The 288,358-nt window shown below is 40.5% G+C and overlaps 6 protein-coding genes, 1 non-coding gene and 1 pseudogene across 10 annotated transcripts; 1 reads left to right on the top strand and 7 right to left on the bottom strand.

Annotated features, from left to right (window-relative positions):
• Nucleotides 1-7,440: 7,440 nt before the first annotated feature.
• SLC16A12 (solute carrier family 16 member 12) lies at nucleotides 7,441-105,370 on the top strand. Its single transcript, XM_049855929.1, has 7 exons — nucleotides 7,441-7,891; nucleotides 79,268-79,519; nucleotides 88,943-89,046; nucleotides 91,709-91,852; nucleotides 96,602-97,181; nucleotides 99,068-99,327; nucleotides 102,930-105,370. Exons 2-7 carry the CDS (start codon nucleotides 79,410-79,412, stop codon nucleotides 103,190-103,192), a joined length of 1,461 nt encoding a protein of 486 aa, XP_049711886.1. The 5' UTR covers nucleotides 7,441-7,891; nucleotides 79,268-79,409; the 3' UTR covers nucleotides 103,193-105,370.
• An 11,163-nt stretch (nucleotides 105,371-116,533) lies between these two features.
• On the bottom strand, nucleotides 116,534-126,234 carry IFIT5 (interferon induced protein with tetratricopeptide repeats 5). The gene is made up of 2 exons (XM_049855930.1): nucleotides 125,892-126,234; nucleotides 116,534-119,540 (listed from the first exon to the last, which is right to left on the bottom strand). The coding sequence occupies exons 1-2, from the start codon at nucleotides 125,894-125,896 to the stop codon at nucleotides 118,097-118,099; spliced, it is 1,449 nt and encodes a 482-aa protein (XP_049711887.1). The 5' UTR covers nucleotides 125,897-126,234; the 3' UTR covers nucleotides 116,534-118,096.
• Nucleotides 126,235-137,270: 11,036 nt separating this feature from the next.
• Nucleotides 137,271-224,870, bottom strand: LOC126059889 (interferon-induced protein with tetratricopeptide repeats 1-like). Of its 2 annotated transcripts, none has more exons than XM_049855932.1 (2): nucleotides 224,799-224,870; nucleotides 137,271-138,877 (listed from the first exon to the last, which is right to left on the bottom strand). In XM_049855932.1, the coding sequence occupies exons 1-2, from the start codon at nucleotides 224,801-224,803 to the stop codon at nucleotides 137,446-137,448; spliced, it is 1,437 nt and encodes a 478-aa protein (XP_049711889.1). In that variant the 5' UTR covers nucleotides 224,804-224,870; the 3' UTR covers nucleotides 137,271-137,445. The 2 variants fall into 2 exon arrangements, with proteins under 2 accessions (XP_049711889.1, XP_049711888.1); XM_049855931.1 differs by lacking the exon at nucleotides 224,799-224,870 and adding an exon at nucleotides 146,084-146,206.
• LOC126059994 (interferon-induced protein with tetratricopeptide repeats 1B-like) lies at nucleotides 158,343-253,183 on the bottom strand (annotated as a pseudogene).
• On the bottom strand, nucleotides 184,353-224,887 carry LOC126059890 (interferon-induced protein with tetratricopeptide repeats 1-like). 3 transcript variants are annotated; one of them, XM_049855934.1, is made up of 2 exons: nucleotides 224,799-224,887; nucleotides 184,353-186,387 (listed from the first exon to the last, which is right to left on the bottom strand). In XM_049855934.1, the coding sequence occupies exons 1-2, from the start codon at nucleotides 224,801-224,803 to the stop codon at nucleotides 184,968-184,970; spliced, it is 1,425 nt and encodes a 474-aa protein (XP_049711891.1). In that variant the 5' UTR covers nucleotides 224,804-224,887; the 3' UTR covers nucleotides 184,353-184,967. The 3 variants fall into 3 exon arrangements, with proteins under 3 accessions (XP_049711891.1, XP_049711890.1, XP_049711892.1); XM_049855933.1 differs by lacking the exon at nucleotides 224,799-224,887 and adding an exon at nucleotides 192,200-192,310; XM_049855935.1 differs by lacking the exon at nucleotides 224,799-224,887 and adding an exon at nucleotides 189,360-189,378.
• On the bottom strand, nucleotides 201,141-201,267 carry LOC126060073 (small nucleolar RNA SNORA70). Its single transcript, XR_007513536.1, has one exon. It is a non-coding gene; the product is annotated as a small nucleolar RNA SNORA70 (small nucleolar RNA).
• Nucleotides 253,184-258,673: 5,490 nt separating the features above from the next.
• IFIT3 (interferon induced protein with tetratricopeptide repeats 3) lies at nucleotides 258,674-269,903 on the bottom strand. The gene is made up of 2 exons (XM_049855928.1): nucleotides 269,733-269,903; nucleotides 258,674-260,693 (listed from the first exon to the last, which is right to left on the bottom strand). The coding sequence occupies exons 1-2, from the start codon at nucleotides 269,735-269,737 to the stop codon at nucleotides 259,211-259,213; spliced, it is 1,488 nt and encodes a 495-aa protein (XP_049711885.1). The 5' UTR covers nucleotides 269,738-269,903; the 3' UTR covers nucleotides 258,674-259,210.
• A 9,734-nt stretch (nucleotides 269,904-279,637) lies between these two features.
• Nucleotides 279,638-288,001, bottom strand: IFIT2 (interferon induced protein with tetratricopeptide repeats 2). Its single transcript, XM_049855936.1, has 2 exons — nucleotides 287,676-288,001; nucleotides 279,638-282,720 (listed from the first exon to the last, which is right to left on the bottom strand). Exons 1-2 carry the CDS (start codon nucleotides 287,678-287,680, stop codon nucleotides 281,319-281,321), a joined length of 1,407 nt encoding a protein of 468 aa, XP_049711893.1. The 5' UTR covers nucleotides 287,681-288,001; the 3' UTR covers nucleotides 279,638-281,318.
• Between the last annotated feature and the right edge of the window lie 357 nt (nucleotides 288,002-288,358).

Here is a 288,358-nt window from a genome sequence, read left to right as displayed (position 1 = left end):
TAACATCCTACAATGCACAGACAGCCCCATAGTAAAGAATTATCTAGTCTAAAATGTCATTCCTGCAGAAGTTGAGAGTCTAACGTCATTAGCACAAAGGGCTGGGATAAGTAGCAACTGAATGCATGGTTTTGAATTGTACTATTGATCTCATTTTATAGATGAGAAATACAAGGCTTTTAGAGGTTGAAAATTTCCTAACTTCATACTACTAAGAAACAGCAGAAATGAGACTGATATTGATGTCTTCTGATTCCAAATTCAATATCTTTCAGAAACAGAAACAGAAAAATGGGTTAAAAATGATTCCATGGCTTCCATAGTAAATGAGACAGAATTTTAGTGCCAGAGACCAATGCACTATGTTGGAAAGGAGAAAGTAGAGGGTTTGGGTGGATCAAAGGCAGACTGTAATAACTTCAGTTTCTGGTGTTTTAACGTTTGTAGTGCCGGGGTAGGAAAATTCCAGTGGAAATATCCACTGGACATTTAGTGAAAAGAACTGGAGTTCAGGGAGAGGTCAGAACTGGAAATGCAGACTTCAGAGCTACTGACAGGCAGGAGGAGGAATACATTTTCCAAGGGAGATCGAGATAGGGGTTAAGAAAGGAGAGCAGAGAAATAGGGGGTAAATTCTAGAAAATGCTCACGAGAAAAAGAATGATGTGGTGAAAGAGGAACCAGGGAAGAAAATAGAGAAAATAGAATCTGAAAGGTGCCCTTAGGACATGATCTTATTAAAGAAGTCAGAAGAAAACAGGGGTCTGAGAAGGTTATTCAGAAATCTATGTTTCTTTGTGTGCAAGGTAGAATCTCACTCACTGTTTCCACATATTGTGTTAATCTGTATAACTGACAATGTAAAATATTTTCATTTTGTTTTTGCTGCATTTTAGTTATCTTGACGATTCCATCCCAACCATCAGCCTTCTGCTAGCTTCCACTCTGATGTGCATACCCCAGATATTATTTATCTGGAGCCAATGTTCTCCTTTCTGTCTGCTGAGTCCACACATCTTTGTTTGACCAAATAACAGGAACAAACAATTCTTTCCATGATGGATATACCCTAAGGTGTCATGTTGCTGAGAATCTCATCTGAAAGTTAATTCTGCTGAACCATGGAGGAATATGATTTTAGTTAATACAATTGTCATTTATTGGATACAAATGGTAGGGATTTGACCAAGTATATTGTGCCTCCAGGCCAGAATAGTACTGACAGTACACAGATTGGGGAGGAAGAAAGGAGAAGGAGCTGGTACAAAGCTATAAATGGTAGCTTTAGAAATGGTAGGTGAGTTATCAGATCAGCTGACCAAATCAGCAGAACGCTATTTAACTAATAATGATGTGAGTATAGCACCATGTCCCACTAGCTATATTTTTTAGTGTAATATAACTATTAATGGAAACCCTGGTGGTGTAGTGGTTAAGTGCTACGGCTGCTAACCAAGAGGCTGGCAGTTTGAATCTGCCAGGTGCTCCTTGGAAACTATCAGGCAGCTCCACTCTGTCCTATAGGGTCACTATGAGTCAGAATCGACTCGACAGCAGTGGGTTTGGTTTTTTTTTTTTTTGGCATAACTATTAATACTAATAGTGGCTAAAATTTTTTTGAACATTTACAAGGCACTTCATTAAGTACATTCTATGGATTATCTCATTTTGATTCTCCAACAACTCGACGATGTAGGTTTAATGATTATTCCACCATTGGCCTTTTGACAGATGAGGTTCTGACTAGGTCATGCAAAAACAAATAATCTGGGCTCATCTCCTCACCAAAATTTCATCTGTGTCTTCTTTTTTTTTTTTTTTTATTGCACTTTAGATGGAGGTTTACAGAACAAACTAGTTTCTCATTGAACAGTTAGTACACTACACGTATGACATTGGTTGACAACTCCACAATATGTCAGCACTCTCCCTTCTCCACCTCGGGTTCTCTATTACCAGCTTTCCTAACCCCTCCTGCCTTCTAGTCCTTGCCCCTTGGCTGGTGTGCCCCTTTAGTCTCATTTTGTTTTATGGGCCTATCTAATCTTCAGCTGAAGGGCAAACCTCAGGAGCGACTTCATTACTGACCTGAAAGGGTGTCCAGAGGCCAAACTCTCAGGGTTTGTCTAGACTCTGTCAAACCAGCAAGTCTGGTCTTTTTGAGTTAGAATTTTGTTCTACATTTTTCTCCAGTTCTGTCTGGGACCCTCTATTGTGATCCCTGTCAGAGCAGTCAGTGGTGGTAGCTGGGCACCATCTAGTTGTACTGGTCTCAATCTGGTGGAGCCTGTGGTAGATGTGGTCTATTAGACCTTTGGACTAATCTTTCCCTTGTATCTTTAGTTTTCTTCATTCTCCCTTGTTCCTGAAGAGGTGAGATCAGTGGAGAATCTTAGATGGCTGCTCACAGGCTTTTAAGACCCCAGATGCTACTTACCAAAGCAGCATGTAGAATGTTTTCTTTATAAACTATGTTATGCCAATTGAGCTAGATATTCTCCGAGACCATGATCCCCACAGCCCCCATCTCAGTAATTGGGGCCCTCGGGCAGTTTGGATGTGTCTGTGGAGCTACAATGACCTTGCCTTGAACAAGTTGTGTTGGCTTCCCCAGTATTGTGTACTGTCTTACCCTTCACCAGCCACTTACCTATTGTCTGTTTAGTGTTTTTCCATCCCCATCCCTCCCCTCTCTTGTAACCATCAAAGATTGTTTCTTTTTGTGTGTAAACATTTTCAACAGTTTTTACAGTAGTGGTCTTATACAATATTTGTCCTTTTGAGATTGATTTATTTCATTCAGCACAATGCCCTCCAGATTCACCCATGTTATGAGATGCTTCAAAGATTCATCATTGTTCTTTATCGTTGTGTAATACTCCATTGTGTGTATGTACCATAGTTTGTTTATGGGCATCTAGGTTGTTTCCATCTTTTTGCTTTTGTGAACAATACTGCAATGAACATAGGCATACATATGTCTATCGTGTGACAACTCTTATTTCTCTAGGATGTATTCCTAGGAGTGTACATCCCAGGAATACACAAGAAAGTGCCATATTGTTTTCTAAAATGGTTATATCATTTTGCATTTCCACCAGCAGTGCATAAAAGTTCTGATCTCCCTGCAGCCTCTCCAATATTTGTTATTTCCTTTTTTTTGATTTGTGCCTGTAATGCCAAGTTAGATAGTATCCTATTGTGGTTTTGATTTGCATTTTTCTAATAGTGATCGCAAGCATTTCCTCATGTGTCTGTGTGCCGTTTGAATGTCTTCTTTGTGGAAGTGTCTGTTCATTTCCTTTGCCCATTTTTTAATGGGATTATTTGTCTTTTTGTTGTAGAGGTGTTAGATTTTCTTGTAGATTTTATAGAGATTAGATCTTTGTCTTATTTGTAATAGCCAATTTTTTTTTCCTAAGTCTGTAGGTTCTCTTTTTACTCTTTTGGTGGAGTCTTTTGATGAACATAGTGTTTAATTTTTAGAAGATCCTAGTTATCTAGCTTATCTTCTGGAGTTTGTGTGTTGTTGATTATGGTTTGTATCCTATTAATGCCACGTATTAGGGCCTATAGCATTGGTCCTGTTTTTGTCTTCTATGAACTTTATAGTTTTCGCTTTTATATTTTGGTCTGTGATCCATTTTGATTTAGTTTTTGTATATGGTGTAAGGTATGGGTCCTATTTTATTTTTTTGCAGATGAACATCCAGTTTTGCCAGCATTGTTTGTTAAAAAGACTATCTTTTCCCCATTCGTTGGACTTTGGGCCCTCGTTGAAGATCGGGTGATCGTAGGTGGATCGATTTACATCTGGGTTCTCAATTCTGTTCCATGGGTCAATGTATCTGTTGTGGTACCAGTACCAGGCTGTTTTGGCTACTATAGCTGTATAGTAGTTTCTAAGGCCAGGTAGTACAAATCCTCCTACTTTATTTTTCTTCTTCACTAGTGCTTGACTTATCCAGGGCTTCTTCCCCTTCCATATAAAGTTAATGATTAGTTTTTTCACCTCTTTAACAAATGTTGTTGGTACCTGGATTGGGATTGCATTCTATTTGTAAATAGCTTTGGGTAGAATTGTCACGTCCACAATGTTGAGTCTACCTATCCGTGAGCTTGGTATGTTTTTCCATTTATTTAGATCTCTTTGTTTTGTAGTTTTCTTTGTGTAGGTCTTTTACGAACTGGTTAGATTTATTCCTAAGTAAAAAAATTCATCTTCTAAGTACTACTATAAAATACTACCAATAGAATGTCCTGTGACGATGGAAATGTTCTATTTTCTGCACTGTCCAATATGGTAGCCACTAGCCATATATTGCTATGGAACATTTGAAATTTGATTAATGTAACACACTAATACTAACAAAAAATAGGACCTGAATTTTGATTGTAATTAATTAAAATTTAAATGTAAATAGTCACATTTCATAGCTGTATTGAACCACACAAATATAGAACAGTTTCATCATTGCAGAAAGTTGTATTAGATAACACTGCTTAGAAGAATAGCTACATTTTTCCTTTCCTCCCTGGTTGGATTCTAGGGTTCACCTTTGCCTTTCTCCCACAGGAGTAAACAGAAGGGCTTTATCCCCCCACACCCACCTCTTCCAACCCTCCAACCTCAGAGAAAGATTTCTTTCCTTTTTCCATCTCCGTCAATTCTACCTCCATATTGCCTACTCCCAAGGCAGCAGTTTTTTGGCAGCCTTGAGGAGGAAGCCTTGAGGGGACAGGCAGATAGAACTGACCTTTGTATACTGGCATTGCTTCTGCCCACAATCAGCATTAGCCTCAACATCGTCATCTCACAATTACTGAACTCTCACAGGATGCAAATCGTGTGCCAGAGATAGAATCAGGCAAACTAAATCCAAACATTCTCAGAATTTAAAAAAAACAGCATTTAATGAAAGAAACAAAATATTTGCTTTGGGCTTTGCTGGAGCCTCTGTGAGTGGAAATTTAAAGGGAAGAAAGCCTGAGAAGTGTCTTTCTACTCTCCAAAACTTTTAAAGGGCTGATTGTCCTCCATTATTTAAACAGAAAATAGGGCTTATTTGGCACCTCAAATAATGTTTAACTAAGAAAGGTATGTTCCTGAAATGCAGAAATAGTCAAGGTTTTAACCTAAAGAACTTCACAGGTGAGAGCTCAGAGTTTACAGTTTGACTACATTTATAAGTTCATTTTCAATGCTAATGAATTCTTTTACAGGCTATATTTATTAATTCTTATATGTGTTTTAGACACATATTCACTAATCATCTCTTAGATCTAGTACAGTTTACTGCAAACAAAAATAAGATTTAAATTCAGGTTTATAGTTAAAGGGCAGGAAACTGAGGGGAAGGGAGAAAACAAAATAGCCAGAGGGTAAAATGAGGAACAGTTTTACCAGTCTGTTTTAAAAACACCCTAAGGTCCCATCCAGCAAATACTGCCTATAACTAACTGCTTAGTAACTTCTTAGTCCCTGTGTCATTTTTTCCAAAATTTTTCACTCATTTTGGTTAGGTACTTCTAAAACGTGGGTGATATCCAAATTGCCTGGGGATTGTGGTAAAATGTGGATTCTGTTTTAGCAGATCTGGGGTGGGTCCTGAAATTCCACATTTCCAAAAAGCTCCAGGTAATTCTGATGCTACTGGTCTTCAAACCACATGTTGAGTATCAAGGATGTAGACCCTAAGAAGTCAGACTCAGACCTTCTCAGTTCAGAGGTCTTGCTCTGGCAGGGAGAGTAATTTATAGAAAAGCTAGCCTTATGTGGGGTGTCTTCTTGCAGACTCAGGCAGCTCTTTTTTTCAGTCCTCGAGGCAGCCGATTTTAAGTCAACTTTTGGGAGTTGGGGAAGCCCTAGCATAATAAACAGTAGCTCTAATCTTTAAAATTTATAGAAAATGTCAACATCTCAACAACAAAAAAGCAATCCAATTAAAAAACACGCAAAGAACATGAACAGACACTTCACCAAAGACATTCAGGCTAAAAACTACATGACGAGATGGTTGTTCTCATTACAGAGAGAGGCGAATCAAAACTACAATGAGATATCATCTCACCCCTGGCAATAATGGCACTGATCAAAACAAAACAAACAAACAAACAAACAAACAAAAAACTAAATGCTGGCAAGGTTGTGGAGAGACTGGCTCTTATACACTGGTGGTGGGAGTGTAAAATGGTACAACCACTACGGAAAATGGTATGATGATCATTAAAAAGAAATAGAAATACTGTATGATCCAGCAATCCCATTCCTAGGTATATATCCTAGAGAAATAAGAGGCGTAACAGGAATAGACATATGCACAACTATGTTCGTTGAAGCAATATTCCCAATAGGAAAAAGGTGGAAACAACCTAAGTGCCCATCAACAGATGGTTGGATAAACTATGGTATATACACACAATAGAATACTATGCAAAGATAAAGAATAATGATGAATCCATGAAACATCTCACAACATGGTTGAATGTGGAGGACATTATGCTGAGTGAAGTAAGTCCATCACAAAAGGATACATATCGTATGAGACCACCATCATAAAAACTCAAGGAGAGGTTTACACACAGAAAGGAGAATTCTCTGATGATTACCTGAAAGGGAAGGGGGAGGGAGGGAAATTCACTAACTAGGTAGTAGATACTGTTAACTTTGGTGAATGGAAAGACAGTATACAATATGGGGGAAGTCAGCACAACATGATCAAGGCAAGGGAAGACACTGAGAGGTAGGATGAAGGGAAATGGGGAACCAGCATGGTAATGGGGAGAGTGCCGACACATTGCAACCAATGTCACCTAACAATTTGTGTACAAATTATTGAATGGAAAACTAATTTGTTCTGTAAACCAAACCAAACCCATTGTGTGGAGTAGATTTCAACTCATAGACCCTATAGGACAGAGTAGAACGGCCTCACAGAGTTTCCAAAGAGGGGCTGGTGGATTCCAACTGCCAACCTTTTGGTTAGCAGCAGAGCACTTAACCAATGTAAACCTTCACCTAATGCACAATTAAAAAAAAAAAAAAAAGCAGCAGCAGTAGTAATGTTTACAGAGGGTGTGCTATGCGCACCGGGCGCCTGCACCTCGTTTCATCCTCTGATCATTAGCCATGTGAGGTGGGCACCAATGTTACCTTCATTTTACAGGTGAAGAAATTAAGGCTCAGTTAAGTGGCTGCTCAAGGTCGCGAGCTTCTAAAGAGATTTGAACTCAGGTCCATCTGACCTAGAAGTCAACGCTTTTAACTAACACTCTGGTTCTAAAACACTGGTGTTTCCTATGCGGTGAAATGGAAAGGACTGGATGGCAGGATCCAGATCCTGCCAATACACCTAAGGAAGCGCTCATATTCCTTCTCGAGATCTTGCTCTTTGACCTTGCAGGGAAAAGTTCTTTTTGAGAACACCGGGCGCTCTCGGCTTGCCTGGGTGAGGGACATGCGTGGTTGTTCCTGGGGAGGGTCGGGCAGTCTGGGAGCGAGATGGCTCGGGGCAGAACTGGCCGATGCATTACATAACCGCGAGGCGTCCCTCCTGCCTGGAGCCCCTTACTCCTCACCGAGCCGCAGCACGTAGAGCGGATCCCAGTGTTAAATTCCCCTCGCTTGCCTGAAAGCGAGTCCACCGCGGAGCCAGCGGGGCTGAACGAGCACTGGGATTTTCCCCGCGACGCTCCATTCCCCGGCGCTGCCGGCGGGGCCCCAGGCCACAGTCCCAAAGGCGCCTCAGCCTCGTCGCACCCCGCCCCTTGCAGCAGCGGACCACGGCGTCTGGGGCCCAGGAAGGGGCCACCGCGCAAGGACGCGGCACGGCGGGTGCGCACAGGGGGCATGTCTGCGCGCCACTGCCAAGCCTGCAGCGGTCCCTGCGAGGTGAGGACGCGGCGGAGCCGGGCTGGGGGCGGGCGTGGCAGGCGGTCCAGCGCGGAAAAGGTGGCGATTTGCGCTGTGGAGCACAACGCCGGCACCCAAATCCCTAGCGCTGGCCCAGGAAGCCCCCGGCGTTCACCCTCTTCCCACTCCCCGTCTCGGCTTTGCCGAGAGTGCGGTGGCTCAGGTGACCTGGGCATCCTTCGCTGCGGGGTGGCAGGGTGGCCGGGCTGGGCATCATGGTGCTGGACAGAAAGGGATTCGCTTCCCACTGCTCCAGCGCCCAGCCCGGGCCGTGAGCCCGCCACCCTGAGCCGGTCCCTAGGCTGGCCTGATGGATTAGGACAGAGACACGTGCCTGGCTGCCCTTGCGTTGGACCCCTAGCTCCAGGCAGAGTTTCTGGGCAGGTGGCTAGAGAGAAATCGGTTTTGATCTTCGTCTCCTGTGGTTTCCCAGTGCAGACTTCCCGGTGCTTTTCTTCTGGATCTGTGTGTTTTTAGTGTCTCTTTTTCTTTCTCTGTTTTTTTTTTTTTTTTCGTTTTCTTTCACTCTACCCTCTCTGCTTCAGACGATAATATTTATTTCGCGTGTGTGGTATAGCAAACAAAACAAAGCAAAAAGAAAACCAAACCCGTAGCGGTCGAGTCCAACTCATAGAGACCCTATAGGACAGGGTAGGACTGCCCCATAGGGTTTCCAAAGAGCTTCTGGTGGATCCGAACTGCTGACCTGTTTGTTAGCAGCCAAACTTTTAATCACAATGCCACCAGGGTTTCCGTGTGGTAGGGAACGATGTATTAAAGCCACATCAGCCTTCAAAAACTTCAGTTGATTGAACTTAATTTCTCCGAATTGCTTATTGTTCACAAACAAAAGCGGAGATACCTGGTATGGCAGACTCACAGAAGTGTTCCAGTAAAAATTTACAGCCTGATTCCGGTAAGTCCTGGAGCTATTGGGTTAGCGTTCTAAACCTCTTCTACCCTTTGTTTTTGTTTTACTGTCTATTCAGATGGGCCCTACCAAACACTTTGATTTAACTTTTCCATTTCCAAGGCACTGAACTATTTCTTTGCTGAGAGCTGGGTTCTCCAGTGGCACAGCCAGTTTAACGGGAGAGGAGAGTCTTGTCCGCCCAATACAGAAACACACTATCTCCCCAGATATCCAAGCTCACTAGCCTTTAAAAATCATCAATTGCCTACTGCGTGGTCTGTTTTCTTTTTTGTTCCCATAAAAATAAATGTCATGTCAAACTAGGGCTAATGGATCCGAGATGGCGGTGAGCTGGTGGCTCTGTAGCCCTGGTGGCACAGTGGGGGTTTGGTGGGAAGGCGGGGAGGTGGAATACAGGGGTAGGTGGAATGAAGAAAGAAAGGAGAGAAAGGGAAAAAAAGGAAAAACAAACAAAACGGCAGCAAGGCTGGAGCCAGTGGATGCGGCAGGGCAGATGCAGGGCCAGTGAGAAGGGAGGGGAGGTGATGTATGGGGCTAGGTGAGAGATAAGAAAAGACAGAAGAGGAAGGGGAAAAAATGGCAGTATAGTAGGCGCTGGCAGGTGGGGGTGGGAAGGACCCAGGGTGTTGGTGGGCTGTTGGCTCTCTAGCTGCTGCAACATGGTGGGGGTTCAGTGGCATGTGGGGGGAGGTAGCATTTGGGGCTAAGTGGGAGGGAGAAAGAAAAGGGAGCAAGAAAGGAAACAAAAATGGTGGTGTAGCAGGAACCTGTGGCTCTCTTGCCCTGGTGGTGTGGTGGGGGCCTGTGGGAAGTCGGGGTTGGTGTACAGGACTAGGTGTGAAGGGAAAAGCAAAGGAAGGAAGAGGGGGGACAAAAGCCATATGACAGGAGGGAGCAGGGTAGACTGGGGATGGTGGGGCTCATATTATAGACCTTGGTGATGAGGGCTGCCGGGCCGGAGGGGTTCTTGGTGCTACTCACCAGAGGGGTGAGGGGTAGGAAAGTGTGTTTCTCTGGTTACAGGGTGCTCTGTCTCCTGTTGGGAGCTCTGTGAAGTTGCCTTCCTGTGTACCCTGTCCAGGGTAGCTGCTGACTGTGTTCCAAGATGGTGACGCTATGCCGTGTTAGTTGGCAGGGGACCTCCACTCCATCTGTCTCCTCATTCTCTGTTTTCTGTCAGTTTCTTCTTCCATTAGGTGTTTGATCTAGTTATTTATCCCTTCATTTGATGCTTAGGGTTCCAGGATTGATATTTATGTCTGTGTAACTTAGTTTTTCAGGTCTTTGCTGCAGAGGGACAGCATGGTGTATCTATCTAGGGTGCCATGTTGGCTCTGCTCTCAGATTTGGTCTCTTTTAAAAATAAGATCTTAGCAGTTGGAAAGGGCTTTTAGCAATAATCTACTAAATTCAAACCCTCACCTTACAGTCCAGGAACCTTAGATCCAGTCGGGCCATGATTGGCTAAGCTCATACAGCTAGTTGGTGATATAGCTAGCAGTAGAATCCAGGCTGTCTCATTCCCACCTAGTTCAGTTTTCAAAGTATATTTCTTCCAGGCATTTTGCACAAAAATAATATAGTTAGATATAGAGTCGCTATGAGTCATAATCGACTCAATGGCAACAGGTTCGGTTTGGTTTTTAAGCATATCATTTTCCTATTCTTATTTTTATTTATTACTTTTTTTTAAACTAGTGGAATTCTAAATTTTTTTTTTATTTATTACTTTTTTTTAAACTAGTGGAATTCTAAAATAGATTCGAGAGGTCAATTTAGTCATACTGTCTTTGAAGCATAATTAAAAAAAAAACGTTATTTCCTAAATAATATTATAAATTATTCTTATATGAAGATAAATATGCCCATACATTCCAGATGAACCCTCAGAAGAAGAAAAATAGTCAAAACAGATGGGATTAAGTCTACCACTGGTATCAGGGCTGCATCCCTTCTTCCTGGGAGTCTCTTCTAACTCTCTGCTACCTGTGGTGATAATTGGTTAGAGCTAAAAGGTGTGATTTATGGTCTTAGAGCAGACTTGAGAAAAGGCCTTATATGTGGACCATGTTGTGATTAACACCATGACCTATAAGAGAGCTATGAAAGAACTTTAAACTCACTTCTGTAGCATTTTAGTATCGTATTGCAATACATTTTAATGTTTTCCAATTTAGTTCAATTTAACAGATATTTATTGAGTGCCCACTATGTGTCCAGCACTGTTCTGGGCGCTGGGATACGTCAATGAACAAAACAAAGAACTTTTGCTTTGTGGAGCTCAAGGTACAATTTATTCATTAGAATTTTTCTAGGGATCTGTTAGGCAGATAGAAGGGAATTTTAGTTTTGCCTAAAACAAGGGAAGGATCCCTGGTGGTGCAATCATTAAGAGCTCAGCTGCTAACCAAAAGGTCAGTGGTTTGAATCCCCCAGCCGCTCCTTGGAAACCCGATGGGGCAGTTCTACTATGTCCTACAGGGTCGCTATGAGTCAAAATCGACTTGACAGTAACAGGTTTGGTTTTGGTTTTTTTAAAGCAGGGAAATAAACATAGACATGTCAAACTATCTTCTAGTCCTGTGATCCTGCTGATCTTAGAAACACATAAAACAAAGAAATAACGTTAGATTAAGTTATTTTGACTTTTATGAACTGACATTCTATCGTGCACAAATAGCAGTTCTCACATTTGGCTGTTTTATGTATGTTCATATGGAGTCAATGAAATATCATTTTCTTTGGTTTGGGGACATTATTACGGTGACATTAAAGCTAATGAAGCGTGGGAAGATTAGTTTCCTCAATAGTGTTGGTGCCACAAAGTTGGTGTTACAGCCAATTTGCAATGCAGACTGTAATTGCATTAGTTCGTAAGATGTAGCTTTTTATTTATTTTTGAAGATAGTGTTCTCTCTTTATTTTTTCTCATTTTATATTTTGTCCCCTTACCCAATATTCATAGGCTGTACAGTGTTGCGACTTATTGGTAAATCCGTTACCACGGTAGTTTTTCTTTTCAATCAAACCTTCCAGTTTTAAGCATTTTCGAATTCTCTCAATTGCTTTTTATTTAAAACGGCATGCTTTGCAAGCTCAGGCTTGTTTATTGTTTTTAACAAAGGCTTATCAAAATGAACTTGGCAGTTTTTCAGTCTTATACAGCCAAAAAAAAGTATTCAGTGTAGCTTTTGGGGTTGTTTATGCATTCTTTGCCTAACCATTTGCTTTGCTTTTTAACAATTGCCCATTCGAAAGCTGTTTTCTTGAGTATCTTTCTAGTATATCTAAAAACTCACTCATTAAAGTGGTGTAATAATTTAACTGAGAAAAACCAAATCACACTTGAGGACTTTGGATGATTTTGAGTACAAAGATTTTCTCCCTGTTTCTGTTTTTAATTTGCTCTACATCAAAGGACAACAGGAAGTGTTATTATCTGACAGTGTCTGATCTGAAGGTGGTCTCTGTTAAACACTGGAGGAGAGTCACGATTTCTGATGCCTACTAGGCACCTAGAGTAATGGACTTTTTTCTTTGTTCCATCAGATACTCATCCCTCCTTCTAGTATTGTACGTTGACAAATGGGGCGAGTTGCTGTAGCCAGGTGTAGGATGTTACAGGCCACTATTTAATTAATTTGCTCATGTATTTATTTAATATTTATTGAACTTTTACTCTTTATTAAAGACATATTTTAAGCCTCTCTTTTATATAAGCACTGTGCTGGTGGCAGTAGGGGATATAAAGACACACAACCTGTCTCTGAAGCAGCTTATAGTTTGGTGTGGAAGAAAACACATTGTATGACTAGCTACCATACCAACCATAACCACTACCAGAGATACATAAGTACTTTGGGAAATAAAAGGAAGGAGAAGTTGCTTATGCAGACACTGAGAGAAGCAGAGGTTAGGGAAGACCTTATGGAGGAAGAGATGTTTGAGCTGCTCCTTGAAGGACGGATAGGATGGTAATGCGTCTATAGAGGCAGAAGAATGTACCTATCTCTTTGCGAGCACATCCTTGCTCCTTTTTGATGACATATAGAAGACTTCCTTTTGTGGCCCAGTTGGTGCTGTGTCAGGCTGCATAATAGACATTTAACACCTCTGCCACCCTCTGCATGCATCCTTCTCTGTCCTTGGTAATGGAGTACTGCCCAACTCTTAACTCACTGGCCTAGCCAGTACGCTCCTTTGGCTTTGAAACACAGAGTTGCTCAGAGCACAGAGACCACTGTGGCAAAAACCTATCATCATAATAAACTGGAGTACTTTGCTCTTACCAGCTCAGGTACACACTTACAGTGATGTTTAGTCATAGTCCTATTTATGCCAGTTGAACTTGTTATTGTAATTTTGCAACTTAAATATTGTATAAACTGATATAATGTGAGTGCCAAACAATGAATATTATTTCTATGAAAACTAAGTTGATTGCCATATGTGCTCATAAAAGTAAGCCAACATTAAAAGACAACATCAACACATGCTACAACATGGGTGAGCCTTGGAAACATTATGCTAATTGAAGAAGTCAGACACAGAAGGCCATATACTGTATGATTTCTTTTACATGATATGGCCAGAACAGGCAAATTCCTAGAGACAAAAAGTAGATTAGTGGTTGTTGCCAGGGGATGGGGACGGGCGGGTGAAATTTGAGCGACTGCTAATGGGTACAGGGTTTCGTTTTGGGGTGATGGAAATGCTCTGGAATTAGATAATGGTCATGGTTGCAAAGAACTGTGAATATACTAAAAATGACTGAATTTTATACTTTAAAATGGTTCATTAAGGTTCAATTTTATGTTATGAGGATTTTATCTAAAAAAAAAAAAAAAAGCCTATAAGACAACATCAACAAACTACTAGTACTTAGATGTGACTAAGACAACTATGAAAGATTGGGAAACTATACTAAAAAAAAAATCTAGGAAGAGTCTGTACTCGGGTTTTTTCACAAGTGTCTTTAAGGACCTGCCCCACTTTTAAGAAATGCAAGTAGGGAATTGTAGATGATAATTCTGAGCATGATTCAAATAAGAAAGGCAACATGGAACTCCAAAATCATGGCCCGAAATACAAAGATTAGTGAACGAGTTTACATTTATTTATGTGACTGAAATTAAAATAAAATGTTCAAAATACATCACTTTTTTGACTCTCTGCTTTTACTCACTTCTGATAGCTTGAGTTAAGTGAACTTCTACTGTTTTATTTTCTGAGGATATCCAGTGTATCTGGAAAATAGCTCATTTCCTGCCTCTGGAGAGAAAATGGGATTCCATGTTTATGAGCCTCTCTTATGGATGTAACCTCTCTTATGGATGTTGGAAACCCTGGTGGCGCAGTGGTTAAGTGTTACGGCTGCTAACCAAAGGGTCGGCAGTTCGAATCCGCCAGGCGCTCCTTGGAAACTCTATGGGGCAGTTCTACTCTGTCCTATGGGGTCACTATGAGTTGGAATTGACTTGACGGCAGTGGTTTCTTATGGATGTAGTATTACTTAAGATTATAGAGGAGAACTGGACATAGTTTCTAAGCTTCCAGATCACTATAAAAACCAGTAACTTGTTTTTTTTTCCAGCCTGTCTTATGGACTCCCTGGTTCATACTATGTGAACTAAGTAGTAACATAAACTGTTAACTACACCAACACTTAAAGTTTATCACCTAAAACACTCTTAGATTTTATAATGTTTTCAAAATATCCCTGAGCATAGTTCACCATTCTGTGGTTTACTTAACATATCACTATAATAATGAAATTAAGGTTGTAATGATGTATTTTGGGGGCTATCCCATATTGTTTTTGTCAATCTACTTTGCTTGATGAAATTCTTCCCATAAGAGTGAGCTCATATTTATTCACTGAAACCAGTTGCATTTCTTGAAATAGCCATTTCAGTTCCCTGAACCTGTGATTTCAGTAGAACCGCCACATGCTCAGCCTATAAAGGAACCACCAAAAACAAAGCCCAAAACAAAAACCCACACTCACAGCAAAGTTAAATCTGCTTTAAGGGAGAATTAAAGTGCTGTTTCTTTAGTCAGATGCGGGTTGGCCAGACAACTAGGAAAAGTTAGCCTTCCCATTGCCGTTGAGTTAATTCCAACTGATAGCGACCCTATAGGACAGAGTAGAATTGCCTTATAGAATTTCCAAGACTGTAATCCTTATGGAAACCAACTGCCACACCTTTCTCCCATGAGGCAGCTGGTGGATTTGAACCACCAACCTTTTGGTTAGCAGCCAAGGGCTTAACCACTGCACCACCAGAGCTCCTAAGTCACTCTTAAACATCATTATTAAATAGTCACAAATGGAGGAAACCCAAACTCATGATCATCACTGATAGCGACAAGAGGTGGTTCAGGCTGATGCCAAACGATCAACAGACGAATGGAAATTGATTCGTCGATCAGTTGATTCATGACTTTATATGAATGATTCTCAATCCTACCTTCTAATTCTAACTTAGTACGTCTGGGATGGGGCCAGGTTATCAGTAGTTTTTCAAGCTCCCTGGTGAATTTCATGTGCAGCCAGGGTTGAGAATCACTGATTTATATGATACTTAATAATTTTACAGCTCCTCCCCACCCCCGTGAAATTCACTGAGCTTATATCTACATGATGTCAAAACAATCAAATCATTACAGTCAACTAATCAATTGATTGACCAAATTGTATCATTTTTGGTAATTGTGATGCCATATTTGTTGTGGATAATAACTTGGCCTTTTCCTCTGTAACAGTAATCTGTCTCCTCTATTAAAAATTTATAGATGTGCCCTTCTTTATCATGTATTTCCTTAAGTTGATTGAGTTGTCAACGCTTAAACGTGTCTCTGGATTTTTTTCCCTTTTATTTAATTGTATCAACATATATTTTCAAAATAATAAAATATATAGAATTTTATGTAAGAAAGTTTTAAACCTCGTCTTATGTGACTTAACTAGAAAATGATTAATTTCATTTTATTTTTTCTTGTCATTAGGATTTATTGTTTTGAGAAAATGTAGGGAGTGATGGTTTCATATAGTTCTGAGAAAGCATGATCTACTAGACTACTTAGCACCAACCTTACTTTTAATGACATTTCTTCTTTTATTTTAATACTCATGGAAATTGTCACCCACTGTTCCTGGTTAGTTTTCACAAATTGTGCTTTAACTGTTGATTCTTCTGTTAAAAGAAAAAAAGTATCTTCTTGGATCTTTTGCTGTGATCTACAAATTTCTGGGAGTTTCAAACAGCTCATCAGGGGCTGTAATACAGATGGGAATAGTTGGGGGGAAAGATGTCCAGTTTTCAGCTTGGCGTTTCCTTTCTGGTGGCCCCTTCTGTAACCTGAGCAGGTGTATTTTTCCTGATTTCACATACTGGGTTTCCAAGTAAAATTTTATTTGAACAAAGGATTTTTTGCTAAAAGTTTTCAAAAGACTGGACCAGACATTTCTAAGTTTTTACTTTCCCTCTTGTGCTGAACTGGGTTTTTGTAGCTTTGGTAGCTACTACTACCAGGCTATTGTTCCTAGCTACTACTGTACATCTGTTTTGAAAAGCATAGGGAAACTTGCATCTTATTGACTTTATATCTGTGGTGCCTCTGGGTAGGGGTATTCAAGTGGCTGTTGGATATTCTGGGCAAGAAATATAGATTGGGAATTATCAGCACAGACTCAGTTTAAGTCGTGTGTGGAAGTAATCATCGAGAGAGTGTTTATAGAAAGAAAAAAGAAGTGAAATGGGTCAAAGATAAAATTCTGGGGAATAGCTAGGCTGGGTTAGGTACTTCTTCTGTGCTTACGTTGTTGTTGCTGTTAGGTACCTGTCATGGATTGAAGTGTGTCTCTGAAAAATACATGTCAACTTAGTTTAGGCCATGATTCCCAGTCTTATGTGGTTGTCTTCCATTTTGTGATTTTCCTATGTGTTATAAATCATAATCCCTGCCTGTGGTTAAAGAGGATTAGGGTGGGATGTAACACTCTTGCTCAGGTCACATCCGTGATCCAAGGTAAAAGGAGTTTCCCTCGGGTGTAGCCCGCACCACTTTTCATCTTACAAGAGTTAAAAGGAAAGGGAGGCAAGCAGAGAGTTGGGGACCTCATACCACGAAGAAAGCAGTGCTGGGAGCAGAGCGCGTCCTTTGGATGCTGAGCAGAGAATCTCCTAGTCCAGGGGAAGACTGACGACAAGGACCTTCTCCAGAGCTGACAGAGAAAGCCATCCCCTGGAGTTGATGCCCTGAATCTGGACTTCTAGACTGTGAGAAAATAAATTTCTCTTTGTTAAAACCATCCACTTGTGGTATTTCTGTTATAGCAGCACTAGATGACTAAGACAGAATTTGGTACTGGGAACGGGGTGCTGCTCTAACAGATATCTAAAATGTGGAAGTAATTTTGAAACTGTGAATGCATAGAGGACCGGCAGCAGTAGAGGACCGGCAGCAGTAGGGGACCAACAGCAGCAGAAAAGATGCAGTGGCAGAGAAGTGGCAGTGGCAGAGAAGCGACAGCAGCAGAGAACCAGCAGCAGCAGAAACAGGAGTTGGCACTGGAGCTGACCCACAGAGTGAGAGAGCTGAGTGCCTTCTGGCCAAAGTTTACTGGTGGAGTGGGGTGCCTCCAGTCATTTATCAGTGGAGCTACAGAGCTTTGGAACACTTGCCCCAGCAGGGCAGATGCAGGTGTGAGGCCTGAGGAACCAGAGGCCAAGAAACCAGGAAGCACAAACTGAAGTGATAAAGAACACAGGAAGCCAAGCTGCCTCAGTCTCAAAAGGTATGGCCAGGACCTCTGGAGTTTCAAAGAGTAGAGCCATGGCTTCTGGTGTTTCTAAGAGTGGAGTGGTTACTCAGATGGACTAGAAGAATGGCGCCCTTAAAGCCAAGGGAGCAGAGGTGCCATCCCAGTGGGCCTGGAAGGTTGAACTGAAGTCCAGGACTGAAGGGCCTCCATTTAGAATCTGGAGAGTATGGCCAATACCTACAGTATGGAGGGCAGGGCCATTGTGTAAATTGTCTCAGAGAACAGAGGATTATCTGCAAAGCCTTAAGGGCTAATGTAATGTGTTCTACTGACTTGCTTGGTGCCTGCTATGCCTTCTTTCCTCCAATTTCTCCTCTTTGTAATGGAAACGTCTAGCTTGTGCCTGTTCTGCTATTGTACTTTGGAAGCAGATAACATGAAGAGGAATTTTTGGATTTTGGACTTAGAGCTGATTTAAGACTTTTGCTATGATGTGACAGGGTGAATATGTTTTACATGTGGCAAGGATATGAATTTTGGGGGGCCAAAGGATGAAATGTCATGGATTGAATTGTGTCCCCCCACAGTATGTGTCAACTTGGTTAGGCCATGATTCCCAGTATTGTGTAGTTGTCCTCCATTTTGTTATTTTACCACCAAGAAAAAGGTGCTGTGAGCAGAGCACATCCTTTGGGCCCAGGGTTCCCATGCAGAGATGCTCTTAGTACAGGAGAAGATTGACAACAAGGACCTTCCTCCAGAGCCAACAGAGAAAGCTTTCCCTGAAGTTGGTGCCCTAAATTTGGACTTCTAGCCTACTAGACTGTGAGAAAATAAATTTCTCTTTGTTAAAGCCATCCACTTGTGGTATTTCTACTATACCAGCTGTAGATGACTAAGACAGTACCCTTGAGTTGGTTCCGATTCGTAACGACCCTATGTACAACAGAACAAAACACTGCCTGGTCCTGCACCATTCTCATGATCTTTGTTATGCTTGAGCCCATTTTTGCAGCTACTGTGTCAGTCCATTTTATCAAGGGCCTTCCTTTTTTTCACTGACCCTCTACTTTACCAAGCATGATGTCCTTCTCCAGGGACTGGTCCCTGCTGATAACATGTCCAAAGTAAGTGTCTTCTTCCAAAACAGAGTTGTTTTTTGTTCTGGCAGTCCATGGTATATTCAGTATTCTTTACCAACACCATAATTCAAAGGCATTGATTCTTCTTTTATCTTCTTGTTCATTGTCCAGCTTTCACATGCATATGTGGTGATTAAAAATACCATGGCTTGGGTCAGGTGTACCTTAGTCACCAAAGTGATATCTTTGCTTTTTAACACTTTAAAGAGGTCTTTTGCAGCAGATTTGCCCAATGCAATGCATAGTTTGATTTCTTCACTGCAGCTTGCATGGGCATTGATTGAGGTCCAAGTAAAATGAAATCCTTGACAACTTCAATCTTTTCTCCCTTTATCATGATGTTGCTTGTTGGTCCAGTTATGAGGATTTTTTTCTTTATGTTGAGGTGCAATCCATACTAAAGGCTGTAGTCTTTGATCGTCAGTAAGTGCTTCAAGTCCTCTTCACTTTCAGTAAGCAAGGTTGTACCATATGCATATTGCAAATTGTTAAAGACTCTTCCTCCAATCTCGATGCTGTGTTTTTCATATAGCCCATCTTCTCAGGTTATTTGCTCAGTATACAGACTGAATGAGTATGGTCAAAGGATACAACCCTGACACATACCTTCCCTGATTTTAAACCACACAGTATCCCCTTGTTCTGTTTGAAAGACTGTGTCTTGGTCTATGTACAGGTTCCTCATGAGCACAATTACGTGTTCTGGAATTCTCATTCTTCAAAATGTTATCCATAATTTGTTATGATCCACACAGACGCCTTTGTGTAGTCAATAAAACACAGGTAAACATCTTTCTGGTATTCTCTGCTTTCAGCCAAGATCCATCAGACATCAGCAATGATATCTCTTGTCCCATAACTTCTTTTGAATCTGGTTTTAATTTCTGGCAGTTCTCTGTTGATGTACTGCTGCAACCACTTTTGAGTGATTTTCATTCATCCAGTGCATATTTTGGTCAATGAAGTTTCCTTTTTATATTTTAATTTTACATTTTCAATGTATATGCTGTGCCTAAGTGTCAAAGAGTGGGAGCGTGAGTGTATGTGTGTGGGGCAGCTTGAACCCATGCTGAGAATTTGCATTTCTAACAAGTTCCCAGGCAATGCTGATGCTAGCTGGTTAGGGACCAATTCTGCGAACTATTAGTAGAGCCAAAACCAAAACCAAACCCGTTGCAGTCAAGTCTATTCTGACTTGTAGTGACCCTATAGGACAGAATAGAATTACCCCATAGGGTTTCTAAGAGCAGCTGGTGGATTTTAACCGCTGACCTTTTGGTTAAAAGCCAAGCACTTAACCACTGTGCTACTAGGGCTCATTAGTAGAGCAGTGGTTCTCAGAATTTATTATACATAAGAATCACCTGGGGAATCTTGTTAAAATGTAGACTCTGATTCAGTGTATCTGGGGTGGAAATACACATTCTTAGCAGGCGTTCAAACTGGAATGAACTGGTTTGAAGCCCTAGTGTGAGGTAGCCTCACCAGAGGGTCAGGATATAAGGCATGGAAACCAGTCCAGGAAGGTTTTTCTCTCTTCGAAAACCCTACTTCTCCAACTAAACTCTAGGGCTCCTTCTGTGTACATGTTGAGGTGCGGTATGAGAGGATGGATTTGAGTGGTTACTTAGTAGATCTGGTGATGCAGACAGCCATTGTAGCATTTTGGACATAAAGGGTGGTTTCTTGACTTTTAAAACCCAGATATTTCCCCCATATTTTAGTTCTAGGAAGATGACTTCTAGGTTCTGAGTGTGGTCCCGATGAGGCACGGGGTGGGTCCTCATTCCACATGGGTCTTCAGCTGCTTTGTGTTTCATTGACACAGACACCAGCCCCAGTGCTTGCCTGCTGTTTGGCAAATTTAGTCACAAAGCTTGACAAACATCAGCATACAACTTAATTAAAAAATTCGTAAACAATGTTAGGAGAAGCTAAAGTACCCGGGTAAAAGAATAAATAAATGCTCATAAATAAACTTGTCAAAGGCGTTTACTTAATAGAGTGTTCCAGTGAAAAGGGAGTGGTCATTGCATAAAAATTTAAGCTTTACACATTTTTCCTCTCCTTTTTACTTCTTTTGGTTGCCTTTAATTATACTCCACATTCAAAAAAGATAAAAAAAATAGACCACCACCATATTCTAATTTTATTAGAAATGAAGGTCTAACTAAAACTTCAAATGACATTGATCGGCGAATGCACCCAAATTGGCATCTCTGTATCTTCCTGGCACTTTCTGCTTGGTTTACCCATTCTTGGAAGCCCCGGTGGCATAGTGGTTAAGAGCTATGGCTGTTCACCAGAAGGTCAGTAGTTTGAATTCACCAGGTGCTCCTTGGAAACTGTATGGGGCAGTTCTACTCTGTCCTGTAGGGTTGCTATGAGTCAGAATCGACTCAACCGCAAAAGGTTTTTTAAATCAATTCTTGCATAATAGTTTACCCAATTGGCTGCAGATACAGGCTGTGTCAAGGTGAAGTTTTAGTTTAGTTTTTAATAGTTTTAAGCAGAGGCTGAGGAAGAAACATTTGAATTAGATGAAATAGAATGAATTACTTTTAAAATCCCTTGCTAATAAAAAGTATTGTGATTAAACAATGCTAAAATAACTCATCGTGTTTGCCCTTTCTGGGCTTCGAACTGGTTCATTCAGGTATACATAAGAATCACCTGGCGATCCTGTTAAACTGTAGATATATATACATAAGAATCACCTGGGGATCTTGTTAAAATGTAGATTCTGCTTCTGTATATCTGGCATGGAAATGCACATTCTCAGCAGGGGTTCAAGCTGGAACAAACTGGTTTGAAGCCCTGCCACTATGTGCCAGACACTGTGCTCAGTGCTGAAGACTCACAGAGAACAGACAGGGCCTTTACCCAAAGACTTAGATTCTCCCAGGAAAGACAGGTGTGTGTATAAATAATTACAGCATTGTGATGAGTCCCCCAAATTCACCTGTGACTGCCCATTATGGGAGCTCACAGCAGGCGGCTGCTTAATTCTGCCTAGAGTGGTCAAAAGGAGCCCTGCTGGGCAACAGTTAAATGTTTGGCTACTAACCAAACTATTGGTGGTTGAAACTCACCCTTGGCAAAAAGACCAGGTGATCTGAAAACCCTGTGGGGCAGTTCCATTATGTCACATGGAGTCACTATGAGTCAAAATCTATTCGAGGGCACACAACAGCAGAGTGGTCAAACCATTAAAGAAAGTAGTAATTCATAAGATGAACAACCCAGGGAAGGGCATTTTAGGCAGTAGGAGCAGTATGTACAAAGGCACTGGGGTGGACAGTGCTTTGTGGGTGGAAAGAACTGCATGGTTTGGTGTGGCTGAAGTATAGGGTGCCTATAGGGTTGGAGGGAAGATAAGAGCGGAAGAGCAAGCCAGATCATGTAGGGTCTTGTATGTCACAGTAAAGAAATTTAACATAGCTCTGATAGCTATGAGTAGCCCTTGAAAGCTTTTAAATAGAGTGGGATGGGGTGAAGCTTCAGAGATAGAATTAGTCTGGGTTTCAAACACAACTCTGAATGGAGTTTGAAGAAAAGATGACAAACTAGGGGTCTGTTGAAATGATCCAGATATGAAATAAGGTTAATGCCTTATGGTAAGACTTTTGCTATATTTATATTTATATTTATATTTATATCTTCAGTGCTTGATGTAGTGCCTATAGGGAACGTGGTAGAGATGATTGGAAGACAGTTTGGTGTTCTGGGCAAGAAATACAAAATTTGGGCTTCATCAGCTAATGGATTCAGTTGAAGTCTTGTGTTTAGATGTAATTACCTGGAGACTATGAAAAGACTGAGAAGCAAAATGAGTCAAAGAATTATGGAGAATAACTAGACTGAGCTCGCATTATCCTCAGGGCATATCTTGGTTACTGTAACTTTCTTTTTATATTCTAATTGTCTATTTACTTGTTGGTCTTTTCACCAGGCCAACTGTGAGGTCAGGGACTGTGTCTTGTTTACAGTGCTACTGCACTACATCATTTCAGAAGGCACCATTCACATTATAGTCACTGTAGTTGTGTTCCAAGGGCTCCCTTTACATGTGAATAGTACCCTCTGAAATTGTGTTTCAGCTATCCCTGCTTAACCAGTCCCAGCAGCTGTCATGGTAGCTGACATATGGTGAGTGTTCAATACACATTTGTTGAATGAATGAAGGAATGATGTGACATAAAATGAGAAAAAGAACCTAGCAAAAGAAACTGAGAAGCAGAGGTCTGTGGGTAAGAAGGATAAGCAGGAGAGTCTTCTATCATGGAAATTTAGGGAAAGAAGAGTTTCAATAATGATAGGTCAAAGTGACAAATGCTACAGAAGGGTCAATTAGAGGTGGCGAAGTAACCATTGGCAATTAGGAGTCACTGGTGATTATGTAAAAAACAGCTTGAGTGGCATGTAAGGGAAGCAGGAGGCAAATTTCATGTCACTGAGGTGGGAATGAGAGAAGGGGCGATGAGACAGTGTAGACAGTTCTTTAAGAGGCTGGGTTTGTGAAGGGAAGGAAATAATTGATAACCAAAAAGGGTGTTAGACCGAAGGGGTGTTTTCTTCCCTTCTCTTTTCTTCTGTCCTTTTCTTTTCCCTCATGTTCTTCCTTCCTGCTTTAAAGAAAGGAGACACTTGAGTAGTTTTATAGCCTAAGTAGGACCCAGTGAAAAGGTGTAGGTTCAAAATATAGGAAAGAGAGGGGATACTAATTGGAGTTACTGAACATAAAAGGACATGTTTTTCTTTGACATGGAAAGAAAAGAAACAAGAATGCATGTGAATATGAAGAAACTGAATATGGATAAGCTGGAAGAATAAACTGGAGAGTAGGAGGTTGTGATGGTTAAGATTGCGTGTCATCTTGGCTGGGCCATGATTCTCAGTGTTTCTATGTGATCACCCCCATGATGTGATCTGCCGTGAGTAGCCAATCAGTTGAAAGGGAGTTTCCTTGGATGTGTGGTCTGCATCCGAATATAAGTGGATATTCTGGCTTTTGCCTTTCCTGGGTCCTGCAGCTGCCTCTTGTTTATCTGGCCTCCAGTTCTTGGGACTTGAGCTAGCAGCTTACCTGCTGATCTTGGGATTTGTCGATCTTCACGGCCTATCAGCAAGAGTCCTCCTCTCCAACCTACCATCTTGGGTTCACCAGCCCCTGCACCTGCATAAATCAGGAGAAGCCTTGTGGTCTTGCCTGCTGATCTTGAGATTCGTTGACCTTCACAGCCTGTGAACAATAGGCCTGCTATCTGACCTGCCAATCTTGGGTTTGCCAACCCCTGCAGCTATTTGAGAAGCCTCTATACTGATCCATGGGCTTGGGGCGTTCCAGCCTCTACAATTGCATGAGCTGTTTCCTTGATATAAATCTCTCTCTCTCTCTCTATATATATTTATATGCTTTACTGGTTTTGCCTCTCAAGGGAGCCCAGCCTAAGACAGAGATCAAGGAAATTTCCACCCAAAGGCTGCAATTCTCTCTATAAAATAATAACCAACATGTTTTGGACACTTTCCAAAGCCTTGTTAAGAGTACTTTATATGTGTTACCTCACCTAATCCTTACGACAACTCTATAAGGATGAAATTATTATTATCTTAACTTTACAAATGAGGCAGTTGAAGCACAGAGAGATTAAGAAACTAGTCTGAGGTTGTATGGGTAACTGGTGGCAGAACTGGATGCAAAGCTGTTTACTAACATGCTATACTGCCAAGAATGAGGGGACTTGGAATATTTAAGATTTGGAATAACCAGTGTGTGTAAGTAACCTGTACCAAAAACCAAACCCATTGCCATCGAGTCAATTCCAACTCCTAGTGACCCTGTATGACAGAGTAGAACTGCCCCCTAGGGTTTCCAAGGAGTGGCTGGTGCGTTCAAACTGCAGACCTTTTGGTTAGCAGCCGATCTCTTAACCACTGCACCACCAGGGCTCAAACAGGTATAGCATATTATTGCTGAGTCATACCAAGCACTTAATTTATGTTGGAAACCATAATTGTGTTGTGCCATTAATCCACAAGGTTGAGAGATTTACTCTAGCAAAACTTGCTTTACCAGTTACAGGAGTGGAAAAAGGAGATGTTTGAATTGAAAAAGAATTGGAGGTTGGTGGCTTGAAAAGAGTGGGGTACCAGCAAGAGAGAAATTGAAGTGATAGCTCCTGGGCTCTAAACTGTAAGTAGAAGGAAATGGGAATAGGACAAGCTGATGGAATGGGAGAAAATGGAGAAGCAAAGTGTCTAAGGACTCAAAGAGGTTAAACCAGGTGCAGTAAAATATGAGAAGTTAGAGACTTGTGGAGGATAGAAAGTTAGGATTAGAGTGGGATAATTAATCCTTACAACAGCCCTAGATTTCAGAGTAGTTGTCAGCATAGGGGAGTACGTGGCAGAAATGGATTGGAAGTGAAGCTCATGGGACATGGTCATGGTTGAGGTTGTGATTGACAGAGATGATGGGCATATGCTTACTAGGCCCTGACTCTTATTGGAAAATGGTGTCCAGTAGCCTAAAGACTGGTATGGACTTTTGAAAACTTCAGCTCAAGTATTTTATGGTTACAGGGAAAGATATAAAAGGCTAGCTGTATCTGGCATACAATAAAAATCACTTGATACTGTCAATAAACATTGTCAAAGAACAACAGTTAAACAGCTTACATTTTGCATTGTAGTTTTTGAAAAACAGTATGAATTGGCAAAATAATGCATTTCACAAATAACTTTGGATGCTTTAGCCAAATTGTCATTAATACTCTGGGACGAAAAGACTACATGCTCTGATAAAAACTTCTCCTCTTCCTTCTTTCTCTCTTTTTTTTTTTCCTAGTAGTATACAGTACAACACTCTAGGCAGAGAGAGGAAGCTGAATGTCATCAGACTTCCAGATGTGAAACTTTATTGTGACTTGTGGGGGTGAAGGTCATGGGAGAGGGGCTGGAAACTTAGTGGGACTCAGTGTGGTGTCCTCTGCCTCTAAAGTTAGCCATGTGATGGGAAACCAGCAGTATGTGTTCCCTTTGTACAGCTGTACATACCATTATCTCCTTTTCTCCTTTGCCCATTTAGGATCTCAGAAAATCAAAAGTAGATCTGATGTAAGCTTAGGAAGCCCCACATGAGAAGATATTGAACTACTGCATACGGATAGAATATGTGAACCAGGCTTATACATCAGCTGCATAAGTAGGTTACATATCAGGGAGAATGCTTTGCACTGCAAGCAATAGAAACCTCGACTTGGACCAGCTTCAATACAGGCAGTCCCCAGATTACAAACAAATTCTGTCCCTAAATCTGTCTTTAAGTTGAATTTGTACATAAGTCACAACAGTTAGGTATGGCTTATATCTAACATCAGTTAGTCAAATGTTTGTCTTAGTATATAGTGTACCTTTCTATGCATAAAAAACATTAAAGAAACACTTCCAGATACACTGTCTTAGGCTGGGTTGTCTAGAGAAGCAAAACCAGTAAAGCATATAAATATATATATATAGAGAGAGATTTATACTACGGAAATGGCTCATGCCATTGTAGAGGCTGGACAGAGGCGTCTCCTGATTCACGTAGGCACAAGGGCTGTTGAACCCAAGATTGGCAGGTCAGAAAGCAGGGCTCTTGTTCACAGGCTGTGAAGATTGATGAATCCCAACCAAGATGGACGGGCAAGACCTCAAGGCTTTTCCTGATTCATATAGCCATAGGGGCTGGCAAACCCAAGTTTGGCGGATCAGTGATCAGGGCTGTTGCTCACAGGCTGTGAAGATTGATGAATCTCAAGATTGGCAGATAAGCTGCTAGCTCAAGTCCCAAGAACCAGAGGTCTCATGAACAGGAGGCAGCTGCTGGATCCAGAGCAGGCAAAAGCCAAAACATCCACTTGTATTTGGATTTAGGCCACATGCCCAAGGAAATTCCCTTTCAACTGATTGGCTAGTCACAGTAGATCCCTTTATGGGGGTGATTACATATAAACACTGAGAATCATGGCCCAGCCAAGTTGAAACACAATCTTAACCACCACATACACTAAAATATCTTTAACATAATAATAATAATAAAACCTCGAGTTGATTCTGACTCATAGCGACCCTATAGGACAGAGTAGAACTGCCCTATAGGGTTTCCAAGGAGCACCTGGTGGATTCGACCTGCCGACCTTTTGGTTAGCAGCCATAGCTCTTAACCACTACACCACCAGGGTTTCTTTAACATAATAATACAGTAATAATAATAATAGTGTTTGATGCACAAAGTAGCACTCATTTGTTATTATGAACCATTGTATGTACCTAGAATTTTTAATATGATAGGCTTTACAGGGCTTGCTTCGTAACTATGAGTTGTATATAAGTTGGACGTTGGTAACCTGTAGTAAGGAAAATAATTCCCTTATGTAGTCAGAAGTCCAGGAGTAGAATGCCTAGGCTCTGGCTTTGCTTCTGTAATTCTCTTGGTTCTGTCTCTACCATGTGTTGGCTTCATGTTCAGCACGGCTCCCCTCATGGTCCCAACATAACTACCACAGTTTGAAGGGTCACTTCCAGACAGGAGACATCCAGTGGAAGGAAACCATGTCTTGTCTTCTTATCAGTGAGAAAGCCTTTTCCAGAAGCTCCTGAAAGACTTTTCCTCAAGTCATTGCCGAGGATTGGGTCGCTACCCTTTTCTTAAACTGATCCTTTTCTTAAACATTAGCCTGATGAAAGAGTAAACTTGTTGAGTTATTTTAGCATTGTTTAATCATAATTTTTTTCCATTAGGAAGGGATTTTAAAGATAACTAATTTTATTTTATTTTGTCTAATTCAAGAATCCCTTCCTCAGCTTCTCCTTAAAACTGTTAAACGCTAATCATCACTGTGAAATAACGTGTATCTGCAGCCAATTAGGTATTACTATCATGTAAGAATTTACAAAGAAAGCAGGGAGAACACAATTATCATCATTCTTGATTAACCATTTGGGGTGGAGTGAATATTGGGAATCAACTACAGTATTTATAATAGAAAGAAGGCTAGATAGGACTTAGTTATGAGATTCAAAGAGTGTTGTCAAGGCAAAAGAGCCTTGGATAGAGTTCAAGACCCCAATTTCAGCATTTACTAGCAGTATGAACAGAGAAATTACTAACTTCTGTGAGCCTCAATTTCCTCTTACAAGGTCATTGTGGAAATTGAAAGCACTTTGTATAAATTTTAGGAGCTACACAAATGCTAATTATTTAATGATGATGATAACAACAACGTCTACTTTCATTTTCTGAGCAAATGTATATATAGGCAAGCGTTGCTTAACGTCCAGGATACGGTCTGTGAAATAGGACATTATGTAATTTGGATGTTGTATGATAGGTATTATATACCTAGCAAAGCTATATGGGATACCTTTTGTTTCACTTCCTCATGGATATTTCTCCTTTGCCTCTTCCTGCTGCTATCACTAGCACTGGTCTTGCTGCATTTGGCAGCTACGATGTACTTCACAGTTAATATTTTTGAAAGAAAATTAAACAGAGAGATAACACTAGAACACTCAAGAGACGCAGAAAACACGAGATTAGATGCTGCTGCCTACGAGTTGAAACACACGCTGTTGTAGGGTAAACTTCTTGTTTGTAAGTAGGGAAAGTTCACATTAAAATAATGATACAAAGTATAGTACATAATAAGCCAGTAACATAGGCATTTATTATGACTACCAAGACGTGATTTAGGTTGTATATGTACTGTACCACTATACACCTGGTAGCACAATTGCTTTGTATACAAGAGACACGAGATACATGTGTTGCGTGCCAGAAGCTGTTGCGTCCGCTACATCGCATTCTTTGATTGGGATTTCTCAACTCTTATTATAACCTTATGGGACCATAGGTGTTATGCAGCATATGACCGTACCAGGCACATGCTACAGGCTTAAACACATTGTCTATATCTTACTCACTGAATGCATATGGAGCAATCACAATCCTACTCAAGGCCTTCTGCTAAATGCTTTATTTCCATCCTCATTTAAGCTAAGGTCTGAAACATTAAGGCTCCAGAGTAAGGGCAGAGGACTCGTGCAAGCTCACTTTCACCCAGTGGTTCCATTTTTTGGCCTGGGTGAGGGAGAAGTGGCAGCTGGCTGTGGGGCCTCCAACGGTTGCTCTGTTACCTGCCGCTGATTATCTTCAGCAGCAAACTAGCTCAGGGCTTACTGCACAGGGAATTTGCAAAACACAGGTGTGTATGTGCTTTTAAAACACGTGATTTTTTTTCTTTCCATTATTCCTTTATTTTCCCAAACATGAGTCTGATTATCATCTTCCTAGCCTTTATCAGCATTTTGCATATATATGCCTTTCAAATGTAGAGGGATTTACAATTGTTTATTCAGTTCTTGCTATCTGTTATCTCAGGCCTGAATTTGTATTGTATGAAAGTTTGGAGGTTAAGGGACCTGTTAAACTAAAAAACCCATTAAACCAAAAAACCCATGTGGAGCCGATTCCGACTCACAGTGACCCTAGAGGACAGAGTAGAACTGCCCCATAGAGGTTTCAAGGAGCGACTGGTGGATTTGAACTACCAGCATTTTGGTTAGCAGCTGAATTCTTAACCACTACGCCACCAGGACTCCAAGGTGCCTGTTAGTGAGGTATGAAGTTAGTATATTTTTGGTGTTACAAATTACATTGCTTTGAATGTTGTGAGATGAGCCTTTTCTATATTTTGGTTTATATTCTTAGGACTGTTTCCCTGAGGTGGAAAGAGAATAACTGTGTCAAAGGGTTTGAACACCCCAAGGCTCTTTATACAGACTGCCTGATTGGTCCATGGAAGCTTTTTGAGTGCTGAAAATGACACAGCTATAGTGTTATTTTGGGAATATGCATGTTCTCATTACATGGTACTTTATAGGCTTGGAATCATAAAATAGTTCCAGGAAATTTGAATTGTTCCAATACCATGTAATCTGTTTTCCCAGGCTCCCATTAGAATAGCAATAAAATGGGGTCTCTGTGACTCAGCCTATACTAGATTTTGAGGAAATCCAGCCCACTTCAATTCTCTACCAGGGCAGATTAACCAATACGCAAGGTACACGGGTTTAATTATAATTACTAACTAATCTGTAAATGCACAATCAGTGCTATACAATTTCATGTGGGTTTCACCACATCGAAGGTATGAAAAACAGGTGAAACTGTGTGCTACCAGTAAGTGAGTGAGCACAAGTAAGCCCATATGTACCTTGCCTATTGGGTTATCCATCCCTGGCTCTCCTCCATTAGTTCATAAAGTCCTGCGGGCGGTGGGGCACTAAGCCTGTGTATCTTGTTTCATCTTTTTACTGCTAGTTACTACCCGTGAGGCTTCTTGATTGTATATGCAAATAGACTCCCTGGAGGCTGACCTTTCAGATATATAAGGACACATCTGTTTTTTTATCCATAGTTCTGCTCTCACAGCTGGGACCCCTGCTCTATACTTAGAATGTGTGAGCAAATCGGCGGTAAACATGGTGTGAGAGATACCTGTGTTTTGCTGACACAGCATGAATATGGTGTGTTTGTTCTGAAGTTATAGTGGAGAAATAAACACTTTCATTCATATGACCCAACTTCCCCTATAATTCTCAGGACTCACCAGTTCCTAAAATATTCCCCCTAACTCTTCCCACCTCTACAAGATATACTGATGAATGCTGCTGTGTATCAGTGGAAAATTAGAGGGAGAAACTGCCGCTATTCTGAAACAAATTAAAAAAAAAAATCATAGTGTGATCGTAGTGTATATAATATAAATTGTGTTTATATTTTGTTCTCTGCCTGCACACTTCCTCAGGTAATTTCAAACACCTAATATGTCAGGTGGAAACCCTGGTGGTGTAGTGGTTAAGAGCTATGGCTGCTAACCAAGAGGTCGGCAGTTCACATCTACCAGGTGCTCCTTGGAAACCCCATGGGGTAGTTCTACTCTGTCCTATAGGGTCGCTATGAGTTGGAATCAGCTTGACGGCAATGGCTTTGTATTTTTTTAATGGGTTAGGTATGATAATAAGAAAAAGCAAGAGTGGGACCACTCTTGTCCTAGAGGGCCCATCGCCAGGTAGTGACCATACAGTATGACCAGGACTGAAGTAACGGTGGAAAGAGAGTACTGTGGCAACAACTAAATTCTGTGGGGAGGGCCCCAGAACAACCCTATGAAATAAGTAGACTATGAAGGCCCGAGAGGCCACTTGTGCTAGGTAACGCAGCAAATCGATGGGAAATAGACTGGATTTGAAGCCAAATCTTTCTAAATCCATATTGCACATTCTTTATTTTTCTTGGTTGCTTTTTCCAGATTTGAATCTTAAAAGTTACCCCCCGAAATAATTCTGACTTTGCAGAAGGGAATAAAGTGCGTACTTCCCACATCCCATGCTTTTATTTTTAACAGTTTGGTATGGTCCCAGGCCACCTTCTCTGCATGCACAAGTCTAAGGAAACCAGGTATGCCTGTCTCCAGCCCCAAAGAGCAACTGCTGGAGTCAAGGCCGAGAGTCAGGAGTGCCTTGTCCCCTCCAGAACCTACCTGGGTGAAGCTTGCGGCATTCTGGGGCCTGGGGACCAGAACACTCCCAAGTTTAGCTGTAACAGAGGAAAGCCAGAGTGCCCTGGCAGCCTACCCTTTTGAGAAAGGGGGGCTATTTGTGCTGTTTTGGCTTTCTGTGTCGCACTGCCCTGCCTTGCCCAAGGAGATAACAGAGCTCCTTACCAGTAGAGAGATTGGGAGAGGGCCAGGGGCTGCCTCAGACGCATTTCCATTTTTCTAGTGTCTGCTTTTGGCACATATTGGTGCCTAGTTACTGTCAAATGGAAAGGAATGAAAATGCCCTAGCACCAGTTCCTCAGCTTGGAGGAAGATGTCATGTGGCACCAGAATTGGATGAAGAAGACTCATTAACAACCTGCAGTATACAAATGACACAGCCTTGCTTGCTGAAAGTGAAGGGAACTTAAAGCACTTACTGACGAAGATTAAAGACTACAGCCTTTAATACTTTACTCCTCCACAGGAAGAAGATGAAAATCCTCAAAACTGGACCATTAGAGAAAAAAATCGAAGTTGCCAACAATTTTATTCTACTTGGATCAATAATCAATGACCAATAAGCAACATCATGATAAATGCAGAAAAGATTGACGTTCTCAAGGATTTCATTTTACTTGGATCCACAGTGGAAGCCCGTGGAACCAGCAGTCAAGAAATCAAACGATGTATTACATTGGGCAAATCTGCTGCAGAAGATTTCTTTAAAGTGTTGAAAAGTAAAGACGTCTCTTTGAGGACTAAGGTGCGCCTAACCCAAACCATGGTATTTTCAATTGCCTCATATGCATGAGAAACCTGAACAATGAATAAGTAAGACCAGAGAAGAATTGACGCCTTTGGATTATGGTGTTGGCAAAGAATATTGAATATACCATGACTGCCAGAAGAATGAACAAATCTGTCTCGGAAGAAGTACAGCCAGAATGCTCCTTAGAAGTGAGGATGGTGAGACTTCGTCTCACTTACTTTGGACATGTTATCAGGAGAGACTAGTCCCTGGAGAAGGACATGATGCTTGGTAAAGTAGAGGGTCAGCAAAAAAAGAGGAAGACCCTTGATGAGATGGATTGACACGTGGCTGCAACAAAGGGTTCAAACAGCAATGATTGTGAGGATGGTGCAGGACTTGGCAGTGTTTCGTTCTTTTGCACATAGGGTCTCTATGAGATGGAACCAACAACAACAGCAACAAATTTTTAAAAAGCAAAAATGTCAGTTTGATGACTGAAGTGCACCTGACCCAAGGCATGGTCTTGTTAATCACCTCATATGCATGAGAAAGTTGGAATTCAGTGAAAAAGGAAGACAGAAGAATCGATGCATTCAGGTTGTGCTGTTGGCAAAGAATATTGAATATACTGTGGACTGCCAGCAGAAAGAACAAATCAGTCTTAAAAGGAATATAACCAGAATGCTCTTTTTAGAAGAGAGGATGGTGAGACTTAGACTAGCTTACTTTGGATATGTCATCAGGAAAGACCAATTGCTAGAAAAGGACATCAGTTTGGTAGAGGGTCAATGAGAATGAGGGAAACCCTCAATGAGATGTATTGATGCAATAGCCACAACAATGGAAACAAACATACCAACAATTATGAAGCTGAAACCAGACAGGGCAACATTTCGTTCTATTACACATAAGGTTCCATGAGCGGGAACTGACTCAATGGCAGCTTAATAACAACCCAGGAACCAGGGACAAAGATCAAATTCTTTGCGTAAAGTAATTCGTCACCCCAAATAGAGTGAACAAATCTGACAAAAATTCCCGCCCTCCTAGAGTTGACATTCTAATCTGCTGCTGTCTGTAAAACAAGTTAGAATTGTCTCGAGTCAGAGTAAATGAATAAGACACATAGGTGTGTTCCTGTGAATAAATTGCATGGATTTCGATTTTCTTCGTTTTTAGGCCTTTTTTATGTATCTAAGATTTCTGAATAAGGGATAAGCAAGGTTACTATTATTGTAATATAAGTAGAAGTAGTCTATTTTAGACGTTCTACTTGGTTTCTTGCCTTGATTCGAAGAATGATCATGATTGTAAAATATTATTGCCTTTACAAAGCCTCTACTTTGGAAACCCTGGTGGCGTAGTGGTTAAGTGCTACGGCTGCTAACCAAAAGGTTGGCAGTTGGTATCTGCCAGGCGCTCCTTGGAAACTATGGGGGCAGTTCTACTCTGCCCTATAGGGTCGCTATGAGTCGGAATCGACTGGATGGCACTGGGTTTGGGTCTACAAAGCAACATATGGTCTATTCAAGTCTAATTTTGCTTTTGAATTGAAAAAAAAATTATTGTGAAAAATCTCATTTCTTCTGTCATTGTATTGATTGTGATGACTTTCTGCTTAATTAGTCCAAATTAATGATGGCTTGTATGGTTAACAGCCGCCATAGTAATTGATTTGGTGGCTGGAGAGCTCTGAAAGGAACCCCTGGTTCCTAGGAAACAGCCCCTCAGGAGCAAATTCTTGCAGGCCTGGGTTTCTTCCAAGTGGCTTAAGCAGAGCTTTCTCAAGTGTGACTCTGATGAGGTCACTACAATAGCAAGGCTGGAAGCTTGGGCCTCGGGAACCATATGCCTTGTCTTTGAGCTTCTTGAGGAAACGTGGGGATGAGAAGCATTTATGACCACGTCTTAAATTTCAACAAACAGAACTTCTGCCAAGCCTGCAAAGTGAAGCCGAACTGAAAGCTGCAGAGAAGGAAAAAGGATTAGAGCTCTGACACTACTCAGTTCAGTCTTCAATGCCGTGGGTATCTGATTTTTAGCAGATTAACAGGCATTAAAACCATGAATGTTTGTGGCCTGGATTTTTGTTTCAGAAGTTTCTCCTGCCAGTGGACTCACTAGGGTTGGTGTCACCTAATGCAGCAACTCGTGGTGTCTCCCCCCGCCACCACCACCCCGTGGACCTCCTCCTGTACCAGACCATACAGAATCCTTAGTCATGTTTTTTGTTGTAACATTACTCATGAATCATAATTCTCATATATTGCTCCTTCTTTTCCTTTACTACTTCATTCTCAAAAAATTTATAGCTATAGGTTCACAAATACTAATTACCACAATACTGTAGCTAACACACCAGAAAATTTGACAAAATCAGCGACTATAAAAACAGTGGCAGCAATGAAAACAACAGCGTGTGCTTATAGCAGATATAGATGAAACCACGTGATTTGAAGCCTCATTGTAATTGGGTAATGACAGCTCTGACCGGAGGGCATTAGAAGGTTCAAAACGTAAATTAGCATAGAGTTTTAGCTTTGTACGTATATTAATACATGTAAGCTGGGCTTACAAAAAATGTTTTTGTTATAACTACAAGGATGTTTTTATAAAATAAATTTCTACTGAAATGCTGCATAAAAATTTTATAGACAGTCATTTTGGTGTCACTTCCTCTGACAGTGTCACCCAGTGTGATCCACACCTGTGTAGTGACACCACTGTCTCCTGCTATCTCCTGCGTGTCAAGGGCACTACACTGAGTAGGGGGTAATGACTCTGCCAAGCCACCATCTCCACATTCCCCATCTGGGGGATTTTCTATTGGAAGGACTTGAGAGACTTGATGGGCCATAAATATTACAGAAGTGGTCTTGGGTTGTGATAATGAATTTGTGTGCCCCTCAGGTAATCACATCATCCACTGAAATCGCACCAAAGACCTAATGGGCACCTTTACATCTGTACAAAGTCCAGTGGGCACTGAACCTCTTCCTACAGTCTCACCTGACCTATCAGTAGTATTGGTAATGCCATCCCTTTCTCTGACTTTTGTAACACCATGCTCTCCTGGAAGTCTTTTTCTCTCTCCAGCTACGTTTTCTCAGTTCCCTTGCAGCCTACTTTTTCCCTAACCTTCCCTTAAAGATTGGGGTTCCTCAAAGACCTAATCTCTCTTCTCTTCCACACAGTTATAGGATACCCGTTTGGGTGGCAGGATGTAGATGATTTTTATTTTTGTCTTTTTGCTCTATTTATTTCCTGTTTCTGTATTAAGCATGTGTTGTTGTTTTTGCTGTTGTTAGGTGCCATCTCATAGTACCTAACAACAGCAATGAAGCAACCCTATGTAACAGAGTAGGACTGCCCCCATAGGACTTTCTAGACTGTAATCTTTATGGGAGCAGATTACCAGGTCTTTCTCCCTCAGAGCCGCTGGGTGGGTTTGAACTGCCAGCCTTTTGGTTAGCAGCCAAGCACTTAACTGATGTGCCACTAGGGCTCCAGAAGCATGTATAATTAAAAATGTTTGAAACTCAGAATCCAGCTATATCCATACAGAGGCTGACGGCAACTTCCTGTTCCTCTGGCTCTGCAGCATTCCCAGGGGACCTCATAGTTCTGGATTCTGGACTCAACACTCTGTGCTGAGGCATCCATGGCTGCTCCGGCACTTGAGGCCCAGGTGCCACACATTCCTCTGCCCAGTGAAGCAAAGCCAGAGTTCCATGCTTCTTGGCAGTGGACTAAAGAAACTATTATAATCAGGTCTCAGCATGTGGCTTTCTGCTGCCCAAACTCACCCTCCTCCCCATCTCAATTTTTAACACAAAGCAATCTCCTTTTTGCCGTTTGTTCACTCACCAAGGTTTTAGCTGTTCATCTTAGTTGATTACAAATGGAAGAAAAGATTATTCTTATTCTGTGAAACTATGAATTCTGTAATTTCCCAAAGAGTTTTGAGACTCACAGCAAGTGTTTATGTCAGTATTAAAAAGCAGTAAAGTTTCCATATGTACCAATTTGGAAAAAGCTCAAAGAAATCCTTTCATGAAACAAATTACCATTTATGAAAATAACTCTTGTCCATTTTACAATATTATGATTTATTCTTTTCTTTTATAATTATTATTTATGATCATGTGCAGGCAAAACAGGCTAGAATGTCTTTGCTTTTTAGGGATGAACTGGGGCAAAGACATTGATGGATGTTACGGATTGAATTTGTTTCCCCCTCAAATTTGTTGTAAATCCCCAGCCTTTATACCTGTGGATGTAATCCCATTAGGGAATAGGGATTTCCTTGTTATATTAATGAGGCCGTATCAGTGTAGGGTATATCTTTAGCCAATCACTTTTTAGGATAAAAGAGCAGATCAGGCACAGAAGAAAGGAAGCCCAGGTAGGGGAAGGTAGATGTCAGTCTACTTGAGGAAGGCCAATGAACCTAGGAAGAGAAGCTGAAGAGACAAAGACCTTTTCCTAGAATCGACAGAGAAAGAAAGCCTTCCCCTAGAGTCAGTGCCCTGAATTTGGACTTCTAGCCTCCTAAACTGTGAGAAAATAAATTGCTCTTTGTTATAGCCACCCACTCGTGGTATTTCTGTTATAGCAGCACTAAGAAGCTAAGACAATGGGGATAGAAGATTAGGAAATCACAACTAGTTAAGTACCTCTTTACATGTAACTGACTGTTTTAATCAATTATCAGTAACATTTTATGTGAACTTTTTTCTTTTTTTTGGCATGATGATTCTGGATGCCTAGTTTGAAGGCCAAGAATTTGAAGCAAAGTAAAAGAGACTGCTGGAATTGGAATTATCTATACTTGAGCTGTTATGACTTGTGCTGGTTTTGTAGCTCTGGGTCAGATCTAGGGAAGAGTGGTAAAATTTGATGACTAATTTGGAGGCCTCATAGAAAAGAAGGGAGTTGAAGCTGAGGACAAATTGTAATTGGGGAGGCATAAGAGTGATTCCAGCTCTTATCAAATTACACCTGGATATCTTCCTATGCTTAGTTTTCTCACAAACTTCTCAAATGAGAAGCAGTCCATAACTTTGGATTTTGGCTTCCCTCACCTTCCTCGCTCATATCCAGGCACATATGCTTCTCTTCCTACACAATCTCTTCTCAAGCCTTCCATTCATTTTCATCCTATTAGTCCCAGCCTAACACAGGTCTTGTCAGGTGTCGTTGAGTCGATTTAGACTCATACTGACCCTCGTGTGACAGTAGAACTGCCCCATAGGGTTTTCTAGGCTCTAATCTTTACAGGAATAGATAGTCAAGTCTTTCTCCCATGGAGCCACTGGGTGGGTTTGAACTGCCAGCCTTTCAGTTAGCAGCCTAACACTTAACCATCGCACCACCAGAGCACAAATTATGTGGGAGCAATTGCAAACTCCACCGCAAGCAACTTTTTCTCCATCTCTTCTCAGTCTGTTTTTGGACTTGTCTTCCCAGTACACATGGGACCCACCTGGCCCCATGGTCTTTTTCAGGTCACGGCCTATGACTCACCTCTTTGTTTCTCTTTTTTATTTAGGCACATTTTGAAATCTACGTGCTCCACGCACTTACCGGATTTTCTCTTCACTGTCTACCCCCACAGTGTGAAATCACTTCACGTTTCATCTACTTCACCACACTATGCATCTGCACGTAGAAGGGAAAGAAAGAGCCATTAAGAGAGAGGTCCCTTGCAGGTTAATGAGATTTTTACAGGGACGTTTTACAATTCTAAGTGGAACTGGAGTAGCAACTCTGAATTAAATGGCCTTACATTCATTTTTTTGAGTTTTCTTTTTTGCCAAATTGAGTCACTACCTTATAATCTTTTTCAAATACAACAAGGCCAAAATTACATAATGAGACTAAACACAGGCCCACTGCTTCAATAAGGCGTGTTTAATGTAAAAGGAAAGAAATGTTAAAAAAAAAAATCCAAGTCAGTTACGTGAGGAATAATTTGCTTTGATAGATTTATAAGTTAATAAGATTTGTTTTGCAAAGAGAGTGTTGCCTTATCCTCTTTATAATGCCTGTTGGTTTTAATGACAGGGGGCTGTTTAAAGAACATTCACCAGAGAGAAATGAACAACGTGCTTGTCTGTTTTGACAAGGTACTTATTACCAAATAGGAATTTCCTGAACCTGACCTGAGATTATAGTTTTGATTGAGAATATCGTACATGTTTCCATAAGCTTTGTCAGTCATTGTTGCTCCTTATCTTTTCAGTCTTTAATCAAGAGATAGGAGAAACCAGGCGGCTGGCTTCTTTGGCCATATAGAGGCCTAGTTGATATGAAGTGGGGGAATTCATGCTCCTCTTCTAAATTAATATTTGTAAGAGTCATTAGCCTCTGCCTGGGGGCAGTAATGTGGTTTGGCACATCGTTAAATACACACTCCTTCCGGAAGGGGTATTGGCTTTAGTGATGTCTGGTACGTGTGCATCCAAGATGACTGATATTTATTTGCTTCCATAATCCCATGCATGGACTCAAGGCACTTGACACATTTTTGGTAGCTCTCCAATTGGCGGCTCTGAAATTCTGCAAACTCCTGGGCAAGCTGCTTAGTTCTGCTTGGGATAATTGCCCATCAGCTAGTGAATGTGTGTGGGTAGTTCTCAGATGTACCAGGAATAATTTTATGGGTCACTTCTATCTGAATTCCAGCATCAAGTGGTCGTTGTACAGGCTCTATACTAGCATACATTCCTCTAACTGAGGCAGGTTTTTTTTTTTAAAGCAGTTACACTGTAAGGTGTTTCAAATTGTCTTCCATTCATGAGGTAATTCATTTTCCAATTTCAGTAAATATGTATTGGGGGCCTCCTATGTGTTGGGCACTGTTCTAGGGGCTGGGAATCCAGCGGTGGAAAAGACAGACATGATTTCTGCCCTCATGGAGCTTACACTTTCATAATGAAAACAAATAATAAGTAAACAAAATAACAAATGAGACAACTTTAAATAGTGAAAAATATGTTACAAAGAAAATAAAACAGCTTAATTTAACAGACAGTTACTAGTGGCTGGAAGTTAAAAAACAAAAAACAAACCTGTTGCTGTCCAGTCGATTCTGACTCATACTGACCTTATAGGACAGAGTAGAACTGTCCCATAGAGTTTCTAAGGAGTGCCTGTTGGATTCAAACTGCTGACCTTTATGGTTAGCAGATGTAGCTCTTAACCACTACACTACCAGGGTTTCCACTAGAGGTAAGGGGCCTGATAAAATGATTATAGTAGGGAGAGTATGTCTTAGAAAGTGACATTTGAGTTGAGACCTGAATGAGAAGGAGCCAGCTGTGTGAAGACTGAGGAGAGCATTCCAGACAGGGAAGAACAAGTGCTAAGACCCTGAGGCAGAAACAAATTTGGCATGTGTTGGGGAAAAGTTAGTAAAACTGAAATCCATTCCCAATCCAGAAAACCTCTCCACAAAAACGGAAGAGAAAGATAAGTTTTACTGTTGACTAAGCATGAAACCAGAATGTGATGCATTTTGGGTAATCTGCTAAAGAGATTGCAAAGACAGAAGTCTTATCCTTTATGTAGCTGAGTGGATACAACTCATTACATTCATGTTTAAGATAAAACTGCGAACTTTCCCGTATCTTTATGGCAAGATACCTAAAGTACTGTATGCTAATTTCCTTCCAGGAAACAGGAAGGTAGGGAAGGCTCACCTGAAATTACATTTCAAAGAGGTAGCTGCCAGATCTTTGAGACTTCTTAGATTTACATAGTTTTCAAAGAGACAAAGAAAGAATTTACAATGACAAGTTATTTAAAGTCAATTCTGAAAGAACAGAGGAGGAGGGGAGTCTCTTCCCTTATTCTTAACAGGAAGAATCAAAATCTCTTATTTTCAAATTGTACTTTTCCTTACACATGTTTAGAGAATGGAAAGGCTCAAGTGAGACCACCATGACCCAGAGGAAGAGTGGTAGGAGGTAAGGTTTGAAGGTTAGAAGGGGTCAGATCATTCAAGGCCTTGTGCCATGAAGTGGTTAGATGGTATTCTCTGGGCAATGGGGAAACCATTGGAGAATTTTAACCAGGAGAGTGATAAATGATATTGACTTCTACCCAGGTTTACGTCTATAAAACCAAACCAAACCCGTTGCTGTCAAGTTAATTCTGACCACAGCAATCCTATAAAGCCCCAAACCTGTTGCCGTCCACTCTGACCCTATAGTATGATCTAAAAGGCTCTCCAAAATGTGTCAGTGTGCCTGCTGTAAGAATGTTACTGAGGATGCTTTGTTGGTATTGCACAGCGTTTTTCCCATGAGGAACTGAGGAGGTAGTGTATTCGTTAAGAGCAGGTAGGGACTGTGATGTCAGCTCTCCAAGAAGGGTTTAAACACCTGCTCTAACCTGTGTGACCTGGAGTGAGTCATTAACCTCTATGTGCCTCGGTTTCCTCATTTATAAATGTGGCCAATAGTTTTATCACTCCCTCAGATGGTTGTTGGGTTGTTGAGCGGATTAAATAAATGGTGCCCAGGCACACAGTAAGCACTATCAGTGTTTACTATAATTATTTAGAAAAAGCTGGCTGCCTCTAGTCCAATTGGTTTGTCTTTACCTATGGACATTATGAATTATGCAACTGACTTCATTTTCCAGTATAGTCTATGTGCTAGAAATCTTAAGGCTAATTTTTATGGCCTCCTTATAGGAAGTAGATTGATTTTATCTCAGCTAACATCCTCCCTAGTTCCATTTTGTGTCTTGTCAAAAATCTAAATGTGCAGAGAAACACCAAAAATTAGTGTAACAGAATATGTTTATTGTAGTTAAGATTCTAATCAGGCAGCATCAACTTGAACATATTAAATATATCGGGAAGGGGTGATCCAAAAAGGGGATAGTGAAACAGGTTATCCAGGTCATTGTCATGTTAATTTCTCAGGAGGTGGCATCAGAACACATAGTGTTTCAGGGTCATTCCACTGGAGAAACAGTCACTAAGGACAAGCCATACATTTCCCAATCGACCCATGGGTTCCTGCTTCTCAAAACTGGCTGCACATAGATAATTCTCTAAAAGAGCCCAAGAACATTCTCCTCTAAGCTGCTTACTAGGCTATTGTTTGACTTGAAGGTCCCTTTAGGAAAATACTTTCTTAAAGGCTCAAGGTTCTAAAGGACATCTAAGGGCAGATGGCCTGGGTAAGTCACCCCAACCCCATGATCCCAGAAATCTGGATTCCAGCAGAATCAAAATGGATTTGTCAGTCTTTGCTCTAGTTTTTCTTTTTGTGTCATAACTTTTTAAAATATAATGTTTCATACGTATTTTATACATTATATATTTGATAAAAATGAAATAGACCATGCATAGTTTTGTAACTTAATTTGTTCAGGCAACTGTATATCTGGAACAACTTTCTTTGCCAGTAATTATACTTTAGCCAATTGTATATAAATGAGATGTTTTAGGAGGGGAAGAGAGAAACATGTGCATTTAGTCTGCTATAATAAATTGGAAGCTAAACATACCACATATTAGCCAACCAATTCCCTGCTAAAGGAAACTGATTCCAGTGATTTTGCAAATACAAAGAATGCAAATGCACTATTACACAAACGTATCTGAGCATTTGGGTGAGTATTACTATATGACAAATTCCTAATTATAGAAACATTGAGTCCAAGTGTATAAATATATATATAGAGAGAGATTTATATCAAGAAAACAGCTCACATGATTGCAGAGGATGGAGCATCCCAAGTGTGTGGATCTTGACAGAGGCCTCTCTCAATTCACATAGCCACAGGGGCTGGTGAATCTAAGATCAACAGGCGGAGAGCAGGGCTCACACTCTCAGGCCTGAAGATTGATGAATCTCAAGATCTGCAGAACAGCTGATAGCTCAAGTCACAAGAGCCGGAGGTCAGACGAACAGGAGGCAGCTGCAAGATCCAGAGTGAGCAAAAAAGCCAGAAAGTCTGCTTATTTGGATACAGGCCATACCCCCAAAGGAACTCCCTTTCAACTGCTTGGCTACTCACAGCAGATTCAATCATGGGAGTGATCCCATATAAACACTAAGAATCATGGCCCAACCAAGTTGACAGACAGTCTTAACCAACACAGTCCACTCCTTGTCAACTTGTCACATGTACACAACTCCTTAAACCATACATAATCTCTGAATAAAGACAATTGTAAAGTCATACTTGCACCTAACATGATATGACTAATTTACATACAACCAAAAACGCACTAGCCCTGTTTACATCTTATATTTTATAAGTGAAGAAAACAAAAATATCTGATGTACACATACAAAGCAGAAATACTCATAACAACTATAGTCCAGGGCCATAACTACCTTCTTCCACCACCCATTCTGTATTCCCTTTGCCCTCTGCAAGCAACTCAGCTGGTTGTGGTTCTTTGCCTGGTGGGGTGACCCAAACCTTCATTCCCGAAGGGTCTGGGTCATTAGTAATCATGTCGGAATTGGGTTGCTGTAGTTTTCCACTGACTTTAATCACAGGGTGTGGTAGTACTAAGAGACACCCTAAGGGATCTCCTGCATTCCAGACATACTCTTCTTTACCTCCATTATGTAATATCAATCTGATTTTCCCCTGGTAATCAGGATCAGTCACTCAGCCAGTATGGTAACTCCCTTCTTTGCCTGTTGATCTAGTGGCATAAAGAGCCCAAAGTGGCCAGGTGGCATTCTTAACTTCCAGTTCAATGGAATCAGTGATGTATCTCCAGGTGGGAACATTCCTCCCTTTGGAACTAAGACCTCTAGACCTATAGAACATAAGGTCGTAGGGACAGGAAGCAAAAATCTTGTGTGGGTCACCAGGGGTAGTAGTGAATGGTGCCACTCCCATTTCCACCTCTTGATTTCTGGACCCATGAATCCTGTTTATGGGAGAAACAGCACCGTATACTGGATGCTGGTTTGGAGTATATACAGCCTCCTGGAGAACACTGCCCCAACCCTGCAAGGTATTGCCACCTAGCTAGTGCCATAATTGTGTCTTTAGAAGCCCATTCCATCATTCTATCAAGCCAGCTGATTCAGGATGTTGGGGAACATGGTAAGACCAGTGAATTCCATGAGCATGGGCCCACTGCTGCATTTCATTTGCTGTGAAGTGAGTCCTTTGATCTGAGGCAATACTGTGTGGGATACCATGACAGTGGATAAGGCATTATTTAAGTCCACAGATGGTAGTTTTGGCAGAAGCATTGCGTTCAGGGAAGACAAATCCATATCCAGAGTGTCTGTTCCAGTAAGGACAAAACGCTGCCCTTTCCATGATGAAAGTGGTCCAATGCAATCGACTTGCCACCAGGTGGCTGGCTGATCACCTCGAGGGATGGTGCCATATCAGGAACTCCATCCATGTAGGTCTCTGCTGCTGGCATAATGGGTACTCAGCAGTGGCTGTAGACAAGTCAGCCTTGGTGAGTGGAAGTCCATGTTGCTGGGCCCATGTGTGACCTCCATCCCTGCCACAATTACCACTTTGTGCATGAGCCCATTGAGCAGTGACGGGAGTAGCTGGGGAAAGAGGACGACTGGTTTCCACAGAACACGTCATTCTATGCACTTGATTGTTAAAATCATCCTCTGCTGATGTCACCCTTCGGTGAGCATTCACAGTAGACATGAATATCTTCACTTCTTTTTTACCCATTCTGAGAGATCTATCCACATACCTCTTCCTTATAAATCCTTGTCTCCAATTTTCCAATCATGTTCCTTTCATGTCCCTGACTGTCCAGCCAAACCATTGGCCACAGCCCATGAATCAGTATGTAATTGCACATCTGGCCATTTCTCCTTCCAAGTAGAGTGATCAGTAAGGTGCACTGCTCGAAGTTCTGCCCATTGAGAGGATTTCCCTTCACCACTGTCCTTCAGGGAGGTCCTAGAAAGGGGCTGTAGTGCTCCTGCTGTCCACTTTCAAGTGGTGCCTGAATATCATGCAGAACCATCTGTAAACCAGGCATGAGTTTTCTCTTCTTCAGTCAGCTGATCATAAGGAACTCCCCATGAGACCATAGGTGCAGACTGGGAGATGGAAGGTAATGTGACAGGAATGGAGACCATGGGCATTTTGGCCACTTCCCGATGCAACTTACTTGTACCTTCAGGTACTGCTCGGGCCCGATCTCATATATACCACTTCCATTTAATGATGGAGTGCTGTTGTGCACGTCCAACTTTATGACCGAGTTCATGATGGGCAGCTCAGACCACATGATGACTTTGGTGTCCCATGGTTAATTGTTCAGTCTCTACTAAGGCCCAGTAACAAGCCAAAAGCTGTTTCTCAAAAGGCGAGTAGTTATCTGTGGAGGATGGCAGGGCTTTGCTCCAAAGTCCTAAGGGTCTGCACTGTGATTCACCAATAGGGGCCTGCCAAAGATTCCAAACAGCCTCTCTATCTGCCACTGACTCTTCAAGCACCAACAGATCAGCTAGATCATATGGCCCAAGTGGCAGAGTGGCTTGCACAGCAGCCTGAACCTGTTGCAGAGTCTTCTCTTGTTCTGGGCCCCACTCAAAACTAGCAGCTTTTCGAGTCACTTAATAGGCCAGAGGAGCACACCCAAATGAGGAATGTGTTGCCTCCAAAATGCAAAGAGGCCCGTTAGACATTATGCCTCCTTTTTAGTGTGGGAGCAGCCAGATACAATAACTTATCCTTCACTTTAGAAGAAATATCTTGACACGCCCCACACCACTGGGCCCTTAGAAATTTCACTGAGGTGGAAGGTGCCTGAATTTTTTGGGATTAATTTTCCACCCTCTAGCATGCAAATGTTTTACCAATAAGTCCAGCGTCGTTGACACTTCTTCCTTACTAGGTCTAATCAGCATAATGTCATCAATGTAATGGATCAGCGTGACAACTGTTGAAAGGGAAAAGTGATCAAGGTCCCCTCAGACTAAATTATGACATAGAGCTGGAGAGTAAATGTAGCTCTGAGGTAGGCAAGTGAAGGTGTATTACTGGCCTTGCCAGCTGAAGGCGAACAGTGTCTGATGGTCCTTTGAAACAGGTATGGAGAAAAAGGCATTAGCCAGCTTGATGGCTGCATACCAGGTACCAGGAGATGTATGAATTTGTTCAAGCAATGAAACCACATCTGAAACAGCAGCTGCAAATGTAGTCACCACCTGGTTAAATTTTTTATAATCTACCATTATTCTCCAAGATACATCTCTTTTTTGCACAGGCCAAATAGGCGAGTTGAATGGGGATGTGGTGGGAGTTACCACCATCCTTCAAGTCCTATGTGGTGGCAGTAATCTCTGCAATCTCTCCAGGAATGTGGTATTGCTTTTGGTTTGCTATTTTCCTAGGTAGGGGCAATTCTAAAGGCTTTCACTTGGCTTTTCCTACCATAGTAGCCCTTACTGTATTTGTCAGGGGTCCAATGTGGGGGTTCTGCCAGTTGCTAAGCATATCTATTCCAATTATGCATTCTGAAACTGGGGAAATCACTACAGGATAGGTTCGGGGACCCAGTGGACCTACTGTGAGACAGACATGTGCCAAGACTCCATTAATAACCTGACCTCCATATGCTCCCACTCTGGCTGATGGGCCACAGTGATGTTTTGGGTCTCCTGGAATTAGTGTCAGTTCAGAACGAGTATCCAGCAATCCCCGAAAAGTCTGATTATTTCCTTTTCCCCAATGAACAGTCACTCTCGTAAAAGGCCATAGATCCCTTTGGGGAAGGCTGGGAGGAAGAGTAATAGTAAAATTTTTGGCAGTATATTGGAGTCCTTCCTCGAGGGGATCCAGCCTCCCCTTCATCAAGGGGTTGTGGGTCTTTAAACTCACTCAAATCTGGGAATTGATTGAGGGATCCTGACTCTCTATTCTGGCAATTTAAATTAGACTGCTGTTCGACTGACCTAGAATTCATCCGTTTGTACAGATCAAGTAAATATTTGGTATATTTCCTATCTATTTCACTCCTAAGGACACCATAACTAAGTAACCAACACCATGAGTCCATATGAGTCAGACTATTCTGGTTACTGCTTTGACTTTGCTGTCCACTACTGTAACTTTGCTCACCTTGTCTTTGTCGATTGAGTGCAGCCACTTGGCCCCTACTAACATAAAAAAAATGGGGGGGTCCAATTTTAATTTAGTTAGGGCAGTTCCCACTGTCAAATCTGATTTACATAAAATAACAATCACAGCAGTTTTCAAGGTTGCTGGAGCTCCTTTCTCAAATTTGTTCATCACAGTTGTGGTAAAAGGTGTGTCCTCTGGGCACACCAGGTGTGGGTCTGACCTGACAAATCCACTGTAGCATGCCAATTTCTCTGAGTCTTTAGATACCTTCTACAACATACCAAGGCAGGTCTGGTACCTCAACTTGATTTAGTGTAGGCCACCTTGTAATCTATGCTTCAGCAACTGAACCAAGTAAACTATTAGATCCTTTCCTAACTTCTCAAGCTGAAACATTGAATGAAGAATCTGTGCTTAGTGGATCCATAGCAATAAACTTAGACTGATCCATCTTCATGTTCCTTGTACCATCATCCCACACGCTTATTAGCCATTCCCACACATATTCCCCAGGTTTCTGTTTGTACATATTAGAAAATTCAAGCAGTTCTTTTGGAGTGTAGCGTACCTTCTCCTGGGTCACACTTTGTACTTCACCTTTTGGAATTTAAGTCTAGTTATAGGTGTAGAAGCCAGAATCGGTAGTTTGGAATTGTTTTGAGAATATTCAGCATTGTCTTGTAAAGCATCTGCCTCAGGTGATTCTCCAGGCAATGATTTAGACAAGGGCTCTTTAGAGGCAGCTGGGGTAGGGCTAATCTCATTAGATGGGAGTGGAGGGGCTAATGGTTTTTCTGAGTGGTGTGGTTTAGCAGGCAAACATGATGTAATCTCTTCAGATGGGAGTGGTTCTGCTGGCAGGAGTGATTCAATGGAATTTAGGGGTTCAGTGTCTCCAACTTCCTGATTATCTGCCCATATGTCCCCATCCCAAGTTTCAGGATCCCATTTCTTCCCAATCAATGCCCTTACTTTAACTTCAGACACATCTCTCGATGTTGGCAATTGAGCTGGTGGTGTAATTCAGCCACTCTTACAATAAGGCTCTGGGTTTGGTTTTCAGCAATTTCAGCTCTGTTACTATAAGAAATAAAGCTTTCTTTCAAAGCACAAGTGAAAGCATTAAGGTCATTTGTGTGGCACTTGAGCTTTGACTAGTGAAAGTAAGACCAACTAACCAGCTTCCTTATACTTCTTATTCTGAAAAACTGTAGAAAGATATCACAAATGTGTTCACCTGGAGACTCGCCTTTCACCAATACCTGATCTACTGGTGGTTATATTTTGCGTAATGGTATTGCCACCTCATGCCATAGATTAGCAGTGCCCTCTTTACTGCTGGAAGCAGAGTCGTCAACATCTTTAAGACTAACTAGACTTGAGAACTAATTTAGAAAACTCATCTTTACAGTTTTGTTTCTCAAACCCCACTCTTGGTACCAAACGTCTTAGGCTGGGTTCTCTAGAGAAGCAAAACCAGTCAAGCATATAAATATATATAGGAAGAGATTTATATCAAGGAAACAGCTCACATGATTGCAGAGGCTGAAGCATCCCAAGTCCATGGATCAGAACAAAGGCCTCTCTCTATCACACAGCTGCAGGGGCTGGAGAACCAAGATCAGCAGGTCGGAGAGCAGGGCTCCTGCCCTTAGGCTGTGAAGATTGATGAATCCTAAGATCTGCAGATAAGCTGATAGCTAAAGTCTCAAGAGCCGGAGGTCAGATGAACAGGAGGCAACCGCAGGATCTAGTATGAGCAAAAAAGGCAGAGCGTCTGCTTATATTCTGATGCAGGCCATACCCACAATGACACTGCCTTTCAACTGATTGGCTAGTCACAGCAGATTCAGCCATGGGAGTGATCACACATAAACACTGAAATCATGGCCCACCCAAGTTTATACACAATCCTAACCATCACACCATGTTTTTATTAATGAACTAGCAACATGTCCTTTTTGATTCTTCTCTGATAGATTTCTTTGTTAGATTTGAAACATATTCTCTAATGATCTTGGCTGACTTCATATTAGATAACTGAAAAACTCAATAGTAAACATTACTGTATTACTTTTCTTCAAGAAAAATTATATAGTAAGTGGGTGATTAAATCAGAATTAGCATTGCCTATTTTTTTTATGGTGATGAGTTCCACACATTTTTTATAGTTCCTATCTTTATGTTATGGACTCACTGCGTAGTGTAAACAGTTGGTGTGCTTGTCTGGTAACTGAAAGGTTGGAGGTTCAAATCTACCCAGAAATGCCTCTGAAAAAAGACCTAGTGATCTACTTCCAAAACATCAGTCATTGAAAACCTGTGAAGCATGGCTCTACTCTGACACACATGAGGTCACCAAGAATTGGAACTGACTCAATGGAAACTTTTTTTTTTTAATTATTATTATTATTTTACTGGCTATCTGTATGTTAAGGAGCCCTGGTGTTGCAGTGGTTAAGTGCTCGGCAAAGTTGCCACTGAGATAACAGATAATGGAGGCAGGGAGACTAAAACCAGCTGCCATTAAGTCGATTCCAACTCATGGCTACCCCATGTGTGTCAGAGTAGAACTGTGCTCTATAAAGTTTTCAATGATTTTCAGAAGTAGATCACCAGGCCTTTCTTCCAAGGTACCTGTAGGTAGACTCAAATTGCCAGCCTTTTGGTTAGCAGCCAGATGCTTAACCGTTGTGCCACCAGAGCTTCTCCCCTAGAGGCTACCCCTGAATTATTTTGTGGCTGAATTTTCCTTATAGCTGAGCTTTTATTCCAGTAAGCACTTAATATTTTTACTTTTAAATGGAAAATTTCCTAAAAACATGGCCTTCTTAAACAGATTATATTGAACATAAATAAGTATATGTAACTTATGGAGATGGGACAGTGCAGTGATTAAGAGCATGGGCTTTGGAACTAGAATGCCTGGGTTCACTTCCCGGCTGTGTACTTTCTAGCTGTGGCTTGGGCAAACTATTTGATCTCTCTTTGCCTCAATTTCCTCATCTATACCAAACCAAACCCGTTGCCGTGGAGTCAGTTTTGACTCATAGCAATCCCATAGGACAGGGCAGAACTGCCCCATAGGGTTTCCAAAGAGTAGTTGGTAGATTCGAACCGCTGACCTTTTTGTTAATAAAATTCTTGTTCTCAAAAATTCTAAAACTACTCAGCACAGCTCAAGCCTTTACTGATTTTTGTTCTGAAAACATTAAGCAACTCATTCTTGTCCTGGCCCCCAGCGAAGACAATTTTGTCATTGTCAGCATTCTCTCAAGAACTTTGTCAAAGTAAAGAGAACGATTTCCACATGTGAGCCTAAAATGCCACAAGAAAGAACATCACATTCTCATTCTGTCTAGGGCAGTTGTCCCAAAGTGGACTTGTTCATTCCATGTTGTTTACCCCTCAAATATTGCATCACTTTGTAAGAGGAAAAAATTTTGAAAATTATAGTGGAAGACCATGCTAGAATAAGTTTTTTATTTTACACGTACGCACATACATATACAGTCACACATATGAAAAAACAAAGAACAAAAAGAACTACATTCTGTCAGTTAGATTGTTTCCTAAGTCAACCTTAAAATGTGATTGTAAAGTTTCTCTTTTTGCAAATTGGATTTCTCCTGTTCAGCCTGCTGGGAAGAAAAGAGGAAGTGAGAGGGAAGCCCTCGAAAATATTAGTGGGAGGATAAAAATCTTGGCAAGTTTGAAAAAGAGGCCAAATATAAATATGATAAATTTACAAAATGGTAAATACGAACTCTGTCGAATATATAAAAAACACACATGAATCAGTGTTAAATGGAAAAAATAAAACACCGTGAATACACTTAGTCATTTTATTACTTTTTATAAAAACAGTAACAGTATTTTACAAAGTTCAGGAAATACAGGAAAAAGACCATCCATAATGTCATTTTCCTCATACAATTTTTTTTTTTTCCATTTTTTGTGTTCACTTTTTTGGTCTTTGTATGTATTTTCTATAGTTGTACCCGTGTCCCTAAACAGGACATGCCATCAGTGTACACCACAGAAAAAGTCATTAAGACAGGAAGAGAAGAACATAGACACAGATACTTGGTACATATAGAGTTCTTTTTGCCTGTAAATAATTTCAGCGTACAATTCAAAAGAAAGAATTAACTAAATACTGCAAAGAAGTGAAAATTACTTTAAGTGTTCAAGGGGCGTGGCGTTTCTTGGATTTATTGTTTTCCCTCTCATTTTCCCTCTGACAATGCCTTCACTCAGTTATGTAACTCCTTGGTATTGATAATAAGGGAAAATTGCGATAGAAAGATGAAGTTGCTGGGTCTCTCCTTGGCATTTTTTTTTTCTCTTAATACTGTAAGAAAATAAATACTTGTGCTTTCATCTATGATTAAGATACTTATTTACCAATAATTTGCTGATGATGTTACTATTTGAGCTACTGACTGGTATAAGTTTAATTTAGTTAAGTATGTTCTGCCTGCTGTGGTGCAGCGGTTAAGAGCTACGGCTGCTAATCAAAAGGTTGGCAGTTCGAATCCACCAGCCACTCCATGGATAACCCTACGGGGCAGCTCTACTCTGTCTTATAGGGTCACTGTAAGTCAGAATCCACTCAGTGGCAATGGGTTTTTTTTTATTCTGTGTTACTGTATAGATATCAAAGTGTGCAGTCTCTTATTTTTTAATTTAGAAAATGAAAGGAACAGATAGAGATGAAAAATTGTATCTGTTGGTATTATTCTAGGGAAGGAATGAATATTGTTATTATGTGAATATTTTAATAGGTGTCAGGTGCTTTTACATGCATTTTGCCATTTAATACTCATTACAGTCCTATTAAAGAGGGATGATTAACCCCAATGTACGTGATACAACAATGAGATTCAGAAAGCTTAAGTTGCATGTCAAGGTCACGTACTTGTCTGAGCTGGGTTTCAGAGCCAGATACGTCTGACTGACCCCATGCCTAGTCCACAAATCCATGTGCTTAAAAATATACATAGCACTCAGATTTGTAGCACAGTTTTAAAGGCCTCAAAGAGGAGAAGAATAAATTCCAGGGGAAAAAACCCTGGAATTATTTATAGATGGGTGTCCCATTAGAGGAATGTAGGTTTCTGTTTTTCTTTTTTTATATCTTCTCCTAAGCCATGTTAGGCTACTATTTACAACTTCATGGTGGCCTAAGGGCCTCCTGTAAAGAGTCAGCTTCTTTCTCAGAACATTTCAGAACATTTTTCACGCCCAGCCTCAGAACACATGTAAAAGTTTCTACTGAATTCTTTGGATAGTAAATGGAAATGGGTCATCCTTTGCAGTTCATGAAGCTGTAGTTGATGTAACTGTTATTCTCCCACACTGTCTTGATATAAAAAATTGTGGTAATCGTAGAATATTGAAATTTTATAGAAATCATTACCTTATCCTTTACCTAAGGCTCATGGAGGCAGTCTATCTCTAATAACAACAATAATAGTAGTAATAGCTAACATTTACTTGAATGTTTACTGTGGATGGGTCCCACGCTTTTCCTATAATATGGATTACTGCATTTCATTTTCACAACTTCATGAGAAAGGAATTGGGATTTGAAAGGATCAATTAAAAAAAAAAATCCCTCTTTTCCCTGTGTTCAAAACCAATTTAGGGGTAGAAACAGATGTCAGAGGTAGAAACAGGTGTCAAACAGATGAAGATCAAAATGTCACCTTAGGTGCTACTACTGATAATTGGGGAATGAGCCTTAAGCCTAACAGATGAGCAGGGTTGCAATAACTTTACCCATGGAAAAGAGATTTACAGTCACAGTCCTTGGCAGCCCCCAACAGCCACAGGCTCCATATCAGAGCACTTGTCCCTGTTTCGTTTATAGCATGGAAGAGCTGAGAAGGGAGAGTGCTCTTTACCAGGAGGAAAAACTGAGAGAAGAAAAGAAAGGGAAGGAAAGGGCTGAGCCAAGCATGCACAACTGCTTTTCCCAAACTCATGAATCAGACAACTAACTCTTCTTCCTATAGAGAAAAAGTGGGGAGGTGGAGAAAGGCTGCAAGTGTTAACTCTACTGGAGTTCCTTCCACACAGAATCATGAGAAAGGAGGTCCTCATCCCCAATTGAGTCCTTGTCCCTAATTGTAGAGGAGCCTGGTGGTGTAGTGGTTAAGAGTTCAGTTGCTAATCAAAAGGTCAGCAGTTTGATAATAACAGCCACTCTCTGGAAACCCAATGGGCCAGTTCTACTCTGTCCTATAGGGTCACTATAAGTTGGATTGGTCTCGATGGCAATGGGTTTGGTTTTTTGGTTTTATACATGGACCATGGAGCCCTGGTGGCACAATGGTTAAGTCCTCAACTGTAAACTGAAAGGTCAGTGGTTTGAACCCACCAGCTGCTCTGTGGGAGAAAGGATCTGGCTATCTGCTCCTGTGAAGATTTCAGCCTAGGAAACCCTATGGGGCAGTTACACTCTGTCCTGTAGGGTCGCTGTGAGTTGGAATCAACTTGGTGGCACACAACAACAACATACATGGACCTATCCTACAGATAAGGCAACTGAGGCACTGAGACACTAAGTAAGCGCTCATAGTAAGTGACAGAGCAGTTTAACTAAGGTCACTCCATAGGTAAGTGGGAGAGATTGAATCAGGACTGTTAGGACAGGCTCTGGTATAGTTAGGTGAAAGGCAATGGGAAATAAAAAATTGAGGGCATATATGAGAAGGATAAAACAAGAAGTGATTAGAATTGGAGACTTATTCATTATGAAAGCTTGGGAGGAGTGAAAATGATTCAAAGTTTTCTTGTATGCCTAGTTATGAGAACAGTGATAGCATTAACCGCCCCCACCCCCAACCCAGGAGAGAAAGGTAGGTGCTTTTTTGGACATGTGAGGTGGCTCCAGGATACCTAGTAAAAACCTGTACCAAACGCATTGCCATTGAGTCCATTCTGACTCATAGTAATCCTGTAGGACAGGGTAGAACTGCCCCATACAGTTTCCAAGGAGCACCTGGTGAATTCAAACTGCTGACCATTTGGTTAGCAGCCATAGCGCTAAACCACTATGCCACCAGGGTTTCTGGTACCTGGTAGGCTGTTGGATATCTGAGTCTGCAATTTGGGAGACAGATTAAGAGCAGAGATGCAGATTTTGGAGTCATTCATATAAAGGTGATAACTGGAAAAAAGAGAATGCTTAGGATAGATTTTAGCAGTAAAAGAGGAGATCAGTTTCTCAATTCAATTTTTGTATTAGAAATAAGTCCACACGATTTGAATTGGTAATCTTCAGTGATCTAATAGAAAAGCAAGGACCAACATTGGTTTTGGGCTTGATCTCAGTTTTTAACCACAGCCCTAGTGCACCACAGGGCGACGCTGGTGTACATGACAGTTTCCATTCGCCTCTCCAGGTTCACTGTCCACCCTGTTTCCACCGTGTTCTCTGTCCTGGGAGGCTGACATTTATGAACTACATCAATAGTGTTCCTAATGAATTCAGCCACTGGGAAGCCCTAATGGAAATTGGATGGCATAAGGAGTGGGTGATTGGTGTATTTATTTCCTTGGTTCCTCTCACATCAGATCCTTGTGGATTGACTGTGTCCCTTTACCTGAGACTTTCTCCTATTGTGACTTTCTCAAAGTTCCAGTAACTGCTCTCTTCCTTTGCCCCTTCAGGCTCAGAAGTTATAATGGCTTCCAACTGTTGCTAGCCCCGGGAAACTTCACTGACCTTTGTTAGGTTTTATTAACACTGCCCTCACCTTCATAAATAATGTCTTTGTTAAACGCTCCCCAATTTCCCAGTTCCTGCTGGAACCTTGAATAATATACCCACTATACCAGAAGGAAGTCTTGCTCTCCAAGACACTAGCCCTACCCTTAGTAAACAGAGGGAAACTTCTAATCTGAGGGTCTTCGACCTGTGAGGAAACAACAAAGTTAGAACAGGGTCTGTGAGTCTACATGTACAGGCAGCATTGTCCGTGGACAGGGTAATCCTCATAGTTACCATAATTTTTCAAATGTATGTAAGTGCTACAGTGATTCATAAAATAAAACAGAATGTATTTGAAAATTATTATGAAATTTATTTTAACTGTTGTCTTTATGTATTTCTTAATCATAGATAACGTAAAAATAAAATTTCTCATTTTGGGTGATTGAAATAATTTTAAATTTATAAAAAGTATTCACCCTCAAAAAAGTTGGAAATTGTTAATACTACCCAATGTTAAGGAATAATGATGAGTCTGTGAAACATCTTACAACATGGATGAACCTGGAGGACATTCTACTGAGAGAAATAAGTCAATCACAAAAGGATAATGTTGTATGAGACCACTATTATAAAAAGTGAAGAAAAGTTTACACACATAAAGAAACATTCTTTGATGGTTACCAGGGATGGGTGGAGGGGAGGGAAAATCACTAGCTAGATAGTACACATGTGTTAACTTTGGTGAAGGGAAAGGCAATATACAATAAGGAGAAAGTCAGCACAACATGACCAAGGCAAGGGAAGACACTGAGAGGTATGAAGAATAAAAGGCAACAACAGTAATCCTATAGCGTATACAATCCTGCAACATGTGGGAGGACGTATGGGAGTATATTCACATGCATATATGGGTTTGGCTGTGGATATTTCTACATAGACGTTTGTATGTGATAAATGTATATTCATATATAAAATAGAGCACACAGGGGGCACAGTCATAGAAACTTCCTAGACATAATCAAACACCTTTTTTTCGTAGGACTGACTTACGGGGCTTGAGGGCTAAAGACTGTAGTCTAGGGGGACATCTAAGTCAATTGGCATAACACAATTCATAAAGACAGTGTTCTACATCCTACTTTGGTGAGTAGCATCTTGGGTCTTAAAAGCTTGAGAGTAGCCATCTAAGATGTATGTATTGGTCTCTTTCTGTGTGGAGCAAAGGAGAGTGAAGGAAACCAAATACTCAAGGAAGCAATTAGTCCGAAGAACTAATGGACCACAGGAACCACAGCCTCCACTAGCCTGAGACCAGAAGAACTAAATGGTCCCTGGCTGCCACTATTGACCTCTCTGACCAAGATCAGCATAGAAGGTCCCGGTTAGAGTGGGAAAAAAGTATAGAACAAAATTCAAATTCATAAAAAAGACTGGACTTACTAGTCCGATCAAGACTATGGCCCTTAGACACACTTCTAACTTGGAACTGAAGCCACCCCTGAAGACAACCTTTCACCCAAATAATAGACAGTCCTATAAAATAAACAATAATACCTGTGAGGAAAGTGCTCCTTAGAACAATCATCTGTATGAGACCAAAAGGGCAACATCTGCCCAAAAGCAAAAATGAGAAGGCAGGAAAACTGGATGAACGGAAATGGGAACTCGGTGGAAATGGGGAGAGTGCTGACACATTGCAAGGATTGCAACCAATGTCACGGAACAAACTGTATGTAAATTATTGAATGGGAAACTAATTTGCTCTGTAAACGTTCATCTAAAGCACAATAAATTGTTAAAAAAAAAAAAAGAATTGGGAATTATTTCTAAGGCCTTTGTTGTTAAAAAATTCGGCAGAGTTTTCCATGGGTCAAAAACTAGAATGAGGTAGTATGAATTGGTTCAATCATAGCTTTTTCTAGCAGGATAAAGACAAAGACAAATATCCACATCTTAGAAGAATTTTAGTAAAGTCATTTCTGATTCTTAATTCAAGGAAGAAATTCAGGTCCTCAGACTTGCAATAAAGAGTACACCACATTTGGCAACCCCTTGTCCTTTGTGTGACCTGCTGTGGCTCAAGCCGTGTGACCTGCTGTGGCTCAAGCCGTGAGCAGAGTCTACAGAGCGCAAAAATAAACATCTCTAAGGGCCTGTGGAATTTGATGGCCTGTGAAGTGTGGGGCAGACAGTGGGCTAACTGCCAGGCTCCGTAGGTAAGCCCTCCAGCAGCCACATTTGTTTTTAGCCACCCTGCAAAAGCCAGAAGAGAGGGTAAACCTGGTGGGGAAGTTCTGTTTCCTGGATTGGCCTGGTCTGGGGTCAGAGCCTGGACATGCCCCTGGGTACTCAATGAGATGTATTCATTTAGGGATCTATTAACCAGATGCTGGGAAGGCCTGTTAATCTGGTTTGATAGCAGATAAAAAGAACAGAAAGGATAAGTAATTTCTTGCCCCATTCCTCAGCCCTTCCTTTATCTGCCCCCCATGTGATTTGAGAAAATGTCCAGACTAGAGAATTGGGGGTGCTCAACTCAGCTGCTACGCAAAAGGTTGGCAGTTCAAACCTACCCAGTGGCTCCATGGGAGAAAGACCTCGTGATCTCTTTCCATAAAGATTACAGCCTAGAAAACCCTATGGGGCAGTTCTACTTTGTCAAATGGGGTCGCTATAAGTTGAAAATTGACTCGATGGCACCTAACAATGACAACACAATTCACTAAATATTTATTGACTACCTGTCCTTTTCCAGGCACCCTTCTAAGCACTGGGGACAGAAAGGTGATGGGGAGCATCAAGGGTCCCTGCTCTCAGGGAGACCACACTCTGAGTGTACACTTGTGCTCTTCTGCCTGCACACTCTTTCAAACCACCAGTTCTGCACAACACCCTGTGATGTGAGGTTAACTCCTATCCAACTGAAATATTTGACTTGTTGGTCTTCCCACTTCAACAACATGGTGGATAACACAGTGATTCCAGAGTGAGGAAAATGCTGTGGTATAGTGAGGCAGCACTGTTCTTCAATAAAAGACTCTCTGTCAACTTAACAAAAAGACTCTGCAAATGCATCTGAAACCCCAGGATTCTCCTCAGCAACAAAGAAGTCTCCAACATAACATAGTCTGACTTAATAATTTCATACTCTAGTGTAAAATTAGAATCAAAGGGTTCTGCAAGGCCAGTGAGTTTGACGCAAACATTTATTCTTTTACCACACAAATATTTGAGCACCACCTTTGTATCAGACATTGTGCAAGGCACTGAGATACTTGACTGTATGTTACATTTTTATTAAAGAGAACTTCAGCTGAGGCCTATCACTTATTTAACACGTCCTCTTTTCCCAGGCAGGAGGGAAATGAACTCTATTTCTGCAGAAAATGCTAACTGGGGGCAAGCTCCTGGTTATAAATTACATTGTCAACAAACCACTAGACTCAGAAGTAAGCATTTTTCTAATGTTGCCTAGAATCAGTGGCTCTGTGGATTAGGGACTAGAAGGGTGGGAAAGAATTTTACTTTTTCCTCTCTGCCTTGTGAATCACAAGTCATATCTTTTTCTTCTGCTGTATAGACCAAATACCATATAAATTGCTCTGCTGTTTGTTCTAGGTCTTACGTAAAGTATTCCTATCCCCAAAATATCGTCACACAGAATTTAGAAACTTTGGAAGCTTCTTCAGTAAAGGTCAATGTTTCACCTTTGTGTCCAAAGGTCCCTATTAGACACCCAAAAATTTCTGGTTGAAGTCAGTAATTATTTACTCCTCTATTGCTAGTATCTGCTTGAGGAATAAGCAGAGAGAACCAAGCGGCGGGGGGGGAAGAGTGAGCAAGAGAGCTAATCACTAGTCTTTCTTCACCTGAGAACAATATTTGTTTTCATATCACATGTATAATGTTATTGAGCAAGAAAAATAAGTCTGTACAGAGTAGAAGGCAGCCCTAAGACCTGGAGATTCCAAGTGGACAAAAATAGCCAGGTCTTTGGACAAGCAAATATGCAGACCTGAGCAGGGAGGGAAGGAATTTCTTTAACTTCCCTCCCTTGGTCAGTCCTTTTTGAAACTTGAGCTATTCCCAGGATAGAAGTCTATAAGGCTACCAGCTGGGACCCTTTACTACACTGCTATAAACGCTGTGCAGAAAAGATTGGCCTTTATTACACATGGTCTCCCATATGTTTTCCAGACAGGCTATTAAATGGGGCCTTGATTCCTGGGCTGGAGTAGAACCAGCCATTTAACTCTTGGCAAGAGAAAGTGAATGATTAGAAAGCAAGGTATCTTTCTCTGTGAGTATTTACAAGACACTTACATTTAACAATGACATTTAACAGCTATGTGCCAGACACTTCTAGGTGCTGGGAACACAATATGAAACATAACAGTTATAGCTTCCACCATGACAGAACTTAGAGGCCAGTGGAGAAGCAATAGCGTATAATAAAGAGCATCAGCTTTGAAGTCAGACTTGAGGTTGAATCTTGAGTAATGTTATGGATAGAATTGTGCTTCCCAAAAATATGTGTTGGAATCCTTAACCCCTATACTTGTAGGGGAGCCCTGGTGGCACAGGGGTTAAGGGCTCAGCTGCTAACCAAAAGGTTGGCAGTTCAAATTTAACAGCCACTCCTTGGAAGCCCTATGGGGCATTTCTACTCTGTCCTATGGTCACTATGAGTTGGAATTGACCCGCTGGCAACAGGTTGCAACGGGTTATACATGTGGGGCAATCTTATTTGGAATAGAGTTTTCTTTATTATGTTAATGATACCACATCAGTGTAGGGTATGTTTTAAGCAAATCATTTTAGAGATATAAAAGAGCAGATTAGGCACAGAAGAAAGCCAGCTCAAATGGGGGAAAGATAGATGCCACGTGGAGATCTCCAAGGAACAATGAGAAGAAAGAGAAGCTGAGACAAGCATTTTCCCCCAGAATTGACAAAGAGAGCCTTCCCCTAGCGCTGGAGCCCTGAAGTTGGACTTCTAGCCTCCTAAACTGTTATGGCAGCACTAGCTAACTGTGACAGTTAGTGGTATGTGTCAACTTGGCTAGGGCATGATTCTCAGTATTATGCAATTATCCTCCATTTTGTGATATAATGTAATCACCTACATGATGTGACCTAATGTGATCAACCAATCAGTTGTAAGGGGAATTTCCCCGGGGGTGTGGCCTGTACCCAATATATATATATGGACATTTTGGCAAAGCTTGCTTGCTTGCTCTGGATCCTGTTTCCAGCTTGTCATCATCTGATATCCAGTTCTAAAAACTTAAGCCAGTAGCTTTTTGTCTGACCTGCCAACTTTGGAATTCACCAGGTCTGCAGCTTTGTGAGCCAGCAACCTGCCATCTGACCTGCCAATTCTGGGTTCATCAGTCTCTGCAACAACATGAGTCAGGAGAAGCCCCTAGCCAACACCTGACTCACAGACTTTAGTACTTGCTAGCCTCCACAACCATGTGAGCCATTTCCTTGAGATAAATCTCTCTCTATATATGCTTCACTAATTTTGCTTCTCTGTAGAACACAGCCTAAGACACTAAGACAGGTAGTCAAAGCATTCCTTACTTTATCTGTAAAATGGAGAAGATAATACTTAACTCACCGGGTTGTGATGAAGATAAAATAACATGTGTAAAGAAGTGAATTCAGATCCTAGCAGGTTGTTGCTGTTGTTAGATGTCATTGAGTCAATTTTGACCCATACCAACCTCATATGACAGAGTAGAACTGCCTGATATGATTTTCTAGGGTATAATCTTATGGGAATGGGCACAAGTTTCCAAAGAAAGGTGATCCAACAGAATGCAGAAATTATTGAACAATATCATTAATATCACACCCAGGTAGAATTTCGCTGAAGACAATTCAAAAACGGTTGCAGCAGTCCATTGACAGGGACTGCCAGAAATTCAAGCCAGGTTCAGAATAGGATGTGGAATGAAGGATATTATTGAATGTCAGGTGGACCTTGGTTGAAAGCAGAGACTACCAGAAAGATGTTTACCTGTGTTTTATTGACTATGAAAAGGCATTTTTATGATGTGCATAATGACATATTATGGATAACATGGTGAAGATTAAGAATTCCAGAACACTTCATTGTGCTCACGCGGAACCTGTACATAGACCAAGAGACAGTTGTTCGAACAGAACAAGGGGATAGTGCAAGGTTTAAAATCAGAAAAGGTGTGTGTCAGGATGGTATCCTTTCACCGTACTTAATCTGTATAATCCGAGAAACTGGACTGTAACGAAGAAGAACGGGGCATCAGGATTGGAGGAAGACTCATTAACTACCCGTGATATGCAGATGACACAACCTTGCTTGCTGAAAGCAAAGGGAATTTGAAGCACTTACTGATGAAGAACAAAAAGATTGCAGGCTTTAGTATGGATTATACCTCAACATAAAGACAACAAAAATCCTCACAACTGGACCGATAAGCAACATCATGATAAACAAAGAAAATATTGAAGTTGTCAAAGATTTCATTTTACTTGTTTCCACAATCAATACCTTTGGAAGCAGCAGTCAAGAAATCAAATGACATATTGCATTGGGCAAATCTGCTGCAAAATACATCTTTAAAGTGTTGAAAAGCAAAGATGTCCTTCTGAGGACTAAGGTGCCCCTGACTCAAGCCATGGTATTTTCAGTTGCCTCATATGCATATGAAGCCTGGACAATGAATAAGAAAAACAGAAGAAGAATTGATGCCTTTGAATTATGGTGTTGGCGAAGAATCTTGAATGGACTGCCAGAAGAACGTATAAATATATCTTGGAAAAAGTACAACCAGAATGCTCCTTAGAACCAAGGATGGCAAGACTTTGTCTCATGTACTTTGGACATGTTATCAGGAGGGACCAATACCTGGAAAGGACATCATCCTTGATAAAGTAGAGGGTCAGTGAAAAGGAGGAAGACCTTCAATGAGATGTATTGACACAGTGGCTGCAACAGTGGGCTCAAACATAGCAACCATTGTGAGAATGGCACAGGACCGGGCAGTGTTTCCTTCTGTTGTACATAGGGTCGCTATGAGTCAGAACCAACTCAGTGGCACCTAACAACAGCAAAAAGAAGATACATGGATTGAACATGCCTTCTGCCCCCAAGGCTGAGGACACTGAGTTTCCATTATCAGAAATAGCATCTCTATGTTTCCCTTTTATTTCTACAGAGATGGGAGTGTCTAGATAAAAGAACTTCAGATGGGACACCCTGAGGGCTACAGATGGTGTGCCTTGAAAAAGTACTTCCCCCCTGCAGAGGCAGAAATAAAGTCATTTGGAAAGTTTCTCCAGTGAGCTGTAGTAGGGTTGAAACTTGTTAATGTAACAACTCAGGTGTGAAAAAAAAAAAAAAATTGACGGCTTCTTCACTGCTGGAACAAATTTAGAATATACCACTAAGGTGGTAGAGTTTCCCACCTCTCCTATTGCAGTTCTTGAGCTCAACCATGATTTTCATTTGGCTCAGCATGTTTGCCATGGAATCATTTTACCCTTTGCCATAGCCCTGGCTCTCACCTCTTAGCTATCTTTCATGTTTCCATTGAGAGTATGGGAGAATATCTGGGTCACTTGTGTGCCACATGGGAGGTGAAGGACAGTCAGTGGGCATTATCTCTGGTCTTTTATCTGCCTGAACACATTACAGGTCAAGGGCACACAGTAAAGCTGTATCTTCCTGTAGTCCTACAAGGGACACATAGCACGTGCCTTCTTGTTGTAGTTTCCCTCTCAACTACCCAGGCTTCAGTCTCATTGCTGTACTACATGCCTGCCCTTGGTCATGACTCAAGGGAATGAGAGGTGGTCCCTGAGAAACCTGGGCAGGGCATCACCTGTCCTTTAAATAACTTTTCCCCTCGCCTTCTGGGTAAGTTTCTACTTTCCCTTCCTGTCTGGTAGGAACTTCCTCTACAACATAATCCCCTGATTCCTCACCTATGGGCATATTTATCCTGGATGGAGCCCATTCTTTCATTTCCTATAGCAATAAGCTTGCTGCCTTAGCCTTAATAATGATAGACGGGACCATTGAGAGAAACTGGCTTACCAACAAAGGGTAATACATCAGGAGATATTTTGAAAATATTATCTGTAGTACAGAAGTATTTTAGAAATCCCTGAGAGAGAGGAAAAGAGAAAGACTGATAAATGCCATAATTCTTAATAACAAAGAGTTACCTCCTCCTTCAAAGGGTTATTGAGTTATAACAAAGAGTGAATTCAGAGTTTACTGAGAGTGCCTGCTCTACCAGGTAACTTACATATAGGGAGAGAGATAGTTAATAATTAGTCACCTGGATTAAGAGAATAGACATTAATCATTCAGCCCCTTTATAGATTAGGAAATAGTGGCAGAGAGGAAGTGATTCAAACTAAGTAGTGTCACTTGTACTCACAGGATCTGATTACAACTTGTGGTATCATCCCACCACATGCCTTTGCTTCTTTGGTGGCTACAAAATAATTTACAAAGTAAGGGTACTGCTGAAGGTTAAAACCAGTTGCCATTGAGTCAGTCCTGACTCATGGTGACCCCATGTATGCCAGAATAGAACTGTGCTCCCTGGGGTTTTCAGTGGCTGATTTTTCAGCAGTAGATCACCAGGGCTCTCTTCAGAGGTGCCTCTGGGCAGACGTAAACCTACAGCCTTTCCATTAGCAGCTGAGCGTTTTGACTGCACCAACCAGGGAACTCATTGCTAAAGGTGGTTGTTGTTAGGTGTGGTCAAGTCTATTTTGACTCATAGTGACCCCATGTGACAGACTAGAACTGTTCCATAGGGTTTTCTAGGCTGTGATCTTTACAGGAGCAGATTGCCAGGTCTTTCTTTCATGGAGCTGCTGGGAGTGCTCAAACTGCCAACCTTTCAGTTAGCAGCCAAGTGCTTAACTGTGCCTCCAGGGCTCTTGATAAAGGTTACCCATTGCCATTTAATTGATTCCTACTCATAGTGACCATATAGAACAGAGTAAAACTGCCCTGTAGTGTTTCTAAGGCTGTAATCTTTACAGAAGCAGACTGCCACATCTATCTCCCACTGTGATGGTTAAGGTTGTATGTCAACTTGTCTGGGCCATGATTCTCAGTGGTTTGGCAGCTATGTAATAATGTAATCTAGCCGTTATGTAATGATGTAGTAATCCTCCATTTTATGGTATAATGTGATCACCTCCATGATGTGATCTGATGTGACCAGCCAATCAGTTGTAAGGGGAGTTTCCTTGGGGCATGGCCTGCATCCAATATATATTGACATTTTGGTAGAACACGTTGGATTTTGCTCTCTCTGTATCCTGCTCCCAGCTGGTCATTAATTCTCTGACTTCTAGTTCTTGGAACTTGAGCCAGTGGCCTGCCATATTGTCTGCTGATCTTGGGATTAGTTGGCCTCTGCAGCCTGTCAGCCAGCAGCCTGCCATCTTACCTGCTGATCTTGGGTTTGTCAGCCCCTGCAGCTATGTGAGTCAGGAGAAGACAGCGTAAGACATTTGGTACTGAAAGTGGGATCCAGAGAGACAAAATTGTAAGGAGGAGCTTTCTAAATTGGCTCTCAAGTCTGGTTAGTCTTAAAGATGTTGATGACTCTTCTTCCAGAAGTAAAGAGGGCACTTCTAATCCATGGTATGAAGTGGCAACAGAAATACACAAAATATCACCAGCAATAGACCAAGTATTTGTGAGAGACAAGGCTCTGGGTGATCACATGTTGGGTACTTTTCTGCGATTTTTTCAGAATGAGAATCATAAGGAAGCTGGTTTGCTGATCTTAATTTCAGTAGACCAAGTGGTGAAAGAAAGAGGTGAGCTCAGGGCTTCAGAGTCAAATCCTCATAAATGACCTCAAAGGTGCTACTTGTGATCTGAAAGAAAGCCTTATTTCTCGTAGTAACAGAGCTGATACTGCCAAAAACCAAACCTGGAATCTTACGGTAAGAGAGGCTGAATTACCACACCAATTGAATTCCCAACCTCGAATCGTGTCTGAAGAAATATTGCCTGAGGTATCGTCTGAGTCATCCATTGGGGAGGCATCTGAGTCATTGCCTGAGGCATCACCTGAGGCAGATGCCTTACAAGACATTGCTGAATATTCTCAGAACACACCCCCCCCCAACTATTTTTGCTTCTAGACCTATAACTAGATTTAAGTCCCAACGAGCCCCAAAGGGTGAAGTACAAAGTGTGACCCAGGAGGAGGTACAGTACACTCCAAAGGAACTTTCTGACTTTTCTAATATGTACAAACAGAAACCTGGGGAATATGTGTGGGAATGGCTATTAAAGGTGTGGGATAATTATGCAAGGAACCTAAAGTTGGATCAGTCTGAGTTTTTTGATATGGGCCCACTAAGCACAGATTCATCATTCAGTGTTTCAGCTTGAGAGGCTAGGGAAGGAGCTAATAGTTTATTTGCTTGTTGCTGAAACATGGATTATGCGGTGGCCTACGTAAATCAAGTTGAAGTACCAAATCTGCCTTGGTATACTGTAGAAGAAGGTACCCAAAGACATAGGGAAATTGGCATGTTAGAGTGGATTTATCAGGTTAAACCCACACACCCACACATGGAGTGCCCAGAGGACACACCTTTTACTACGGTGGTGAGAAATAAATTTGTGAAGGGAGCCTGAGTGTCCTTGAAGACTGCCGTGATTGCTATTTTATGTAAGTCAGATTTAATAGTGTGAAGTGCCCTAATTGAATTAAGACACCTAACTACAGTGGGGCTTATTGGACCCTGTGGTGGTAAGGGCCAGGTGGTGGAACTCAGTCAACAAAGACAAGGTGGCACGGTTACCGTAATGGACAGTGGAGTCAAACAGTAATCAGAATAGTCTGACTCATATGAATTTATGGCATTGGCTAATTAGTCATGGTGTCTCTAGGAGTGAAATAGATGGGAAATCTACTAAATATTTACTTTATCTGTACAAGCAGAAGAATTCTAGGTCAAGTGAGAGGCAGCTGAAGTCAAATTACCAGAATAGAGAGTCACAGCCTGTCATGGATGGAATTATGTCCCCCCAAAAATGTGTGTGTCAGTTTGGCTGGGCCATGATTCCTGGTATTGTGTGATTTTTCTATATGTTGTAAATCCTGCCTCTATGATGTTAATGAGGGAGGATGGACGGCAGTAAATTAGTGAACCAGGACTCAAGCTACAAGACTGGATTGTGTCTTGAGGCAATCTCTTGAGATATAAAAGAAAGACGTGAGCAGAAAGACAGGGGGATCTCATACTCCCAAGAAAGCAGTGCTGGGAGCAGAGCACATCCTTTGGACCCGGGGTCCCTGTGCCTGAGAAACTCCTCGACCAAGGGAAGATTGAGGACAAAAACCTTCCTCAAGAGCCAACAGAGAAAGAAAGCCTTCCCCTGGAGCTGATGCCCTGAATTTGGACTTTTAACCTACTTTACTCTGAGGAAATAAATTTCTCTTTGTTAAAGCCATCCACTTGTGGTATTTCTGTTATAGCAGCACTAGATGACTAAGACACAGCCCCTGAATCAATTCCCAGACTTGAGACAGTTTACAGACCCTCAATCCCTTAAATGAAAGGGTGACCATGTCTCCTAGAGGAAGGACCCCACTACACTGCCTGAAATTTATCCTGTAATCTTTCTCCCAACCTTCCCCAAAGGGAGCTAAGGCCTTTTAGAGTGACTGTTCACTGGGGAAAGGAAATAATTAGACTTTTCAGGGATTACTGGATAATGGCCCTGAACTGACACTAATTGCAGGAGACCCAAAACATTACTGTGGCCCACCAGTCAGAGTGGGGGCATATGCAGGTCAGGTTATTAAATGGAGTCTTAGCTCAGGTTCATCTCACAGTAGGTCCAGGGAGTCCCCGAAACCATCCTGTAGTGATCTCCCCTGTTCCAGGATACATAATTGGAACAGATATACTCAGCAACTGCAGAACCCCTACTTTGATCCCTGACAAGTGCAATAAGGGCTATTATGGTAGGAAGAGTGAAGTGAAAGTTATTAGAACCATACCTACCTAGGAAAATTGAAAAGCAAAAGCAATACTGCATTCCTGGAGGAATTGCAGATATTACTGCCACCATTAAGGACTTGAAAGAGGCAGAGGTCATGATTCCCATCAACTCACCTATTTGGCCTGTTGGAAAAAACAGATGGAACTTGGAGAGTGACAGTGGATTATCGTAAAGTTAACGAGGTAGTGGCTGCAATTGCAGCTGCTGTTCCAGATATGGTTTGATTCCTTGAGCAAATTAATACATCTCCTGGTACTTGGTATGCAGCTATTGATCTGGCCAGTGCCTTTTTCTTGATTCCTGTTTCAAAGGAACACCAGAAGCAGTTTGCCTTCAGCTGGCAAGGCCAGGAATATACCTTCACAGTCTTATCTCAAAGGTATATCAACTCTCCAGCCCTATGTCATAATTTAGTCTGTAGGGACCTTGATCACCTTTCCCTTCCATAAGATGTCAAACTTGTCCATTTCATAGGTAACTTTATGCTGATTGGACCTAGTAAAGAAGAAGTGTCACTGACTCTGAACTTATTGGTAAAACATTTGCATGTTAAAAGTTAGAGAGTGGGAAATTAATCCTGCAAAAATTCAAGTGCCTTCCACTTAAGTGAAATTTCTAGGGGTCTAGTGGTATGGGGCATGTTGAGATATTCCTTCTAAAGTGAAGGATAAGCTATGGCATCTGGGTCCCCCACAACTAAAAAGGAGGCACAGCACCTGGTGGACCTCTTTGGACTTTGGAGGCAACATATCCCTCATTTGGGTGTGCTGTTCTGGCCTAGTTATCAAGTGACTGGAAAAGCTGCTAGTTTTGAGTGGGGCCTAGAATGAGAGAAGGATCTGCAACAGGTTCATGCTGCCGAGCAAGCTGCTTTGCCACTTGGGTCATATGATCTGGCTGTCCAATGGTGCTTGAAGTGTCAGTGGCAGATGGAGATGCTGTTTGGAGTCTTTGACAGACTCCTGTTGGTGAATCATAACACAGAACCTTAGGATTTTGGAGCGAGCTCTGCCATCCTCTGCAGATAACTACTCTCCTTTTGTGAAACATCTTTTGGCTTGTTACTGGGCTTTAGTAGTGTCATGGATTGAGCTGTATCCTCCAAAAATATCTGTCAACTTAGCTAGGTTATGATTCTCAGTATTGTATGATTGTCCACCATTTTATCATCTGATGAGATTACCCTATGTGTTGTAAATCCTATCTCTATGATGTTGATGAGATGGGATTAGCAGCACTTATGTAAACTCAATCTATAAGATTAGATTGTCTTAAGCAAATCTCTTTTGACATATAAAAGAAAGAAGTGAGCAGAGAGACAGCGGGACCTCATACCACCAAGAAAGCAGCACCGGGAGTAGAACATGTCCTTTAGACCCAAGGTTCCTATGCTGAGAAGCTCCTAGTCCAGGGGAAGATTGATGACAAGGACCTTCCTCCAGAGCTGACAGAAAGAAAGCCTTCTGGACCTGACGCCCTGAATTTGGACTTCTAGTCTATCAGACTGTGAGAGAATAAACTTCTGTTTGTTGAAGCCATCCACTTATGGTATTTCTGTGATAGCAGCACTAGATGGCTAAGACAAGTAGAGACTGAACACTTAACAATGGGCCACCAAGTCACCATGTGCCCTGAGCTGCCCATCATGTACTGAGAATTGCCTCACCCACAGAGCCCTGAAGTCAGACGTACACAGCAGCATTCCATCATTAAACGTAAGTGGTGTATATGAGACCAGGCCCAGCCAGGACCTGAAGGCACAAGTAAGTTCTATGAAGTGACCCAAATGCCCATGGTCTCCACTCCTGTCACATTACCTGGCCTCTCCCAGTCTGCACATATGGCCTCACTGGTATTCCTTATGATTAGTTGACTGAGAAAGAGAAAAGCTGTGCCTGGTTTACAGACGGTTCTGTGTGATAGCAGGCACCACTGGAAAAGTGGACAGTGGCAGCACTGCAGCCCCTTTCTGGGATCTCCCTGAAAGACAGCGGTAAAGGCAAATCCTCCCAACGGGCAGAACTTCAAGCAGTGCACCTGGTTGTTCACTTTGCTTGGAAGGAGAAATGGCCAGATATGTGATTGTATACTGATTCATGGGCTGTGACCAGTGGTTTGGCTAGATGGTCATGGACTTAGAAGAAAAATTGGAGACAAGGAGGTATGGGGAAGAGGTCTGTGGATTGACCTTTCTGAATGGGCCAAAGAAGTGAAGATATTTGTGTCCCATGTAAATGCTCACCAAAGGGTGACCTTGACAGAGGAGGATTTTAACAATGAAATGGATAGGATGATGAATTCTTTGGAAAGCAGTCATCTTCTTTCCCCACCACTCCTTTCAGTATCCAATGGGCTTATGAACAAAGTGGCCATGGTGGGAGGATGGAGGTTATGCGGGGGCTCAGCAACATGGATTTCCACTCACCAAGGCCGACTTTGCTACAGTCACAGCTGAGTACCCAGTCGGCTAGCAGCAGAGAACAACACTGAGTCCCCAGTATGGCACCATTGCTCGAGGTAATCAACCAGCAACCTGGTGGCAAGTTGATTACACTGAACTGGTTCCATCATAGAAAGGGCAGTGTTTTGTTCTTTACTGGAGTAGATGCTTACTCTGGATATGGATTTGCCTTCCCTGCACACAATGCTTCTGCCATACGGACTTACAGAATGCCTTATCCACTGTTATAGTATCCCACACAGCATTGCCTTGGACCAAGGGACTTACTTCACAGCAAATGAAATGCAGCAATTGGCCCATGCTGAAGAAATGTACTGGTCTTACCATGTTCCTCATCATCCTGAAGCAGCTGGCTTGATAGAATGATGGAATAGCCTTCTAAAGACACAATTATGGCACCAACTAGGTGGCAATATCTTGCAGGATTGGGACAGCATTCTCCCGGAGGCAGTATATGTTCTAAACCAGCATCCAATATATGGTGGTATTTCTCCCATAGCCAGGATTCATAGGCCTAGGAATCAAGGGGTGGAAATGGGAGTGGCACCACTCACTATTACCCCCAGTGACTCACTTGCAAAATTTTTGCTTCCTGTCCCTGTGATCCTATGTTCTGTGTGTCTAGAGGTCTTAGTTCCACAGGGAGGAATGTTCCTACCAGGAGACACATCACTGATTCCACTGAAATGGAACTTAAGAATGCCACCTGGCCACTCTGGGCTCCTCATGCCTCTGGATCAACAGACAAAGAAGGGAGTTACTGTATTGGTTGGTGTGATTGATCCTGATTATCAAAGGGAAATTGAATTGATATTGTATAATGGCAGTAAAAAAGAGTATGTCTGGAATACAGGAGATCCTTTAGGAGGTCTCTTAGTACTACTATTGCCTGTGATTCAAGTCAATGGAAAACTACAGCAACCCAATTCCAACACAACTACTAATGATCCAGACCCTTCAGGATGAAGGTTTGGGTTACCCCACCAGGCAAAGAACCACAACCAGGTGAGGCGCTTGCTGAGGGCAAAGGGAACAGAGTGGGTGGTGAAAGAAGGGAGTTCTAAATACCAGTTATAACCACGTGACCAGTTGCAGAAACAAGGACTGTGATTGTTATCAGTATTCCTTCCTTGAATGTGTGCATCAGATATTTTTGTTTTTGTCACTTGTAAAATATAAGATGTAAATGGGACTAGTGCATTTTCAAGTGTACACATGTTGGTTGTTTCATGTTAGGCTCAAGTATAACTTTGTAATTGTCTTTATTTAGAGATTGTGTACAGGTGCCAAGTTGACGAGGGGTGGACTATGTTGGTTGAAGTTGTGGGCCAACTTGGCTGGGCCATGATTCCCAATGGTTTGGCAGTTATGTAATGTAGTTATCCTCCTTTTTGTGATATAATGTAATCACCTCCATGATGTCCTTTAATGTGATCAGCCAATCAGTTGTAAGGAGTTTCCTAAGGGGTGTGGTCTGCATTCAATATATATGGACATTCTGGCAAAGCCCACTGGCATTTGCTCACTCTGGATCCTGTATTTGGCTTGTCATCATCTGACATTCAGGTCCTGGGACTTGAGCCAGTGGCCTGCCGTATTGCTTGTTGGTCTTGGGATTCATCAAACTTCACGGCCTGTGAGCCAGTAGCCTACCATCTTACCTGCAGATCTTGGATTCATCAGCCCATGCAGCTACATGGGTCAGGAGAAGCCTCCAGCCTGCTGCCTGGCCCATGGACTTGGGATTTGCTGGCCTATATAACCGTGTAAGCCATTTTCTTGAGCTAAATCTCTCTCTCTCTCTCTGTATATACAGACATACACGCTTAAATGGTTTTGTTTCTCTAGAGAACCCACCCGGAGACACCTGTGGAGTGGCTGGTAGCTTTGAACTGCGAACTTTTTTGGTTAACAGCCTGGTGCTTACTCACTGGGACTACTTTGCTAAATATTCTTTGTTGTTATTGTTAGGTGCCATCACGTCAGCTCTCACTTATAGCAACCTTATGTACAACAGAACAAAACGCTGTCTGGGTCCTGCGCCATCCTCACAATCATTGTTATGTTTGAGCCCACTGTTGTAGCTACTCTGTTAATCCATCTTGTTGAGGGTCTTTCCCTTTTTTGCTGACCCTCCTCTTTACCAAGCATGATGTCCTTCTCCAGGGACTGGCCCCTCCTGATAACATATCCAAATTAAGTGAGATGAAGTCTTGCCATCCTTGCTTCTAAGGAGCATTCTGGCTGTATTCTTCCAGGACGGATGTGTTCATTCTTCTGGTAGTCCCTGGTATGCTAAAGGCTAAGGCACTGCAAATAGAAGGAATCCAGGAAGGAAAGAACAATGGAGAGACGATGCTGGGAGCCTGCCTAGACAAGTGATTCCAGGACCACTTTTCCTTTCCTCTAAGTGCTTACTGACTGTAAGAAATGTGTAAGTTTTCTACTGATGGGAGGGATCACTTCAGAAAACTACTAAAGGCAGCATGAAAAATTAACCACACAAATGAAAATGGTTTACTAGAATGTTATTGAACATTAGCAAGAATTCTTTGCAAACAGTTAGATTTCTGAAAGCAAGAAGGGTAAAGTGAAATTGAGAATGTATCTCAACTTGCACTGAGTGTAAGGAGTAATCTTAGAGGAACCTCATAATATAGAGTCTCTTTTATTTCAGAATTTTTTTTCTGAAGCCAGAATGAGGTGCAGAATTGATGTGAAAATAAAATAAATTGGAGGCTGGTTAGTAAAATGAAGAATTTCACGACAGTAAAATGTTTCCTTTGCTTATAGTTTTAGTTATACTATTAACTCAGTAAAAGACTTTTCCATTATGTTTGTCAAAAACCAGGTGGGTTAATTATTTACAAGAATGCCTAGGCTAATATTGTAGGGGAACTGCAGGCTGCTCCAAAGTCCCTAGGAAACTAGATTAGCTTTGTCTAACCTGTGCCTTTTCTCTGATTACATATAAATTTATTAAATGACCTGTTTTTGAAAAACTCACATGAGTTGTTTTGTGAGACGCAATATACCCTGTGCTAACCCTGTGGGCTTTTCCCCCTTGCCTTTTGTTGCAGTCTTTCACATGAATGCGTGCTTAAGCTTTAACATTGCGTGGACGTCTTGTTGACAGAAAGGCCCAACTGCAATTGTGAAATCTGGAGGGCAGATGGACAGTCATACTGTCCAAAATCTGCCAAAACTACTTGCCTCCATTTGCATCCAATTCAATGTTGTCAGGCGAGTCCTTCCCTTCTCTGAGCTTCACTTTTATCATTGCTAAAGGAAGAAAAATAGTGCGTATCTCGGAGGGTCTTGAGAACCAAGTGCAATTATTCACAAGCAATTGTTAATTATAATATCACATACAAATACTGGCAGAGAAGTCATTTCTCGCCAGCCTAGAACTCTTCGAGGATGTTTCTTGATCTGTGGTTTTACCCAGGCTGACTCTCTGACTTACAACAGGCCTTTGTGCATCATGCTAGCACCACAGCAATACTGGGATTATTTCTTAAAATTTTTTAAAAATTTATGTAACTGTAATTTTTGAGAGATCCTCACAAGTCAGTTTTTAATTTAAAAAAATGTAGGAATGTCAAAGAGAGGATGCTCAACTAAAACAAATGAAAAAGGAAACATCTGAGTACAGAAGAAGTGAAGTAAAAATAAATGATGCTTAATATTTTTGTAAAGAAACAGAACATTTTTTCTTTTTTTGGCCAGGAGATTGTTGCCTGCAGTGTGTCCTCTACTGAATAATCACCTAAAACAGTATTTAAGACCCTCCCCCACCCCCACAGCTGCCAGGGATTGCTCACAGCAATCTAATTAACTGTGTTGGAACTTGAGAGAATTTGATGACTGAAAAAAATTCAATTGTTCATGTCCCTGTCTAAAGCAAATGCTGCAAAGGAATTTTTTTTTTTTTTTAACCTGCCAGGGGCATGAACAATTAAAGCAGTTGCTTCTAAATGTTAGTGTATATGGAGATCTGCCCTAAGATATTTTTACTCAATATGTCAGAGATGGTACCTAGAAATAAGCATTTTTTCCCCAAACACTTCGGGTGATTTTTTGAGAGTATTGACCAAAATTAAAGACCCCTACCCTCAAGAGTGGAAACCCTGATGGTATAGTGGTTAGGTGCTATGGCTGTTAAAGAAAAGTTAGGCAGCTCAAATCTACCAGGCGCTTCTTAGAAACTCTAGGGGGCAGTTCTACTCTGTCTTATAGGTTGCTATGAGTCGGAATCGTCTCGACAGCAATGGGTATGGTTTGGGTACACTGAAGAGTATTCACAAGCAGAGATCTTAACGTGCCTACATATATAGTTATATAAGACATAAACTATTCCAATTGCCACAGTAGCTATATTGAACAATCCTTGAACACTGCAGCCAGGCTTATTATACTATATTTATAAGCCTTAGTACAGTGACTAAATGGATGAATGAATGAATGAATGAATAAAAAATTGAACTGTTTATACCTATCCTGAGACACATACTCAAGTTTCCACTACTTGAGACCATGGAGTAAATTCACCTGGGCAGTGGATGGACTGATAAGGAAGGGACAAGCTACAGGCCATGTCCCCATGTCCCAAACTCTTGGGATCCTTAAAAACCTCAAGTCTAGGGGTTATTACTCATTCCCCCACAATCCAAGGTAAGGTAAAATTGAGGTAGCAAAAAGACCAGGGATACACAAATTTATTCAGCTCTAAAGAACTAAATAATAATACACAAGTCAGAAAGTGTAATCCCCATATTCTTTAATTCTACCTTGGCTAAGCCATATCACTCAAGCCAGAGTCAATATTAGCCTGAATTAGAAGTTTAATACTGTAAACATAGGGGCTGATAAGGCCCTCTGTCCTAAAATTTTCATATTTTGTGCACAAAAAAAAAATGTGTTTTAATAAAGTTTTTTGTATTTGTGAAAAAAAATAATAACACTATTGAATATAATTTTGAAAAGGAATCATAATTCAATCATATCAGCTCAATATATTCCTTTTTGCACAGCCTTTTTACTCTTTTCAAGTATACATTTCTTACATGTTGTTGTTAGGTGCTGTCGAGTCGGTTCCAACTCATAGCGACTGTGTGTACCACAGAACGAAACACTGCCTGGTCCTGTGCCATCCTTACGGTCGCAGTTATGCTTGAGCCCATTGTGGCAGCCACTGTTTCAGTCCATCTCATTGAGGGTCTTCCTCTTTTCCACTGACCCTGGACTTTACCAAGCACGATGTCCTTCTCCAGGGACTGGCCCCTCCTGATAACATATCCAAATTAAGTGAGATGAAGTCTCACCATCCTTGCTTCTAAGAAGCACTCTGGCTGTAAAACTTCTTCCAAGACAGATGTGTTCATTCTTCTGGTAGTCCCTGGTATGCTAAAGGTTAAGGCACTGGAAATAGAAGGAATCCCTTCTGACAACACATCCAAAATATGTAAGACGCAGTCTCACCATCCTTGCTTCTAAGGAGCATTCTGGTTGTACTTCTTTCAAGACAATTCCTTACATAGCTTCTCTCAAGCTGTACATATAATTTGAGTCTGCTTTTTGCCTTAACATTGCAGCATAAATGTAGGGTTGCTATGAGTCGGAATTGACTCAATGGCAACATGTTTGGTTTTGGTTTTGTATTACTATATTGTCTTCCTGTTTATAATTTTAAAGGATTGTATATTCTTCCATTTGTTTAATGTATCATAATTTTCTAAAGACTCCCCAGTTGTTGAGCAGTTAGGTTGTTTATGTTTTGTGTGTTATTCATAAGGCAGCTATTATTTTTTGCCTATATTCTTTGGCTTCTCTTAAATTGTTTTCTCAGGGTAACTTCCAGAAATTAGATTACTATTCAAAGAATATGAATAACTTTCTAATTCTTGATCTCTCTTACTATATTGCTTTCCAAAAGGGCTGGGCCACAGCACTACCTGTTTGAGCATTTTTTAACAGCACCAAAAAAACCAAAAACCAAAACCAGTGCCAACGAGTTGATTCCGACTCATAGCGACTCTATAGGACAGAGTAGAGCTGCCCTATAGAGTTTCCAAGGAGCGCCTGGGAGATTTGAACTGCCGACCCTTTGGTTAGCAGCCGTAGCATTTAACCACTACGCCACCAGGGTTTCCTTAACAGCACCAGGCAGCACTAACTCAGGATGGTCCTTATATGGGCCTTTATGGGTAGGTGGATTTAGAGTCTTAAGCTGGAAAATGGTTTAACCTTGGAGGTTAGTCAATGGAAAAACATAAGAGGAGGCTAGGACTATACATGCCAGAGCAGAGGTTTCTAAGCTTTGGCATTTTTTAATGGTACAATTCAGTTTATTATTTCTGACACTAGGCAGCTAATTGTGTCCAATGAGTGAATTATTCCATTGTGTGTGTTTGTATGCAAGTATAGATAGAATCTTTAATGTCAGCCCTATTAGAATTGAGAGAGTACTAGATATAAAATGAGCCACTATAAGTGTGACTCACAAGAAGCTTTGATATCCTGGCACCATAGTGTAGGCAGAAGTTGATGGAACAGAGGAAGGGGTAAACGATGGATTTCAGTTGGGTAGCTAGCTCTGTGTATAGTGGGCTGTGTGTAGAAAACAAAAATATAAGTATGGTAAATTTTTAAAGTAAGAATTTTTTGTTAATGTTTGATTCTAGGAAAGAAAGTAGTTGACTATTAAAAATACTTAGTTATGACACAAAGTTATGGTTTGGAGGGACTATTCCTGAAACACCAGAGAGTTGGAGACTCCTTGGAAAGGTTGGTTTTGTTCTGAAATCATAGACATTCCCTTTGCCGATCAAGTCAGTGACCTACAGGCATGTTTCAAGGAAATACCAATGGCGCCACTTAAAGAGCTTCATTTATAGCGGCATCAGGCTGCAATTTGTGTCATCCTACTGATGTGTCGTCAGCAAGAATTATGTAGTATATGGATTAGAACAAAATGTATATGAATTTTTACCTGTGTGTACCCAGTGCCGTCAAGCTGATTCTGACTCATAGAGACCCTATAGGACAGAGTGGAACTGCCCCATAGAGGTTCCAAGGAGCACTTGACGGATTCAAACTGCCAACTCCTTGGTTAGCAGTCGTAGCACTTAACCACTACGCCACCAGGGTACCTAGGAATAAGGAAATGTAGAAGTAGTGTAGGGTAGTGGTTAAGACAAACAGTCTTACAATCAGGCCCTTGTTTATGTCCCATTTCTGCCACTCAGTAGCTGTTAATAATAATTGGGCAAATTACTTAAGCTCTCTGGCCTAAGTTTTTCTATCTGTCAAAGAGACATAATACCTACTTTCTGCGGTGGTTGTAAGGATTAGCTGTTGTAAGGGCTTTACTGTCTATAAAGATGCTTAATAGCAACTTGGTCTATGGTAAGAACTCTGTAAATGGTAGTTGTATATTGTTTTCACTTAGCCATGATACCAGTCTAGTGGTTGTTACTCAGTCCCTAGCCCAGTGAAGGAGTCCCTGGGTAGTGCAAATGGTTATGCACTCTCAAACCCACCCAGAGGTGCCCCGGAAATAAGGTCTGGCAGTCTGTTTCCAAAAGATTCTAGCCATGGAAACCCTATGGAGCACAGTTCTACTTTGCAACACACGGTGTTGCCATTGAGTTTAAATCGACTCAATGGCAACTGGTTTGGTTTTAGGCCAATGACTAAGAATACTATCTTTCAAATAATAATTTTGATTTTCTCTACAACAGTGGGGTTTAGTAACCAATACCAATACTGCTCTTTTAATACTTTTGATAGATTTATACTCTTCCATTGTCCACTTGACTTCCTTTGTGATCGGTCTCCCCAGTACTCATGGGGTGACTACTATGAATTTGAAGAGGGAGGCCAAGGCTTAAAAGTGAGCAAACCAAAGTGGCCTATGTGGGAATCACTCCTATTGCCTTGGCCTCACTATCTTTGCTCTTTTATTTCCTCTCTGAACGTGAAGGCCACCGATTCATTTCAGTGGAGTCCAAAATGCATGCTTGCAAAATTCTATTGTGAGTCATTTTATTGAGAAAGTTGTAGTTTTAAATTTTTTTTTTTTACTAGACATTTTGGGTTACCCATAATTTCCCAGGTGGTACAAAGCCCACATTCACCAAATTATGCACAACCTAAATGACACTGTCATATTTGAAATGATGTTTCGTTCTATTAGTATTAAAAAAAAAAAAAGATTTATTCTCGTGATCATAATAGATTTGTATCAAGAACTGGGTGGTTGCTCAATCCAGTAGAATAAGTTACTGTCAAAATTCTTATTTTGCCTTTAAAAAAATTCCTCCCTAACTGTAACAAAGAAGTCTTTTTGATGTGCTGAAGAATACCTGAGAAAATGCCTTATCTCATAGTTCCTGTGGAACCTGAATTCAGGCATGGCTCATCTGGGTCCTCTGCTCAGAGTCTAACAAGGCTGCAATCAAGGTTTTAGCCAAGCTGTGTTCTCAGCTGCAGGCTCAACTAGGGAATAATCCCAGGCTCACTTGAGATGTTGTCCACATTCATTGTCTTGCACTTGTAGGACTGAGAGCTTCAGTTTTTTGCTGTCAGCTGGAGACCGCTCTCAGATCATACAGGCTGCTGCAGTTCCTTGCCACGTGGCCCCCTCCAGAAGCAGTTTCCAACATGGCAGCTTGCTTCTTCAAGGGTATCAGGAGAGTAGGAGCGAGTCTGCTAGCAAGAGTGAGTTTTATGTAATGTAATTAATTATAGGAGTGATGTCCCATCACTTGTGCCATTCTCTGTCAGAAGCAAGCCACAGGTCCTATCCACACTCAAGGAGAGGGGATTGTGATTATACAAGGTATGAACAAAGGAGGCAAGGCCACAGGGACACCTTAGAATCTGTCTACCACAAGGACCTATGTGTGCTTGGCTCACCACTGAATCCCCAGTACCCTAAAATAGTGCCTAGCACATAGGAGGCACTCAGTAAGTATTTATAGCTGAATGAATTAATGTTGCAGGTATTACTTCTTTGAACCATGCAGGGACTACTAATGTTTTTTCTCCAAGTCTGTGATTTACTTTTTGATTTTATTACTTGTCTTGATGTATAGAAATGTTAAATTTTAATTTAGACTAATCAACAAAAAATTTTCCCTTCTTTTGCTCTATTACTTTACATCTTAGGGGATCCTCCTATCAACATATCAGATAAATATTTGCCTATATTTTTACCTAGGTTTTTTTTGTGACTTTTATTTTTTTAACATTTATGTCTGATCTGTTAAGAAGATCAAGGACTAAATGAACAGCTGTAACATGATGTATGGAATAATCCTTTTTTTTCTCCACTGATATTTGCTACTTTATCTAGATCGTATTGAATTATTATATACTAGCTTCAGAGCTCCCTCTTCTGTTTCATTTATTTGTCATGTCATTCTAGTCTTACTTCAGCTACATACTTTTTTTTTTTTTTTTTTTTTATAACTTTTATTAAGCTTCAAGTGAACGTTTACAAATCCAATCAGTCTGTCACATATAAGTTTACATACATCTCACTCCCTACTCCCACTTACTCTCCCCGTCTTGAGTCAGCCCTTTCAGTCTCTCCTTTCTTGACAATTTTGCCGGCTTCCCTCTCTCTCTATCCTCCCATCCCCCCTCCAGACAAGAGTTGCCAACACAATCTCAAGTGTACACCTGATATAATTAGCTCACTCTTCATCAGCGTCTCTCTCCCACCCGCTGACCAGTCCCTTTCATGTCTGATGAGTTGTCTTCAGGGGTGGTTCCTGTCCTGTGTCAACAGAAGGTCTGGAGAGCATGACTGCCGGGATTCCTCCAGTCTCAGTCAGACCATTAAGTTTGGTCTTCTTATGAGAATTTGGGGTCTGCATCCCACTGCTCTCCTGCTCCCTCAGGGGTCCTCTGCTGAGCTCCCTGTCAGGGCAGTCATCGATTGTGGCCGGGCACCAACTAGTTCTTCTGGTCTCAGGATGATGTAGGTCTCTGGTTCATGTGGCCCTTTCTGTCTCTTGGGCTCTTAGTTGTCATGTGGGCTTGGTGTTCTTCATTTTCCTTTGCTCCAGGTGGGTTGAGACCAATTGCTGCATCTTAGATGGCTGCTTGTTAGCATTTAAGACCCCAGACGCCACATTTCAAAGTGGGATTCAGCTACATACTTTTAAAATTATAGTATTCTTTGTCAGAAATGCCAAAGAAGGTATTTTTAGACTCATTCAGTATAATGATTAGGATGTAGCCTAAGCAGCTGTAACAAAGAGATTCCAAAATACAGAGGTTCAGAAAAAAAAATAGAAGTTTATCTATGTTTCATGTAACAGTGTAGAGGTGTGTGAAGTCCAGAGCCTTAGGGGTAGCTCTTCTCTACAAAGTCATTTGGAGCTCTTGAAGCTCTGCCAGCCCCAATGGTGATGTCCTATTGTGTATGATTGAAGCTGTGTCATCTCATATCCATGTTGCAGACTGTGGGAAATGGATGGCTGAAGTCCTGGGAAAGTGCCTTTCTTTTTAAGCTGATGAACTAGAAGTGGCACATGTTACTTCTGCTCACATCCCTTGGTGTAGACTAAACCATGTTGCCACACCTGTCTTCAAGGGAAGCTATGAGTGTGGTATCTAGCTAGGTGAACACAGATGGCTAAAACTTGAGAGGTTATATTATTAAAAGAGGGATGGGTACCAAGGGCAATAAATAGTCTTTGTTTCAGTCTGATATTCATAGTTATCAATAATCTTATTATACAGGAAAATCATAATCATTTTTACCAAGTGAAAATCAACTTTTTGGATATGGCAATAAAATACAAACATGTCCTGATTTTTGGTTTTAGATGGCCAGTAACCTGTGTGCCAGGTAGCATTCTATGCCAAACTTGAATGCCAACGGGAAGTCACTGGGCAGCAAACTCTTCCAAGGTCATAACTTGGCTGTTGGAGTAACTTGGAAAAGAAGAAAAAAGATAGATTGAAGCCATGGCAAAAGTAAATAGAGCTCAGTATACGTCCCCTCCAGATGGAGGCTGGGGCTGGATGATTGTGGTTGGCTGTTTCCTTGTTACCATCTGCACCCGGGCAGTCACAAGGTAGGTGGGATTTTCTACTTCATTTATTGATATGACCTGGCTTGTGAAAATATAAGTATATATGTATGGGGTGTGTGTGTGTGCGCATGTGCGTTTGTATTTTCTTTGACTGCTCAGGTATAATTTTCTTTGCAACGAATGTGATTTTCTGACACTTAGAAGTCCAGGTTTAAAATGGGAAGGAAATTTTATATTACTATATTTTAAGATAATAATAATAATAATAAAAACTCTTGGGTAAAAAAAAGTGTTAGATCATATTTAGACCGAATGACATGGATATTCTAGCCACTGGTTTTCATAAACAGCTCCAGAAGATGTGGAAGTATGTTCTTCTATCTATATTTCTTCTATCTATTATTAATATAAAATATTAAAAACCCTTTACTAAATAATATGGGAAGTAGGCTGACTTTTTTGTTAAAGGAGGCAATGTTTCCATGGTATTTTCATGATATAGGAAACTTTTCAGGGGTTTTTAAGAAATTACCAGATACCCACCTGAGAAAATAAGTTAGCATAAGCTGACATGGCTCCAAGGATAAGTAAGATAATTTCCGCAAGCATATTTCTCCAGAATTTTCTTATCTATCTATAAACCTAGCATAGTGGTTAAGTGCTATGGCTACTAACCAAGAGGTTGGCAGTTCAAATCCGCCGGGCACTCCTTGGAAACTATGGGGCAGTTCTACTCTGTCCTATAGAGTCGCTATGAGTCGGAATCGACTCAACAGCAGTGGGTTTGGTTTTTTGGTTTTTATTATCTTCTCATTAAGAAAAAAAGGGGAGCTAATTGAATGTGTAATTCATAACTCATAAATTAAAAAGTACTGTGGACAAACTGACAGCAAGAGATCATAAAGGTGTAACATGTGGCTTTGAGTCTAGGGATTAGGAAAAAGAGTGCCAGGTAAAAAAAGTGTGATCATAAAGTTTACAGTGAATTTCTGAACGTGTCACATGGAGATAATCTTACACAGGTTTAGGATCTCTATTCATCCCAGAAGGGAAAAACATGGAAGGTCATCATAACCTTTGAAAACCCATTGGCTCACCAGGAACTGAGAGCCCTTGTAAACTTAAAAACCTACAGGTTAAATGCTTTTGTTTCCTTTTGCATTTTGGCTGTGATAGTAGAAGCTGAGTTCAAGGTTGAAGGAAAACACTTGGATGGCAATAGCATAAATAAAAGCATTCTCTCATTCTTTGTTGCTCTCCTTGCTCTCTCTCTCTCTCTCTGTATCTCTTTTTCTTTTCTCCAAGACATAGAATTGAATATGCTTAAGTTGAATAAAAGTATACAATGGAACTCATTCTTCATATCATTGAAATAAATATAATTTTGAAATCTGCATGTGCTAGCTCTTTTCTCTACTGGTGTGTTTATTCAAATAGAACTCTCTATTGCTTTTCTCTGGCAACACAGCCTTGGCAGTACATAAAAGTAATTTGCACTATTAACTTTATTTGATGGCATCATGGAAAAAGGCATTGATATTTTCCCAATAACAAAGCTATAATATAGGAAAGAAGCAGAATGTCTGTGTGTTACCATAAGGTTTGGTTGATTATGCTTTATGATAAACTGTAGCTCTGTTTAAAATTTATATTCACATATAAATGCATACTGTTTTTATTTACACCAGTGAGATTATACTATACACACTGCTTTGAACTTTTTTCTTCCCACTTAGTAATGTCTCTTGGAAGTCTTTCCATATCATCGTATGTGGCTTTCTCATTGAAAAATAGCTGCTTAGAATTGTAACATATGGATAGGTCCATAATTTATTTAACACATTTTTATTGATGTGTTATTATTTTCTGGTTTTTGGTATTACAAACAATGCTACTGCTATGACCCAAAATATAGAGGTTCAGAAAAAAAAATGGAAATTTATTTATGTTTCATGTACAGGTGTGTGAAGTCCAGAGCTGTAGAGGTAGTTCTTCTTTTAAAATCATGTTTTAGCTTTTACCTTGTGCCTGACCGTGCTGCCTCCCATACAAAATTTACATAAAGTATAAAGTTGTGCAGGCTATTTTTTTTTTATCAAAAAGTAGTCATTTATTTACACCCTCAGTCTCTTAATGTGTATTGATTACTTTTTTCTAGATATTACCAAATACATTATCTATGTAAGAATCATATTTCATTGTGTAATTGCATGATACTCTATTCATAAATTGACCACCTGAGTTGGAGTTGATACCTGAAAAGCAACATTTGGTTTAAGCATCCCAAGAAAACTCCCAGGACTAAGACCTATTTTTCTCTACGTCTTTTGAGTTCAAGTTCACTTAGTATAAGAGATGTCTAGAGTCCTATAGAATCATGGAACTCTTTTAACACAGCCAAATGCCTACAAATAATGCTCACTGAGCACTTACTCTGTGCTCATTGGCATTGTTCCGAGCATTTTCATTGATAAAATTATTTAATCCATGTAATAATGGAGACAGGTTGAATAACATGTTCAGGGTCCCATGGTTAGTAAGTGGCAGTGCTTTTAACCACTAGGTTACAGTGCGTCTTGAATCACTTCCTGTGTTGATTTAGAGGATTAATTTCATCGCCCAGAGAAAAGTCTTAATCAAATGTCAGATGTTGTCACACCTAACACAATAGGACCCAGGAACAAAACTTTACAAAAGAAAGTGGCAAGACAGAGACAACAGGAATGTTGGCTCCTTGAGAGAAAATATCTTTGAGAATGTCATTTCATAACAGATGACATTGGAGTGATATTTTGTTTGCACATTCTTATAAACACAGCCTATCAAACCATGAAAGGATGTTAGGAATTGTTTGCTAATACAGCACAATGTAACCTTTTCTGACTAATACAGTTGTATTTACCAAACTGCTTATTTTATAGATTAGTAAACAAACCCTGGAAGATTAAGAAGCTTTATCAAGGACACTCATTTACCCAGTGTGAGAATCAGGGATCAGAACCCAACTCTACTGGTGTCTGTAATTGCACAAGTATTCCAAAGAACAACCAAAATAATTTCCAGAGTGAGAACCACATGTGCACATAGTAAAATTTGTTTTCTTTAAGGCTGTGCCTGTATTTAGAAGGCATAAAGTCATGAAACTTTGAAATTTGGAAAATTCTATGATACTTTTTGCTTTTAAGAACAACTAAGAAGTGTTACAATATTCCTCTCATATTCCATGAAAAAAAAAACAAAAACCAAACCCATTGCCGTCAAGTTTATCCTGACTCATAGTGATCCTATAGGACAGAGTAGGGCTGCCCCATAGGGTTTCCATAGAGTGGGTAGTAGATTCAAACTGCCGATCTTTTGATTAACAGACAAGCTATTAACCACTGCACCACCAGGGCTCCATATTCCATGAAAGTCACAATAATTCAGAAGAACACATATGGTTATTATCTCTGGCAAGCCTGTACACATGTTTAGATAAGAATCTCAGGTATTATTATTAATTTATTTTATTTTTTGCTGTTGTTGAGAATATACACAGTAGAACATACACCAATTCAACAGTTTCTGCATGTACGATACAGTGACATTGATTACATTCTTCGAGTTGTGCAACCATTCTCAACCCTCCTTTTCTGAACTGTTCCTCCTCTCTTAACATAAACTCACTGCCCCCTTAAGTTTCCTGTCTACTCCTTCGAGTTGCTGTTGTCAATTTGATCTCATATAGATAGTTCTTAAAAGAACACAATGTTCAAGTCAGACATTCTTTACTAGTTAAACTAAACTATTGTTAGGTTTTAAGAAGACTTCAGGAGTTGTTTTTGGTTTAAGGTTTAAAGACTATCTCAGAGCAATACTTCTGGGGGTTCATCCAGCCTAAATGGCTCCAGAATCAGCTATTATTTCTGATTTTCACCTACTAAGTGGAGAGTCAGCAAAAAAGCGAGAAACCCTCAATGAGATGGATTGACATAATAGCCACAGCAGTGGGCTCAAACATAGCAAAGATCATGACAATGGCCCAGGACCGGGCAATGTTTTGTTCTGTTATAAATAAGGTTGCCATGAGTTGTAGCCAGCTCAACAGCAACTGACAACAACAGCAAAGGTGTTTGACTGATATTACTGGTCAGTTAAGAAAACAGCAAGCAGAAAACAAAACAACAGCAAAGTAAGATTAAGAAAAAAGTCAAAAGAGCCAAACAAAGTCACAAAAATGTTAAGCTCCCCTAAAAAATTCAGTAAGGAAAAAAGAACTTATTATGGTCTATGGTATGAATTAGGGTAGTGGTAAGTGGGGTGTCTTAGTCATCTAGTGTTGCTGTAACAGAAATATGAGTAGATGGCTTTAACAAAGATAAGTTTATTCTCTCACAGTCCAGTAGGCTAGGAGTCTGAATTCATGGCACTGGCTCCAGGGGAAGCCTTTCTCTCTCTGTTGGCTCTGGAGGAAGGTCCTTGTCATCAATATTCCCCTGAACTAGGAGCTTCTCTGCACAGGAACCCCAGGTCCAAAGGATGCACTCTGCTCCCGGCAGTGCTTTCTTAGTAGTATGACCTCCCCATGCTCTCTGTTTGCTTCTCTCTTTTATATCTTAAAACCGATTGGCTTAAGACACTACCTAATCTTGTAGATCTCATCAATATAACTGCCACTAATCCATCATATTACATTATAGGGATAGAATTTACAAACCCATTGCAGTCAAGTTGATTCTGACTCATAGTGACCTGAAAGGACAGAGTAGTATTGTGCCATAGGATTTCCAAGGAGCACCTGGTGGATCTGAACTGCCAACCTTTTGGTTAGCAGACGTAGCTCTTCACCTCTACGCCACCAGAGTTTATAACACATACAGAAATCACATCAGATGACAAAAGGTAGACAGTCATACAATACTGGGAATCATGACCTAGCCAAGTTGACAGATATTTGGGAGGACACAATTCAATCCATGACATGGGGGAATTTGAGAAATATGTAGTAGGTAGAACTTGGCAATTGATTAGTTCAGTGGTTCTCAACCAGGCTGATGTTGATCTCCAGGAGACATTTTGAATGGAGGACAAGAATGCTGCTGAACATCCTACAATGCAGAGGACAGCCCCTAACAACAAAGACTTATCTGGCTCAAAATCCCAATAACACTAAGGGCAGTTTAACTGTTTTGATAATGAGGCTATATCCAAAAAATCATTCATTACTTAAATTGATTGCCTAGTGGTTATAAGAAAATAAAAGACTTTTTAGTACTAGCCTAGCAATCTTTAGGAGGTTAAGAAACACCATAGGGGTTTTTGTACTGAATTAAAGCTAGTTTAAGGCTATTGCAATTAGTTCCATGCTTTACAAAAAGCTTTGCAATATTTTAATTAGATTTAAATTTGTACAATCAAATCTTATCTCACACTGAATCCCAAGTATACAGTATACCTAGTACAGTGGCTAGGTAGCTGTGTTACCAATTTCTGTGTTGTTAGATGTGACTGTGTTTCAGAACTTCAGACTCTGTTATCATTATGAAGTCAGCATTAGATCTACTGCAACGTATCACCCGACTTCTGAAATCACTGGATGGAGAAAGACTGCTTTTTTAATCCTTTGGACTGAGTTGATTGCATACAGTCCTCAGTGCAGAGAACAAGAAAAGACCTATGGTGGACGTGGAGATGTGCACTCCTCTCTACACTCAGCTACAGGATATACAGGACAGCCTGCCTCTGTCAGCTCCCTTAGGGAACCCCCTCAGCTTTAGAGGGCTGCCTCTCGCAAGAGCACATTCTTGCTGGGGAGGCCCACATCCAGTGATTGGTGTAGGTAGAAGCATAAAGATCCAACCATTTCATTTGGGGTTGACTGCAGTTTTGTTGGGCTTGCATCGTAGTTTGACCTCTCTGCCCTGGCCCGCTTGCTTTCTCTTCCTTCCACAAAGGTTGGTCCCTACCATAAACCCTGTACACCAAACTCAGTTCCAGCTTCAGCTTTTTTGAGAACCCAACCAAGACACAGAATTTAGCTGTCCATCCTGTTCCCTTTTCCTCCTTCCTAACACCAAGACCATCAACATAATTTGTGGGGCTCAGTGCAAATGAAAGGGCTCCTTCCAGTTAATTGATCTAATAATGTGTTTAGACCTTCTGTTCTACCTCCTAGTTCATTGCATAGTGCCTGAGTTCTTCAAAGCTTACAAGCAGCCATCCAAGGCACAACAAATGATGCCTTGAATAATTTGCCTGGAGCAACAGAGGAAGAAGGAGAGTTAGGCTTAGGAGGAGGAAATGGAATGTGTGGCTAATTGCCTCCATGAATAGCTGACTCCTTTGCCATGAGATCAGAGTAACTGGATGGTGCCTGGCTATTATTACTGAACATTTTGATAAAAGATTCTATAGAAGAATCCTGATCAAAGAGGGGGAAATGTAGAACAGAATTGGAAATTCTCACAGACTTCAGACTTTCTGGAGCCATGAAGGCTGGATGGACCCCCAAAACCATTGTCCTGAGATAAGCTTTAAACCTTAAACCAAAAATGTCTCCTGGAGTCCTCTTAAAACCAAACAATAAGTTTAGCTTTACTAAAGAATGTCTGCCTTGAGCATTATGCTCTTGTAAGATCTATCCATATGGGATCAAGTTGACAACAGCAACTCAAAAGATTAGATAGGAAACTAAGAGGGCAGTGAGTTTATGTTAATGGGTGAGAAATAACTTGGAAAAGGAAGGTGAGAGTGCTTTTACAACTCAAAGAATGTAATCAATGTCACTGCATTGTACATGTAGAAACTGTTGAATTGGTATATGCTTTGCTGTATATATTCTCAACAACAACCACAAAAACTAAAATAAATCATAAAAAAAAAGAACATACAGGGCTCTTTGTTCAAAAAGCAGGAAAAAAGTGCCATTAAAGGTATTAAGATATAAAGCTTTTCCTCCCTTCAGTGATCTCTCTTGACTTGCTATAGTTATTTTTAATTTGCTATTAAATATTGTTCTGATAAAAAAAACTAAAATGTTAATTATTAGCATGAATTTACTTTTCATCTTATGTTATGCAATGCTAGTTTTAAATGCAAATATGAGAATATATAACTCATATGTGGGATCACCAAAATTAAAGAGTTATATAATTTGTAGCTTGTACATGTATATGTAGTTCATTCTTACCAGAACAGTGGAAATCCTGCCCCAAACTAACTCAACTGTTTTTATTTCACTTCTTGATACACACTGTTCTGCCAACACTCTCTGCCTTCAGCTTACTGATGAGTAAGGAAGAACTGAAAAGGAAAGAGACTATGAGTAGTCCCATCTTTCCCTTTTCTTATACATTATCATTTTCAGCATAAATGGTCAGTTAATACAGGGAAACCTGTATTAAGGAAACCCTGGGTGGTGCAAACAGTTTGTGTTCTACTACTAACTGAAAGGTTGGCGGTTCAAACTCATGCAGTGGAGCCATGAAAGAAAGGCTTGGTGACTGCTTCTGTAAAGATTATAGCCAAGAAAACCTTATGGAGCAGCTCTACTCTGTAACACATGGGGCCGCCATGAGTTACTGACTCAATGGCAATGGGTAGTAATAAAGGGAAGCACGTGAATGGAAAGGCTATGATAGGGTTCCTTGGTCATTCATGTTTCTTAGAACACCATCGCCTTCTTTCTGCATTTGAAGCAAGTTCTGATTTGAAAGAAGAACATGGCCTCTCTGGGGGTTATCAGCCCGCCACTTCCCCTTGTCTCCCCATGCTTACACTATTTAACACACTTACTTACCTTGTACTCACTTTCAGTCTCATGAACTCCTGCATATCGTGGGTCCACAGAAATTCTGTGCTGGGGACATCCCTAAAGCTATATGCGAATAGAGTGCAAAGAACCGCACACACACATACTGCACGTATCTCCTTGGCCCACATGTGTGCTCCATTGTCCTATTGGCTTTCACCTACAAAACACAAGTTCGAACATAAAGTTATTAAGAATTTCAAGATGGTGATTGTGGAGCATTAAACCAAGTTTTATGCTTTTGAGTGTTGGGCTCTGTGCGATACCCATGAAGCTGACCCCTCCTAACACTGTCTTGATTATACCTGATTCTCTTCCTTCCTTTCTAACCTCTCCATCCACCTTCACATCCTGAAGATAAAAAGGAGAATAAAAAAAAATACGTTGCTATGCACTGCCAAAACAGCATGAGTTGGAATCTGGCCCTATCCAAGGAGACTGATAACCTCTTACATCATCCCAAGCCACAAGGCACAATTCCTTCTGCCATCACCAAACTCTATAAGCTTCCTGCCCTGAATTAGGATGCCCTACTAATCTGTATCAGATTCGTTCCAAGCTATACAGTGATAAGAACTATTACTTTTGGTTCTTTTTTACCTTTTTTTCCCAAGTAATTAACTGTTTATTTTTCAACATGAAAACCACTCTCTGTGTGTGAGTTATATAAGAAATACATGTTCGTTGTAAAATAATTTGGAGTACAGAATAAAGACAAAATGATCATTTATCATCTTACCATTCACATATAATGATTGGTTACATTTTGGTGTATAACTTTTAGGCTTTTAAAATTTATACTGCACATTTTTATATGAATTATATTTTTACAAAAATAAGCCCTTACTATATAGAATTATTCTTTAATTATTTTTTTTACTAAGAATTTTCAAGTCAATAAATATAGATTGACTTCATCATCATTAATACATAAAAATATTATATGGCATAATTTATTTAACCAGTCCCTGACTAACAATTAGGTTGTTTACACTATTTAAAAACCAAAAAAAAAAAAAAAAAAACCCAAACCCCTTGCCATCGAGTGGCTTCTGACTCATAGCGACCCTATAGGACAGAGTAAAACTAACCCATAGGGTTTCCAAGGAGTGCCTGGTAGATTCCAACTGCTGACCTTTTGGTTAACAGCCATAGCTCTTAACCACTATGCCACCAGAGTTTTCTTACACTATTTAGTTATTAAAAATAGTTCTCCAGAAAGTATCATTTTATGTATATCCCATATCATCATCATGTATTTATTACTTTGGACAGATCCTAGAGTTGAAATTTCTGGGTCATGCATAGCTCTTCATTGTCAAGTTTTATATAACAACCTGTTATAAGTTACAAATGTTTGTGAAATATTAGGATAAATAAGAATCCATATTTCTGATCTGCCATCGTTTCCTTAAAACCTTCCCTGTAGCAGTGATCTTCACACCCACTTGGCTTCAGCAGTCCTTCTGGTGGCTGAACACTTGTTCTTCTTATCCTCTGGGATGGCTCAAACATTCAGCTCCTGATTTCCTACTTATCGTGGTCCAATCATGTACCACTGAAAACCAGTTAAAACCCATAGAGACTGGGACAGCTGATTGAACCAAAGCTTTAAATTCTGGTTCAAATCCATGTTTACCCACTTTCTGTATAAACTGCTTACATTGTGTTTTCAGATGTATCTCAATTTTTTTTGTGGAGTTCCAGACATACTTTGCTCAGGATTATGCACAAACAGCGTGGATCCATTCCATTGTAGACTGTGTGACCATGCTCTGTGGTGAGTATCACTTTCCAGAGATATATAATTACTGGCTAGTTTGGAACTGTACGTGACAATGACCTCCCACTACCCTTTATTACCAGTTTTTCTAAATAGAAAGGGTATGTTGAAAATTGCCTAAGACCCAGACTTGCTCTTGGAATTAATGGTCTTGGCTGATGTCAGATGGAATAGGTAGTTAATATACTTCAAAAGGTACAGTGCTTGGCTCTTTCATTCAGAGATGTTGCTGAGCCCATAGGACTCATTCTGATTTTGGAAGTTTACCATACAGTATATACTTGGCCTCTCTTCCAAATGCTGTGGCCTCCTCAATATCCAGTCATATAAACATGAGCCACTTCTATATGATTTCCTTAAATGAGTGCCAACAATGTGTGCATCATTTCTCAAGGCTGTTTTCATTGTTTCCTTCCCATAGGGTTCAAAATTTGACTCGTGGATTTCATCATTTTTCATGCACTTAAATCTTTATGCTTAAAGAAGTATTGGGGAAGGATAAGATGGTACAATCATGCATTAAACACATACACCATAGCTATAATTTCATTCAAGAAACCGCAAAGGCACTATATAAGGTGTATATGATATTCTCAAAATTCATTAAATCTTTTATTCTAGGTATATAGTAGAGAAGGCTAGACCTTAAATTTTTCCTTTTTAAAACTTTCAAACCAAGATTATTAAATAAGTGCATTAGAGAGTTTTTGAGATTGGATCAAATTTATATGATGTATTTTCAGCCTACATCCACTTATTCCTTTTCATTTAGATGAAGCCCAAGTATTTTAGAAAATTTTTAGCTCTTCAGGCCATGTCTTGGTGGCAAAGGGAAATACTATACTAATTTAGTAACTCATAAATAACTTCATGTGATTCCATTCTATGTACTGATTCACATTTTTTTTTTTAAACATACACATATTTAGGAATTAGTTGAATTGTGCTAAAATGTACTTTCTTGGTTGGAAGGAATTTGAAAGCAGTTTTGGACCTAAAAGCAGGTTTCATGAGAATACTAAGTTGACTCTTTCAACTAATAACCCTAGAAGGTTTTAAGGGATCAGCAAATTACATATTTATGTTTCCTAGCCTGCTTTTTTTTAACTAGGAAAACAATCACTTGGATTTCAGGGTCACTTTGTTAGTCATAGTCTTCATATCAGCATGCCGAAAGAGCCATGTTTGTCTTTCTCAGGAGATACAAGTGACTCATTTCCCTCACTGTTATCTTTTGGAGAATATTTGTAATCCCCCAAAGAGGAGTAAATGGCCTTAAGTGACCAGTAGGTCACAATGTCTGTGTGGGGCATTGAGCTAAAGCTGGGTCATATCAGAAGCAGCATATTTAAATTCCATGCAAGAGCTTGAGGCCTGTTGTATCTAATTACTATGCATCTACCTGCTCACCTTGTAACATTAGATGAGGTCAGAGTATGGACCAGAGGTTATCGAATCACATCTGGGACATCTAAATCTGCCCTCTTGGTGAACAGAGAAATAAACATTTTTCATTGAGTTTGATGTAAATTTTGTCACTTTCCAATAATCATCATGGCAGAGGCCTGGAGAATCAGATATATTCAAGAAATTTGCTCATTCCTGTTCTCCAGAAGATGTACATACAGTCAGCCACCCATGAACTGTTTTAACTAGACAAGAAACACCAGGCTGATGGCTGATTCTATCATACACTTTTGACTCAGCCCCCAATTTCAACTTTTTCAGGCAAAAATTATCAGACTCTGCAGATACCAAGAATATTGGCTCTTCTGATCTTGGTACTAGGAGTACTGGTACGGCATGAATTCTTCCTCAGAAAGAAATTCATATGCCTTCCCCACTCACACCCTCTGTCATCAGTCTGGGAGACCAAATGAGCAACAGTAATAGGGAACTTTCTGTGTCAGATGCCCTGAACTATATGTCTTTGTGACCTTGGGCACGTCATATCCTCCTGAACTTCAAATCCTCCTTGGTGTCTTCCAGTCGTAATTGATATTCTGTAAGCCTTGAGGTCAACACAATTCTGATACATTAGTAAGCCACAAATAGAGTGAGGCCAACCAAAATGTCTCTATGAGTGGGAAGCATTTTCCTAGATTTTATCGGCTTTGATTTCTTAACCACAGGGTGCCCTAAAGCCAGAAAGCAGTGCCAGATTGTGGAATTCATCTATGATCTCTCTTCTGGCCTTTTCCTATATAACGTTGCTGGTCTCACCATGCTGCCCACTTCCTTCTCCACTAGTTAACTGCCATCATTATTGCTAATTGTGTATGATCAACACTGTATGAAGCATATAAGGCACATCCCTATGCAAGTGATACGTAATTTAAATTAAGAGTCAGTCCACTGTTTAAAGACATCCCTTAGGCCTGGGATTATGATTGTAGTAGAATGGAGAAGTGCAATAAGCACTGAAATGCAAGTCAGGACACTTGGGTTTTGATTCCAGCTCTGCTGCTTATTCTCTGTGTGACCATGGACAAGTCATCTCCTCTCTCTTTGGGCCTCTGTTTCCAAATCTGTAGAATGAATGGGGTGGGCTCGGTGCTTTAAAAGTTCATTGTTCTCTGCCCTGCCAATGCAACATCACAGCCTGTTCACTGTGCCCATAAGTCCTTTCTGTTGAACCTGTTTATTATTGTTTTTGAAGCTCCACTTGGGAGTGTTGTCAGTAACCATTTATCCTGTCAAGTGGGAATCATGCTGGGTGGCTTGCTTGCATCTACTGGCCTCATCCTGGGCTCATTTGCTACCAGTCTGAAGCATCTCTACCTCACTCTGGGAGTTCTTACAGGTAAGAGCGTTTTGTACCGCTTGTCTCATCCTGCCTCATTCAGGGGTTGCCAAGCACATCAACAGAATAGAAATTCACAAGATACTCATTTTGTTAGATGCACAGTTTAGCTGACCTAGCTTATATCTACCTACTTAACAGTTAAACAAAAGAGCTGGAAATGAAATTGATTGCACTACCCTAATGAAAATGTACCACCACTTTCATTCAGCCACATGATAAAAGGAACCGCTGGCTTTCCCTTTGGCAGCAGTGTGTGGGTGAGACTCTGTACCCAGAAGAAATGAGATTAGTACTCAGGGCAACATAAATTTTTAGCAATAGTCATTCTCCCAACATCTTTGCCAAGACATTATGGTACTATCTGCTGTCAACCTGAGTTGCCCTTGCTTCATAATGAACACCATTGTCCAATGATGTTTCCAATTTAAAAAAGAAAGCCCCTTATTGCAAATATTTTTGTGTTATACATTCTCTTAATGCTCTGGAAGTATTCTTTACAGAATCATAATGAATCCCATGGAAAGAGAAGCAACATATGTGCATTCCATAAATCACACCTAAGTGCATAGGTTCAAGATGGGGTTGGATGGTAGGCGTTTTGATAGTAGCGCTAACACTTGTCCAGGTACTGTGCAATAGGGATAACATGAATCATGCCAACAAAGAATGCGGTCTCAGAGTAAAGTGATAAATCTACTTCTGTCAACTATATAAGGCAGTAAGCCCAGCTGCTGGGTGACCAGCCATCCCAATTTGCTGAGTCTGGGCTCTTTTTAGCAGTGGAAGTCCCATGTTCAAGAAACCTCTTAGTCTAGGCAAATTAGGATGATTGGTCACCCTAAGCTTCAGAAGGGAACATAAGCTGAAGCTGGTGTTTCCTTTTCCTTTCCTGGCATTCTATATGCCATGAAAACCAGGCTTAAAGCCCTTCAGCTTTTCTTGACTTAAGAAGGAATGTTGTTATTCTTGCTAGGTGCCGTTGACTTGGTTCCAAACCATAGCAACCTTAGGTACAACAGAGCGAAACAATGCCCTGTCCTGTGCCATCCTCAATGGTTGTTATGTTTGAGCCCATTGTTGCAGCCCTGTGTCAGTCCGTCTCGTTGAGGGTCTTCCTCTTTTTCACTGACCCTGTACCAAACATGATGTCCTTCTCCAGGACTGATTCCTCCTGATAACATGTCTGAAGCATGTGAGCCAAAGTCTGGCTATCCTCGCCTCCAAGGAGCATTCTGGCTGTACCTCTTCCAAGACAGATTTGTTGGTTCTTCTGGCAGTTTATGGTGTATTCAATATCCTTTGCCAAAATAATTCAAAGCATCAGTTCTTCTTTGGTCTTCCTTATTCATTGTTCAGCTTTCGTATGCTTACGAGGTAATTGAAAATATTATGGCTTAGGTCAGGCGTACTTCAGTCTTCAGGATGACGTCTTTACTTTTAAATACTTTAAAGAGGTCTTTTGCAGCAGATTGGCCCAATGCAATGAGCCGTTTGATTTTGTGACTGCAGCTTCATTGGGCGTTGATTGTGGTCTAAGTAAAATGAAATCCTTGACATCTTCAATCTTTTCTGTTTATCGTGATGTTAATTTTTGGCCCAGTTGTGAGGATTTTTGTTTTCTTTTTGTTGAGGTGTAATCCATACTGAAAGCTGTAGTCTTTGATCTTCATCAGTAGGTGCTTCAAGTCTTCTTTGCTTTCAGCAAGCAAGGTTTTGTTATCTGCATATCGCAGGTTGTTAATGAGTCTTCCTCCAATCCTGATGCTGTGTTTTTCTTCATGTAGTCTAACTTCTCAGATTATTTGCTCAGCAAACAGATTGAAAAAGTATGGTGAAAGGATACAACCTTGACACACACCTTTCCTGATATTAAACCACGCATACCCCCTTGTTCTGTTCAAACAACTGACTCTTGGTCTATGTACAGGTTCCTCATGAGCATGACCAAGTGTTCTGGAATTCCCATTCTTTGCAATGTTATCCATAATTTGTTCTGATCCACACAGTGGAATGCCTTTGCATAGTCAATAAAACACAGGTAAACATCTTTCTGGTATTCTCTGCTTTCAGCCAAGATTCATCTGACGTCAGCAATGATATCCCTCATTCCATGTCCTCTTCTGAATCCAGCTTGAATTTCTGGCAGTTCCTTGTTGATGTACTGCTGCAACCATTTTAAATTATCTTCAGCAAAATTTTACTTGCTTGTGATATTAATGATATTGTTAGACAATTTCCGCATTCTGTTGGATTACCTTTCTTTGGAATGGGTACTAATATGGATCTCTTCCAGTCGGTTGGCCAGGTAGCTGTCTTCCAAATTTCCTGGCATAGACAAGTGAGCACTGCTAATGCTGCATGCATTTGTCGCAACATCTCGACTGGTATTCCGTCAATTCTTGGAGTCTTGTTTTTCGCCAATATCTTCGGTGCAGCTTGAACTTCTTTCTTCAGTACCATAGGTTCTTGATCATATGATACCTCCTGAAATGGTTGAACCTTGAACAATTCTTTTTGGTACAGTGACTCTGTGTATTCCTTCCATCCTCTTTTGGCTTCCTGAGTCGTTCCGTGTTTTGCCTGTAGAGTCCTTCGATATTGCTGCTCAAGGATTGAATTTTTTCTTCAGTTCTTTCAGCTTGAGAAATGTGGATAGTATTCTTCCCTTTTGGTTTTCTAACTCCTGGTCTTTGCACATTTCATTATAAAACTTTGTCTTCTCAAGCTGCACTTTGGAATTTTCTGTTCAACTCTTTTATTTCATTTCTTCTGTTCATTTTAGCTACTCTACATAAAAGAGCTACTTTCAGAGTCTCTTCTGACATCCATTTCGATCTTTTCTCTCTTTCCTGTCTTTTTTTAATGACCTTTTGCTTTCTTCATTTACAATGTCCTTGATGTCATCCCACAATTTGCCTTGTCTTCAGACATTAGTGTTCAGTACGTCAAATTTATTCTTGGGATGGCCTCTAAATTCAGATGTGATATACTCAAGGTTGTACTTTGACTCTTGTGGACTTGTTTTAATTTTCTTCAGCTTCAGCTTGAACTTGCATATGAGAAATTGATGTCTGTTCTGCACTTGGCTCCTGGCCTTGTTCTGACTGAAGGTATTTAGCTTCTCCATTGTCTCTTTCCACAGATGTAGTTGATTTGATTCTTGTGTGTTCCATCCAGCGAGGTCCATGTGTATAGTCGCCGTTTACGTTGTTAAGAAAAGGTATTTGCAGTGAAGAAGTCGTTGGTCTTGCAAAATTCTGTCATGCAATCTCTGGCATCGTTTCTATCACCAAGGCCATATCTTGCAACTACCGATCTTTCTTTGTTTCCAACTTTCGTGTTCCAATCACCAGTAATTATCAATGCATCTTAATTGCACATTTGATCACTCTTGGACTGCAGAAGTTGGTAAATATCTTCAGTTTCTTCATCTTTGGCCTTAGTGGTTGGTGCATAAATTTGAATAATAGTCATATTAACTGGTCTTCGTTGTAGTTGTATGGATATTATCCTATCACTGACAGCATTGTACTTCAGGATAGATCTTGAAATGTTGTTTTCAATGATTAATGTGATGCTATTCCTCTTCAGGTTGTCGTTCCGGGCAGTGTACACCACATGATTGTTTGATTCAAAATGGCCAACACTAGTCCATTTCAGCTTATTAATGCCTAGGATACCAATCTTTATGCGTTCCATTTCATTTTTAACGAATTCCAGTTTTTCTAGATTCATACTTCATATATTCTACATTCTGATTATTAATGGATATTTGCAGTTTCTTCTCATTTTGAGTCATGTCACATCAGCAAATGGAGGTCCCAAAAGCTTTACTCCATCTACATCATTAAGGTTGATTATACTTTGAGGAGGCAACTATTCATATTTTGGGTGTCTTCAGCCTGAGGGGCTCATCTTCTGGAACTATATCAGACAATGTTCCACTGCTATTCATAAGGTTTTCACTGATCACTTTTTTAAGAAATAGATTTCTAGGTCCTTCTACCTAATCTTTCTTTTTCTGGAAGCTTCACTGAAACCTCTCTACCATGGGTGATCCTGCTGGTATTTGAAATACTGGTGGCATAGCTTCTAGCATCACAGCAACACGCAAGCTACCGCAGTACAACAAACTGACAGATGAGTTCTGGAATAGAAACTGAGTATCTTTAAAAGGCTTTTGGACTGTTAACCTTTTTTTGCTGACCTTAGGAGATATATTCAGGTTGCTAATTTCATGTATAAAATTGGCATAATGTTTCCTAACTAAGTGAAATTACTCTGGAACTTTCATGGAATCGTATATGCTGTTTCAAGCAAATTCCATAGTGGTCCAGATTATCAGGGTTGTGTCTTTACAGACAGTGAAGAGTTGAGGTAATTTCTGGACAATTTAAGATGGGAAAAAAAAAGAAAAAAGAAGTTTCTTTGGTCAGCATTATCCAAATTTTGTAATTAGTTCAAATTTAGTTTATATAATAATTTTTAAATTCTTTATTTCATTTTGTTTAAGACTTCATATTTCTTTAAGGATTTTCTTCCTAAGAAGAAAGTCGCATATGCTGTATTTTCCAATTTTTGAATTACTGGTGAGGGGACACTTCTTTCAGTTTGGAGTAGAAAACAGCTTGAAAGGGGTTAACAGAAGGTCAGATTTCCTTTATTTCAAATGATTTTATTCTGAGATTCCCCCTGTTCCCCCACTGGCTGTCCATGGTGTACTCATGGAGTTCTCTTTATTCACAGGTCTTGGATTTGCACTTTGTTACTCTCCAGCTATTGCCATGGTTGGCAAATATTTCAACAGACGGAAAGCCCTTGCTTATGGGATCGCCATGTCAGGAAGTGGCATTGGCACCTTCATCCTGGCCCCTGTGGTTCAGCTCCTTATTGAACAGTTTTCCTGGCGGGGAGCATTACTCATTCTTGGGGGTTTTGTTTTGAATCTCTGTGTTTGCGGAGCCTTGATGCGACCAATTACTCTTAAAGAGGACCATACAACTCCAGAGCAGAATCATGTCTGTAGAACTCAGAAACAAGACTTTAAATGGGCATCTCCCTGTTCACCTCTGACCAAAGAATGGGTGCAGACCTGCCTATGTTGCTCTTTGCAGCAGGAATACAGTTTTTTATTGATGTCAGACTTTGTCGTGTTAGCCATCTCTGTTCTGTTTATGGCTTATGGCTGCAGCCCTCTCTTTGTGTACTTGGTGCCTTATGCTTTGAGTGTTGGAGTGAGTCACCAGCAAGCTGCTTTTCTCATGTCCATACTGGGGGTGATTGACATTATCGGCAATATCACCTTTGGATGGCTAACGGACAGAAGGTAACCCTCATGAAACCACAACTTGTTCTCCACCAGGGGATTTTAGCCTTGAGTTTCTCTTCATCCCCTACCCAGTAGAATATGTAGGTCTGAATAATGTTAATGAGCCTTGAATATCTGAAGGCAACTCCCTTGCTGGCTCTTCTAGATCAGGTGCTGGTAAATTTTTTTTCTGTAAAGGGACAGATAAGAAATATTTTTGAGTTTGTTGGCCATATTTCTGACCCAACTACCCAGCTCTGCCATTGTAGTATAAAAGCAGCCATAAATAATACGTAAACAAATGAGAGTGGCTATGTTCCAAGACTTTACTTATGGATACTGAAATTTATTTTTTATGTGTCACAAAATATTCTTCTTTTGATTTTTTTTTCAACCATTTAAAATATAGAAACCTTTTTATAATCATAAGTCATACAAAAGCATGTGGTAGGCTATAGTTTGTTGACCCCTGTTCTAGATGGTTTAAGATTTTGGGTCTGCCTAAACTGGAGAAGGGAGGGTATGTTTTTAAGTTGGAGATTCTATGGTCACTATAAAGTTCTAGTAACAGATTTAACTCCATCCCAAGTCAACCCCTAGGTAAGACAATTTATGGCTGGATGTTGTATGTTAGGTTCTTGTGACCCACACAGAAACTAGATGGTCAAGGAGAGAGGGGCAGAATCAGTTTAGACAGGAGGGTCAGGTGCAATAATAACACAAGATCCATAGCTACATATTTATGTTTGACAGTGCAAATAGAAAATACTTTCATTATAATTGTAGGCTTAGAAGCAGAAGTTATAAGAAATGTACTGAGTAGTTTTTTTCAGCCAATGTTCATCTATTTGGATCAAAGAGACTAAGCTATTCATATTTTCCTAAATGATGGACTCTTCATCCTTAAACTAGGGTCTTGGAAAGCTATCCTCATTGTGGCTTTTCCACACTTTATGGCTTGGATAATTTGTCAGGAGTCAATTGCCATTCTTCAGTGTTATGAATATAACATTTAGGATTAATTCCACATTTTTAATATATAAGGAAGACAGGGAAGTACGATTATCTACCTTTACAATCAAATAACTCAGCAAGAAGCAGTCTGGTATAGGTGTGATAGAGGGATCTACAGTCTGAGACTTACGTTCTTGTGCTGGCTCTGCCCCTTATTAGCTTTTGACCTAGGGAAAGTTACCTAATCCCTCAGAGCCTCATGGGTGTTCATCCATAAAATGGGCCAATGCAATATTCACCTGTTGATCTCATAGCATTTTGTGAGGCTCAGATGAACCCATGTGTGGAAAACGTTTGTAAAGTGTAAAGTGCTTTCCAAACGTAAACTGTTGGTGGTGACATTATATAGTCTTTGAAATAACTGGTATTACAGGTGGGTTTGGAGCTTCAGAAAGAAAATGTAGACTTAGTTCTAGAACAAGATGTTTTGATATTCCAGCTTGCTTTTTGTAAAACCATTTGGTTTATTGAGCATTTGTGATGTGCCACGTATCAGTGGATCATATATCTGAAAGCATCTAATATGGCAGACTGCTAGAAAATACTAGTCTTCTGACACTGCATTATTTAGAGAAACCCTATGAGATAAGTAATCTCATTTTACAACTAAAGAAATTGAGGATAGAGTTAGGCAGTTAGTAGGTGATAAAATTGGATTCCAACTTATAGCTTTCTACTTTTAGAGATTTCTTTCTACTACACCATGCTTCTTGGGGAAAACAACTCTTGCATTTGCACATACCAAAGGAAAGATAGGTAAACTTATGTAACGCAATGGAGAAGCCATCTCTAGAAATAACTGCAATGCTTACTGGTGCATGGCCATGATTCTGAAGCTCTTTGATAGAACCTGTGCATGCTGCATTCATTCTTGTTTTTCAAATCCACAGGTGTCTGAAGAACTACCGGTATGTTTGCTACCTCTTTGCCGTGGGACTAGACGGGCTCTGCTATCTCTGCCTCCCAATGCTTCAAAGTCTCCCCTTGCTCGTGCCTTTCTCTTGTACCTTTGGTTACTTTGATGGTGCCTACGTGACCTTGATTCCAGTAGTGACTGCAGAAATAGTGGGGACTGCGTCTTTGTCATCAGGACTTGGTGTGGTATACTTTCTTCATGCAGTGCCATACTTGGTGAGCCCACCCATCGCAGGTCAGTTTCCAGAGAGAACCCCCAACCACCTCTTGCTTTTCTTGTCTTAATGTGAAAAAAGTGACCCTACACATGGACAATGAGAAGGTTTAGGGAACAGTAAAAACAAAAAGGGATGCAAGAGCCACCCAAAACATCATGTTCTCACCTACATCCTTATTTTATAATCTTCTTCCAACTTCAGCCTACAGAGAAAGAATTAGAGTCTTGATTTTGTTCTACACCAGTGATGGGAACGATGAATTGTGACAGCTGTTCATACTTAAAAATAAGTACAGCACATTCACAGGGAGGTCTGGCAGGAGTACAGGCAGGCTTCCAGTAGGAGACAGTGGATGGTGGGGCTGAAATGATAAGTGTGAGTGTTAGTGGAGTGTCTTGGATGCCAGGCAGAGGATCTGGAGCTCTTTATTCTTCAGACACTATAATAGTATTAAAGTTTTTGTGCAAAAGGCTAATACGATGTAAAGTATATTTTAGAAAATGTGATCTAGCAATAGAGCTAGTAATTTAGGGGAGAGGCAGTTAGGATTCCATTTGAATCATCCAGGAGCAAACCGATAAAGGCTTGAACTTGGGCTGCTGCCACAGAAATAGAAATGAGCTCTAGAGGCAAGGAGGAAGCTTTAGAAAAAAATATATCAACTGAATATAGCATATGGAGGTGAAGGAGAGAAAGGAGTCAAAGATGACTGAGAGAATAATGGCATGGTTGAAGGAAGCGAAGAAGTTGGCTTTGCAAGAAAAATAATTGATTTAATGTTTTATACATATTAAGATATCTGAAATATGAACATGCCCTATAGGGCAGTTTAAGGATGAAATCTGAGCTTTAGAGGGAAGCCAGACGTGGATATATAGCCGTGGGAATCATCAGATAAAGCATCTAGAGTGTTCTGTAAACGGTAAAATGCTGTAGAAATTTAAGGCACAATGAAACAAATAATTCAACAAATAATATTGCATGCATTAAATATTAATTCAATAAACATTTATTGCATCATAAAACAAGTAATTCAATAAATATTTATTGCTTATCGAATCGATGGCACTGGGTTTGGGTTATACACCAGGCATTGTGCTTGGCACTGGGATAGAGCAAACATATCAGAACCTGTTTCTGCTTACTTTGTGCATATGGTCTAGACTAATATCTATCAGAGGAAGATCCTGGGAACAACTACATCAGAATCCCCTGGGACACTTGTTAAAATGCAGATTACTTAACCCCTCCACTTATGACCTGAATCTTTGGAGGTGAGTTCCAGGAGTCCACATTCTCAACCAGCTTTCTTATGAGGTTCATGCACACCAAACCCATTGCCATCAAGTCAATTCTGACTCATTGCAACCCTATAGAACAGAGCAGAACTGCCCCAATAGAGTTTCCAAAGCTGTAATATTTACAGAAGCAGGCTGCCACATCTTTCTCCCATGGAGCAGCTAGTGGATTCGAACTGCTCATCTTTTGGTTAGCAGCTGAGTGCTTAACCACTGCACCACAAAGTCTCCTCGTACATACTAAAGGTTGGAAATAATTGGTTTAAGGTAATTAATCTGCCTAAATCATAACTAAGAGAGCAAAGTCTCTGAAAACAAAAGAGAAATGAGCCAGATGATCCCACATTCATGCATTAGAAGACTTACTATTGTTAAGATGTCAATACAACTAAAACAATCTACAGATTCAATGCAATTTCTATTAAAATTTTAATTCCACTCCACAGTCAGTCACTAGGATGGCTATTATTATTAAAAAAAAAAAAAAAAAAGGAAAACAAGTGTTGGCGAGGCTGTGGGGAGATAGGAACCCTCATATGTTGCTGGTGGGAATGTAAAATGGTGCAGTTGCTGTGAAAAACAGTTTGGCAGTTCCTCAAAAAGTTAAACCTAGAATTACCATATGACCCAACAATTCCTCTCCTAAGTGTATACTCAAAATAATTGTAGACTGGGATTCAAACAGATACTTGTACGCCAATGTTCATAGCAGTATTATTCACAATAGCTAAAAGGTGGAAACACCCCAAGTGCCCATCAGCAGATGAATGGATAAACATTATGTGGTATATACTTACAAGGGAATACTATTCAGCCATAAAAAGGAATGAAATTCTGATGCATTCTATAATATGAATGAACTTTGAAAATATTACACTGAGTGAAATAAGCCCGATACAAAAGGACAAACAGCTGTAAACTAGGGGAAACTGTGGCTGCTTTGTCGCTGCAGATGAAAATGCCTGGTCAGTTTAAACTCTGATATAGGAGTATACGTTTAGTGCTTCATTTTTGAAAACTGCTCCCAAAAAGTTCCCACACCCTCCCTCCGAAGTCAATTTTAGTGTTCACCAATCTTCATGGCCAGTGTAAAAGTCATGAGACTTAAGTGAAATTGGCATCCATAGATCCTCTTTTCAGTCATGGCCTTCACTTGGCAAATCAGACATACTCATTGCTAGGAACTAGGATGTAAGCTCTGAGTGTAATACTTATTTAATTACCTTTAAAATGACAACTGTCTACTCAGTCTCCTCTATTTGGTGCTTCAGAAGTGTACAAGTAAGTGACATGATAACTAAAATATTCTAGAGTAATTTGAATTGCAAGAAACTTTCTGGGGCTTGTAACAGTTTCTACATGGCATTTTTGACTAATGGTGGATTTTCTTGACATATAAGTAAAGTTTGGAGAAACTTTTTTTTTTTTTTTAACATTTCGATAATCACAAAATAATTGTCTACCAAAGTCTTATTTTACCCCATTGATTTTCTGACAGTTGTGGCCCATATCTTGCATATCATGTGCCCCGATTTCTCTAAAAGCAGGATTAGATATTGAGATTAATTTGTTATAATAAGAAATAAAGAAATCTTTGGTTATAGGATTATGCCTTCTGAAGTTTACATTTGAACTTTTGTGATGGCTCCCAAGTCCTGATGTTCAATCTGGATGGTGTACAACCCTGGTGACGTAGTGGTTGAGTTATGGCTGCTAACCAAAATGTTAGCAGTTCAAAGCCACCAGGCATGCCTTGGAAACCCTACGGGGCAGTTCTACTCTGTCCTCATAGGGTTGTTATGAGTCGAAATTGACTCAATGGCAGTAGGTTTTTTTGGGGTATACAATGGCTGAATTCAACTGGAAATTTGAATTTTGTGCTTGGAAGCACTCCATGTTAATCCAGGGAGACAGTGTATGGGTGCTGGGAATACTATTACCATTTTCATGATTATCTTCTCTTAACAATCATCCCAGTTTCAGTAATTTTAATGATGCTATTTTTATCTTTTCTACCAGATGTCATGGAACTAATAATAATAACTAATATTTATTGTGCAATTAACAAGTATGTGATACTCTTCCAAGCACTTTACATAATTAGAACAATCAATTTACTTTACAAGGTTCCCTAGAAAATGAATGTATTTTTCTGTTGCTGCACAATATTTTTAGTGATCTGCTTTTTGTATCAAAATTATAATGGTGGTGCTAGTAATCTATTGTTGTCATCCTTACAAATTATTAGATTGGAAATGGATAAATGATTGAATTGTCAACTGAACAATATAATTTTGAATTTTGCTATTGTTTGTTAACAGGATGGCTGGTGGATACGACTGGAAGCTATACTGCAGCATTTCTTCTCTGTGGATTTTCAATGATATTTAGTTCTGTGTTGCTTGGTTTTGCAAGACTTGTAAAGAAGATGAAAAAAACTGAGCTGCGGTTCCTTGCCAAAGAATCTGATCCCAAGTTGCAGCTAAGGACCAATGGATCAGTGGCTTATTCTGTAGCAAGAGAACTAGATCAGAAGGATGGGGAATCTGTGGCTACAGCAGTGCCTGGTTACAACCCCACATAACCAATGGCCTTGAGCCTGGGAATCTTCAGGGCTGAGTGAGGTGGAGCCATTGGATTGCATTGTACATGTTTCTGAGCATTTTATTTTGGCAGAAGCATTGCCTAACAAGGAAATTAGTATTTTTCAGTTAACATGTTTCTAGGGGGAAATAGCAAATAACAAAGAAAGCTGGACTGGTCCAGAGTCTCTTCATATGGGGATATGTACTCATAATTGAATTCATCACATCTTTTGGGCAATGAGCATTGCTCCATGGGGAATATCAGGACACAGCTGATATAGATGTCAAAAACAAAATAACAACCAAACCCATTGCTGTAATTTGATTCCAACTCATAGCAACCCTATAGAGTAGAGCTGCCCCATAGGGTTTCCAAGGAGTAGCTGATGGATTCAAACTGCCAACATTTTGGTTAGCAGCCAAGCTCTTAACCACTGTGCCACCAGATCCGTAATTAGGGATAATGTAATTAGGGATAATGTCAATGCATTACCAAAGCAAGTGCCACTGGGCAGCAGCTTTGCTCTAAAGTCTTCACCCCTCAATCTTCCCTCCTCAGTTAGTAGGTAAATGAAAACATTGACATGTAGGTTTGCTTACCTTATGCTCTTGGATGTGGTGGTGGAGGGTGAAGATGCCAAACATTTTTAATGGTAGAGCTTCTCAGTAGGATCCTACGTAGGGTTGTCAAAGAATATTTTAGGTGCAGAATGAAAGTGACTGTCTTTGTTTTCTCTTACTCTGCTAACCAGCCCTTGCCTCTGCCAATGGGTATATACCACTTTGAGAATCCAAAGAATCATGGAATATCATGGTTGGGATAGATCTTAAAGTAAGTAAGATCTTCTATTTGAAATTCATCACTGGAAAATGAAAAGTCTTTTCCTAGGACTCCGTCCCAGGAGCTCATCTCTATTACTCTCTCATATCTACCCTAAATTTATTGGAACACACCCAAAAAAGCCCACGGCAAGTTTTCAGTCTTACCTGGAATGTTAACAACACCTAAACTTCCCATTTTTTTCTTTTTTTTTTTTTAAAAAAAAAGATGCTCTTATTTTAATAGCAGGCACATTCCTTTTGACATTCCTATTAGGAACAGAAAAATGTTGGCAGTATTCCAACTGGGCAGGAATTAAATTCTTGTATTGGTAGGTCTCTAGTAAAAAAATTTTTTTTTCTGATCAGACATTTAGGTTTATCATTATCCAAAACAGGACTTGGGGGTTTTACCTGAAAAATATTATCCTAGAGATAGTCTAAAGGTGAGATTCCTTTCATCTTATTGATTCCTGTTCTATGTCCACTGCTCTTCATCTCCTATGGACAATCATTAGAAACTTGATGGACTTTTTCAGTTGAATGAGAAGATTTCAGGGGATAACCTCTGAGAGAGGTTACTGCTCTCATTCATTCTAGCTTTGGTCAAGGGAAAGGGAGGAAAAAGTTAAGAAGGCTAGTGGTGTGATGCTTCTCAGTTTTCAGAACTCTTTCACATACTTTAATTCATTGGATTAGTTTACTCATTCCCAAGTACTCCAATTTCCAATGGTTTGGGATAATTTCTAAGTCTTCATATTGAAGAACTGGGCGTGGAGAGAGAAGAAGAAAGCCAAATCTGAACCTCCAAGAAATATTTCGACCCTGAAAGTCGCTATTCCCACTGTACCCAGAGAGGCATCACAATGTTCTGCCGGGAAAACACAGCAAAAACGAAGATCCTAAGCTGACTGGGCATGCTTGGCAAGAGTGCTTCCCTATAACTCGATTGTTTCATAAAATTATATGTCAATACATTATTTTCAGAATGACATTTTTTTTTAAATGGGAGAAACTATATTTCCTAGTTGTTTTCCAAAGAGAAATTTGAATGTTATCTGCTATCTTTTTATTTAGGTTAAGCCCATTTTACTTTGTCTTTTGCAATTAAAAAAATATTTTGAAAGTATCTGTGAAAGTCAAGGTTAAAATGAAGTTATATATGTTTGGAGTAGCACTTTACACTACATGTCATTTCTTGAATCTTCAAAATCTAAAGACTTGTTGAAATATAAATTGCTATAAATATTTTTTATCCATGTATTTTTCATAGTGGTGATCACAGAAAAGTCTATGTGGTTCTGCAGTATAATTTCTCTAAAGTATTATACATATTCATGAAAAATAAGCATAGAGATCAGAGCTTTTAAAGATTTATGTGAAAACATTTGTAATATTTTGATTTTATACTTATGTAAATTTGCATTTTTAGTTTCTATTTTGAAGCAAAATTTTTAGAACACCAGTAAGAAAAATGTAGATCTTAGAGTCTACCATTTTGTCTCTATACAAAATTTTACTGTTAAGGTTCCATGTGCCTATGCTGTTCATTTTCAAAACTGAGGGATTCAGGGAAATGATGTATTTTGTGGAATCAAGATCAAAACTGGTGGAAGGATTCTACGTCTCCAATATTTACTTATCCCTCTATAAGCTCTACTTTGGAATTGACTGAATAGAAAAGCAGAAAAAACTATCTAACCTTCATAGATATACTGTATCCTCAAGCCTTTTTTCCAGATTGTAATTTCATTACGAGATCAAATATTTATGTTAATATTTTCTTATTTCAAAAGCATAATAAAGACTTTATAGTCATGTGTTTGGACTTTAGACCCTGGGCAATGGGTTTGGACTGGATGGCAAGTGGGCCTGTCTAGATCGTACTAAGATATAGTTGGCATATACAGATATGGTAAGCAATCAAATAATTTACAAAAATCAAAGCCATTTATTGAGTACTTCCAATGTGCTAGCTACTGTGCTAAGAAATCTATATGCATTATCTCATTAAATCCTCATAACCTATATTATAAATCATTGCGTAGCTATGGGAACTGAGACATCAGGTCCGGTAGCTGGTGACTCAGTAGCCACTGTACTGCCTCTAGTGTGAAATCCTATAAAGCTAGGATGCTGTATGATGTTGGAGCTCACGCCCTTACCTTTGTGCCTATGTGGATTATCTTCTAACGTGGGTTCAGGAAGTCATTTGGAAAAAGGCCCTCCCTTGGGCACATAAAAATTCTTTGGATAATACTTTAATCTTCCTATACTGGAGGAAGATTCAAGATTGGAAATTTCCAAGAGCCTGGTTCTACCAATACCACTACCGCTAAGTGCTTTAATTTGCTGTTGATTGATACAGACTTCTCTTTGGGAACTTTTTCTTTTGGTTGCAGAGCACACACACAAAAAAACATGTTCCACCTTTCACATTACCAGAGTCAAATTTTCTCAGTCAGATGTTGGGTTCTTTCTGAGGTGCCTGCAGTATTGCCAGTGATGATGAAGATGGTAATGTCTGTCTGGCGTTCACCTTCCTTGTCCCAATAGGTCTAATTCAGAAACTGTTTATTGAAATAAAATGGTATGAATCCAGGATAGATACCTGAGTTTATCTTATTCTCATACTTCAACATTTGAGCTTCTTTCTCTTTTTTAAACTCCACCAAACAATAGATATTTATACATGTTACCAGAGCAGCTACGGATGAGAGAAGACTGGGCTTTTGTTTCATACCACTGAAAAGTATTTGATGAGAGGAGTTGAAAAGCATTAATAATGATAAAAGTCTGACATGTTAAGCATAACTTTTATTATGGAACTTTTTGTACATTTACAAAAGAAGAAAAATAAAGTGAACTTGATATGCCCATCTCCCAGCATCAACAACTGTCTGACCATTACCCACCCCCTTGATGACTCAAAGCCAAACCATACCCATTTCCATGAGTCGATTCTGACTCATAGTGACCCTATAAACCCCACTGCTGTTGAGTCCATTCCAACTCATAGAGACCCTATTAAAAAAAAAAAAAAAAAACAGTAAAACTGCCCCATAGGGTTTCCAGGGAGCGGCTGGAAGATTTGAACTGGGGACATTTTGGTTAACAACTGAATGCTTAACCACTATGCCACAAGCAGCGCCCCCTCACCCCCACCCCTTGATGAAGCAGTTTGAAATGTATTAATATGTTTCACTGTCTAGGAATAACTGAACTTGGCAAGAATAATTTGATCATGCTAGAGTGTGCCAGTGGTTAAGATCACCTATCAATAAGCCACATCATTAACTACAAAGCTGACTGGGGCCCCTTTCTTGTTAAGCCTGAATTTCTTTGGGTACCTGAATTGCAGGTTAAAGCTTTGCCTTTATCCTTGCTCCTCCCATTCCTGGTGTAGATCTATCTACCAGAAGCCTAGAGCAATGTCAAAGAAGTGAGAAGTGCTTTAGAATTCTGGATGAGAGGGATCATTATTAATCTTAATTGTTTAAGAGTTAGAGGCCTCTTCAAGGGGCCTGGGGCCTAGGATTGGTCTAAAATTAAATTTAAAAAGAATTTTATTTTTGAAGAGTTAATGGTTGGTCTACTTAAGATTTGAATTTACATTAAAATTAGCATTTTAAAATGCAGTCCTTTTACAGTTTTCCAGTACAATTGTTTCTTTTGTGATGGCAAATTGGGTCTTTTACCACTGCCAGATGTAATGATGGATGAAGAAGCTAAAGGTCCCCAGCCCTAGCAAAAGTGAAGACTTATTTTCATTCCTCGAGTTTGCCTTTGTAACAGGCTGGAGCAGGGTCTTGGCATGGGCCAGGGTGGGCAAGAGGCTGGGAGTAGGAGAAAGGGATGTGGGTAGACACTTTGTGTGGCTACCTGAAGTTCCAGCAGACGCCTAAGGCCAGGTCTTTGGAATCTGGGTCTCTACACTTGTCACTTCCTACCCAAGCAAAGGTGGAAGAATTTGGACATCTTCTGACTGTAGTTTCTACAGTTCAAACAGGGAAGGAGAAAACCTCTTTAGGATTATGAAACTTATAGGTCGGGTAGGAGTATTCAGCACCTGCAATGGAATATAGTCTATACTGTCTTGCAGGGTGTAGCTCCTGCCTAACTTCCAAACCTCAATTTGGGCTACACTTTCCCTTTCTCACTATATTCCAGTCGCTACGCTCATCTATCAGTTCCTCTAAGTACAAAACCGCCCCTTCCCACTTCCCATCTGGGGGCATTTTCTATACACTGATCCCTCTTTGCACTCATCTTTGGTTCACAGTTTAAATGTCAACTCTCTGGACAGTCCATCTGTAACCCCTGTCCCTGTTACTGGAATAAGGTTCTTGCCTCTCACTGGTCAAGAGTGAGCAGGTAAGGCACGTAGTTTTCCATAGAAGCAAAGCTTTATTGGAGAGGCTTGCAAGCGGAGACCAGGAGGGCCTAGAACAACACTTACCCTCATCTCACAGGACAAAACACAGGCCTGAGTTTTTAAAAGTTATTGGGTGGGAAAAGATTCATGTTTATTCATAGGCATAGGCGGGGATATGTTAACTAAGGTGAGTGTGCAGCAGCTTTCCAAGATGGCTCCCGTCCCAGAGGCCTCTGGGATTCGTAGCCCCGGGTTTGATTCCCTGGCTGGGGCTGTAACCCCGGTGGAAGGTGACACAGCAGTCACAGGTGGATGTTCTGTGCATGTCCCGGGGCCTGGTCTTCTGCAACTGCTTCTGAAACGCAATTTTAAAGAAGTTTGTGGGCTATTTTTAGATACCCTGCCCCATTGTTCTGGGGAATGGCTTTGTTTCTGTGCCCTGGCCCATTTCTTGTTATTTTGCAGATTTTGGGGCCCCTCTGTTCTCTGTCTTACTAAGTCTCTAGGTTCCACACTCAACCCCCTATTACCTCCCTTATAGTATAGTCTATTTCTCTTTTACTTGCTTCTCCTCTAACCACACCAGTCTCTTTGCTATTTCTCAAACAGGTACCCTTCGATCTCAGGGGTCTTTGCTCCCTGTCTTACCCCCATCTAAATTACATATCCCTACCTCAATGCATAACTCTATGGGGCAGCTCTACTCTGGCCTATAGGGTCGCTATGAGTCGGAATCGACTCGACGGCATTGGGTTTTTTGGGTTTACCTCACTGCATTATTTGTTCTTTTAGCACTCTGTCCTTTTCCTTCAAAGAACATATCTTAATTTTGATTATACATTCATTTGTGTGTTTATTTTCAAATTTCATCTTCCCCACAAAACTACAAGCTTCCTAAGGATAGGGATCATACCTGCCTTATTCACCATTTAGTCCCGGGTCTGAACACATAATAGGCACTCAATAAACACATGGTGAAAGAATAATTGAATGAAAAGAACAAATGAACAAATTAAAGAATGGATGAAGAAACTGTTAAAGAGAATTGTAACACAAGCATAGGATGCTGCTGATTGAAGAGTCGGGGTGCAAGTACGCATAAAATTGCTCTTGCACCCAGATTGGAAAGGATGCATTGCATGTTCCCAGTTCCTTGGGTCTAAAAGAACAGCTCAGAGAAGTGTAATGTAAACAGCCGGGGCTCCAGAGCACTGAGTATCATGGGGCAAGTTTGGGAAAGGGCACATAGGTGGCAAAGAGAAGAGCTGGTAGAAAGATATTAAATTACTAAAACTTTTGACTGGGGCCTGAATGTAAAATGGGTACCACTGTATTCAACCCAGAGGAGCTTAATTAAATAACTGTGTTGTGCTCAACATGGGAGAAAGATGTGGCAGTCTGCTCCTGTAAAGATGACAGCCTTGGAAATCCTGTGGAGCAGCTCTATTCTGTCCTTTAGGGCTGCTATGAGTTGGAATCGACTTGACAGCGGTGGGTTTGGTTTTGGTTTTGGGGCTGTGCTCAAATGCGTGGTAGGCCTAGGAATGGGGCACTGCTCACACAAGGGAGCCCTGGAACATTGGGAAAACGGGGGGCGGTGCAGTGGTTAAGTGCTATGGCTGCTAAACAAAGGGTTGGCAGTTCGAATTCGCCAGGCGCTCCTTGGAAACTCTATGGGGCAGTTCTACTCTGTCCTATAGGGTCGCTATGAGTCGGAATCGACTCGATGGCACTGGGTTTGGTTTTTGGTTTTTCATATGCCCCATGCATGAAGAGATGTGGTTTCACTTATAGGCACCACATGGGCTGCTTTTACGTTAAACCTCTACGGCAGGGTTTGGCCAGGTGCAGAAGTCCCTGACTGGAGTCTTTTTCCCAGTCCTATTGCTGGCTTCGAAATCACAGGGCATCACTGAAAATAAGACAGCATACTGGCAGGACATTTATAAGAGCTGGTGATAGGAGTTAATCAACAACTGTCTACGTGAATACCTCCTGGGAATCTGACATCATGTTAAATATGGCAGGGAGTTCAAAAGATACACAGAACCCCCTCTATGATCTCCTTTACTGCCTAGTTGGTAAACTGAAACAAATGAGAACAACACCAAGAAGTTGTTAATGCAGACTTTGGGGATTAAGAGAGGAAGAATTCACTATAGACTGGAGTAATTTGAAGCTTTTCCAGGGATTCAGGAGATGGAATTGAATCTGTTGGAAATCAGCCCCTACTCTATTCAAGGGAAGAGGTCGGGAGTGGGAGAAAGGAGTGTAGGACAGTTGCTTTGTGTAGCTACCTGAGGTTCCAGCAGACACCTAAGGCCAATGAGGAACCAAGCACAAGTTGATACGGTGTTCTGGTAACCGGGGACTCATAAAGGTGTCTGGGACCAATGGTAAAAGAAGCACTGGGGACGCAGTGCTTAGGCTGCTAACCAAAAGGCTGGCAGTTTGAACTCGCCAGCCACTCTGCAAGAGAAAGATGTGACAGTCTACTTCCGTAATGATTACAATCTCGGAAACCCTCTGGGGTGGTTCTACTCTGTCCTATGGGTCACTGTGAGTTGGAATCAACTACAGGGCAACGAACCGGGCTTTTAGGGGATGCATTTGACTTCCTTAAGCTGAAAGCAGAAATTTTCAGGGGGTGGGGTGGGGCATGAGTTATACTTAAATGTTCACTTCTCAGCTGTAAAAACCCTGGTGGCGTAGTGGTTGAATGTTACGGCTGCTAACCAAAGGGTCAGCAGTTGGAATCCATGAGGCGCTCCTTGGAAACTCCATGGGGCAGTTCTACTCTATGAGTTGGAATCAACTCAACAGCACTGGGTTTGGTTTTTGTGGTTTTCAACTCTAAAAAGGAATCATTTGTAAGTTTTCTTTAAAAGTCCATCGTTTAAAAGGTTATTTTACCTTTGACTTGTTATGTAGCACTGCCATCTGCTGGAACTAGTAAGAACACCTCCAGGAAGTTCATTGTGGAAGTTCATTGTTAGTCGCCATCTAATTGGCTCTACTCATGGCACCCCCATATACAACAGAATGAAACATTGCCCAGTCCTGTGCCATCTTCACGATTGTTGGTGTGTGCAAGTCCATTGTTGTGGTTATTGAGTAATGCCTTCCAGCGTAGGGGGCTCATCTTCCAGCACTCTGTCGGACAATGTTCTGTTGGGATCCACAAGGTTTTCATTGGCTAATTTTTGGAAGTAGATTGCCAGTCCTTTTTTCCTAGCCTGTCTTAGTCTGGAAGTTCCTCTGAAACCTGCCCACTATGCATGACCCTGCTGGTATTTGAAATACCAATGACATAGATTCCAGCATCATAGCAATATGCAAGCCACCACAGTACAACAAACTGACAGATGGGTGGTGGTGGAAGTTTACGGCACCTCCAATTGTAGTCACCTGGACAAGGCTAGCCTTAGAATAAACATTAAAGTTTGCTGTTGTTTCCTCCTTTTCCCCACTCCACCCACTGCTTATTACCCATTCCACATTTACTCTCTTCCTCTAGTAAGTACAATTACACTATGTTGCATTTTTCAGCATTTTGATTGCCTAGGGTGGCGCAAATGGTTAGGTGCTCAACTACTAAATGAAAAGTTAGCTGTTGGAACCCACCCGGAGGTGGCTCAGAAGTAAGGCTTGGGGATCTGCTTCCAAAAGGTCATGGCCTTGAAACCCTATGGAGTGCAGTTCTACTCTGCACATATGGGGTCGTCATGAGTCAGAAACTAACAACAGGTCAGTTCTCTATGTGGTGTATCAAAGTTAATATGAACAGTGATTTTGATTGACCTGACTAGGGACAGCCCTTGGTAAAATTTACATAAAAAATTTCTTTGTATTGAGCCCTCTGCCTTTCTTGGGAACCCAGACGACCATCCTGGGTTCCACTATGGTTCTCCATTTTCAGCCCTACTAATGTTGTTAATTGATTTGGTGTGAATTGATATATGATTAGGTTAAAACGTGAAACACAGAATCTCAAACATATCAGAAGCCAAATTTTGGAAAATGCTGAAACCAAATAATATAGGGGAGTGGGTTCTGTGTCGATTTGAAAACATAAAACATCTGCCTATTATACATCACCAGTTGCCAGCAAGTCATTCCTGACTCATGGCAACCCCATGGGTGTGAGACTAAAACTGTGCTCCATAAAGTTTTCAATGGCTGAGTTTTGGAGAGTAGATCTCCAGGCCTTTCTTCCAAGTGCTTCTGAGTGGGCTGGAACCTTCAACCTTGCCATTAGCGGCTGAGTGATCTAATCATTTGCACCATCCAGGGATTCCATGCTTATTTTGTTGTTGTAAAATGCCGTGGGTGGAGTCAGTTCCGACTCATAGCAACCCCATGTACAACAGAATGAAACACTGCCCGGTCCTGTGCCACCTGACAATATCTTCTCCAGTGACATTTTTGCCTCTTATGCCCGTGCAAGCTGGACAATGAATAAAGAAGACTGAAGAAGAATTGACACCTTTGAATTGTGGCGTTGGCAAAGAATATTGAATATACCATAGACTGCCAAAAGGATGAACAAATCTGTCTTCGAAAAGTACAACCAGAATGCTTCTTAGAAGCAAGGTTGGTGAGATTATGTCTCACATACTTTGGACATGTTGTCAGGAGGGATCAGTCCCTGGAGAAGGACATCATGCTCGGTGAAGTCCAGGGTCAGCGGAAAAGAGGAAGACCCTCAATGAGATGGACTGACACAGTGGCTGCAACAATGGGCTGAAGCATAGCAATGTGAGGATGGCGCAGAACTAGGCAGTATTTCGTTCTGTTGTACATAGCGTCCCTGTGAGTTGGAACAAACTTGATGGTACCTAACAACAGCAACACAAATAACGACAAATTTAGTGATTGAATTCACTTTAGTGTAATTCCTGTGAAATTGTAAGGGGATACTGTTTGTAACTACAATTGCCTTCAAAGGGGAGTGGATCATGTTAAAATGAAAGACCCTTTTGTTAAACTAAGCAATTTGATGAATTTGGTTATGCATAGGTAAGTCTGTGACTAAGGGGATAGGAGTTAAGAGAGAACTGACCTGGATTTGCTTAAGAAAAATGGAGGACTTGGTTTTTGTTTCAAAGTTAGAAGAGTAGAGACAGGGAAAGAGGAAGGCCCAGAAAATGTCAAGAGATAGGAATATGAGGAAATGGTTGAGGGTTTTTCCTCCTTCCCTGGTTTTTCTCTTTCTCTTCTTTCTTTTCTCCTAAAAAAAACAGGGATTATCTAATATTAAGTTTTAAGTTGTTCAAATTCTGTGGTAGATACTTCTGTCTCCTGAAGCTTTCTCAGTGAAGTGTTTTTATATACAAATGACTTGTAAATAGTTTTTGGTTATTGTTTTTTTCCTTTTAATTGTATCTGCCAGTTAAGGTTTAACATGATACAACAAATGTTATTGGTTATAAGTAGAAACTCCATCAAATGGGGGTAGTGCTCCTGAGCCAGGAGTCAGATAAAGAAATTATAGTCCACAAATCAGCTGTAAAATCTTAATAAGTCACATCACCAATCTGGGCTCCAATTTTCTACTCCATAAAGTTGGTTGGAGCAGGCATTTTCTCGGGTTTTACCTGGTTCCAAAATTCTGTGGGTCTATAAAGTTTTTTTTATATAAAGTTATTCTTGAACTGAGGTAATGTGCAACTTTACTCATTTATAGAAGAATAAAACCAGTTGCCATCTAGTTGACTCCAAGTCATGGTGACCCCATGTGTGTCAGAGTAGAAGTGTGCTCCACAGGGTTTTCAATGATTATTTGTACATAGAACGCCAGGCTTTCTTCTGAGGTCCCTTTGAGTGGACTGAACCACCAACCTTCCCATTAGCACTGGAGCATATTAACTGTATGCACTACCCTGGGACTCCTATGTGGAGGGGAGAAAAGCATTGATTCAAACCTATCAATTCTTGGTGTTTTGGGCTGCCAGTATCCAACACCAATTTTCTGGATTATCCTATCCCAGCACCATGTGCTTCCAGAGAAGTCAACTTTTTCCCCAATCCTAGCTCTCCAGGCCAGCTATGTAGGCCAGAATGAACCAATGAGCATGATACCTTCCTCCCTAGCCATGGTGATCGATTTGAGAATGGGCATGTGACTTAAGATGGTCCAATCAGACTGCAGACCTGGACTTTTCTTGGATGGTTGGTAGAAGAGATATAAATAGGAATAAGAGAGCATGTGGCAGCCATCATAGGACCACAAAAGCAAGCTTTCTCAGAATGGAGCCAAATTTGATAAATTAAAGCTGGGAAGTAGAGAAAGCGGCTGCTTCCTGGTCACACTCCTGAAAACTACAAGATTTACTTCTTGTTGTTGTTACTGCTTTAAAGCCTTTTTGAGTTGGGTTTTCTGTTATCAGTTCTGTTTTCTGCAGTGAATAGCATTTTATACACAAACTTTTCCTAAACAACTTCTTTAAGAGGTATGGCTAATCTGAATTGAGCCCAGCAACCAAGTGACAAAGACAGAAATTTCAGTGTCAAAAAGCCAAGTGCTCGGGTATGGGATGTGAAAGAAGTGCCTTAAAATGACAGGTGTGGAAAAACCTACACATGCGAGTAGGTACAAAATGGACAGCTTGATTTTGGCTACATTAATAAAAGTACAATTCACGAAAAAATCTTTCTCCCACAATCCTAAAACCTCACCTTTTGTATTGAGTTGAGCACAAACCATTAGCAAATAATAAAGACAACCTGGAGAAAATTCAAAATGACCATGAGGGGGAGGAGGCTCAATTATGTCTTGAGGGGACAGGGTGAAAGATATTAGAATGTTTAACTTAAGTCTCAGGGGATCTAGGACAATTGTTCTCAAATACTTTAAGACTCAAATATGTCTTAAGGGGACAGGGTAAAAGATAATAGAATGTTTAACTTAAAAGAAGTCTCAGGGGATCTAGGACAATTGTTTTCAAATACTTTAAGGCATGTGTATTGGACATTTGGCTTTTGGCTGCTCAGCATCACTGGACTCTTAGTAATAGCCTCTGATGGGTGTTTGAGACTCACCTATCCCATCAAATTTATTGGAAACTAGCGCTACTGCTGTACTACTGAATTATATCAGCCATTACATTCCTATTTTTGCTTAGCTCAGTTTGAGCTGGGTTTTCTGCCATTTGCAATCAGAAGTTCTGATACAAGCCGTCACTTTTAAAAGGATTAGATTTTGAGGTCCCTAAAGATTTTTTTTTTTTTTTTTTAAAGATAAATGTGTACCCACTGCCCTCGAGTTGATTCCAACTCAGCAACTCCACAGGGTTTCCAAGGCTGTAGGACATCTCTTCGGAAGCAGACTGCCACATCTTTCTCCCACAGAACTACTGGTGGTTTCGAACCGCTGACCTTTCAGGTAGCAGTCAAGTGCCTTAAACACTGTGCTAACAGGGCTCCTTAAAAAGATGTGTACAGTTCAGGCCAAAAGTCTTCTGTTAAATTGAAAGAACAAATTTCTAAGGATAAGGGCTATCAGAAGATGAAATTATCTATTTAGGAAGATAATTCAAGCTTTAAGTTCTGATGGTTAACTAAGTTTGGTAAACTATGAGGTCTTTTTCAATCCCCAAAAGCTATGAAGTTATCTCTAAATAGTCCTAAATTTTAGGAGAGCAAGCACAATTATTGACAAAATTTCAAGTTATTATAGACATGTTTATTTTAATATTTGATAGAGTTGTATTCTTCATATGCTAATTCTATACTTTCTTAGTATAACTTCTTACGTAGTTCAATGTTTTACTATCTAGTGAAATTTAAAGTCATTTAATAGGCCTTGACGCCTACTATTATTTTAAATATACAGGATTTATAGTTGTATCTTTGATATGGCTGTTTTGATAACTGTATTTTATTGTGTGTGTAGTCACTAGTTGGGAACATAATATTCTTAATTATAACATTATTCCCAATGAGGGAAAAAAATGACCTGCTTCACTAGGTAATACCCTAAAATATTTACTGCAAAAAGGGGTAAATTCTTCTACTGAGAGGTCAGAACTTCAGTCGTGAATTTTTGAAATTCTTGAATAAAAATCATTTTCTTTCCTGTATCTCCTCCTTAAATCAACAGATGAAACAAGCAAAATAACCAAAAACAGCAGGGACTTAAACAAAACATTTTTAAAAATTTAATTCATGAGATACACTGCAGTATACACACACACACACATACATATATATATGTTTGAATACATATAGAAAAAAAGATCTGAAAGGATACATATCAAATCGTTAATAGTTTACCTCGGGGGTGTAGGACTAGGGTAGGGTAAGGGGTGTTCTTACTTTTAAATTCACATATTTCTGTATTGTTCAATGTTACAGTAAGAACTCATTACTTTTACAATACTCAAAATCATAATAGAAATTAAAAAAAAAAACAGTAACAAGAAGTAAAAACCACACGTATACACACGCACATACACAATAATTTCAAGAGCTACATTTTGGGTATAGAGAATTAAATCACATGGCAAACTTTTCCACTATGTTTTTTTTTTAATACTATGGTGGTGAATGTAATTGTGTAGTCTATAATTGAAGGAACATTAGCAAAGCCACATATAACATTCCAATGTAAAAAGTCCCTTTGGATAAGAACAGTCAAGCAGTGACCCTTCAAGGTGGATATTAAAGCTGAGTTTAATTATTCATGGAGGAGCTGCAGGAACAAATGCCAATGTGAAAACTTCAAAAAAAGAAAAAGCTTCATAAAAGTCACTAAAACAACCAAAGGCCAGAGATGACAACTTTACCCAGTCCAAACCCAAAACAAATACACTGAGATCTTGTCTAGTGGTGTAAAGTTAGGAGCATCCACTTTATCCATTTGTTTATCATTTCCCCCAAATTCTCAATTGGTCTGCTTTCTATGGCAATGCTTTTAAACCTAAAAATACTGTAATTTTAATTGGAAGGGATATCAGTTTAGGTTTATTTTTCTAGTTAAAAGAGCCAGAGACATTTGGAACCATTTTCTAGTATTCATTTTTTTCTTATAACTATTTCTATCTACTTATGAACATTTTGGGAGACATTTCTGATTTCTCACAGATTTCTGAAATTCTGTGTATATGTAAAGTTTGAAGAAATCTTTTTTTTCTCCTGCTCTAGTTTTTTCTGCTTCTATTGAAGTCATCAGAGATAACAAATATTTCATTATTATAAACTTTTTTTCCCAGCAAAGAAAATCCTTTAGACGATTATCAGATTGATGGTTAAAGGTCCTGATCAAAGTTAGAACATCCGTAGGTAAAAGGTTCTATCTTTTGCAAACTACAGTTAATAATTCTAAACGTCTAAAAGAGTGTTACTGACCTAGATGTCAAAGGCTTGTATAGGATTATATTTACTGTATACATATTGTTGGAAATTCGATGAAATTTAATCAGAAAATTATAATTAGCAAAGATAAAGGGTATACAGTCCTAATGGTCACATCATTTTTTTTAAGTTTAAATAGTTGGAATGTTGCTGTTTCTCAATGAACTAAATGTTTTGATAACAAAAGAAAGAAGATAGCCACAGATCTGCCAGAATGTATATAAAACATTTAGCACAATGCCTGATACACAAGAACCATTCAATAAATATTGGGTTTATGATGAACAATGGAAGCAAAAACATAAAAACCTAAAATGGGGCAGGAAGCTTAGAACTAATTTCCTAGAGAATGTATTTAAATGCAAAGTCGAAGCTCACAGAGAGCAGTAAGGAATTCTGCATTTTCAGGATCTATCTTTTGAGCCCTCTCATAGTACTCAGCAGCTTGCCTCTTTTCTCCCTCCAGCTTGTAAACGAACCCTAGGGCACTTAAACTCTGGACGTCGAAGGCGTCATAACCCAGTCTCTTGGTAGCTAATTTCTTCAGAGCACTTGTTAGTTTGAGGCGTAGAGATGACCTTTCTTTAACCTTTAAGGCTTCTAAATAATGATGAATGGCAGTATTTTCTGATTTTCGGTGAAATTCCTGAAAGCGGCCGTAGTGGTAGTGGATCTGATGTTTGTGATCATCAGTTATGTTCTCCAGACGAAGGGCTTTCTGGAAAATGACTTCGGCATTGCTATACTGGCCTCCCTCAGCATACATGTTGGCTAGGTCCGTGTAGGCAAATGCAAACATTGAGTCTCGTTCCACAGCTGCTTTGAAATGAAATATAGCAAATGTAATCAGCTCATCAACTTTCAATTTATCCTTTCCTTTAGGCCTGTTGCGCGTGGCCTTCTTGATCTGGATCATTTGTGCCCTGTAGCAAAGTCCCATCTGATGATGCAGGAAAGAAGAGGTTGGTGTCACCTCCAAGGCCTTTTTTAAAAGTTCAAGAGCTTTGTCCCAAGAGTTTTTTCTCCGATAAAATTTGGCTGCATAACGAAGGACGTAAGGCTGGGCTGATATTTGGTCCAGGATTTCTTCAATATACTTTTCCCCTTCAGCCTCTGCATGTACATCTTGAAGCTTCAGTGCCAGAAAAACCTTAATGTAGGAGTTATCCGGGTTCAGGGTAACAGCCTTCCTTAAGGGGCCCAGGGAAAAGCTCTTTATAGAGCCTTCTCTGTCAGAATCATCCAGCCGATACACTGTGATGGCATAGCCAATGTTAAATTCTGGATTGTCAGGTTCTGCTTCTAGGGCCTTCTCAAAAGCTCCTTTAGCCTTTTGGTAATACTTACCTCCAAATTTCAAGAGTGCCCACCCTTTCTCACAGTCAATCTCAGGACGCTCCAGCTTGTAGTTAGAAGGACTGGACAATTTCTTGCAGACATTTTCTACCTTGTCTATATACTTCTGAGCTTCTTCAAGTTGGTCCATGTGATAATACACCCAGGCATAATTTCCCCAAGTGACTAGACTTCTTACTTCTTCTTCACCTGAGTGTTCTCGCTGGATTATTTCTTCTGCTTGTTCCAAGCACTCTACAGCATCTTTATTTTGGCCTTTTAAGTGTTTCACATAAGCCAATAGGTTAAAAAGAGCAAGTCTGGATTTTGTGGTAAGAAAGTCAAGCTGTTGTCCAATTGTATCTTCCACATCAAACAAATCGATGTCTTCTTTCAGTAAATTCCATGTAAAATGACATTCTAACTCCAACAGGATGGCCTTCAAGGAGTCCTTAGGAATTTCACTGTCAAAGATAAAATCCTTTTTAATTTTTGAAAAAAATAATAATAATAATTTTAAAACCCTACTCACCATTCTTTGCATAACAACCAATTTAATCTTACAGTTAAAGCACTATGCTCCTCTAACTTTATACCAGAGTTTCGCATATGTACAGTTATATCCTAGGAGTACTTCATTAAATTTCTATTATTTATTGCAAAAGTAGTTCTGGATAGGCGACAGGGCATTCTGGTGGTGCAAACAGTTCACAATCACCTACTAACCTAAAACTTGGTGGTTTAAACCCACCCTGAGGCACCATGAATGAAAAGCCTAGAGATCTGCTTCTGTAAAAATTACACCCAAGAAAACCCTATGGAGCATTTCTACTCTGTTACACATAGGGTTACCATGAGTCAGAGACTTCGCAACAGTGTGTTTGGTTTTGGTTTATTTCCTTTTGGCAGTCACTAACCCACAGGGGAATTTAAAGTCTTCTATTTACCAGCTTTGAAAATGAAGAATAAATATATACCTATTTAATAACTGGAGCCCTGGTGGGCAGTGGTCAAGAGCTTGGCTGCTAACCAAAACTTTGGCAGTCCATATCCACCAGCCGCTCCTTGGAAACTCTATGAGGTAGTTTTACTGTGTCCTACAGGGTCGCTATGAGTCGGAATCGACTCGACAGCATAGTGTTTGGTTTTGGTTTGGGTACAGGGTCGCTATGAGTCAGATTTGACTCAATGGCAATGAGTTCCTTATTTAATAATTAATTTAAAAAATTCCATTTCTGTACTCCGAGTAGTGAAGGGCAAGAAGAAGAGGAGAAGGTGTGAAATAAGAAAAAGAAGGGCACTGAAGGAGACATCACTTTTGCAGAGGTTGAGAAAATGAGAACAGATCGCTGTTTGGCAAAATGAGAATTGTCCTCACACCTTGATAAGAGCATTTTAATAAAATGAAAGGGGTAAAAGCATAACTGGGGGGGCTAAGGAGAGAATGGGAGGTAAAGACATGGATGTGGGGAATATAGGCCACTCTTTCAAGGAATTTTACTTTGAAGGAAGTAGAGACTCTGAGCGATAGCTGGAGGAAGATCAGAGGTTTGCCAACAAATTTTAATCACAATATTTTTAATGACTTTTGATGATATTTTAAAGCATGCTTATATGCCAGTGGAAACCCTGGTGGCGTAGTGGTTAAGTGCTATGGCTGCTATCTAAGAGGTCGGCAGTTCGAATCCACCAGGCGCTCCTTGGAAACTCTATTGTGCAGTTCTACTCTGCCCTATAGGGTTGCTATGAGTCGGAATCGACTCAATGGCAGTGGGTTTGGTTTTGGTTTTTTATATGCCAATGGGAATGATCCAGTATTAAAGGAGAAACCGATGATGCGGGAAAGAAAGGAGATAATTGCAAGACAGACAGACGAAGGGCAGACATGAAGCTATAGATTGTCAATACTCAGATCTCTATTTCCAGTACCAAACTCCTAACCATGGTTGCTGTGCCCTTCATCTAGCCCTTGCCTATCTCTCTGGCTGCACGTTATATATCTCCTCTTACTTACTGTACTCTAGCCACTGGCTTTTTAAAGAAATTTATAGTTTTTTATGCCAAGTGTGTACCCACCAAAAGTAGTCCAAGGTCTGTAATTCGAATCTACCAGCCATTCTACAGAAGAAAGATGTGTCAGTCTGCTTCTGTAAAGATTACAGCCTTGGAAACCCCATAGAGCAGTTCCACTCTGTCCTAGTGGGTTGCTATGAGTTGGAATCAAATCTAGTTCAGCCTAACTCAAAAGTCTTTCAAGCATAATGCTATACGGTCTCTTTAAATGTAATTCACTAAAATTGCAGGTTATCCTTGGAATGGTTTGCTTTAACATACAGGATATATCTAGTATATGTAAATTCACTTTATAGGGGGAGGGAGAAGGATAACCTAAAAACAACACAGGAAGGCATTTTTAGAGCAGCTTAAAATGAGGCACAAGAGGTTTGTGTAACTAGAAAAGATGTGCCAGATATTTCAATGCCTTGGGTTAAGAAAACCAATAGTGATTTCAAACATGTGCCCTTGATTTAAAGTCACAGCATTCTACATTTCTAGGGTTATTCTGAGATGGAGCTTTCTCACCAAGGCACTGTGCAGAGTGCTTTAGATAGGGAGTGGCAGAGAGGTTTATTTATTTAAGAATGTTAGTGATTCTCTCAAACAAAAGAGAAGCTGGGTACAGATACAGTAAGAGTGATTCTAAGAGCAAGAAGTTACCAAGGATTTAATTAGCATTATTAAAATAAGAAAATGAATTAAAATAGTTCATATTCAACAATCCAATTAAAGACTTTCTGTTGTGTATGGTGATCCTCCAATATATTTTTTTCTATGTCTGATCCCTCCCCTGAATTCCAGACTTACCTAATTTGGAGTCAATACCTTCATTTAGAAGTACAACTGGCATCTCAAAAAAAAAAACATATCCAATACAGAAATCTAGGTTCTTTGATCCTTTCCTCCCTCGGTCTTCCCTACCTTGGTTGACATCTCTTTAGTTCCACAACCAAATAGCCTAGGAGTAATCTTTGATTAGGGTGGTGCAAATGGCTAACCACTGGACTACTAAATGAAAGGTTGGCAGTTCAAACCCACCCAAGAGTGCTTCAGAAGAAGGGCCTGGAACTCTGCTTCCAAAAGGTCATAGCCATGAAAACCCCATGGAGCAAGCACAGTTCTACTCTACAGCACAGGGTCACCATGAGTTGCAATCTACTTGATGGCAACTGGAACTTTGATTCCTCTTCTTGCCTTACCACTCATCCAATCTAACAGTGAGTCTTGTTAATTCTACCAACCAAATATATCTCAAATCCACCCATTTTTTTTCTCATTTCTACTGCTATTTTCCTAAACTACAACTATCTCCTATGAACTGGGGCAAAAAAATCTAGGCTCCTTCAACAGGTTCTCTACAATCCATTCTCCATATAGCACTAGTAAACTTTTTTTTTAGGTGAAAGTTCACAGCACAAATTAGTTTCTCATTCAAAAATTTATACACAAATTGTTTTGTGACATTAGTTGTAATTCCCAGAACGTGGCCAGTACAACTTTTGAAAACATAAACCACGTCACTCTCCTAATTAAAATATTCCAATGTCTTCCCAACACCCTTAGGTATTAATCAGTCCTTACCACATCCTACAAATCCCTAAAGGAGCAGGTCTTATCTAGAGCTCAAACTTCTCTCCCACTGCTCTATCCATCACTCACTGTGCTTTAGACACACTGACCTTTCTATCTCTCAAACATACTAAGTTTAAGGGCTTTTACACCTGCTGTTCTTATTCCACCTGGAATGCTCTGCTCTCAAATCTTTGATGACCTAGCTCTTTCCTATAATTCGGTTCAAAATTCCCTACCTAAGAAGCCACCTGTAGAAGTTCCTGGATGGCACAAATGGTTAACCACTCAGGTACTAACCAGGAGATTAGTGGTTTGAACCCACCCAGGGGTGCCTCAGAAGAAAGGCCTGGAGATCTGCTTCTAAAAGGTCACAGCCATGAAAGCCATATGGATTGCAGTTCTACTCTGACACATATGTGGTGACTATGAGTTAGAATCAACTTGATGGACAACTGGCTTAGGAGGTGACCTGGACTCTTACTTATTCTTCACAGTATAACTTTTTAAGAGGCCACCTGTGACAGACATATCAAAATAGCCCCTCCATCCTGGGTCACTCTCTAGCCCATTACACTGTTTTATTATTCTTCTAGCTCTTAACACTAAATTATGTTGTTTATTTATTCACTTATCAATTGTTTGTCTATTTCCCACATTAAAATATAAGTCCCATGAGAACAGAGACTTTGTGTTTTCACCTCTGAATTTCAGGAACATAATAGAAGTTCAATAAATAAATATTTGTTGAATGACTGAATGAATGCAGTTACTTACTAGCAATTCCTGACATGTCCAACCCAGAGTCACTGGCCTAGCATAAAGAGCACCTGAATTCCAGTTGAGGGGATTCCTACAAGTCCCTCTTTTCCTGCTAATGGCTCCAAACTTCCTCCCACTTCAGTCCCTGTCCCTTTTGGCTACTGTATCTTGGTATGCTCTTTGCCTGGCTCCACATTTGGATTTCGAAAATAGGTTTTGGACTGTTTCTTGTGGTCCTGACTGGGAAGTCCAGTAGGCCCATCCCTTGGTAATTGTTCCCATCTGTAGTATAACAACCATAAGCATGGGCAAGACTTACCATACCTTCACAGCCTGCCCAGATCCATGACAATGTAGGCTTATTGGCCCCCTGACCATTCATAGAGTAAAATGAACATCTGCCTCAGTTTGGAAGGTCTCTACCAACCCAGCCCAGGGGGGAAGGCTGCCTCAGATGCTATGAATGTAGCTGTGAGATCCCAAAGGGATACCTGAGCCAGCCAGCCACTAAAGTACTTTGCCCAGACTCAGTGGAATTTACAAAGAGATAGACACCATGAGGCAACCCTGGTATGCGTAGTGGTTAAGTACTACGGCTGCTAACCAAGAGGTCGGCAGTTCAGATTCACCAGGTGCTCCTTGGAAACTGTGGGGCAGTTCTACTCTGTCCTACAGGGTCGCTATGAGTCGGAATCGACTCGAAGGCAGTGGGTTTCGTTTTGGTTTGGTAGACGCCATTAGAAGAAGTTTTATTTTTTTATTTTTTAACTTTCTCCTTGGGAAGTTGGCAGAGAGAGGTTATTTTGTCTGAAGAGAAACCATTTATCTGTAGGTGATTTTGGTGTTTTGCTAGGGAGGAGCTGTCTTTCATTGCCCTTGAGAGACAGTGAGTCCCTAGTGGGGCCCACCCCTCTTCCACCCCATCATCCTACATATACACACAACTGAAAAACAAAAACCAAAAAATCAAACCTGTTGCCATCCAGTTGATTCCAACTCATAGTGACCCTACAAAACAGAGTAGAATTGCCCCATAGGGTTTCCAAGGAGTGGCTGGTAGATTTGACTTGCTGACCTTTTGGTTAGCACTCAAGCTCTTAACCATTGTGGCACCAAGGCTCCAACGGACCCCCCTTCTCCCCTTATCCTCACTGTTCCTTCAAGCCCCTTCTTGGTATCTCCCTCCTTTGTTACAAATGTTAGAAGTGAGGCATTTAACATTTTTTACTTAAAATAATGAGTTAATATTTATTAAGTATTATGTGTCTATATGCATTATTTCAATTAACTCATTCCACAGAGACAAGAAATGGATGCCATTCATTTTTACAGATGAGAAACTGAGGCTTAACTGAAGTTAAGAAACTTGGCCTTGGGCTGCCCAGTTAACGCTCAGAGTTAGGATTTGGAACAAAGGACTATCTGTCTCTAAAGCCTAAGATCTTAACTTCTCATTCTTCAACTCATGAAAACTGAATAGTTCACTAACCACCAGCAGGGCTGGGTGCTAGCCCCTGGGGATACAAAATGGGTAAGGTCCTCACCATCATAAATTAGTAAAGGAAATGATAATCTCCTAAAATAGTGAACTGGGTGGAACAATATCAATCTGTACATCGTGCAAAGGTGGCTTAGATGAAGGGAAAAACTCAGACCGCATCTCAGAAATCAGAAAGGCAAAATGGCAGTAGCCGCTGTATCTGATGCCTGGAGGGCTGCGGCGAAGCTGCACTGGCTGATACTGAGGGGATGGCAGCTGCAGACTTGGGAAGGAGTGGAACGCGACAGGCCTGTGGAGACCCGTGCCACGTAGGAGCCTCCAGGAATACCCCTGAGGGACTCTCCCCATCAGAAGCGGGCTCCTCAGGCGCGGTGCTGCTATCCAAGAGGAGGCAGCCGCCAACGCCCGCGAACCGAGCACGGTCACCATCCCGGCGCTGAGAGAGCCGCAGGGAGGGGACAGGGCTCCCGGGGAGCATCGTCTGGCCACACGACCCGACAAACCCGACCGCAGATTCCGGGGCGGGTGACAGGGATCCCGGGGGAAGCCCCCCAGGGCACACGCCCTGACAGTTCCGCCGTCAGACTCCAGGGAAGGAACAAGGTTCCCTGGAAACATAGCGCTCCCCGTCCCTGACAAGCCCGACTGCAGGCGCCCGGGAGGTTCGCGACTCCTGGGGAGCGTCCGTACGGCCACCCTCCCTGACAGGCCGGACTGCAGACCCCAGAACAGGGACAGGGCTCCCGGGGGCTTTCCGAACGCAGACGCCCGGCTGCAGTGAGGGGGCGGGCGGGGGGGAGGGGAGAGAAGCTCTGCCCTTTAAAGGGCCGTAGCGCTTGCGTTGGAAACGGAATTAAGGGAAAACGCCAGTTGGAAACAAAGGCCTAAGCAAGGTTTGGGAGGAGAAGCGGGGGAAAGTCCTTACCTCATGGTGGCTGGGCTCTGCTTGCCGTCCTGGGAGGCCGCAGGCCCTCGGGCTTTCTCCTCAGGTCCACAGAGCTCTGGCTGAGGCGGGCGCACGGCGTCTACGGGAACGCGCGGGCAGGCGCGCGGCGCGGGCTTCCCAAGGGGCGTTTGCTGCTCCGGGTTGGTACCCTGGCGGTTGTCTTTGTTAAAGCCGGGGCCCCAGCAGGAAAAGGAAACTAGAAAGTGAATCTGATACACCCACCCGATAGAGTCCAGCTACAGGAAAGAGAAACTTCCGGAAATGCTGAGTGTGGCCCAGGCCAGGCTGAGGAGCGGCGAAGAGATGTTTGCCAAGCGCAGGTTGGTTCGGAGTTGAATTTGCAGGAGGCGCCCCTAGAATTAGGAAACTCGGCGGTGGTGTCAACTCTCGCCTGTCGTACTGAGTCTGAGTGCCTTTCGGGTTTTTGATTGTTTGTTTTTAATATGAAAATAACAGGAGATTGTGCGGCGTTATTTTTTTTCTAATTGTGGAAGCGATGCCCTTTCCAGCTTTCTACATCCTAAGCGGAGACTTAAGTCACTGCTTGTAATTTTTGATTCAACAAACAACACTGCAATGCTGTATTATATTGTTTAGGAGAAACTCAAATATCATCGCCATTATTTCCGTCGAGTAAATTCATAGTGGAGAGATGTTGGGGTCAAAACCTTTTGGTTAGCAGCCAAGCATGTTATCCATTGGCACCACCCAGGGACTCCCCTGTCAGTATACCCATTTGCCCTGCAGTAGATTCTGTCTTAAAATAATCCCATGTGGAACTGTGCTCCATAGAGTTTCTTCTTTTGTCGTCTTTACAGAAGCAAGTTGCCAGGCCTTTATCTCATAGCAACCCTGAGTGCAACCCATATGTGCCCCCCAAGGACCTTACTGTCAGTATACCAATGAACAAACAGACGAGGGCCCAACCCTCATGGAATTTATATACTAATGTGAGGAGATACAGAAATAAGTAAAACGTATTGTTTGTCAGTTGGTACTATGGAGAAAAATAAAGCAGGAAAGGGGTATAGGGAGGGTTAGGGCGTGGAGTGTTTTACAGTTATAAAATTGGTGATGAGGGAGGGTATCACTGAAAAAGTGGCAATTGAGCAAAGATCTGAAGAGGGTGAAGGGGAGCAAACACTGTGAATATCCTGGGAAGAGCATTCCAAACAGAGAAAATAGTAAATGCCAAGGCCTTCAAATGGGAGCATACTTGGCATGCGTGGATGGTGCAGCTGGAGTGGAGAGAGCAGAGGAAATATCTTAAGATATGAGGTCAGCGAGGCAGTGTGGGTATGGTGGACTTGTAGGGTATTGTAGCATTTATCTGGAATGAAATGGAAAGCCAAATTTTAGAAAAGGTACTGAAAGATTTATTTTGCATAGAAAACTAAACCTAGAATCCTTCTTACCAAAGATATAGAAAAACTTAATAGAGCTGGAGTTATGTAAAAATTTTTCAGCGTCTTGATCTTTTTTTCTTCTGTGTTCCTACTTTTTTCCCCTTCTTCCCTTAGCTGTATTTAGCTCAAGGGATAGTGTTTGTTTATTAAGGTTTAAATTGATGACAATCAGTGGTAAACATCAATGGAAAAAAATTCTTGGTTATCTACTTATATCATTTAGGAGAATACCAAATATAATCTGTAAAAAATTTCAAAAGAAATGTGAGTTTTTAGGATTGAGAAGAAACAAAGACCTGACTGTGGAGTAGATGCTTAACATGCCAAAATTACTAGATGGAATTTGAATATCCATCTTTTTTTTTAAGGATTGTTGGGTTCAGTGGATTTTTGGGATAATCAGTAGTTTATTATCTTTTGAATTTATTCTTCTCAACATGAAAACATAGCAAGTAGAGAAAAGGGAAACAAAGTGAAACTTGACAAGTGATCTAAAATCTCCTTGGGAAACTGAAACTTGATACTCCTGAAGGTAGCACTTCTGAATAAGTGGTCACTTTCAATATCTAGTTTTTTTTTTTTCAATAACTCTTCCAAGAAATGGTTGTAAGTCAGGGTTTCTCAGCCTCAGCACTGTTGACATTTGGGCTGGATAATTGTGGGAAGCTGCCCAGTACATTATAGAACGTTTCTATCTATTAGATACTAGTAGCAACCCACCATCATAAACAACAACCAAAAATGTCTCCAGACATTGCCAAATGTCACCTGCAGAACAAAATCACTCCCACTTCCTATGTTGAGAACAACCGATGTAAATAACATTCCCATTTACATTCCTTTTTTGCGGGGGGGGGGGGGGGTAGGGGATTAATCCTCGCAATATAGCCTGTAAGAGGTAGAAAGCTGACTTCCCAGAGAGAGGAAGAAAAGATGAATACAGATTAAAAGAAAAGTTGAAGATGGTACTAGGGCTCAGGAGGAGGAGTCCTTGGGTTAAAGGGTAGACATGGAAGAGAATGTCAGAAAAGACCTACTTCCTTCAGCATGGGACTGCAGAGTGGAGATGGCTGTACCACATTTGGTCTGGCCAGGGACAAGACTCAGAGCTGTGGCCACAGGCAGAGGGTGGGCAGTCCTAACTGAGCAGGCTGTAGGGTACAGGCCCTGAATCCAAATGCATTTCCAGCTGTAGCAGCATCATGAGCATGGAGATATTGGTGGCTAGGATGATCTGCAAGGAACTGGGACTTGCAGTGATATGTAAGCAGCAGTTAGCAATGACCTGGGATGGGGCACCTATAACAGTAGTGAACAGGGGAAGCTATGGCTTGGCCTGATTGAGGTGTACATAGAGACACTCTCTGGGCACTTAAAGAAATTCTTGAAATGGAGTAACTCTAAATAAGGCCACCTATTGAGGTTCTGTCAGTTATTTACATGGCAACAACAAGGTCCTGAAATTTAGCTATCAATTTAAAGAGACCTCTTGGTAATGCCTGGAGATATTCATGTATGGTTTGGCAAGGGCGTTTTCAATGTAAAAGAACATCCATACTCCTGGATTTGCTCTTTGTCATTCTTCTCTGCAAATATCCAGGTTGTCCCACACTTGAGTTTTACTGAGGAGTGTGGAGCTCTCTTCCAGAGTTAAGAAGACCAGGATGGGGTGGTAGTGTTAGGTTATACCAAAAACCAAACCAAACCCATTGCCATCAAGTCGATCCTGACTCATAGCAACCCTATAGGACAGAGAACTGTCTCATAGCGTTTCCAAGGAGTGCCTGGTGGATTCAAACTGCCAACCTTTTTGTTAGCAGCCGAGCTCCTAATCACTATGCCACTAGGGCTCTGTGTTAGGTTATAAGACACAGTAAATAATCATGATCATGAGCTTGTCAGACACAACTCACACAAATACTTTCCGTAATTCAGAGATTTATTTTGCATTAATAAGCTCCACTTTTTTGGGTGCAAATAATGGGTAGCAATGCCTAGGCAGAGTTGTTGAATGGCCAGAGAATTGACGGATTATCCAACAATTATTTACTATTTCTGACCCTGGGGGAATTGGCAGTGTTTAGACTTGTTTTGGAGCCCAGGTGGCGCTGTGGTACCTATTTCCAACCTGAGGTTCAGGGTGGACGTAAATTTGTATTGGAGGGGGGAAGGGGGAAGCACTCTTCAACCCACTATAGGCAGCATTCGCTCTGAACTAATACGGGACATCCAACAGAAGCCCTGGAGACTAAGGAAGCCACAAGAATACAAGTCCCCAAGGAATTCACAAAAATATTGGGGAGGACTTTGAATTTCTACCAGAATTCTATAGGAATTGGAGGAGTGAGCAAGAATTTATCTGTATCATTGAGGAGCAAACATCAAAGTTACACAGAAGCAATCTTCCCAACTTCCTTATCACTAAAACAAGAGATTCATTAGATTTAACAAAAAGGATAACTTCAAGTGCATATATCAGGGGTTGGGGGAGATATAATGTGATAAATGTTAAAATAAGTCCATCCCATTGCCATTGAGTAGATAAAATATCCTGAATTTAGAGTGGGCCCCAAATTCAATAACTGGTGGCTTTATAAGAGAAAGAAGAAGACTTGGACACAGACACACAGAGAAGAAGGCCATGTGAAGATAAGGGATTAAGATTGGAATGATGCAGCTATAAGCCATGAACACCAAGAATTGCTGGGAGTATCCAGAAGCTAGGAAGAGACAAGGAAGCGTTCTTTCCTAGTACCTTCGAGTGAGCAGGGCCCTGCCGACAGCTTCATTTCAGACTTCCAGCCTCCAGAACTGTGAGAGAAAAAATTTCTGTCTTTTAAGCTTCCAAGTTTGTCGTGATTGGTTACAACAACTGTTAGAAAGTAATGTACTGACCTTGCTTCAGGTTTCACAAAATATGCACTCAACCAAATATTATGAACTTCATATATTTTACTGAATTTGGTAGGGGGCATAGGGGGGTAAAATAAAGAAAGGGTTAAATCAGATCACATAGAAATGAACTTAGAATTTTATGTTAGACATCCTGCTGTAGAAGAAAGACCCTTCTGAGGCTCTGCCCACATCCATACCCTTTGTACCTCCAGGATTTTCTCTTGATCCTTAATTCCTTTATAGGATCCAGGCACACATGTTTTGAGTTCCACTCCTCTTCCCTTCGCTGTTAACAGGAAGAGAACAAACCTAATTCCCTTTTTTCATATAAAGCAGTTTTTTTCTCTGATATATCGACATTTGTCAGAATTCATGCCCTGCACTATCTCCCTGACCACAAGCTGCTTCATCAAAATATTTTCCTAATCAGAAGAAGAGTCAGAAACAGGAGGAGGATATGGAATGTGTGGCTAATTGCCAAACATGAACTCCTTTGCCATGAGACCAGAAAACTGAGTGGTGCCTGGCTGCCATTACTGAACATTTTGATAAAGATTCTTTAGAAGAATCCTGATCAAAAAGGGGAAAATGCAGAACAGAATTTCACATCCTCACGGACTCTAGACTTCCTGGATTCAGGAAGTTTAGGTGAACCCCTGAAACTATTGTCCTGAGATAATCTTTAAACCTTAAACCAAAAATATTCCCTGAGGCCTTCTTAAAACCAAACAACAACAACAAAAAAAAACAATAGTTTAGCTTAATTAAAAAATGTGTGCCTTGAGCATTATGCAGTTTTAAGAACTGTCTATACGGGATCAAATTGACAACAGCAACTCGAAAGATTGGATAGGAACCTTAAGGGGTAAACAAAAAACCAAACCCACTGCCGTCGAGTCAATTCGACTCATAGCGACCCTATAGGACAGAGTAGAACTGCCCCATAGAGTTTGCAAGGAGTGCCTGGCGGATTTGAACTGCAACCTAGCCACTATGCCACCAGAGTTTCCCCTTAAGGGGTAGTGAATCTATATTTATGGAGGAGGGACAAGTCAGAAAAAGAGGGTGGGAATAGTTGCATAACTCGAAGAATGTAGTCATTGTCACTAAATGGTGCACGTAGAAACTGTTGAATTGGTCTATTCTACTGTGTATATTTTCAACAATAACAAAGTAAATAAAATTAAAAAAAAATTTTTTTTTTCCTACTCAAAGACTGTTTCCCCCTACAAAGAGTATTGGCACCAACTGAAAGGAGAACAAACACTTCTCTGCTTGTTACATTTTATTTAATAGCCATACCCTGGGGGCGTAAGTAAATCCGGATGCCCTGGAATCCAGGCTAAATTTTCTGATAAGAGTCATCTAAGATACAGCAACCCAGAACTTAAAGACAGAATTAGAAAACAGTACAATCTTGAAATGCTCTTATGAAGTTTCACTGTATTACTGTGGGAGTTGAAAAAAAGGGTGTTTGTTTTAAATTATAAAGTATTTTGCTCTGAGTTTTCAAGTTTAACTTACAGTTAATATGCTAGGATAAATGTTGTTTTACTGTCTCTCTAAAAAATAAACCCACATTTTTACTTGTTTTTTTACTTCTTACACAATAATTAACATGCTGAATACTGAGAAGCAAAAGGAACAAAATAAAAATCAACTTTAAAGCCATAAGCAATCATTTTTTAAAACGTTATTAAGGTATTTCAGGATAATTGAAATACAGCAACCTGAGTGTACTTAAAGTATGCATTCTGGTCAGTTTTGACATATGCACATGCCCATGAAAGGGGCTGGGACTAGAGTGCAAAATTTTATGGGGCACCAAAAAACTTAGCAATCAAGACAGATCATACCTCAATGTAATATATATATATATATATATATATATATATATATATATATATATATATATATTTATTGTGAAAAATACATACCAAAACACTTGCCAGCACATCAGCTTACACATTTATAATTATTCAATGTCCTTGATTTAATTTTTTATGTTGTACCACCATTATCACTATCCCTTTCCAAAATATTCCACCACCGTTAACATAAACTCAATGGCTCCCCAATAAAAACTCACCCTTTCCCCCCTCCCCCCTCCCCCCAGCTCTAAAAACCCATTGCCATGGAGTCAATTCTGACTCATAGCAACCCTAGAGGACAGAGCAGAACTGCCCCATAGGGTTTCCAAGGAGTGGCTGGTGGATTCAACCTGCCGACCTATTGGTTAGCAGCCGTAGCTCTCACTGCATAACCATTAGTAGTCTTTGATTTCTATATCTTTACTTATTTGACATAAGTGAGATCATACAGTATTTGTCCTTTTGCAACTGACTTATTTCACTCAGTGTAATGTTTTCAAGGATAATCCATGTTGTGGCATGCATCAAAACTTCATTTCTCTTTACAGGTGCATAGTATTCCATTGTATATACATACCACATTTTGTTCATCCATTCATCTGTTGATGGACATTTTGGCTGTTTCCACCTTTTGGCTATTGTGAAAAGTTGTGCAATAAACATTGGTATACAGGTTTCTGTTTGTGTTCCTGCTTTCACTTATCTGGGTATATACCTAGGATTGGGAATATTCAGTCATATGGTAATTCTGTGTTCACCTTTTTGAGGCACTGCCAAACTGTTTTCTGCAATGGCTGTACCATTTTACATTTCCACTGCAATGGATGAGGGTTCCAATTTCTCCACAACCTCAGCAACAGTTGTTGTTTTAATTTTTTTAAGTCACTGGCATCCTAATGGGGGTGGGGTGATATCTCATTGTGGTTTTGATTCATATCTTCCTAATAACTATGATGTTGAACATCTTTTTCACGTGCTTGTTGGTCATTTGAATATACTCCTCGTTAAGCTGTTTAAATCTTTTGCCCATTTTTTTGATTGAGTTGTCTTTTTAAATGGTAAAAGTATAATATATAAATAAATAAATATACATATATTTTATATATGTATATATAGAGAGAAAGAGAGCCCTGGTGGTACAATGGTTAAGAGTATGGCTGCTAATCAGAAGGTTAACAGTTGGAATCCACCAGGCACTCCTTGGAAACTCTGTGGAGCAGTTCCACTCTGTCCTCTAGGGTCACTATGAGTTGGAATTGACTCAACAGCAGTGGGCTTTTATATATATATAAATTGGATATTAGGCCCCTGTATGATACAAAACCAAAAAAACCAAACTCAGTGCTGTTGAGTCAATTCTGACTCATAGCAACCCTATACGTGGTTCCTGAAAATATTCCCCCAATCTGTAGGTTGTCTTTTTACTTTGTTCATAAAGCCCTTTGATATTCAGAAGTATTTAATTTTTATGAGTTCCATCTATTTTGTCTTTTGTGGCTTCAGGTTTTGTTACCATATCTGATAATCTATTGTTAAACACTAGGCCCCACAGCCTTACCCCTATACTTTCTTCTAAAAATTTCATGGATTTAGTTTTCACATTTAGATCCTTGATCCATTTTGAATTGGTTTTTGTGTATGGTGTGAGACATAAAACCTGAGTCAAGCTGTATGTGGAAATCCAATTTTCCCACTGCCATTTATTGAAGAGACTCTTCCTTCCCCATTAAATGGACTTGTTATGCTTGCCAAAAATCAGTTGACCATAGATGTATGTATTTATTTCTGGACTTTCAATTCTATTCCATTGGTCTATATGTCTATTATTATACCAGTATGACAGAACAAACTCAATGGCACATAACAACAACGACGAGGTTGTTTTGATTATTGTAGCTTTGTAGTATGTTTTGAAATCAGGAAGCGTCAGTTCTCCTATCTTATTCTTCTTCTGCAAGATTGCTTTAGCTATTTGGAGTCCCTTGCCATTCCATATAAATTTGAAGATTAGCCTTTCCATTTCTGCAAAGAAGGTCTGTTGGAATTTTGATGGGAATTGCAGTGAATCTCTAGATTGCTTTAGGTAGTATTGACATCTTAACCATATTAAGCCTCTCAATCCATGAGTATGTAATTTGTCCTTATACTTATTTAGTTCTTTAATTTATTTTAGTAATGTTTTATAATTTTCTGTGTAAAAGTCTTTTATCTTCCTGGTTAAATTTAGTCCTAGGTACTTTATTCTTCTACATTCTATTGTAAACAGCAATGTTTCCTTAATTGCCTTTTCCTCTTGCTCATTGCTGACATAAGAAACCCAACTGATTTTTCTATGTTGACCTTGTACCTTGCCACTTTGCGGAATTCATTTATCAGTTCTACTAGCTTTCTTGTAGAACCCGTGGGGTTTTCTACGTATAGGATCATGTCATCTGCAAAAAGGGATAGCTTCACTTCCTCATTCCAGATTTGGATGCCTTTTGTTTATTTTTAATGTAATTGGTCTGCCAAGGACTTCAGAACAGTGTTGAATAGGAGTGGTGAGAGTGGGCATCTTTGTCTTATTCCCGGTCTTAATGAGAAGGTTCTCAGTCTTTTTTTCATTATGATGTTAGCTGTGGGTTTTTCATAAATGCTCTTTATTGAGGAATTTCCCTTCTATCCCTATCTTGTTGAGTGTTTTTATCATGAAAGGGTATTCCCAAAGCAATTAAAAAGAAAAATTAAAGTAAAAGAAAATCCATGATGAGCAAAACATCAAAATTTCAAACAAATTTGAAAGGATCTAACCCTGCACTTACATGACTCAGCTCTCTCCCCACACCCTAATCCCAACCCTGTCAGATCCTATCTCTATTCAAAACCTAAATATTCTGCCCATCATTCATCTCTTACATTGATTTTGACTTTTAAAAACATATTGCATTAAAGTAAAAGAGAAAGAAGGAAACCAAAGACTCAGAGAAGAAAGTAGTCTACGAGACTAACAGTCTACATAACCCACGGCCTTATCTACCCTGAGATCAGAAGAACTAGATGGTGCCCGGCTACCACTACCCACAGTTCTAATCAGGGCCACAATAGATGGATTCTGATAGGATAGGAGCAGAATGTGGAACAGAACTCAAATTCTTAAGAAGTCCAGACTTACTGTACCGATTGAGACTAGAGGACTCCCCGAGACTATCACCCTGAGATACTCTTTAAACTTTAAATCAAAATTATCCCTTGAGGTCACCTTTTAGCTAAATAACAGATTGGCTCATTATCACCCATGAGTAATGTGCTTCTTAAAAAAATGATCTGTGTGAGACCAAGTGGTCAAAAATTATAGCACAGAGGAGAAGGTAAGGGGACAGGGAAGCTAGAGTACGGAAATTATATAGCCAGAATGGAATGAATGAGAATGATGACATTGTAAAAAATGTAACCAATGTCACTGAATAACTTGTGTAGAAATTGTTAAATGGAAACCTAATTTGCTGTGTAAACTTACACCTTAAATGCAATAAAATATTATTAAAAAATATGTCATCTACCTTGATCACTGAGTTCCTGGTACCCTATCCTCCCCCACTCCCAAACTTTGTGCCTGAGGTAACTACCTCACTTAAAGCAATCATTTTTAATATTAAACTTGGTTTATAGCTGTGTTATCTAATATAGAGTCCACTAGGTACGTATGGGAAACCCTGGTGGCATAGTGGTTAAGTGCCACGGCTGTAACTAAAGTGTCAGCAGTTCGAATCCGCCAGGTGCTCCTTGGAAACTCTACAGGGCAGTTCTACTCTGTCCTGTAGGGTCGCTATGAGTCGGAATCGACTCGACGGCACTGGGTTTGGTTTTTGGTTTTAGGTACGTATGATTTATTGAAGAGTTGAATTTTCAATTTACATTTAATTTTAAAAACTGATTATTTATTGGAAAACTTCCTAGAATGTTTGGGAAAACTTAGGTTTATAAATCTACTTTTGTAGTTGCAAATTTTATGAAGTCTAAATAGAGAGCAAGTATTTCCAGTGAAAATTTAGCATCTGATTTGAGATGTGCTGTAACCTCTCTCCTACCTTCTCAAGGACAATGGATAAAATCAATGCCTACTTTACTGGAAGGGTTAAAAATGTTAAATTATGGTTCAGAAATGAATTTGGGACCCCAAATTTGGGATTTTCTTGTGGTGATCTGTGGTAGTCAGTATAATGCCCCCCCAAAGATGTCCATGTCCTGATTCAGCATACCTGTGAATATATCACCTTACATGTAGCAAAAGGACATTGGCAGATGTGAATAAGTTAAGAATTTTGAGATGGGGAGATTATTTTGGATTATCCAGGTGGGTCCAGTGTAATTATGAAAGTCCTTAGTATACTGAGTCAGAGGGAGAGCAGGTGATAAGACAAAGGAAGCAGAGAGATTTAAAGATGCTTCTCTGCTGACTTTGAAGATGGAAGAAGGGGCTATGAGCCAAGGAATGCAGGCAGCTTCTAGAAGCTGGACAAGGAAAGGAAACAGATTGTCCTCTAGAGCCTCTGGAAGGAGTGCAGCCCTGCTGACACCTTGATTTCAGCCTGGTGAAATCCATTTCAGACGTTTGACCTCCAGAACTATAGGATAGTCACTTGTGATGTTTTAACTCACCAAGTTTGTGGTAGTTTGTTATAGCCAAAAACATATGTAAGAATGAAAAACAATACTATTGTTTCCTTATTTTTTTCCTTTTAAAATATTTGTTGTGCGTTGCTTTTTAATAAAATGTGATTATTCATAAACATAGGTGATTGCTATGGCTGGTCTCTCAGATCATTTATCGTTCTTTCCATATTTCTTGATCTAACTAGACCAGTAGCAACAAATGACTTAATAAATAGCACTTCAAATAAAATGGCATGAAACAAGACAAACTGCCTGGGACAGTTTGACAGTGAATTGAATTTCATACATCATGGAGAAAGATCACCTTTGATTGTGTACTTTTTTATTTGTCTATCTCTTTCACTATATTGCATGCTGCATGAGGATTGGAAAAAAAATCCGCCTTGTTCATCGTACATCTTTTGGTATCCAGCACTGAAAACTATTTGTTGATAAAATGAATGAATTAAAAATTTTACTGTGTTTAAGTCCAGTCTTACCTGATACAAATTTTTTTCAACAAACTTTTCTCCTATGTAACATTCACACAGAACTGGTTTCATACACATATATTTATTTCACTATTTTTCTGAAAACAATTAACGTTCAAAAATTTCATCATTACAGTGAATTACATAATATGTTTCTGAATATAGCAAGCAGGAAAGATGATTACTACCTATTAACCTAAAATCAAATGGAATGTGAACATAACTGCTACTTTAGCTTCTAAGGACCGCATCTCTCAGAGTTCTCGAAGTCACCAGTCAGCCTCAGGGCCCTCTCGTAGTACTCCAGGGCTTCATTCATTTCTCCTTTCAATTTGTGGATGAACCCAAGGAGGCTCAAGCTTTCCACATCTGATGGATCTCTTTGAAGTTTCTTTGAAGCCAGTTTCTCCAAAGATTCGATACTTTTATTCCTTGGAAATGACGCCTTTTCTATTTTTATTGCTTTTAAATACTGGGTAATCGCATCGATTTCAGATTTCCTCTGAAATTCCTGAAATCGGCCATAGTGATGATGTATCTCTTGCTCGTGTACTTCTTCCAGTGGTTTGATGGATAATGCTTTTTGATAAGCGTCTTCGGCTTTTCTGTAGTTTCCTGCTTCTATATACATACTCGCCAGGTGTACATAAGCAATAGCAAATGTGGGCTTTTGTTCCACAGCAAATTCCAAATGAGATATGGCTAATGTTATAATTCTGTTGATATTTTCTCTATCCTGCCTTCTAGGCTGCTTGCTTATAGCTGTCTTTATTTGGAACACTTGTGCCCTGTAGCAAAGCCCTATCTGGTGATGCAGGAAGACAGAGGCAGGTGTTGCCTGCAAGGCCTTTTTGAAGAACTGGAGAGCTTTATCCAGAGAGCCTTTTCTTCGGTAAAATCTGCCCACATGTCGAAAGACATAGGTCTGGGAGGATGTGCTGGCCAGTGCTTCTTCAATGTACTTTTCTCCTTCAGCTTCTTGTCCTGCATCCTGAAGCTTCAGGGCAAGAAGGACCTTAATATGTACATCTTCCGGATTTAGCTTGACAGCCTGCCTTAGGGGCTGCAGAGAATACCCCTTTCTCTGTGTTTCTATGGCGAAGTCATCCAGGCGATAGACAGTAATTGCATACCCAGTGCTGAATTCAGGGTTTTCAGGGTCCACTTCCAGAGCCTTTTCAAAGCAGGCCTTGGCCCGTTCATAATTCTGTCCTCCACACTTCAGCAAGGCCCATCCTTCCTCACAGTCCATCTCAGGACACTCCATCCTATAGTGGGAGGGATTTACACCTCTCTTGCAAGTATTCTCCACCTTGTCCAGGTAAATCTGGGCTTCTGCCAGTCTTCCCATGTGGTAATACACCCAGGCATAGTTGCCCCAGGTAACCAGACTTCTCAAATCAGATTGGTCGGCATGATCTTGCTGGATTAATTCTTCAGCCTTTTTCAAGCTCTCCAGGGCGGCTTCATTGTGGCCTTGCAGGTGTTTCACGTAGGCCAATAGGTTGTTAATGCCCACATTGTATTTGGTGTCTAGGAACTCAATCTCCTCCAAGATCCTGTTTTCTAAATCAGGCATTTCGGTGTCTTTAATTAGCAACGCCCATGTAAAGTGGCATCTCAACTGCTCCAGCCTCTCCTTGATCCAGTGCTCATCATCAGCATTCTTACTGTGAAAACAAGAGCAGTTTTATTTTTTTGTTAGGTGAGGCACAGCTAATAGAAGTCAGATAAAATGCTTCATATTCTAGTCCTTACAAGGCACACATCTGCTTCAATATTCATTAGAGTCCCTGTTTTTCTAAAATCTGAATGAACATTGAATGCAGTCTGCTTGACTTCATAGACTGGCTCTTGCACTTTCTAGCCAAGTAGGCTGTCTCTGATTCAGAGACAAATCTGTGAAATGGGGGTAATAGTACTTACTGCCTTAGATTTGGTAATGATCAATAAGGCTATATATATAAAGCACTTAGAGTATATTATGTGCTATGTAAGTGTTTAACTTTTATTATTAATGTAATTGGGACAGAGACCAGTTAGAAATGTAGAACCTGGGAAACATTATTGACCTCAGGGCCTTAGCCTGTTGATTATGCAACACATTATAACCACTGATAGAAGCAAAGTGAAGCGTACAGTGGACGACTGTATTTCTGCAATGTCCTATAAATTTATAATAATTTCAAAATAAAAAAGTTTAAAAAATGTGATGGATGAAAAAAATTAGGCGGCCTTAATTAGTTACTAAAAACCAAGCAGTTTGCACTGGACTAGTAACCAAAAGATTTGGCTCTTTGCACCCACCCAGCGGTGCCATGGAAAAAAGGCCTAGTGACCTGCTTTTGTAAAGTTTACAGTGGAGAAAACTCTGGAGCTCAGTTTTACTCCGGAACACATGGAATCGCCATGAGTCAGAATTGATTTGATGGCAACAGGTTTGTTTTCTGTTGTTAAGTATATATTTTTTAAAGACACTGCCAAACTATGTTCCAGGATGGCTGCATCATTTCACGTTCCCACCAGCAGTGTATGGGTGATCCAGATTTTCTCCATCCTTACCCACCAGGGGAAGGTGGAATGCTACCTCATTATTTTCAGGTGGGAGTGAAAGTTCAGGTTACCCACTTGGCTGTCACTGACATTCGGGAGGGGGAGTGGGAGTTCATTCTCCTAAATACACTGTGGCTGATACCATCCTGGCTAGGAGGGGGTGGGGTGCTTTGTTACCTTCCCCATGGAACCTCCACTGATTAGGGGTGGTGGTGGTCACATGGGGAGGGTAACAAGGAACCCCCCCTCACCGCATGTGAGTGAGGTGAGGTGGCCTCATTATCACTGGGCAGTGATGGAAGTCCTGATTCTCCACTAGGCCTCTGTGACACCACTTGGATGGAGAGGAGAGGGCGTACCTCATTACCCCCACGTGGGGGTTGATGTCCAGTGCGCTGGGTGGTCTCCACTGACCTGGCAGTAAGGGGGAACCTATACTACTTGGCAGGGATGAAAGTGCTGGCTCCCTACATAGTGTTCTCTGACACCAACCTATGTGGCAGGAGGGAGGAGTTGGGATGCCTCCTTACAGACTGGCAATGGTGGAAGTCTAGGCTCTCCACTCAACCATTGCTGGTGGGGTTCAGGATGCGGCCACAATTGTGTTTCTCTGGTGTTTGGCTCGATCAGAGTGGTTATTGATTTAAAGTTTTCCATCTTGAAAGACTGCCCCTTTTCTTGTCCTTTGGAAAGAACAGGCTTTTTTTTTTTTTTTTTTTTGGACTTTTCTGCCAATTCATCTTTAATTTATCTGGCTCATCTTTGGGAAAAAAACCATTGCCGCCAAGTCGATTCTGACACATAGCGACCCTATAGGACAGAGTAGAAGTGCCCCATAAGAGTTTCCAAGGAGCACCTGGCAGATTTGAACTGCCAAACCTTTGGTTAGCAGCTGTAGCACTCAACCACTGCGCCACCAGGGTTTCCTCTTTGGGGAGATACTGAAGGATAGTGGATTTCCCTCAGGAAGGGGAGGCCCTGCCCCAACAGGGATTCTGCATTGGGGAAAGAAACTCAAAAAGAAGCCAACACTGTGCATGTTTAAGAGAACCAGTTACCTTTTTAATGAGTAAAAATGTGGCCCATAGATGGCAGTCTCCTGCTACCATCTCAATTACAGTAGTCAACTTTTATGGAAAAGAGGGGTAAGAGGAAGAAATACAGTCTAAGTGAATAACTATCCCTACTTTGACCCAAAATAAATGGTAAATGCAAAATAATAAAAAGAAGATGATCTAGGAGAAATAGGTGTATGATCACATAAAATTTTAAAAACTTATTTATGGAGGGGGTGCTCTAATCCCATGTTCACTGCAGTACTAGTCACAATAGCAAAAAGATGGAAACAACCTAGATGCCCATCAATGGATGAACAGGTAAACAAATTATGGTATATTCATACAATGGAATACCACGCAACCATAAAGAACAATGACGAATCCGCGAAACATAACATGGACGAATCTGGAAGGCATTATGCTGAGTGAAATTAGTTGCAAAATGACAAATATTGTATGAGACCACTATTATAAGAACTCAAGAAAAGGTTTAGACACAGAAGAAAACATTATTTGATGGTTACGATGTTCCCGGAAAACATCTAGGTCAATTGGCATAACAAAGTTTATTAAGAAAATGTTCTGTAACACCTGGAGCAAAGGATAATGAAGAACACCAAAGACACGAGGAAAATACGAGCCCAAGAGACAAAAAGGGCCACATAAACCAGACACTCCATCAGCCTGATACTGGAAGAACTAGATGCTGCCCGGCTACCACCAATGACTGCCCTGACAGGGAACACATCAGAAGTTCCTGATGGAGCAGTAGAAAAGTGGGCTGCAGAACTCAAATTCTAGTAAAAAGACCAGACTTGATGGTCTGACTGAGACTGGAGGGACCCCAGAAGACATGGCCCCTGGACTGTCTATTAGCCCAGAATTAAATCATTCCTGAAGCCAACTATTCAGACAAAGATCAGACTGGACTTTAAGACATAAAACGGTACTGGTGAAGAGTGTGCTACTTGGCTGAAGTATATGGTGGTGGTACATGAGATTAAATGGGTGGCTCCTGCCCAGAGGTGAGATGAGAAGGCAGAAGGGAACAGAAGCTGGTACAGTGGACATGGGAAACACAAGGTGGAGAGGAGAAGTTTGCTGTCACATTGTCGGGAGAGCAACTAGGGTCACATAACAACATGTGTATAAGTTTTTGTGTGAGAAACTGGCTTGAATTGTAAACTTTCACTTAAAACACAATTAAAAAAAAGAAAATGTGCTCTAAGCAAGTTAAATAGAAGGATAGTAAGACTATGGGAAATGTTTATAATATAGATGATGAAGGTTCCCATTCTGTAATATATTAAGTGTTTCTGCAAATTGACAATAAAAACTCAACAGACCAAGAGAAATTTATATATATAGTTAATTTATGGAAGAGCAAATATAATAGCTGATAACACCAGAAATGAAACCTGAAAAAAACTGGTTGTTGTTAAGTCGAGTTTGACACCTAGTGACCCCATAGGACAGGCTGGAACTGCCCCGTTGAGTTTCCAAGGCTGCAATCCTTACGGGAAGGAGCCCTGGTGGTACAGTGGTTAAGCTCTCAGCTGCTAACTAAAAGGTTGGCGGATCAAACCCACCAGCCGCTCACCTGTAGAAAGATGTGGCAATCTGCTTCTGTAAAGATTACAGCCTTGGAAACCCTATGGGCCAATTGGACTCTATCCTGTAGGGTCACTATGAATCAGAATCAGCTCAGCGGCAACTGGTATGACAACTGGTATTGGTGGTAATCCTTATGGAAGCAGAATACCATACCATTCTCCCTCAGAGCAGCTGGTGGATTCCAACTGCCGACCTTTCAGTTAGCAGCCCAGTGCTTAACTGCTGAGCCACCAGGGCTAATTAGTCAATAGCCATGAAAAAAGATGCTGTAAGCCGCCTAACCACGAGGGAAATCCAAATTAAAGTAGCAGCAATTTATAACTTTATTCTAGTCAGCTTACCAAAGGTTTAATGAGAGGGGATACGAATTACTGCAATCATGAGTTGTTGTGGCCTTTTTGAAGAGCAATATAATAATAGTCATTAAAATAAAAAATACACATTTCCATGGATAAAGTAATTCCATCCTTAGGAATCTTCCAGATAAAAACACGAGTACATAGGGATGTATGTTCAAGAATATTCATTGCAGCATTTTATATAATATCAAGACATTGGAAATACCAGTGGGGAATGATTAAATAAATTACAGTACATCCATACCATGGAATATTACACAGCCATTAGATTATATGAGTTAGGTCAAAACCAGTTGAATTTCAAGGACTTTCATAATACACAATTAAGTACAGCTACAGAGAAGTGTTAAAACATGACCCCATCTTTATTACATAAAGATGCAAACCCTTACATATATGTATTGGTTGTTAGCATTGGTTATTGTGTTAGGCAGAATAATGGCCCCTCAGAGAGGTTCTTCTCCTAATCTTCAGAACATGTACATACTCCGTCATGTGGCAAAACAGATTTTAAGATGTGATTAAGGTTATGAACCTTAAAATGAGATTATTCAGGCAGGCCCAATCTAATCACATGAATCTTTAAAAGCAGAGAGCCTTTCCAAGCGGTGGTTGTGGAGATGCAATAACAGAAGAAGAGGCAGGAGAGATTCAAAGTGTGGGAGGAACTTGACTTCGTTGCTGGAGTTGAAAGAGGAACCAGGACATAGGCCAAGGGATGTTGGGGGCTTAGAGAAGTTGAGAATGGCCCTCAGCTGACAGCTAGCAAGAAAATGGGGACGTTAGTCCTAAAACTACAAGGAACTGAATAAGGCCAGCAACCGCATAAGCAAGCAAATGGATTCTCCCCTAGAGCCTCCTCCACTAAGGAATGCAGCCACACTGACACTTTGATTTTAGCCCAGTGAGATTTGTGTCAGACGTGTGACACATACAACTGTAAGACGATGCAACTGTATTGTTTTAAGCCTCTAAGTTTGTAATAATTTCTTACGGTGACAGAAAACTAATACAGTTACCTCAGCCAGGGGAGGGGACAGGACAGAGGGGGAAGTGGGGAGCAGTGGGGAGAAAAGGTGAGGGACAAGAAAAACAGAATTTGATACTTCAAGATGAAAACTAAGAATTTAGCAATCAAGGTTGTGAAGCAAACTGGGAATGATAAACTGCATGGGACACTGAGAGAATATATGTCTCACCAAGTGGAGAGTATCTAAAAGGGACAAAATTATAAAAAGGATTAAAATAGAAATTCTGGAGCTGAAAAGTACAATAAGTAACCCTCATGCATTGCTGGTGAGAGTGTAAAATGGTGCAGCTGCTGTGGAAAACAGTTTGGCTGTTCCTCTATTAAGTTAAACCTAGAATTTGCGTATGACCCAGCAATTTCCAGTCTAGTTAAACCTAGAATTTGTATATGATCGAGTAATTTCCAGTCTGGGCTTATATTTGAATTGAAAACAGGTGTTCAAACAAAAGCATACATGAATGCTTATAGCAGCACTATTCACGATGGCAAAAAGGTGAAAACAATCCAAATGTCCATCAGCTAATGACCTGGTAAACAGAATGTGGTAGGTGCATTCATGTAATGCAATATATTGTTCCGCCATAGAAAGAAGCAAAGTACTAATATGTGCTACAGACGTGTATTAGAAGTATTAGCAGAAGAAGCCAGAAATGAAGTGCCCCCTATTGTATGTTTCCTTTTACAAGAAATATCCAGAATAGGCAAATCCTTAGAGACAGAAAACAGGTCAGTGGTTGCCAAGGAGTGGAAAATAGTGAGTGACTGTTTAATGGGTACAGAATTTCCTTCTGGGATGATGAAAATGTTCTGGAACTAGACAGTGGTGATGGTTACCTAACATTGTGAATGTACTAAATGCCACTGAATCATGCACCTTAGTTAAAATCGTAAATTTTATCTTATATGTATTTTATGACAATAAAAAATTTACTACATCCCTGAATAGAAATTCTACAAATTTTATGTACGTTTTTTGAATACATTTTAAAGTAAATACAAAAGCATTCAAACATAAAAGCTAATTAATGTGCCGTTTGGAATTATGTCATGTGCATCCACTTGTATCTTTGGAGAAACACTGGTTTACAGATGAAACATATGCCATTGAAATTTGTTCATGTCTCAGTTCTACCACTTTATTATCTGTGTGATGTTAACTTTTCTGAATCTAAGATTCCTTGTTGCAAAATCAGGATAATATGAGTAGCTGCCTCATAGGTTTGTTGTAAGCATTAAATATAATAATCTGTATAATATTTTTTAGAAGATAGGCTGGCACCTAATAGGGATTTGGGAAGTGATAATTGCTATTATTATTATTTTAATGATCTTTGACAACCTGCTTCATCAGTTTATGGCCAAAGAGAGGAGGGAGTTCATCATAGGCCTGAACTTTTGCCCACTTCAGAATTTTTCCCACTGGAGCGCTGAGGGCAAATTTGTAGGCCGTTACTAATCAATGGATTCTTATCTGCTGATATCAGTGGTTATTTGCATCAAGATTCAATTTGGACAATCTAGAAATTCCCACAGGAGGCTGTTCAGTAAGGAAGATGCTGATGTCCCGAGCACTGAATCCCGCCAAGCTCCCTGGACAGGAGGATATCAGGCTCTGAAGACAGCCCGGCTTCTCTGGGGGAAGAGGTGTGTGCAGATGCAACTAATCTTAAATCCAGCTGACTGAGGAGGGACATAGACTAAGGAGGGACATAGGAGGCCTGCAGTGCAGAGAGTGACACCAGAGGCCTACAGAGGAAGGCCCTGTTCTCTAGGCTAGAGCCCTTCCCACCACATCCCCACAATATTTTCCTGCAAGACTTCTGGGAGACCCCAGGACTGCAGCTTACAGAGCCTGGCGGGTCCTACTTTTTCAACATGGTGAGGAACCAGCATAAAGCAATGTCTCTGCCCAGACCAGCTGCCCACTCCCTCCCTCAGTTAGACAGACATCAGGTGTGATGGAAAAAGATTTCGGAGGTTGGGATCATTTCTCACTTTCTGCCAAACTCTTTTCCTACTTCTCTTCTTTGAGCTCTAGCTTGAAGTAAGCTTCTTCAGGGTGATGCTAACAAAAGTTAAAATCCCTGAATTAATAAACTAGTTTAACACACACACATTCCATTCAAAAGCAAATGCTGAAATAGAAGTTAGGAAACTTGACCCCACTGAGACCAAGTCTGTTGAGATAGTATTGATTAACATCCCCCCCCCCCACCCCCCAAATCTCTAGATACGATGACAGAGATGCAGAGAAACACTTACCTCATGGGTGCTGTGAATAAGACAGCAGTTCAGCAATATTTAGTTCAGCCTGCAGGACTCCTCTGAGACCTGGTCTCTCTTGTAGATTTTCAGACAAATTTAAACTCCAGTACAGGAATATATAAGGGACATAAATAGCAGCTAATGATATAACCTGTGGGTGTGTTCTTGCAAACATGAGAGGGAAACTGAAAGTGGAAAGTGAAACTAACTCCAGAAATAAAACACTGGTTAAGTTTCATTTCCAGATTTAGTTTCACTTTCCACTCTGACGGGAATGCAACCAATCCCAATCACAAAACAGTATGTATTAATTGTTTAATGAAAAATTAATTTGCCTGTAAACCTTCATCTAAAGTACAAAAAAAAAGAAAATGTTTACCGGCATCTTACTGTCAGTGCCCATTCTCCAGAGAGGATGCAAAAGCACGGAATAATTAGTGAGACACGGCCTCTCACAGAGGAGGAACAAATTCGGGTTGAGTCTCCAGCTTAGAGATTTACAGAATTTTATACTATAAAAGGAACAATTCCTGTTTCCAGGTGAGGAAACACAGGCCCAAATGCTGGTCATGACTTTCTCACGTTTACACAGCCAATTCTCACAGGTCTCCCTGGCTCTAGGTATACCTAGGAGATGTGCTAAAAGGCATCTCCAAGCTTCCAAGTCTCTGCAAGGCCAGAAGGACCCCATCAGGGGAATTAGTACATCCATAAAACTGCTTTTCACCAGCTTCCTCCCAATCACTTTTGAAAAGCTTGGAATATATCCCAAAGAAGAACAAAGAAAGTCATAGCTGTTTAAGTTTCATTTTCGACTTCAGTTTCACTTTTTATTCTCAGTATACCTCTTACCTTTGCAACACACCCACAGTCTTGGTTTTTTTTGTGTGAGTTAGAATTTTGCTCTATATTTATCTCCAACTCTGTCTGGGACCCTCTAGCGTGCCCCTTGTCAGAGCAGTCAGTGGTGGTAGCCAGGCACCATCTAGTTGTGCTGGACTCTGTCTGGTGGAGGCAGTGGTAGTTGTGGTCTGTTAGTCCTTTGGACTAATCTTTCCCTTGTGTCTTTGATTTTCTTCATTCACTCTTGCTCCAGATGAGGTGGGATCAGTGGAATATCTTAGATGGCTGCTCACTAGCTTTTACAGCCCCAGATGCTACTCAGCCAAGTAGGATGTAGAACATTTTCTTTATAAACCATGTTATGCCAGTTGAGCTAGATGTCTCTGAGAATATGGTCCCTAGCCCTCAGTTCAGTAATTCAGTCCCTCAGGGAGGTCGAATGTGTCTATGAAGCTTCTATGAACTTGCCTTAGTCAAGTTGTACTGACTTCCCCAGTATTGTGTACTGTCCTACCTTTCACCAAAGTTAGTATTTATATATTGTCTAGTCAATGTTTTTCCCTCCTCATGTGGTCTCATACAGTATTTGTCCTTTTGTGATTGACTTATTTTACTCAGCATAAAGCCCTGCAGATTCATCCATGTTGTGAGATGTTGCGCGATTCATCATTGTTCTTTCTTGTTGCATAGTATTCCATTGTGTGTATGTACCATTGTTTATCCATTCATCTGTTGATGGGCACTTAGGTTGTTTCCATCTTTTTGCTATTGGGAATTATGCTGCAATGAACATGGGCGTGCATATGTCCATTCGTGCGACGGCTCTTATTTCTCTAGGGTGTATTCCTAGGAATAGTATTGCTGGATCATATGGTATTTCTATTGCTAGCTTTTTAAAGAAGTGCCGTATTGTTTTTGATAGTGATTAGGCATTTTACATTCCCACCAGCAATACATAAGAGTTACAAGCTCTTCGCACCTCTTCAACATTTCTTATTTTCTGTTTTTTTTTTTTTTTGCGCCAGTAATGTTGGGGTGAGATGGTATCTCTTTGTAGTTTCGATTTGCATTTCTCTAATGGCTAGTGATCACGAGCATTTCCTCATGTGTCTGTTAGCCACCTGAATGTCTTTTTTGGTGAAGTGTTCGTTCATATCCTTTAATTGGATTATTTGTCTTTTTGTTGTAGAGATGTTAGGTTTTCCTATTGATTTTAGAAATTAGAACTTTGTTCCATTTGTAATAGCCAAAAAAATTTTTTTCTAGTTTGTAGGTTCTCTTTTTACTCCTTTGGTGAAGTCTTGATAAAAATAAGTGTTTAATTTTTGGAAGATCCCACTTACCTAGTTTATCTTCTGTTGTTTGTGTGGTGTAAATTAGGGTTTGTATGCCATTTATGCCATGTATTAGGGCCTCTAGCATTGACCCTGTTTTTTCTTCTATGATTTTTATAGTTTTTGGTTTTTTATGTAGGACTTTAATCCATTTTGTGTGAGGTATGGGTCCTGTTTCATTTTTTTACAGATGAACATCTATTTTTGCCAGCACCATTTAATGGGTTTTGGGGCTTTGTCAAAGATCAGGTGTCTGTAGGAGGCTGGATTTACATCTTGGTTCTCGATTCTGTTCCATTGGTCGATGTGTCTGTCGTCGTTCCAGTACCAGGCTGTTTTGACTAGCATAGCTGTATAGTAGGTTCTGAGGTTAGATAGTGGGAGTCCTCCTACTTTATTCTTTTTCTTTAATAGTGCTTTGCATATCCAGGGCTTCTTCCCTTTCCATATAAGGTTAATGATTAGTTTTTCCATCTCATTAAAGAATGCTTTTGGTATTTGGATCAGGATTGCCTTGTATTTGTAGATTGCTTTGGGTAGAATTAACGTTTTCACAATGTTGAGACTACCTATCCATGGGCATATCTTTTTCCATTTATATAGGTTTCTTGCAGTAGTGTTTTGTAGTTTTCTTTGTATAGGTCTTTTATGTCCCTGGCTAGATTTATTCCTAAGTATTTTATTTTTTTTTAGGTGGTATTTCCTGATTCCCTTTTCATGTTTTCTTTATTGGTGCATAAGGAATCCAGCTGATTTTTGTATGTTTGTCTTGTATCTTGCTATCCTGCTAAATCTTTCCATTAGTTCCAGTAGTTTCCTTGTGGAGTCCTTTGGGTTCTCTATGTATAGTATCATATCATCTACAAATAGGGATAGTTTTCCTTCTTCCTTACCAACGTGGATGCCCTTTATTGCTCTAGCTAAGACTTCCAGCACAAAAATAGGCATGGTAATAAAGGGCATCCTTGTCTTGTTCCTATTTTCAGGGGGAATGTTTTCAGCCTCTTTTCATTAAGAATGATGTTGGCTGTTGGTTTTGTGTACTCAAAAAAAAAAAAAAAAATTGCCATCGAGTCGATTCCGACTCATAGCAACCCTATAGGACAGAGTAGAACTGTCCCATACAGTTCCCAAGGAGCACCTGGTAGATTTGACTGCCGACCTTTTGGTTAGCAGCTGTAGCGCTTAACTACTATGCCACCAGGGTTTCCTGGTTTTGTATAGATGCCCTTTAATATGTTGAGGAAGTTCCCTTCTATACCTATTTTATAGAGAGTTTTTATCAGGAATGGGTTTTGGACTTCATTGAATTGAGATGGTCATGTGAGCCTTTTCTTTTGTTTTATTTATGTGGTAGATTATGTTGATTGACTTTCTGATGTTGAACCATCCTTGTATACATGGTATGAATCCTACTTGATCGTGGTGTATTTTTTTTTTTTTTAATAAGGTGCTGAATTCTATTGGCTAGAATTTTCACATCTGTATTCATGAGAGATATTGGTCTGTAATTTTCTTTTTTTGTGTGTGGTATCTTTGCCTAGTTTTTATATCAAGGTTATGCTGGCTTCACAGATTGAATTCAGAAGTATCCCTTACTGTTCTATGTTCTGAAACAGTTTTGAGTAGTACTGGTGCAAGATCTTTTGTGAATGTTTGGTAGAATTCTCCAGTGAAGCCATCTGGGCAAGGACTTTTTTTCTTTTTTTGGTTGTTGTTGAGAAGTTTTTAAATTACCTTTTCAATCTCTTCTCTTATTATGGGTCTGTTCAGATTTTCAACCTCAGGTTGTGTTAGTTTGCGTAGGTAATGTGTTTCTAGATATTTGTCCATTTCTTCTAGGTTTTCGAATTTGTTGGAGTATCGTTTTTCGTAGTAGTCTATTAGGATCCTTTTTATTTCAGTTGGGTCTGTTGTAATGTCCATTTCATTTCTTATTGGGGTTATTTGCATACTATCCTGTTTTTCTTTTGTCAGTTTGGTCAGTGGTTTGTCAATTGTGTTGACCCTCTCAAAGAACCAACTTTTGGTTTTGTTGATTCTTTCTATTGCTTTTCTGTTCTCTATTTCATTTATTTCTGCTCTGATCTTTATTATTTCCTTTCTTCTGGTGTCTGTGGGCTTCTTTTTCTGTCCTCTTTCTAAATTTGAGTTGTGTAACTAATGTTTTGATTTTGTCTTTCTTTTTTTTGATGTGTGCATCTATTTTTATAAATTGACCTCTGGTCCCTGCCTTTGCTGTGTCCCAAAGGTTTGGTATGATGTGTTTTCATTCTTGTTTGATTCTAGGAATTTTTGGATTCCGTCTTTGATTTCTTCTGTTACCCAGTGGTTTTTAAGCAAGGTGTTATTCATTTTCTAAGTATTTGATTTTTTTTTCCTTGTTCTTCCTGTTATTAATTTCTACTTTTAGGGTGTTCTGGTCAGAGATGATGCTTTGTGTTATCTCAGTGTTTTAAATTTTATGGAGGGCTGCTTTGTTGGCTAGGATGTGATCTATTCTGGAGAATGTTCCATGTTCGTTGGAAAAGAATGTGTACTTTGGTGCTGTTGAGTGGAGTGTTCTATATATGTCTATGAGGTCAGGTCAGGTTCGTTGATTGTGGCCTTTAGATCTTCTGTATCTTTGTTGAGTTTCTTTCTAGATGTCCTGTCCTTTACCAAGAGTGGTGTGTTGAAGTCACCTACTATTGCTGTGAAATTGTCAGTTTCTCTTTTCAGTGCTGTTAGAGTTTATGTATTTTAGAGCTGTGTCATTGGGTGTATAGATATTTATTATAGTTATGTCCTCATGGTGGATCATCATTATTATAGTGTCATTCCTTGTCCTTTATGGCGAATTTTATTTTATTTTAAAGTCTATTTTATCTGAGATTAGTATTGCCACTTCTGCTCTTTTTTTGGTTGCCGTTTGCTTGATTTTTTTTTTCCCATTTTTGGAATGGAAAAATGTATTTATGTATTTGTTTGTAATGTGTGTCTCTTGTAGACAGTGTATTGATGGGTCCTGTTTTTTTAACCATTGTCATTCTGTCTCTTTATGGGTGCATTTAAGCCATTTATGTTCAGTGTAATTATTGATACGTGAGAGTTTTTTGCTATCATTTTGTAGTGCTTTTTTTGTGGTGCTGACGTTTTCTTTGTTCCTCTTACTCTTCCTGTGCTGAATTCCTTTTGTTTGTGGATTTTTTTTTTTTTTTTTTTTGTATAGCCTTTTTATAATCATTGAAACAGAGAAAATGTATGTGCTATTGTCTGGTGTCCTTCAAACAAAACATGTTATTCTATTGTTAGCCATGTTTTTCCAGAGACATGAACAAGTCAGAAGATTCTATACAAATGAAATTTTTGAATAAGTACTATAGATTTAGTCATGTTTTCAGATAAATGGAAAATCTGAAATAAATGAATTTAAAAATTTCTCTTTTTAAACAGAGCAAGGTGACTTTGGAGTTTTTGGGAAAAAACAAGCGGGTTCATAATTTTCCAATGTACTAAATAGCACACAGAGAAGCAGACAAATGGGGGATCTTGTCATTGCTGTGAGTTTGGCAGCAGTTCTGGTTCCGTGGGGCTCTTGCTCAGGCTGATTAGGTGTTCAGAATCTTGCCCATTGTGTTCTTGGCAGAAACAACCCACAAGTGACACAGGACAGAGCAGCATTAAGGAGACAGAAAACAGCCAACAATGTGTGTGTGTGTGTGTGTGTTTACAAATAGGAAGAAAAACGGAAACTGAGAAAACAACTTTGAGAAAATGAAACTTGAGCCCTAGGTATGAGTTCATTTCCAGGAATCTAGGACCAGCTTTTTTTTTTCTTTATTAACTTTTATTGAGCTTCAAGTGAACGCTTACAAATCAAGTCAAACTGTCACATATAAGTTTACATACATCTTACTCCGTACTCCCACTTGCTCTCCCCCTAATGAGTCAGCCCTTCCAGTCTCCCCTTTCGTGACAATTTTGCCAGCTTCCAACTCTCTCTATCCTCCCATCCCCTCTCCAGACATGAGATGCCAACACAATCTCAAGTGTCCACCTGATATAATTAGCTCACTCTTCATTAGCATCTCTCTCCCACCCACTGTCCAGTTCCTTTCACGTCTGATGAGTTGTCTTTGGGGATGGTTCCTGTCCTGTGCCAACAGAAGGTCTGGGGACCATGGCCGTCGGGATTCCTCTAGTCTCAGTCAGACCATTAAGTATGGTCTTTTTGTGAGAATTTGGGGTCTGCATCCCACTGATCTCCTGCTCCCTCAGGGGTTCTCTGTTGTGCTCCCTGTCAGGGCAGTCATCGATTGTGGCCAGGCACCAACTAGTTCTTCTGGTCTCAGGATGATGTAGGTCTCTGGTTCATGTGGCCCTTTCTGTCTCTTGGACTCTTAGTTGTCATGTGACCTTGGTGTTCTTCATTCTCCTTTGCTCCAGGTGGGTTGAGACCAATTGATGCATCTGAGATGGCCGCTTGTTAGCATTTAAGACCCCAGACGCCACATTTCAAAGCGGGATGCAGAATGTTTTCTTAATAGAATTATTTTGCCAATTGACTTAGAAGTCGCCTTAGAGCATGGTTCCCAAACCCCTGCCCTTGCTCCGCTGACCTTTGAAGCATTCATTTTATCCTGGAAACTTCTTTGCTTTTGGTCCAGTCCAGTTGAGCTGACCTTCATGTATTGAGTGTTGTCCTTCCTTTCACCTAAAGCAGTTCTTATCTACTAATTAATCAGTAAAAAACTCTCTCCCACCCTCCCTCCCCCCCTCGTAACCACAAAAGTATGTGTTCTTCTCAGTTTTTACTATTTCTCAAGATCTTATAATAGTGGTCTTATACAATATTTGTCCTTTTGCCTCTGACTCATTTCGCTCAGCATAATGCCTTCCAGGTTCCTCCATGTTATGAAACGTTTCACAAATTCGTCACTGTTCTTTATCGATGTGTAGTATTCCATTGTGTGAATATACCACAATTTATTTACCCATTCCTCCGTTGATGGACACCTTGGTTGCTTCCAGCTTTTTGCTATTGTAAACAGAGCTGCAATAAACATGGGTGTGCATATATCTGTTTGTGTGAAGGCTCTTATTTCTCTAGGGTATATTCCAAGGAGTGGGATTTCTGGTTTGTATGGTAGTTCTATTTCTAACTGTTTAAGATAACGCCAGATAGATTTCCAAAGTGATTGTACCATTTTACATTCCCACCAGCAGTGTATAAGAGTTCCAATCTCTCCGCAGCCTCTCCAACATTTATTGTTTTGTGTTTTTTGGATTAATGCCAGCCTTGTTGGAGTGAGATGGAATCTCATCGTAGTTTTAATTTGCATTTCTCTAATGGCTAATGATGGAGAGCATTTTCTCATGTATCTGTTAGCTGCCTGAATATCTTCTTTAGTGAAGTGTGTGTTCATATCCTTTGCCCACTTCTTGATTGGGTTATTTGTCTTTTTGTGGTTGAGTTTTGACAGAATCATGTAGATTTTAGAGATCAGGTGCTGGTCGGAGATGTCATAGGTGAAAATTCTTTCCCAGTCTGTAGGTGGTCTTTTTACTCTTTTGGTGAAGTCTTTAGATGAGCATAGGTGTTTGATTTTTAGGAGCTCCCAGTTATCGGGTTTCTCTTTGTCATTTTTGGTAATGTTTTGTATTCTGTTTATGCCTTGTGTTAGGGCTCCTAGCGTTGTCCCTATTTTTTCTTCCATGATCTTTATTGTTTTAGTCTTTATGTTTAGGTCTTTGATCCACTTGGAGTTAGTTTTTGTGCATGGTGTGAGGTATGGGTCCTGTTTCATTTTTTTGCAAATGGATATCCAGTTATGCCAGGACCATTTGTTAAAAAGACTATCTTTTCCCCAATTAACTGACACTGGTCCTTTGTCAAATATCAGCTGCTCATATGTGGATGGATTTATATCTAGGTTCTCAATTCTGTTCCATTGGTCTATGTGTCTGTTGTTGTACCAGTACCAGGCTGTTTTGACTACTGTGGCTGTATAATAGCTTCTGAAATCAGGTAGAGTGAGGCCTCCCACTTTCTTCTTCTTTTTCAGTAATGCTTTACTTATCCGAGGCTTCTTTCCCTTCCATATGAAATTGGTGATTTGTTTCTTTATCACCTTAAAAAATGACATTGGAATTTGGATCGGAAGTGCATTGTATGTATAGATGGCTTTTGGTAGAATAGACATTTTTACTATGTTAAGTCTTCCTATCCATGAGCAAGGTATGTTTTTCCACTTAAGTATGTCCTTTTTAATTTCTTGTAGTAGAGCTTTGTAGTTTTCTTTGTATAGGTCTTTTACATCCTTGGTAAGATTTATTCCTAAGTATTTTTTCTTCTTGGTGGCTACTGTGAATGGTATTGATTTGGTTATTTCCTCTTCGATGTTCTTTTTGTTGATGTAGAGGAATCCAAGTGATTTTTGTATGTTTATTTGATAACCTGAGACTCTACCAAACTCTTCTATTAGTTTCAGTAGTTTTCTGGAGGATTCCTTAGGGTTTTCTGTGTATAAGATCATGTCATCTGCAAATAGAGATAATTTTACTTCCTCCTTGCCAATCCGGGTGCCTTTTATTTCTTTGTCTAGGCTAATTGCCCTGGCTAGGACTTCTAGCACGATGTTGAATAAGAGCGGTGACAAAGAGCATCCTTGTCTGGTTCCCGTTCTCAAGGGAAATGCTTTCAGGTTCTCTCCATTTAGAGTGATATTGGCTGTTGGCTTTGCATAGATGCCCTTTATTATGTTCAGGAATTTTCCTTCAATTCCTAATTTGGTAAGAGTTTTTATCATAAATGGGTGTTGGACTTTGTCAAATGCCTTTTCTGCATCAATTGATAAGATCATGTGGTTTTTGTCTTTTGTTTTATTTATGTGATGGATTACATTAATGGCTTTTCTGATATTAAACCAGCCTTGCATACCTGGTATAAATCCCACTTGATCGTGGTGAATTATTTTTTTGATATGTTGTTGTATTCTATTGGCTAGAATTTTGTTGAGGATTTTTGCATCTATGTTCATGAGGGATCTAGGTCTGTAATTTTCTTTTTTTGTAATGTCTTTACCTGGTTTGGTATCAGGGAGATGGTGGCTTCATGGAATGAGTTGGGTAGTATTCCATCATTTTCTATGCTTTGAAATACCTTTAGTAGTAGTGGTGTTAACTCTTCTCTGAAAATTTGGTAGAACTCTGCAGTGAAGCCGTCCGGGCCAGGGCTTTTTTTTGTTGGGAGTTTTTTGATTACCGTTTCAATCTCTTTTTTTGTTATGGGTCTATTTAGTTGTTCTACTTCTGAATGTGTTAGTTTAGGTAGGTAGTGTTTTTCCAGGAATTCATCCATTTCTTCTAGGTTTGCAAACTTGTTAGAGTACAGTTTCTCGTAATAATCTGATATGATTCTTTTAATTTCAGTTGGGTCTGTTGTGATGTGGTCCTTTTCGTTTCTTATTCAGGTTATTTGTTTCCTTTCCTGTATTTCTTTAGTCAGTCTAGCCAGTGGTTTATCAATTTTGTTAATTTTTTCCAAGAACCAGCTTTTGGCTTTGTTAATTCTTTCAATTGTTTTTCTGTTCTCTAATTCATTTAGTTCAGCTCTAATTTTTATTATTTGTTTTCTTCTGGTGACTGATGGATTCTTTTGTTGCTCACTTCCTCTTTGTTCAAGTTGTAGGGACAGTTCTCTGATTTTGGCTCTTTCTTCTTTTTGTATGTGTGCATTTATCGATATAAATTGGCCTCTGAGCACTGCTTTTGCTGTGTCCCAGAGGTTTTGATAGGAAGTATTTTCCTTCTCGTTGCATTCTATGAATTTCCTTATTCCCTCCTTGATGTCTTCTATAACCCAGTCTTTTTTGAGGAGGGTATTGTTCAGTTTCCAAGTATTTGATTTCTTTTCCCTAGTTTTTCTGTTATTGATTTCTAGTTTTATTGCCTTGTGGTCTGAGAAGATGCTTTGTAATATTTCGATGTTTTTGACTCTGCAAAGGTTTGTTTTATGACCTAATATGTGGTCTATTCTACAGAATGTTCCATGTGCGCTAGAAAAAAAAGTATACTTCATAGCAGTTCGGTGGAGAGTTCTGTATAAGTCAATGAGGTCAAGTTGGTTGATTGTTGTAATTCGGTCTTCCGTGTCTCTGTTGAGCTTCTTACTGGTTGTCCTGTCCTTCTCCGAAAGTGGTGTGTTGAAGTCTCCTACTATAATTGTGGAGGTGTCTATCTCACTTTTCAATTCTGTTAATATTTGATTTATGTATCTTGCAGCCCTGTCATTGGGTGCATAAATATTTAATATGGTTATGTCTTCCTGATCAATTGTCCCTTTTATCATTATGTAGTGTCCTTCTTTATCGTTTGTGGTGGATATAAGTCTAAAGTCTATTTTGTCAGAAATTAATATTGCTACTTTTTTGCTTATTGTTTGCTTGATATATTTTTTTCCATCCTTTGAGTTTTAGTTTGTTTGTGTCTCTAAGTCTAAGGTGTGTCTCTTGTAGGCAGCATATAGACGGATTGTGTTTCTTTATCCAGTCTGAGACTCTCTGTCTCTTAATTGGTGCATTTAGTACATTTACATTCAGCGTAATTATAGATAAATAAGTGTTTAGTGTTGTCATTTTGATGCCTTTTTATGTGTGTTGTTGACAATTTCATTTTTCCACATACTTTTTTGTGCTGAGACGTTTTTCTTATTAAATTGTGAGATCCTCATTTTCGTAGTGTTTGACTTTATGTTTGTTGAGTCGTTACGTTTTTCTTGGCTTTTATCTTGAGTTATGGAGTTGTTATACCTCTTTGTGGTTACCTTATTATTTACCCCTATTTTTCTAAGTAAAAACCTGACTTGTATTGTTCTGTATCACCTTGTATCACTCTCCATATGGCAGTTCTATGCCTCCTGTATTTAGTCCCTCTTTTTGATTATTGTGATTTTTTACATATTGACTTCCATGATTCCCTGTTATGAGTATTTTTTTTTTTAATTAATCATAATTTGTTTTTGTGATTTCCCTATTTGAGTTGATACCAGGATGTTCTGTTTTGTGACCTTGTGTTGTGCTGGTATCTGATGTTATTGGTTTTCTGACCAAACAATATCCTTTCGTATTTCTTGTAGCTTTGGTTTGGTTTTTGCAAATTCTCTAAACTTGTGTTTATCTGTAAATATCTTAATTTCGCCTTCATATTTCAGAGAGATTTTTGCTGGATATATGATCCTTGGCTGGCAGTTTTTCTCCTTCAGTGCTCTGTATATGTCGTCCCATTCCCTTCTTGCCTGCATGGTTTCTGCTGAGTAGTCTGAACTTATTCTTATTGATTCTCCCTTGAAGGAAACCTTTCTTTTCTCCCTGGCTGCTTTTAAAATTTTCTGTTTATCTTTGGTTTTGGCGAGTTTGATGATAATATGTCTTGGTGTTTTTCTTTTTGGATCAATCTTATGTGGGGTTCAATGAGCATCTTGGATAGATATCCTTTCGTCTTTCATGATGTCAGGGAAGTTTTGTGTCAGGAGTTCTTCAACTATTTTCTCTGTGTTTTCTGTCCCCCCTCCCTGTTCTGGGACTCCAATCACCCGCAAGTTATCCTTCTTGATAGAGTCCCACATGATTCTTAGGGTTTCTTCATTTTTTTTAATTCTTTTATCTGATTTTTTTTCAGCTATGTTGGTGTTGATTCCCTGGTCCTCCAGATGTCCCAGTCTGCATTCTAATTGCTCGAGTCTGCTCCTCTGACTTCCTATTGCGTTGTCTAATTCTGTAATTTTATTGTTAATCATTTGGATTTCTACATGCTGTCTCTCTATGGATTCCTGCAACTTATTAATTTTTCCACTATGTTCTTGAATAATCTTTTTGAGTTCCTCAACAGTTTTATCGGTGTGTTCCTTGGTTTTTTCTGTAGTTTGCCTTATTTCGTTTCTGATGTCTTGAAGCATTCTGTAAATTAGTTTTTTATATTCTGTATCTGATAATTCCAGTATTGTATCTTCATTTGGGAAGGATTTTGATTCTTTTGTTTGGGGGGTTGTAGAAGCTGTCATGGTCTGCTTCTTTATGTGGTTTGATATGGACTGCTGTCTCCGAGCCATCACTGGGAAACTAGTTTTTCCAGAAAATCCGCTAAAGAAAAATGCAGTCAGATCCCTATCAGAATTGCCTTTGGGTTACAACCGCTACCTTGTTCCCTGTAAGGATGAAAGTCTGAGATTTGGATTATATATGCTTGGCTGTAGCTGGTTCTGTGTTTTTAGTCCAATTAGGGGTGGATTTTTGGTCCCTGGGGTTTTTTGTTGTTGTTGTTGTTGTTGTTTTCTCAGGCTGAAAGAGTGGGTTAGGAAAAGACCAAAAAAAAAAGGGGGAAAGAGCAAAGCCGCCGCGGAGCCGGAGCCATTATCCCTCTGGCTCAGGCAATTCCAATGTTAATGAAGCTGCCTGGGAAGGGTGGGGGAGGGATCAGAGAGATAGGAGAGTAGCACCTCAGAATATAGCCAGAGTTGCTTGTCTTGCTTGGAATGACTATTATATCTGAGATTCCCGCGGGGCGTGTCACCTATGTGTGCTGGCTGTGTGGAGATTGCCCCCGGGGGTCTGGCCCTCTGAAGCCCCCCGCTGCCAGTCTAAATCCTAGCGTGAAGGTTCCCCTGCTGGGATGCTTTACTCCCGGCTCCAAAATCAGTCGCTGCCTCCCGGGACTTCTCGTCCCGCCAGCCGTCGCCGAGCCGCCCCTGCGGATCGGCTGGGCCCCCTCCCGGGGTGAGTTCAGGGGAGTGGAGCAGCTCTCTGTGCTTGTGCCGTGCCAGCGCCCAGTCAAAATCCCGGCGGGACGGTTCCCCGGCTGGGACGCTACTCTCCCAGCTCCAAGACCAGTCACTGCCTCCCGGGGACTTCTCCCACCGGCTGCGTCGTCACGCCGCCCGTGCGAACCGACTGGGCCCCCTCCCGGGGTGAGTTCAGGGGGTAGGGCTGGGCCCCTTGTTTGCACCGTCAGCTCCCCTGGGCTCTGCCCTAAATCGGGCGCCAAAGGTTACCTGACTGGGACGCTGGCTCCAGGCTCTGAAAACAATCGCTGCTTCCCCTTATTTGTTCGTTTTCCGTCTCTAAATCTGTGTTTATTGTTCAGGGTTCGTAGATTGTTATGTACTTGATCGATTCGCTTGTTTTTCCGAGTCTTTGTTGCAAGAGGGATCCGAGGTAGCGTCTCCCTAGTCTGCCATCTTGGCCCCGCCTCCTCTTCTGTCAGGACCAGCTTTTTCAGTGACTGATAAGTTGTGATAAGCCACTTTACCTGTAGAAGTCACAGTTTCCTTAGTGGATAAACAAGTGAATTGGGATAGATTAGTGAATCTCAACTGTCACTGCACATTAAAATCAACAGGGAGGTTTAGGAACCCCGGTGGTGCAGTGGTAAAGAGCTCACTCCTTGGAAACCCTATGGGGCAGTTCTAGTCTGTCCTGTAGCTTTGCTATGAGGTAGAATTGACTCAACAGCAATGGGTTTGATTTTTTCAGTTTAGGGAGGCTTAAAAAAATAATGCTAACTAGCCTCACCCCAGACCAGTTAGATACGTCTCTGAGAATGGACCCCAGCCTCAGTATTAAAAAGAAATCCTCAGCTGATTTTAATATACACTTGGGCTGAACTGCCCCTATGTGTCTGTCAGTTTGTCCTATTGTGGGGTCTTGTGTTTTGCTGCGAATGCTGGAAGCTATGCCACCAGTATTCAAATACCAGCGGGGTCACCCATGGTGGACAGGTTTCAGCTGAACTTCCAGAATAAGGCAGACTAGGAAGAAGGACCGGGCAGTCTACTTCTGAAAAGAATTAGCCAGCGAAAACCTTATGAATAGCAGCAGAACATTGTCTGCTATAGTGCCAGAAGATGAGCCCCACAGATTGGAAGGCACTCAAAGGATGACTGGGGAAGAGCTGCCTCCTCAAAGTAGAGTCAACCTTAATGAAGTGGATAAAGTCAAGCTTTCAGGACCTTTTTGCCCTTTTCATCCCAACATTTTATAATGAAATTTCAAACATAGAGAAAAAATGAAAGAATCATATAAGAAATACTTACATGACCACCACCGAGATTCTATGTTTTTATTATATTTGCTTTATCACTTACCTATTTGTACTATCAATTTATATTTGTTGTTGCATAACAAGGCAAGCTGTAGACATTAGTGCAATTAATCCTTAGACATTTCAGCATGTATATATGGATTGCTTTTTTTTTATTATTATTATTTTTTTTGTCCCCCAAGCAATGACTCTCCCTCTCTCCCTACTTCCCACCCCTGGTATGGACTGCCTTTTTTTTTTCTTTTTTTTGCAGTTTCCTGAGAAATTAACATGACAATGACCTATATAGCCCTTTTTCATGTCCCGTCTTTGGATCTCCTTCCAGATATGTTCAGGTTTATGTTACCCGATTCAAATCATGTCTACTCACAATAAATATATTCTGTCACAGTAATTTTGGGGGTTTCACTACACATTTAGGTTTTTGACAGACCTTATATCTGTATCTCTTTTTTCCCCATATTGAACTTCTTTTTCCAAAGTTCACCCATGTCATAACATGTATCGGAGCTTCATTTCTCTTTATGGATGGGTACTACTCCATTGTATGGATATACCACATTTTGTTTTTCCATTCACCTGCTGATGGGCACTTGGGTTGTTTCTACCTTTTTACTATTGTGACTAATGCAGCAATGAACATTGGTATACATGTGTTTGAGTTGCTCTTTTCAATTCTTTTTGGTATATACCTAGGAGTAGAATTACTGGGTAGGATGGTAATTCTAAGTTTTAACTTTTTGAAGAATTGCCAAAATGAACCGTTTTACATTTGGCTGCACTATTTTACATTCTATGTAGATTTCTTTTAAAATATACATCTTGACGTTATAATTAAGAAACATACTTACATGGTTCCAAAAATAAATACAAAGAAGTATAGTTTAGATTGCTGTCCTTTCTTTCCTTTTCCCTGCCCTCCCCCGATAGGTAACTCTTATAAAATGTTATTTATCCTTTGATTATTTTTATTTTAACATCCTGTTGCTGTTGAGTCAATTCCAACTCATAGTGACCCTATAAGACCAAGTGGAACTTCCCTGCAGGGTTTCTAAGGCTGAAATTTTCAGGGAAGTAGCCCTGGTGATGCAGTGGTTAAGTGCTTGACTGCTGACTGAAATCTCAGTATTTCAAACCCACTAGCTGCTCCCCAGGGGGAAAGAGGTGGCAGTTTGCTTCTGTTAAGATTACGGTCTTGGAAACCCTATGAGACAGTTATACTCTGTCCTAGGGTTGCTGTGAGTTGGAGTTGACTCAATTGCAAAGGGTTAATCATCATGGAAGAACACTTCCACATCGTCCTCCTATGGAGGTGCTGGTAGGTTCGAACTACCAACCTTTTGGTTATTGTTGTTGTTCTTGGATGCCGTTGAGTGGGTTCTGACACACAGCAACCCTATGTACAACAGAACAAAACACTGCCTGATCCAGAGCCATCCTCACAATCATTGTTATGCTTGAGTGTATCGTTCCAGCCACTGTGTCAATGTCTTCCTATTTACGCTAACCCTCTACTTTTTTTTTTTTTCTACTTTACCAAGCATGATGTCCTTCTCCACAGACTGATCCCTCCTGATAACACGTTCAAAGTGTGTGAGACTAGTCTTGCTATCCTTGCTTCTAAGGAGCATTCTGGCTGTACTTCTTGCAAGACAGATTTGTTCGTTCTTTTGGCAGCCCATGGTATATTCAATGTTCTTTGCCGTCAGGGCCAGGGCTTTTTTTTTGTTGGGAGTTTTTAAATTACCTTTTCAATCTCTTCTTTTGTTATGGATTTATTTAGTTGTTGTACCTCTGTTTGTGTTAGTTTAGGTAGGTAGTGTGTTTCTAGATATTTGTCTATTTCTTCTAGGTTTCAAATTTGTTCAAGTACAGTTTTTCATAGTAATCTGATATGATTCTTTGAATTCCAGTTTGTTCTGTTGTGATATCGCCCATCTCATTTCTTTTGGGTTATTTGCTTCATCCCCTGTTTTTCTTTTGTCAGTTTGGCTAGTGGTTTATCGATTTTGTTAATCTTTTTAAAGAACCAGCTTTTGGTCTTGTTAACTCTTTCAATTGTTTTTCTGCTCTCTATTTCATTTAATTCTGCTCTAATTTTTATTATTTGCTTTCTTCTGGTGCCTGAGGGTTTCTTTTGTTGCTCTTTTTCTATTTGTTCAAGTTGTAGGGATAATTCTTTGATTTTGGCCCTTTCTTCTTTTTGGATGCGTGCATTTATTGCTATAAATTGACCTCTGAGCACTGCTTTAGCTATATCCCAAAGATTCTGATAGGAAGTATTTTCATTCTCATTTGATTCTATGAATTTCTTTATTCTGTCCTTAATTTCTTCTATAATCTAGTTGTTTTTAAGCAAGGTGTTGTTCAGTCTCCACGTGTTTGATTTCTTTTCCCTGCTTTTCTGTTATTGATTTCTAGTTTATGGTTTTGCGGTCAGAGAAGATGCTTTGTAATATTACGATGTTTTGGATTCTTTTAAGGCTTGCTTTTGTAACCTAATGTGTGGTCGATTCTATAGAATGTTACATGTGCATTGGAAAAGAAAGTATACTCGTCTCCTGTTGGGTGGAGTGTTCTGTATATGTCTGTGAGGTCAAGTTGGTTGATTGTGGCATTTTGATCATCTGTGACTTTACTGAGCTTCTTTTTGGATGTTCTGTCCTTCACTGAAAGTGGTGTGTTGAAGTTTCCTACTATCATTGTGGAGCTGTCTATCTCACTTTTCAATGCAGTTAGAGTTTGTTTTATGTATCTTGAAGGCCTGTCATTGGGTACATAAATATTTAATATGGTAATATCTTCCTGGTATATTGTCCCTTTAATCATTATATAATTTGCTTCCTTATCCTTTGTGGTGGATTTAACTTTAAAGTCTATTTTGTCAGAAATTAGTATTGCCCCTGCTGCTCTCTTTTGATTGTTGTTTGCTTGATATATTTTTTTCCATCCTTTGAGTTTTAGTTTGTTTGTCTTTAAGTCTAAGGTGTGTCTCTTGTAGGCAGCGTATAGACGGATCCTCTTTTTTAATCCATTCTGCCACTGTCTATCTCTTTATTGGTGCATTTAGTCCATTTACATTCAGCATAATTACAGATAGGTATGAGTTTAGTGCTGTCATTTTGATGTCTTTTTTATGTGTTGTTGACAGTTTCTTTTTTCCACTTATTTTTTTTGCGCTGAATAGCTTTTCTTTGTACATTGTCTTTTCCTCTTTTTCATTGTTGTTGATTTTGTTTTTGCTGAGACTTTATGTTTTTCTTGTATTTTATTTTGATGTGTAGGATTGTTAGTCTCCTTTATGGTTACCTTATTATTTACTGCCATTTTTCTAGGTTTAAACCAAACTTTTATCTCCCTATATCACCTTGACTTCCTCTCCATATGAAAGATCTGTGACTACTTATTTTAGTCCCTCTTTATTGATTTCATGTTGTCATCTTTTACATAATGATATCTCTGTTTCCATTTTGAGCATTTTATTTAATCTTGATTTATTTTTGTGATTTCCATATCTGGGTTTATATCTGGTTTCTCTGTCCTGTGTTCTAATCTTGGGTTGTTATCTGATGTTATTGATTTTCTAGCCAGAGGACTCCCTTTAGTATTTCTTGTAGTTTTGGTTTGGTTTTTGCAAATTCCCTAAACTTCTGTTATCTGGAAACGTCCTAATTTAACCTTCATATTTGAGAGACAGTTTTGCTGGAAATATGATTCTTGGCTGGAAATTTTTCTTCCTTCAAGGCTTTATATAAGTCATCCCATTGCCTTCTTGACTGCATGGTTCCAGCTGAGTAGTCCAAGCTTATTCTTACTGACTCTCCTTTGCAGGTGACTTTTTGTTTATCCCTAGCTGCTTTTAAAAATTCTCTCTTTATCTTTGGTTTTGGCAAGTTGGATTATGTCTTGGTGATTTTCTTTTGGGGTCTACCGTGTATGGTGTTCAATGACCGTATTGGAGATAGATATCTTCTCATCTTTTGTGCTATCAGGGAAGTTTTCTGCCAGCAGAGCTTCAACAATTTTCTCAGTATTTTCTGTTTTCCCTCCCTGTCCTGGTACTCCAATCACTCATAGATTAAGAGTCCCACATGATTCTTAGGGTTTCTTCATTTTTTAAAAATTCTTTTATCTGATTTTTCTTCAAATATGTTGGCGCCAACTATTTTATCTCCAATCTCACTAATTCTGACTTCCATTTCCTCAGTTATGCTCCTCTGACTTTCTATTGAGTTGTCTAATTCTGAAATTTTATTGTTAATCTCCTGAATTTCTGATTTCTGTCTCTCTGTGGATTCTTGCAGGCTATTAAATTTTGCATTCTGCTCTTGAATAACCTTCTTAATTTCCCTGACTGCTTTATCTGTATGTTCCTTGGCTTGTTCCTGCTTATTGCATGATCTCCTTCCTGATCTCTTGAAGGGTTCTGTATATTAATCTTTTGTATTCTGCCTCTGGTAGTTCCAGGAATACCTCTTTATCTGGAAGATTTCTTGATTCTTTGTTTTGGAAGTTTGTTGAAGTGATCATGGTCTGCTTTTTTGTGTGATTTGATATCTACTGTTGTCTCTGAGCCATCTATATGTTATTGTATTAATTTATGTTTGGTTACTCTGTCCTAGGTTCTTGTTTTGTTTTCTTTTGATATACCCAAATAGGCTCCTCATGTGAGCTAAGTTGATTACTGGAGCCTTTGAAGTTCTAATATCCTGTCACCAGATGGCTAGAGCTGTTACCAGGTATATGAATCTAGGAGTCCATTCACTTTTCTTAAATGGATTCAGCTCAGGTGTCCCAGTAGTCAGTCACAACGTGTGTTGTTCAGACTCTCACCTATGGTCTTAGAGGAGTAGTGGTGATTGGTTTATGCACAGGTTGCTGGTTGCAGCAGGGGGTCACACTCTGAGCAAGGAAAGGTGCTGACAACCTTCCCCCGAGTGTCTGTGAGGAAGGCATGTCTCTGTTCTCTAGAGCGCACAGGTGGGTGGGCTCTGCAGCTGTACCATAGGCACCCAATGCTTTTAACTGTATGGACTGGTAGGCACCACTTATCCTCAGACCCCTGTTGTGGGTAGCTAGGTGATATGGGTGAAGCCACCAGTCCTCAGGCCCCTGATGTGGGTAGATGAGGACTCTGCTTAATATGCAAAGCGGTGTCAAAGTCAAAAACCCACCTCTCCACCACACAGATGAAATAGTTAAAGTCAGACCTCAGACACATACACCCTTGCAATGTAACAGGAAGGGTCTAGCTGCTGAAATGTGGCCACATGGGTCCATGCAAGGGTGAAAGGCATTCAAAGTCTGGTGACCACTTGTGCTGCAGCCTGAGCTGCTTCTGCCCTAAGTTCCCAGTTTACTGGAGCTGGCAGATTATTTTATCCCCTTTTGTTAGTTTGTTCCTTCTCCAAGGCCAGGAGAATGGCTCAGGGTGTGCAGCAGAACCTATCTCAGGCCCAGGGAAATTGACTGTCACTGGAGCTGGCTTGAGGCAGAGGGAGGAGGGATCAGATAAATGGGAGAGAGTTCTTTTGAAAGGGGAGCTGTTAGATCCGCATGGTAAATTAGAAGCAATCACTTATCTTGTGCAGAGAGCGCTGTTTTTCGATGATTCCAGAGGCGTGAGTAGACACTGTGCCACTGGTTGTCTGTGGGTAAGGAAGCTGTGTCCTGAATGCTACCACCAGCCCCGCCATGCTCACGCCCGGGGATTGGGGCTGAGGGGCACCGGTTCCCACTGAATCAGGTCCGGCAGTTCCTTGCTACTCCTGAACCATCTCTCCCTCCCCCTGCTGCTCAATCTGATTTCTTAACTTTGCCTTTGATGTTCAGGGCTGCTAGATTGTCATATATATAATCGATTCACTTGTTTTTTCGGGTCTTTGTTGTGAGAGGAACCACTGGAAGCGTCTGACTACTCCACCGTCTTGGCCCTGCCTCCGGTTGTGAGTATTTTGGTTTACTTTTTCTTGAGATGTAATCCATACTGAAGGCTGTGGTCTTGGATCTTCATTAGTAAGTGTTTCAAGTCCTCTTCACTTTCAGCAAGCAAGGTTATGTCATCTGCATAACACAGGTTGTTAATGAGTCTTCCTCCAATCCTGATGCCCTGTTCTTCTTCTTATAGTCCAGCTTCTCAGATTATTTGCTCAGCATACAGATTGAATAAGTACAATGAAAGGATGCAGCCCTGACGCACACCTTTCCTGCCTTCAAACAACGCAGGATCACCTTGTTCTTTTCGAATGACTGCCTCTTATCTATGTACATGTTCCTCATGAGCACAATTAAGTGTTCTGGAATTCCCATTCTTCACAATGTTATTCATAATTTGTTACGATCCACACAGTGGAATGCCTTTGCAGAGTCAATATAACACAGGTAAACATCTTTCAGGTATTCTCTGCTTTCAGTCAAAATCCATCTGACATCAGCAATGATATCCCTTGTTCCACATCCTCTACTGAATCTGGCTTGAATTTTTGGCAGTTCCCTATCAATGCACTACTGCAACTGTTTTTTTGAATTACCTTCAGCAAAATTTTACTTGCATGTGATATTAGTGATGTTCTTATATAATTTCAACATTTGGTTAGATCACCTTTCTTTGGAATAGGCATAAATATGGATCGCTTCCAGTCAGTTGGGCAGGTTGCTGTCTTCCAAATTTCTTGGCATAGATGAGTGAACACTTCCAGCACTGCATCTGCTTGTCAAAACATCTCAGTTGGTATTTCATGAATTCCTACAGCCTTGTTTTTCTCCAAGGCCTTCGGTGCAGCTTGGACCTCTTCCTTTAGTACCACAAGTTCCTGATTATATGCTGCCTCCTGAAATGGTTGAACATAGACCAGTTCTTTTAGGTACAGTAACTCTGTGTTCTCTCCATCTTCTTTTGATGCTTCCTGTGCTGTACACTATTTTGCCTATAGAATCCTTCACTATTGCAATTTGAGGCTTGAATTTTTTCCTCAGTTCTTTCAGCTTGAGAAATGCCAAGCGTGTTTTTCTGTTTTGGTTTTCTAACTCCAGTTCTTTGCACATATCATTATACTTTACTTTGTCTTCTCATGCTGAGTTTTGAAATATTCTGTTCAGCTCTTCTACTTTATCATTTCTCTCTTTCGATTTAGCTACTTGACATTCAAGAGCAAGTTTCAGGGTCTTTTGTGATATCCATTTTTGTCTTTTCTTTCTTGCCTGTCTTTTTAATGAGCTCTTGCTTTCTTTGTGTATGATGTCCTGGATGTTATTCTATAGTTTGTCTGGTCTTTGGTCATTAGTGTTCAACTTGGAAAATGTATTCTTGAGATGGTTTCTAAATTCAGGTAGGATATACTCAAAGTCATACTTTGGCTGTCGTGGACTTGTTCTAATTTTCTTCAGCTTCAACTTGAACTTGCATATGAGCAATTGATGGGCTGTTCCATAGTCAGACCCTGGCCTTGTTCTGACTGATGACATTGAGCATTTCCACCATCTTTTTCCACAGATACAGTCAATTTCATTCCTGTGTATTCCATTCAGCGAGGTCCACGTGTATAGTGGCCCTTTATGTTGTTGAAAAAAGGTATTTGAAATGAAGAAGTTGTTGGTCTTGAAAAATTCTATCATGCTATCTCTGGCATCATTTCTATCACCACGGCTATATTTTCCTACTACCAGTCCTTCTTTTTTGTTTCCAGCTTTCTCATTCCAATCACCAGTAATTTTCAATGCACCCTGATTACATGTTCAATCAATTTCATACTGCAGAATTTGGTAAAAATCTTCATTATCTTTATATTTAGCCTTAGTGGTTGGTGTGTAAATATGAATAATAGTTGCATTATCTAGTCTTCCTTGTAGGCCTATGGATATTATCCTATCACTGACACCGTTGTACTTCAGGATAGATCTTGAAATGTTCTTTTTCACAATGAATGCAATGCCATTCCTCTTCAATTTGTCATTCCTGACATAGTAGACCATATGATTGTTTGATTGAAAATGGCCAATACCAGTCCATTTCAGCTCACTAATGCCTAGGATATCAATGTGTATGTGTTCCATTTCTTTTTTGACAGTTTCTGATTTTCCTAGATTCATATGTCGCACAATCCAGGTTCTGATTATTAATCGATGTTTTCAGCTGTTTCTTCTCATTTTGAGTCATGCCGCATCAGCTTGACTCCATTCACGTCATTAAGGTTGACTCTGCTTTGAGTAGGCAGCTCTTCCTGCATCATCTTTTGAGTGCCTTCCAACCTGGGGGGCTCATTTTCCACCACTATATCAGACAATGTTCCACTGTTATTCATAAGGTTTTCACTGGCTAATTCTTCTCAACGTAGAGCACCAGGTCTTTCTTCCTAGTCTGTCTTAGTCTGGAAGCTTAGCTGAAATGTGTCTGCCATGGATGACCCTGCTGTATTTGAATACCAGTGGCATAGCTTCTAGCATTATAGCAACTCACAAATCCCCACAGTACAACAAACTTGACAGATGCGTGGGGGAACTTTTGGTTAATGACTCAAAATGAGAAGAAAAAGCTGCAAACACACATTAATAATTGGGACCTGGAATGTACGAAGTATGAATCTAGGAAAATTGGAAATCGTCAAAAATGAAATGGAATGCATAAACATCAATATCCTAGGCATTAGTGGGCTGAAATGGACTGGTATTGGCCATTTTGAATTGGACAATCATATAGCCTACTGTGCTGGGAATGACAACTCGAAGAGGAATGGTGTTGCATTCATTGTCAAAAAGAATGTTTCAAGATCTATCCTGAAGTACAGCGCTGTCAGTGATAGGGTAATATCCATACGCCTACAAGGAAGACCAGTTAATATGACTATTATTCAAATTTACACACCAACCACTAGCACCAAAGATGAAGAAATAGAAGATTTTTATCAGCTGCTACAGTCTAAAATTCATCGAACATGCAATCAAGATGCATTGATAATTACTGGCAATCGGAATGCGAAAGCTGGAAACAAAGAAGAAGGACCAGTGGTCGGAAAATATGGCCTTGGTGATAGAAACAATGCCGGAGACCGAATGATAGAATTTTGCAAGACCAATGACTTCTGCATTGCAAATACCTTCTTTCACCAACATAAATGGCAACTATACACATGGACCTTACCAGATGGAACACACAGAAATCAAATTGACTACATCTGTGGAAAGAAACGATGGAAAAGCTCGATATCATCAGTCAGAACAAGGACAGGGGCTGATTGTGGAACAGACCATCAATTGCTCATATGCAAGTTCAAGCTGAAACTGAAGAAAATCAGAGCAAGTCCATGAGAGCCAAAATATGACCTTGAATATATCCCACCTGAATTTAGAGACCATCTGAAGAATAGATTTGACGCATTGAACACTAGTGACCGAAGACCAGATGAGTTGTGGAAGGACATCATCCATGAAGAAAGCAAGAGGTCACTGAAAAGACAGGAAAGAAAGAAAAGACCAAGATGGATGTCAGAGGAGACTCTGAAACTTGCTCTTGAATGTCGAGCAGCTAAAGCAAAAGAAAGAATTGATGAAGTAAAAGAACTGAACAGAAGATCTCAAAGGGCGTCTCGAGAAGACAAAGTAAAGTATTATAATGACGTGCGCAAAGAGCTGGAGATGGAAAACCAAAAGGGAAGAACACGCACAGTGTTTCTCAAGCTGAAAGAAATGAAGAAAAAATTCAAGCCTCGAGTTGCAATAGTGAAGGTTTCCATGGGGAAAATATTAAACGATCCAGGAAGCATCAAAACAAGATGGAAGGAATACACAGAGTCATTATACCAAAAAGAATTAGCTGATATTCAGCCATTTCAAGAGGTGGCATATGATCAGGAACCGATGGTACTGAAGGAAGAAGTCCAATCTTCTCTGAATGCATTGGCAAAAAACAAGGCTCCAGGAATTGACGGAATATCAACTGAGATGTTTCAACAAACAGATGCAGCGCTGGAGGTGCTCACTTGTTTATGCCAAGAAATATGGAAGACAGCTTCCTGGCCAACTGACTGGAAGAGATCCATATTTCTGCCTATTCCCAAGAAAGGTGATCCAACTGAATGTGGAAATTATAGAACAATATCACTAATATCATATGCAAGCAAAATTTTGCTGAAGATCATTCAAAAACGGCTACAGCAGTATATCGACAGGGAACTGCCAGAAATTCAGGCCGGTTGCAGAAGAGGACGTGGAACCAGGGATATCATTGGTGATGTCAGATGGATCCTGTCTGAAAGCAGAGAATACCAGAAGGATGTTTACCTGTGTTTTATTGACTATGCAAAGGCATTCGACTGTGTGGATCATAACAAACTATGGATAACACTGCGAAGAATGGGAATTCCAGAACACTTAATTGTGCTCTTGAGGAACCTTTACATAGATCAAGAGGCAGTTGTTTGGACAGAACAGGGGGATACTGATTGGGTTAAAGTCAGGAAAGGTGTGCATCAGGGTTTTATTCTTTCACCATACCTATTTAATCTGTATGCTGAACAAATAATACAAGAAGCTGGACTATGTGAAGAAGAACGGGGCATCAGGATGGGAGGAAGACTCATTGACAACCCGCGTTATGCAAATGACACAACCTTGCTTCCTGAAAGTGAAGAGGACTTGAAGCACTTACTAATGAAGATCAAAGACCACAGCCTTCAGTAGGGATTACACCTCAACATAAAGAAAACAAAAATCCTCACATCTGGACCAATGAGCAACATCATGATAAATGGAGAAAAGATTGAAGTTGTCAAGGATTTCATTTTACTTGGATCCACAATCAACAGCCATGGAAGCAGCAGTCAAGAAATCAAAAGACACATTGCATTGGGCAAATCTGCTGCAAAGGACCTCTTCAAAGTGTTGAAGAGCAAAGATGTCACCCTGAAGACTAAGGTGCGCCTTACCCAAGCCATGGTATTTTCAATCACATTACATGCCTGTGAAAGCTGGACAATGAATAAGGAAGACTGAAGAAGAGTTGACGCCTTTGAATTGTGGTGTTGGTGAAGAATATTGAATATACCATGGACTGCCAAAAGAGTGAACAAACGTGTCTTGGAAGAAGTGCGGCCAGAATGCTCCTTAGAGGCAAGGATGGTGAGACTGCGTCTTACATACTTTGGACATGTTGTCAGGAGGAATCAGTCCCTGGAGAAGGACATCATGCTTGGCAGAGTACGGGGTCAGCGGAAAAGAGGAAGACCCTCAATGAGGTGGATTGACACAGTGGTTGCAACAATGAGCTCAAGCATAACAACGATTGTAAGGATGGTGCAGGACCAGGCAGTGTTTCATTCTGTTGTGCATAGGGTCGCTATGAGTCAGAACTGACTCAACGGCACCTAACAACAACAACAACATCACATCACAGTTTATTTACCCACTGCCCTCTTGATTGACTTTTGGATTTTTTCAGTCAACAGAGCCAACTCATACAGAGGGCAGTCAAATCACATATATGGTAAAACTATATAATTTTTAAATTTTATGGAGAATCAATAGCACATCTAAATGATACATTTCTTGTAATCATCACACACGCATGTATGCACACATCTAGTTTTGGTCTAATAGTGAATTTCTAGTGGATCTCTAGGTTCTCTCTGGAAAAATTACTGTGAACTGTAATAAAGGTGTATCCTCACTGTGCTTTAGAGGAAGAAGAGGGTTTCCTAATTGTGTGAAAAATTTCAGGGAGAGAGAGAGTTTTGAGCTTCTGTTTAGCAGCTCTCGGGGCTCTTCAAAACTGGAAGATGCTAAGAAGATAACATAATAAACCCCAAATCTCCAGGGAATTCTCTCTCTCTCTCTCTCTCTCTCTATGTGCACTTGGTTACGCTCTCTTTTCTCCAAGTGCCTACACTTTTATTTCTGGATTTGAAAGGACTTCCTCTTACTAACTCAAGAATTTATTTTGTATTAGGACTGTTTGCATCCCGTTTTGTCTTTCCTTGTCAGTTCTGTGTAAGAATGGAAAATCCTCTTTGCTTGGAAACCGAGAAGAAAAAAACCAAACTCACTGCCTGACATCAAGTCGATCCTAACTCAGCAACCCTATAGGACAGAGTAGAACTGCCCCATAGAGTTTCCAAGGAGTGCCTGGTGGGTTCAAACTGCTGAACTTTTGGTTAGCTGCCATAGCATTTAACCTCTGCGCCACCAGGGTTTTGTTCTGTTCTGTTTCGTTTGTTTTCTTTTTCTTTTTGTGGTTTAGGACCCCCTTCTACCCAGGCTGTATTGCATGGCCTGAGAGCCACTTGCCTGGTCTTCGCATCCACACTAGTGGGATCCCCAGGGGCTTTTCTTATTTTTATTTCTTTATTTCTTTTTATTTTTCTCCATTTCTCGGCATCTCATCTCTCCACTCCAAAGACAAGTTCCCTTAGCACTCTTTTTTTTTGTTTTTGGCTCCTGTTTCTTTCTCCTCTCTCTCTTCTTTCCCATACACATCTTATCTCCACACATCAGAACCTCCCCCCTCCTTCCTGCCTACCTGCACCATGCACTGAACATCACACACCTGAGGAGCACAGGCACGGTCTACTGGAACCTGCCCTGCACTGATTCCTAGCTCACCCAGTCAGTCCTAGTACGTGCCACAAACAACCCATCCCAGCCCTCCCCTTCAGCTGGACCTAGCCTGATGCACCATAGCTGAGTGACTACCCTTGCTCATTAGACAAGGAGGTGAAAAATACCTCCCCAAAGACAAGTAAACAACAAAGAACACACAGCCCACCTGTTCAGACATAACCAAATAAAAAAGCAGGATGAAACAAACAAATCTACAATCAATAAAAGAAGAAAATAACTACTGAATGTCCTGAAGACAGCTGACAATATCAAAACTTATAAAAAAAAAAAAAAAAAAGCAGGATAAGATGGTTCCAGTAGGCGTCCAAAATAAAACACCAGATGACTTTCCAGTAGAAAAAAAGGCCCTAGAACTACCTGACAGTGAATTCGAATCTCTAATATTCAGAGCTATCCAAGAGTTGAGCAAAAAGCACACAAAAATGAGGAAAAAAAGCAGACAGATGCATGGAAGATACAGGCCAAAAAAAAAAAAAAAAGGAAGAATTCAGGAAAATAATACAAGAAGAAAATGCCAAAATAAATTCACAACTAGAAATCATACAAAAACAACAATTAGAAATACAAAAGGTAAACAACAAGATTTCAGAAACGGACAATGTCATAGAAGGGCCGAGGAGCAGCTTTGAGATGATGGAAGACAGGATCAGCAAAATTGAAGGTAAACATTTGGATACAACTCTGTTTGAGGAAAAATCAGAAAAAAGAATGAAGAAACCCTGAGAATTATGTGGGATGCAATCAAAAGTAAAAACTTGCAAGTGATTGGAGTTCCAGAATAGGGGGAGAAAACGGAAAACACAGAGAGAATCATTGAAGTATTGCTAATAGAAAACTTCCCTAATATCATGAATGTTGAAAAGCTGACCATCCGAGAAGCTCAACGAACTCCATATAGGATAGACCCCAAAAGAAAATCACCAACGCATATCATAAATGCACTCGCTAAAACCAATGACAAAGAAAAAATCCTGAGAACAGCTTGATAAAAACAAAAAGTCACGTACAGAGGAGAAACAATAAGACTAAGCTCTAATTATTTGGCAGAAACCATGTAGGCAAGAAGGCAATGGGATGACATATACAAAACCTTGAAAGAAAAAAATGCCAACCAAGAATAATATATCCTGCAAAACTCATTCAAATACGATAGTGAAATTAGGACATTTCCAGATAAACAGAAATTAAGGGAATATGTAAAAAAACCAAACCAAACTTACAAGAATTGTTAAAGGGAGTCTTTCAGTTTGAGAACAAACAACATCAGACCACAGCCTGAATCTAGGATGCAAGATGGTACCAGCCAGACACCAACCTAAGAAATGAACTCTCGAGGACTATCGAACACCAAAAGAAGTACAACAGGGAATCAGAGAGGTTAATCTGTAAATAACAACAACATTAGAACAATAAAAGAGGGAACGAACAGCGTAGGTATAGAACTTCCTAATGGAGAGGAAGGCAAGGCAATACCAAGTAGTAATAAAAAAAATAGACTGGTTCAAATCTAGGAAGATAAGGGTAAATTTCAAGGTAACCACAAAGAAAGTTAACAAACCTACTCATGAAAATAAAGAAGAAAAACATAAAGTCTCAGTAAAAACAAAATCTACAAAAGCAAAAGAAATAAAAACAAACAAAAGTAATTCAGCACAGGGGAGTAAGAAGAAAAAAGAAAAAGTTGCACCACCAAAACAAAACAACAAAAAAAAACACTACAAAATGACAGCAATCAACTCACACCTATCAATAATTATGATGAATGTAAATGGCCTAAATGCACCCATAAAGAGACAGAGAGTGACAGAATGGATTAAAAAAACAGGATCCATGAATATGCTGTCCACAAGAGACACACCTTAGAAACAAAGCCATAAATTTATCAAAAATCAAAGGATAGAAAAAAAAAATTAAGCAAACAGCTACCAAAAAGATCAGGAGTGGCAATACTAATCTCAGATAAAATAGACTTTAAAACAAAATCCACCATAAAAGACATGGAAGGGCACTATATAATGATTAAGGGGACAATCCATCATGAAGACATAACCATAATAAACATCTACACACCTAATGACAGAGCTGCATGATACATAAAACAAACTCTAACAGCATTGAAAAGAGAAATTGACAGTTCCATAATAATAGTAGGAGACTTCAACACACCACTCTCGGTAAAGGACAGGACATCTAGAAAGAAGCTCAACAAAGATACAGAAGAGTTAAACGGCACAATCAGCCAACTTGACCTCATAGACATATATAGAATACTCCACCCAACAGATGAAAAGTACACATTCTTTCCCAACGCACATGGAACATTCTCCAGAATAGATGACATCTTATGCCACAGAGCAGCCCTCAACAAAATCCAAAACACTGAGGTAATACAAAGTACCTTCTCTGACCACAAAGCCATCAAGATAGAAATTAACAGGAAGAGCAAGAAAAAAAAAATCAATTAAATGGAAACTAAATAACACTCAGCTTTAAAACCACTTGGTAACAGAAGAAGTCAGAGATGGAATCCAAAAATTCCTAGAATCAAATGAGAATGAAAACACATCATGACAAAACCTTTGGAACACAGCAGAGGCAGTCCTCAGAGGTCAATTTATAGCAATAGATGCACACATCAAAAAAGAAGAAAGGGACAAAATCAGAACATTAGCTACACAACTTTAACAAATAGAACAGCAAAAAAAGCCCACAGCCACCAGAAGAAAAGAAATAACAAAGATCAGAGCAGAAATAAATGAAACAGAGAATAGAAAAACAATAGAAAGAATCAACAAAACCAAAAGTTGGTTCTTTGAAAGGATCAACAAAATCGACAAACCACTGGCCAAACTGACGAAAGAAAAACAGGATAGGATGCAAATAACCCAAGTAAGAAATGAAATGGGGGATGTTACGACACCTAACTGAAATAAAAAGGACCATAACAGAGTATTATGAAAAACTATATTCCAACAAATTTGAAAACCTGCAGGAAATGGACAGATTTCTAGAAACACACTACCTACCCAAACTAACACAAAATGATGTTGAAAATCTGAACAGACCCATAACAAGAGAAGAGATTGAAAGGTAATAAAAAAAAAACTACCCTCTTCCCCCCTAATAAAGCTCTGGCCCGGGTGGCTTCACTGGAGAATTTTACCAAACATTCAGAGAAGAGCTTACACTAGTACTACTCAAACTATTTCAGAACAGAGAAAAGGAAGTGATGCTTCCAAATTCATTCTATGAAGCCAGCATAACCCTGATACCAAAACCAGGCAAAGACACCACAAAAAAGGAAAATTGCAGACCAATATCTCTCATGAATATAGATGCAAAAATTCTCAATAAACTTTAGCCAGTAGGATTCAGCATCAAAAAAATAATACACCACAACCAAGTTGGATTCATACTAGGTATGCAAGGATGGGTCAACATTAGAAAATCAATCAACATAATCCACCACATAAATAAAAGTAAAGAAAAGAATCACATGATCATTTCAGTTGACACAGAAAAGGCATTCAACAAAGTCCAACACCCATTCCTGATAAAAACTCTCAATAAAATAGGTATAGAAAGGAAATTTCTCATCATAACAAAGGGCATCTATGAAAAAGCAATGGCCAACATCAATCATTCTTAACAGAAAGAGACTGAAAACATTCCCCTAGAGAACAGGAACAAGACGAGGATGCCCTTTATCACCACTCCTGTTTAACATTGTGCTAGAAGTTCTAGCTGGAGCAATAAGGCAAGAAACATAAATAAAGGGCATCCAAATTTGTAATGAAGAAGTTAAACTGTCTCTATTTGTGGATGATGTGATACTATACATACAAAACCCAAAAGACTCCACAAGAAAATTTCTGGAACTAATATAAGGATTCAGCAGAGTAGCAGGATACAAGATAGATATACAAAAATCAGTTGGATTCCTATACACCAGTAAAGAGAATGATGAAAAGGAAATCATGAAGACTGTACTGTTTATAATAGCCCCTAAAAAAAATAAAATACTTGGGGATAAATCTAACCAGGGATGTAAAAGACCTATACAAAGAAAACTACAAAATGCTACTGCAGGAAACCAAAAGAGATCTACATAACCAGAAAAACATACCATGCCCATGGATAGGTAGACTCAGCATTGTGAAAATGACAATTCTACCCAAAATGATTTACAAATACTTGGAAAAAATTTTTGGCTATTACAAATCAGATAAAGGTCTAATCTCTAAAATCTACCAAAAAATCCAACACTTCTACAGCAAAAAGAAAAATAATCCATTTAAAAAATGGGCAAAGGAAATGAACAGACACTTCACCAAAGAAGACATTCAAGGGGCCAGGAGACACATGAGGAAATGCCTGACATCACTAGCCATTAGAGAAATGCAAATCAAAACCACAACGAGATACCATCTCACCCCAGCATTACTGGCACAAAAAAATAGGAAATAACAAATGTTGGATAGGACGTGGGGAGATTGGAACTCTTACGCACTGCTGGAGGGAATGCAAAATGATCCAGCCATTTTGGAAAATGATATGGCACTTCCTTAGAAAGCTAGAAATGGAAATACCTTATGATCCAGCAATCCCACTCCTAGCGATATATCCTATAGAAATAAGAGTTGTCACACAAATAGACATATGGACACCCATGTTCATTGCAGCATTGTTCACAATAGCAAAAAGATGGAAACAACCTAGATGCCCATCAACAGATGAATGGATAAACAAACAAACAAAAAGATGAAAACAACGTAGATGCCCATCTACAGATGAATGGTACATACACACGATGGAGTATTACCAACGATAAAAAACAATGTAGATGCCCATCAACAGATGAATGGTACATACACACAATGGAGTATTACCCAACGATAAAGAACAACGATAAATCTGTGAAGCATCTCATAACATGAATGAATCTGGAGGGTATTATGCTGAGTGAAATAAGTCAATCACAAAATGACAAATATTGTATGAGACCACTGTTGTAAAATCTCATGAAAAGGTTTACACACAAAAAGAAACAATCTTTGATGGTTATGAGGGAGGGGAGGGATATGATCGAAAAACACTAAACAATAGATAAGTGATAACTTTGGTGACAGGATAGTACACAGTTCTGGGGAAGCCAGCACAACCTGTACAAGGCAAGGTCATGGAAGCCCAGTAGATACATTCAAACTCCCTGAGGGACTGAATTGCTGGGCAGGGGGCTGTGGGGATCGTGGTCTTAGGGAACATGTAGCTCAATTGGCATAATATAGTTTATAAAGAAAATGCCCTACATTCTACTTTGGTGAGTGGCGTCTGGGGTCTTAAAAGCCTATGAAAAATCATCTAGGATACTCCATTGGTCTCACCCTTTCAGGACCAAGGAAGAATGAAGAAAACTAAAGACACAAGGGAAAGACTAGTCCAGAGGACTAATGGACCACATCTACCACAGCCTCCACCAGACTAAGTTCAGTAAACTAGACGGTGCCTGGCTACCACCACTAACTACTCTGACAGGGATCACAATGGAGGGTCCTGGACAAAGCTGGAGAAAAATGTAGAACAAAATTCTAATTCAAAAAGAAAGACCAGACTTGCTGGCCTGACAGAGACTTGAGAAACCCTGAGAGTATGGTCCCTGGACACCCTTTTAGCTCAGTAATCAAGTCACTCCTGAGGTTCACCCTTCAGCCAAAGATTGGACAGGCCCATAAAACAAAATGAGAGTAAAGGGGCATGCCAGCCCTGGGGGAAAGACTAGAAGGCAGGAGGGGACAGTAAAGCTGGTAATAGGGAACCCAAGGTTGAGAAGCAAGAGTGTTGACATGTCTTGGGGTTGTTAACCAATGTCATAAAACAAATGTGTCTAACCTTTTAATGTGAAACTAGTTTGTTCTGTAAACCTTCATCTAAAGTACAATGAAAGGAAAAAAAAAATAGCCTGATACTGGTACAATGACAGATACACTGACCAATGGAACAGAATTGAGAACCCAGATGTAAATCCATCCACCTACAATCACCTGATCTTTGACAAGGGCCCAAAGGCCATCAAGTGGGGAAAGGTTGGCCTTTTTAACAAATGGTGCTGGCAAAACTGGTTGTCCATCTGCAAAAAATGAGACAGGACACATACTTCACACCATATACCAAAAATAATAAAAAATGGATCGAAGACCTAAATGTGAAACCAAAAACTATAAAGATCATTTGAGAAAAAATAGGCCCTAATACTCAGCATTAACAGGTTATAAACCATAACTAACAATAGAAGATAACCTAGATAACTGGGATCTTCTAAAAATTAAGCACTTAATCTCATCGAAAACTTCACCAAAAGAGTGAAAAGAGAACCTACAGACTGGGAAAAAAAGTTTTGGCTGTGGAAAATCCAACAAAGGTCTAATCTCTAAAATCTACAGAAAATCCAACACCTCTACAATAAAAAAGACAAATAATCTAATTAACAAATGGGCAAAGGATATAAACAGACAATTCACCAAAGAAGACTTTTAAGCGGTTAACAGACACATGAGAAAATGCTGGAAATCACTAGCCATTAAGAGAAATGCAAATAAAAACTACAGTGAGATACCATCTCATCCCAGCATTACTGGCACACATCAAAAAAACAGAAAATAACAAATGTTGGATAGGATGTAGGGAGATTGGAACTCTCATGCACTGCGTGGGAATGCAAAATGATACAACCATTTTGGAAAACGATATGGCACTTTTTAAAAAAGCTAGAAATAGAAATACTACATGTACCAGCAATCCTGCTCCTAGGAATATATCCTAGAGAAATAAGAGCCATCACATGAATAGACATGTGTACACCCATGTTCATTGCAGCATTGTTCACAATAGCAAAAAGATGGAAGCAACCTAGATGCCCATCAACAGATGAATGGATAAAAACTGTGGTGCATAAACACAGTGGAATACTACGTAACGATAAAGAACAGTGAGGCATCTGTGAAACATCTCACAACATGGATGAATCTGGAGGGCATTATGCTGAGGGAAATAAGTCAATCACAAAAGGACAAATATTGTATGAGACCACTACTGTAAAAACTCATGAAAAAGTTTACACACAAAAAGAATTTTTTATTATTATGAAGGAGGGGAGGGGTGGGGATGGAAAAACACTAAATAGAAGATAAACAAGTGGTAACTTTGGTGACAGATACAACAGTACACAATACTGGGAAGCCAGCACAGCTTGTCCAGGGCAAGGTCATGGAAGCTCCACAGACACGTACAAACTCTTTGAGGGACTGAATTGCTGGGCTGAGGGCTGTGGGGACCATGGTCTCAGGGAACATCTGGTTCAATTGGCATAACATAGTTTAAAAAGAAAATGTTCTATATTCTACTTTGGTGAGTAGCATCTGGGGTCATAAAAGCTAGTGAGGGGCCGTCTAAGATACTCCATTGGTCTCACCCCGTCTAGAGCAAGGGAGAATGAAGAAAAGCAAAGGGAAAGATTAGCCCAAAGGACTAATGGACCACAAGTACTCCACCCCCCACCAGACTTAGTCCAGCACCACCAGATGGTGCCTGGCTACCACCGCCAGCTGCTCTGACAGGGATCATGCTAGAGGGTCCCAGACAGAGCTGGAGAAACATGTAGAGCAAAATTCTAACTCACAAAAAATAAAAAAGACCAGACTTACTGGTCTGACAGAGAGTGGAGAAACCTGGAGAGTATGGCCTTCGGACACCCTTTTTGCTCAGTAATGAAGTCCCTCTTGAGGTTCGCTCTTCAGCCAAAGGTTAGACAGGACTCTAAAGCAAAATGAGACTAAATGGGCACAGCAGCTCAGGGGCAAGAATAGGAAGGCAAGAGGGAAGAGGAAAGCTGATAATTGGAAACCCAAGTTTGAGAAGGGGAGAGTGTTGGGGTTGGCAACCAATATCATAAAACAATATGTGTACTAATTGTTTAATGAGAAGCTAGTTTGCTCTGTAAACCTTCACCTAAAGTACAATAAAGAAAAAGATATTTCTTAAAAAAAAAAAAAGAGATCACTTTGAGGATTAACGTGTGCCTGACCCAAGCCATGGTATTTTCAGTCATTTCATATGCATGTGATATCTGGACAATGAATAAGGAAGACAGAAGAAGAATTGATGCCTTTAAATTATGGTGTTGGACTGCCAGAAGAAGGAACAAATCCGTCTTGGAAGAAGTACAGCAGAATGTTCGTTAGAAGCGAGGCTGGTGAGACTTTGTCTCATGTACTTTGGACACGTTATTAGGAAGGACCAGTCCTTGAAGAAGGACATCATAATTGGTAATGTTGAGGGTCTGTGAAAAGGAGGAAGATTGTAAAAATGGCTTGGGGGCAGTGAGTGACCTTCTCTAACTTCATAGGTGGGAGGGAGACTCAAGATCAGTAGCCTAAGGCTGATTCCTATGAGCAGAGGCCAGAGGTGCCTCCTCTCTCCACCATCTTTATCAACTGTGACACCAGCCATCCCTCACACAGCACTCTCTACTTATCTGCTGGGTTCGATAATTCATTGCAATGGCCACACAGAGCTCACAGACCATACTCATGATTATGGGGTTTATTAGGGAAGTTAACAGGTTACATTTCAGGCTCAGGACCACTGAAGGATACAGTTCTTTCAATAGGACAGCCTCTTTCCAGCCATGCTTACAGGCACACCTCTCCCTGGCCCTAGGCCTCTGCCCAAAGGCACTCGGCTTTCTCTTTCCATGGGCCAGGAAGCCCACCACACCATCTCCTGCTGCTGGGTCTCTGCTGCCAGATCACTCTTGCCACTGCTTCTCACTGCCTTCAGGTTTACAGCTCTCTCTCTCACTTGGTCTCCTACTTCCAGGAGCTTCTCAGCGTAGGGATCCCGGGTCCAAAGGATGTCCACTCCACTGCTGGCTGTTCTTCCTTGGTGGTGGCAGGACCCTCCTCTCTGCTCTGGAATTGGCTCTCTTTTAAGGCAAAACTGACCAATCCCCTTGGTAGGCCACAATTACCCTATCACATAGTCCTTCTGAATTGCCTGGTTTGAAATTACAAGACCATGGCTAGAAAGGCCACACAAAAGTAATCAATCACACCACAAAGACCCTCAATGATGTAGGTTGACACAGTGGCTGTAACAATGGACTCAGACATAGCAATGACTGTGAGGATGGTGCAGGACCATGCAGTGTTTCATTCCGTTGTACACTGGATTGTACATATGTTGTACATAACAACAGTTTTAATAAGACCTTTACCTCTTCAGAAGGGCTGAATGTTTCTTTTACCAATATGAACAATGTCATAAACCAAGTCTTCTTCACTGCTTTGACTGCCAAGAAGCTGAGAGACGCGTTTGGGACCTGTTCCTAGACAGATTATAGGTACTTGTGAATGGATATATGTCTTGTCTCGTTTTCTACCTACCACACACATCCTTTTTTTTTTTTCTGACTTCCTATTTTAAATTTTATTTTCTCTATCGTTAAAACTTTTTCCATGTTTTACCTGACATGTATTACAAGCAGAATAAGTATTTTTTAATGTATAAAGATGTGTTTGCCATAACCAACCTAAAGCACCCTGCTCCATGAGAGCGGCCAGCTCTTGGGGTCTATCAGGAGAGGAGGGAGAGTAGAGCAGGGTGGTGACTGCAGGGTAGCGAAAGAAGAGTGGAAGAAGGTGACATAGATGCTCTGAGCGTAAGTGAAGTGGCCCTTGGACAGTGAAGCTCTCAGAAATAGTTGGGGGACCCTTTGAGGTGGTCTGATTTGAGGTAATAAGGGCAGTGGTGGTTCAGCGGTAGATCCCCCACCTTCCATGTGGGAGGCCCAAATTCAGTTCCTGGGCAGTGCATGCGCCTCACGTGCAGCTACCAACTCTCTGTCACTGGTGACTCGCAAGCTACTGAACGAGTTTTACTGTAGCTTCCAGACTAAGCCATCTTAGCCTGGAGATCTTCTTCTGAAAATCACCCAGTGAAAACCCTATGGCTTTTGTTCATCAAAAGACTTTACTGAAAAAGTGAAAAGACAAGCTGCTGATTGGGAGAATATCTTCGGAAACCATATATCCAACAAGAAGCTAATAAAACTATATAAATAAATAAACTATATAAATAAATCTATATAAACATTCAACACCTTCACAGCAAAAGGACAAATACCTCAGTCATAAAATAGACGAAGGACTTGAATAGACATTTCACCAAAGGGGACATTCAAATGGCCACCAAACCCATAAAAGATGCTCAGCATCATTAGCCATCAGAGAGATGCAAATTAAAACCACAATGACATACCATTTCACTCCCACTAGGATGGCTAAAATTAAAAAACAGAAAATAACAAATGTTGGTGAGGATGTAGGGAAATTGGAACCCTTATCCATTGCTGGTGCAAATGCATAATGGTATAGCCATTGTGGAAAACTGCGGTGGTTCCTCATAAAACTAAGAATAGAACTACCATATAACCCAGCAATTCCACTCCTAGGTGTATACCCAAAAGACTTTAAAGCAGAGACTCAGAAAGGGAGTTGTACACCAGTGTTCATTGGAGCACTATTCACAATAGCCAAAAGGTGGAAACAGCCTAAGTGCCCATCAGTGGATAAATGAATAAACAAAATGTGGCACATACATACAATGGGATACTACTCAGCTAGTAGGGGAAGGGAAGTCTTGGTACATGCTACAGTATGGGTGGAGCTTGAAGACATTATGCTGAACAAAATAAGCCCATCACAAAAGGACAAATATTTTATGACCTCACTTTTATGAAAAGACAAGGCAAATGTATAGACACCGAAGTTTATTTTTGGTAACTGGGGTAGAAGGGAGGGGGAAAAGGGGGATAAAATCAGATGAAAAGTCACACTGATTAAGGTCATGTCACAGGCAATTATTGTAATTGCTGTCAATAAGTTGTATACCTGTAAAAGTTGAATTGGCAAAGGTTGTGTGATAAATATATTTGCAAATGAGAGGAAAAAAAAAAAGAGTAGCTCCTGAGGCTGCTATGTATAACCAAACACCTTATGGGGCAGCTGTGAGTTGGTGTTGACTGCAACTAGTTTGATATTTTTGGTTCAGGAGATCATCTAGATTGAGGATGGAAGCTGTTTGTTCCACAGGCAAAATTGCAGGGAAAACTTTTCCTATCCCTATTTGTCTAGCAGATGATGGGTGCCTAAAACAGGGTTAATAGTCTTGGCCAGTGAGTGCAGGGACATGGTGTGGAAGAGTGGACGCTCCTGATATACCTTAAGAGCTCACATGGATAGAGGGGAAATGTAGGGACTCAGCTGTCGGGGACAGCCCCAGCAAGGAAAGACCCTCACTGTGCGTCCTGGCAGATAATCCGAAGAACTGACACATAGCCCTTTCCAGATTCATAACGTTTATTCAGGGAGACTTAGTGACACAGGCAAGCAGCTGCTCTCCAGTGGCAGCCGGCTGGAGTATTTTCTGCAACCACCTAGCAAAGGACCCAAGCTCATATACCACTCCAGTTGGGACCAAGGCTCATTGTTTTTCTCCCACATCCTTTGGGTAGTCAGTGTTCCCAGGGACTTCACGTCCAGGCCCAGATGTTTTCCTTCTTGTTCGGGGAAGAGCAAAGCTGATTCCATTAGGGAGGGGATGCATATAGCTGAATAGCATTACCCTACAAGGCAGGTAGCACAGGATGTGCACAGGATGTGGTATATCAAACTATTTTTCATTTCACCACGTTTTACGTACTTTGAAGGCAGCAACAGGAAAGAATATTTGTCATATTTAGTTACAAACACATTAAATGAGTAATCAAAAAAAAAAAAACCAAAACCATTGCTGTTGAGTCAATTCTGAATCTTAGCGACCCTACAGGACAGAGTAGAACTGCCCCACAGGGTATCCAAGGAGCACCTGGTGGGTTAGAACTGCCGACCTTTTGGTTAGCAGCTGTAGCACTTAACCACCATGCCACCAGGGTTTCCAAACAAGTAGTGGTGACCTCTCTTTCAAAACATGGGGTTCAAATTACCAGTCAGCCTCAGGGCCCTCTCGTAGTACTTCAGGGCTTCATTCATGTCTCCTTTCAATTTGTGGATGAACCCAAGGAGGCTCAAACTTTCCACATCTGATAGATTTCTTTGAAATTTCTTCAAAGCCAATTTCTCCAAAGAACTGATACTTTTATTCCTTGGAAATGACGCCTTTTCTATTTTTATTGCTTTTAAATAATGGGTAATCGCATCGACTTCAGATTTCTTTTGAAATTCCTGAAATCGGCCATAGTGATGATGTATCTCTTGCTCGTGTAGTTCTTCCAGTGGTTTGATGGATAATGCTTTTTGATAAGCGTCTTCGGCTTTTCTGTAGTCTCCTGCTTCTATATACATACTCGCCAGGTGTACATAAGCAATAGCAAATGTGGGCTTTTGTTCCACAGCAAATTCCAAATGAGATATGGCTAATGTTATAATTCTGTTGATATTTTCTCTATCCTGCCTTCTAGGCTGCTTGCTTATAGCTGTCTTTATTTGGATCATTTGTGCCCTGTAGCAAAGCCCTATCTGGTGATGCAGGAAGACAGAGGCAGGTGTTGCCTGCAAGGCCTTCTTAAAGAACTGGAGAGCTTTATCCAGAGAGCCTTTTCTTCGGTAAAATCTGCCCACATGTCGAAAGACATAGGTCTGGGAGGATGTGCTGGCCAGTGCTTCTTCAATGTACTTTTCTCCTTCAGCTTCTTGTCCTGCATCCTGAAGCTTCAGGGCAAGAAGGACCTTAATATGTACATCTTCCGGATTTAGCTTGACAGCCTGCCTTAGGGGCTGCAGAGAATACCCCTTTCTCTGTGTTTCTATGGCGAAGTCATCCAGGCGATAGACAGTAATTGCATACCCAGTGCTGAATTCAGGGTTTTCAGGGTCCACTTCCAGAGCCTTTTCAAAGCAGGCCTTGGCCCGTTCATAATTCTGTCCTCCACACTTCAGCAAGGCCCATCCTTCCTCACAGTCCATCTCAGGACACTCCATCCTATAGTGGGAGGGATTTACACCTCTCTTGCAAGTATTCTCCACCTTGTCCAGGTAAATCTGGGCTTCTGCCAGTCTTCCCATGTGGTAATACACCCAGGCATAGTTGCCCCAGGTAACCAGACTTCTCAAATCAGATTGGTTGGCATGTTCTTGCTGGATTAATTCTTCAGCCTTTTTCAAGCTCTCCAGGGCGGCTTCATTGTGGCCTTGCAGGTGTTTCACATAGGCCAATAGGTTGTTAATGCCCACATTGTATTTGGTGTCTAGGAACTCAATCTCCTCCAAGATCCTGTTTTCTAAATCAGGCATTTCAGTGTCTGCAATTGGCAACGCCCATGTAAAGTGGCATCTCAATTGCTTCAGCCTCTCCTTGATCCAGTGCTCATCATCAGCATTCTTACTGTGAAAACAAGAGCAGTTTTTTTTTTTTTTTTGTTAGGTGAGGCACAGCTAATAGACAGAAGTCAGATAAAATCCTTCATATTGTAGTCCTTACAAGGAGCACACCTGCTTCAATATTCATTAGAGTCCCTCTATTTCTAAGATCTGCATCAACTTTGAGTGCAGTCCACTTGACTTCATGGACTGGCTGCTACACTTTCTAGCCAAGCAACCTCTCTGTGATTGAGACACATCCGTGAAATGAGGATAATAATAGTACTCACTGCATTCGATTTGGTGAGGGTCAATAAGACTATATTTGTAAAGCACTTAGAGTCTATTATGTACTATGTAAATGTTTACTGTTTTGTTATTAATGTAACTGGGACAGAGAGCAGTTAGAAATGCAGAACCTGGGAAACGTTATTAACCTCAGGGCCTTAGCCTGTTGATTATGCAACACATTATGACCATTGATAAAAGCAAAGTGAAGGTTACACTGGACCTCTGTATTATCTCTGCAATGTTCTATAAATTTATAATTCTTTCAAAATAAAAAAGTTTTAAAAAGTGTGATTAAATATTATCTTTTTAAATATTATCTGTTTTAGATGGTCTTAATTATATATTGTCTTAATTAGATGGTCTTCATTTAGATGTATTATTGATAATATATAGATGTGTATGTATTCCTGTATGTCGTTTTATCACATGTATAAGTCCATGGGACCATCACCTCAATCAAGATACAGAGCTCCTCCATCACCATAAATATCTCTCCCTCTTGGTACCCCTTTTTAGTCATACCCATTTCTCCCCTTCACACACCCTCTGACAACCACTTCCGAACCACTTTGTTCATCTCTACATTTTTTGTTATTTTGAGACTATAAATAATGGGATCATAGAGGATGTGATCTTTTGAGATTATTATTTTTTCACTCATCATGATATCCTTGAGATCCATCCAAGTTGTTGAGTTTATCAACTGTTCATTCTTTTTTATTGTTGAGTACTATTCAGTAGTTTATATGGATATACCACAGTTTAACCATTCACCTACTGTAGGACATTTTTCGTTGTTTACAGTTTTGGCCTATTATAAGTAAAGCTAATATGAATAATTGTGTACAGGTTTTTGTGTGGAAAGAAATTTTCGCTTTTCTGGCATAAACGCCCAGGAGTGCGATTGGTAGATCATATGTTAAGTGTGGTGGAAATGGTTGGCACTGGACTATTAACCAAAAGGTTTGGCTGTTTGACCCCACCCAGCAGTGCCACAGAAGAAGGTCTAGTGATCTGCTTTCCTAATGATTATAGCCAAGAAAACCCTATGGATCTCAGTGTTACTCTAGAACACGTGAGGTTACCTTGAGTCAGAGCTGATTCAATGCCAACAGGTTTGTTTTTTGTTTTTATGTTAAGTGTGTATTTATTTTTTAAAGAAATTGAAAAAAATGTTTTCCAAAATAGCTGTACCATTTTACATTCCCACCAGCACTGTATGGGTGGTCCAGTTTTTCTCCATCCTTACCCACCAGGGGGAGGTTGGATATTACTTCATTACTGCCAAATGGGAGTGGAAGTTGAAGTTACCCACTTAGCTATCATTGACAGTTGGGAGGGGGAGATGCTTTTTATTAATGTTGGAGGGGGGTTGGGAGTTCAGGCTCCACAGTAGGCTTTGGTTGATACCATCTTGGCTAGGAGGGGCAGTGGTGCCTTATCACCCCTGCCTATGCAACCTCCACTGATTGAAGGTGGCAGGGTGGCCTCATTATCACTGGACAGTGATGACAGTCCTGATTGTCCACTAGGCTTCTCTGATATCACTTGGGTGGAGAGGAGAAGGCATACTTCATTACCACCAGGTGGATATTGATTTGCAACTCCCTGGGTGGTCTCCAGTAAGGGGAAACCTCATACTACTTGGCAGAGATTAAAGTGCTGGCTCCCTACATAGCCTTCTCTGACACCAACCTATGTGGCAGTAGGGAGGAGATGGGATGCCTCCTTATATACTAGCAAGGGTGGAAGTCTAGACTCTCCACTCAACCATTGCTGGTGGGGTTCAGGATGGGGCCACAGTTTTGTTTCTGTCCTGTTTGGCTGGAGTAGAGTAGCTGTTGTTTAAAAGTTTTCCATCTTGATAGGCTGCCACTTTTCTGGTCCTCTGACTGGAAAGAGTGGGCTTAGTTTAGACTTTTCTGTCTCTGCCTGATGGCATTTCCACGTTGCTGGCTTCTCCAGCACTCAGTCTAAGGTATATGAGGCAAAAAGAAAGCCCACAAGCTTACGGTCATGTCATCGCAAGAGTCCCAAGTTTTGTAGCTGGTTTGCCTTCTCTCCTCCACCATTCAGAGTATTCTTATGTTTGTTTTATATTTAATGTATAAGGATTTAGCTATACTTATTATTATTTTTTTTTTTTATTAGGAGGAATAGGGAATAATATGTCTGCTCCATTTTTCTGGATATGGAAGTTCTTTACCACATATTAGTATAACTCATTCCACTCCTATCACTAAAGTGGTATCAAGAGAAACGAGAATAATAATTGTGCTTGAAGATGCATGTATGTGTCTGTGCATGTGTGTGTGTCTGAGTATGGCTGTGTGTCTGTGTTAGGTAGTGTGGGGAAAAAGGTGTTGTTTCTTCTTTTCCTCTTTGCAACTTGGTTTGTAAGTGAGGCAATATCTTTTATAATGTAAGAGGAGGAGAACTTCCTATTTCTCAATACTGATAATGACTTCTGGAATGCAGAGTCAGGCTAAACCCAGGTTTCAAATGATAAAGAGTTGGATTGGGGAATGTGGGGGTGCATTTGATCTGTTTCATCTTGAGTTTATCTAGCTTGTCTTTGGGGAGACACTTAAGAATTGTGGATTTCCCTCAGAGAAGGGAAGGCTGAGCCTCAACAGGCCTTCGGCATCGGGGAAAGGAACCCAAAAAGAAGACAACACTCTGCATATCCAAGAGAGCCAGAGTTACCTTTTCAATGAGTAAAAATGTGGCCCATGGATGGCAGTCTGCTGCTACCATCTCAGTTACAGTAGTCATTTCTATGGGAAAGAGGGAGTAAGAGGGTGGAGCACAATCTCAATGAATAATTATCCCACCTTTGACCCAAAATAAATAACTTAAATGCAAAATAAAACAATAAAAATATTAGAAGATGATCTGGGAGACAATAGATATATGATTATTAAAAAATTTTAAAATTTTATTTATGGCAAAGGTGCTCTAAGCAAGTTAAACAGAAAAATAGTAAGACTGTAGGAAATATTTGTAATATAGATGGTGAAGGTTCACATTCTGCAATATATAAAGTATTTATGCAAATTGGTAATAAAAACTCAACAGACCAGGAGAAATCCATATGAATAGGTAATTTATGGAAGAGCAAATATAAATAGCTGATAAAACCTGAAAAAAGCTTGTTGCTGGTGAGTCGATTCCAACTATAGCGACCCTATCGGACAGGGTGGAACTGCCCTATAGGGTTTTTGAGGCTGTGATCTTTAGGGGAAGGAGCCTTGGTGGTGCAGTTGTTAAGAGCTCAGGAACTAACTGAAAAGTTGGTGGTTCAAATCCACCAGCCACTCTGCAGGAGAAAGATGTGGCAGTCAGCTTCGGTAACGATTACAGCCTTGGAAACCCTATGGTGGCAGTTCTACTTTGTCCTATAGGGTCACTGTGAGTTGGAATCTGCTGGACGGCAACTGGTACTAGTGGTCACTGAAGCTGACTGCCAAACATCTTTCTCCCTTGGAGCAGCTGATGTGTTTGAACAAAATCATGCCCTCAAACTGATAGAAATAAATTAAGAATAAAGTAAATGCAATAAACTAACAGAAACTTTCTGCAAGGGATAATCGCAAATTTCAATTGCGTTAACTTGTCACGGTTGAATGTTCCTGTACCTTTGTAGTTTTACTTTGACATGGTTACCATTCCCTGGCCTAAGCCTTCAAGCAGTGGCCCAAATGTCTATAGTGCTTAGGTTAAAAAAAACAAAAACAAAAAACCAACCCTGATATTTGTGGTACACACATTAACTTGGCTGAAACTGAATAGTTGGAGGTTCCAGTCTACCTGGAGCCACCTCAGAAGACAGACCTGGCATCTACTTCTGAAAATCAGTTGTTGAAAACCCCATAGAGCACAGCTGTACTCTGACACCCGTGGGGTCTCTATGAATCTGTTGATACGATAGCAACTGGTTGGTCAGTTGGAATCACATGTCCACCGTGTGGCCCTTTTGGACTAACATGCCTCACAGGTAAATCTCTGGGCTGTCTCTTCATTTGCAACCTCACTAACTTGTCCTCTTTGATTGAACATCATGTGAATAAATATGTTTGTATACGTTTAAAAAAAATGTTCTGGAACTAGACAGTGCTGATGATTACACAACATTGTAAATGTACTAAATGCCACTGAATTATACACTTTAAATTTGTTAAAATGGTAAATTTTATCTTGTGTGTATTTTATGACAATAAAAATTTTATTACAACCCTGAATAGAAAGTCTACAAATTATACGTCTATTTTTCTAATACATCTTCAAATAAATACAAAAGCATTCAAACATAAAAGCTAATTAATGTGCCATCTGAAATTGTGTCATGTGCACTCACTTTTATCTTTTGAGAAACATTAGTTTGAAGATTAAATATACTGTCATTGAAATTCTACCACTTTTTTATCTGTGTGATGTTAACTTTTCTAAATCTAAGATTCCTTGTTGCAAAATCAGGATAATATGAGTATCTGCCTCATAGGTTTGTTGCAAGCATTAAATATAATAATCTATATAATATTTTTTAGAAGATAGGCTGGCCCCTAATAGGGATTTGGGAAGTGATAATTGCTATTATTATTATTTTAATGATCTTTGACAACCTGCTTCATCAGTTTATGGCCAAAGAGAGGAGGGAGTTCATCATAGGCCTGAACTTTTGCCCACTTCAGAATTTTTCCCACTGGAGCACTGAGGACAAATTTGTAGGCCGTTACTAATCAATGGATTCTTATCTGCTGATATCAGCGGTTATTTGCATCAAGATTCAATTTGGACAATCTAGAAATTCCCACAGGAGGCTGTTCAGTAAGGAAGATGCTGATGTCCCGAGCACTGAATCCTGCCAAGCTCCCTGGACAGGAGGATATCAGGCTCTGAAGACAGCCCGCCTTCTCTGGGGGAAGAGGTGTGTGCAGATGCAACTAATCTTAAATCCAGCTGACTGAGGAGGGACATAGACTAAGGAGGGACATAGGAGGCCTGCAGTGCAGAGAGTGACACCAGAGGCCTACAGAGGAAGGCCCTGTTCTCTAGGCTAGAGCCCTTCCCACCACATCCCCACGATATTTTCCCGTAAGACTTCTGGGAAACCCCAGGACTGCAGCTTACAGAGCCCAGTGGGTCCTACTTTTTCAACATGGCGAGGAACCAGCAGAAAGCACTGTCTCTGCCCTGACTGGCCGACCACTCCCTCCCTCAGTCAGACAGACGTGAGGTGTGACTGAAAAAAGATTATGGAAGTTGGGAGTATTTTCTCACTTTCTGCCAAACTCTTTTCCTAGTTCTCTCCCCTTCTTTAGGCTGTAGCAGGAGGTAACCTTCTTCAGGGAGATGCTAACAAAAATTAAAATCCTTGAATTAATAAAACATTTTAACACAAACACACATATTCTATCCAGAAGCAAATGCTGAAATAGAAGTTAGGAAACTTGAACTGGCTGAGACCAAGTCTGTTGAGATAGCATTAACATTTTTTTTCCTCCAAAAAACTCCAGAGATGATGACAGAAGCAGAGAAACACTTACTCCATGGTTGCTACGAATTAGGCAGCAGTTCTGCAGTGTTTAGTTCAATCTGCTGGACTTCTCTGAGATCTGGTCTCTCTCGTGAATTTTTGGACGAATATAAGTCCCAGTATAGGGACATATAGGGATATATAACAGGGGTAAACAGGAAACATAAGAGGGTGTGTTGCAAACATAAGAGGGAAACCAGGAGTAGAAAGTGAAACTAAAGCCGGAAATGAAACCTAACCAGTGATGGCTTTATTCTGCTTTGGGATATATCCTAAGCGTTTCAAAAGTGATTGGGAGGAAGCCGGTGAAAAGCAGTTTTATGGATGTACTAATTCCTCTGAGAGGGGTCTACTTGGCTTTGCAGAGGCTTGGGAGCTAGGAGATACCTTTTAGTGCATCTTAATATTTTCTTAATAATTGGAACAGAGAAAATGCATGTGCTAACATCTGGTGTCCTTCAAACGTAACATGTTATTCTGTTGTTAACCGTGCTTTTCCACAGAGACATGAGCAAGTGAGGAGATTCTATACAGATAAAAATTTTTGAATGAATAATACAGGTTTATCTACGTTCCCAGATAATGTTCAGGCTATGAGCAAAGCTGAAATAAACCAGTTAGAAATATCTCTTTTGGGGCAGTTTCAAGGTGACTTTGGAATTTTCGTGCAAAGAAAAAGTGGGTTCGTAATTTTCTAACGCCCCATACAGCATGCAGAGGAGCAGACGAATGGGGAATCTTGTTGCTGTGAATTTGGCAACGCAGGATAGAGCAGCATTAAGGAGAGAGGAAACAGCCAACAGAGAGGGAGAATCTTGTTGCTGTGAATTTGGCAGTGCTTCTGGTTCTGTGGGGCTCTGGCTCAGGCTGATTAGGTATTCAGAATCTTGCCCAATGTGTCCTTGGCATAAACAACCCACAAGCCATACAGGATAGAGCAGCATTAAGGAGGAAACAGCCAACTACGTGTGTGGGGGTGTCGGGGGGTGGGGGGGTGGGGGGGTGGGTGTGTGGTTACAAATAGGAAGAAAAATGGAAACTGGGAGAAAACAACTTTTAGAAAAATGAAACTTCAGCAGTAGCCTGTGACTTCATTTCCAGAATCTAGGACCAGGTCTTGGAGCTACTGACTAGCTATGATAAGCCACTTCACCTCTAGGAGTCAACGGTTTCCTCAGCTGATAAACAAGTGTACTGGAATAGATTAGTGGATCTCAGCCCTGACCGCACATTAAAATCAACTAGGGAGGTTAAAAAAAAAAATAATGCTAACTAGCCTCACCCCAGACTAATTAAATACATCTCTAGGACTGGGCCCCAGCCTCCACAGTAAAAAGGAATCCTCAGCTGATTTTAATATACACCTAGGCTGAACTGACCTAGTTGATCCCTGGTGTCTATTGTGTGTTTGGAATTCTTCAGTTGAGTGATCTGGCACTCAATCCCAGGAAGTACTTTCCTTTCTGTGAGGCACAAACTCAGTATCTTCATTTCCCTGTTCCTTGTTTCCCCACCGATGCAGCAGGCAATTCACTCCTGACTCTTTTACTAATCCACAGAATGATATGGAAAGAGAATATACTTCTAAATGTTCTGACCACTATATAAAAAGTGTACTCTTGTTTTCTGAGATTATTTTTCAGCTACTTCCCATCATGTTCATGGAGAAAGGATTCAGACACTAGAAGTCCATCCTTTGTTGTGAATGGTCCACTGATTTTTGCATCTTCTCATGGGTCTCCAAGGGTCTACTCAGTCCATCGTGATTCACAGTTTGCCTTACTACAACATAAATAACATAACACTTCGGTTTCTAAATTTCAAAGTTTTGTAAATGTAAATTTTTTTCTTATATTTCAAGTAATTGTAGACTCACGGGAAGCTGCAAAAATAATGCAGAGTCCATTGAAGGGTGTACCCGTCACCCAACTTTCCCCAATGGTGACATCGTATCTAACTCTAGCAGAATGTTAAAACCAAGAAGTTGATGTTGGTGTGCATGTTAACGATAAAACATGTCATGAGTTCATCCTACAGATTCAGGTCTATAGGATGTTTACTTAACCACTTTGATCTGACAAACCATTTTAATTTTCCTGGAATTCAGATACCTGGGTTCACAGGATTGGCATGACCTACTCAGGCCATCTGCCCATCGGTGTCCTTCTGAACCTTGAGGCTCTAAGAAACTTTTCCTAAAGGCACCTTCAAGTCAAATAATAGCTAGAAAGCATTTTAGAGGAGAATATTTTGCCTTAGACATTGTGTTTTTTTAGAGAATTATCAATGTGCAGCCAGTTTCCAGCAGCAGGAACCCCAAGGTCTGACTGGGAAATGTATGGCATGTCCTTAGTGGCTCTGTTTCTCCAACCACCTACCCTGGAACTCTGCATGTGTTCTGATACTATCTCCTGAGAAATTAATGTGGCAATGATCTATGTAACCCCTTTTTCTGTCCCCTCTTCAGATCGGATCGCCTCCCAGGTATGTTTGGATGGACCCTGCCCAATACTAGTCATATCTACTCACAGTAAATGTATTCTGTCACACTAGTTTTTGGTGTTTCTCTGCACCTTTAGGTTTTTGACAGATCTTACATCTGTATCTCTTTTCTCGTATGTAAGAGCAACTATACTGAGGCACTTGACTAAAGTAAAAACGGCTGCTTTAAAGTTTGGGGCCCTACTCCATCTTGCCTTTCTTTTAATATATGCAAACACCTGACTTCTCCTTTAACGCCTGTAACTAAATGTAAACTAAAACAAGGTTTTCTCCTTCTCTGTGGTTAAGCCGAGAGAATAACAAACTGTTTCCCAGGAGCTCTCAAGACCATTCCTAAAACACTGTCTCAGGAAGAAGGCCTTGATGCTGACTTGTATCTAGGTCTCCTAGGCAACCATTGACAAGAAAAATTTCACTTAAGAAAGTTATTTCTAAGAGAGAAATGTTCCTGTAAACTTCCGTCCTCCTAGCTCCCACATCCAGTAACCCTGCCTTGTGTAATCCAAGTTTGTAATGTCCAATCAAAATAATACACTTCAAGTTCTTTGTTCTCACTCTTTAAAAGATCTCCGCAGCTTCACCATTTTGAAAATATTGTTCAGTCTGTAAAATCAGGCCTTTTCCCCAGTCCAGACTGTTGTTGAACCTTCAATAAATCTCCTTGCTTTAATTTAACAGAGTTTTTATTACTCTTTGACACTCCCAAATTGATCATTTCTTTTCTCAGTATAACCAACATCATTATTCCTGTAATCTATTCCACAACACACAAACCACTGTCTCAGATAACATCAACAAACAAAAAATCTACAGAAAAGTTACCGAGCAGAGTTTTAAGGTTTTTTTTTTCCCTCCTATTTTTTTGGCCTTAGGATATATCCCACTAAAGATGTAGATTCAAATTACAGTGTGTTAAAATCATTTGGAATAGTTCTTCTCTATACGGTTTTTCCTCTGTGCCACGCATATTTTGATTTGTCTCATTTTGATTTACTTTTTAGGAATCGCTTTTTGTTCTTTTCATCTCAACATTTTATTATGAATATTTCAAACATACAGAAAAGTTATAAGAATTACATAAGAAACACTCATATGCCTACCACCTAGATTCTATATTTTGACGGTATTTGCTTTATCATTTATCTATTCATCCTTCCATCCATCAATTTATATTTATATTTGTTGTTTTTGCATAACAAGGCACGGTGCGGACATTAGTGCAGTTAATCCTTAGGCATTTCAGCATGTGTATATGGATCACTTTTATTTATTTATTTTGTGGTAAAAATGTATATAACAAAACATTTGCCATTTCAGCTTTTTTTTACATTCAGCGTCATTAATTACATTCATCCTGTTGTGCAGCCATTACCACTGTCCTTTTCCAAATTTTTCCATTAACCTTAACAGAAAGTCAGTGTCTCCAAGCCATGACTCTCCCTCTGTTGCTACTTCCCATCCCTGGTATGGATTGCTTTTTTGTTTTTCTTCAAGTTTCATCCATATCATAACATGTATTGGAACTTCATTTCTCTTTATGGGTGAATACTACTCCACTGTATGCATATACCAAAATTTGTTTATCCATTCATCTGCTGATGAGCACTTGGGTGTTTCCACCTTTTGGCTATTGTGAATAATGCTGCCGTGAACAGTGGTGTACGTATGTCTGTTTGAGTTGCTGCTTTCAGTTCTTCTTGGTACATACCTAGGAGTGGAATTACTGGGTAGTATTTTTTTTTTTTTATGGTAATTCTAACTTTTAACTTTTTCTGGAACTGCCAAACTACTTTTTTACATTTGACTCCACCATTTTGCATTCTATGTGGATTTCTTTTTTAAAAATGTACCTTTGGTTTTATAATTTAGTAACACATATTTACATATTTTCAATAACAAATACAAAGAAGTTTAGCATATTTTTCTGCACTTTTTCCTTGCCTCACCTATAGCTAACTCTTATAAAATTTTATTTATCCTTTGATTATTTTTACTTTTAACATCCCATTGCCATTGAGTCAATTTTAACTCATAGTGACCCTATAGGACACCGTAGAATGGCCCCACAGGGTTTCCAAGGATGTAATCTTCATCTTCAGGGAAGGAGCCCTGGTGGCATGGTGGTTAAATGCTTGATTGCTAACTGAAAGGTCAGTGTTTCAAATCCAACAGGGGCTCTGCAGGAGAAAGATGTGGCAGTCTGCTTCTGTTAAGATTACAGCCTTGGTAACCCTATGGGACAGTTCTACTCTGTCCTAGGGCCACAGTGACTTGGAATTGACTTGATGGCAACAGACTAACCTTCATGGAAGCAGACGGCCACAATTGTTCTCCCATGGAGTAGCTGGCAGGTTTGAACTACCCACCTTTGGTTGTTGTTATTGTTAGGTGCCGTCGAGTCGGTTCCGACTCATAGTGACCCTATGCACAACAAAACGAAACACTGCCCGGCCCTGCACCATCCTTACAATCGTTGTTATGCTTGAGCTCGTTGTTGCAGCCACTGTGTCAATCCATCTCATTGAGGGTCTTCCTCTTTTCCTCTGACCCTGTACTCTGCCAAGCATGATATCCTTCTCCAGGGACTGATTCCTCCTGACAACATGTCCAAAGTATGTAAGACGCAGTCTCGCCATCCTTGCCTCTAAGGAGCATTCTGGCCGCACTTCTTCCAAGACAGATTTGTTCGTTCTTTTGGCAGGCCATGGTATATTCAATATTCTTCGCCAACACCGCAATTCAAAGGCATCAATTCTTCTTCGGTTTCCGTATTCATTGTCCAGCTTTCACATGCATATGATGCAATTGCAAATACCATGGTTTGGGTCAGGCACACCTTAGTCTTCAAGGTGACATCTTTGCTCTTCAACACTTTGAAGAGGTCCTTTGCAGCAGATTTACCCAATGCAATGCATCTTTTGATTTCTTGACTGCTGCTTCCATGGCTGTTGATTGTGGATCCAAGTAAAATGAAATCCTTGACAACTTCAATCTTTTCTCCGTTTATCATGGTGTTGCTCATTGGTCCAGTTGTGAGGATTTGTTTTCTTTATGTTGAGGTGTAATGCATACTGAAGGCTGTGGTCTTTGATTTTCATTAGTAAATGCTTCAAGTCCTCTTCACTTTCAGCAAACAAGATTGTGTCATCTGCATAACACAGATTGTTAATGAGTCTTCCTCCAATCCTGATGCCCTGTTCTTCTTCATATAGTCCAGCTTCTTGGATTATTTGCTCAGCATACAAATTAAATAGGTATGAAAGAATACAACCCTGATGCACACCTTTCCTGACTTTAAACCAATCAATATCCCCTTGTTCTGTCCAAACAACTGCCTCTTGATCTATGTAAAGGTTACTCATGAGCAGAATTAAGTGTTCTGGAATTCCCATTCTTCACAATGTTATCCATAATTTGTTATGATTCACACAACTGAATGTCTTTGCATAGTCAATAAAACGCAGGTAAACATCCTACTGGTATTCTCTGCTTTCAGCCAGCATCCATCTGACATCAGCAATGATACCCTGGTTCCATGTCATCTTCTGAAACTGGCCTGACTTTCTGGCAGTTCTCTGTCGATATACTGCTGTAGCTGTTCGTTTTTGAATGATCTTCAGCAAAATTTTGCTTGCATGTGATATTAATGATATTGTTCTATAATTTCCACATTCGGTTGAATCACCTTTCTTGGGAATAGGCATAAATATAGATCTCTTCCAATCAGTTGGCCGGGAAGCTGTCTTCCATATTTCTTGGCATAGACGAGTGAGCACCTCTAGTGCTGCATCTGTTTGTTGAAACATCTCAATTGATATTTCATCAATTCCTAGAGCCTTGTTTTTTACCAATGCCTTCAGAGCAGCTTGGACTTCTTCCTTCAGCACCATTGGTTCCTGTTCATACGCCACCTCTTGAAATGGTTGAACATCGACTACTTCTTTTTGATATAATAACTATGTATTCCTTCCATCTTGTTTTGAAGCTTCCTGTGTCGTTTAATATTTTCCCCATAGAATCCTTCACTATTGCGACTCGAGGCTTGAATTTTTTCTTCAGTTCTTTCAGCTTGAGAAACGCTGTGTGTGTTCTTCCCTTTTGGTTTTCCATCTCCAGCTCTTTGCACATGTCATTATAATACTTTACTTTGTCTTCTCGAGATGCCCTTTGAAATCTTCTGTTCAGTTCTTTTACTTCATCAATTCTTCCTTTTGCTTTAGCTGCTCGACATTCGACAGCAAGTTTCAGAGTCTCCTCTGACATCTATCTTGGTCCTTCCTGCCTGCCTGCCTGCCTGCCTGCCTGCCCGCCCGCCCACCTGCCTGCCTTCCGTTTGTCGTACTGTGGGGGCTTGCGTGTTGCTGTGATGCTGGAAGCTATGCCACCAGTATTCAGATACCAGCAGGTTCACCTATGGAAGACAGGTTTCAGCTGAGCTTCCAGACTAAGACAGACTAGGAAGAAGAACCCGGCAGCCTACTTCTGAAAAGCATTAGCCAGTGAAAACCACCTTTGGTTAGCAGAGGCAAATGCATATGCGTTTGTATACATCTTTCAGTTTCTTACATAAACGGTAGCATAATATATAAAATATTCTCCATCTTTCTTTTTTCACATACTATGTCTTGGAGATCACTCCATATAGAGAAATTCCTTTCTTCTTTTATGTTTGCATAGTATGCCACTGTGTGGCTGTACTACAGTCGATTCAGCCCCCGGCCCTCTTGAAAGATTTTAGATTTTTTTAGTCAGCAGAGCCGACGCATACAGAGAACGGTAAAACCAATTATATGGTAAAACCATTTAGTGTTTAAATTTCTTGGAGAATCAATAATTGCACATCTAAATGATACATTTCTTATGACCCCCACACTCGCACGCATGCGATTGCGTTGTGCACACACACGTACATTCCATTTTGGTCTAGTAGTAAGCTTCTAGTGGAGGTCTATGTTCTCTCTGGAGAGTATAATTTGCAATGTAATAAAGCTTTATCCTCACTGTGTTTAAGAGTAAAGAGAGTTTCCTAATTGTGAGAAAAATTTAACCAAGAGAGGGAACTGTGAGCTCCTGTTTAGCATCTCAGGGCTCTTCAAAACTGGGAGATGTTGAGAAGGTAACAGAATAAACCCCAAATCTCCAGGGAATTCCTCTCTCTCTCTCTGTATGAGTTATGAGTGCACTTGGTTGCCCTCTCATCTTTCCAAATGCCCGCACATTTATTTCTGCATTTGAAAAGACCTCCTCTTATTAATTCAAGAATTGTTTCATTTTAGGACCTTTTTCATCCTGTGTTGTATTTTTGCCAGTGTGTTCTGTGTAAGAATGAAAAATTCCCTGGACCTGGAAACAGAAGTCCATAATTTGATTCTAGGGCTCTACCACTTAATATTTGTGAATCTTTGATCAATTAAATTAACCTCCTTGGGCCTTGGGTGCCTTAGGACAAATATGGTTAATAATATGCCGTGTCTCACTAGACAGTTAACCTGAATAATTGTAGTTTTAAGAAGCGCTTTACCTCCTCTGAACCCTGATGATACAGGGCTAAGATCTCAGATGCTAACCAAAAGGTCAGAAGTTTGAATCCACCAGCCGTTCCTTGGAATCCCTATGGAGTAGTTTTACTCTGTCCTAGAGGGTCACTATGAGTCAGAATTGACTCGACAGCAGCAGGTTTGGATACAGGTATACCTCCTCTGAGGGACTAGAATGTTTCTTTTAGCAATATAAATAATGTCACAAACGCCATCTTCTTCACTGCTTTGACTGCTACAAAGCTGAGAGACATATTTGTGACCTATTCCTAGATAGATTATAGGTGCTTGTGAATGCATGTATGTGTCTTCCCTCCTTTTTCCCTACGTGCCACACACATCCTTGTTTTTTTCTGACTCCTTTTTTAAATTCTATTATCTCTATCATTAATTTTTTTTTCCATGTTTTACCTGACATGTCTTAAAAGCAGAATAAAAAATTTTTTTAGACAAGAAGTTCAATTTATTGGTGGGCAACATGGAAAGAGGAAGGTCAATTTATTGGTGGGTACTGGTCAGGTGGGGCAGTGCTGCCAAGGCCCTCATGAATGTAAGGCCCACCACTTGTCCAGGGGGCCATGATTGGGAAAGTATTTGACTCCCCAGCCATCTGCGATGAGGCCCTTTTCAGCCACATGTCTGCAAACTCATCAGCATTAAACTTGGTAAAGCTCCACTTCTTGGAGAAGTAGCTCTGCTGTCGCCCAGGGAACTTGAACTTAGCCCTGTGTAGGGCCTCAATCACATGCTCCTTGTTTTGAAGCTTTGTGCGGATGGGCATGATGACTTGGCCAGTGTGGACTCTGGCCACTGCACTCTGGTGTTTTCCAAAGGCACCTCACATACCTGTTTAGAGCCTAGATTAGGGACAGCAGAGAATAGCAAGGTCAGAGGCATGAAAGAGCAGGAAAGGGCTGTCTCCAAGGTCCTTTAGGTAACCCATACTTGCCACAGGTTGCGTACACTACCTATGAGGCTGCTATTTGCAGCCATTGCACACCAGATCCCACAGGAAAAGACATAGCTTAATTGGCTGCAGAGAATAAATATTTTTAATGTATAAAAATGTGTTTGCTGTAATCAACCTAAAGCACTCTGCTCCATGAGAGTGGCCAGCTTTTGGGGTCCATCAGGAGAGGATGGAGGAGTAGGGCAAGGTGGTGACTGCAGGGTGGTAACAACAGAGTGGAAGAAGGTGACAGAGATGCTCTGAGCACGAGTGAAGTGGCCTTTGGACAGTGAAGCTCTCAAAAGTAGTTGGTGGATGCTTCCAGGTGGTCTGATTGCAGTGGTGGAATCCCCACCTTCCGTGTGTGAGACACAAGTACAATTCCTGGGCAGTGCATGTACCTCATGTACAGCTGTCACCCATTGGTCAGTGGTGACTTGCATGCTGCCATGATGTTGTAGAGGTTTTAGTGCGGCCTCCAGACTAAGACAGACCAGGAGGAAAGGCCTGGAGATCTACTTCTGGAAATCACCCAGTGAAAACTCTATGGGTTTTGTTTTTCAAAAGACTTTACCAAAAAAGTGAAAAGACAAGCTAACAACTGGGAGAATATTTTCAGAAAACATACATCTGACAAGAACCTAACAACAAAAATATATATAAAACTTGGACTACTTAATAACCAAAAGACAAATAACCCAATTATAAAATGGGCAAAGGACTTAACAGATATTTCATCAAAGATGATATTCAAATGGATACCAAGCACATGAAAAGATGCTCAGCGTTATTAGCCATCAGAAAGATGCAAATAAAAACCTCAATAAGGTACTATTTCACTCCCACTAGGACGGCTAAGATTTAAAAAAAAAAATCCAAAAATAAAAGTTTTATTATTGAATAAGCATTAAACCAGTATGTGATGCATCACAGCCAATCCTCTAAAGAGATGGCAAAGACAGAAAGAAATCTTATCCATAATGGAGCTGAGTAGATACAACTCATACCATTCATGTTTAAGATAAAATTACTAATTTCCTAATATTTTATTGACAGTGTATCTGAAGTTATGGTGATTTTCTTCCAGAAAACAGGGAGGTTGGGGTGTGATCTTCTTTGACAATTATATTTCCAGAGAGATGTCTCCCAGGTCCTTGAGTAAGCATCCTTGACTTACATTTCCGAAAGACAAAGAAAGATTCTACCATTACAAGTTATCTAAAGGGAATTCTGAAAGAGCAGGGGAGGAGGAAACCCTCTTTCCTTATTTCATCAGGGAGAATTAAAACTTCTTATTTACAATTTGTATTTTTCTTTACAGAGCAAATGGTTAGGTGCTAGGTTACTGTCTTAGGCTGGGTTCTCTAGAGAAGCAAAACCAGAAAAGTATATAATTATATATAGAGAGAGAGATTTATATCAAGGAAATGGCTCCTGCAGTTGTAGAGATAGGAATGTCCCAAGTCCGTGAGTAAGGATAGAGGTTTCTCCTGATTCACATAGCCACAGGGGCTGTTGAACCCAAGATTGGCCGGCAAGATTGCAGGTGAGCTGCTAGCTCAAGTCCCAAGAACTGGAGGTGAGATGAACAGGAGTCAGCTGCAGGATCCAGAACGAGCAAAAGCCCACAAGCCTTGCTAGAATATCCACTTATATTCAATGCAGGCCACACACCCAAGGAAAATCCCTTTCAACTGATTGACTACTCACAGCAGATCCCATGATAGAGGTGATCACATAATATCAAATCTCATCATGGAAGTGATCACACCATCAAACGACTATCAAACCACTGAGAATCATGACCCAGCCAAGTTGACACACAAACTTAACCATCACAGCTACTAACCGAGGCAGTTTGAACCTACCCAGAGGACTCTTGGAAGGAAGGCCGGTGATCTGCTTCTGAAAGGTCACACCCACAAAAACCCTATGGAGTGCCCTGAAACACATGGGGCAGCCATGAGTTGGAGTTGAATTGACTGCAACTAGTTTGGTATCTTTGGTTCAGACGAAGGATGGAAGCTATTTATTCCGAAGGCAAAATTGTAGGGAAAATTTTTCATATTCCTATTGGTTCAGCAGATGATAGGTGCCTACAACAGGATTACTCAGTCTTGGCCAATGAGTGCAGGGACATGTTGTGGAAGAATGGATGCTCCTGACATAGGTTAGGAGCACACACGGATGGGGGGTGGTGGTGGAAAATAGGGGTTCACACAGGCATCACAGTATGTGGTATATCAAACTTTTTCATTTCATCATGTTATATATTCTTTTTTTTTAAGATTAATGCTTTTCCTTTTTTATTGTGTTTTAAGTGGAATTTTACAGTTCAAGTTAGTTTCTTGCAGAAAAATTTATACACACATTGTTATGTGACCCTAGTTGCTGTCCCCAGAATGTGACAGCACACTCCTCCTTTCCATCCTGGATTTCCCATGTCCATCCAACCAGCTCCCATCCCTTTCTGCCTTCTCATCTTGCCTCTAGACAGCTGCTGCCCATTTAGTCTCACGTATCTACTTGAGCTAAGAAGCACACTCCTCACGAGTATCATTTTATGTCTTATAGTCCAGTCTAATCTTTGTCTAAAGAGTTGGCTTCAGGAATGCTTTTAGTTTTGGGCTAACAGAGAGTCCAGGGGCCATGTCTTTTGGGGTCCCTCCAGTCAGACCATTAAGTCTGGTCTTTTTACTAGAATTTGAGTTCTGCACCCCACTTTTCTCCTGCTCCATCAGGGTCTCTGTATTGTGTAACCTGTCACAGAGGTCATTGGTGGTAGCTGGGCACCATCTAGTTTCTCTGGTCTCAGGTTGATGTAGTCTCTGGTTTATGTGCCCCTTTCTGTCTCTTGGGCTCATATTTTCATTATGTCTTTGGTATTCTTCATTCTCCTTTGCTGCAGGTGGATTGGGACCAACTGATGCATCTTAGATGGCTGCTTGCTAGCTGTTAAGACCCCAGACGCCACTCACCAAAGTGGAATGCAGAACATTTTCTTAATAAACTTTATTATGCCAGTTGACCTAGATGTGCCCTGAAACCATGGTCCCCATACCCCTGCCCCTGCTACTCTGTCTTTCAAAGTGTTTGGTTGTATTCAGGAAACTTCTTAGCTTTTGGTTTAATCCGCTTGTGCTGAATTACCCTGTATTGTGTGTTGTCCTTCCCTTCACCTAAGATAATTCTTGTCTACTATCTAGCTAGTGAATACCCCTCTCCCTCCTTCCCCACCCTCGTAACCATCAAGGAATGTTTTCTTCTGTGTTTGGACCTTTTCTTGAGTTCTTATAATAGTGATCTCATACAGTATTTGGCCTTTTGCGATTAATTTCACTCAGCATAATGTCTTCCAGATTCACCAATGTTATGAGATGTTTCGTGGATTCACCATTGTTCTTTATCATTGTGTTTTTTTTAGTATTCCATTGAGTGAATATACCATAATTTCTTTATCCATTTGTCCGTTGATGGGCACCTAGATTGTTTCCATCTTTTTGCTACTGTGAGCAGTGCTGCAATGAACATGGATATGCATATATCTATTCACGTGAGGGCTGTTATTTCTCCAGGATGTATTCCAAGGAGTGGGATTGCTGGATCGTATGGTAGTTAAAAGCTTTTTAAGGTAGTGCCAAATCAATTTCCAAAGTGGTTGTACCATTTTACGTCCCCAATGGCAGTGTATAAGTGTTCCAGTCTCTTTACAACCTCTCTAACATTTATTTTTGGATTAATGTTATCCTTGTTGGGGCTAGATGGTATCTCATTGTAGTTTTTTTTTTTTTTATTGTTTTTAACTTTTATTGAGCTTCAAGTGAACATTTACAAATCAAGTCAAACTGTCACATATAAGTTTATATACACCTTACTCCATACTCCCACTTGCTCTCCCCCTAATGAGTCAGCCCTTCCAGTCTCTCCTTTCATGACATTATTGCCAGCTTCCAACTCTCTCTATCCTCCCATTCCCCCTCCAGACAGGAGATGCCAACACAGTCTCAAGTGTCCACCTGATACAAATAGCTCACTCTTCATCAGCATCTCTCTCCTACCCACTGTCCAGTTCCTTTCATGTCTGATGAGTTGTCTTCGGGAATGGTTCCTGTCCTGGGCCAACAGAAGGTTTGGGGACCATGACCGCCGGGATTCCTCTAGTCTCAGTCAGACCATTAAGTTTGGTCTTTTGTGAGAATTTGGGGTCTGCATCCCACTAATCTCCTGCTCCCTCAAGGGTTCTCTGTTGTGCTCCCTGTCAGGGCAGTCATCAGTTGTGGCCGGGCACCAACTAGTTCTTCTGGTCTCAGGATGATGTAGGTCTCTGGTTCATGTGGCCCTTTCTGTCTCTTGGGCTCTTAGTTATCGTGTGACCTTGGTGTTCTTCATTCTTCTTTGCTCCAGGTGGGTTGAGACCAATTGATGCATCTTAGATGGCCGCTTGTTAGCATTTAAGACCCCAGACGCCACATTTCAAAGTGGGATGCAGAATGTTTTCATAATAGAATTATTTTGCCAATTGACTTAGAAGTCCCCTTAGAGCATGGTTCCCAAACCCCTGCCCTTGCTCCGCTGACCTTTGAAGCATTCAGTTTATCCCGGAAACTTCTTTGCTTTTGGTCCAGTCCAGTCCAGTTGAGCTGACCTTCATGTTTTGAGTATTGTCCTTCCCTTTACCTAAAGCAGTTCTTATCTGCTAACTAATCAGTAAATAACCCTCTCCCACCCTCCCTCCCTCCCCGCCTCGTAACCACAAAAGTATGTGTTCTTCTCAGTTTATACTGTATCTCAAGATCTTATAATACTGGTCTTATACAATATTTGTCCTTCTTGCCTCTGACTAATTTCGCTCAGCATAATGCCTTCCAGGTTCCTCCATGTTATGAAATGTTTCACAGATTCCTCACTGTTCTTTATTGATGCGTAGTATTCCATTGTGTAAATATACCACAATTTATTTACCCGTTCATCTGTTGATGGACACCTGGGTTGCTTCCAGCTTTTTGCTATTGTAAACAGAGCTGCAATAAACATGGGTGTGCATATATCTGTTTGTGTGAAGGCTCTTGTTTCTCTAGGGTATATTCCAAGGAGTGGGATTTCTGGGTTGTATGGTAGTTCTATTTCTAACTGTTTAAGATAACGCCAGATAGATTTCCAAAGTGGTTGTACCATTTTACATTCTCACCAGCAGTGTATAAGAGTTCCAATCTCTCCGCAGCCTCTCCAACATTTATTATTTTGTGTTTTTTGGATTAATGCCAGCCTTGTTGGAGTGAGATGGAATCTCATCGTAGTTTTAATTTGCATTTCTCTAATAGCTAATGATCGACAGCATTTCCTCATGTATCTGTTAGCTACCTGATCATCTTCTTTAGTGAAGTGTGTGTTCATATCCTTTGCCCACTTCTTGACTGGGTTGTTTGTCTTTTTGTGGTTGAGTTTTGACAGAATCATGTAGATTTTAGAGATCAGGCGCTGGTCGGAGATGTCATAGGTGAAAATTCTTTCCCAGTCTGTAGGTGGTCTTTTTACTCTTTTGGTGAAGTCTTTAGATGAGCATAGGTGTTTGATTTTTAGGAGCTCCCAGTTATCGGGTTTCTCTTTGTCATTTTTGGTAATGTTTTGTATTCTGTTTATGCCTTGTATTAGGGCTCCTAGGGTTGTCCCTATTTTTTCTTCCATGATCTTTATCGTTTTAGTCTTTATGTTTAGGTCTTTGATCCACTTGGAGTTAGTTTTTGTGCATGGTGTGAGGTATGGGTCCTGTTTCATTTTTTTGCAAATGGATATCCAGTTATGCCAGGACCATTTGTTAAAAAGACTATCTTTTCCCCAATTAACTGACACTGGGCCTTTGTCAAATATCAGCTGCTCATATGTGGATGGATTTATATCTAGGTTCTCAATTCTGTTCCATTGGTCTATGTGTCTGTTGTTGTACCAGTACCAGGCTGTTTTGACTACTGTGGCTGTATAATAGCTTCTGAAATCAGGTAGAGTGAGGCCTCCCACTTTCTTCTCCTTTTTCAGTAATGCTTTGCTTATCTGAGGCTTCTTTCCCTTCCATATGAAGTTGGTGATTTGTTTCTCTATCACCTTAAAAAATGACATTGGAATTTGGATCGGAAGTGCATTGTATGTATAGATGGCTTTTGGTAGAATACACATTTTTACTATGTTAAATCTTCCTATCCATGAGCAAGATATGTTTTTCCACTTAAGTATGTCCTTTTTAATTTCTTGTAGTAGAGCTTTGTAGTTTTCTTTGTGTAGGTCTTTTACATCTTTGGTAAGATTTATTCCTAAGTATTTTATCTTCTTGGGGGCTACTGTGAATGGTATTGATTTGGTTATTTCCTCTTCGATGTTCTTTTTGTTGATGTAGAGGAATCCAAGTGATTTTTGTATGTTTGTCTTATAACCTGAGACTCTGCCAAACTCTTCTATTAGTTTCAGTAGTTTTCTGGAGGATTCCTTAGGGTTTTCTGTGTAGAAGATCATGTCATCTGCACATAGAGATAATTTTACTTCTTCCTTGCCAATCCGGATGCCCTTTATTACTTTGTCTAGCCTAATTGCTCTGGCTAGGACTTCTAGCACGATGTTGAATAAGAGCGGTGATAAAGGGCATCCTTGTCTGGTTCCCATTGTCAAGGGAAATGCTTTCAGCCTGTCTCCATTTAGAGTGATGTTGGCTGTTGGTTTTGTATAGATGCTCTTTATTATGTTGAGGAATTTTCCTTGAATTCCTATTTTGTTGAGAGCTTTTATCATAAATGGCTGTTGGACTTTGTCAAATGCCTTTTCTGCATCAATTGATAAGATCATGTGGTTTTTGTCTTGTTTTATTTATATGGTGGATTACATTAATGGTTTTTCTAATATTATACCAGCCTTGCATACCTGGTATAAATCCCACTTGGTCATGGTGGATTAATTTTTTGATATGTTGTTGAATTCTATTGGCTAGAATTTTGTTGAGGATTTTTGCATCTATGTTCATGAGGGATATAGGTCTGTAATTTTCTTTATTTGTGATGTCTTTACCTGGTTTTGGTATCAGGGAGATGGCGGCTTCATAGAATGAGTTAGGCAGTATTCCGTGATTTTCTATGCTTTGAAATACCTTTAGTAGTAGTGGTGTTAACTCTTCTCTGAAAGTTTGGTAGAACTCTGCAGTAAAGCCATCCGGGCCAGGGCTTTCTTTGTTGGGAGTTTTTTGATTACCGTTTCAATCTCTTGTTTTGTTATGGGTCTATTTAGTTGTTCTACTTCTGATTGTGTTAGTTTAGGTAGGTAGTGTTTTTCCAGGAATTCCTCCATTTCTTCCAGGTTTGCAAATTTGTTAGAGTACAATTTTTTGTAATAATCTGATATGATTCTGTTAATTTCAGTTGGGTCTGTTGTGATGTGGCCCTTCTCGTTTCTTATTCAGGTTATTTGTTTCCTTTCCTGTATTTCTTTAGTCGGTCTGGCCAATGGTTTATCAATTTTGTTAATTTTTTCCAAGAACCAGCTTTTGGCTTTGTTAATTCTTTCAATTGTTTTTCTGTTCTCTAATTCATTTAGTTCAGCTCTAGTTTTTATTATTTGTTTTCTTCTGGTGCCTGATGGATTCTTTTGTTGCTCACTTTCTATTTGTTCAAGCTGTAGGGACAGTTCTCTGATTTTGGCTCTTTCTTCTTTTTGTATGTGTGCATTTATCGATATAAATTGGCCTCTGAGCACTGCTTTTGCTGTGTCCCAGAGGTTTTGATAGGAAGTATTTTCATTCTTGTTGCATTCTATGAATTTCCTTATTCCCTCCTTGATGTCTTCTATAACCCAGTCTTTTTTGAGGAGGATATTGTTCAGTTTCCAAGTATTTGATTTCTTTTCCCTAATTTTTCTGTTATTGATTTCCACTTTTATGGCCTTGTGGTCTGAGAAGATGCTTTGTAATATTTCAATGTTTTGGATTCTGCAAAGGTTTGTTTTATGACCTAATATGTGGTCTATTCTAGAGAATGTTCCATGTGCGCTAGAAAAAAGGTATACTTTGCAGCAGTTAGGTGGAGAGTTCTGTATAAGTCCATGAGGTCAAGTTGGTTGATTGTTGTATTTAGGTCTTCTGTGTCGCTATTGAGCTTCTTACTGGATGTCCTGTCCTTCTCTGAAAGTGGCGTGTTGAAGTCTCCTACTATAATTGTGGAGGTGTCTATCTCACTTTTCAGTTCTGTTAAAATTTGATTTATGTATCTTGCAGCCCTGTCATTGGGTGCATAAATATTTAATATGGTTATATCTTCCTGGTCAATTGTCCCTTTTATCTTTATGTACTGTCCTTCTTTATCCTTTGTGGTGGATTTAAGTTTAAAGTCTATTTTGTCAGAAATTAATATTGCTACTCCTCTTCTTTTTTGCTTATTGTTTGCTTGATATATTTTTTTCCATCCTTTGAGTTTTAGTTTGTTTGTGTCTCTAAGTCTAAGGTGTGTCTCTTGTAGGAAGCATATAGACGGATCGTGTTTCTTTATGCAGTCTGAGACTCTCTGTCTCTTTATTGGTGCATTTAGTCCATTTACATTCAGCGTAATTATAGATAAGTGTTTAGTGTTGTCATTTTGATTCCTTCTTATGTGTGTTGACGATTTCATTTTTCCACTTGCTTTTTTGTGCTGAGACGTTTTTCTTTGTAGATTGTGTGATTCTCATTTTCATAGTATTTGACTTTATGTTTGCTGAGTTGTTATGTTTTTCTTGGTTTTTATTTTGAGTTATGGAGTTGTTATACCTCTTTGTGGTTACCTTAATATTTACCCCTATTTTTCTAAGTAAAAACCTAACTTGTATTGTCCTATATCGCCTTGTATCCCTCTCCATATGGCAGTTCTATGCCACCTGTATTTAGTCCCTCTTTTTGATTGCTGTGATCTTTTGCATATTGACTTCAATGATTCCCTGTTTTGAGCATTTTTCTTTTTAATTAATCTTAATTTGTTTTTGTGATTTCCCTATTTGAGTTGATATCAGGATGTTCTGTTCTGTGACCTTGTGTTGTGCTGGTATCTGATATTATTGGTTTTCTGACCAAACAATTTCCTTTAGTATTTCTTGTAGCTTTGGTTTGGTTCTTGCAAATTCTCTAAGCTTGTGTTTATCTGTAAATATCTTAATTTTTGCCTTCATATTTCAGAGAGATTTTTGCTGGATATATGATCCTTGGCTGGCAGTTTTTCTCCTTCAGTGCTCTGTATATGTTATCCCATTCCCTTCTTGCCTGCATGGTTTCTGCTGAGTAGTCTGGACTTATTCTTATTGGTTCTCCCTTGTAGAAGACCTTTCTTTTATCCCTGGCTGCTTTTAAAATTACTCTTTATCTTTGGTTTTGGCAAGTTTGATGATAATATGTCTTGGTGTTTTTCTTTTTGGATCACTCTTAAATGGGGTTCGATGAGCATCTTGGATAGATATCCTTTCGTCTTTCATGATGTCAGGGAAGTGTTGTGTCAGCAGATCTTCAACTATTCTCTCTGTGTTTTCTGTCCTCCCTCCCTGTTCTGGGACTCCAATCACACACAAGTTATCCTTCTTGATAGAGTCCCACATGATTCTTAGGGTTTCTTTTTTTTTTAATTCTTTTATCTGATTTTTTTTTCAGCTATGTTGGTGTTAATTCCCTGGTACTCCAGATTTCCCAGTCTGCATTCTAATTGCTCGAGTATGCTCCTCTGACTCCCTATTGCGTTGTCTAATTCTATAATTTCATTGTTAATCTTTTGGATTTCTGAATGCTGTCTCTCTATGGATTCTTGCAACTTATTAATTTTTCCACTATGTTCTTGAATAATCTTTTTGAGTTCTTTAACTGCTTTGTCAGTGTGTTCCTTGGCTTTTTCTGTAGCTTGCCTTATTTCATTTCTGAGGTCATCCCTGATGTCTTGAAGCATTCTGTAAATTAGTTTTTTATATTCTGTATCTGATAATTCCAGGATTGTATCTTCATTTGGGAAAGATTTTGATTCTTTTGTTTGGGGGGTTGTAGAAGCTGTCATGGTCTGTGTCTTTATGTGGTTTGATATCGACTGCTGTCTCCGAGCCGTCACTAAGATATTGTAGTGATTTATTCTATATTTGCTCACTGAGTCTTATCTTGTTTTGTTTTCTTTCAATATACATGGATGGGCTACTAGATTGTGCTGTCTTGATTGTTGTAGCCCTTGACTTACTTATGACCTATTACCAGCTGGTCTGGGCTGTTACCGGATATATATGCCTGAGTCCATTCCCTATTCTTGAGTAGAATCTGATTTTGGGTCATCAAGTGTGTGATGCCCCCTAACACCTATCCACCTTGAGAAGTAGTGGTGATAGTTGTGTGCTCCAGATTCTATTAGCAGCTGGGGTTCACCCTCCAGGGGGGGCAGGATTCTGACAGGCTTCCCCCAAGTGTCAGTGAGGTAGGTGTGTCTCTATTCCTAAAGCACCTTGGTGGGAGGGCTCTGCAGCTGTACCTTAGGCCCCCAATGCAAGTACCTCTACAGATTGGTAGGTGTCACCCTCCTTAGACCCCTAAGGCAGGAGGCTAGGTGGTCTGGGGGGAGCTTTAGCCCTCAGTTCCCTGTTGTGGGTCAGTGAGGGCTCTGTTGAATACGCAGAGATATCAGACCTGGGAAACTTGTTTTTCCAGTAAATCCGCTAAAAAAAAACGCAGTCAGATCCCTATCAGAAATGCCTTTGCATTATACTAGCCACCCTGTTCCCTGTAGGGATGAAAGCCCGAGATATGGATCACATGTGCTTGGCTGGAGCTGGTTCTGTGTTTTTAGTCCAATTAGGGAAGGATTTTTGGTCCCTGGGTTTTTTGTGGTTGCTTCTCTCAGGCCAGAAGAATGGGTTAGGAAAAGACCAAAAAAAAAAAAAAAAAGGAAAAGAAAAGCCTCGGAGCAGTTCTCCCTCTGGCTCAGGAAATTCCAGTGTTAATGAAGCCGCCTGGGAAGGGGAGAGGAGGGTTCAGAAAAACAGGAGAGAGTACACCCCGGAATATAGACAAAGTTACTTATCTTGCTTGGGATGACTATTTTATCTGAGATTCCCAAGGGGTGTGTCGCCTATGTGTGCTGGCTGGGTAGAGATTGCCCCTGAGGGTCAGGCCCGCAGAAGCCGCGGTCAGTTCCTTCACTGCCAGTCCAAAGCCCAGCATCAAGGTTCCCCGGCTGGGACACTGCACTCCCGGCTCCAAAACCAGTCGCTGCCTCCCGGGGACTTCTCCCGCCAGCCGCGTTGCCACGCCACCCGCGCGGACCGGCTGGGCCCCCTCCCGGGATCAGTTCGGGGAGGTAGGGCTGCGCCCCATGTTTGCACCTTCACAGGATGTCCTTCTCAGCTCCCCTGTGCCCAGTCCAAAGCCCCGCGCCAAGGTTCCCCGGCTGGGACGCTGCACTCCCGGCTCCAAAACCAGTTGCTGCCTCCTGGCGACTTCTCCTCCCACAAGCCGTGTGGCGGCACTGCCCGCGCTGACCAGCTGGGCCCCCTCCCGAGGTCAGTTCAGGGGGGTAGGGCTGCACCCTGTGTTTGCGCTGTCACAGGATGTTGTGTTCAGCTCTCCTGCGCCCAGCCCTGCGCCCAGCCCTGCGCCCAGTCCTAAGCCCAGTCCTAAGCCCGGCGCCAAGGTTACCTGACTGGGACGCTGGCTACAGGCTCCGAAAACAGTCTCTGCTTCCCCGTAGTTGTTCGTTCTCCATCTCTGTCACTCAAGTCAACTCTTTAAATCTGTGTTTGTTGGTCAGGGTTCGTAGATTGTCATGTATGTGATCGATTCACTTGTTTTTCCAAGTCTTTGTTGCAAGAGGGATCCGAGGTAGCGTCTACCTAGTCAGCCATCTTGGCCCCCTCCCTCATTGTAGTTTTGACTTGCATTTCTCTAATGGCTATTGATCATGAGTATTTCCTCATATATCTGTTAGCCACCTGAATGTCTTCTTTGGTGAAGTGCCCGTTCATATCCTTTGCCCATTTTTTAACTGGGTAATTTGTCTTTTTGTTGTTGAGGTTTTGTAGTATCTGGTAGATTTTAGAGATTAGACTCTGATCAGGTTTGTTGTAGCCAAAGATTTTTTCCTGGTCTGTAGATTGTCTTTTTACTCTTCTGGTAAAGTCTTTGGATGAACGTAAGTGTTGGATTTTTAGGAGCTCTCAGTTATCTAGATTCTCTTCTGGTGTTTGTGCATAGTTAGTTATGGTTCATATTCTATTTATTCCATGTATTAGGGCTCCTAGAGTTGTCCTTATTTTTCTTCCATGATCTTTATTGTTTTAGATTTTGTATTTAGGTTTTCAATCCATTTTGAGTTAGTTTTTGTGCATGGTGTGAGGTATGGATCTTCTTTAATTTTTTTGCAGATGGATATCCAGTTATGCCAGCACCATTTATTGAAGATACTATCTTTTCCCCATTTAATGAATTTTGGGCCTTTGTCAAATATCAGCTGCTCATAGGTGGATGAATTTATGTCTGGATTCTCAATTCTGTTCCATTGGTCTATGTATCTATTGTTGTACCAGTACCAGGCTGTTTTAACTACCATGGTGGTATAATAGGTTCTAAAATCAGGTAGTGCGAGGCCTCCCACTTTGTTCTTCTTCTTCAGTAATGCTTTACTTCTGTGGGGCCTCTTCCCTTTCCATATGAAGTTGGTGATTTGTTTCTCTATCTCATTAAAAAATGCCACTGGAATTTGGATCGTGATTGCATTGATTCTGTATATCCCTTTGGATAGCATTGGCATTTTCACAATGTTGAGTCTTCCTATCCATGAGCAAGGTATGTTTTTCCATTTATGTAAGTCTCTTGATTACTTGCAGTAGTGTCTTGTAGTTTTCCTTGTATAGGTCTTTTATGTCTCTGGTTAGATTTATTCCTAAGTGTATTATCTTCATGGGGGCTATTGTAAGTGTTATTGATTTGGTGATTTCCTCTTTGAAGCTCTCTTCGTTGGTGTAGAGGAATCCAACTGATTTTTGTATGTTTATCTTATATCTTGATACTTTGCTGAAATCTACTATTAGTTCCAGTAGTTTTCTTGTGGATTCTTTAGCATTCTCTATGTATAAGATCATATCATCTGCAAATAGAGATACTTTTACTGCTTCCTGACCAATTTGGATGCCCTTTATTTCTTTTTCTAGCCTAATTGCTCTGGCTAGGACCTCCAGCACAATGTTGAATAAGAGTGGTGATAAAGGGCATCTTTGTCTGGTTCCCCTTCTCGAGGGGAATGATTTCAGACTCTCTCCATTTAAGATGATGTTGGCTTTTGGCTTTGTATAAATGCCCTTTATTATGTTGAGGAATTTTCTGCCTATTCCTGTTTTGCTGAGAATTTTTATCATGAATGGGCGTTGGACTTTGTCAAATGCCTTTTCTGCATCAGTTGATAAGATCATGTGGTTCTTATCTTTTGTTTTATTTATATGATGGATTACATTGATTCTTTTTCTAATATTGAAGCATCCCGCATTCCTGGTATGAATCTCACTTGGTCAAGGTGAATTATTTTTTTGATATGTTGTTGAATTTTTTTGGTTAGAATTTTGTTAAGGCTTTTTGCATCTATGTTCATCTTTTCCATTGTAGATTTTGTATTTGCCGAGTCTTTGTTTTTCTTGTTTTTTATTTGATGTGTAGGATCGTTAGTTTCCTTTGTGGTTACCTTACTATCTGCCCCTCTTTTTCTAAGTTTAAACCAATCTTTTGTTTCTTTATATTGCCTTGACTTCCTCTCCATATGAGAGACCTTTTACTACATTTTTAGTCCCTCTGTTTTTGTTTTAATGTTCTCATCTTTTACATATTGACATCTCTGTTTCCCTATTTTCAGTGTTTTAGCTTTGATTTATTTTTGTGACTTCCATATCTGGGTTGGTATCTGTTTGCTCTGTCCTATGTGCTAGTCTTGGATTGTTATCTGATGTTATTGATTTTCTAACCAGGGGACTCCCTTTAGTATTTTTTGTAATTTTGGTTTGGGTTTTGCAAATTCCCTAAACTTTTGTTTACCTGGAAATTCCCTAATTTTGCCATCATATTTGAGAGACAGTTTTGCTAGATATATATTCTTCACTGGCAATTTTTTTCCTTCAAGACTATATATATGTCATCCCATTGCCTTCTTGCCTGCATGATTTCTGCTGAGTAGTCTGAGCTTAGTCTTACTGACTTTCCTTTGTAGATGACTTTTCGTTTATCTTGGTGACTTTCTTTTGGGGCCTACCTTGTGTGGGTTTCGATGAGCATCTGGGATAGATATCTTCTCATCTTTCATAATATCAGGGAAGATTTCTGCCAAGAAATCTTCAAAATTCCCTCTGTATTTTCTGTTATCCCCCCGGTTCTGGTACTCCAGCCACTCGTAGTCTATTCCTCTTGATAGAGTCCCACATAATTCTTAGGGTTTCCTCAGTTTTTTAAATTCTTTTTATCTGATTTTTCCTTAAATAAGTTGGGGTCAAGTGCTTTATGTTCAATCTCACTAATTCTGACTTCCACTGCCTCAATTCTGCACCTGTGACTTTCCATTGAGTCTAATTCTGCAATTTTATTGTTAACCTTCTGGATTTCTGTCTGCTGTCTCTCTGTGGATTCTTGCAGCCTGTTAAATTTGTCATTATGCTCTTCTATAGTCTTTTCAAATTCCTCTGTTGCTTTGTCTATGTGTTCCTTGGCTTGTTCTGCATTTTGCCAGTTCTCTTTCCTGATCTCTTGAAGAGTTCGGTACATTAATCTTTTGTATTCTACTTCCAGTAATTCCACGAAATTCTCTTCCGCTAGAAGATTTCTTGATTCTTCATTTTGGGATCTTGCTGAAGCCTCATGGTCTCCCTCTTTATGTGATTTGATATTGACTGTTGTCTCTGAGCCATCATTAAGTTGTATGTATTTATTTTATGTTTGCTTACTGTGTCCTGGTTTCTTGTTTTGTTTTGATATGCCCAAATAGGCTGCTTGTGTGAGCTAGTTTGATTATTGGCACCTTTGAAGCTCTCATGTCCTGCCACCAAGTGGTTAGATCTGTTACTAGGTAAGTGAGCCCCAGGAGTCCATTTACTTTTCTTGTATGGATTCTGCTCAGGTGTCCAGGTAGTTTGTCCCCAAGTGTGTGGTGTGGGCTCTTGCCTACAGGCCTAGATGTGCAGGGTGATTGGTGTAGGTACAGGTATCTGGTTGCAGTAGGGGGTCACATGCTAAGCAAGGCAGGGGCCTGACAGAGTGTCTGGGAGGAAAGCATGTTCTTATTCCCTAGAATGCATAGGTGGGTGGGTTTTGTAGCCAAACTATGGGTATCCAGTGCTGTTGGCTATAAGGACTGGGAAGCCTTACTTATTCTTGGAACCCTGTCGAAGGTAGCAAGGCGGCTTGGGTGGAGCCACTGGTCCTCACAACCCTAATGTGGGTAGGTGAAGACCCTGCTTAGTAGGCAGAGTGGTGTCAAATGTCAGGAACCTGAAGCCTAACTCCACCATATAGCTGATATAGTTAAAGTTAGACTTTGGATATATACCCTGTTGTACCATGCTAACGAGGGCCTACGCTGTTGAAATGGGCCCACACAGGTCTACGCAGGGGTGCAAGGTATTCAAAGTGCATGGACCCCTTATGCCTGTGCCTAGGCAAAGGAGCTGTGCCTGCACTGAGTCCCTGGCTTAGGGGAGCTGACAGGTTATTTTTTCCTGTTTGTTAATTTTTTCCCTCTCCAAGGCGGGGAAAATGGCTCAGGATGAGTGACAGGTCCTACTTCCAGCCCAAGGGAAGTAGTAATCAGCAATGGCTGAAGCCTGCCTGGGACCCGGTGCAGAGCTTGGAGGGAGCAGGTAAATGGGAGAGAGGTTTTTACCAAAGGGATGTATTTTGATCTGCACAGTAGGTTAGACGCATGTACTTATCTTTTGCTGATTGAGTGCTGCTTTTCTCTGGTTCTTGAAGGATTTACACATTTCTTGCTGGTGTTCTCCTTGTCCAGGTAAGTCTGAGTTTCTGCCAGTCTTCCCATGTGCTTCCCATGCATTGTTGCCCCAGGTAACCAGACTTCTCATATCAGATTTGTTGGCATGTTCTTGCTGGATTAATTCTTCAGCCTTTTTCAAGCTCTCCAGGGCTTCCTCATTGTGGCCTTTCAGGTATTTCACATAGGCCAATAGGTTGTGAATTCCCACATTGTATTTGGTATCTAGGAACTCAATCTTCTCCAAGATCCTGTTTTCTAAATCAGGCATTCAAGTGTCTACAATTAGCAACCCTCATGTAAAGTGGTATCTCAAATGCTCCAGCCTCTCCTTGATAGGATTCTTATTAGCATTCTTAAAGTGAAAACAAAAGCAGGTTTTCTTTGTTAGGTGAAGAAGAGCTAATAGAAGTCACATAAAATGTTTCATATTCTAGTCCTTACAAGGAGCACACCTGCTTCAATATTTGTTAGAGTCCTGTCTTTCTAAGATCTGCATGGACTTTGAATGCAGTCCACTTGATTTCATGGACTGGCTCCTGCACTTTCTAGCCAAGTAACATCTCTGTAATTCAGAGAAACATCTGTGAAATGGGGATAACAATAATACTCACCCCACAGGGTTTGATGAGGACCAATAGAATTATCTGTGTAAAGCACTAGAGCATATTATGTGCTATGTAAGTGTTTACTATTTTATTATTAATATAATTGGGACAGAGGCCAGTTAGAAAAGTAGAACCTGGAGACCTTATTAACTTCAAGGCCTTAGCCTGCTGATTATGCAACAAATTAAGACCATTAATAGAAGCAAATTTAAGGGTACACTTGGACCTCTGTATTATCTTTGCAATGTCCTATAAATCTATAATAATTTCAAAATAAAAAGTTTAAAATATATGATGAAATATTATCTTTTCTAGATGGCCTTCATTAGATGTTAAAACCCACAAAAACCCATTGCCGTCAACTTGATTCTGATCATAGCAACCCTATAGGATAGAGTATTATTGCCCCATAGGGTTTCCAGGGAATGGCTGGTGGATTCAAACTGCAGACCTTTTGGTTAGCAGCCAAACTCTTAACCACTAAAACCATCTTAATCAGATGGTCTTCATTTAGATGTATTCTTAATTAGAATACATAGGTGTGTATGCGTTCTTCTGTGTCATTTTATCACCTGTGTAGGTCCATGGAACCATCACCTCAATCAAAATACAGAACTACTCCATCACCGTAAACATCTCCCTTGTGCTATCTCTTTATAGTCATACCCATTCCTCCCCTTCCCCCAGTGGATTTTATGAGCCATTAAATTTTTCATCTGTAAAATTTTTGTCATTTTGAGAATATATATAACGGAATCATAGAAGATGTGATCTTTTGAGATTATTATTTTTTCACTGATCATAATGTCCTTGAGATCCATCCAAGTTACTGAGTTTATCAACAGTTCATTCCTTTTTTTTGCGAAGTACTACCCAGCAGTATAGGTGGAGGTACCACAGTTTAACCATTCACTTACTGCAGGACATTTTGGTTGTTTCCAGTTTTGGCCTGTTATAAGTAAAGCTAATATGAATAATTGTGTACACATTTTTGTGTGGACAGAAATTTTCCATTCTCTGGGATAAATGGCCAGGAGTGCAATTGGTAGATTGTATGCTAAGTGCGGTGCAAATGGTTTGTGCTGGGCTACTAAGCAAAAGGTTTGGTTGTTTGCTTCCACCCAGTGGTGTCATGGAAGAAAGGCCTGATGATCTCCTTACTGCTAGGTGGGAGTGAAAGTTCAGGTTATACACTTGGCTATCATTAACGCATGGGAGGGGAGTTGCTCCTCAGTAATGTTGGAGGGAGGTTTGGAGTTCAGGGTCCCCAATAGGCTTTGGCTGATACCATCTTGGCTAGGAGGGGCAGTGGTGCCTTTTTATTCCTCCCCATGTGATCTACACTGACTGGTGGTGGCAGGGTGGCCTCATTATCACTGCACAGTGATGACAGTCCTGATTCTCCACTAGTCTTCTTTGATATCACTTGGTTGGAGAGGAGAAGGCATACCTCATTACCCCCACGTGGGGGTTGATGTCCAGTGCCCTGGGTGGTCTCCACTGACCTGGCAGTAAGGGGGAACCTCATGCTATTGGCAGGGATGAAAGTGCTGGCTCCCTACGTAGTCTTCTCTGACACCAACCTGTGTGGCAAGAGGGAGGAGTTGGGATGCCTCCTTACAGACTGGCAAGGGTGGAAGTCTAGGCTCCCCACTCAACCATTGCTGGTGGGGTTTGGGATGGGGCCACGGTTTTGTTTCTTTGATGTTTGGCTGGATTAGAGTGGCTATTGACTTAAAGTTTTCTGTCTTGATAGACTGCCCCTTTTCTTGTCCTTTGTCTAGAAAGAACAGGCTTTTTCTGGACTTTTCTGTTTCTGCCTGGCGGTGTTTCCAGGTGCTCCGTTTCTAGCACTCAGTCTAAGATATATGAGGCAAAAAGAAAGGCCACAAAGCTTACTGTCATGTCACCCCCATCAATTCCAAGGCTCCTAGCTGATTTGCCTTCTCTCCTCCACCATTCATAATATTCTTATGTTTAATGTACAGAATATTATATTTAATGTACGGGGTTTTAGGTGTACTTATTAGAAGGAATAGGAAAAAATATGTCTCTTCCATTTTTCTAGGTGTGGAAGTCCTTTACCAAAAAAAAAAAAAAGGATCAATATAATTCATCCCACTCCTATTGCTAAAATGATGTCAAGAGAAATGGGAATAACAGCGCTACTTGAAGATGCATGTGTGTGTGTGTGTGTGTGTGTGTGTGTGTGTGTGTGTGTTAGTGCGGGAAAATGGTGGTTTCTTTTTTTGGTGTTTCTCAACTTGGTTTGTAGGTGAGGCAATTTTGTTTTGTTACTTAAGGGGAAGAGCACTTCCTATTTCTCACTGCTGGTACTGATTTCCAGATGCAGAGCCAAGCTTAACTCAGGTTTCAGATGATAGAGCTGAATTGAGGAATGTGGCAATGCATTCGATATGCCTATTCATCTTTAATTTATCTAGCTTATCTTTGGGGAGATACTGAAGAATAGTGCATTTCCCTCAGGAAAGGGAGGCCCTGCCCCAATAGGCATTCTGCACTGGAGAATGAAACTCAAAAAGAAGACAACACTCTACATGTTCAAGAGAGCCAGAGAGTTACCTTTATAATGAGTAAAAATCTGCCCCATGGATGGCAGTTCCCTGCTACCATCTCAATTACAGTAGTCATTTGTATGGAAAAGAGAGGGTAAGAGGGATGAAAACAATCTCAATGAATAACTACCTCTACTTTGACCCAAAGTAAATGGTAAACGCAAAATAAAAGAATGAAAATATTAGAAGATGATCTAGGAGAAATAGGTGTATAATCATAAAATTTTAAAAACTTATTTATGGAAAAAATGCTCTAAGGAAGTTAAACAGAAAAATTCTAAGACTGTGGGAAATATTTATAATATAGATGATGATGTTTTCCATTCTGTGATATTATGAAGTGTTTCTGCAAATTGGCAATAAAAACTCAACAGACCAAGAGAAATCTATATGAATAGTTAATCTATGGAAGAGCAAATATAATAGCTGATAACACCAGAAATGAAACCCGAAAAAAACTGGTTGTTGTTGAGTTGAGTTTGACTCATAGTGACCCTATAGGACAGGCTAGAATTGCCCCCATTGGGTTTCTAAGGCTGTAATCTTCACAGGAAGGAGCCCTGGTAGTGCAGTGGCTAAGCTCTCAGCTGCTAACTGAAAGGTCGGCATTTCAAATCCACCAGCCGCTCACCTGTAGAAAGATGTGGCAATCTGCTTCTATAAAGATTACAGCCTTGGAAACCCTATGGGCCAATTGTATTCTGTCCTATAGGGTCACTATGAATCAGAATCAGCTCAGCGGCAACTGGTGTGACAACTGGTATTGGTGTTAATCTTTATGGAAGCAGAATACCATACCATTCTCCCTCAGAGCAGCTGGTGGATTCCAACTGCCAACCTTTCAATTAGCAGCTCAGAGCTTAACCACTGCGCCACCAGCTCTCATTAAATAGTCAATAGACATGAAAAAAAGATGCTCTAAGCCTCCCAGCCATTAGGGAAATCCAGATTAAAATACAAGCAATTTATAACTTTATTCTAGTCAGATTGCCAAAAGTTTAAATGAATGAGGATACCAGTTACTGCAATCATGAATCGTTGTGGCCTTTTTGAAGAGCAATATAGTAATAGTCATTAAAATAAAAAATACACATTTCCATGGACAAAGTAATTCCATCTCTAGGAACCTTATCTTCCAGATAAAAACACGAGTACATAAGGATGTATGTTCAAGGATATTCATTGCAGCATTTTATATAATACCAACACATTGGAAATACCAGTGGAGAATGGTTAAATTATGGTACGTCCATACCGTGGAATATTACACAGCCATTAGATTATGGGAGTTAGGTCAAAACCAGTTGAGTTTGAGGGACTTTCATAATATACAATTAAGTCTAGCTACAGAGAAGTATTCAAACACGACCCCATTTTTATTACATAAAGATGCAAACCCTTACATATGTGTGTGTGTGTATATATATATATATATATAAACCAAAAAAAACCGTTGAGTCGATTCCAACTCATAGCGACCCTATAGGACAGAGTACAACTGCCCCCACCGTGCCGTGCCTGGTGGATTTGAACTGCTGACCTTTTGGTTAGCAGCCGTAGTTCTTAATCACTATGCCACCAGGGTTTCATGTATATATATATATTTGTTTATGATTATCTGAACATGAAGAAATAGATCTAAGGACACAAGCCAGGTTGTTAGCATTGGTTATCATGGTAGGCAGAATAATAGCCCCTCGAAGATGTCCTCATGCTAATCTCCAGAACATGTACATACTCCATCATGTGGTGAAACAGATTTTGAGAAGTGATTAAGGTAATGAACCTTGGGGTGAGATTATTCAAGTCGGCCCCATCTAATCATATGTGCCTTTAAAAGCAGAGAACTATCCAAGCTGTGATTGTGCAAATCAAATAACGGAACAAGAGGCAGAAGAGATTCGAAGCTTTAGCTGACAGCCAGCAAAGAAATGGGAACCTCAGCCCTAAAACTGCAAGGAAGTGAATAAGGCCAACCACCAAGTTAAGAAAGGAAACTAATTCTCCCCTAGAGCCTCCACTAAGGAATGCAGCCACGCTGACACTTTGATTTTAGCCCAGTGAGACTTGCGTCAGACATCTCACGTATATAACTGTAAGATGAAGCATTTGTATTGTTTTAAGCCTCTAAGTTTGTAGTGCAGTAACTCCTCATGGCAACAGAAAACTAATACAGCTACCTCAGTCAGGGGAGGAGGCCAGAGAGAGGAGAAAGTGGGAGGGGGGGCAGGGAGAAAAGATGAGGGACAAGAAAAACAAAATTTGGTACTTAAAGATGGAAACTAAGAATTTAGCAATCAAAGTTGTGAAGCAAACTGGGAGTGATAAAGTGTATGGGACACTGAAGGAATCTCTGTATGTCTCACCAAATGGAGAGTATCTTAAAAAAGACAAAATTATAAAAAGGATTAAAATAGAAATCCTGGAGCTGAGAAGTATAACAAGTAACCCTCATACTTTACTGGTCAAAACCCAGTGCCGTCAAGTCAATTCCGACTCATAGCTGGTAGGAATGTAAAATGGCGCAGCTGCTCTGGAAAACAGTTTGGCAGTTCCTCAATTAAGTTAAATCTAGAATTTGCATATGACCGAGCAGTTCCATGCCTGGGTATATACCTGAATTAAAACATGTATTAAAAAAAAAAAAAACATATATGAATGCTCATAGCAAGACTATTCACAATGGCAAAAAAGGTGAAAACAACCCAAATGTCCATCAACTGTTGAACTGGTAAACAAAATGTGGTAAGTATATCCATGCAATGGAATATTATTCAGCCATAGAAGCAAACAAAGTACTAATACATGCTACAGACATGAATTAGAGGTTAGTAGAAGAAGAAGCCAGACATGATAGGCCACATATTGTATATTTACTTTTGCAAGAAATATCCAGAATAGGCAAATCCAGAGAGACAAAAAACAGGTTAATAATTGCCAGGGAGGAGAGAACTGTGAGTGACTGCTTAAGGGGTACAGAGTTTCCTTTTGGGGTGAAGAAAAATGTTCTGGAACTAGACAGTGGTGATGGTTATACAACATTGTGAATATACCAAATGCCACTGAATTATACACTTAAAATGAGTTCAAATGGTAAGCTTTATCTTATATGTATTTTATGACAATAAAAAAATTTGAGTAAATGCCTGAATAGAAATTCTACAAATTATAGGTATATTTTTCTAATACATTTTAAAATAAATAAAAAAGCATTCAAACATAAAAGCTAATTATGTGCCGTCTGAAATAACATCATGTGTACCCACTTGTATCTTTTGAGAAACATTGGTTTACAGATTAAATATACTGTCGTTGAAATTAGCTCATGTATCAGCTTTACCACTTTTATTACCTGTGTGATGTTAACTTTCTAAATCTGAGATTCCTTATTGCAAAATTGAGATAACTCACTCACAGATTTGTTGCGAGGATTCAATATAGTAATTTATATAATACTTTTAGAAGATAGGCTGGCACTTAATAGGCACTCAGGAAGTGATAATTACTGTTATTATTATTTTAATGACCTTTGACAATCCACTTCACCAGTCTATGGCCAAAGAGAGGAGGGAGTTCATCATAGGCCTGAACTTTTGCCCCCTTCAGAATTTTTCCCACTGGAGCACTGAGGGGAAATGTGTAGGTCACTATTAATCAATGGATTCTTATCTGCTGATATAAGGGGTTATTTGCATCAAGATTCAATTTGGACAATCTAGAAATTCCCACAGGAGGCTGTTCAGTAAGGAAGATGCTGATGTCCCGAGCACTGAATCCCGCCAAGCCCCCTGGACAGGAGGATATCAGGCTCTGAAGACAGCCCGGCTTCTCTGGGGGAAGAGGTGTGTGCAGATGCAACTAATCTTAAATCCAGCTGACTGAGGAGGGACATAGACTAAGGAGGGACATAGGAAGCCTGCAGTGCGGAGAGTGACACCAGAGGCCTACAGAGGAAGGCCCTGTTCTCTAGGCTAGAGCTCCTCCCACCACATCCCCACAATATTTTCTTTCAAGACTTCTGGGAGACCCCAGGACTGCAGCTTGCAGAGCCCAGTGGGTCCTACTTTTTCAACATGGTGAGTAACCAGCGGAAAGCAATGTCTCTGCCCAGACCAACTGCCCACTCCCTCCCTCAGTCAGACAGACTGAGGTGTGATAGAAAAGGATTTTGGAGATTAGGATAATTTTCTCACTTTCTGCCGAACTCTTTTCCTATTTCTATCCCCTTTTTGGGGCTATAGCAGGAGGTAAGCTTCTTCAGGGTGATGCTAACAAAAATTAAAATCCTTGAATTAGTAAAACATTTTAACACACATTCTATCCAAAAGCAAATGCTGAAATAGAAGTTAGGAAACTTGAACTGGCTGAGACCAAGTCTGTTGAGACAGTGTTGATTAACATTTTCTCTCCAAAAAACTCTAGAGATGATGAGAGAGAAGCAGAGAAACACTTACCCCATGGTTGCTATGAATTAGGCAGCAGTTCTGCAGTGTTTAATTCAGCCTGCTGAACTCCTCTGAGATCTGGTCTCTCTTGTGAGTTTTCAGACAAATTTAGGCCCCAGTATAAGGACATATAAAGGAGATAAATAGAAACTAATGATGTAACCTGAAGGCGTGGTGTCGTACAGATAAGAGGTTTACGGAGAGTGGAAAGTTAAAGTCGGAAATGAAATTTAAACAGTGATATAGGATCGCTATGAGTCGGAATCAACTCGACGGCAGTGGGTTTTGGGTCTTTCTTTGTCTACTTTGAGATATATCCTACGCTTTTCAAAACTGATTGGGCGGAAGCTGGTGAAAAGCAGTTTTATGGAGGTATTAATTCCTCTGAGGGGGTCTTTCTGGCCTTGCAGAGACTTGGGAGCTAGGAGATACCTTTTAGTGCATCTCCTACGTGTATCTAGAACCAGGGAGACCTGTGGGAATGGGCTGTGTAAACCTGAGGAAAATTTTGACCAGCATTTGGGCCTGTGTTTCCTCATCTGAAAACAGGACTTGTTCCTTTGATGATATAAAATTCTGTAAATTTCGAAGCTGGAGACTTAACCCAAGTTTGCTCCTATTCTATGAGAGGTTGTGTCTCGCTAATTATTCTGTGCTTTTGCTTTTCCAGAGAATGAGCACTGACAATAAGAGGCTGGTAACCTTTTTCTTAATCACTGGAACAGAGAAGATGCATGTGCTAACATCTGGTGTCCTTTATACAAAATATGTTATTCTATTGTTAGCCGTGTTTTCCCACAGAGACATGAGCAAGTCAGAAGATTCAACACAAATAAAAATTTTTCAATGAATAATTCAGGTTTATCTGTGTTTTCAGATAAATGTTCAGGCTATAAGCAAAAGCTGAAATAAACCAGCTAGAAATCTCTTTCTTTTTGGCAGGGGAGAAAGCTGACTTTGGAATTTTTGTGGAAAGAAACAAGTGGATTTGCAATTTTCCAGTACACTAGACAGCAGGCAGAGAAGCAGACAAATGGGGAATCTTGTTGTTGCTGTGAATTTGGCAGTGCTTCTGGATCTTTTTCTGGTTCTGTGGGGCTCTGGCTCAGGCTGATTAGGTGTTCAGAACCTTGCCCAATGTGTCCTTGGCATAAACAACCCACAAGCCATACAGAATAGAGCAGCATTAAGGAGGAAACAGCCAACCACGTGTGTGGGGGCGGGGGGGAATGTGGTTACAAATAGGAAGAAAAATGGAAACTAGGAGAAAACAACATTTAGAAAATGAAGCTTCAGCAGTAGCCTATGAGTCCATTTCCAGAATCTAGGACAAGCCCTTGGAGTGACTGATCAGCTGTCGTAAGCCACTTCAACTCTAGATGTCACGGTTCCCTCAGCAGATAAACAAGTGAATTGGAATAGATTAGTGGATCTCAACCCTCACTGCACATTAAAACAACTAGGGAGGTATAACAAAATAATGCTAACTAACCTCATCCCAGACCAATTAAATACTTTTCTGGGAAAGGGCCCCAGGCTCTGTAGTAAAAAGAAATCCTCAGCTGATTTTAATATACACCTGGGCTAAACTGACCTAGTTGGTCCCTGGTGTCGATTGTGTCTGTTCTCTGAGTCATCTGGGACTCCATTCCAGGAAGCACTTTCCTTTCTGTGAGGCCCAAACTCAGTATCTTCATTTCCTTTTTCCTTGTTTCCCCACTGACCCAGCGGGGAATTAACTCCCAAGTCTTTTACTAATTCACAGAATGACATAGAAAGTGAATGTACTTCCAAATGTTTTGACCACTATATAAAAATCGTGCTCTTGTTTTCTGAGATTATTTCTCAACTTCTTCCAATCATGTTCATGGAGAAAGGATTCAGACACCAGAAGTCCATTGGTGTGAATGGGCCACTGATTTGTGCATCTGCTCGTGGGTCTGCAAGAATCTACTCAATCCACTGTGATTGACAGTTTGCCTTACTGCAACACAAATAAGACTTCAGTTTCTAAATTTCAAATTTATGTAAATGTAAAATGTAAAAAAGGTTTTTTTTTTTCACTTCAAATAATTGTGGACTTAAAAAACCTGAAAAAATAATACATAGTGTCCATAGAAGGGTGTACCCTTCACTCAACTTCCCTCAACGGTAACATCGTATCTAACTCTAGCAGAATGTTAAAACCAGCAAGTTGATGTTGGTGTGTATGTTAAAGATAAAATATGTCATGAGTTCATCCTACAAATTCAGGTCTGTAGAATGTTTACTTAACCTCTTTGATCTGACAAACCATTTTAATTTTCCTGGAATTCAGATACCTGGATTCATGGGATTGGCATGACCTACTCAGGCCATCTGCCTGTCTGTGTCCTTCTGAACCTTGAGCCTCTAAGAAACTGTTTTCCTAAAGTCTCCTTCAAGTCAAACAATAGCCTAGCAGACAGCTTAGAGGAGAAAGTTTTGCCTTAGACATTGTGCTTTTTTAGAGAATTATCAATGTGTAGCCAGTTTCCAGCAGCAGGAACCCCAAGGTCTGACTGGGAAAGGTATAGCATGTCCTTAGTGGCTCTGTTTCTCCAACCACCCACCCTGGAACTCTACATGTGTTCTGATACTATCTCCTGAGAAATTAACTTGGCAATGATCTATGTAACCCCTTTTTCTGTCCCCTCTTCAGATCGGATCACCTCCCAGGTATGCTCAGGTGGACCCTGCCTGATACCAGTCATATCTGCTCACAATAAATGTATTCTGTCACACTAGTTTTTGGTGTTTCTCTGCACCTTTAGGTTTTTGACAGATCTTACATCTGTTATCTCTTTTCTCCTGTGTAAGAGCAACTAAACTGAGGTACCCGACTAAAATAAAAATGGCTGCTTTAGAGTTTAGGGCCCAACTCCATCTTGCCTTTCTTTTAATATATGCAAACACCTGACTTCTTCTTTAAAGCCTGTAACTAAATGTAAACTAAAAGGAAGTTTTCTCCTTCTCTGTGGTTAAGCTGAGAGAATAACAATAAACCAGGAGCTCTCAAGACCATTCCTAAAACACTGTCTCAGGAAGAAGGCCTTGATGCTGACTTGTATCTAGGTCTCCTAGGCAACTACTGACAAGAAAAATTTCACTTAAGAAAGCTGTTTCTAAGAGAGAAATGTTGCTGTAAACTTCCCTCCTCCTATCTCCCATATCCAGTAAGACTGCCTTGTGTAATCCAAGTTTGTCATGTTCAATCAAAATAGTACACCTCGAGTTCTTTGTTCTCACTCTTTAAAAGATCTCCGCAGCTTCACCATTTTGAAAGTATTGTTCAGTCTGTAAAATCAGGCCTTTTCCCCAGTCCAGACTGTTGTTGAACCTTCAATAAATCTCCTTGCTTTAATTTAACAGAGTTTTTATTACTCTTTGACACTCCCAAATTGAATATTTCTTTTCTCAGTGGTACCAACATAATTAGGAAACCTTGGTGGCGTAGTGGTGAAGTGCTACGGCTGCTAACCAAGAGGTCCACAGTTCGAATCTGCCAGGTGCTCCTTGGAAACTCTGTGGGGCAGTTCTACTCTGTCCTATAGGGTCGCTATGGGTTGGAATTGACTCGATGGCACTGGGTTTGGTTTTTTTTTGTTTACCAACATAACTATTCATGTGCTCTATTCCACAATACACAAACCACTGTCTGAGAATAACAACATTAATGAAAAATAACAACAAAAATCTACCAAATAGTTACCAAGTACAGTTTTAACCCACCCCCCCCCCCCAGTTTTTTGTTTTTTTTTTTGCCATGGGATAGAGCCACTAAAGGATGTGTACGCAGAGTCAAATTACAGTATGTTAAAATCACTTGGAATAGATCTTCTCCATATGTTTTTCCTCTGTGCGATGCATATTTTGATTTACTTTTTAGGAATTGCTTTTTGCACTTTTCATCTCAACATTTTATTATGAATATTTGAAATGTAGAGAACTGTTGTAAGAATCGTATAAGAAGCACTCATATGTCCACCACCTAGATAGTATATTTTTACTATATTTGCTTTATCATTTATCTATTCGTCCTTTCATTCATCAAATTACATTTGTTGTTTTTTGCGTAACAAGGCAAGTTGCAGACATTAGTGCAATTAATGCTTAAACATTTCAGCATGTACATATGGATTGCTTTTTTTTATTGCAGTAGAAAAATACATAACAAAACATTTGCCATTTCAACATTTTTTATATTCAGTGACATTAATTATGTTCATCCTGTTGTGCAACCATTACCATTACTACTATCCTTTTCTAAATTTGTCAACCTTAACAGAAAATCATTGTCTCCAAGCCATGACTCTCCCTCTCTCCCTACTTCCCACCCCTGGTAGGGATTGCTTTTTTGTTTTTTTCCAAGACTCATCTATCTCATAACATGTATCAGAACTTCATTTCTCTTTATGAATGAATAATACTCCACTGTATGGATATACCAAAATTTGTTTATCCATTCATCTGCTGACGAGCACTTGGGTGTTTCCACCTTTTGGCTATTGTGAATAATGCTGCCGTGAACAGTGGTGTACACATGTCTGTTTGAGTTGCTGCTTTCAGTTCTTCTTGGTACAAACCTAGGAGTGGAATTACTGGGTAGTATGGTATTCTAATTTTTAACTTTTTGAGAAATTGCAGAACTGCATCATTTTACTTTTGGCTGCACTATTTTATATTCTGTGTAGATTTCTTTTTAAAATGTACATTTGGTTTTGTAATTAGGTAACACATTTACATGGTTCCAATAATAAATACAAAAAAGTATATTTCGGTGCTTTCTTTCTTTTCCCGACTCCCCCCAGCTAACTGTTATAAAATTTTATTTTTCCTTTGATTATTTTTACTTTAACATCCAGTTGCCATTGAGCCAATTTCAACTCCTATAGGACAGAGTAGAACTGCCCCACACAGTTTCCAAGGATGTAATCTTCAGGGAAGGAGCCCTGGTGGCACAGTGGTTAAATGCTTGGCTGCTAACTGAAAGGTCAGAGTTTCATTCCCAAATGCAGCTCCACAGGAGAAAGATGTGGCAGTCTGCTTCTGTTACGATTATAGCCTTGGTAACCCTGTGGGCAGTTCTTCTCCGTCCTAAGGTCACAATGAATTGGAATTGACTTAATGGCAACAGGTTATTCTTCATGGAAGCAGACTGCTACATCGTTCTGCCATGGAGTGGCTGGTAGGCTCGTACCACTGACCTTTCTTTTAGCATAGGCAAATACACATGTATTTGCATACATCCTTCAGTTTCTTACCTAAATGGTGGCATATTGTGTAAAATATTCTCCATCTTTCTTTTTTCACATACAATCCTGGAGATCACATAGAGAAATCCCTTCCTTTTACAGTTGCATAGTACCTCATTGTGTGGCTGTACCACAGTTGATTCAGCCACAGTCTTCTTGATTGACTTTTGGACTTTTTCAGTTAGGAGAGCCAACTCATACAGAGAATGGTAAAACCGTTTAATTTTTAAATTTTGTGGAGAATCAATAATAGCACATCTAAATGATACATTTCTTAGGACCCCCCCCCTCGCCCCCACTCACACAGTCAGGCACACATCCCGTTTTGGTCTAATAGTGAGTTTCTAGTGGAGGTCTAGGTTCTCTCTGAAAAATATAATTTGGAATGTAGTAAAGTTGTATCTTCACTGTGCTTAAGAAGAAAGAGAGTTCCTAACTGTGAGAAAAATTTAAGCAAGAGAGGCAACTGTGAGCTCCTGTTAAGCGTCTCAGGGCTCTTCAAAACTGGGAGATGTTGAGAAGATAATAGAAAACCCCGAATATCCAGGGAATTCCTTCTGTCTGTGTGTGGGTGGGTGTGCACGTGCGCATGAGTGCTCTTGGTTACTCTCTCTTCTCTCCAAAAGCCTGTACTTCTGTTTCTGCATTTGAGAGGACCTCCTATTTTTACTTGTTTGTTTTTATTATACTTTAGGTGAAGATTTACAGGGTAAACTACTTTCTCTTTAAACAACTAACACATATTGTTTTGTGACATGGGCTGTGAACCCCAAGATGTGTCAACACTCTCCCCTTTTTGACCTTGGGTTGGTTCCCCATTACCAGCTTTCTTGCCCCCTCCTGTCTTCTCATCCTTGCCCCTGGGCTGGTGTGCCCATTTAGTCTCATTTTGTTTTATGGGCCCATCTAACCTTTGGCTGAAGGGTGAACCTCAGGAGTGACTTCATTACTGAGCTATAACGGTGTCCACTAAGTCTGGTCTTTTTGTGTTGTGTGTGTGTGTATGTGTGAGTTAGAATTTTGTTCTACATTTTTCTCGAGCTCTGTCCAGGACCCTCTACTGTGATACCTGTCAGAGGAGTCGGTTGTGTTAGCCAGGCACCATCTAGTTGTGCTGGACTCACTCTGGTGGAGGCTGTGGTAGTTGTGGTCCATTAGTCCTTTGGACTAATCTTTCCATTGTGTCTTTGGTTTTCTTCATTCTCCCTTGCTCCAGATATGGTGAGACCAGTGGAGTAATCTTAGATGGCCACTCACAAGCTTTTAAGACCCCAGAAGCTATTCACCAAAGTAGAATGTAGAGCATTGTTCTTTATAAGCTATGTTATGCCAGTTGAGCTAGATGTTCCCTGCAATAATGGTCCCCACAGCTGAAAGAACCTCCTCTTACTAATTCAAGGGTTTCTTTCATCTTAGGACCTTTTTATCTTCTGTTTTGTTTTTCCTTGCCAGTTTGTCCTGTCTAAGAAGGGAAATCCCCTGGACTTGGAAACAGAAATCCATAATTTGATCCTAGGACTCTACCACTTAATATATTTATATATTTTTTGTTTGTTTGTTTGTGCTATAATAGTTTATTCATCATTTGCACAACAGCAGCTATCAAGGAAAAAGTTTTTTAGAGTTTTCTAACGTAGACAAGTGATCTCACTGGTAGTTTGTCTAAAATAATATTTTAAATTTAAAGTAAAAGGGCATGTAATTAGCATTTTATTGTACTTTAGGTGAAGGTTTACAGAGCAAATTAGTTTCTCATTAAACAATTAATACACATATCGTTTTGTGATATTTGTTGCCAAACCCCTCTATCACTTAATATTTTGTGAGTCTAGATCAAATAAGTTAACCTTCTTGGGCCTCAGGGGGCTTAAGACAAATATGGTGAATAATGTGCTGTCTCTTACTGGAAGGTTGACATGAATAATTGTAGTTTTAGGAAGAAATTTACCTCCTCTGAGGGAATGGAATATTTCTTTTAACAGTATGAACAATGTCACAAACTAAGCCTTCTTTCCTGCTCTGACTGCCAAGAAGCTGAGACACAGATCCGTGACCTATTCCTAGACAGATTGTAGGGGCTCGTGAATGGATATATATGTCTTTTCTCCTTCTTCCCTACCTACTCGCCACATCCTATTTTTTCCCGACTCCTATTTTAAATTCTGTTTTCTCATTCAGTTTTTCTTTCGTGTTATACCTGGCATATATTAGAAGCAGAATAAGTATTTTTTAATGTATAAAGATGTGTGTGCTGTAATCAGCCTAAGACGCACTGCTCCATGAGAGTGTGCAGCTCGTGGAGTCTGTCAGGAGAGAAGGGAGCAGTAGAGCAAGGTGATGACCACATGGTGGTGACAGCAGAGTGGAAGAAGGTGACAGATAGGCTTTGAGCACAAATGAAGTAACCCTTGGACAGTGAAGCTCTCAGAAATAGTTGGGGGACCCTTTGAGGTGGTCTGATTTGAGGTAACAAGGGCAGTGGTGGTTCAGTGGTAGAACCCCCACCTTCTGTGTGGGAGGCCCAAGTTCAGTTCCTGGGCAGTGCATGTGCCTCATGTGCAGCTACCAGCCGTCTGTCACTGGTGACTCACATGCTGCTATGATACTGAACAGGTTTCAGCACAGCTTCCAGATGGAGATGGACTAGCTACGGACTGGGAGAGTACCTTTGGAAACCATTTATCTGACAAAAATATGCATATAACTTAGACAACTTAACAACAACAACAGAAAGATAAATAACCCAATCACAAAATGGGCAAAGGACTTGAATAGACATTTCACCAAAGAGGGCATTCAAATGGCCACCAAACACATGAAAACATGCTTAGCATCATTAGCCATTAGAGAGTTGCAAATCAAAACCACAATGAGATCCCATTTCACTACCACTAGGATGGCTAAGATAAAAAATAACAAATATTGGAGAAGATATGGGGAAACTGGAACACTTACCCATTGCTGGTATGAATGTATAATGGTATAGCCATTGTGGAAAACTGTGTAGCAGTTTCTCATAAAACTAAAAATAGAACTACCATATGACCCAGCAGTTCCACTCCTGGGTATATGCCTGGAAGACTTAAAAGCAGAAAACTCAAAAAGAGACTTGTACGCCAATGTTCATTGCACACTATTCACAATAGCCAAAAGGTTGAAACAAGCTAAATGCCCATCAACAGACAAAGGAATAAACAAATCATACTGCAGAGATACAACAGGATACTACTCAGCCTGTGGGAGAAATAGAGTCTTGATACATGCTACGGAATGGATGGAGCTTGAAGACATTATGCTGAACAAAATAAGCCAATCACAAAAGGACAAATATTGTATGACCTCACTTACATGAAAACACAAGAAAAGACAAATGTATGGAGATCAAAGTTTATTAGTGGTTACCAGGGGCAAGAAGGAGGGGAAATAAAAGCAGGGAAAGGGAATGGAAAAATCACATTGATCAAGAGTGTTGCACAGCTGATTATTATAATTGCTGTCAATAAATTCTACAACTGCAAAAAGTTGAATTGGCAAAGGTTGTGTGATAGATATACCTACAATGAGGAAAAAAAAAAAAAGAGCAGCTCTGAGGCTGGTTATGGACAAGCAAACACCTCATGGGATCTGGTTCCTTGGTTTGGAGGTTTTAGGGTCATCGTTCCATGGGACACCCAGTTAATTGGCCTAATTACATGTTTAGTGCTTATGTTCTACCTTCATGTTCATTGTGTAGTGTTTGGGGTCTTAAAAACTCAAAAGTTGCCATCCAAGTGTCAACAATGTGTCTCTCTTCACCTGGAGCAACAGAGGAACAAGGAGAATTTGGAATAGGAGGAGTATATGGAATCTGTGACTAATTGCCTCTATGAACAACTGCCTCCTTTGCTGTGGGACCAAAGGAACTAGATGGTGCCAGGCTACCATTATGGAACATTTTGATCAAAGATTCCATAGACCTGATCAAAAGGGGGAAAATGAAGACCAGAATTTCAAATTCTGGACTTTCTGGAGCCATGGAAAGTGGTTTAACTTCTGAAACTATTGCCCTGAGATAATCTTTATACTTTAAACCAGAAATATCCCCTCAAGTCATCTTAAAACTGAACAATAGTTTAGTTTACCTAGTAAAAAAGGCCTGCCTTGAGCATTATATTCTTTTAAGAGCTATCTATATGGGATCAAATTGATGACAGCAAGTCAAATGATTAGATAGGAAACTTAAGGGGCAGTGAGTTTATGTTAATGAGGGAGGAACAAGTCAGAAAAGGAGGGTGTGAATGGTTGTACAACTTGAAGAATATAATCAAAGTCACTAAACTGTACATGTAGAAACAGTTCAATTTGCATATTTTGCTGTGCATATTCTCAACAACAAAATAAATAAAATAACATAAAAAAATAAGAGCAAGAGGGATAAAGAGATCTTGAGGCAAACCAGGCAGGGTCAGAAAATTTAAAAAAAAAAAGGAAAAACCCTGTGGATCACAACAGTCTGATCCACAGGTGATCCTGGGTATGGTGCAGGACCAGGCAGCATTTCATTCCCTTGTGCATGGGGTTGTCATGAGTCAGGGGCCAACTAGGCAGCAGCTAACAATAGAAATTTCGTGTATTTGGTGCATTGTGTATTAAAGTGATCATAATTATGTCTCAAAAATAAGTGTGATGTTATTTCCCGGTCAAAGATTAGTAAGGCCCTGAGTGTATAGATTACCTGTGTAAATATAGTCAGGAATAAGTGATTAGATTACTTGAGACAATTAGAGAATAAACTTGGCAGAAAATACAATAAACATGCTATTCTCCTCTGTGTTCTTCCCTGGCCCATACTCTGTGTAGGAGCCACTGATAAGAGCAGAAATTATAAGATATTCAGCCAACCACCCATGATTAGTTATTCAGTCCCTTTCGTTTAGTATCAAAAAAGTTGGAAAGGGTATGATTTGTGTGTTCCCTAGGTGTTATCTGCATGACCCATGCAGCTCCGCTCCCCCCTTCGGTTCTTTCTGTTGACCCCAGCTTTCATTAGCCTATAGAAGTAAATCCCTCACCAATATATTTTATTAATTGTTGGTTAGGGTTATGTTCTCATAGCTTCCTCTGCATCAGGCTGTCCAGTACTGCAGAAGCTGCTCTTGTGTTATTATACTTCCACCCAAAGAATACACGTATTTGAATTTCACCAATAAAATACACTAAAAGAATTTATGAGTTTAGCACATTTTACTGAATATTGCCAGGTAGGGAGAAAAAGGAGAAAAGTATATTACACACTACACAGCAAGCACTTGAAAACTGCCTTAAAGTATTTGTCATTTTCAGCTTGCACCTTCCAAACAGGTTTTCCCTTACTTTGTCTTTCTCTAATACATTTTAAATATTTGTAGGTGTGAGTAAATGTATAGCAATGTGTGTACTCACATAGATAAAAATGTAAATAAAAGAGTAAATTTATTACAAGGTTATAGGCTTGGCTCACCCACTTATAGGTCTTGGCTTCAGCAGGGCCTTAGGAAATGGAATGCAGGGCTGGATTGCTGTAGTGAAAGCCCAAAATCCCCTCCTTCTTTCTCTCATTTTTGTGCATTTGCTTTGCTCTTAGGTCTTGTCACTGTTCAGCACCCCTGGCCACATTAAAAAAAAAAAAACAACCTTCAGTGTTTAAGCCTTCTCCGTTTCTATCCCAAAGTCCCTGAGAGGAGCTGTTGGGGAAAATTACCAAAAACAAAAACTACTTCCAACTTAGAAAACCTCTGCACAAAAATAGAAGAAAAGATTTATTATTGAATAAACATTAAACCTTTATGTGATGTATCATGGGCAGTCCTCTAAAGAGATTGCAAAGACAGAAAGAAATCTTATCTTTTATGTTGCTGAGTAGATACAACTCATTACATTCATGTTTAAGATAAAATTACTAATTTTCTAATATCTTATTGGCAGAGTGCCTGAAGTTGTGGTGACTGCATTCCAGGAAAATGGGAGGTAGGGATGTGATCTTCTTTGACGATTATTTTTCCTAAGAGATGTCTCCCAGGTCCTTGAGAAAACAGCCCTTATTTACATACTTTTCAGAAAGATTCTACAAGTTCTCTAAAGTGAATTCTGAAAGAACAGGGGAGGAGGGGAGCCTCTTCCCTTATTTCCGCAGGGAGAATTAAAACCTTTTATTTTCAATTAGTATTTTTTCTTTACAGAGCAAATGGTTAAGTGCTGGGCTACTAATCGAGGCAGTTTGAACCCACTCAGAGGGGCCTTGGAAGAAAGGCCTTGTATTCTGCTTCTGAAAGTTCACAGCCATGGAAACCCTATGGAGTAGTATGCACTTCTACTGTGAAACACATGGGGCAGCATGAGTTGGAGTTGACTTGGTTCAGGAGATCAGCTAGACTGAGGATGGAAGCTTTTTGTTCCAAGGGCAAAATTGTAGGGAAAAGTTTTCCTACTCCTACTGATCCAGTAGATGATAGTTGCCTAAAACAGGGTTTCTTAGTTTTGGCCAATGAGTGCTGGAATATGTTGTGGAAGAATATGGTCCTGACATAGATTAGGAGCACACCGGAAAAAGAGGGAAAGAAATAGGGGCTCAGGCAGGTAGCACAGTATATGGTGCATTAAACTTTTTTTTTTTTTAATTTTTATTGTGCTTTAAGTGAAAGTTTACAAATCAAGTCAGCCTCTCACACAAAAACCCATATACACCTTGCTACACACTCCCAATTACTCTCCCTGTAATGAGACAGCCCGCTTTCTCCCTCCCCTCTCTCTTTTCATGTCCATTTCGCCACCTTCTAACCCTTTCCACCCTCTCATCTCCCCTCCAGGCAGGGGATGCCAACATAGTCTCAAGTGTCCACATGGTCCAAGAAGCTCACTCCTCATCAGCATCCCTCTCCAACCCATTGTCTAGTCCAATCCATGTCTGAAGAGCTGGCTTCGGGAATGGTTCCTGTCCTGGGCCAACAGAACGTCTGGGGGCCATGACCACTGCGGTCCTTCTAGTCTCAGTCAGACCATTAAGTCTGGTCTTATGAGAATTTGGGATCTGCATCCCACTGCTCTCCTGCTCCCTCAGGGGTTCTCTGTTGTGTTCCCTCTCAGGGCAGTCATCAGTTGTAGCCGGGCACCATCTAGTTCTTCTGGATGATGTAGTCTCTGGTTCATGTGGCCCTTTCTGTTTTTTGGGCTTGTAATTGCCTTGTGTCCTTGGTGTTCTTCATTCTCCTTTGATCCAGGTGGGTTGAGACTAATTGATGCATCTTAGATGGCTGCTTGCTAGCATTTAAGACCCCAGACACCACACTTCAAAGTGGGATGCAGAATGTTTTAATAGATTTTATTATGCTAGTTGACTTAGATGTCCCCTGAAACCATGGTCCCCAGACCCCTGCCCCTGCTGCACTGGCCTTCGAAGCATTCAGTTTATTCAGGAAACTTCTTTGCTTTTGGTTTAGTCCAATTGTGCTGACCTCCCCTGTATTGTGTGCTGTCTTTCCCTTCACCTAAAGTAGTTCTTATCTACTAATTAGTGGATGCCCCCCCACCCTCCCTCCCTCCCCCCCTCATAACCACAAAACAATGTTTTCTTCACAGTTTAAACTATTTCTCAAGTTCTTCTAATAGTAGTCTTATACAATATTTGTCCTTTTGCAACTGACTAATTTCACTCAGCATAATGCCTTCCAGGTTCCTCCATGTTATGAAATTTTTCACAGATTCCTCTTTGTTCTTTATTGATGTGTAGTATTCCATTGTGTGAATATGTCATAATTTATCCATTCATCCATTGATGGGCGCCTTGGTTGCTTCCGTCTTCTTGCTATTGTAAACAGTGCTGCAGTAAGCATGGGTGTGCATATATCTGTTCATGTAAAGGCTCTTATTTCTCTAGGATATATTCCAAGGAGTGGGATTGCTGGATCGTATGGGAGTTCTATTTCTAGCTTTTTAAGAAAGCACCAAATCAAATGTAAAATGGTACAACCACTTTTTCCAAAGTGGCTGTACCATTTTGTATCCCAACCAGCAGTGTAGAAGTGTTCCAATCTCTCCACAGCCTCTCCAACATTTATTATTTTGTGTTTTTGGGATTGATGCCAGCCTTGTTGGAGTGAGATGAAATCTCATTGTAGTTTTGATCTGCATTTCTCTAATGGCTTATGATCGTGAACATTTCCTCATATATCTGTTAACTACCTGAGTGTCTTCTTTAGTGAAGTGTCTATTCATATCTTTTGCCCATTTTTTAATTGGGTAATTTGTCTTTTTGCAGTTGAGTTTTTGCAATATCATGTAGATTTTAGAGATCAGGCGCTGATCGGAAATGTCATAGCTAAAAACTTTTTCCCAGTCTGTAGGTAGTCTTTTTACTCTTCTGGTGAAGGCTTTGGATGAGCATAGGTGTTTGATTTTTAGGAGCTCCTAGTTATCTATGTTTTCTTCTACATTCTTTATAATGTTTTGTATACTGTTTATGCCATGTATTAGGGCTGCTGACATTGTCCCTATTTTTTCTTCCATGATCTTTATCGTTTTAGATTTTATATTTAGGTCTTTGATCCATTTTGAGTTAGTTTTTGTGCATGGAGTGAGGTATGGGTATTGTTTTATTTTTTTGCAGACGGATATCCAGTTATGCCAGCACCATTTGTTAAAAAGACTGTCTTTTCCCCATTTAACTGTTTTGGGGCCTTTGTCAAATATCAACTGCTCATATGTGGATGGATTTATGTCTGGATTCTCAATTCTGTTCCATTGGTCCATGTATCTGTTGTTCTACCAGTACCAGGCTGTTTTGACTACTGTGGCGGTATAGTAGGTTCTATAATGAGCTAAAGTAAGGCCTCCCACTTTGTTCTTCTTTTTCAGTAATGCCTTATTTATCCAGGGCCTCTTTCCCTTCCATAGGAAGTTGGTGATTTGTTTCTCCATCTCATTAAAGAATGTCCTTGGGATTTGGATTGGAATTGCATTAAATCTATAGATCGCTTTTGGTAGAATAGACATTTTTATAATGTTAAGTCTTCCTGTCCACGAGGAAGGTATGTTCTTCCACTTATGTAAGCCTCTTTTGGTTTCTTGCAGAAGTGTACTGCAGTTTTCTTTGTATAAGTCTTTTACATCTCTGGTAAGATTTATTCCTAAGTATTTTATCGTCTTGAGGGCTACTGTAAATGGCATTGATTTGATGATTTCCTCTTCAATGTTCTTTTTGTTGGTGTAGAGGAATCCAACTGATTTTTTAATTAACTTTTATTGAGCTTCAAGTGAACGTTTACAAATCAAGTCAGTCTGTCACATATAAGTTTATATACATCTTACTCCATACTCCCACTTGCTCTCCCCCTAATGAGTCAGCCCTTCCAGTCTCTCCTTTCGTGACAGTTTTGCCAGCTTCCAACTCTCTCTATCCTCCCATCCCCTCTCCAGACAGGAGATGCCAACACAGTCTCAAGTGTCCACCTGATATAATTAGCTCACTCTTCATCAGCATCTCTCTCCTACCCACTGTCCAGTCCCTTTCATGTCTGATGAGTTGTCTTCGGGGATGGATCCTGACCTGTACCAACAGAAGGTTTGGGGACCATGACTGCCGGGATTCCTCTAGTCTCAGTCACACCATTAAGTATGGTCTTTTTGTGAGAATTTGGGGTCTGCATCCCACTGATCTCCTGCTCCCTCAGGGGTCCTCTGTTGTGCTCCCTGTCAGGGCAGTCATCAGTTGTGGCCGGGCACCAACTAGTTCTTCTGGTCTCAGGATGATGTAGGTCTCTGGTTCATGTGGCCCTTTCTGTCTCTTGGGCTCTTAGTTGTCGTGTAAGCTTGGTGTTCTTCATTCTCCTTTGCTCCAGGTGGGTTGAGACCAATTGATGCATCTTAGGTGGCCGCTTGTTAGCATTTAAGACCCCAGACGCCACATTTCAAAGCGGGATGCAGAATGTTTTCATAATAGAATTATTTTGCCAATTGACTTAGAAGTCCCCTTAGAGCATGGTTCCCAAACCCCTGCCCTTGCTCCGCTGACCTTTGAAGCGTTCATTTAATCCCGGAAACTTCTTTGCTTTTGGTCCAGTCCAATTGAGCTGACCTTCCATGTATTGAGTGTTGTCCTTCCGTTCACCTAAAGCAGTTCTTATCTACTAATTAATCAGTAAAAAACCCTCTCCCTCCCTCCCCCCCTCGTAACCACAAAAGTATGTGTTCTTCTCAGTCTATACTATTTCTCAAGATCTTATAATAGTGGTCTTATACAATATTTGTCCTTTTGCCTCTGACTCATTTCGCTCAGCATAATGCCTTCCAGGTTCCTCCATGTTATGAAATGTTTCACAGATTCGTCACTGTTCTTTATCGATGCGTAGTATTCCATTGTGTGAATATACCACAATTTATTTACCCATTCATCCATTGACGGACATCTTGGTTGCTTCCAGCTTTTTGCTATTGTAAACAGAGCTGCAATAAACATGGGTGTGCATATATCTGTGTGAAGGCTCTTGTTTCTCTAGGGTATATTCCAAGGAGTGGGATTTCTGGGTTGTATGGTAGTTCTATTTCTAACTGTTTAAGATAACGCCAGATAGATTTCCAAAGTGGTTGTACCATTTTACATCCCCACCAGCACTGTATAAGAGTCCCAATCTCTCCGCAGCCTCTCCAACATTTATTATTTTGTGTTTTTTGGATTAATGCCAGCCTTGTTGGAGTGAGATGGAATCTCATCGTAGTTTTAATTTGCATTTCTCTAATGGCTAATGATTGAGAGCATTTTCTCACGTATCTGTTAGCTGCCAGAATATCTTCTTTAGTGAAGTGTGTGTTCATATCCTTTGCCCACTTCTTGATTGGGTTGTTTGTCTTTTTGTGGTTGAGTTTTGACAGAATCATATAGATTTTAGAGATCAGGCGCTGGTTGGAGATGTCATAGCTGAAAATTCTTTTCCAGTCTGTAGATGGTCTTTTTACTCTTTTGGTGAAGTCTTTAGATGAGCATAGGTGTTTGATTTTTAGGAGCTCCCAGTTATCTGGTTTCTCTTTGTCATTTTTGGTAATGTTTTGTATTCTGTTTATGCCTTGTATTAGGGCTCCTAGGGTTGTCCCTATTTTTTCTTCCATGATCTTTATCGTTTTAGTCTTTATGTTTAGGTCTTTGATCCACTTGGAGTTAGTTTTTGTGCATGGTGTGAGGTATGGGTCCTGTTTCATTTTTTTGCAAATGGATATCCAGTTATGCCAGGACCATTTGTTAAAAAGACTATCTTTTCCCCAATTAACTGACACTGGGCCTTTGTCAAATATCAGCTGCTCATATGTGGGTGGATTTATATCCGGGTTCTCAATTCTGTTCCACTGGTCTATGTGCCTGGTGTTGTACCAATACCAGGCTGTTTTGACTACTGTGGCTGTATAATAGCTTCTGAAATCAGGTAGAGTGAAGCCTCCCACTCTCTTCTTCTTTTTCAGTAATGCTTTGCTTATCCGAGGCTTCTTTCCCTTCCATATGAAGTTGGTGATTTGTTTCTCTATCACCTTAAAAAATGACATTGGAATTTGGATCGGAAGTGCATTGTATGTATAGATGGCTTTTGGTAGAATAGACATTTTTACTATGTTAAGTCTTCCTATCCATGAGCAAGGTATGTTTTTCCACTTAAGTATGTCCTTTTTAATTTCTTGTAGTAGAGCTTTGTAGTTTTCTTTGTATAGGTCTTTTACATCCTTGGTAAGATTTATTCCTAAGTATTTTATCTTCTTTGGGGCTACTGTGAATGGTATTGATTTGGTTATTTCCTCTTTGATGTTCTTTTTGTTGATGTAGAGGAATCCAAGTGATTTTTGTATGTTTATCTTATAACCTGAGACTGCCAAACTCTTCTATTAGTTTCAGTAGTTTTCTGGAGGATTCCTTAGGGTTTTCTGTATATAAGATCATGTCATCTGCAAATAGAGATAATTTTACTTCTTCCTTGCCAATCTGGATGCCCTTTATTTCTTTGTCTAGCCTAATTGCCATGGCTAGGACTTCTAGCACGATGTTGAATAAGAGCGGTGATAAAGGGCATCCTTGTCTGGTTCCCGTTCTCAAGGGAAATGCTTTCAGGTTCTCTCCATTTAGAGTGATATTGGCTGTTGGCTTTGCATAGATGCCCTTTATTATGTTCAGGAATTTTCCTTCAATTCCTATTTTGCTGAGAGTTTTTATCATAAATGGGTGTTGGACTTTGTCAAATGCCTTTTCTGCATCAATTGATAAGATCATGTGGTTTTTGTCTTTTGTTTTATTTATGTGGTGGATTACATTAATGGTTTTTCTGATATTAAACCAGCCTTGCATACCTGGTATAAATCCCACTTGATCGTGGTGAATTATTTTTTTGATATGTTGTTGAATTCTATTGGCTATAAATTGTTGAGGATTTTTGCATCTATGTTCATGAGGGATATAGGTCTGTAATTTTCTTTTTTTGTAATGTCTTTACCTGGTTTTGGTATCAGGGAGATGGTGGCTTCATAGAATGAGTTGTGTAGTATTCCATCATTTTCTATGCTTTGAAATACCTTTAGTAGTAGTGGTGTTAACTCTTCTCTGAAAGTTTGGTAGAACTCTGCAGTAAAGCCATCCGGGCCAGGGCTTTCTTTGATGGGAGTTTTTTGATTACCGTTTCAATCTCTTTTATTTGTTATGGGTCTATTTAGTTGTTCTACTTCTGATTGTGTTAGTTTAGGTAGGTAGTGTTTTTCCAGGAATTCATCGATTTCTTCTAGGTTTGCAAATTTGTTAGAGTACAATTTTTCGTAATAATCTGATATGATTCTTTTAATTTCAGTTGGGTCTGTTGTGATGTGGCCCTTCTCGTTTCTTATTCGGGTTATTTGTTTCCTTTCCCTTGTTTCTTTAGTCAGTCTAGCCAATGATTTATCAATTTCGTTAATTTTTTCCAAGAACCAGCTTTTGGCTTTGTTAATTCTTTCAATTGTTTTTCTGTTCTCTAATTCATTTAGTTCAGCTCTAGTTTTTATTATTTGTTTTCTTCTGGTGCCTGATGGATTCTTTTGTTGCTCGCTTTCTATTTGTTCAAGTTGTGGGGACAGTTCTCTGATTTTGACTCTCTTCTTTTTGTATGTGTGCATTTATCAATATAAATTGGCCTCTGAGCACTGCTTTTGCTGTGTCCCAGAGGTTTTGATAGGAAGTATTTTCCTTCTCGTTGCATTCTATGAATTTCCTTATTCCCTCCTTGATGTCTTCTATAACCCAGTCTTTTTTCAGGAGGGTATCGTTCATTTTCCACGTATTTGATTTCTTTTCCCTAGTTTTTCTGTTATTGATTTCTAGTTTTATTGCCTTGTGGTCTGAGAAGATGCTTTGTAATATTTCGATGTTTTGGATTCTGCAAAGGTTTGTTTTATGACCTAATATGTGGTCTATTCTAGAGAATGTTCCATGTGCGCTAGAAAAAAAAGTATACTTTATAGCAGTTAGGTGGAGAGTTCTGTATAAGTCAATGAGGTCAAGTTGGTTGATTGGTGTAATTAGGTCTTCCGTGTCTGTATTGAGCTTCTTACTGGATGTCCTGTCCTTCTCCGAAAGTGGTGTGTTGAAGTCTCCTACTATAATTGTGGAGGTGTCTATCTCACTTTTCAGTTCTGTTAAAATTTGATTTATGTATCTTGCAGCCCTGTCATTGGGTGCATAAATATTTAATATGGTTATGTCTTCCTGATCAATTGTCCCTTTTATCATTATGTAGTGTCCTTCCTTATCCTTTGCGGTGGATTTAAGCCTAAAGTCTATTTTGTCAGAAATTAATATTGCTGCTCCTTTTTTGCTTATTGTTTGCTTGATATATTTTTTTCCATCCTTTGAGTTTTAGTTTGTTTGTGTCTCTAAGTCTAAGGTGTGTCTCTTGTAGGCAGCATAGAGACGGATCGTGTTTCTTTATCCAGTCCGAGACTCTCTGTCTCTTTATTGGTGCATTTAGTCCATTTACATTCAGCATAATTATAGATAAATAAGTGTTTAGTGTTGTCATTTTGATGCCTTTTTATCTGTGTTGCTGACAATTTCATTTTTCCACATACTTTTTTGTGCTGAGACGTTTTTCTTAGTAAACTGTGAGATCCTCATTTTCGTAGTGTTTGACTTTATGTTTGTTGAGTGGTTACGTTTTTTCTTGGCTTTTATCTTGAGTTATGGAGTTGTTATACCTCTTTGTGGTTACCTTAATATTTACCCCTATTTTTCTAAGTAAAAACCTAACTTGTATTCTTCTATATCGCCTTGTATCACTCTCCATATGGCAGTTCTATGCCACCTGTATTTAGTCCCTCTTTTTGATTATTGTGATCTTTTACATATTGACTTCAATGATTCCCTGTTTTGAGCATTTTTTTTTTTTAATTAATCTTAATTTGTTTTTGTGATTTCCCTATTGGAGTTGATATCAGGATGTTCTGTTTTGTGACCTTGTGTTATGCTGGTATCTGATATTATTGGTTTTCTGACCAAACAATATCCTTTAGTATTTCTTGTTTGGTTTGGTTTTTGTAAATTCTCTAAACTTGTGTTTATCTGTAAATATCTTAATTTTGCCTTCATATTTCAGAGAGAGTTTTGCTGGATATATGATCCTTGGCTGGCAGTTTTTCTCCTTCAGTGCTCTGTATATGTCATCCCATTCCCTTCTTGCCTGCATGGTTTCTGCTGAGTAGTCTGAACTTATTCTTATTGATTCTCCCTTGAAGGAGACCTTTCTTTTCTCCCTGGCTGCTTTTAAAATTTTCTCTTTATCTTTGGTTTTGGCAAGTTTGATGATAATATGTCTTGGTGTTTTTCTTTTTGGATCAATCTTAAATGGGGTTCGATGAGCATCTTGGATAGATATCCTTTCGTCTTTCATGATGTCAGGGAAGTGTTGTGTCAGCAGATCTTCAACTATTCTCTCTGTGTTTTCTGTCCTCCCTCCCTGTTCTGGGACTCCAATCACACACAAGTTATCCTTCTTGATAGAGTCCCACATGATTCTTAGGGTTTCTTCATTTTTTTAAATTCTTTTTTCTGATTTTTTTTCAGCTATGTTGGTGTTAATTCCCTAGTCCTCCTGATTTCCCAGTCTGCATTCTAATTGCTCGAGTCTGCTCCTGTGACTTTCTATTGCGTTGTCTAATTCTGTAATTTTATTGTTAATCTTTTGGATTTCTACATGCTGTCTCTCTATGGATTCTTGCAACTTATTAATTTTTCCACTATGTCCTTGAATAATCTTTTTGAGTTCTTCAACTGTTTTGTCAGTGTGTTCCTTGGCTTTTTCTGCAGTTTGCCTTATTTCGTTTCTGATGTCTTGAAGCATTCTGTAAATTAGTTTTTTATATTCTGTATCTGATAATTCCAGGATTGTATCTTCATTTGGGAAAGATTTTGATTCTTTTGTTTGGGGAGTTGTAGAAGCTGTCATGGTCTGCTTCTTTATGTGGTTTGATATCGACTGCTGTCTCCGAGCCATCACTAAGATATAAAAAAAAAAAAAAATTTAGTAGGGGTTTATTCTATAATTGCTCACTGAGTCTTATCTTGTTTTGTTTTCTTTCAATATACGTGGGTGGGCTACTAGATTGTGCTGTCTTGTTTGTTGTAGCCCTTGACTTACTTATGACCTATTACCAGCTGGTTTGGGCTGTTGCCAGATATATATGCCTGAGTCTATTCACTATTCTTGAGTAGAATCTGATTTTGGGTCATCAAGTGTGTGCTGCACCCTAACACCTATCCACCTCGAGAAGTAGTGGTGATAGCTGTTTGCACCAGATTCTATTAGCAGCTGGGGTTCACCCTCCGGAGGGGCAGGATTCTGACAGGCTTCCCCCAAGTGTCAGTGAGGTAGGTGTGTCTCTATTCCTATAGCACCTTGGTGGGAGGGTACTGCAGCTGTACCTTAGGCCCCCAATGCAAGTACCTCTACTGATTGGTAGGTGTCACCCTCCTTAGACCCCTAAGGCAAGAGGCTAGGTGGTGTGGGGGGAGCTTCAGCCCTCAGTTCCCTGTTGTGCGTCAGTTAGGGCTCTGTTGAATAAGCAGAGATATCAGACCTGGGAAACTTGTTTTTCCAGAAAATCCGCTAAAAAAAAATGCAGCCAGATCCCTATCAGAACTGCCTTTGGATTATAACCGCCACCTTGTGCCCTGTAAGGATGAAAGTCCAAGATTTGGATCATATATGCTTGGCTGTAGCTGGTTATGTGTTTTTAGTCCAATTAGGGATGGATTTTTGGCCCTGGGTTTTTTGTTGTTCCTTCTCTCAGGCCAGAAAAATGGGTTAGGAAAAGACCAAAAAAAAAAAAGGGGGGGTAAAGCAAAGCCGCCACGGAGCCGGAGCCGTTCTCCCTCTGGCTCAGGAAATTCCGATGTTAATGAAGCCGCCTGGGAAGGGTGGGGGAGGGTTCAGAGAGATAGGAGAGTAGCACCTCCGAATATAGCCAAAGTTGCTTGTCTTGCTTGGAATGACTATTTTATCTGAGATTCCCGAGGGGCATGTCGCCTACGTGTGCTGGCTGTGTGGAGATTGCCCCCGGGGGTCTGACCCGCTGAAGCCGCTGTCAGATCCTCTGCTGCCAGTTCAAAGCCCAGCGACAAGGTTCCCCGGCTGGGACGCTGCCCTCCCGGCTCCAAAACCAGTCACTGCCTCCTGGGGACTTCTCCCACCAGCCGCTCGCCATGCTGCCCGCGCGGACCAGCTGGGCCCCCTCCTGGGGTCAGTTCAGGGGGGTAGGGCTGCGCCCCTTGTTTGCGCCATCACAAGATTTTTGAGTTCAGCTCCCCTGGGCCCAGAAGCCCGGCGCCAAGGTTTCCTGACTGGGACGCTGGCTCCAGGCTCTGAAAACAGTCGCTGCTTCCCCTTATTTGTTCGTTTTCCGTCTCTAAATCTGTGTTTGTTGTTCAGGGTTTGTAGATTGTTATGTATGTGATCGATTCACTTGTTTTTCCAAGTCTTTGTTGCAAGAGGGATCAGAGGTAGTGTCTACCTAGTCCACCATCTTGGCCGGAACTCTCCAACTGAGTTTTGCATGTTTATCTTGTATCCCGATACTCTGCTGAACTCTTCTATTAGTTTCAGTAGGTTTCTGGAGGATTCCTTAGGGTTTTCTGTATATAAGATCATGTCGTCTGTAAATAGAGATACTTTTACTTCTTCCCTGCCAATCTGGATGCCCTTTATTTCTTTATCTAGCCTAATTGCTCTGGCTAGGACTTCCAGCACAATGTTGAATAAGAATGGTGATAAAGGGCATCATTGTCTGCTTCCCAGTCTCAGTGGGAATGTTTGGGCTCTCTCCATTTAGGGTGATGTTGGCTGTTGGCTTAGATATAAATGCCCTTTATTATGTTGAGGAATTTTCCTTCTATTCCTATTTTGCTGAGACTTTTTATCATGAATGAGTGTTGAACTTTGTCAAATGCCTTTTCTGCATCAATTGATAAAATCATGTGATTCTTGACTTTTATTTATGTGGTGGATTACATTAATTGTTTTTCTAACGTTGAACCATCCCTGCATGCATGGTATCAATCCCACTTGGTCATGGTGAATTCTTTTTTTGATATTTTGTTGAATTGTATTGGCTAGAATTTTGTTGAGGATTTTTGCATCTACATTCCTGAGGGATATAGGTCTATAATTCTCTTTTCTTGTGGTGTCTTTACCTGGTTTTGGTATCAGGGATATGCTGGCTTCATAGAATGAGTTTGGGAGTATTCCATCCTTTTTTGTGCTCTGAAATATCTTTACTAGTAATGGTGTTATCTCTTCTCTGAAAGTTTGGTAAAACTCTGCAGTGAAGCCGTCTGGACCAGGGCTTTTTTTTGTTGGGAGTTTTTTGATTACCTTTTCAATCTCTTCTTTTGTTCTGGGTCTATTTAGTTGTTCTACCTCTGTTTGTGTTAGTTTAGGTAGATAGTGTGTTTCTAGGAATTCATCCATTTCTTCTAGGTTTTCAAATTTGTTTGAGTATAGTTTTTCATAGTAATCTGATATGATTCTTTTAATTTCAGTTGGGTCTGTTGTAATATCGCCCCTCATTTCTTATTCAGGTTATTTGCTTCCTCTCCTGTTTTTCTTTTGTCAGTCTGGCCAGTGGTTTATCAATTTTTTCAAAAAAACAGCTTTGGGACTTGTTAATTCTTTCAATTGTTTTTCTGTTTTCTATTCCATTTAGTTCAGCTCTAATTTTTACTATTTGTTTTCTTCTGGTGCCTGTGGGTTTCTTTTGTTGCTCTCTTTCTATTTGTTCAAGTTGTAGGGATAATTCCTTGATTTTGGCGCTTTCATCTTTTTGGATGTGTTCATTTACTGATATAAATTGACTCTGAGCACCACTTTTGCTGTGTTCCAAAGGTTCTGATAGGAAATGTTTTCATGCTCATTGGATTCTATGAATTTCTTTATTCTATCCTTAATGTCTTCTATAATACAGTCTTTTTTGAGCAGGGTATTGTTCAGTTTCCAAGTGTTTGATTTCTTTTCCCTGCTTTTCCTGTTATTGATTTCCACTTTCATGGCCTTATGGTCAGAGAAGATGCTTTGTGATATTTCAATGTTTTGCATTCCGCTAAGGCTTGCTTTATGACCTAATATGTGGTTTATTCTGGAGAATGTTCCATGTGCATTAGGAAAGAAAGTGTACTTGGTTGCTGTTGGGTGGAGTGTTCTGTATATGTCTACGAGGTCAAGTTTGTTGACTGTGGCATTTAGATCTTCCGTGTCTTTACTGAGCTTTCTGGATGTCCTGTCCTTCACCGAAAGTAGTGTGTTAAAGTCTCCTACTATTACTGTGGAGCTGTCTATCTCACTTTTCAATGCTGATAGAGTTTGTTTTATGTATCTTGCAGCCCTGTCACTGGGTACATAAATATTTAATATGGTTATATCTTCTTGGTGTATTGTCCCTTTAATCATTATATAGTGTCCTTCCTTATCCTTTATGATGGATTTAACTTTAAAGTGTATTTAGTCAGAAATTAATATTGCCACTCCTGCTCTTTTTTGATTGTTGTTTGCTTGATACATATTTTTTCATCCCTTGAGTTTTAGTTTATTTGTGTCTCTAAGTCTAAGGTGTGTCTCTCGTAGGCAGCATAGAGACGGATCTTGTTTTTTAATCCATTCTGCCACTCTCTGTCTCTTTATTGGTGCATTTAGTTTATTTATATTCAGGGTAATTATGGGTAGGTATGAATTTAGTACTATCATTTTGATGTCTTTTTTTGTGTGTTGACAGCTTCTTTTTCCCACCTGATTTTATGTGCTGAGTAGATTTTCTTTATATATTGTCCTTTCCTCATATTTGTTGTTGTTGATTTTGTTTCTGCTGAGTCTGTATTTTTCCCTTGTATTTGATTTTGATGAGTAGGATAGTTTGTCTCCTTTGTGGTTACCTCATTATTTACTCCTATTTTTCTAAATTTAAACCTAACTTTAATTTCTTTGTATCACCGTATCTTCCTCTCCATATGGAAGGTGTATGATTACATTTCTTAGTCCCTGTTTATTATTTTAATGTTGTCTTCTTTTATATAATAACATTGCTGCTACACTGTTTGGGGCTTTTTTTTTTTTTTTAATAATCTTGCTTTTTTTTTTTTATTTCCCTGTCTGGGTTGACTTCTGGTTGCTCTGCCCAGTGTTCTAGTCTTGGGTTGATACCTGATATTGTTAATTTTCTTACCGAAGAACTCCCTTTAGTATTTCTTGTAGTTTTGGTTTGGTTTTTATGAATTCCCTAAACTTGTGTTTATCTGGGAATGTCTTAATTTCACCTTCATTATTTAAGAGACAGTTTGGCTGGATATATGATTCTTGGCCGGCTATTTTTTTCCTTCAATTTTTTAGTTATGTCATCCCATTGCCTTCTTGGCTGCATGGTTTCTGCCAAGTAGTCCGAGCTTATTCTTATTGGCTCTCCTTTGCAGGTGACTTTTCATTTATCCCTCGCTGCTCTTATAATTCTCTATCTTTGGTTTTGGCAAATTTGATTATGATAAGTCTTGGTGACTTTCTTTTCAGATCTACCTTATGTGGAGTTCGATGAGGATCTTGGATAGATACCATCTCATCTTTCACAGTATCAGGGAAGTTTTCTGCCAACAAATCTTCAAGAATTCTCTCTGTATTTTCTCTTACCCCTCCCTGTTCTGGTACTCCAATCACTCATAGGTTATTTCTCTTGATAGAGTGCCACATGATTCTTAAGTTTTCTTCATTTTTTTAAATTCTTTTATCTGATTTTTCTTCAAAAATATTAGTGCCAAGTGATTTATCTTTGAGTTCAGAAATTCTAGCTTCTACTTGCTCAATTCTGCTCCTCTGATTTTCTATTGAGTTATCTAATTGTGTAATTTTATTGTTAATCTTCTGAATTTCTGATTGCTGTCTGTGTATGGATTTTTCCAGCTCATTAAACTTTTCATTATGTTCCTGAATAATCTTTCTGATTTCTTCAGTTGCTTTATCTGTGCATTCCTTGGCTTGTTCTGCATATTGCCTCTTTTCCTTCCTGATGTCTTGAAGGGTTCTGTATATTAAACTTTCGTATTCTGCATCTGGTAATTCCAGGAATGTACACGTTCATTTAGAAGATCCCTGGATTCTTTGTTTTGAGAGCCTGTTGAGGTGATCATGGTCTGTTTCATTATGTGACTTGATATTGACTGTTGTCTCCGAGCCATCTGTAAGTTATTGTATTAGTTTATGCTTGCTTACTGTGTCATAGCTGCTTGCTTTGTTTTGTTTTGGTATACCCCTGTGGGTTGCTTGAGTGAGCTAGCTTGATTATTTTCACCTTTGGAACTCTGGTGTCCTGTCCCCAGCTGGCTAGAGCTGTTTTCAGGTGTATCAATCTAGGAGTCCATTCAGTTTTCTTGTATGAATTCAGCTCAGATTTCCAGGTAGCTGATATCAAGTGTGTGGCACAGGCTCTGTCCTACAGTCTTAGAGGGGCAGGGGCGATTGGCATATATACTGGTATCTGATTGCAGCAGGGGGTCACACTCTGAACAAGGCAGGGGGCTGAGAACCAACCCCCAAGTGTCTCTGAGGAAAACGTGTCTCTGTTCCCTACAGTGTGCTGGTGGGTGGGTTCTGCAGAGGGACCATGGGCACCCAAACTTTTGGGTTATAAGGACTGTGAGGTACCAGTTATCTTTGGACCCCTGTCGCGGGTGGCTGGGTGACCTGAGTGGAGCTAGCAGTCCTTAGGTCCCTGATGTGGATAGGCGAGGACCTTGTTCAATAGGAAAAGCAATGTCAAACGTCAAACACCCACCTCTCCACCACACGGCTGAAATGGTTGGAGTTTGCCAACAAGGGCCTATTCTCCCGAAATAGGCCCACATAGGTCCATGCAGAAGGGAAGGGTGCTCAAGGTCCACGGATGTTTTATGCCTGGACAGGGGCCGCTTCTGTCCTGAGCTCCCCCAGTTAATGGAGCTAGCAAATTATCCTTTCCCCCCAATTGCAAATTTTTCCTTCCCCAAGGCCGGGAGGATGGCTCAAGGTACTCACCAATGTCGACCTCAGGCCCAGGGATTCAGCCGCTGAAGCTGGCTTGGGGGTGGGGGTGGCGGGGTAAAATATACACAAGTACTTAGCTTTTGCTGAGAGTGCCCTTCTCCTCAGGTTCTGGAGGTGTGTGTAGGCTGTGTGGCTGGCTGCTTCTCCCTGAGGAAACTGTGGCCAAAAGCTAGTCCCAGGCCGCCACCGCTGCCACGGCCACTGCCACCACCGCTCTGGGAGTGGTGCCTGAGCGCTCCCCACGATTCAGGTCCAGTCACTCCTCTCCACTTCTGAATGGTCTCTTCCTTCCCCTGCCCCTCAGTTCGTCGTCTAAGTCTGTCTTTGATGGTCAGGGCTCCCAGCTTGTCACAAATATACTCGTTTCACTTGTTTTTTTGGGTCTTTGTTGTAAAGAGGGCTCGCCGGAAACGTCTGTCTATTCTGCCATCTTGGCTCCGCCTCTCGAACTATTTTTTATTTCATCATTTACATTTTGGGAGGGCAGCAACAGGAGAGATTGTTGTTATGTTTAGTTACAAGCACATTAAAGAGTAATGGTGACCTCTATTTCAAAACATAGTGTGCAAGTCAGCAGCCAGGGCCCTCTCACAGCACACCAGGGCTCTTCTTGCTTCTACTTTCAATTTGTAGATGAGCCCAAGAAGGCTGAAACTTTCCACAACACATACATTCCAATGAATTTGTCTTTTAGGCAATTTCTCTAAAGCGTTGAGTTTTTTCTATTTTTTTACCTTTTAAATTAATGACTAATTGCTTTATCTTCAGGCTTCTTGTGAATTCCTGGAAATGGCCATAGTGGTGATGAATCTCTTGCTGTGGCTCATTTTCAGCATTCTTCAAGCACAACACTTTCTGAAAAATGTCCTCAGCATTTCTATGGTGGTCTGTTTCTGTGAACATTTTAGCCATGTCAAGAAAAGCCAACTTGAATGTCGGCTTTAGCTTCAAAGTCTTTTTTAAATTGTAAGATAGCCTAATTGAAATAATCTGTTGACATTTTCTGCATCCTGCCCTCTAAGCTGCTTGTTTGTAGCTTCCTTTAGTTGGATCACTTGTGCCCTGTAGCAAAGCCCTATATCTGGTGATACAGGAAGGGAGATGCAGGTGTTGCCGACGAGGCCATTTTTAAGAGCTGGGGAGCTTTATCCAGAGAGCTCGTTCTTTGGTAAAACCTGGCAGCATACTGAAAGACGTAAGTCTGGGAAGACGTGTGGTCAGTGCTTCTTCAATATATCTTTCTCCTTTAGCTTCTTGTCCTGCACCCAGAGGCTTCAGGGCAAGGAGAATATTAATATGCGCATCTTCTGGATTTGGCCTGATGTCCCCCCTTGTTTCTACTTTCTTGGCTACTGTGAGTTCACCAGTTGTCTTGCAGAATCTTGGTCCCCACTGCTTTGCTCATCAGAAGCCTACCAGTTTGGGAATTCTCTTAACAAATACAACACACAGCACAGCACTAAATTAAAGAAGGAAAAGTCATCTAATAGTAGTGTCTTATCTGTGGGGTGTGTGCGTGCATGAGTGTGCACAAGCCCACGTGCGTGTACGTGCCCATGTGTGGTGGGAGCGGTGTGGAAAATTGCAAACCTGAAAGTCCGTTGGAAGTTGTAATGAAATCTGAATTTCTACTTGAAGAAAATTGAACGTCAGCATTTAATTATGAATCCAAAAGTCAGAACAATGGTGAGTGCTGTAGTGCCTTCCTAATCTACAAGAAAATCATACTGAGAGAGTAAATATAGGTAAAAGTGCTTTGAGCTCCATGTACTCAAATCTATAATCTATTACCCCCTGAAATTATTTGTTTTCAAGTAATTCCCAGCCTTTTCTGCTGAGACAAGTTTTAGCAACTTGCAAGTGTGTGGTTTTCATACACATTCAGTTGTGTTGTTGTTGTTAGGTGCCGTGGAGTCATCCCTATGTGTTAGTGTTTTTTTATCCTCCTTCATTTCATAATAAATACCTTAAGAGTAGTGTTCTTGAGTGATAAGTCCCATTACCACAGCATTTCATTAGAGTTATTCTGTAAATGAAGACATGTAGAGGATACTAAGGAGCCCTGGTGGTGCAATGGTTAAGTGCTCACCTGCTAAAACAGAAGATTGGCAGTTGTAACCCATCAGCCACCCTGTGGTAGAAGAGACCTGGTGATCTGCTCCCATAAATATTACAGCCTACGAAACCCTATGGGACAGCTCTACTCTGTCTTTAGGGTCGCTATGAGTCAGAATAAGGAGCCCTGGTGGCACAGTGGTAGAGTGCTTGGCTGCTTACTGACAGGTCAACAGTTCAAACCCATCAACCACTCCGCAGGAGAAACGACCTAGCAATCTTCTCCTGTAAAAATTACAGCCCAGGAAACCCTATGGGACAGTTTTACTCTGTCACCTGGGATCACTATGAGTCGGAATTGACTCCACGGCACACAAAAACAACAACAGAGGATACTAAAGCCCCTGACGTGGGAATGCAGGCCTACCTGCTCGATTTACTCGTTTGGTATAGTGCCCCTATGAGGCAGAGCCCCCACAGTGCTGTATTCTTTACTGGACTTCCTCCCTTACAGTGTTGTATTGAAAAATCATTTCCTTTGCTGATGCCCACGCCACCCCCCACCAGCTTTGCATTTGAATCCTGTTTTTGGTTGGAGGTTCTATGTAAACCCCATTGAGCCTGTGAATTATGATTAAGAATGTTGCTAATATAACTTGTATGAACTCCCTACTTGTAAACCCCTTTAGAAGTAATCTCCCTGCCTGCCCTTGGCAAGCAGTCTTGGTAGCAGTAGCTCTGATTGGCTCTATTTCCTTGTACAATGAATTAAAGGTCTTTCTTGTTCTCTCACCTCTGTCTCTTGTTTATTGGCCAAAATGAGTCATGGCGAGTAAGAACCTGGGGTTTCCACCCAATAACACCTACAGCAGCCTCTTAATATGGTATTCCAAGTCATGCCTCAGCAAAAATTCAAAATTTCTAGCAGGACTAGAGCTTTGGGATCACTCAGAAATGGTTGAAGGTACATTTATTATGTCTGTGAATGAGAGGAGGCTGCCGCATGTGGATCCTTGATGTGGGTTCTAAATACTAAATTCAAACAGAGGAACGCACTTAAGGCTTAATGCTTCTGTCACTAACAGATCTGGGGACAAAAAAGTTTCTAGATATTAAGCTAGTTGAGGAATCACCTCAGAGTATTTCAAAAGTCATATTAATTCCTAGTCTAAGGGAAAAGTAATTTAAAGGGAAAATATCCAAATGATAATCTTATTTACATACTTTTACTTTTCTGTGTATATCCTTGTGAGTAGATATTATATTTATGGGTGAATAATAGACTGCAGAAGAAAAGCTTAATGCCCAAGGAGACCATTACCCAAGAGTTTGAGACTCTTGTTTCCCAGGCCTGACTTTCACCTGAACAAAATAGAGCTTACTGTGTCAGATGCTGGTGGTTTTGGAAGGGCTCTTGCAGGCCTGGATGGACATAATTCTGGAGTTATTTACATGTAGCATGGGGGAGCATTACTATTGTCAGGGTCCTGTGGATTTGCTAGAAAAGGACTAATTTAAAAATCTGACACCACATTACAGAACACAGTGGGAAGGAGGAGGAAAATGGAGAGCCAGATGGTCAGGTACCACACACAAGAGTCAATGCTGCGAAGGAGGAATTTGGAGTAAGTGGAGTAAGTGATAAAGAAGGAACCTGGTAGAATTCAAGTCAGAAGCTGGAGCTGCTTTTAAGATAGAGCTTCTTGCCTCTGGCTTGGGCCTATAGAATCAGGAGCTACCACATTAGAATATACAGGAATACAGGGGAGCGAGGAGGCTCTGGTTTCATACAGATATGAATTCAAGCTCCAGCTATATTCCTTTCTAACTGTGTGGTCTTGGGCAAGTTACTAAACCTTTGTGAGGCTCATACCTACTCCACTGGTTTTAGATGCTTGCAATGGGCTTAGCACAAACTGTGGAACTTAGCTCAGAGGCCAATACAAACACCTGCAACTGTTTTGTAGCTGTGCATACTTATCATGGATTGAACTGTGTCCTCCCAAAATATGTGTCATCCTGGCTAGGCTATGATTCCCAGTATTGTGTGATTGTCTTCCATTTTGTGGTCTGATGTAATTATCCTATGTGTTGTAAATTCTAACCTCTGTGATGTTAATGAGGAAGAATTAGAGGCAGTTACGTTAATGAGGCAGGACACAATCTACAGAATTGGGTTGTATTTTCAGTCAATCTCATTTGAGATATAAAAGAGAGAAGCAAGCAGAGAGGAGAGAAACCTGACTACCCTAAGAAAGAGGAGCGAGGAGCAGAGTGTGTCCCTGAGCCCCAGGGTCCCCACTCCAAGAATCTCCTAGACCCAGAGGAAAATTAATGCCAAGATATATGTAAATCAACAAGGAATGCCAGGACCACAGGTGTTGAAAAGAGGTAAGTACCTTCTCCTGAGCTGACAGAGGGAGAAAGCTTTCCCCTAGAGTTGGCACCCTGAATTCGAGCTTCTAGTCTGCTAAACTGTGAGAAAATTAATTCCTGTTTGTTAAAGCCATCCACTTGTGGTATTTCTGTTATACCCATACCTGTTGCCGTTGAGTCGATTCCGACTCATAGCAACCCTGTGGGACAGAGTAGAACTGCCCCATAGAGTTTCCAAGGAGCGCCTGGTGGATTTGATCTGCTGACCTTTTGCCTATCAGCTGTAGTACTTAACCACGATGTCACCAGGGTTTCCATTTCTGTTATAACAGCATTAAATAACTAAGACAACGCTTAACATTTTATCTTTCCAGTACTGTCTCTTGGGATTCAGAGAAATTGTCTTAGAGGTGTTCCCTGAGCTGTGGGTAAGGACAGACTCATAGTCCTGGAGTGCAGACAGTGTGTTCCCTTATTCATCAAATTTTTTGATAGCCTAGTCTGTTCCTCGACTCGACGGCACTGGGTTGGTGGGTAGTCTGTTCTGGCACCGTTCTGCAGGATACAGACATACAGCTGTGATACAAGCAGCTGGAGCTGCCTCCCTGGAGTTGATATACTAGAGGGGAGGAGGCCTGTGAGGATTAGCCTCCATTCCCACAATTGTCTCCTCTGTAGATAGGCCTGGCATCTGCTAGGAGATACCATGTCATCACCAGTTAAGCCTGCCTTATGGACACTGCTGGTAGCCTGGGTAGAGGTAAAGTGGCTGCTGTATGGGAGCTCTAAATCCCCACCAGGTTACAAACTCGGTAAGGCTGAGTATAGTCTCAGGTAGTAATAAGGATCAGGTGACTGGGAAAACCAGTAATTTCTGTGATTCCCCTCTGAATCTCCAGAGGCAGAACTGTGTGAGATAGGGCTACACTCCTGGAGGTGCAAGTTAGGGATGTTCACTCATGCAAAGGTAGATTGTAGGTACAGAGGCATTTTTTTTTCTTAATGCCTAGTCAGCAAAATAAACCACGGTTTAGGTATGTAGGCCAACTCAGCGAATTGCATCTTCTGTGCAGCCTAAACACCATCTGGAGGATGAATAGGACTCAGTATGGAGGAACAGGGTTGAATTGTACCCATAATGCTTCCATAGCCAGCTGTATGTATTTCGTGGGAATGTGGACCAGGCATCCCTGATGGGGCAGCTGTGTAGGAAGCTGCCATTCACCCCATCACCGCTAATATTAAAAATCTTTGCCTCCTTGATTGTGTGTATTTGCGTAAAGGTAGGCAATTCTTCATCTACCTCAGAGTTGCAGTCGCTTTTGGGGGCGGGAGATGACCCCCCCCCCATGATTTCCCCTCTCACCTCCCTTAGCCAGGCTCTTAATATTGGTTTCCATAATATCATAGATTAAATTGTGTCCCTTCAAAATATGAGTCAACTTAGCTAGGCCATGATCCCTAGCGTTGTATGGGTGTTCTCCATTTTGTGATGTGATGTAATTGTGTTGTAAATTCTGATCTCTGCCTGTGGTAAAGTGAGGCAAGATTATATCAAAGAGGATTAGGGTAGGATGTAACACCCTAACTCTGGTCACAGCCCTGATCCATCCTAAAGGGAGTTTCCCTGGAGTGTAGCCTGCATAGCCTTTCATCTTTCAAGAGACAAAAGGAGAGAGAACGGGATCTGATTACCACCAAGAAGAGCTGGGAATGGAGCATGTCCTTTGGACCTGGAGTCCCTGTGCTGAGAACCTCCTAGACCCTGGGGAAGATTGATGCCAGGACACATGTACATCTCTAAGGAATGCTGGGCCCACAGATATTGAAAGGAAATAAGGACCTTCCTCCAGATCTTAGAAAGAAAGCCTTCCTGTAGAGCTGACACCCGGAATTTGGACTTCTAGCCTCTTAGGCTGTGAGAAAATAAATTTCTGTTTTTTCTGTTAGGCTGGCCAGAAATCTGGAATTCACTGCTGGGCATCTGGTGGCTCTCCCAACCTTGCTGGAGCCGGCAGATAACTTGGCAGGCACCCTTCACCAAGTTTGCAGCTCATTAAGCAGCCTTCCAGGACCCCCTCACTGCATGAGGAAAGAGTCAAATTTCTGGCTCACCATTCAGAAACCAAATGCGAATGCCACTATTTGTCTTTTCTGGGATCTGACGTCTTAGAGATGTATATTTTGCCTCTGCACCCAGACAATCAAGTCACGTACTAGAAAGGCGTATGAGTACAGGCCTTGAAGTAGTTCAGTTGAGGTTGAAAAGACCTTGGAAAACAGGACTCTCTGTGCACGGCTTGGCTGCACAGTGCAAACACTTGTGGAGCTAAAATTGCCGTGTTGAGAATAGCATGGTATGGCTGTAGTAGGAGAAACTTTGGGAATTAATATTCCTGTCTTAATAACCAAAACCAACCAAACCCAGTGCCCTCGAGTCGATTCCGACTCATAGCAACCCTATAGGACAGAGTAGAAGTGCCCCATAGAGTTTCCAAGGAGCACCTGGCTGATTCTAACTGCCAACCCTTTGGTTAGCAGCCGTAGTACTTAACTACTACACCACCAGGGCTTCCGTCTTAATTACACATACCCACAAATTATGCAATCACCTCTATTCAGAGTTAAAAAAAAAAATTAAATTTATTGTAGCATTACTATCCAGAATACATATTTACTATAGTATTACTGTCAGGAATACAAATAAACACTATGGTTAAAGCCAGGAGCAAGACATAAGACTCTTCCAGGGTTAGTCAGAAACTAGTCTGCCAGGAGGCCCAGAGGGCTGGATGGAAATTGGATGAAGGGAGTGCAATCGAAGATTCTGTTGGTAGACAACCACCATTTATGACCTTTGCCAAGAAGGGCAGAAGTGGGGGTTATCTGGTGACCTGAGTACAAATTGAGAACTAATTAGCATCATGTAGGCCTCATGCACTATTTCTACAAGTAGTTACAAGACCTGCTGACTGGATAACTGTGTGGCTGATATATACAGAGAGACAGAACATGAGAAAACAACTCTCTAGAAGTATGTCTTAAAGCAACAAGCAAGACCATTCTCCTCAACAACCCCAGGTTGGGACCCATTCCTTTCCACTCCTCTCCCTGTCATGGACACTCTGTTCTTTTTCCTCCTCTTTGTCTCAGCTCAGGGGCTGGGGGGCTCTCTGAGAGTGGGGCTGTTTGCACCCTGGCCCATCTCCTCACTGCCTTTCTCAGGCTCCGATGCAGGCAGGAACAAGCGGCCTATGCCTGAAGGGGTGTTCCTTAGTAGGCGGCCCAGCTCTTCCTCATAGCATTCCACTGCTTGCTGCACGTCTCCATTCTCTTTGTGAATTAATCCTTGGTGATACCAATAATTTGGTGCATTTCGTGAAAGCTGATTTTCAGCTGTGTTCTGTACTTGGCATTTCATTTTTTCCTTCTCTGCTAATGTTTTGCTTATCTGCAAACCCTCCAAGTAATGTTGGACAGCAGTATCATCAGACTTCATATAATATTCCTGGAAGCTGCCATACCACTGACGAAGCTGCTGCTTCTCAGCATCGGGGAACTCCTTACTGCATGCTGTCTGGTAACATTCTTCTGCTTCTCTGTACTGACCTCTTTGTGCCAGGAGTTCAGCGAGATTGGTATATGCAAAAGGGTGATTTATTTTGTTTTCAAGAGCTTTCTTGAAATAGTTGATAGCATATTCCCTTAGTTCTTCAATCTTTTCTCTATTCCCGTTAGTGACGTATTCTTCTGTATTCTGCATTTGATTGATTTTTTTCCTGTAACAGGTTCCAATCTGGTGATAGAGGTGACCATTGTTTGGCATGGATTCCAGTGCCCTTAGAAACAGCTCAATAGCTTTGTCTATGTCTCCCTTTCTTTTGTAAAATTTGGCTGCTCTACGAAGGACATCTGTTTGGGAAGGAGCTTTCTCCAGGACCTCTTCAACCAATGGCTCCCCTTCAGCTTCTCTGTCCATCATCTGCAGTTTCAGGGCCAAGAGAACTTTAATATAATGGCTGGCAGGACTCAGCTCAATGGCCTGCTTCAGAGTATCAACAGAGGAGTGCTTCTGTGGTTTTTCATCTAGATAGTACATGGCAATTGCCAGTCCAGAGGCAAATTCTGGGTTGTTGGGTTTCTCTTCTAGAGCCTTCTCAAAACATACCTTTGCCCTTTCATTATGCTTTCCTCCACACTTTAACCTCGTCCACCCTTCTTCACCATCAAGCTCAGGACACTCAATACTGTAAGGATTTGAAAACTTCTCACAAGCTTGTTTCACCTTGTCTACATATTCTTGTGCTTCCAAGAACCTGCCCATGTGATAGTAGAGCCAGGCGTAGTTTCCCCAGGTGACCAGACTTCTGATTTCTGCTTGGTCAGCGTGCTCTTGCTGGATTAACTCTTCAGCTTGCTGTAAGCATTTCAGGGCTGCCTCATTTTGACCGTCCAGGTGTTTGATGTAGGCCAACAAATTGTACATTGTAGCTTTGAACTCAGTGTTTAAAAATTCAATCTGGTTACACACTCTATCTTCTAGATCATATGAGACACTTTCTTCATTGAATAAGTTCCACGTGAAATGGCATTTCAGCTGAGGAAGGATTTTCTCCAGGGAGTTCTTGGTGATCTCACTGGGGAGAAAATAAAGATGGTTACTCTGATGTATATCTGCCAATCATTACACCCCTATGTCTTCTTAGGCAGACAAGGAGGCACTTTCCTTTCACTTTCTAAACTTATCTTTATAGAGCTATGGTCTGTGCAGAAACCCACAAAGCACATCTGTGAACGCAGATATGTAAGAGATGGGGTAAGATGAATGAGAGGAGGAGTGTGGAGAGCAGGTTAGCTGAAAGCAAATGAAAAAGTAAACGACATGTGAAGAAAGAAGATAAAGAAGATGATGTAACCTAGACGAGAAAAACAACTTTATCAACAGAAGAACCGGGACCAACCAAGTCACAAACAAGGACTTTTCAACACCAACCAAAAAGGCTCAGAGAGCCTCAACGTGTGTAGAAGAAGAGACACTAAGACTCAACTTTGCTCGGAGCACATCAGAGCCACCCTCTTTTGGACAGTGGAGAGGCGGTGTGAGACCCCTCACCTGCCAGAGGACTCTCTATGAGAGAGGTTGATCGACCGGGGCCCCAGAGCCAGCTGAGTTTGGAAGTAAGGGCGATTGGCCTTTAAGCCACCCCAGTCTCCACTCAGTCTGAAGGGAAGTCTATCCCTCCAGGACCCTAGCTTGACAAAAGTCTTGCTGACATAGAGGCCTGGTATAGTGCTCCTGAGCCCAATGAGACAATGTGGTCAAGAGTGACAGAGGTGTCTGAACTTTGGACTTTGGACCTTAGACCTTGGACTTTGGAGTTTGTTTGCCGTAAGCTTGCTTTCTCTCTTTCTCTCTCTTACCCTTTTGGTGACTGAGGCCTCTGGTGTCTAGGGTAGCCAAGAACCTGTGTGCTTAATAATTAATAAAGACACTGTGGAAAGACAAAAATCATTTGAAGTAGTCGATAGCGACCCTCTCCTCATGACAGGGGTAGAGCAGGATCTGTCTGGTCATGCCTCAGTCCCACCCATTCTGGGTAGGTTTATTTAGCCACCCACTGACCTTTTACTGGGCACCCTGTCTGTGTCACTTTCTTAGTTGTTAGAGATACTAAGAAAAATAAAGTTTATCCCAGCCTTCCCTGCCCCCACAGGAGATCCTTCTGGCTAGAAGGAGCCATGTAAAGACATGAAAGCACAGGGATATTTGCCAACATGTTATATGATTTCATCCTTTTCCTTCATGTTTTCCATCACTTCCCTGTAGTCACACACAGACCCCTGAAGCCTTGGCTTAAGTCTGATTGAAACAGTCCCCGACCATGCCAGGACAGATCCCCAGAATGAATGAATTTATTTCAAGAAACAAACAAAAAAGACAAATTTGTGTTTTGTAGTTAGGAGATACCAAGGGAGGTCACTTGCTTTATTTAGTTAAATAAGTAACTTCAGTTCTAAAAGTGTGTTCTCACATCTAAATATGCCTAGGGCTTGGGGTGTGTTTTATTGATTTGTGTTTTTGTGTTCCATCTTTCTTAACAATAGAATTCTGGCACCATAAAATTGGGAAGTAGCTCCAGAAATCATCAAACCTGGTATTTTCCATATTTTTAGATTTCACAGACTAGCATAATTTCATTAAAAAAAGTTATGAACCAAATAGAGTTGTCAACTTATTTGGCAGTACAATGACATGGGAAGAAAAATCCATTTAAAAAGACACCAACCACCTGTTTACCAACCTCAAATTTAAAGGATAGAAAAAGAGAGAGAAAGAAAGACTTTTTGTTATAACTGAAGAAGTAAGAAAGAATGTAATCTCAAAATAAAGGGAAGTCCACTAAATTGAGTACATTTAGCTCTGTGAGGAGCCATTGACTTATACACAGAAAGTTTCGAAAATGGAGGCACTTAGCTCAGGACCTAAGAATGACATAAGACAAGCATTCCCAGGAAGCAAAAGGTCAGGATGTAAATAATTTGTTCCTAGGAAGAATGTGTTTATGACTCCAATCATGTATAACCTAACTGGCTATCCTCCCCGACATTCTCCTAGGTAGGTGCTAACTCACTCCCTCCTAGCCAAGTGGCTGAACGTTACATTTCAAAGGACTCAAAAGCTGAAGCTGATCTTATCTAAGCCCTTACCTTTCCTTTGTTCTCTGTGCATAAAAACCTCTGGGTATAGAGAACTTCGTATTTTTATTTAGTGCTGCCCAGCTTGAGTTGTATTATTGCACAATAAAACACCATTTTTTCACTCCTAACAGAGATTTTCTTCTTTGACAGACTTTATTTGCAATTTGCTATGGAAGAGCAAACATTTTCCCACAGACTAATGCTGGCCCACACACTGTGGCTAGGAATGGTCTGATCTGCTCTTGTCTCTGTCTCTGGCAATGCTCATCTAAACCATTTCTGGTCCAATATGATTGCATGTGAAATGCTGCATAGTAAAAAATGCAGACTCAACCCAAGGCAATGGGAAGGAGCAAGGGGAAGATGCCTCCTATGTCCAGATATGCACTTTATGTGCATGCCTTTTTTCTTGGCAGTCTTTTTCCACTTCTTGGTCCTTGGCTAGAGCCCTAAGGTACCAGTGCCTTCCCTCTCCATTCTAGGGTCATCCAATTTGCCTTTACTTGGGGCTTCCAGCTGTCCTGGATGAAGCACCTTCTGTCAAAACTTGAATTTGCAATTATGAAAAAATAAATATTAAGAGTAAGTTATAAAGATGAACACTGTACAAATCTGTTTATAACTATTATGCATATAAAGCATTATAAAAACCTTGGAACATACGTTAACTTTGGTGATGGCCAAATTAGGAGGTTTAGAGAGAGGAAGGAAGAGATGGGTTTCAGATCAATAGGTGTAGAATTGATTTGTAGGTTTTTATAGATGTCTGAAGATAATAGCTGAGCACTCTAAGGACTGATGGAGAGCATCCAACCAACTTCACAGTAGACCTACAGAATGACAAGTTTCCTTGGACAATTTCTCCTTAACAAAACCATAAACCACCTTGTGGGTTTGATAACAATCTCACCCTTGCTCTTACAGTCTCTCTCTCTCTTTTTTTTTTTTTTTTTTTTGGCTTTTGATGTATCAATGAGCCAGAGGGATATTAACAGATTTTTAAATATTTAAAAATGGAGGGTGGAGAGGGTGGGAAGGATGTTCATATAAAGCGAGCCTTCCCTATTTAAGTAGAACTTTAGGGATGGAAAACTAGCAATTGGAGATTGCTACCAAAAAGCGAAGTCTTCTTAGAGCCTTGCTCCCCCAGGTGTGGTCCTTGGACCAACATCACCTGGGAGGCTGTTAGAAAGGCAGCATCTCAGCCCCATCCCAGACCCATTTAATCCAGATCTGTATTTAAAATATTTATTGCTGGAGGTTCTCCATTTAAGGTGAAACATATTCCAGCCCTGTCATATATCAGCTTCAGGAGACACCAGTTGCTTAAGAAAGCAGAAAGGGTTATTCAATATTCCTGGACTTGAACAAGAACCCTGCGAAGGGAACTCTTGGGCGCATTGTATCTATACCACCAGTTTACCAATGCCAGAGATGACCATACCAAGAAATTTATGGTAAATTTGAACAGTTTATTCAGGAGGATAGCCAGCCTATGCATGTGGCTTTGAAATTATAAAAATTATTGAAAATTTGAATTTAGTTTTGTTGATTTTTCTTAAACCTCCTCCCTAAGGTTGATAATTTGTGAAAACAATATTATTTGATACCTGATCTCTCCTTGAAGTGAGTTTTAGAGCAAAATATATTGAACTGGTAGTCTTAAGATCTGGATAAAACAAAACGTGAAATCCAGAGCCAGAGTACAGAAGATATGTGTGAAAATATTATTGCCTTTTTAAAAGCAAACACTCCCTTTGCAAAAGTTTCCTCACTTACAAATTTATCTCATATGTGTTTTTTGAATGGAGATCCTGGGTGGTATCAATGGTGAATGCACTCGACTACTAACTGAAAGGTTGGAGGTTCGAGTCCACCCAGAGGCACCTTGAAAGAAAGGCCTGGTGATCTACTTCCAAAAAATCAGCCATTGAAAACCCTATGGAGCATAGTTCTACTCTGAGACACATGGGGTTGCCATGAATCAGAGCTGACTTGACAGCAACTGGGTTTTTGAAAGTTGCTCTAAATACTATTTTTAGGTATAAATAAATTCAATTTGTCACTATAAGTCCGAATCTACTCGATGGCAAGAGTTTTGGTTTGTTTGTTTGTTTGTTTTTAATAAGTATAAACAAATTCAATTCAGTTGATCTCAGTAAAAGTGGAAGGCAGGGTTCAATCAATCATGTTAAGATTAGCCAGTGGTTGATCTTCTATATTTTTCCCTCCTCTTCTCTTTATAAGCCCCATTGTACCTAGCTTCTTCACACCATTTGGTTTTTCTGGAATCAAAATGGCCTTTGTGTATGCATATAGAATAAATGCTCAAAATAAAACTCATTCTCAAATTTTGGTGAGTTTTGATTATTCATAACAGTGTCTTTAGGCTGCCTGAGTGTAAATCAGAAAGAGCCACAGGGGAAAAAAATGCAGGAATTGGTAAAATAAGTTGATGATCAAATGACATAAATGCATGTGTGATGCTTGTGTTTTATGTGTCAACTTGGCTAGGCTGTATAGTACCCAGTTATTTAATCAAACACTATTTTTTAATCTAGGTGTTGGCATGAAGGCATTTTGTGGACGTGGTTAACATCTACAGTCAGTGGATTTTAAGTAAAGATTATCCTTGATAATGTGGATGGGCCTCTTCCAATCAGTGGAAAGACTTTAAGAGCAAAAACTGAGGCTCCCAGAGAAGAACAATTTTTTTTTTTTCAATTCTGCAACATCACCTCCTGTGTGTGTTTCTAGCCTGTCTGCCTTACAGATCTCAGACTCGCCAGCCCACACAATCATATAAGCCAATCTTTTCCTCTTCTCTATCCATCCGTCCTATTGGTTCTGCTTTTCTGGATAACTCTGACACAGCATGTTTAATCTGAATCAGCATAATTTAAGAATGTGTATTCAAGAATAAGATTTGTGAGAAATTCTGTACTTCCTATCAGAGAAGCAGGGAATATGTACCTCATGAAGGTTGTTACTATGCAACTCTGAGAAGCTGCAGTCCAAGCTGATTTTATTTCCAGAAATCTGTTTGTTAATCACAAAGCAAATGCTGAAGAGAATGATATAGGGCCATATAAAGGAAGTTCCCACCCAAGGTGCCCACCCTTAGGATTGTGCTTTTAAAAAAGAGAAAAGTTAAGTGAAATTAATGTAATGCCAAGATTCCTACTGACGGGAAATTTAAACAAACTGAACATGGGAGCACTGAGCTCACTCTCTACTGCATAGAGGGTTCTAGGCTGATTCTAAACTGTGATTTGAGTGTATTAAAAATAATCAAAACTCACTGAAATTTGAACATAAGGCTTATTCTGAGCAATTATTCTATGTGCATATAAAAACCTATTGCTGTTGATTTGATTTCAAACCATAGCGATCCTATAGGACGGAATAGTACTGCCTCATGAAGTTTCCAAGGAGTGGCTGGTGGATTTGAACCACTGACTTTTTGGTTTGCAGGCAGACTCTTAACCACTGCCCTACCAGGGCTCTGTATGCACATACCCATTGCCATAGAGTCAATTCCGACTCACAGTGACTTTACCATACGCGTATAGAGCAGGCCATTTTGATTTCAGAAAAAGCTAGATACAAATGAGGCTTATAAAGAGAAGGGGAAGGAGAAATATATAGGATTATCCATTGGGTAATCTTACCATGATTGGATGCACCCTGCCTTCCCCCTTTACTAAGAATTAGAACAGCCCCATTGGGTTTCCAAGGAGCGCCTGGTAGAGTCAAACTGCCGACCTTTTGGTTAGCAGCCCTAGCTCTTAACCACCATGCCACCAGGGTTTCCACTTCTGGCCTAGAGGCTAATAATTTGGCCCTCCACACACCTGCAGCTATGAGACTTTTTAAGAATTAAACTAGGAGGTAATGTTCTGACAACCATCCTTTTCTAGCAGGATAAGACAAATTTACATTGCTGTAGAGCAGTTCCTGACAGCCTTTTGCAGTCCGGGTCAGGCTTTTTATGATTAATATTTGTTTTCATGGATAAGAAAGACCTTAAAATCAAAGTAAGATGTCTGTTACTAATTTTTGTTTTCAGCAACTGACTGTAAGAGGACCTGGATTATAGGGTCCTACTCCCAGAGATTCTGAGGCAGTCAGCCTGGGGGTTGGTTCAGGAATCTGCATTTTTACAAAAAAAAAAAAAAAATTTTTACAAGCACCCGGGAAATTCTGTTGCAGAAGTCCTTGTAGGACACTTTGTGAAGCACTGTTCTAGAGATACTTTGAAAAGCAGCTTTCCCATTTAATTGTGGGAGATAATGTAGTCTGAAAATGAGGCTGAGGACTAGAGTGGAGTGGAGGAAAAGTAGCCACAGGACATCTGGAATTGGGTTATCCCCTTGACTGCTCTGGGAGTCACATCCCTGAGCCTTCATTTCCTCACCCTGAAAACGGCCCAGAATGAATTTCCTTTTTCCCTCCATCCAAATTATAGGGAGAGCCACTTTTTACCTTTTTTAAAGGTATGGCTCTAGGTTCTCTAAGGAGTGAGTTGTCACCAAAGAGTGGTCCTCATTCTCCAGATTAAGGACACTGAGAGCCTTGTCCTTGTGGTGCCTGTCCCTCTCTCTAAAGTGAGCATAATTAAAAGCATTAAGATAGTTCCCCCTTCTGGCCTTTGTACATGGAAGCAGGAGATGCTGACCACTGGAGTTAGACTCCTGGGTCAATGACTCCCCTCTGACTTGCTTGTCATGTGACCTCTTGGTCAAGTAAATTTGGCCTTCTGAGCCCCATTTTGCTCATCTAGAAAAGGAGGCAACTAATTTTTTTTTATTAGAAATGATAGTTCTTACTTCCTTATATGCCTTGAGATAATATATGGAAAGCACTTAGCAGTGTGCACCACCCACTACTGAGTACGTGGAAACTGTTACCACCATGATCCATAACACATTTGTCTTATGATTTTAAATGAATCTGGGAGAGTGTGGAGGGAGCTACAGAGTTCTTCTGGGTACAGACAGAGGAGGATACCCATTAGCCTGCAGATGCTAGGCGGTTTCCTAGGTGATTGCCCCTTTTGACAGTTTTTAGCACTCCTGCTGAGGAGTAGCCCAACCTGCCTATGTCTCTGAGCATCTGGGAGCAGGGGCATCTTGATATGGGCTTCAGACCAGCACAGTCCTCAGATGAGAGGGCCCTGAATACACCTAAGCACAGGCCACCCAAGCACATGGCTGGCTGGCTACCAAGATTCTGAGTAGGGCCTGGCTTTCTGGTCAACCCCACTCATGAAGACGTGATCAGCATCACTTCATGACTAGGAATTCATATAGAAAAAGGTAACCTAAGGCACTTGGCTGTGAATTCCCCTTACCCATCCCGTCCCCAAATACTGCTTTGCAAAATATTTGGGAGCAGTTGGGGCTGAGGGCTGGAGCCCTGGTTGTGCAGTGGTTGTTTGGCTGCTAACCAAAAGGTCGGCAGTCCAAATCCACCATCCGCTCCGTGGAAACCCTGTGGAGCAGTTCTAACACGTCCTATAAAGTCACTATTAGTTGGAATCGACTCAACAGCAAGGGGTTTTGGGGCTGAGGGTAAGGTACCCAGTCCTCCTTTACCCCTCTTCACTGAGTGGTCGTCTGGATCCTCCCTCCCCATGCATCTGGAGTCCCTGGGTGGCACAAATGATTAAGCAAACTTGACTACTAACAGAAAGGTTGGTGGCTCTAACCCACCCAAGGCACCTCAGAAGAATGCGCTGGTGACCTGCTTCCAGAAGTTTACATCCTTGAAAACCCAACAGTGTGCAGTGTGCCGCCATTAGTCAGAACTGACTCAACGGCAACTGGTTTGGTTTGGTTTTTTGGTCCTCAGGCATCCAATGCTTCAATCCCTCCCCATAAGTATTTGATGGGAAGGGCATCTTTTTCTATCAGCTCTCCCTCTCCTGACGCTCTCTCCAATGGTAGAACTCTAGCAGGTCAATATGCATTTTTAAAAAATCAAGTCTATTGAGGTTATACTTTACATACAATAAAATGTACTCAATTTAAGTGTACAGCTTTTACACATGTAAATACCCATGTAACCACTACTACTATCTCCCTATAGACAGTTTCCATGACCCCAAAATAGTCCCTTGTATGCTTTCCTTGTCAAGCCCCAACCCGCTACTGACCCCGGGCAATCCTCAATCAGGTTTTCCATCACTAGAGATGAGAGCTGTTGGTATGTTTTTGAGGAGAAATTATTTTCTGCTCCTTAACAGCTTTCACCATAGCAATCACAATAAACTTTGAGCTTTGGCTTTGCTTTCATATAAGAAATAGAAAATGCCCATCCGTAAGAATCTTTTTTTCCGCTTCCCACCTTGAAGTGATCTGGTTCAGAGCAGAATTCCCCTCAACATGAGCTAGGTTTGCAGTACTGATTCTGTCTTCACTACAATATCTGCTGAAAAGAAATCCTTCCTTTTCAAATTACAAGGAAAAAGCCTCTGACTTAGTCCCTTCAAATAAATAACAAGACCAACAACAAAAGCCCATAAAGAGTAATTCCCTTAGGTTCAGCTTTGAAGAAGCATATTTGGGCCAATGTGGCTCTAAACACACCGGGCATCCCAGCTCTCAGCTGCACCCACTGGACAGTTCTAGAAGTTTAGGGAGCCTGAATCTAGACACCAGAAAAAGCCACAGAAATAAAAAATGCCCAAACTTATAAATGCGTGATTATCCCATAAGCCTGGTGGCATAGTGGGTAAGTGCTACGGCTGCTAACCAAGAGGTCGGCAGTTCAAATCCACCAGGCACTCCTTGGAAACTCTATGGGGCAGTTCTACTCTGTCCTATAGGGTCGCTATGAGTCGGAATCGACTCGATGGCAGTGGGTTTTATCTCTTAAGCCAGAGGATGACTGAGTGACTTGCCTGCTCAGGAAGAAGCTCAGCTTACTATTTGCATTCAAGAACAAGAGTGGCTATTCATTCTTATCTCACTTACCTCATGATGGCAATCTGCTTCTTCGCTGTTCTGAAGAGCTGGGGTACGGGAGGATTTGTTCTTCAGAAATCTTCCTGGTCTGCCTTAAGTAAATGCTGAAGTGATCTATATAAAGGGCAGAAGGGGCGGGAATGCATCAGCTAGTGCTTACTCTCTGTTTCTGTGTGATTGCCTTTGTGAAAAAGAAATGGGAATGGAAAGTGAAACCGATTTAAAATTACTAGGATCCTTGCTGAGGGAGAAAAGAAAGCTTAAGGTTCAGACCTGTGATGACTCAGCCACAGCACTTTCTTCAAAAACATACCTCTGAAACCACAGTTTGAGAGAATGGTAAAGTACTCCTAAAAAAAAAAAAAAACTCCTAGGAATCTGTAAATCTAGGAAGGGGCTAGGAAGCTGTATTTTTAATAAAGTCTCTGGGAGAGTCTCATGTACAGGACGAGTTTCTGGGACCACATGATGTGAAAGACTTGCAGAAATATTTTGTAAAGAGTAACTTTGTCCAGTATATTTATTTGTGAAAGATAGTTTGCATCCGGAGTTCTGCATTTAATTCTGTCTTTTGAGAGCTTACGTTGCTCAGATCTTCCCTGCATGCCAAAGTAGTGCCTGTCTCTAGAATTAACAACCTCACAACCCACAAATGTTCATGATTCAATAGTCTTTCATTTTAAGGGAAGAAGGCGTGAGATAGAGGGATGTTTTCCCTGAGTTAGATGTTTAGGGGGCTTAATCCTGGCACAGTGGAATTTGAAACCCAAAACTTCCAGAAGTGTTTCGGTCAGAGAAAAGGGCCAGTTAACTAACTGGTCACGTTCTTCCTCTCAGTCAGTCTGAATGCAATAGATTCTTGCATAATAAAGAATGGTTTTCCGGTAGAACCAACTGTCCCTTTTCTTGTTTTCTTCTTATTCCTGACTCTAGAGAAACTCAAGAAAAAAAACACAGTATTTGCAACAGTTGTAAATGGTGTCTGAATAATATTGTGCATTACTAAGAAATTTATACTTTCAAACTTGGATGTATGTACAGACATAGATTTAGTCAAATTTTTTTCTGCATTCCGAATCTTATTTTGTGGCAACTTGCCAGCCAGTGAATGGTTACTGAGTTGTTGTTAGTTGCCCTCAAGTCATTTCTGATTCAAGGTGACCCCATGTGTGCAGAGTAGAACTGCATTCTAGGCTTTTCAAGGCTGTCACCTTTTGTAAGCTCTTCACCAGGCCTTACTTTTCAGGCACCTCCAGGTGAGTTCAAACTGCTGACCTTTCGGTTAGCAGCCAAACACTTAACCATTGAGCCACCCAGGGACTCCTGGTTACTGGGTATAAAAAAAATATATTTAAATATAAAATCAGATGGGATGATATTTTCATATCCATAACCCTACTCAGAAAATAGAATACAGAATATTTTCAGCACATCTGTTAAGTGCAAAAGCAATGACAATATTGAAAATGCCAGTAATAGGAAGGGACACAACATGATGAAAACAAACATAGAGGTAAAAAATAGAAGGCGATGGAAGAAAAACTTCCTTGTATATGTGTACATTTGGAACAAGACCAGTTATTCCGTTTTTAAACTGCTTTATTGAGACATAATTCATATACCATACAATTCACCCGGTTAAAGTGTACAATTTAATGGCTTTCAATATATTCAGCGTAGAGCAACCATCACCACAGGTTGTAGAATATTCTCATTATCCCAGAAACAAACCCACATCCATTAGCCAGCACTTCCCAGTTCTTCCCATCCCCCCAGCCCTAGACAAGTATGAATCTAGTTTCTGTATCTATGTTGTTGTTGATAGGTGCCGTTGAGTCGGTTCCGACTCATAGCAACCCTAGGCACAACAGAACGAAACACTGCCTGGTCCTGAGCCATCCTTACAATTGTTGTTATGCTTGAGCTCATTGTTGCAGCCACTGTGTTGATCCATCTCGTTTAGGGTCCTCCTCTTTTCCGCTGACCCTGTACTCTGCCAAGCATGATGTCCTTCTCCAGGGACTGATCCTCCTGACAACATGTCCAAAGTATGTAAAATGCAGTCTCACCATCCTTGCCTCTAAGGAGCATTCTGGCTGTACTTCTTTCAAGACAGATTTGTTCATTCTTATGGCAGTCCATGGTATATTCAATATTCTTTGCCAACACCACAATTCAAAGCCGTCAATTCTTCTTCGGTCTTCCTTATTCATTGTCCAGCTTTCACATGCATATGATGCGATTGAAAATACCTTGGCTTGGGTCAGGTGCACCTTAGTCTTCAAGGTGACGTCTTTGCTCTTCAACACTTTGAAGAGGTCCTTTGCAGCAGATTTACCCAGTGCAATGCATCTTTTGATTTCTTGACTGCTGCTTCCATGGGTGTTGATTGTGGATCCAAGTAAAATGAAATCCTTGACAACTTCAATCTTTTCTCCTTTTATCATGATGTTTCTCATTGGTCCAGTTGTGAGGATTTTTGTTTTCTTTATGTTGAGGTGCAATCCCTACTGAAGGCTGTGGTCTTTGATCTTCATTAGTAAGTGCTTCAAGTCCTCTTCACTTTCAGCAAGCAAGGTTGTGTCATCTGCATAATGCAGGGTGTTAATGAATCTTCCTCAAATCCTGATGCCCCGTTCTTCTTCATATAGCCCAGCTTCTTGGATTATTTGCTCAGCATACAGATTGAATAGGTATGGTGAAAGAATACAACCCTGACACACACCTTTCCTGACTTTAAACCAATCAGTATCCCCTTGTTCTGTCCAAACAACTGCCTCTTGATCAATGTAAAGGTTCCTCATAAGCACAACTAAGTCCTCTGGAATTCCCATTCTTCACAACGTTATCCATAATTTGTTAGGATCCACACAGTTGAATGCCTTTGTATAGTCAATAAAACACAGGTAAACATCCTTCTGGTATTCTCTGCTTTCAGTCAGGATCCATCTGACATCAGCAATGATATCCCTGGTTCCATGTCCTCTTCTGAAACCAGCCTGAATTTTTGGCAGTTCTCTGTCAATATACTGCTGCAGCTGTTTTTGAATGATCTTCAGTGAAATTTTGCTTGCGTGTGATATTAATGATATTTTTCTATAATTTCCACATTCGGTTGGATCACCTTTCTTGGGAATAGGCACAAATATGGATCTCTTCCAGTCACTTGGCCAGGAAGCTGTCTTCTGTATTTCTTGACATAGACGAGTGAGCACCTCCAGCGCTTCATCTGTTTGTTGAAACATCTCATTTGATATTCCATTAATTCCTGGACCCTTGTTTTTTGCCAATGCCTTCAGAGCAGCTTGGACTTCTTCCTTCAGTACCATTGGTTCCCGATCATACGCCACCTCTTGAAATGGTTGAACATTGACTAATTCTTTTTGGTATAATGACTCCGTGTATTCAAGTTGCAACAGTGAAGGATTCCATGGGGAAAATATTAAATGATGCAGGAAGCATCAAAAGAAGTTGGAAGGAATACACAGAGTCATTCTGTATCTATAGATTTGCCTATTATGGTCATTTCATAGAAGTGGACTTACACAACGTGTGATCCTTTGTGTCTAGTTTCTTTTGCCAAGCATAATGTTTTCGAGGTTCGTCTATGTTGTAGCATGTATGAACACTTCATTTCTTTTTATTGCCAAACAATATTCCATTATATGGGTGTACCACATTTTATTTATCCATTCATCAGTTGATGGATCTACCTTTTGGGCATTATGAAGAATGCTGCTGTAAACATTCGTATATAAGTTTTTTTGTCGATGTAAGTTTTCATTACTCTTTGGTATATACTTAGTAGTGGAATTGCTGGATCCTATGGTAACTCTATGTTTAACTGTTTGGGGAACTGCCAAACTTTTTTCCGAAGTGGCTATACCATTTCACATTAAGAATGCTTATTCTTGAGGTAATAACAGGTTTTTTGACCTGGACTCTTAGGACATGAATTGTCTCAAGGCAGAAGGCTGTAGGAAAGATAAAGTGCTGGTATGATCGTCATGCTTGACCAAAAAATATGCTGAAAAATGGAACCAGGCCGACTTGGATGCAGGTCGATCTATACACTTAAACAATTCAAGTTTATGGGCTAGTGGCATAGGTTTGACCTGAGAGCTTGTGAGAAATACAGAATCTCAGGCCCCACCCCAGACCTACTGAATCCAGGTGATTGTGTAAACATTAAAGTTTGAGAAGCGCTGTTCTAGTAAGCTACTTTCTCTGCCAATCATTTCCTCTCTCTTCCTGTGTCCTCATTTAGAAAACCTGTCCACATCCTTCCTCAGAGAGCCAGTGCTCACAGCCTTTGCTGGATCTGGCATGTGACCTCATTCTTTTGGTCACACTGGATTCTGTAAGGACAAATACCAATTGAAAATAAACCCAACCCCCACTGCCGTCAAGTTGATTCCGACTCATAGCGACCCTATAGGACAGAATAGAACTGCCCCCATAGAGTTTCCAAGGAGCACCTGGCGGATTTGAACTGCCGACCTCTTGCTGAGCAGCCATAGCACTTAACCACTACTCCACCAGGGTTTCCAAAATTGAAAATAGGAGGTTTTAATTCTCCCAGTTGAAAATCAGAGGCTCTCCTCCTCCCCTGTTCTTTCAGAATTCACTTTAGATAACTTGTAATTATAAGGTCTTTGTCTCTTTAAAAAGTATGTAAACCAAAGTTGTTTCCTCAAGGAGTTGGGAATCCTTTCTTTTGAAATGTAATTATCAAGAAAGATCACATCCCTACCTCCCAGTTTCCTGGAAGGAGATTAACATAATGTGAGGTATCTAGCCATAAAGATACTAGAAAATTAATATTATCTTGAAAACATGGATTTAATGGGTTGTATTATCCACTTAACTATATGGTTAGGATTCCCTTCTGTCTCTGCAATCTCTTGAGTGGATTACCCATGATGCATTATATTCTGGTTTAATGCTTATTCAATAGTAAAACTTTTTTTTTCTCTTCTATTGTTGTGGGAAGGTTTTCTGGGATGGGAGTAGATTTTGTTTTGAGTAACTTTTCCCCAAGAATTTCTGTCAGGGATGGAAATTTTACTGTAAATAGGCCAGTCAGATTCTTTCTCTGGAGTTTTTAATCAGAAGAAAGTGATTCTAGAAAGTTTGTCTTGAATTATTGACTTAAGAAAAGAGATAAGGTATCCTGGGAGGGCTATGTTTCATTGTGTTCACAGAGATGCAAAACAAACTTTAGAAAGAGAAGCTCCTTACAGACTTGAAGAATGAAACTCAGGAGGCAGAGAGATACAAAGGGAGGAAGAAAAGGAAAGGAAGAGGGAAACGGAGAAGGCGAGGGAGAGAAAGAGGAGAAAGAAAAGAGAGAAGTAGGGGTAGGTAGAGATCTAAGGTTCAAAGTGTGGAAAGGGCTTCAGTCATATGAGTTTATTTACATAAACTACAAAATTTATTCACATAAACTTTAACCCAGTGCCGTCGAGTCGATTCCGACTCATAGCGACCCTATAGGACAGAGAAGAATGGCCCCGTAGAGTTTCCAAGGAGCGCCTGGTGGATTCAAACTGCCGAGCCTTTGGCTAGCAGCTGTAGCACTTAACCACTTCGCCACAAAAACTTTATTTACCTGTTATTCATATGGCCAAATGTATCCTTTGGGAATCAGATTGGCAAAAATTAAAGACTGATAGCATTCAGTATTGGTGAAGATGATGGAAACAGTATTGTGCATACATTGCTGGTGGAAATGTGAATTCCTCTTTAATACATAGACAAATCGACTCTATTTTCTATTACCTAAAAGCCTTACTTTACTCATTATTTTAAAATGCTTTCCATATTTTAAATATTCTATTAAATTTTAGGTTTTCTAAATGAACACTGAGAAAATATTCTGTGTAGTTTTAAAATGTGTTTTCAAGGTCAACTTATATAATAGCATGTAACGTTTCACTCAGCACAAAAATGTACATGTAAGTTTGAGTTTTTTAGTGTAAGATTTGATGACACATTAGTAAATTTACTTTAGAAACAGGAAAGAAGAAAATGTGTGTACAATATTTTTTTATCACAATGCCTCTGCTTTTTAACATCTGTGTATCAAAAGCAGAACATAGGTTGGCTCATGTCTCTGTGATATCCGGGATGCCAAAAAAGTAGCGGAAAGGCTCTCTGAATACTTTTCATTAGATTATTTGTATAAATGTTTTTGGGGAATCTCCAGGACTCTAGAAGGGCCTGAGGAATTTCCAGGTTCAGGTGAAAGTCATTTTTTGTTTTTAAATTATACCCAATTCAGAAATGGCACAAACTGTATCCCATTGTTTCTAAAATAGGTGAGGCATGAACAAAGGTCCTGGGGTTGATCTGTCTTATTTGCCTATTCAGCACCCTCTTTTGCAGCGTTAGCCTACAGGGGACCAAAGAGGAAAAGCAGAATCATTTGTGACTGGGTTCCGTCAGCTTCCAATGTATCCTGTCTGTGATCTCCTCACCAGTTTTCTATCTTGTACCTAAATTAGCTGAAGTAAGGCCCCATGTAGAGCTGTGGTATGGACTGAATTGTGTCCCCACAAAGTATGTGTTGGAATCCTAACCCCTACACCTGTGGATGGAAACCCTGGTGGTATAGTGGTTAAGTGCTATGGCTGCTGACCAAAAGTTCTGCAGTTCAGATCCACCAGGTGTTCCTTGGAAACTCTATGGGGCAGTACTACTCTGTCCTATAGTGTCGCTATGAGTCGGAATCAACTTGATGGCAACAGGATACCTGTGGATGTAACCCCATTTAGGAATAGGGTTTTGTTATGTTAATGAAGCCATATCACTAGAGGATGTGTCTTAAATCTGACTTTCAAGATATAGAAAGAGTAAACTGACACAGAGAGAAACAAGCACAAATGAGGGAAAGATAGATGCTCTGCAGAGGTTCTGGAAGCTGAAACAAATGTCTTCCTCCAGGGTGGAAACAGAGCTTTCTATAGTTGGTGCCCTGGATTCAGACTTCTAGCTTCCTAAACTGTGGGAAAATAAATATCTGTTCCTTAAAGCCACTCACTTGTGGTATTTCTGTTACAGTAGCACTAGGAAACTAAGGCAAGCTGAGCACACTTCTGTTACAGTTGCACACATTCAGCCTACACCTAAGAATTTTAGTCAGTTTCAATTTGTATGCTGAGCAAATAATATGAGAAGCTGGACTATATGAAGAAGAACATGGCACGAGGATTGGAGGAAGACTCATTAGCAACCTGCAATATGGAGATGACTCAACCCTGCTTGCTGAAAGAGAAGAAGACTTGAAAGCACTTAATGATGAAGATCAAAGACCACAGCCTTCAGTATGGATTATACCTCAACATAAAAAAAAAAAAAAAAAAAAAAATTTTTTTTTTTTTTTTTTTTTTTAAAGAAAACAAAAATTCACACAACTGGACCAATAAATGGAGAAAAGATTGAAGTTGTCAAGGATTTCATTTTACTTGGATCCACAATCAATGCCCATTGAAGTAGCAGTCAAGAAATCAGATGATGTACTGCACTGGGGAAATCTGCTGCAAAAGATCTCTTTAAAGTGTTAAAAAGCAAAGATGTCACCTTGACGACTAAGGTGCACCTGAACCAAGCCATGGTATTGTCAATCTCATATGCATACAAAAACTGGACAATGACAAAGGAAGACCAACGAAGAAGTGATGTCTTTGAATTATGGTGTTGGCAGAGAGTATTGAATATACCATGGACCACCAGAAAAACAAACAAGTCTGTGTTGGAGGAAGCACGGCCAGAGTTCTCCTTAGAAGCAAGGATGGCAAACTTCATTTCACATAAAGTATGTTATCAGGAGGGACTAATCCGTGGAGAAGGACATCGTGCTTGGTGAGGTAGAGGGTCAGTGAAAAAGAGAAAGACCCTCAACGAGATAGTTTGACACAGTGGCTGCAACAATGGGCTGAAACATAGCAATGATTGTGAGGATGGCATAGGACTGGGCAATGTTTAGTTCTGTTGTACATAGGGTAGCTATGAGTCAAAACCAACTCAATGGCACCTAACAACAACAACTTGGAAGCCAGAGAGCAAAGTGAAGTAGGGATGAGGGAAATTCACCTCGCCCCTGCGTTGGTCTTAGCACATTTGAGAACCTCTTTGGCAGGGTACCAGCACTCTCAAGGTAACAATCAAACTCAGAGAACGCCAAGACATATTGAAGCAGTTTTATGAGCAGTGGACATTGATGGGAGTGGGTGCTAGGGCAGTACAAATCCCAGATAAAAACCACAAAATCAATCCTGTTGCCACTGAGTCAGTCCCAACTCATGGCAATCCCGTGCGTACAGAGTATAACTGCTCCATACCAAAAAACCAAAATCAAACCCACTGCCGTCGAGTTGATTCCGACTATTAGCGACCCTATAGGACAGAGTAGAACTGCCCCATAGAGTTTCCAAGGGGCGCCTGGCAGATTCGAATTGCCAACCTCTGACTGCACTGGGATGGGATGGTTAGCAGCCATAGCACTTAACTACTATGCCACCACTGCTCCATAGGATATTTTTTTTTTTACTGTAATGTTTACAGAAGCCGATTGCTAGGTCTTTCTTTTGTGGTGCCACTGGGTACGTTTGAACTGGTAACTTTTCTTTTAGTAGTCAAGTATAAACCATTTGCGCCGCCCAGGGACCCCAAATAGCAGATACAGCCAGATATTTCTAACTGGTAGACTTGTTATCAGTACCCATGAGACGCCTACTGGGGGCTTGTTGTTTACCTGGGTGAGTGTATGAGGGGAATCAAATGCTCTGCACTGGGAGATGTAGTTAAGAGTCAGGGAATTACAAGTCATTACAGTTAAGATGACTCCATTTGTTCTCCCAGGTTGGTGAGATTTCAGGAAACATGAGCTACATTCATAATTTTATTTATTGTTTTCTAATCATATTTATTAGGTTTAAGTCTTCAAATAAATATTAAGTGTACTATGTTATACAGGAAACCCTGGTGGTGTATCAAATAAGTGCTACAGCTGCTAACCAAAAGGTTGGCAGTTCAAATCTACCAGGTGCTCCTTGGAAACTCTGTGGGGCAGTTCTGCTCTGTCCTATAGGGTCACTATGAGTTGATATCGACTCGACGGCAATTTTTTTTTTTTTTTTTTGGTTTATGTTATACATCTCTCCCTCACCCTTTTTACCTTTTCCCATTTTTACGGTTGTTTTAGCTAGGGTTTAGGTGGCATGACCCTCAACGACAAGATTATATACACTTGACATACTTTCTTTAGCACACTACAGGTGCCAGCAGCCCCCTCTGAAGGTCAGTGTATCTGCCCATCTCACTTTCTACTCAGAACACTCCTGAGCTTCCTCCCCAGGCACCAGATCCAATGATAAGTTGCCCAGGCCAAGTGAGCTAGACCTTCTCCTGAAACATATGCTTGTCCAATTCAGTCTGATAGAATAAATTTAGCATTGTAGTGGTGTGAATTGTATTTTCCACCAGAGTCTCCTTGTTGCTTTCTGTTCTTTACTTCATAGGAAAAGCTCTCTAAAATTCATTTGCATTGCCTTTGGGATGTGGCATAAAATAAAATCAGGGACACTGCCTTATTTCTCATAGTGGAGGTCAGAAGAGAGAAAATGTGGAGAAAAGTACAAGATTTTAACAAGATTTAGCAGAGAAAAGGACTGTCAGTGTCGGGGCAGTGGGTTTGTATGCATGTGTGTGCACAGTGGTGGGGGTGTCAGGGTATCAATGGAAGCACTGGACGCTTATGACTGTGGAAATAACTTTTTTGTTCTGTTCAGTGGTTTTGGTGTTTGACCAGTCTGGGCAACTCAGAGCTAATTCATACCCAGTGTAACATCACATTTATCCTGAGTCTGAAAGACTTATGGTTCAACAAAATTTCAGATAAGCCGGGACACCTGTTTATGCTTCATCACGTTTATTTTATTAAAACCATGATTTTGTTCAGGATTCCAAACTGTGCACACTGATGATCTCAAGTATATATTACAATATTTTTAATACAGGAGATATCATGAAAGCCATTGTTATAGCCATCTGAATTTTTATTAATAAAAAATCTTGAATTTTATATAATCCTTTAATTGCTTAATAATAAAAAAAAGCTGTTAATATACTCTTAAATTTAAACTAATTCCAACAGGCAAACATTTTGCAACTGAGAGGGTGGCTGATGGTGTCATGCTGGGTCAAGTGACTCTCTTTTGGTTCCGGGCAACCCTGATGAAAGCCTAGGCCTATTCAGTGCCTACCTAGAAAACCTCAACTGCACCAAACATAAATTTTGTGAAAATTTTCAGAGTTACAAGAAGTAGCTATATCATCCAATATACAACATTTCTAATGGGGGACGGGAACAACCCTCCATTATCAACGTCATTTCCCAAGTCCTTTCACTAGTCCCTTAAGTACCAAGTTATTCCCTGTTCTGATACTTCACCTATCGTCTCAAACCTGGGCTCATCAAATCAAGTCTCATCCTACAAATAAATTTTCCTAATAATAGCTGAGAAAACAAAAATTTCTACATACGATTATGATCTACAATGACGCAACAGCATCCCTCTCTCTGTCTTTTGCTTACTTTTTTCCTATTCCTATTGTTTCCACGAGAAGCCCTGGTGGCACACTCTTTCCATGTAAGTTTTTAAGAAATTTATTATTTTGGTTTCTAGAATATTCCACAGAATCCCCTTAATTCTTTACATGCTGTATTACAGTTACAGGTAGGGCAGAGTGGAGATGATAACTCTGCATATACCACCTGAAAGACTCACACTGTGATTGTTTGACTCCATTACTTCTAGAAATGTCCCTTCTAGATTTGATTTGCTCTCTACTCTGTTTTTCTCTAACTATGTGGCATAGTGGTAAGTGCTACGGTTGTAACCAAAAGGTCAGCAGTTCGAATCCACCAGGCACTCCTTGGAAACTCTATGGGGCAGTTGTACTCTGTCCTATAGGGTCATTAAGAGTTGGAATTGACTCGACAGCAATGGGTTTGGTTTTTTTTTTTTTTTTTTAATGTTGCCACCTCAGTTGCTAGAACAATTGCACTCATGTTGTGTAGGACACTTTAGACTGAAGATTGGCTGGGGAGGAGGGGGAAGGAGGTGGATACTGAGCCCTCTCCAGGCTTTGGTCCTCTAGTCTTCTGTTACAGCAAAACCAGCCTACTTACACAGTATCCGTTGCAAAAATGGACCACAAAGTTACAGATTTGAGGGAATCTGGCTGCCTTATATAAACATATGAAGAAGCCTAAGGCATCACACCACTAAGGGTATGTGACTAAGGGAATGTCATAGAACAAACTGTGCCCAAGAGTTCAGTTGGGAAGTAGCCCCTTTCCCAAGCCCCCAGACCTACCCCCCAATCTGGTTCCTCCCTTATAACCCCCTGGACCTTCACGTGATCTAGCAATTCCAGAGTTAATACCTGGCACAGCAGGGTTCTCCATAACCCTGATCCTGTACTGGGGCCACTGTCTGCTCCGTTTAGTCCATGTTCAACATTTGAATATCCCCCTGGTTGGAGGGGTTTTGGCCTCCTTCCAGCAGCAGCTCTATGAGCACCATATCCTTATTCCTCATCCCCTGCCTCAGCTATAGATGCTGAAGAGAGGAGGCTGGCAGAGGCCAAACCTCTCTGAGTCTTCATCTGCTTGCTGCATTTCTCCGTTAGCTCATCAAGGACCTCCAAGAGATGCAAAGCCTCAGAATCAGCTTCATTTTGAGAAAGCCGCATTTTAGCAATTCTTTCCAGTTTGGTTTTCATTTTTTCTTTCTCCTTTGATTCCTGCTTTATTTTCACACCCTCTATAAAATGGTGGATGGCCTTTTCTTCACACTTCATTTGATACAGCTGGAAGTTGCCATATCGCAGATGGAGCAGCTGTTTCGCTACAGGAGCAAGCTCTTTGCTGAATTCTTTTTGGAAGTAATAATTTGCTTCTTCATACTGATTTACTTGAGCATAGAGGCTGGCAAGATAGGAGCAGACATTGGGGAGATTCCCATTGAGCTCATCTGCTTTCTTTAAATAATCCAGGCCTTGTTCTATTAGTTCTGGTAACTTCTCTCTTTCTTCATACCTTTCACTTTGTATTTGGAGGACTTTTGCCCTATAGCAGCACCCAATGTGGTAATGCAGGTAGGCATTATTTGGCATGGATTTTAAAGCCTTTCCAAGCATTTCTATAGCTTTGTCTACAGCACCCTTCTTTCGATAAAATTTTGCAGCACCGCGAAGTACATCTGTTGCACATGGGGCTTTCTCCAAGGCTTCTTCAACTATACTGTCCCCTTCACCTTCTTCATTCAGCTCTTGAAGTTTCAGAGCCAGGAGGACTTTAACATATTGGTTGTCAGGATTCAGCCTGATGGCTTGTCTCAGAGCGTTAATAGGGTTCTGATTAATTGGCCAGGTATCCAGACGGTAGCTCAGAATTGCCAGTCCAATGATGAATTCTGGGTTCTTTGGTTTTTCTTCCAGAGCCTTCTCAAAGCACACCTTAGCCCTTTCATAAAACTTCCTTCCACACTTTAACCGCGTCCACCCTTCCTCACACTCTATCTCAGGACTATTATTAACTCTGTAGGGGCTGGAAAACTTCTTGCAGACTCCTTTCACCTTGTCTACATAAATTTGAGCTTCAGAGAATCTGCCCATGTGATAGTAGACCCAGGCATAGTTTCCCCAGGTGACCAGACTTCTGATTTCTGCTTGGTCAGCGTGCTCTCGCTGGATTAACTCTTCTGCTTGCTGTAAGTATTCCAGGGCTGCCTTGTTTTGGCCTCTGAGGTGTTTTATGTAGGCCAGTATGTTGCACTCTGTGGCTTTGAATTCACTGCTCTGAAGCTCAATCTGATTACACACTCTGTTTTCAAAATCATCCAAGGAATTTTCTCCCCCGACCAAATTCCAGGTGAAGTGACATTTTAGTTGCCGTAGGCTGCTCTCCAAGGAATTCTTGGTAATCTCACTGTAGGGAAAAACAGAGAGATGAACACTTTGAGACATATACCCATTATCCATTGCTGCTGAGTTGATTCCATCTCATCGTAACCCTACAGGCCAGAGTAGAATTGACCCATACAGTTTCCAAGGAGTGGCTGGTGGAATTGAACTACAGATCTTTTGGTTAGCAGCTGAACACTTAACCACTGCCCACCAGGGCTCTCTTCCCCCACCCCCGCAGCTCTCTTCCTCCCCAGCTCTCTTCCCCGCCCCCCCCCGCTCTCTTTGTCACCAGCTTTCTTCCCGTCCCCCACCCCCCAGCTCTCTTCCTCCTCAGCTCTCTTCTGCTTATAGCTCTCTTCCCCCACAGCTCTCTTCCCCCTAGCTCTCTTAGTCCCCAGCTTTCTTCCCACCCCACCCCCCCAGCTCTCTTCCTCCCCAGCTGTCTTCCCCCCACAGCTCTCTTCCCCCACACCTCTCCTCCCCCCAGCTCTCTTGAGACACAGCACAGATTATTCTGGTAAGAAATGTGGATTGCAAATACAGATCTCCTCCTCCTAAAGAATGGCAACCCAAATCAAAAAGAACAGTCTTTCCTTTTTTTCCCTATACTCTGCCTATGTGTCAAATGCATGGTGAAGCAGAAATTTGACGACTGTGAGGAGCAAAAGAATAAGGGAGGGCAGTGGGTGGAGTCTCTGAGATTGAGGCTGCAAGTCCTTGAATAAGGCAGTTTTTGTCTGCAGCTCTGGCCCTCAGCTTTCTGCTTTTGAAAGTCTCTGCAGAGGTTGCCAAATCTGTGGGAACTGATTTCAGCAAAGGTTTCATTTTATTTATGCAGTTTTTAAGAAGCAAATCTGTTTGATGGCATTTTCTGTTTTTCATTGTTGCCTAGCATGTACTTCTACGTATTGAAATTTTTAGCTTTAATCTTCTCTATTCTTTTAATATTTTGTTACCCTGTTGTAAACTGGATTATCCCTCTGAAATTCAACTGTTTATCTTCTATATTTTTAATTCCTTAGTTCTTATTTTGCCTTTTAAAATCTTTATCACTTTCTATTTCCTGTCTAATTTTTTCATGTCTTATATATCCTTAATTGATCTCCTTAGCCTATACATACTTTTTGAGCTTTTATCAAATTGGTTTTGCCTCTTCATGACATTGCATTATCTTGTTTTTTCCAGTTGAATTTTTTCCACTGTAACCATTTAAATCTGTGAAACATTCCAGTTCCCGTTCTTTTCTGTTACTTGAAACAAATGGAGACTTGACTACCCCAAATAGAAAAATCCTTAGTTTTTACTCACTTTGCCTGCTCTTTTATCTTTCTGATCTCTGAATGGATGTGTGGGTTCGAATCCCACTTCTAACTCTTAACTGTTGACCTTAACCATTAACTCTACCTCTGTTTTATTATTATTTATGTCAGCCATGCCTTAAACTTCTGTTTTAGAATGAAATGTAATCATTTTGTTCTCTCTCTCTTTTTTTTTTTCCCTTTCCTACCCCTCCTTCTAAACTGGCAGTTTCTGTTCTTAACACGTTTCATTGAGTTGGTTTATTAATAACTTTGCATTTGTTGTTGGAATTTTCTTTTGAAATTATTTTTTCCTCCTGTGGTTTGCCTTTTTATAGTAGGAGGTGAGAAGTGTAGCTATGGGAGGCTCACAAGCTCCTTTTTTAATGGGAAGAGCTCTTTTCCTTTAGGTGCCCTGGTAACTTTCCTAAAAAGATTTTCCATTCCCTTCAATGTTGGTCCTCAAAGTAAATGAATGAATGACTGAATGAGCAAGAAGCAAAAAACAGCAAAGAGACAAATAAACAAAAACCTCTACTCTAACTTCAGAGATGGTTAGGGTCAAAATCATTCCATGCCCCAAAATATTTCTCCACATTGCCTATGTATTAGAGGCCCTAAAGTGTTGCTTTTTCTCACTTAAAAAAAAAAAAGAAAAAAATCACTGTATATATTAACCAGCCCTTTTAGCCAGAGCTGCATGTTCTAGATATTATGGATTCTGACATATACAGCCAGTATATATCTGGAAGTCTATGCAAAGTAGTGAGGATAACTTTTGAAATATTAGTCTATATTACAGATTATATCCCCCCATGTTCTTACTGTCCCCTCTTCCTCACTTTTTATACAGAGTGACTTGCCCTCCCACCTTCCCATTCTATTGGGCCAGGGGTGGGCACCTAAACTCATGTAGAAGCTGGAAATGAAACTGAGACAGGAATCAATTCTGACTCATAGTGACCCCATAGGACAGAGTGGAACTGCCCCCTAGGGTTTCCAAGGAGCAGCTGGTAGATTTGAACTGTTGAACCTTTTGGTTAGCAGCAGATCTCTTAATCACTGCTACCAGGGCTCCAGGGGAGCCAGAGCAAGTCTTAAAGTGCTAGGAAGGGTGCTATGCAATATGGGGATCTGCTGGTAGCCATCTTTAAGGTTAACCATATTCTGTAACACATGCTGCAGAGAAAGCACCCAGATGCACATAGAGAAAACACAGGGAGTGGGCCCCCCAAGTTCCCTAGTGTCCTGTTCTAGTCCTCCTGGGGTCCATGCAATCCTGAACCTGGGTCCTGTGAAACACTCCAGTTTCTGTTCCTTTCTGTTAATTAAAACAAGTAGAGACTTAACTACCCCAAATAGAACGAACAAACAGTAAAAGGGGAAATGGGTAGGAGTTTCCTGCTGTGGGAAGGATTCCTTCCAAAGCCCCAGGGAGGTCTCAGTGACAAACCAGGCTGTTAGAGCCTCTTGGCATTTTAATGACAGCAGTTTCCCCTTGAAAAGTTCACATTCTATCAAGAGCTATCTTCTTCCTCAGTGAGGTTGTGGAAAGGTTTCTTTACACATGAGGTCGTTAGCTCCCTTCACATTTTATGAGGTACAAAGAGAGTGAATAGAGTTGAGATTATCTCTGACATATAAAACATACAGTAAGTTGTGCACTTGATAGGATAGGGACATTTAATATATACCAAACCAAAAACCAAACCAGTTGCTTTCAAGTCTATTCTGATTTCACGGCAACCCCATCCATGTGTGTCAGAGTAGAACCGTGCTCCATAGCGTTTCCAATGGCTGACTTTTCAGAAGTAGATTGCCAGGCCTTCCTTCCAAGGTGCCTCTGGGTGGACTCAAGCTGCCAGTCTCAGTCAGCTGCCCAGCGCTTAGCCATTTCTGCCACCCAGGGACTCCATTAATATATACACTTATATAAAATTCCTTTGGAGAAGCCATTCAAAAAGCCATCCAATTTTACCGCCCAACCATGGGTTTTCATTTTCCCTAGTAAATCAGAGATGTAGGTCCCAGATACTTGCTGTCCTGGGCTTAGACTTGTGAGTCTTATGCTCCGGGTCCCTCTAGACGTTCCAGCCATTTACACAACAACCACACTTTCTTCTTCTGCTTCCTATCTGGATGAAAGCTACAGTGACACTGTCCACCAGGCCTGGGACAAATGCTGCTATCACTGTGTCTTAAGAGTGGTGCTACTACATGTGTGGTTTTAGGCTCAGCAGTATCAGCATCACCCAGGAGCTTGTTAAAAATGTATATCCTCAGGACCTAACCCACACTCACTACATCGAAATCTCTTGGGGGTTGAGCCCAGGAATCTGTCTTTAACAAACTCTTGAGGTGATTCTTATGCAACTGAAGTTTCAGAACTACTGTCTTAGAGCACAAGTGCAATGGCCAATGAAAGTCCCCACAGCTAAAGAATCAAGGAGAGTGAGAAGAGGAAATGGCGGCTCTGTCATGTTATGGGAAAGATTCTAAGGCAAGACCATGTTAAAATTCTAAGAAATAGGTAGACTGGCTCTACAGATTCTGGGTGACTATAGAAACCCTGGTGGCGTAGTGGTTAACTGCTATGGCTGCTAACCAAAGGCCTGGCAGTTCGAATCCACCAGGTGCTCCTTGGGAACTCTATGGGGCAGTTCTACTCTGTCCTATAGGGTCGCTATGAATCGGAATTGACTTGACGGCACTGGGTTTAGTTGTTTTTTTGGTAGATGCACTTATGTAAATATCTCAGATCTTTTTTTCTATCAGGCAGACATGCAGACTAGCTGAAAAAACATCATTTCAAGAGGACAATGTGGCCTCTAGGAAGTGATCTCTGGGGCCAGTATCCCTGGATTCCCTAGCCCCCAAGACGGAGGCTTAGGCAACCAGGTCTGGCCACCCCAACCCTCAAGCTGGAGAAAGTAGAGAGTTCCTTGCCTACCCACTGAGCTAATGCTTTCTCCTCAGGGCAATCTTATGTTTCTGGGGAACTTGCAGACCCTGGAGATGGGGACTAGTTTCTCCAAGCACTCCATCTCCAATTCACGCTTCAGATAGGAGGACTCTAGCCAATCAGTAGAATTTTAAGGTGAAAGCGTGTCTGTTAGTTTGCTAGCTCTCATGCCAATCTGAGATGAATGAGCACTTTAACAATAAAATTCACCACAGCAGAAACTAGGGTTGCTATGCTAAGTATGTCATTAACAACATCTGCTGCAAAAACGTCTTTTGTTAAATAATAATTTTATTAGAATCTAGTGACTTAATGCTTTTAAATAAGAAACAAATAAAGGACAGTCGATAAGAGCAGTTCCCCCAGACCCATCTTTAAATGAGCCACCTGTCTGATTATATCTAAATATGCTTCTTTCTTTGCTCCCTTCTAGCCTGCCAAGCTCCTCTCTCCGACATCAGCTCTCAGCTCCTCCCCGTGAACAATTCCAATTCCCTTAGGAAGTTTGACTGTGTGAAGCAGAAAATGACTTAGGAATAAAAATGCCAGCATTGATAACACAGATTTATGACTTAGATGCATAGTAAGGCTATAAAACAAACACTAAAACAGAATGGTTCAGGCAATTGCCTTCACTGGGCCATGGCTGCTTAGGATTTGCATTCGACAACAAGTCTGGCTAAACATTTAACACAGAGGAGAAGGGAGCATCTTTACCTCATGATGGCTGGTGCGCTTTCCAGTTGTCCTCAGAGGCTGAGGTTCAGGCTGCTGTGCTCTTCAGAAGCCTTCCTCCTCTGGTTGAAGAATTCTGAAGAGACCTATATATGAAGGCATCAGCTGATACCTTGTCTTGTTTTCATGCAACTGGCTTTACAAAAACGAAAGTGAAACTGGAAAGTAAAACTGATTTGAAGTTGCCCAGATTCTTCCAGAAGGAAAATGAGCCTTGAGTATCCTCATCAGCGCCCCCCACTCTGTGCAGTGAGTCATAAAAAGTTTGTGAATTGTATTGCTGGCCTCGGTCAGCTGACATCAAAGGAGCCCACTTCCGAGAAGGATATATTTACAGAGCACCGTTGCTTCATTATTACAACGTTAACCCATCCTCACTCTGCTTCCCCTTAACACTAATATGACCTGCAGGTCACTGTAAACAAACAAAAAAACCCACTGCCTTCAAGTCAATTCTGGGTAGTTGTGTAATCTCCATGAGGGCAGGGACTCTTCGATCGTTTTGTTCACCGCTCAATCTTCAGTCCCTGCAATACCTGGCACGTGACAAACATTCAAAAATTAGTTGCTGAAGGAATGAATGAATACGTGTTTAGAACCATGGCACCATTTTTATGCTGTGTGACTCTGGGCAAATTATTGAATGTCTCTGTTCTTTAGTTTCT

The sequence above is a fragment of the Elephas maximus genome, chromosome 16 (genome assembly GCF_024166365.1).
Source record: "Elephas maximus indicus isolate mEleMax1 chromosome 16, mEleMax1 primary haplotype, whole genome shotgun sequence".
Classification (NCBI taxonomy): domain Eukaryota; kingdom Metazoa; phylum Chordata; class Mammalia; order Proboscidea; family Elephantidae; genus Elephas; species Elephas maximus.
This window is presented reverse-complemented; position numbering and strand designations above follow the sequence as displayed.

What these genes read in the sequence shown, in the direction of transcription:
- SLC16A12 (XM_049855929.1), top strand. Translation starts at nt 79,410, where the DNA reads ATGGCAAAAGTAAATAGAGCTCAGTATACGTCCCCTCCAGATGGAGGC. An exon ending in TGCACCCGGGCAGTCACAAG is followed by an intron (nt 79,520 to 88,942) that starts GTAGGTGGGATT and finishes TTGTGTTTTCAG; the next exon opens with ATGTATCTCAATTTTTTTTG. An exon ending in CACTCTGGGAGTTCTTACAG is followed by an intron (nt 91,853 to 96,601) that starts GTAAGAGCGTTT and finishes CTTTATTCACAG; the next exon opens with GTCTTGGATTTGCACTTTGT.